The sequence below is a fragment of the Heterodontus francisci genome, chromosome 43 (genome assembly GCF_036365525.1).
Source record: "Heterodontus francisci isolate sHetFra1 chromosome 43, sHetFra1.hap1, whole genome shotgun sequence".
NCBI classification, from domain to species: domain Eukaryota; kingdom Metazoa; phylum Chordata; class Chondrichthyes; order Heterodontiformes; family Heterodontidae; genus Heterodontus; species Heterodontus francisci.
This window is the reverse complement of record NC_090413.1, coordinates 13,128,643-13,417,000: the sequence shown is the minus strand read 5'-3', so window position 1 is coordinate 13,417,000 and position 288,358 is coordinate 13,128,643. Positions and strand designations below refer to the sequence as shown.

Below are 288,358 nucleotides of genomic sequence, written 5' to 3'. Positions count from 1 at the left end.
GGTCAGAGCTCATCTCGGGGTCAACTATGACAACAAGGTTGCGGACAGTCTGGTTCAGCTTTAGTTGCTAAGGAGAGGGATAGAGTTGGTGGCAAGGGACTGAAGACAATGGCTTCAATTTTCCCAATATTTAAATACGGGAAATTTCTGCTCATCCAGTACTGGATGTCGGACAAGCAATCTGACAATTTAGAGAAGAATAATTCTTTAGACCAATAGGAGCACATGAAAACTGCTTGGTTGGATTTATTTATATATTAAGTAACAATAGAAGTCAAATTGTACAGCAAGGTACTGTAACAGTGCAAAACTTAGAAAACAATGAAATTAGACTCTTTCCAGAAGTGGTATTCTTTAACTTTATCAACAGAACTTTTGTCCAAAGCAGGCTGATCTCTGGTTGGACCTTCAAGCTGAGATGTTGTGAGTAATACTGTGGCTTCCTGTTTGTTTGTGGCATTGAGATGCCTTATTTTTGGAGCTAGAACTTAGCAGTCAGGGCTGTGACTCCTTTCATGTTGGCCATTGGCATTTACAGCACAGGAGGAGACCAGTTGTGCAGTCTAAAGGTTCAATAAATCCAAAACTAAATCCACTGCTCTGCTTTTTCGCCATAGCCTGTATCTTGCTCTGCTTCAAATATTGATCCAATTTGTCTTTCAAAGATGCTTTGGGTGCTGCTTCCTGAACAACTCTCTGACACAGCAGTCTGTGCTCCTATAATCCTCTGTGCAAGGCATCTCTGAATTCTCTCCATATTCTTAGTGACGATTGATGATCCCTCATTGACTCCCCAGCCAGAGGATATAGTCTTTCCCTATTTAATCTATCAAAATTCTTCATAATTTTGAAAATCTTTTGATTCTTCTTTTGACCTTCTTTGCTATATTGAAAGTTGTCTCAATATCTCAACTGTAGTATTCCAACCTTGGCATCATCCTGGTGAACCTACACTGTACGCTCTCAATGTTTTAATGTTCTTTCTGCAATAGTAGTCTAACTGAGGCCTAACTAGTGTAGTGTATAAATTCATCATTACTTCTTTACCCTGTACTCTCTGCTCCTATTTATAAAGCTGAAAATTCTATTTATTTTTTATGGCTGCACTCAGTCACTGTTTTGGGAAATTATGTATAGCCATCAGTTACCTACTAGAAGGAATTTCCCTCCTGTAGTAGATTTTCCATATGGCTCAGTCGTTTGTGTAGCCCAAATGCACTGAACCAAGTGTTTCTCTTTGAATGTGATAGCTAGGCCTCATGGCTTGCTGCCAGTTACGTGTATTAATCACCAGATGTCAGCTTTGCCGAAGAACAATGGGATCCTCACATGGGCTTTCCAGAGAGACAGCTCACTGGAGCTATTTTTCAAAAATCAGATTTATGCTAATTATGTGAAGTCACATAAGCTAAAGACAAAAATCTGATTACTTATGAGATAGCAGCATTGTCCTCGAAAACTGGAGAGAGTAGGGCTCTAGTACTTAGTAATTTGTGAAAGGCAGGAGGATTCTATGCAACATTGGATATGAAACTATTAATTTAGTTCCTCAAATGAGAACCATGAATATAATATTCCCTTAGGTTATTCAGGTGGTATATCCAAGGACTGGTTGGTCTAAAAAAGACTTCAAAGATGCATGCTACCATTCTGCCATACCACCTTAAATTCCTCAGATTAAACTTCAAAGGACAAATTCATTACTGCAAAATGTTCCACAGCAGCCATGGTCTAAGTCATTGACTCTTTGGATGAGTTGTCTTCGAGCTTGTCTGTATTTAGATTATTGTCTTCAGACAGAGTCATAGTCATTTATGCTGGCTCTTCACGGAGCTATGCAGACAGTCCTACTCCCCGGCTCAATCCCAGTCGCCCTACAACTCTATTTCTCTCAAGTGGCCAGCCAACTTCCTTTTGAAGTCATTGATTGTTTCTGCTTCCACTACCCTTGTGGACGGAGTTTTCCAGGCCATTGTCACCCGCTGTGTAAAAAAAAAGTGCTTTCTTATATTCCCCCTGAATCTTTCGTCCAAAACCTTCAATCTGTGTCCCCCTAGTCCTTGTACCATTTGTTAACGGGAACAATTTTTCCTTGTCTAACTTAGCCTGTCCTAATCTTGTACTCTTCTGTTAAATCTCCCCTCAATCTCCTTTGTTCTGAGAGCAAACCCAGCTTTTGCAACCTAACCTTGTAACTAAAATTCCCCCAACCCTGCAATCATTCTGGTAAATGTCCTCTGCACCCTCTCAAGGACCCTCCCATCCTTCCTGAAGTGTGGTGACCAGAACAGGATGCAATGCTCCAGTTGGGAGCTTGCACTATTATTAGCTTTTGTTTATTTACATATTTTGTTTAGTATTCAGTCCACAGCCAATTTAGGATGCTCTTAAAACTGTTACTCAATTTTATTTGAACCAAGCAAATGTCCAAATAACTGTCCCTTGTTTTACCGCCACACCAGTTAGAGGTGGCACTCCATCTCAGGATTCCGCTGTTGCTGATATTCATTGTCGAAGTACTTTGACAATCAGTAATGAGAGGAGTGATGTTTGGAACTGCCCAGCAAAGAATCGCTACATTTAGATCGGTCCTTAGTACTTCAGAAATTGATATTGTTTCTGCAGGAGTATTCATGTATTCCAACCAGAGATTGTTTGCAGATACTTGAGGCCACAGTGATATTCATGTTTCCCCAAAAACTTATCTGTTAATTTGGTCCCTTCAACTGACCTGGTTAATCAGTGGTCATCTTGCAGATCTCCCATTTCTCAGATCAGTCAGACTTCTGGATCTCAAATAGTAGACACAATAGAACAGTGCTTTTCAAAGAATCTGTTTTGGGGAGTTTTATCTTCAGTTGACAGTGCTATCTGTTGGAGCCCTGATGCATAGGGGAGCCGAGGGGGACAATCTGACAGTCCAACTTTCATTTCAGTCACCTAACATTGAGGGCAGTAAGTTTGACTCTAGAACATTTTCAGACCCTGGAGTATCAGAATCTCTGAAATTAATTCAAAATCCAATTCTATTCATTTATATATTGCACTGTATCAGCTGTTCCTGATTTGTTCACATCTGGTTTGCTAGGGTAGTACCCATTGATGTGCTGTTTGTGCAAGTTATTTGACATTGGGAACATCTTCACTCGTTTCAAATTAAAGCCATAGTTTAATTTTCATAGGAAAGCTTTGGATTTATGTCATGACTTTCACAACCTCAGGATCTTCTAAACATTCCTCACAGCCACTAAAGCACTCAAAGAGTCACAGAATTGTTACAGTGCAGAAGGAGGCCATTCGGCCCATCGTGTCTGCACTGGCTTGCTGAATAAGCAATTGACCTAGTGCCACTGTTCCACCTTCCTGTAACCCTGCACATTTTTACTTTTCTTAAAACAGTCTAATTCCCTTTTGAATGCTTCAATTGAACCTGCCTCCACCACACTCACAGGCAGCGCATTCCAGACCTTAACCACTCGCTATGTGAAAAAGTTTTTCCCATGTCGCTTTTTCTTTTTATCAATGACTTTAAATCTGTGCCCCCTCGTTCCTGATCCTTTCACGATTGGGAATAGTTTCTCCTATCTACTCTGTCCAAACCCCTCATGATTTTGAATACCTCTACATTTTGAAGTGTACTCGCGTTGTAGAGAATCTCAGCAGCAGTTTGCACACAGCAGGGTCCCACAAACAGCAGCGTGATGATCTCTCTCTAGGTTTTGCTTTAACATTGGCCAGGGCAGTGAGGAAAACTTCCCTGCTTTTATTCGAAGACTGCCATGGGATCTCTTACCTGAGGGTAGAGGAGACCTCAGTTTAATGTCTCTCCCAAACGAATATACCCATTAGAACCTCTTCAGATGTGTATCCTTAAATTTCTCACATGGGCAATTGTTAGATTTTCTGTCTGCTGAAAGGATTAGTCATCAAATATATTGGGCTGAGTGTTCAGCTCATAGACTCTTAGGAGACTCTTTTAAAGGTGTTCCTGAATTTCATTTCAAGAAATTGTTCACTCATTTTACCACCACACTAGTTGAAGATAGGGCACCAGTTTTATTGTGTAGATACAGACAGATGAATCATTTTCTGTAACACTCATGCTGACCATCCTCACAAATCTAGGTAGTTGTTTTGTTTAGTATTATTTAGTGAACAAGCTGCAGATAGTTAACTGGATGACTGCACCTCTGTCATTCTCGGGAAGAAACCCAAGGATTTGGATTAAAGGTCGGTCAACTGTTTAAGTGGCTTCTTTGGGCATCCCTCAGTCAGGTTCTGATTGATAGTAATCTGCAAAGTAGCCACACAGAGAAGTACATTCACCCAACATCTATATTGGCTGCTACACCTGATGGGCTGAATTTTACCAGCCCCTCAACGTCGGGGGTCGTGGCGGGGGCGCCCATAAAATACTTGCGGGAGCGGCCAGCCACGACCCCCGACGCCGAGAGGACCCTGCCACATTTTACCGGCGGTGGTGAGGTGCGCCCCCCCCCCCCCGCTTAATTTACATATTAAGATTAATTAAAACGAAATGCAAATAAACTTACCTGGTTCCAGCGGCCATCCCACGCCGATTTTATGGCCACCAGCCGCACCTCACCTGCCTTCGGAAATCCGTTCGGAGTTCCGAGGGGGGATGCTGGTCGGGAGGGGTGAGGACTAAAGCTATCAGGGCGGGGGGTGCAGAGTGGGAAAAACACTTGTTGGCTGTGGGGAGGGTAATAGGTAATGAAGTTCAGGCGGGAAATTTTGAGATCTGAAAAAAAGTTTTTTTTTCTGGAGGGAGAGGGCAATTTACATATTTGTTGTTCATTGCGGGGGGGTGGGAGAGGGAATTGAAAATGTGAGTAAATGTTATTTTTCAGCATTCTTTCCCTTTAAAAATTTTAATGAGTCCGAAGGGCCTGAGACCTGCAATCATACAGCAGCTTATCACATCTCAGAAATATCACAAACTGCTTCATCTAGAGCCCAGTCAGGAAGTCAAATGCAGTTGTCATTTTGGACACAGCAAGATCCCACAAGCAGCAATGTGATGAATGACCAGTTACTCAGTTCCATTAATCTGGAAAGATAATTATCCATAGTCAATAATTGGTGCAGGTTCAGGTGAAGTACATGTTTCTCTTTTCTAACTGATTTAATAGGACTGAGGTTTTCAAACTTTGTGGCTCAACAAGGTTATCGGGCATAAGGAGGAAGGGCTGGATTAGACTTTGCTTACTGTGCTTTTATCTTCAAATTTTCCTTGTTTAATTTTCTTGTGTGTTTTGTGTTTTTTTTTTGTCCACTTCGCCCTAAGTGACAGCAAGAGTTGGGGGCATCCCCCTCCCACCCCCTGCAATATCTGACAACAGTCAGTAAGGGAATGAACTGCCAATAAGGAGTGATTGCATCCATACCTTTGTTACCTCTAGCCTTGATGATTCCAATGTATACCTGATTGGCCTCCCACATTCTGCCCTCTGTAAACTTGAGGTCATCCAAAATTTTGCTGTCGATGCCCTAACTCACACTAAGCCCTATTCACCCCTCACCCCTGTGCTCCCTGACCTCCACTGGCTTCCAATTAAGCAACACCTCAATTTTAAAATTCTCATTCTTTTCAAATTCTTCCTGGCCTCGCCTCCTCCCTATATCTGTAATCTCCACCAGCCTGCCAACCCTCATCTAATGTTGGCCTTTTGAGCTTACCTGATTTTAATTGCTCCACCATTGGTGGTTGTCCTTTCAGCTGCCTAGGCCCTAAGTTCTGGAATTCCCTCCCAAAAACCTCTCTGCACCTCACTCTTCCTTTAAAACACTCCTTAAAACCTACCTCCCTGACCAAGCTTTTGGCCATCTGCTCTAATACCTCCTTAAGTGGCCTGGTGTCAAGTTTTGCTTTATAATGCTCTTTGAAGTTCCTTAGGACATTTTATTACTTTAATAGTGCTACATATATGTAAGTTGTTGAGTCTAAGCACGAGGCACAGTTAAGGCAGGCTCTGTGGCTTGACTCAGCAGCAATGTGGTTAGAAGCTGGGAAATTTTAATACATTAACGTAACTGCAAAATTGGACAAGCAAACTGCCAGCCAAGAAATTCCAGACGCAAGGGGTGCCCCTAGCACCTAACACTTATAAACACAAGGCCCAATGCTTCGTCCAGGCTGAAAAGTGGTCAACTGAGCAAAGCACAGAAGGACAGTCTGTGCCTATGTACTGTTTGAAGATAGCTTCATTATACACAAGAAATCCTAATAGGCTAAGAGAAGATTTGATAGTGGTGTTTGAAATCATGCAGGGTTTAGACAGAATAGAGAAACTGTTTCCAGTGGCTGAAGGATCAATAATCAATAATAATGTGATTGGCAAAAGAGCCAGAAGCGATGCGAGGAGAAGCATTTTTTACGCAATTAGTGGTTAGGATTTGGAATCCACTGCCAGATTGGGTGATGGATACAGATTCAGTAGTAGTTTTCAAAAGGGATTTGGATGAATACTTGGAGAAAAAATTGCAGTGATCTGTGGAAAGATCAGGGGAATGGATTGTTCTTTGAAGGAACTGGTGAAGACTCCATGGGCTGAATAGTCTCCTTTAGTGTAATTCTACGTGATTATAGGGTTGAAATGATGCTTCGATTTTACTTTTATTCAAAACGAACACTAATCATCTCTAGGTTAAAGTTATTAACCATGACCGTCTCATTACTAACCAGAAAAGTGCCATGTTTGTAAATTTTAATGCTACCTTCATGATGAATGGGGAGAAAATTGAAAAAGAGGGAGCCAAGTTGAATTAAAAGTCTGCCATCACTGCCTTAAGTTTTGAATGGGGGTGGTATTATTGGGATAAAGTTTACACAATTGTCGATCTGCAGACAGTTTTAGTAATAATAATATGCAAGAACAAGATTTAGTAGATTTTTTTGATTTGGACAGTTCTAATAACGATTTCCCCTGGGGAGCTGAGTGATGGAGAATGTAAGCATTTCTGAGGAAGATGTTGCTAATGAGTTTTTGAGTCATTTTCACTTGGTATAGTAGTAATTGAGTTTGTTTTCAGGCCTGTGGGAAGAAATGGTTATATTCAAATATGGAACCATCTCCTCTCCAAATAATTAAAACTTTGGCACTGGAAGTCACCAGGATCATTGTGTTTTGCTCTGTAACACCCTTAGCTGCGGACACAGTAAAATGCAAAAGAGGCTTTGCAGTTTTTCGAGACAAGCCTTTTTGTCAATGGGTGGGAACATATAAGAATTCGTGAACAGTATATCAATCGATAAAATAACATTCTCTGTGTAAAAATACTGTATCTTAGAAAAATGGGGCCACGGGTGGAACATGAAACTCTGAAACTTGGCAAATAAAGGAAAAAAAAGTTTGGAACCTCTGAAATACGGTGAAGGAAAATCTTGAAACTCGACTGAGGTCCTGGTAATTTCTTTCAAACCTGAGACCTCTACCAACTAGAAGGACAAGGGCAGCAAATACATGGGAACACCACCACCTGCAAGTTCCCTTCCAAGTCACAAACCATCCTGACTTGGAACTATATCGCCGTTCCTTCACTGTCGCTGGGTCAAAATCCTGGAACTCCCTTCCGAACAGCACTGTGGGTGTACCTACACCACATGGACTGCAGCAGTTCAAGAAGGCAGCTCACCACCACCTTCTCAAGGGCAATTAGGAGTGGGCAATAAATGCTGGCCTGGCAAGCGTCGCCCACATCCCATAAATGAATTTTAAAAAATTAACATAATACTCAGCAAATCAATAATACTTACAGCATAGAAACAGGCCATTTGTTCCAACTGGTCTATACTGGCATTTATGTTCCTCCCACCTCTCTTCATCTAACCCTGGCAGGAATTTTACGCCGACCCCCCCAGAGAGCCGTTTGGTGGGAGGGCGGTGTGTAAAATGGAGTGGGAGGCTTGGGTGGCTCTTCCCGACCCACTCCTGCCTCTGCCTCCATTTTACGTGGAGCAGCAGCGGCAAAAACCGGCCCGCCTGCCCCAGGCTAATCAAAGCCCTTAAGTGGCCAGTTAACAGCTACTTAAGAGCCTCTGCCCTCCACCATGGGGATTTTACTCTTGGCCAGTCGGGTAACCCATGCCTGACAGAAGCCGCCTGACAAAAGCAGGTGGCTTTCTGAAGGCCTGGCAAGGGGGGGAACGCGGGGGGGCCTCAAGATCAGGCTCCAACCACCCCCAACACCCAGCATGCCCCTCAGTGGATCACCCTTGCCTCGCTGGGGCCCGTCTGATCACCCCCGGTGAGGCCCCAAAAACTTACTTTCACCCGGGCAGTCCTTCCTCTTCAGTCTTCAGCTGGGTTGCAGTCCCAGCAGTGGCCACTGCTCCCGGTGGCACTGCTGGGACTAAGAGCTGCTGGCACGCTGATTGGCTGGCAGCTCCATTAGGCAGGACTTCCTGCCTCAATGAGGTAGCAGTCCTGCCTCTGACCAATTGAGGGCCTGGGGACCGTAAAATGTAATCTTGATCCCCAGGCCAGGCGGAGGCTCACGTCCAACGAAAGTAAAATTCTGGCTCCTGTCATCATATCCTTCTATTCCTTTCTTACTCCTGTTCTTATCTAGATTCTCCTTAAATGCATCTTTGCTGTTTGCCTCAACATGTGGTAGCAAGTTCCACATCCTAACCACTCTGGTTAAAAAAAATTCCTTCTGAATTCCTGATCGGATTTATTAGCAGCTATCTTATACTTGTGGCACCTAATTTTGGACACCCAAACATCATCTTTACATCTACCCTATCAAACCCCTTCATAATTTTAAAGGTCTCTATTAGGTCACCCCTCTTCTAGATAAAAGCACCCCAGTCTGATCAGGTTTTCCTGTTGAGTATGACCTCTCAGTTCTGTTATCATCCTTCTACTATTTATTGTTATCCCTCCCACACTTGTACAGTGTCTGTGGTCTTGTCAGTTTGCTAAATGTTGCTGTTGAGTGGGCACGCAGTACACCTGCTGAATACAGAAATTTTGTATCGTGTATTCTAATGTTAAAGTATTCACATTGAATGCTGTTATTTTTGAAATGTCTTCCTCTGCTGTATTACACTGATATCCGCTTCCCAAAATACAGCATCATTGACTGTCAGATTATGTTCCAAAAGCTTTACATTAAAGAAGCGTTCTCTGTGAAAGCATATTTGTTAATTCGTTTAACTGTGTTTGATTCATGTTGAAACACGATGCAAAAGTATGAGATTATGTGGTGACTAGCGGAGACCCGCAAAACATTTGCAGCAAAATTAGTATCTTTGTTGCAACAGTACTTCTTTAAAACCTTATCTCATACCATTCCATCCTTTCCGTGCGATCCTTCTCATGCCACACCCATCTTTCATTCCTCTCATATCATCCCATTCCCCCTTCCCACCCCATTTTCCTATGCCATCCCCCATCTTCTAAGCCCACCCCAGCTCCCATGCCATCTGCCCCAGATCCATGCCATCATCTCGCCCACCATTCCCATGCTGTCTTTCACCCCTTTCCACATGCCTCTGTCTCCCTCCTCCCACCCCCCCCCCCCCACATTGTCATCAAGAGCCCAATAAGCGAGACCGGGGAGCAGCAAGGGCTGCTAGTAAGTGGGCTCAAAATTTGCATCATCTTCTACCCAACTATCAGAGTAGCAATCTTCTTTACCCTTAGCAATGCTATTTTATACTTTATATGCCTCTAAGATTCCCTCGTTGAACTTTCCTCTTCAGATGTCAGCCCAGTAACCAAGACCGGGGAGCGGCAAGAGCCAGGGCCAGTAACCAAAGCTCAGGCTTCACCCACCAATTCAACCCACCAAACCAATCAAAATGTGGACGGACAGAAACTGTGTTTTGTTATTTTGTCGCTCCCCCTCTAAAGTCTGTTTTGCCTCCGTCTCTTTTTCTTCAAATTTTGCAATGTCAAACCTCTTTTATTCCAACCTGCCTTCAAATCTTTCAGGTACCAATCACCATAGTCTCATCCCCCACATGCCTCAGCACAACCGGGCACTGCTCACCAGTGATATCTGTTCCCCAGGTGTCTTGTATTGAATCAATCAAAAAACTGTCACTCAATATAGGACGGCACAGTGGTGCGGTGGTTAGCACCACAACCTCACAGCTCCAGCGACTCGAGTTCAGTTCTGGGTACTGCCTGTGCAGAGTTTGCAAGTTCTCCCTGTGACCGCGTGGGTTTCTGCCAGGTACTCTGGTTTCCTCCCACAGCCAAAGACTTGCAGGTTGATAGTTAAATTGGCCATTGTAAATTGCCCCTGGTGTAGGTAGGTGGCAATTTACCTACAATTGAGGGAAGGTGGGGATGTGGTGGGGAATATGGGATTAAATGTAGGATTAGTATAAATGGATAGTTTTTGATCGGCACAGACTCGGTGGGCCGAAGGGCCTGTTTCAGTGCTGTATCTCTCTATGACTCTATATATACACTGTATAAACTATACAACAAAATGTTACAATATCTAAACCAACCGTCAGCCCATAGGTGCAAAACTTCTCTGGGCCTTAGAAAACACTTCACAAACCAAGACCTACAAACCCAACAAAAGTTGTCCTATTTTGAAAATGGGTCTCCCTCTGCAGTCCTATCCCATCATCACCTCAGTTTTTCTCTATTTTATATTGCATTGATTATATTTTACCTCAGTCTCTCTCAATTTGATGTTATGGTGTCTTGAGTGTGTACTAAACTCACCTCTCACTGTACATATCCACTGTAGACCTGATCTCTCTGCTGTGTGCTGGCCATGCCCACCTATTCAACCCACTGACCATTCATACAGAAACTGTATCATATAAGATACCATATTTTGTTCTCCCTTCCCTGATAGTCCATACAGAAGTCAATTCTAGCACCCATATATTTTACTGTTTAAGTGATCCATAGTGTAAAATGGAAAATCACCTGGTTTAAAAAAAAAACTTTGCAAGATATCCTCCACAAGGCTAATTCAGTGGCAAGAGTCAGCCATCACTTTGGTAACAACAGTGCAAAGACGATAATTTTAAAAATATAAACTGCAGCCAAGATCCTGGTTTGTAAGCTATGCAGATGTGCTGATCTGAAATGCTAATGAAGAAAGGAATAACATATACTCACAATAGTGCCTTATCGCGCATCTCAGCTTGTCCCAAAGCACTTCACATACAGTGAATTACTTTGAAGTGCAGGCACTGCTCTCACATGGGCAAGTCTCAGTTTTTGCACAAAGTTCCACTCACAACAACAACTTGTATTTATATAGCGTCTTTAACATCATAAAAAGTCCCAAGGTGCTTCACAGGAGCATTGTCAAACAAAATTTATCATTGAACCACAGAATGCAGTATTAGGACAGGTGATCTTGGCTCAGAAGAGTAGGAAGCAGAATCAGTATGAATGGGGATATAAAGAAAACGAGAAGGGTCAGAAAACACTTGTGGGATTAATGTATTGGCCCACTAATGGTAGCCATACTGTTGGACAAAGTATTAATCAAGAAATAAATTGAACTTGTAACAAACACTATGTGATAAACATGGGCCCTTTAATTTTCATATAGACTGGACAAATCTAATTGGCAAAAGTAGTTTGGAGGACAAATATATGGAATGCATTTGGCACAATTTCCTAAAACACTACATTGTGGAATCAACCAGGGAAGAGGCAATTTTATCTCTTGTTCTGTGTAATGAAACACGGTTAATTAGTAATCCTATATAAGGGATCCTCTGGGAAAGAGTGATCATAATATGATAGAATTTCACGAGTTTGAGAGTGATGTACTCAGTCTGAAACTAGAGTATTGAACTTGAAGTCAATTACAGGGTATGAGGGGCGAATCAGCTAATGTAGTTTGGGAAATTAGATTCAAAGGTATGACTGTAGATGAGCAATAGCGAACATTTAAAGAGATATTTCATAATTGTCACTGAATCTACATTCCATTGAGAAGTAAAAACTCCATGGGAAAAGAGATCCATCCGTGGCTAACTAAAGAGGTTAAGGATACTATTAGATTAAGAGAAGTTTATATTATTTCCAAGAAGGATACCAGCAAAGGATGTTCAAAAAAATTGATTAAATTGGGAGGAAAATTGAATATGAAAGTAAACTAGCCAGAAATATAAAAACAGATTGTGAAAGCTGTTACAGGTAAGTAAAAAGGAAGAGAGCAGTGAAAGTGGATCTTTTAGAGGCTGAGACCAGAGAAACTATAATGGAGAATAAGGAAATGTCAAACAAATATTTTGTCTGTTTTCACAGTAAAAGACGCAAAACGCATACCAGAAATTGTGGAGCAACCAAGGATCTAATGACACTGAGGAACTTAAAGTAATTAATGTTAGTAAAGAAAAAGTACTGGCGATATTAATAGAACTGAATGCTGACGAATCCCTTGGACCGGATAGCCTCATCTTAGGGTTCTGCAGAGATAGTGGATGCACTGGTTGCGATCATTCAAAATTCTCTAGATTCTGGAACAGTCCTTAAGGACTGGAAGGTAGCAAATGTAACACTGCTATTCAAGAAAGAAGGGAGAGTGAAAATGTGGGACTACAGGCCAGTTAGCCTGACATCAGTGGTCAGGAAAATGCTGGGATATGTTATTAAGGAAGTGGTAACAGGGCACTTAGATCACATGATTAGGCAGAATCACCATGGTTTTATGAAAGTGAAATTGTGTTTTTTTGTGTGTTTTGAGGATGTAACTAGCAGGGTAGATAAAGGAGAACCAGTGGATGTTAAATTTTTCAAAAGGCATTCAATAAGGTTCTACATAAGAGATTGTTGCACAAGGTAAGGGCTCATACAATATATTAGCATGGATAGAGGATTGGTTAAAGGACAGAAAACGAAGAATAGAAATAAAGAGGACATTTTCAGGTTGGCAGGCTGTTACTATTGGGGTACCAAAGGGATCAGTGCTGGACCCTCAGCTATTTACAATCTATATTAATAACTTTTAGACTCAACTATTCCAATGCACTCCTGGCCAATCTCCCAAATTCTACCTTCCATAAACTTGAGGTTATCCAAACTGCCTGAGTCCTTACTTGCACTAAGTCCCCTTCACCCTGTGCTCGCTGACTGACATAGGCTCCTGGTTAAACATCATCTCATTTTTAATTTCTAATACTTATTTTCAAATCTCTCAATGGCCTTGCCTCTCCTTATCTCTGTAATCTCCTGCAACCCCCACAACCCTACAAGATATCTGTTCTCTAATTCTGGCCCCTTGAGCATCCCCGATTTTAAGTGCTCCACCATTGGTGGCTGTGTCTTCAGCTGCCAAGGCTCTAAGCTCTGGAATTCCCTCTTTAATCCTCTCTGCCTCTCTATCTCTTTTTTTCCCCTTTAAGACGCTCTTTGAAATCTTCTGCTTGGATCAAGCTTTTGGCCATCTGCGCTAATATCGCCTCTTGTCGTTCGGTGTCGAATTTTGCTTTATATTGCTCCTGTGAAGTGCCTTGGGATGTTTTATTATGTTAAAGATGTGTTACGACCAGGTGAGAGAGAGTCTCAGGGTCCCTTTCAGCCTTCCCCTGGTTTTACTACAACAGGGTTTAATTTTAAACATACCGTGTTTTTTTAGCTCCCCCTTGGTGAATCCTTGTTCACCACTTTCCAATTATAAGACAAAGAAACCAGCACAAACAGGCTTTCTTAGGTTTAAAGAAGGAAAGTTGAAATTTATTAAAATTAAACTCTAATTTGGTTAACACCTACGGATACACGACACGCCCACGCTAGCATGCATATGCGATACACACATGCAAATAGAGACAGAAAAGAGCAGAAGAAAAATACAGTGGAAAAGTTTGAGGCAATATCTGAAGAGTTGTTACGGTTCTTGGACCTCACCGTAGAGTACTTGATTGTAGGTAGACCTTGCTTTTCTTTGGGGCCCTATATTCTTCTTAAGCCTTGTTTGCTTTAGGGGACTTTACTCTCTTGGGATTCATGCATCTTAAATAGATTCAGAGGCTTGTGAGAAAGAGATGGGAGCAGACAGGAGAGAGATCTTAGTCCAGGAGCAACAGCTTTCTGCCCAAACTGTTCGTACAAATTCAAAAAACTCAGGTTGCCCATCAGGATAGTCATGTGACTAGCTGGTTTGATCACGTCCATTTGTGTATTCGGCCAACTTAGCAGTCAACCTGGAATACGAGCTCCCCCACCTTCAACGTCTGGTGATCAAAAGTCCATTGTGGGTTGAATGTCAGGGAATGGCTGCTTTGTTCTTCCAAACACCGTCTGCCAATATGCAAGCATCCCTTCCAGTCACAATGATCTGTTCAATAAGTCCTCCCCTCATTCCAGTAACAGTTTAAAATCAATGTTCATGACAAAATTAATGTGCCTCATTCTTGGCAGGTGGGGGCTTAGCATGACAGGTGTTACATAAAAATAAGAAGCTGTTGTGTGGAGCTTTGGTAAGACCACACCTGGAGTATGGTGTACAGTTTTGGTCTCTGTACCTGAAGAAGGATATACTTGCCTTAGGGGATGCAATGCAGGTTCACAAGATTGATTCCTGGGATGAGAGGGTTGTCCTGAGCGATCAAGTAGAATGGGCCTCTAAGTTCTGGAGTTCAAAAGAATGAAAGGTTATCTCATTGAAACACAAGATTCTGAGAGGCTTTGACAGGGTAGCTGCTTAGAGGCCCTTTCCCCTGGCTGGAGAGTCTAGAACTAAGCGCACAGTCTCTGGATAAGGGAACAGTTATTTCAGATTGAGATGAGAACATTCTTCACTTGGAAGGTTATGACTCTTTGTCATTCTGTGCTGTGGATGTTCAGTCATTGAGTATATGCAAGGCTGAGATTGATCGATTTTATTGGTGCTCAAAGGGCATCAAGTGGTATGTGGATCAGCTAGAAAGTGGTGTTCTGGTCGCGGATCAGCCATGAGCTTATTAAATGACGGAGCAGACTTGAGGGGCCTGCTCCTACTGTTTCGCATGTGACCAAAAGCTTGGTCAAAGAGGTAGCTTTTAAGGAGCCTCTTAAAGGAAGTGAGAGGGAAGCAGAAAGGTTTAGGGAGGGAATTCCAGAGCTTGGGGGCCTAGAAAACTGAAGGCATGGCCACCAATGGAGGGTGAAGGAAATCGGGGATGCTGAAGAGTCAAGAATTGAGGAACATAGTTTTCGGAGGGTTGCAGAGATGGGGAGCAATAAGATGAGTGAACAATCTGGTTTTGGTTGAGAAAAGATGTTGACCTGGCTTTTTTTTTTGGATGGTTCCATGGAGTCTGTGCCTTGGAATAGGCAGATGGGCCTTTTTTGTTTAATGCCTCAACTGAAGGCAACATCCCTGGCAATACACTGTCTCAATACAGAACTAAAATGTGGACTCAGATTACACTGTCAAACTCAGGCTTGAACCCCTACCCCTTCTAATGAGTGTGCTACTAATGGATTGAAGCTGACATCTGACAATGGCTCAGATTACACTTTCAAAAGTTGCTACCTGTAGTTGGATTTTCTAGGACTGATTACCAGTAGAAAACTTCATCAGGACTCCCAGCTCCAAATATTACCAAGGGTTCATAAGTATAAGCACTAAACGTTTGCCTGTTTATAAACAAAATCTGAATGAGATCACGTGAGGACAGCATTTTACTATGATGTCTCCTCAGTCTTGCTTGCTGTCTAGCCTTGCAGATGAAGCATTTGGTGCTTGACTATACCATAGGAACAGTGAGCCCCTTTGGGGGAGAAAACAACAGCTTACATTTCAATAGCACTTATTACATACAAAGACATTTTGGAGCTTTTCACAGCATTGGAAGTTCAGGAGGCTAGAGAAAGCACAACTAAAGGAAAAGATCTTCGCAGCAAGGGGGGTGGACTTGTAAAGGGCGGGGGCATCTTGACTGAGAGAGTAAATGTTGAAAGTAGGGCTGGGATCAAGTGGTATAACAACGTTAATAGGCCAGATGATGCGCACAGGAGCATAGGGCTGAAAGAGACGACAGAAGTAGGGAAGGGCAAAGTCACAGATTTGAAGTTGAGGATGCGAATCTTAAATTCTGTAACACGTGGGTTGCACATAAAGCTGAACAAACAATGGGGATGTGGGCATCAGTGCAAGTGAGCACATGGGCCATGGCGTTTTGAATGACATGTAGCTTATGGATGGTGGGAGCAGACAGGCCAGCAAGGAAAGCATTGGACATGTCCATTGTGCATTAATAAAGGCACGGATTAGGGTTTTGGCAAAAGAGGTAGGGGTGGAGACGGGCAACAACTGCAGAGATGAAAAAAATAGTCTCGATGGCAAATCGGATGTAGGATAGGAAGCAGAGCTCAAAATAGTAAACCTGGATTCCGCCCCTCTGAAACACCTCAGTACAGCATAATCTTGTCAACAAATACTGCTCACTTCATTACTGGTTGTTCAAGGTCTGTTAATCCTCATTTTTTCTTAATTGCTGTTCCTTGTTCCTCAAGGCACTAACTCCTGCTGGCTTCAGTTTCACCTTCTGTTACTTTGTCTGGATCTCCTTTGGACAGCAACTGTTTGAAAGTTGAGGGAGCATCACAGCTCAGTCCAAACCTGTTTACAAACCACCAGTTTCCAGCAGACTGCACTGTGTATCGATTAGAATTGAGAACCTAAGCTGACATTTTCCCCATTTTAACTCTGGGACACTGAAGTCAATTGTAGCATCTGCATCAAACACTGCGGCAATCAGCTAAGTAGAGTTCAGCAATTGAATCTGAGACCGCCTAGGTGTTTATGGTTCAGATCAGTAGCAAACTACTTGGATGCATTTACAACACTGAGCAAAAAGGCAAAGGTGTATTAGTCAATTAATACTGTCAAGTGAGGAGGGGTCAAAGGGCATCTCTCTTTTCCCTCCTTGTTTGACCACAACAGGTTTAATTCTTAAAGTGGATGCACTGGCCAATTCAGTAGGTGTTTGATTACTTACTTGCTATGATCATAACATAGGTCTTCCTTGGTCAAAGCTCAGCAAGCAGACCCAGGGTTAATAAAGTTAGCACAGACTGCTCAAACTGAAGCTGGAGCAGAGCGAGTTCCAGAGTGCTACTATTTAAAGGATGAGGTGCTGACAAGGAAGTGGAGACTTCCTCATAGACCTGCAGACGAAGAGTGGACAGTGGTTCACCGGGTAGTGGTGCCGCCGAGGTACCTTAGGGAAATATTGAGAATAGCCCACAAGATTCCAATGGCTGGACATGTCAGTATCAGAAAAACCCAAGCCCGCACAGACACATTTTCACTGGCCACATGTCCACAAGGATGTGGTGGAGTTCTACAAGACTTGCCATATGTGCCAGGTTGTGGTGAACTTGCACCCCTAATTCGCATATCGACTTTTGGGGAACCATTCAGCAGAGTGCCAGTAGATTGTTTGGGACCCCTGCCGAAAACAAAAAGAGGTTACCAGTATCTTCTCACCATTATGAATGTGGCTACTCGATTCCCAGAGGCTATCCCTCCAAGAACTATCTCTGCTAAGGTAGTGTTGGAGGGGGCGAACCCAATTCTTCACCCAATATGGGCTGTCTGCTGAGATCCAGTCGGATCAGGGCACAAATTTTATGTCCAGTATTTTTCAAAAGGTCATGGGTAATCTGGGTATAACCCAGTTAAAGTCCTCAGCCTACCACCCATAGGCACAAGGGGCTTTGGAGCAGTACCACCAGACCCTAAAGACAATGATCAGGGCATACTGCTATGAGTACCCCCATGACTGGGACAAAGGGCTGGAATTTCTGTTTGCTACCAAAGACTCACCCAATGAGTCCATTGGCTTTAATCCTTTGGAATTAGCTAATGCATCCTTTGGATCCTCTAACTTCACAAAGAAGGTTTCAGATAACCAGACAGCAGGGTCATCTGTCTGTAGTACAAGTCCAGCCTCCTCTGACAGAGCTTATTTGGCCATGGACCAGGTCACCACACAGTCAGGGAAAATGCCAGGGACCTTTTCCTGTAACTGCTCTGTCTTCCTGACCTCTTTCAGTCTTTCTATAACCACTGGGGAAGCTACCACCTTTGCACCCGCCTGATCATTACCCATGAGCAGGTCAACCTCGTCCACAGGTAAACTAGGGACAATCCCCACGGTTACCGGTCTTGAAACAAGGTCGCACTCCAGGTGCACCCACTATAAAAGTATCGGCATTTACTTACCTCCGATACCATTTACTAACACTCTAGCACTCGATGCACTCTCTGGGAGAAAGGTCATGCCTTTCTCCAGCAGAAGGGATTGGGTGGCCCCTGTATCCCTAAGTATAACTTACTCACCTCACTCGAGGGGTATGGGGTCACTTTTCCTCTGGACACAAAATTTTGTTACATTTTCCTGCACTGTCAGTGGTAGGTTTACTGGGTTTTACTGCCTCAGTTAAAGCCACAGCCTGGTAGTCTGTGCTTTCTACCAGGGTTCCTTTTCTTGCACTGGTCTGGTGTACCCTGACTAAACCTAGGGGTTTTCCCTGTAACTTTTAGCAGTCAGCTTGAAGGTGACCTACCTTGCTACAATGGAAATATACAGGCTTCGGGCATCACTCCTGTTCTCAGCATCTTCCTTTTTGGCCTGTGTTTCCAGCTGTCCCTTCTCGCTCATGGCTGTTCATCCTCCTATTACTCTCCCACTTTCTATCCTTTTCAGGTTTTTGGAGGTAACTAGGGAAGGGTTTCCCTTGGGGCAAGGGCTTGTGAATAAGTATGTAATCATCAGCCAGGATTGCTGCATGCCTGGCTCTTGGAACTTCTTGTTCCTTCACATGGTTTCTTACGGAAAAGGGAAGCGAGTTTTTGAACCCCTCGAGGAGGATCACCTCTGAGCTTTTTTTATTCATATATGAAATGTGGCATCGCTGGCTATGCCAGCATTTATTGCCCGTCCCTAATTGCCCTTGTAAAGGTGGTGGTGAGGTTTTCATAGGTGGACGAATCGGTCGAAAGCGAATTGCTTAACCCTTTAGAACTCAATGCAAGTTTTTTCCGGCTGCTTTCAGAGAGTTCAGAACTCTTGGAGGTATGCTTCCAGTACTAGATCGTATGCACTCTGAATAGCATTTTTAGTCTCTCATAATCTGATGAACTCTCATCAGGCAATAGTGAATAAACCTCATGGGCTTTTCCTGCTAGTTTGCGTTGCAATGACAGTGTCCAACTGACTACTGGTCACTTCAACTGTTTTGCAAGCTTTTCAAGAGATGTAAAATGCTTCCACATCCCCCTCATTGAACTTTGGTATCAACTGGGAGAACATTAAGAGTTCAGCACCCATTCCCGGGCTAGGGTTAGTTCCCTCACCAGCAGTGCCTTCACTGGTTGTATTGGGTCTTCCCTGAGTTAGTTTGAGCTGCCGTAACACTCCTTCTCCTTCTTCTTCTGGAAAGCTCTTTCCTTTTCCCTTTCCTGATACATTCTCTCCCTATCTTTTTCTTGGAATTCTAATTCAAATCTCCTCTGTTCTAAATGTACCTTAACTGATGTTATTTTGTCTGTTTCAGATTCTATGCCTGTCTCCAGTTCTTCAGTGTCAATTTTAAAATGGTTGGCCACCGGTTTTAGGATTTTGGGCTTCCTAACTTTTGGACAGATAGTAATCTCTAACTGCCCAGCTACATTCCTCAACTCTTCAACAGATAGGGCTTTTAACCTGGCCCAAGTTACTTCACTCTGTTCTGGGAAGGTACTGGCCTTGAATGTGGACATTTTAGTACTCTAGCACTGAAAACCACAAGAAAATCTGTATTGAAGTTTTAAAATGATTGCTAGGGATCAGTTTGGTTTCCTGCTTCCAATTTCCCGTTTGTCTTTGGGTTTGATCCCAGACGTGAGCCCCCAAACCTCTGTTGCGGCCAAGTGAGGAAGGGTTGAAGGGCTTCTCTCTTTTCCCCCTCCTTGTTTGACCGCAACAGGTTTAATTCTTTTTTTAAATGGATGTACTGGTCAATTCATAGGTGTTTCATTACTTACTTGCTATGATCATAAGAACCACCACTCGGACAGGTTTTCTTGAGTTAACAAAGAAAGAGGTTAACTTTATTGTACCTAAACCAAACTAATAAAAATAATAACACGCCAACTTTCACATACACACACACTTTGGAGATTTACACATAAGCAAGTAGGTTACAGAGTGGGGAAAGATAGATTGGTTTGAGTTAGAGTCCATAGAAAAAAAGGGGTATACAGTCTGTGGAGTTTGGTGATTCAACTGGCTTCTAGCTGAATTTGTTGTTCCTGAGGCTTTTAGTTTGAAGAAGTAGATGACTGGTTCGGTGAGTCTGTCGGAGACAGCGATGCAGATGATTTATTCCAACAGGGTTTCTGATTGTAGCCAGAGTACGCAAAGGTGGTCAGTCAACAGGTAGGATTTGAAAGTTTCCAAGCTTGAATGGAGAGAGAAAGTAACCCGCCCCTCTTAGGATCTGCTCATCCAGTTGCTTCTCCTCCGCTGCAGAGAAAACACCAGCTTAAGACCACGGACGGGGAGGGGCTTGTCACATGACAGTCATTCAAACATAGCAATTAGTATTTTTCTGCTTGCTGAGAGAACAGGTAGCTCCGTTAAACTTCCTGGGTCTTGGTTCTTGCTGGGAAATTAGCAGACATTTCGTCTCCTCACAGTCCTTTGCAATGTAGAATACAGTTTAGCAAGCTGGATGATCATCTTAAGCTGCTAGCAGTCATCCTGTTTTAAATGTCTTTTAAAAACATATAAATTCAGATCTCTAGTCAGTGGACCAAAGAAAATTATCATTCAGCAAAGCACATTGGCGTAACAACTGAGGAACACCATCATTCCACAACTTGTGCAAAGTTTTGCTCCTGAGTTGGAGGAGCTGATTGTAGTGTCGAGTAAATGGTATTTGCCTATACATTGATCAGTATTACATAGAAATGCATAGAATATACAGCACAGAAATGGGCCATTTGGTCCAATGAGTCCAAGCTGTCGTTTATGCTCCACTCAAGCCTCCTCTCATCCTTCATCGCCTAACTCCATCAGCATAACCCTCTATTCCCTTCTCCCTCTTATGCTTATCTAGCTTCCCCTTAAATGCATCCGTATAATTCACCTCATCTAATCTGATAGCAAGTTCCAGATTCTCACCACTCTTTATCTAAGAAGATTTGTGCTGAATTCTCTATTTGATTTCTTGATAACTATCTCATTAACTGCCTCAAGTTTGCTCTGCTTCACAATTGGAAACATACTCTCTCTGTCTATGCTATCAAACCCTTGTAATTTTAAAGACATTAGGTCAACCCTCAGCCTACTCTTGAAAGAGGCCCAGCTTTTTCATCCTTTCCAGATAGGTATAACCTTGCAGTTTTGGTGTCAACCTTGTAAATCTTTTTTGCACTTTCTCCAGTGCCTTTATATATTTTTTTATTATATGGCGACCAGAAATGTACGCAGTATTCCAAGTGTGGTCTAACTAAGGTTCGATACAAGTTTAGCATAACTTCTCAACTTTTCAGTTCTATCCCTCTAGAAATAACCCTCATGTTTGTTTTGCTTTTGTTATGGCCTTATTGACCTCCGTCACAACCTTCAGTGATTTGTGTATTTGTACTCCCAGATTCTTTAATCCCATTTAGATTATTATTTTCCATGTAATATGTGACCTCTTTTTATTAGCAAAATATAATACCGCACACTTATCTATGTTGAAATGTGTTTGCCAATTATATACCCATTCTGTTTATTAATGACTTGTAATTTGATATTGTAGTGAATGGAAAGAATTAGTACTGTACATGCTGAACTGTTCACTAGAAATTGGGGTCATTCAAAAAAAAGTGGACGTTGTTCAAAATTACACATAGCGTGGTGAACCTTGATACACCAAAGTGCAGTTTCTTAACATTAACTTCTGTTTTAATGTTTTAAGAAGAGTTTTTGTTCTGCTTGGGCAGTGAGAGTTGTTGGATCCTGCTTGTTGCGCATTTACGAGCTGCTGGGCTTTGCGTGTCGAGCTTTCGCACGGCATCCAGCAGCCAATTTTCTATACTTGTTACTATAACGTCTCATGGCCAAAAGCAGTTGGTTATTTTTGGAGAGATCATTATTGTACAGTCTGTTCAGTATGCACTTGTGAAACAGGAAAGAGATTGTTTTGGAGATCGTTTTAACCACTGACCATGAAATCTCTTGTGTGTTTGTATAAAGCCTTGAATGAGAATTATTTACCTGAATTAACATCATGACCATCCAATGTTTTCTGTATTGATTCTCAAATCATGCCTGTACTTCTCTTCGGGAAGTCTATAGTTATGGAACAGTAACCTATCAGAGGGTGCGCAACCTGTCCCTTCACCCAGCTCTTTTGAGCATGTTAGTCTTGGGATACAGAATGTTTTACTGGGATTGTTCAGTGCTGTCAAGACCGAAGCATGTAATAACTGTCAGTCACACCCATAGGACATTCCCCTCATGTATATTATATATTAATTGTAGACCAGTCAGCCTGACGTCGGTAGTGGGGAAAATTCTAGAGTCCATTATCAAATATTTTATAGCTGAGCACTTAGAGAACGGTGGTAGAATCGGACAGAGTTAGCATGGATTTACGAAAGGGAAATCATGCCTGGCAAATCTTCTAGAATTCTTCGAGGCTGTAACTTGTAGAATTGAAGGGGAGCCAGTGGATGTGGTTTATTCGGTCTTTCAGAAGGCTTTCGACAAAGTTCCACATAAGAGATTAGCATGTAAAATTAAAGCGCATGGGATTGGGGGTAGTGTATTGCGATGGATAGAAAATTGGTTGGCGGACAGGAAACAGAGTAGGAATAAACTGGTCTTTGTCCAGATGGCAGGCAATGACCAATGGGATACCGCAGGGATCGGTGCTAGGACCCCAGCTATTCACAATATATATTAATGATTTAGATGAGGGAACTAAATGTAATATCTCCAAATTTGCAGGTGACACAAAACTGGGTGGGAGGTTGAGTTGTGAGGAGGATGCAGAGAGGCTTCAGGGTGATTTGGACAAGTTGAGTGGCTAATGCATGGCAGGTGCAGTATAATGTGGACAAATGTGAGATTATTTATTTTGGTAGCAAAAACAGGAAGGCAGATTATTATCTGGCTATAAACTGAGAGAGGGGGATATGCAACGGGACCTGGGTGTTCTCGTACACCAGTCGCTGAGGGTGAGCATGCAGGTGCAACAGGCGGTAAAAAAGCAAATGGTATGTTGGCCTTCATAGCGAGAGGATTTGAGTACAGGAGCAGGGATGTCTTGCTGCAATTATGCAGTGCCTTGGTAAGGGCACACCTGGAATATTGTGTGCAGTTTTGGTCCCCTTATCTGAGGAAGGATGTTCTTGCTATAGAGGGAGTGCAGCAAAGGTTTACCAGACTGATTCCTGGGATGGCGGGACTGAACTATGAGGAGAGATTGAGACGGTTAGGACTATATTCGCTGGAGTTCAGAAGAGTGAGGGGGGATCTCATAGAAACCTATAAAATTCTAACAGGAATTGACAGGGTAGATGCAGGAAGGATGTTCCCAATGGTGGGGGAGTCCAGAACCAGGGGACATAGTCTAAGGATAAGGGTAAACCTTTCAGGACTGAAATGAGGAGAAATTTCTTCACCCAGAGAGTGGTGAGCCTGTGGAATTTGCTACCACAGAAAGCAGTTGATGCCAAAACATTGTATGTTTTCAAGAAGGAGTTAGATATAGCTCTTGGGGTGAAAGGGATCAAAGGATATGGGGGGAAAGCGGGAACAGGTTACTGAGTTGGATGATCAGCCATGATCATAATAAATGGCGGGGCAGGCTCGAAGGGCCGAATGGCCTATTCCTCCTATTTTCTATGTGAACATATTCCTTATTGAAGGGCACAGTATTCAACCCTTCCATGGGGGACTGTGCTGAGGCACTGCAGGAGAGGCAGGACTTTCATTGGAAATGTCAGGATTCAGGCACTTGCAAAAGAAGGGAATCGGGGAGCATTAATTATTTAACATTTATCAATTATACTAAAGTGGAGTGCAAGCTGCCTTCACCCCTTTCAACAGGAAAGTCAACCTACATAGTTCAATGACTAGTAAAGTAATTGGAGTGAAAGACGTGGACACCAGTTTGTCATTTAATTATAGGAGCTTGCAATGAGACTCTAACGGAGATTAATCATTTTTGATTTGTGCTGTGATTATTATATTTTGCTTCAGACTGCATCATTTAATTGGAAAGTTGATTTAAAACGCAGCTCATTTAGTCCTCCATTCCCCTCGATATCTCACTCTGCATACTGCTCATAATGCTCATTTATTTCATTCGTTTGATCATGCAAATCATTTGGTACTTCAGCCTCATGAACTGAGTTTTATGTCACTGCATCTACCATCTATATTTCACACATTGGCTGGTATAGCAAAAGGGTGAAGGTAAGACAACTGCAACTAGGGAAGCTGTGTTGCATACGTGTTCCTAGAGGAATTAAATTTGATTACCAGTGGTGAAAATCGCACATTATTGTGTTCTCCAGCAAGCCTATTCATTGAGTAACACTGTATTTGAGCTTCTGCGTACAAGGGGGAGAGATCCAGGTGACCTCACTGCCTGGGAGTGTGTTCCATAAGCTGGAGAAGCAGTATGTGAAACTTTACTGCTGGTATTCCTTGAAAATATTTTTGGACCATTATGGAACCTTACGTTGCAGCTACAGCAGGCCTCATTCCTGCTTTTAGCAATTCTGGTGCTGCACCTGCTGTGACAGTCTAACTGCATTACTTCAGAATCGTAATGAGTGGCCTCTGGTGTGGACTTGACATAGTCATCCAGTCCGGGGATCTGCATGGCCTTGGGTTGTACTGAACCCAGGAGTCGAAAGTGGGTTTTCTCTTTGGCTGCCAAACAGTGCTACAGTATTCCATCACCAGGCTTTGTAAATCAGTGAAGATAAGTAGTGCTGAGCATTCCCATTTTACTCCCAAGTATCTCCAAGCATGGTGACAAATTTTATATTCCAACAAAGCTCAGATGTGCCAAGGAGCTGAAGAGAACCTGTAATCCTATGTAGAAGTGGGTGGGTGACATCACAGTCCTTCATTCTTGACCGAGTTATTGTCTTGGCCTTCTCAGCATTGAACTGGGACCATTTATCTGCCTGGCAATGCACAGTTTATACAGTGTGTTCCAGTTCAGAAGAGAAGGATTGATAGTTAGGAATCAAATGTCAAGAGCCCATTTGTTGTCTCTCTGATCTCGGTTGAGCCTCTGGGAGAAATACCAGGCATTTGCACAGAACTTGCTTGCAGGCAGGACGGAAAACATTCAAATAGGTTATGTATTGCAGGATGGTGCAGTGCGTATAATGTAGTACCTGTGTCCTAAGGCACAGATTGGGGTAGTGACTAGAACCATGGGCTCTGATCTCTAGCCCTGATGGTGCTGTGTTGTCAGTCTGAGCAACGGTAAAGTATTATTGAAAGGGAGTTATTGGCAAGGCCACAGATTTATGATTTAATAGAAGAATGGATGGAATCATGGGATGTGATGCTTACCCATTGTCTCTCGAGATAAGGAGGCCAAAGAAAGATGCCTAGAACATTGGTATTAATTCCATGATAAAATTGATTTATACTCGATCACTATAAGGAAATTGTCCCAGTCTCAGTGGATAGAATGGCAGAATGTGATCCCTACGATACCCAATAGAAATCCTGCAATCCTTCACAATAAAGATAGAGAATTTGATTTATTCAGCCACTGCAAAACAGTGGCTCTGGTTATGCATAGCTTTCCCTTGAGTAACATAAATCATAGAAATATGTTTTGGATAATTTCTATAGTTTCGCAAGCTATCAGGTGGAGCACTGCCTGAGCATTGGGGTTGCGTTTGCTACACAGAAGCCACCCTTCCCTGGTTACCACACAGTTACTAATCAACCAAACATTGCTACAGTTTGTTTAGAGTTTAGGAAGAAGGAAATTGAAATGTAATGAGTCACATAACTCTTAAGTGAAACATTGGATGATCTGATAAATAAAAGGGTGTTGTCACTAGCTAATTGTGTCCCTCTAAATAACTGCACTAGAAAAGAGGAAATTACAAAGCCTTCAAAGATAAAACTCTAGTTATTATCACCCACGAACCAGCATGCTAACGTCTGACTAATTTTACAGGCAAGGGTTCCAAAGATTCCTGATGCAGACTCTTAAAATGTTGAGAGGAATGAAAAATTGAGGTAAAGCAGGTTATTAAAGTTTAATCTATCACTCCAAGAGTTCTGGACTTAATGGGTCAAAGGCTGTGCGAGGAGTGATGCCAGCTGAGCTTACTGGGCTCTGAGCGTGCACATTGTCGAGATGTCAACATAGACCTGCTTCTGGGAGTTATCTCTGAGGACTGCTTGGACAAAGTGATGAGAAGTCCAACTGTAATATTTATTTTCACCACTGGAATTGCCATAGCTGCTGTTCCTTGCAGCACTTTATAACTAACTTCTGCTGTCAGCTTAGCTGTGTAACTCTTAGACTTAAGTAATTAATGAGAAATTTTGCAATGTGAAAGAGCAGAAGACAACTGCTGTATCATAGCTACACTCCACCCTAAGTGGTAGCACAGGAAAAGCTTCCAGTTCCATTTTCGAGCAGTATACTTGGGGCAAGGGAAGTGGAAAGTGGAATCAAGTGATATAATAATTAGATGAGACAAATTTTCTGGAAATAAAACGGACTATGCAGTACTGTGGTCATCCGCTTATGCATAGATTGTGTTTGTGTGGACAGCTTGTTTCAACTACATAAGGAATCAAAATCTCAAGTTATGGAAGACCAAATTAGGATAGATGTCAGTTCTTTTCCTACAGAATAGTGAATGGAGGAACAGACTGCCAGCTCATGTGGTGAATGCTGAGTCGCTGAATTTCCAGCTAGGATGGAGATAAAAAGGTATGATATTAATCAGGGCCACAGGGGGTCTCTTGAACTAGCTTTGATTGCCTAAGAGGGTCTGAGAGGAATATTCCAGATTTTTCCTAATGAGCCTGGGTTTTTATCTCTTCCTTCTCCCAGGAGCTCTCATGGCTTTAGGCTGGGGTATATATTGTGACGGACAAGGCATTGCAGTTGCATGGGATGGGCTGAATAAGCCCGAGTCTTTTTCTGTCCGTTTATATATCCTTTGGTGAGAGCCTAGTTTAGGCAGGACGCAGTAGTCCTGGGGAATTGGCAGCACCGTGAAATGGAGACCAAGAAGTGAAAGACACTGATTGGGCGCTAGGCATTTCCAAACTGAATGAGATGTTCCAAAATTTAAATTTTGGAGGTGAATCTCACAGGCCTAGGTCTTGTGCAGCCATTTCTCCCGACCTGTCAGCAGACTTCATATCTAACTACCACCTCGTAAGAACTGGAGCTTCTCCCTCACCCCAATCTTTGCAATACACTGGCTCCTAATCTCACTCAAAGGCAAACTGCCTTTCTGAGCCTGGTTGCTCGAAAAAAATAAATAAAAACTCTAGGTTCTCCAGACTTCTGAACTGACTTTCCTCCTGAACTGATGTCTGGTTGCAGAGAAGATGCTATAACCTTGCTCGACCTCAGCTCCATTGTGAATTTATAATGACTATTGAGCAGTTCTGCTTCTCGCCCCATCTCTCAGTTCTCCTTCCTTTTTATCCTTCACCTCCCTCACTCCCTCTGTTCAGTGATCACTCATTCAGCCAGTACGCTGCCCTCTGGAACTCTCTACCCAGTTCCTTCCATCTTGCCAGCTCCCTCCCTGCTTTTAAACATTTCTTAAAAACCTTCCTCTATGATGATGCCTTTGGTTCTCCATTCCTCTTCCACTTTTGCACTTTATTGTAAAACATTTAAAGGTGTCATCCTGCACAGGAAGTGTGCGAAATAAATGCAAATTTTGTCGTATGCACAGTGTAAGCACAGATCTGTTTGTACCCCAGCAGCACCTTCGCTGCTTGATTTGAAGGATCTGCTTCATAGGGCATTCCGTTTTCTTGGCTCCAGTATTGTGACTGGAGGTGTATTTTTGTGAAGGAGAATGTCCCCAAGTGTAAGCTCACTCTTTAACCTGTAGGAGCCCATGAATTTCTAAACCACTTGCTTTTCCCTGTAAATGCATGACTCGCCTATTTAATGAACTCAGTGCTACTTGGAATCAGTGTGGTGGCTGCATTCCCAGGTTTGTGTTAATTCCCAAGTGGGCGGTGTGAGATCTGTAGAGTTTTAATATCTTCTGTCGCTGTGTGCTGGAAACTGTTTATCGAGTCAAAGCCTTTGGATGGATTTCAGTTCAAATGTTCTAATTTTAGATGCCCAGTGACCCCTCTCATGATTTGCTGTGGTTGTCACTGTGATCCCTGCTGTTTGACTGAATAAACACTGCACACTGCTTAAAAGTGGTGGCTGCGTGGGAGCCATGCAGGAGAGGAAAGATAGAATCCCTTTCTCATCCTTTTGCCTGCATATTCATTCCTACTTATGCTGCAGCACAGCTTTGCACCAGTGATTGTGTGTAAGGCAGGGGGAGGGTGTTACTTGCGTGTTTCTTTGTACGTGTGATGCACAGGGATGTTTTAACTTTAAGCATGCTATATAAATGAAGGTCGTTCTGTTTTCTCAGTTTGACTTATATGAGGGACAAAGAAGAGATTGTCATTTTTCCTTCTCTATTGGGTCGAGGATAAGAGAGGCTATTGGAAGAAAGTTTATATTAACTGCACTATTGGGCTGCAGTGCAATGTCTGAGCAATGGTGCCTCCCAAATGCTTCTTAAAATTTCATGTGCTGACAGTTTCTGATTTTGTTTTTTTACGGTGCTTGTTCAACTTGACCCTCAACAAAAGCTTGTGGTGGCAGGAAGTGCCTCTCTGGGTCACCAGTGGCAAATTCTGCTGGATGTTGTGAGCCTGTATTTAAAAGTGATGTGATTGCTTTTCTAGTGGCTGAGTTTGCCCCATGGCCATGAAAATTTAAATGACTGACACTTTATTTGCCATGGGAACTTTACCAAACCACAGGAACAGGGAGTTGGGGTCTCAGGCACTTAACAATGCAGCACTCCCTCACTGCTGCACTAAAGTGACAACCTAGGTTATGTATTCATCTTCTGGAGTGGGACTTCAACCAACAACCTTCTGATTGGAAAACAGGAAAGTTGCCAGTTAAACTAATGTAAAACTTGACCTGGAACAATAGCTGTTGAAAGGTATTGCTTGGAGGCTGTTCATATATCAGTGGTTGGGTTGCAGAGGGAGCTAACTGCTACTGATACTTCACACCTTCACCTGATGCATGGGGTATTGTGTGTGTCCATATTGTAGTTAGGAAGATGGTAGCAATATATTCATAAACTTTATGGCGAGTTGTATTTCTCGACATATTGCTTTTAAGTGCTCTATCTAGAGGGCACTCAAAACCACATTTGTCAGTTGATCAATGACAAAACTGATTGTCCTCCTTCTGAGGGAAGGCAAGATAAGGAGGGTCATTTTGAGTTTGACGTGCCTCCATCTCATGGGAGACTGAACCAAGCCACCCCTCTGATGTAGATTTAGTAATTCAAAACCTGAGTCCTTGGGCCTTCAGGGCACTATTGATGATTGGCTTCCCACTCTGTAAACATTGGAGTCTTCATCATCTGCTCAAAATAACCCTGCATACCAGTGCCGTAACTGGTAGGGTGCTCCTGGCTCAATGAGTAACGAGAAGCTTATTCGTGCTGATGCATTGTTGTGATATTAGCATAGCCATGTGGACAATCTCCCAGGTGATTCAGGTATCCCCTCCAAGGAAAGCATGGGCATTCTGTATCAAACTAAGAGAAACTCTATACCAGTGTGGCTTTCACAGCAGATTAGTTTGGAAATTCTTGAACATGGAGATGAATATCCACATTTGTCAACCAACTGACTAAAGAAAATCCTGTGAGCCTACACGCTAGGTTGTTGGTAGACTATTCAACCACGAAGCATCACTGTCAGGCTGAATCGTGTCCTTGTAACACGTATTCGCACTTTCTAGCAGGGAACACTGGATAGAATTCAAGACAGGGAACTTTGGCTAATTTTCTTCACCCTTACCAGAAGTGAGTTGAGAATTGTCACGCCGCTTTTGTCAATCCAGCTAAGATCAGCTAACTCATCGCAGACCACATCTTTTCTAATCTAGGTACTCGCTTAACTAGCTGAGCCTTCAGCAGATAGCTTTTTAAATCAACAATACCTCTAAATCTTTTCTTTTATAAAAGTTGCAGCTGAAAGTTTGATTCTCCTACTCAAAACAATGACAGATGTAATCTGGTTCTCCTAGTGCCAATTACCCTTGTCTTTAGTTGTGTTATAGATTAATGCCGGAGGATGCCCTGATCCTTTTCCGTTTCAAGTCTTTCAATTTTCTGATTGTTTTGCACAATGTGACCTTTACTAATCTTGCTAAGTGAGCATGATTGTTTGTAATGCTGCATGCAACTAGCAGAATCCAGAACATCACTGAAGATCAATAAACCACCATGATATGAAGGGAGCTGTGTGGACCATTTAGGAAGTTGGTCATCTGCTATTAATGCCAGGAATGGAGCATTGAACGTTCCAGTTTTACGTACATAGATTTAGCATTTATCTAGCTGTTTATCTCATTACTGTTTTGAGACTTTGCTGTATGCAAATTGGCTGCATTTTCCTATATGACGACAGTGACTACACTTTTTTTTAAATATCAGGTACTTAACTGGCTGTAAAATTCTTTGAGATGTCCTGAGGTCATGAAAGAGGCTATAAAGATGCAAGTTCTTTTCATTCTTTGTGCCACAGTAGTGTCCCAAAGCTCCCCTGTGCTAAATGACAGCCACAATTGGAACAGAATCTCCGAAAAGCAGCCATGATACCCCTACAAGGACGCCCTATTTAGGGTACTCTCTGTAAATTAAGATGAGCTCTTTAGTCTAGCAAATTGCTTTAACCACCATGACACTTCCTTTATCGGGATGTATGAAAAGCATGAGTGTGAGTGTGCTGAAGTTTAATTGGCGTGCCAGCGTCTCCAGATGAACTGTGATCGAGATTCAGTTGGAGTGCAAGTGTGTCCAAATAGCCCAGAAAGGCAGCAACATTGCTGTGCAATTTATTCCTGGCACCCTGTTCTGAAACTTAGAAAATTTACGGTGCAGAAAGAGACCATTCAGACCATTGTTTCTGTGCTGGGGCAGTACTTCTGTCCACCTATCTGCCAGGATGATGACTCCCATCCCAGGGATTGGGCTGCACCATTAACGGCACTCGTGGGGCACTTGCCCTGTGGGGGGCCCTAGGATCTTGGAGCATGAGTCTGTCCAGAGTTCAATGGATTAGATATTCCCTTGGAACGTGACTGTTTCCGAGTGCACTTTGTTAGATTTTCATTTGCTGTGTGGTGCGGTGGTTGAACTAGGTTCTGAATGATGCTGACGAGTCGGATATTGATTGATTTTGTCGGCAATGAGCACAATTGTGTGTCGCTTAGGGCCTTCTCCAGACGCCAAGCTCTCAGGGTAGGGTTCTCCTGCCTTTTGCAGTATTTATTTTGTGTGAAGACTTCCAGAGATGTCATAAATCCTCTGTAGAAGAAGCTATAAAGTATCTTTGCAATTTCAAAAGCTAAATGGTTTGCAAGTTAACTTTAAGTCTTGTGTTGCTCTGCCTGAGGTGCTGGTTTAATCAGTATTGGCTTCCCTAGGACTCTGTGTGAGCTGCGGTTCACAATGCAGTACTGCAAGATCAGCTTGCACTGAAATCAGATTCTGATGGTGGTTTGCCAGTAGAATAGATAAAAGTACTCTGCAAATCTCCAGATTCTCTCACTCCTCTGGAAATGGATGTGTTTCAGTGTGGAACAAAGGACAGGTGGAGTGATTTCAAATTTAAAAACTGTTGCTTTAATTCACTGGTACAGCACACATTGGAAATTATTAGTCAGTCACACCAACGCATTGAAACATCACCATAATCTAACACTTTTCTGGTCTCTGTAACTGATAATCTTGGTTGAACAGCAGAACAATCTGCATTTGTTTTTTTGTGTCATTCGTCTTGTCCTGAGCCACATCTGTGTCATTACGGACTGAAACAATTTGTCAATTCTAAAGTGCAATGTCCAGCCAATCCCCATTTCATTTCATTCTGATTTATTAGAACCTGCACTTAAATTGTTGGTCCTGAAGGCCAGAAGCTTTATGAATTGCGACAGTTGTCCAGATATCAGAAGTAATATATTTCTGTTCTTTTATTGCAGTGAAAGATTTCTTAGAGAAAGCGAGAGAGGAGTTCTTACAGAAATGGGAGTCCCCACAACAGGTAGGTCAAAGATGTCCTTCAAGAGTGCCTGACATAGGTGATTGCACACTTCACAATAACCCAGCCATTCATTGGTGCACATTAATCAAATTAAATTGGATTGAGATGTTTTCTATTGTGATGCAGCAGAGTGTAGGGGAATTGTGACAGTATTTGGGGAAGCCCAACAAGGCAAGGGAACGCACAATAAATGGTAAGGTACAGAGGGACCTTGGAGTAAATGTCCACAGATCCATGAAGGTGGCTGGACAGGTAGATAAGGTAGTCAAGAAGGCATATGAATACTTGCCTTTATTAGCCGAGATGTAGCGTATAAGAGCTGGGAGGTTATGCTGGAACTGTATAAAACAGTAGTTGTTGTTGGTCCTTCGAGGCGAAGATGACTGGGCCCAACATCTGGGGTGTTTGGTAGGGTTCCGGTGGGTACGTAGGTGACTGTTGAGGCCGATCTGCGTCTGCAAGGTTCTGCTACAAATAGAGCAGGATACCACAGACGATCAAGTTTGGACGAGCTGCTGGCTTGAGATTTCCCCTCTTTGCGTTTTCTCTCTGCCTCTAATGCGTTTTCTTTCGAAGGAGGTCGCACCCTTTTTTATTTGGTTGCACCAGGTGCAGCGATCCAGGGCGAGCTTCTCCCAGGACTCTGGGTCGATGTCAAAACTCCGAAGCAAAGCTGTCAAAGTGTCCTTGTAGCACTTCCTTTGACAGCCATGAGACCACAACCCAGAAGCAAGCTCTCTGTAGAAGATTTGCTTTGGTAAGCGAGTGTCAGGAGTTCTGGCTACAAGGCCAGCCCAACTCAGTTGTGACTGTCTCAATATAGTGTGGAAGTTTGGCATGCCAGCTCTGGTGAGCACATCGGTTAGGTTTACCTTAGCGATGGGCAGGGACAGGTATATACTGCAGGGCAAGAATTATAGCTGGGGGAAAGGAAATTATGACGCGATTAGGCAAGATTTAGGATGTGTAGGATGGGGAAGGAAACTGCAGGGGATGGGCACAAACGAAATGTGGAGCTTATTCAAGGAGCAGCTAATGCGTGTCCTTGATAAGTATGTACCTGTCAGGCAGGGAGGAAGTTGTCGAGCGAGGGAGCCGTGGTTTACTCAAGAAGTTGAAGCGCTTGTCAAGAGGAAGAGGGCGGCTTATGTTAGGATGAGACGTGAAGGCTCAGTTAGGGAGCTTGAGAGTTACAAGCTAGCCAGGAAGGATCTAAAGGGAGGGCTAAGAAGAGCAAGGAGAGGACACGAGAAGTCATTGGCGGATAGGATCAAAGAAAACCCTAAGGCTTTCTATAGGTATATCAGGAATAAAAGAATGATGAGAGTTAGACCAGGGCCAATCAAGGATAGTAGTGGGAAGTTGTGTGCGGAATCAGAGGAGATAGGGGAAGCGTTAAATGAATATTTTTCGTCAGTATTTACAGTAGAAAAAGAAAATGTTGCCGAGGAGATTACTGAGATACAGCCTACTAGGCTAGATGGGATTGAGATTCACAAGGAGGAGGTGTTAGCAATTTTGGAAAGAGTGAAAATAGATAAGTCCCCTGGGCCAGATGGGATTTATCCTAGGATTCTCTGGGAAGCCAGGGAGGAGATTGCAGAGCCGTTGTTGTTGATCTTTATGTCGTCATTGTCGACAGGAGTAGTGCCGGAGGACTGGAGGATAGCAAATGTTGTCCCCTTGTTCAAGAAGGGGAGTAGAGACAGCCCTGGTAATTATAGACCTGTGAGCCTTACTTCGGTTGTGGGTAAAATGTTGGAAAGGGTTATAAGAGATAGGATTTATAATCATCTTGAAAAGAATAAGTTCATTTGCGATAGTCAGCACGGTTTTGTGAAAGGTAGGTCGTGCCTCACAAACCTTATTGAGTTTTTCGAGAAGGTGACCAAACAGGTGGATGAGGGTAAAGCCGTGGATGTGGTGTATATGGATTTCAGTAAGGCGTTTGATAAGGTTCCCCACGGTAGGCTATTGCAGAAAATACGGAAGTATGGGGTTGAAGGTGATTTAGAGCTTTGGATCAGAAATTGGCTAGCTGAAAGAAGACAGAGGGTGGTGGTTGATGGCAAATGTTCATCCTGGAGTTTAGTTACTAGTGGTGTACCGCAAGGTTCTGTTTTGGGGCCACTGCTGTTTGTCATTTTTATAAACGACCTGGATGAGGGTGTAGAAGGGTGGGTTAGTAAATTTGCGGATGACACGAAGGTCGGTGGAGTTGTGGATAGTGTCGAAGGGTGTTGTAGGGTACAGAGGGACATAGCTGGGCTGAGAGATGGCAAATGGAGTTTAATGCGGAGAAGTGTGAGGTGATTCACTTTGGAAGGAGTAACAGCAATGCAGAGTACTGGGCTAATGGGAAGATTCTTGGTAGTGTAGATGAGCAGAGAGATCTTGGTGTCCAGGTACATAAATCCCTGAAAGTTGCTACCCAGGTTAATAGGGCTGTTAAGAAGGCATATGGTGTGTTAGCTTTTATTAGTAGGGGGATCGAGTTTCGCAGCCACGAGGTCATGATGCAGCTGTACAAAACTCTGGTGAGGCCGCACCTTGAGTATTGCGTGCAGTTCTGGTCACCGCATTATAGGAAGGATGTGGAAGCTTTGAAAAGGGTGCAGAGGAGATTTACTAGGATGTTGCCTGGTATGGAAGGAAGGTCTTACGAGTAAAGGCTGAGGGACTTGGGGTTGTTTTCGTTAGAGAGAAGGAGGAGGAGAGGTGACTTAATAGAGACATACAAGATAATCAGAGGGTTAGATAGGGTGGATAGTGAGAGTCTTTTTCCTCGGATGATGATGGCAAACACGAGGGGACATAGCTTTAAGTTGAGGGGTGAAAGATATAGGACAGATGTCAGAGGTAGTTTCTTTACGCAGAGAGTAGTAGGGGCGTGGAACGCCCTGCCTGCAACAGTAGTAGACTCGCCAACTTTAAGGGCATTTAAGTGGTCATTGGATAGACATATGGATGAAAATGGAATAGTGTAGGTCAGATGATCGGCGCAACATCGAGGGCCGAAGGGCCTGTACTGCGCTGTAATGTTCTAATTCTAAAAATCTGTCTGGTATATTGTCCTGCCATCTAATCTTCAGAAGCTTCCATAGGCAGCTCAAGTGAAAGCGGTTGAGCTTCTTGGTGTGATGTTGGTACACAGTCTCACATGCGTAGAGTAGAGTGGGCAGGGCTATTGCTCTATACTTTCAGGTTGGTAGGCAGACTAACTCCTCTTCATTCCCAGACTGATGTTCGAAGTCTGCTGAAGGCTATACTTGCTTTGACAGTTCATGCTTGTATCTCAACATCAATAGAGACAGCTTGAGAGAGTGTGCTGCGGACATAAGTGAACTTATCTGCTGCTGACAGGTTCTGGTCATGGACTGAAACCTTGAGCTTGAGATAGGTCTTCCCTGGAGCAGGCTGGTAAATTACTTCAGTTTTCTTTGTGCTGATCATAAGGCCGAAGTTGTTCTCCAATGCACGTGACAAGACCATGCTACGTTGCAGTTCCAGCTCCATAGCAGCAACTATTGCATAGTCATCGGTAAGCAGGAAATCGCGAAGTATGTCAAAGAACAAAGAACAATACAGCACAGGAACAGGCCATTCGGCCCTCCAAGCCTGCGCCGATCTTGATGCCTGCCTAATCTAACACCTTCTGCACTTCCGGGGCCCATATCCCTCTATTCCCTTCCTATTCATGTATTTGTCAAGATGTCTCTTAAACGTCGCTATCGTATCTGCTTCCACCACCTCCCCTGGCAGCAAGTTCCAGGCACTCACCACCCTCCTGTGTAAAAGATCTTGCCTCGCACATCCCCTCTAAACTTTGCCCCTCGCACCTTAAACCTATGTCCCCTAGTAACTGACTCTTCCACCCTGGGAAAAAGCTTCTGACTATCCACTCTGTCCATGCCGCTCATAACTGTGTAAACCTCTATCATGTCGCCCCTCCACCTCCGTCGTTCCAGTGAAAACAATCCGGGTTTTTCCAACCTCTCCTCATAGCTACTGCCCTCCAGACCAGGCAACATCCTGGTAAACCTCCTCTGTACCCTCTCCAAAGCCTCCACGTCCTTCTGGTAGTCTGGCGACCAGAATTGCACGCAATATTCTAAGTGTGGCCTGACTAAGGTTCTGTACAGCTGCAGCATGACTTGCCAATTTTTATACTCTATGCCCCGAACAATGAGGGCAAGCATGTCGTATGCCTTCTTGACTACCTTATCCACCTGCGTTGCCACTTTCAGTGACCTGTGGACCTGTACGCCCAGATCTCTCTGCCTGTCAATACTCCTAAGGGTTCTGCCATTTACTGTATACCTCCCACCTGCATTAGACCTTCCAAAATGCATTACCTCACATTTGTCCGGATTAAACTCCATCTGCCATTTCTCCGCCCAAGTCTCCAACCGATCTGTATCCTCCGACAATCCTCATCATTATCCGCAACTCCACCAACCTTTGTGTCGTCCGCAAACTTACTAATCAGACCAGCTACATTTTCCTCCAAATCATTTATATATACTACAAACAGCAAAGGTCCCAGCACTGATCCCTGCGGAACACCACTAGTCACATTCCTTCATTCAGAAAAACACCCATCCACTGCTACCCTCTGTCTTCTATGACCGAGCCAGTTCTGTATCCATCTTGCCAGCTCACCTCTGATCCCGTGTGACTTCACCTTTTGTACCAGTCTGCCATGCGGGACCTTGTCAAAGGCTTTACTAAAGTCCATATAGATAACATCCACTGCCCTTCCTTCATCAATCATCTTCGTCACTTCCTCAAAAAACTCAATCAAATTAGTAAGACACGACCTCCCCTTCACAAAACCATGCTGTCTCTTGCTAATAAGTTCGTTTGTTTCCAAATGGGAGTAAATCCTGTCCCGAAGAATCCTCTCTAATAGTTTCCCCACCACTGACGTAAGGCTCACCGGCCTATAATTTCCTGGATTATCCTTGCCACCCTTCTTAAACAAAGGAACAACATTGGCTATTCTCCAGTCCTCTGGGACCTCACCTGTAGCCAATGAGGATACAAAGATTTCTGTCAAGGCCCCAGCAATTTCCTCCCTTGCCTCCCTCAGTATTCTAGGGTAGATCCCATCAGGCCCTGGGGACTTATCTACCTTAATGTTTTGCAAGACACCCAACACCACCTCCTTTTTGATAATGAGATGACTGAGACTATCTGCACCCTTCCCTAGGCTCATCATCCACCAAGTCCTTCTCTTTGGTGAATACTGATGCAAAGTACTCATTTAGCACCTCGCCCATTTCCTCTGGCTCCACACATAGATTCCCATCTCTGTCCTTGAGTGGGCCAACCCTTTCCCTGGTTACCTTCTTGCTCTTTATATACATATAAAAAGCCGTGGGATTTTCCTTAATAGTCTTGGGATTTTCTTTAATGTCCTTGGAGACCTTGGATTTTGCCCAGAGTCGTCTCAGATTAAGCAGTTTCCCATCCATGTGATATCTGATTTCAGTGCCAGGGTCACCATCATGGAAGGCATTGGGGAGCATGGCAGAGTAAAACATGCTGAAGATATTTTGTGCTGGCATGCAGCCCTGCTTAACTCCATTAGTAACGGGAATGGGTCAGAAGACTCAGCAATATCAAGGACAGGCGCGAGCATGCCATTATGGAACTGTCGAACCATTGTGTTGAATTTCTCAGGGCAGCTTAATTTCTCCATTACCTTCCAAAGGCCCTCACGACTGAAAGTGTCAAAAGCCTCGTTTGGGTCAACAAACATGGTTTAGAGGTTTGTGTTCTGTTCTTGCCATTTCTCCTGCAGCTGTCTAACTGAAAGCACCATTATCAGTGGTTCCTCGCCCTATTCTGAAACCGCACTGACACACTCTCTCTCTGGCAACAGATCCTGCTCGAGATTTTGCACTAATCGGTTCAGAAGGATTCTGGCAAAGATTTTGCCAGCGATGGAGAGACGCGAGATTCCTCTGTGATTGTTGCAAGATTGCCGAGCTCCTTTTTGCTTGGACAGGTGGACAATGGAGGCATCTTTGTATTTTTGCAGGATGGTTCCTTGCTCCCACATAGACTGAAGGAGTTCAGTGAGCTTCCTGGCCAGGCATTGACTTCCAGCCTTGTAGACATCAGCTGGGATAGCATCAGCTTCTGGGACTTTACCACGAGACAGGAGTTTCATAACTTTAGTCATTTCTGACAACGTGGGAGGGCCACCAAGAGAACAGTTGATGGTAATCTGTGGCAGTCTGTTAGTTTCTTCATTGATGGATGAATGCCAGTTGAGGATGTGGTTAAAGTGCTCTGCCCATCTTTCTAGAATTTGGGCTTTTTCTGTGAGCAATGTTGACCCATCGCCAATGAGGATTGGTGGTGAACCAGTAGACTGGTGTCCGTAGACAGATTTCCGAGCATCATGTAATCTCTCCCAGACTTTATGGTCGGCATATGATTGGAGTTCATCTGCTTTCTGATTCAGCAAAGTGTCTTGCATTTCTCTGAGCTTGCATTGGACAGTCTTGTGGATGTTTCAGTAGGCATGATGCTTGGATAGTGATGACTTGTCATTGAGGTAAGGCCAACAGAGGCGATGTTTCTCCTCCAGTAGTTTCTCAATCACCTCATTGTTTTCATTGAACCAATCTTGATGCTTAGGAGAAGTAGGGCCAAGGACCTCTAGAGCAGCGGAGTACTCTGTATTCCTGAAGGTCGTCCTGTCATCGCTGAACACAGGCGACTCTCGAATTTCTTTGAGAGACTGCCTGTTTTGAGCCTTGAGACACTGAGATGCTTCTGGACCTTCAGGCCCTGGGGACATCTAGGGGGATGGATCTTGATGTTTAGCTTTGAGATGATAAGACGGTGGTCAGTCCAGTAGTCAGCACCACACATGGCTTTCGTTACGTGCACATCCTGCCTGTTTCTCTGTCTGGTGATGATCTAGTCGATTAGATGCCAACACATGTAATGAGGGTGCATCCAAGACATTGTGTTGCAGTTAGGGAGGTGGAAAACTGTGTTGGTGATTTAGAGCTCATGCTCAACGCACATCTTAAGCTAGAAGAGACCATTGCTGTAATAACTGCCAACCCCATTTTGTTTTCGATGACTCCTTCCCATGCTTGGTGATCTGCACCAATACTTGTTTTGAAGTCACCAAGAATGATTAGCTTGTCTGACTTTGGCATGGCAGCAATCAAGGAGGTCATCTTAAAATTTATCCTTGATTTCATCAGTGGGCTTGTCATGGTAGGGATATACACAATGAGAGTTGTTTGCCTGTTGCTCTGCAGGGGTAGTCTAAGCACCATCAGATGATCATTAACACACTGGGGAAGGCAAGTCAACTTACTGATGAGATGGTTCATGACAGCAAAGCCTACACCAGCTTTGCGCCATTCTTTTCCACAGCCACTCCAAAAGAATGTGTAACCAGCGCCAATTTCCTTGAGCTGATCCTCCTCAGGTCGACAAGTCTCGCCGAGGGCGATTATCTGGAGGTTATACCTAGTCTAACGAAAAGAGCAGTTCTTCTCCCAGGCTGTGGCATTGTCCATGAGGGTGCACGTGTTCCATGCGCCAGTGATGACCAATGTCACCTTTAGTTTCTTGTTTGAGATTGACTTATGACCAAGTTGATGGGATCCCTGCCAGCTGCGGTCCGCTGGCCAGGGTAGATGAAGCAATGTTTGGGGCACCTTTTCTAGCCCCTTCTTCATTCTAGGGAGGTGAGCAGTGTGATCCTGGAAAAGGGCTGCTCAGTCGCTCGGGGCTGCCGACTGCCACTACTGCTTCCTGCTAGTGAAAGACGGCCTTATGGTCTGAGCCGCCTGTGTGCAGGTTCACAGCTGAATCCACTCCTGCTGCTATGTCACTCGCTCATCGCTATATGACTTGTGACAGATGGATACTGACAGGTAAAGATAGATGATGAACTTGACTTGCACGTGAATTGGATTTTAGCAAGGGAGAGTTGCGCATTATCAGCCTCACTCTCGTGTCCTGAGTGGAATTCCACAACAGGGTGCTGAACTGCCTTCAAGGTGTAAGGGAGGGGTGGCACCTCTTCTAGGCAGGCTCGCCACACTCCTTGGGGTGGTTCGTCCTGTATTCACCCAGCTGTCACCTGTGACTCCAAGCAGCTGTTAGCATGCAACTACGGCCACGCCTTTGTAAACTGCTTCGATGGGTGGGTCAAACAGGAGAGGGTAGCCGTTGGGTCTCCTACACTCAGCGATTTATGGTTTGCAAAGACTGATTCTGGCAGATTGGTCGGCTCAAAAACACAGGTTGGGCCACAATTGGAGGACTCTGCAGTTCTGGTCACTACCCTATAGGAAAGATGTGATTGCACTAGAGAGGGTACAGAGGAGATTTAATAGGATGTTGCCTGGACTGGGGGATTTGAGTTACAAGGAAAGATTATATTAAGGCAGGGGTTGTTTTCTTTGGAACAGAGGAAGCTGAATGGAGACATAATTGAAGTGTGTAAAAATATGAAGGGTCTAGATAGAGTGGATAGGAAGGCCCTATTCCCCTTGGTTGAGGGGTCTATAACCAGGGAGCGTAGATTTAGAGTAAGAGGTAGGAGGTTTAGAAGGGGTACAAGGAGAATTTTTTTTGCCTCGAGGGTGGTAGGGATCTGGAACTTGCTGCCTGAAAGGGCAATAGAGGCAGAAGCCCTCAACATTTAAAAAGTATTTGGATATGCCCTTGAAGTGCCGTAACCTACAAGGCTGTGGACCAAAAGCCAGAAAGTTAGATGAGGCTGGTTGGCTACTGGTCACCCAGCACAGACACGGTGGGTTGAATGGCTGCCTTCCATGCTGCAAATTTCTATGATTCAGTAATTTACTTGCTGTACGTGGCATCTCATCTGACTGTTCACTTGTGCTGTTATTCGATGAGAACTACTACCATTCCCTCCTGATAGAATTTAGAAGGATCTCACCCCAGAGTGTGTGTAGCCCAGAAAGAGAGCAACATTTGTGTGTGACTTGTATGATTTAACAGTGTCAGCCTGGAAAACCTTTGCATCCTGTTCTGTTACTAGAAGTATGCTAGGGTGGAACTTCCATCCACCTAGCTCGCCAGGCCAGTGACCACATCTCAGGGATAGGGTTGTTTGCATAATAGGGCAGGACAACACACCATTAATGCTGCTACTAGGTCATCTACCCTGTGGGGTGCCGGGATCTTGGAGTGGTACCGTGCCCTGCTGCCGACGGGTGGCGGGGGAAACACAGGCCAGTCTGGCCTAAGTGCTCAAAGGGGGAAAAAAGTTAAGTGCTTGCTACTCCTTGCATATTGTGCTGTTTTCTCACAATGTTATTCAGTTTCTTCGAGATCGATTGCTGTTGGGATGTGGCAATGGGCACCCCACTTATAACTGTTAAAGAACAGGAAGAGTTGGGTTGGCATCCTTCCATTGGTGCAAGATGATGGACATGCAGCAATCAATACGTTGAGATGGGGTGTCTTCACATGGTGCACCTTTGCTGGTGGCTGTGGAGGCCAATCCTTGAGAGGCAGGTTCTGACACAAGTGTCTCACATGAAGCTGCCAAGTAACGTTTTGGGTTGTTTTCGGCATTGGCGCCTGTTTCCAAACTGCTGTAGCAACTGGTCATGGTGGTAGTGCATGCCAGCCCACATGATGTGTCGCTATTTCTCTCTTTCGTCAGCTAGTGACTCCCAAGTGCGATAGTCGACATTTAGGGCCTTCATGTCACGCTTGCAAGCGTCCTTGAAGCGGAACTTTGGGCATTCCACTGGTCATCTGGCTCCGGCTATCTCATCATACAGAAGGTCCTTGGGTATGTGACTGTCTTCCATCCTGCGGACATTTCCAATCCACCAAAGCTACCTCTGTTTGATTAGTGCCAGCACACTTGGGAGCTCTGCCTCTGCAAGGACTGCCGCATTCGTGATTTTGTCCATAATGCGTGCTGCAGACAGCAAAGTTGGAAATTGTTCAACAACTTCTCCTGGTAGCTGTAATTTGCCCATGTTTCACAGCCATACAGCAAGGTGCTGAGAACACAGGCCCCATAAACTATCAGCTTGTTCCTAGGGGTGAGCTTGGTGTTATTCCATACACATTTCATAAGTCAACCAAAGGTGGTAGCTGTTTTCCCTATGCGTGTATTGAGCTCTCCATCAAGGGACAGACTGTCACCGTAGACCGGGGTGGCAGAATTTGCTAGCCACGTCCAGTGGGGTGTTATTTGGTATGATCAGGAACAGCAATGCAACACCTTAGGAACATAGGAGCAAGAATAGGCCATTCAGCCTGATGAGCCTGCTCAGCCATTCAGTTAGATCATGGCTGATCATCTACCTCAATGCCATTTTCCCGCTATATCCCTTGATGTCATTAGTATCCAGAAATCTGTCGATTTTTGTCTTGAACATGCTCAATGATTGAACTTCCGCAGCCCTCTAGGGTAGAGAAATCCAAAGATTCACCACCCTCTGATTGAAGAAATTCCTCCTCATCGTAGTCTTAAATAGCTTAGCCCTTATTCTGAGACTATGTCCCCTGGTTCTAGACGCGGCAGCCAGGGGAATTATCCTATCATATCCACTCTGTCACACCCTGTAAGAATTTTGTAAGTTTCAATGAGGTCACCTGTCATTCTTCGAAACTCTAGAGAATACAGGCCCAATTTCCTTAATCTCTCCTCATCAGACAATCCCGCCATTGCAGGTATTAGTCTGGTGAATCTCCATTGCAACCCCTCTATGGCAAGTATTTCCTTCCTTAGATAAGGAGACCAAAACTGTACACAATACTCCAGGTACGGTCTCACTAAGGCCCTATAATTGCAGCAAGACATCTTTACTCCCATGACCACAGTTTTCTTCACACTTGTAGTCAAGGAGGACACGTTACAGGCATGGGGGAAACAGTCCATGAGTCTTTTGTAATTGTGCTTCCGTGAGAGGGACTAGCACACCACAGCATAATGGAGCTCTGTGATCAGGACATGATATGTCTTTGTCTTTGCTTTCACCGTTGATAGATTATAGAGCTTGCGTCTGACCTAGTGTACAAGTAGACTCCTTCCATATCTGTAGGGAGGGCAAAGGTCAGGACCGTGGAGAAGAAGATGCCAAACAGGGTGTGGGCTAGGACACAACCCTGTTCACTCCGAAACTGTCAGTGGAACCATCAAACTGTACATAGCAGTGCATGTTGTCATGGAAGGGGCAGATGGAACTAAGGTGCTTCAGTGGACAGCCAGTTTTTCCCAAAAGCTTGCAGAAGAACAGGAAAAGACTTGCATTTATAGTGACCTTTCATGACCACCAGACAGTGCAGTCACTGCTGTAATGTAGGGAAGCTCAGCAAGTATAGGTAACCAGATAATTTTTTTTAACTGATGTTGTTTGAGGGATAAGTATTGGCCAGGACACCAGGAGAATTGCCCTTCTCTTTGAATAGTGCCATGCGATCTTTTATGTCCAACTAAGATGGCTTATGGGGTCCCATTGGTTTATGAAAGACAGCATTCTGATAGTGCAGCATTCCCCCTGTACTGCACGGCACAGTCTCTGCAGCTGGGCTTGAACCCTTGACCTTGTGACTCCAGCGAGAGTGCTTCCACTGAAAGAAGTAGTGGTACTTCACGCTGCCGCACTTTTTGTTGGTGATATATTAAGTGGAACTGACAGGATTTCCTGGGGAGCTCAAGATACCATCAGTCCCACATCCTAATGTGATGAGATGCACCCTGGCCACTGAAAATTTGGAAATAAAGGAGAAAGGAGCACAAACGTGTCCCACCCTGAATTCCTCCCTCCTCCTACCCAGATTGAACCACTTGTTTAAACCACTGAAAATGATCCATAATTCTTGGGCTCCTGTCTATAGTCTGCCTGTCATGCCACACCTGAAAGTGTGACTTCTGACTAGTCACCTCAATATGTCGCCTGTCCAAAGTGCAACAAATCGTGATTATCTCAAATAACCACATAACTATTTGATTAATCAAATATCCAATTAAATAATATAAACATCAAATATCCAGTTGAATAATTGTCATGCTCTGTAAACACATATATACCTACTTTTAAAGTACGAATTTTATTCAATGTTGAATCTTTGAAATTGACTTTTCCTTTAAAAAATAAAGTGGACAGTGTGGTGCAAAATGGTCACTGGTCAGATGACCTGGCCTGTGTATTCAAAAATTGCCTCACTGTCTCGAAAGGACAAACGGATACATTCCTGATCAAGAGGTGTCGGCTACACCCATCCTGAAACAGAGACATTCCTGAATTGAATGGATTTCTTCTGAGACAAAGGAGGTGTGAAGTAGACACACATAACAGAATGATACTCATCTGAACATTAATGGATGGCCATGGATTCCACATCCTGGTCTATTGTGTGGTCACACCAGGGGAGAAGACCGTGTGTTGGGTATCAGAAATGCTAATATGAAGTGTGACCTTAAAAGGTAACCCTCTGATGGGAGAGAGTGTAAGAGATTACAGACACATCACAGAAAGCACTCGAGCCAGGGGTTATGGAGAAATCCAGCCTAAACAAGAAGCCCTGCTGCTAATTCTACACTTCAACTTGGTACAGCAGAGAACTGAAAGTGACCGCCACCTCTAGTCTGAAATCTTAACCACCAGAAATCTATAACAGCTCACCAAGTTCAAGACTACAAACACCCAAGCTTGCATTTTTTAAAAACGACTGTCCTCCTTAGAAGATTCAACAAGTTTACCATAAACCATGAACACCTACCACACCATGAACTCTTACCCTTTACCTTCTATCTATCTTCTCTTGAGAGTGCACATGTGAGTGAATGCATGCATGAGTGGTGTTGCGAACAGTTCAGGGAATGAATATTGTTCAATCAATATTTCATCTTCTGTTTTAAATCACCAAGAAAACCTGTCACTGTCTGTTTGGCAAGTTAAGCAGTCGGGGCTAACTCATCATTTTAAACAAAACACGATTGTGGTCAGTTGGGAACTCAACAGTGGGAGCCACCACACCCCTTACTAACTGTCCGTGACATAATCTAGAAAAATCAAAAAATATCATTAGGAAACAAATTACAATTGGAAAACTAAGCAATCAAAAAGCTTAATTATTTTTCAAAGCTGCTATTCGCCAATCAAACCATTCCCCATTTTCTTTCATCCACTTTTTTTTTTATTCGTTCATGGGATGTAGGCATCGCTAGCTAGGCCAGTATTTATTGCCAATCCCTAATTGCCCTTGAGATGGTGGTGGTGAGCTGCCTTCTTGAACTGCTGCAGTCTATGTATACTCTCAGTGCTGTTAGGAAGTTCCAGAACTTGAGTCAGTAGAACAGAAACTTGTACATATATAGCACCTTTAATGTAATAAAATGTTCCAAAGCAAAATTTTACACCGAACCAGTTAGGACGATATTAGGGCAGACGGACAAAAACTTGGTCAAAGAGGTAAGTTTTAAGGAGTATCTTAAAAGAGGAAATAGAGAGAAGAGAAAGAGAGGGAATTTCAGAGTTAAGGGCTCAGGCAGCCAAAGGCCATCAAAGGGTGGAGTAATTAAAATTGGGAATTCTCAAGAGGCCAGCAGTACAGGAACACAGAGATCTCTGGTGTAGGACTGGCGGAGATTACAGAGGTAGGGAGGGGGTGAGGCCATGGAGGGATTTGTAAAGAAGCATGAGAATTTTAAAATCGAAGCATTGCTTGACTGAGAGCCAGTGGAGGTCAGCAAGAATAAGGGTGATGGGTTAATGGGACTTGGCGCGAGTAAGGACACAGGCAGCAGAGTTTCAGATCACGTCAAGTTTATGGAGAGTAGAATGTGGGAGGCTGGCCAGGAGTGCTTTGGAATAGTCAAGTCTAGAGGTAACAGAGGCATGGATGAGGGTTTCAGCAGCAGATGTGATCAGAAGCTCATCTGTGGGTCAAATATGACATCAAGCTGGGAAACAGCCTCAGACATTTGCCAGGGAGAGAGATTAGGGGACAGAGTTTATAGCGGAGACCAAAGACAATGGCGTCAGTTTTCCCAATGTTTAATTGGTGGAAATTTCTGCTCATCCAGCACTGGATGTTGGGCAAACAGTCTTGTGGTGTGAAGAGAAGTGGTGGTTAGGTACAGTTGGATGTCGGCAATGTACGTGTGAAAACTAATGTTATGTTTTCAGACTGTGTTGCCCAGAGGCAGCATATAGATGAGAGAAAGGAGGGGAGGAGCCATTGATTCTCTGGCTGCGACTAGCTAGGTAAGAATGGAACGAGGCAGTCCCACCCAGCTGGACAATAGTGGACTGAGTTGGAGGAGGATACTGTGGTCAACCGTGTCAAAGGCTGCAGACAGGTCAAGAACAAGGAGGGAAAGTTTACCTTTGTCACAGCCACATAGGAAGCCATTTGTGACTTTAATGAGAGCCATTTCGGTACTGTGCTCGGGGCGGAAACCTGATCGGAGGGATTCAAACATGGAATTCCGGGAAAAATGGGCACACATTTGGGAGGCAACAACAGGTTCAAGTACTTTAAAGAGGAAATGGAAGTTGGAAATAGGAGTAGTTTGGAAGGACGATGGAGTCGAGGGCTTTTTTGAGGAGAGGCTGATGATAGCAAATTTAAAGGCAAAAGGGACCTGGAGAGAGAACCATTAACAATATTAGCTAAAGTGGGGGCCAGGAAAGGAAGTTGCGTTGTCACTAGTTTAGTTGGAATAAGGTCGAGGGAGCAGGAGGTGGGTCTCCAGGACAAGATAAGTGTGGACATGAGGTTAGATGGGAGAAAAATTAGTGAAAGACATGAGTTCAGGGCTAGGGTAGAGAGGGGGGAAACTTCAGAAGAAATCACTTATTTTTTTAAAAGTTGTGGAAATTTATTATTTAACATTAAAATATAGTTGCAAAATGCTGGAAATGTCTAGCTGCCTTGTGTATGTATGCGTGTGTTTGACACAATGAGCTTTACCAGCTGCGAGGCAGAAGAGGCTGCCCGAAACATCAAAAGTGTATTTTTTTTGGCTTTTTGTGTAGTTTTAAGACATTAAATAACAGTTTCTGGTGTTAATGGTGTTGTTTGGGATGTGTTTTTCTTCTGTTGCTGAGCAGCACTGATACTTGCACTGGGGCCAGAGAGGCTATTTGGGACATCTTGATGCCGTGCAATATATTTGCAAATCAGCCACGTGATGATACTTCAGTAAACGTGTTGTACTGCCATTGCACCTGGACTGCAGCAGGACTGCAGTAAACAATCAAAGTCCACACTCCAGATTCTAGACTGCAAGTAATCAATAAGCATGGGCATCTCTTGATATTGATTAAAAGTGCATAGTTTTCAGTGGCAACGTGTAGCTTGGCTTTGGATGTGTGCTGTGTGTCGGTGACCTAGTTTGAGGAATTTGTTGTTTTCTAGCAGTGATCTAGCATAGCGAGTCAAAGGTAGATAACCACTAAAGTGCAATCCATTACTTTAAAGCAAATCTTATTTTTTGCTGTCAGCATTTAAAAAGATTCATTTACTTGAAGTATTGGTCTCCATTGACATGGGGAATGTGGTGTAAGGAATTGGGTGAAAGTGCAGAGGTAATGCTACATGCAACAATAATGGGCATGTTTTATTGATCTTTTCTGTAGAAGAACAAAGAAACTCATGGACACCCAGCTACATTTTTCCTGTTGGATAAAGGAATAAATATTTGTACACTTATTGTCTTGGTATTTAAGTGAAAGGTTGTTGCGATCATGGGCGAGTTTTTGTTTGTCAAGCGGGGTGTTGCTATGAATAGAGATTGTGTTGTATAATCCTTTGAGCAAGTTAAACAAGACAGGCCACAGAACTGTTTGTGATCTGGGTCGGTACTGCCCTGTGATTGGCCTATAGGTAGTTACTTTGAAGAGGGAAGATCAAATATGTACGAATCCCTCCCCACCATCTGAAAAGGAAGTAAACAGATCAGCCTGTTGTGCCTTTGAAGGTTATCTAGTAAAATATACACAAAGAAAATCAACAATGGCAGCAGAAACACTAAAACTAACATCCACAACAATCAAGTTAGGCAGGTGACAGATCTGAGGCTCAATAAGGGTAAGAGATTTGGGTGTAAAATTTTCTGTTCCAGCATTAGTCAGCTGGTGAGTTGTTATCATCTGTCCAACAGTTAATTTGCTGATCAGCCTGATTTTACAGGATTGGCTTAACTAACAGTGTGTATGAGCTCCCAGTCCACATTGTGCTGGCGTTGTCAGCTCACCAGCGATTATTAATTGGCAATTACTGTAGATGATCAGGATGGGGTGCTTTGCCTAAATGAGGGCTATGGAATGTCGCTATACACTAACCATTAAGATTTCATATACTAGATGTTGAATGGACAGATCAGGGATGACCTGCAAACCAATTCATTGAGGCAGTTAAGCAAAGCTAGATAAGTTCATCTCTGCCTGAAAGTGTGGGTCAGAGGATACTGGCAGATGGGCACGTTCTGCCATTGTTGTAGCTTGATCTGCCTGACACCCATCTGATGATGTTACTCTTCCTCCAAACATAAGTAAAGGGAATAAAAACAAAGTACTGGAAATACTCAGCAGGTCTGGCAGTATCTGTGGAGAGAGAAGCAGAGTTAATGTTTTAACAACTGGCAAAGGTTAGAAATGTAATAGGTTTTAAACAAGTAAAGTGGGGGTGGGGGGAAAAGAAAACAAAAGGGAAGGTGTGTGATAGGACAGAGGGCAAGCGAGCTGAACTGACAGGCAAAGACAGAGTGTGTTAATAGTGTGGTGAAAGACAAAGCTTTAGTGCAGAGAGGGTGTTGATGACAGAATAATGAACAGCCAAAAGCACAAACATGGGGGGGAAAAAAGGCAGGCACATGGTTAAAAATCATGAAACAAAATGAAATTAAAATAAAAAGTGCAGGGGTGCCAGTATGCTCTGAAATTATTGAACTCAATGTTCAGTCCGGCGGGCTGTAGCGTACCTAATCGGGAAATGAGTTGTTGTTCCTAGAGCTTGTGTTGATGTTCACTGGAACACTGCAGCAGGCCCAGGACAGAGATGTGGGCATGAGAGCAGTGGGGTGTGTTGAAACGGCAAGCGACCAGAAGCTCAGGGTCATGTTTTCGGACTGAGCAGAGGTATTCTGCAAAGCAGCCACCCAGTCTGCATTTGGTCTCCCCAATGTAGAGGAGACCGCATTGTGAGCAGCAAATACAGTATACTACATTGAAAAAGGGGAGGGAGAGATGCATTTGGTAGTGGCATCATGCTGGAGGTGGCCAAAATGGAAGAGGATGATCCTTTGGATGTGGAGGCTGGTGGGGTGAAAAGTGAGGACAAGGGGAACCCCGTTGCGGTTCTGGGAGGGAGGGCAGAAGTGCTGGAAATAAGTCAGACACGGTTGAGGGTGCTATCAACCACAGGGGGGGGAAATCCTCGGTTGAAGAAAAAGGAAGACATATCAGAAGTGCTGCTGTGGAAGGTAACATCATCAGAGCAGATGTGTCGGAGACGGAGAAATTGGGAGAATGAAATGGAGTCCTTACAGGCGGAAGTGTGTTAGAGGTAGCTGTGGGAGTCAGTGGGCTTATAATGAATATTAGTGGACAGTCTATCCCCAGAGAAGGAGACAGAGAAGTCTGGGAAGGGAAGTGTCAGAGATGGACCATGTAAAGTTGAGAATAGTGTGAAAATTGCAAGCAAAGTTGATAAAGTTTTCCAGTTCAGGCGGGAGCAGGAAACGGCACCGATACAGTCATCAAGATACTGGAAAAAGAATTGGGAGAGGGGGCCTGAGTAGGACTGGAACAAGGAATGTTCGACATATCCCACAAAAAGACAGGCATAACTAAGACCCATGTGGGTACCCATAGCAACATTTATTTTCCCAATTAGCGGCACCCACTTTGTGGCCATTAATTGTCTAACCAGTTGGAAAATCTCCCCTTTGGTGTATGTGTTGAGACTTGGATGTATATATATTTATATTATCATGTTCAAACATTTTAAAGTGCCTTGCACAATCAATTACTTTGAGTAGTGTGACGTTCTGCAAAAGCGACATTCCACAAACTCCAACAAAATGAATCACCAGCTTTTTTCTGAAGTTGTTGTTTGAGGCAGCAATGTTTGCCAGGAGACAAAGAAGTCCCTGCTCTTTTTCTTGAATAGTGGTATGGGTTCTTCAACATTCACCTGAATCAATGAAACAGACTTCTCAATTGAAGGAGGACATCTCCAACAATGCAGCACTCAATCAGTATTGTGCTGTAGCATTAGTCAAGATTATGGCATCAAACTCGAGCATGGGCCTTGAACCCACAATCTCTGACCCCAAGGCTTGCTTCTGGAGAAGCACATAGAGTTATAGATATACAGCACAGAAACAGTCCTTCGGCCCATCGTGTCAGTGCCGGCCATCAAGCACCTATCTATTCTAATCCCATTTTCCAGCACTTGGCCCACAGCCTTGTATGCTATTTCAAGTGCTCATCTGAATACTTCTTAAATGTTGTGAGGGTTCCTGCCTCTACCACCCCTTCAGGCAGTGTATTCCAGATTCCAACCACCCTCCTGCCCCTTACCTTAAATCTATGCCCCCTGGTTATTGACCCCTCTGCTAAGGGAAAAAGTTTCTTCCTATCTATCCTATCAATGCCCCTCATAATTTTGAATACCTCAATCAGGTCCCCCCTCAGCCTTCTAAGGAAAACAACCCTAGCCTTTTCAGTCTCTCTTCATAGCTGAAATGCTCCAGCCCAGGCAACATCCTGGTGAATCTCCTCTGCACCCTCTCCAGTGCAGTCACATCCTTCCTATAGTGTGGTGACCAGAACTGTACGCAGTACTCCAGCTGTGGCCTAACTAGCGTTTTATACATCTCCATCATAACTTCCCTGCTCTTATATTCTATGCCACGACTAATAAAGGCAAGTATCCCATATGCCTTCCTAACCGTCTTATCTACCTGTGCTGCTGCCTTCAGTGATCAATGGACAAGTACACCAAGGTCCCTCTGACACTCTGTACTTCCTATGGTCCAACCATCCATTTGATATTCCCTTTCTTTGTTAGTCCTGCCAAAATGCATCACCTCACACTTCTCAGGATTAAATTCCATTTGCCACTGCTCTGCCCATCTTACCAGCCCATCTATATCGTCCTGTAATCTAAGGCTTTCCTCCTCACTATTTACGACACCACCAATTTTCATGTCATCTGCGAACTTACTGATCATACTTCCTATATTCATGTCTGAATCATTAATGTACACTACAAACAGCAAGGGTTCCAGCACCGATCCCTGCGGTACACCACTGGTCACAGGCTTCCACTCGCAAAAACAACCCTCGATCATCACCCTCTGCCTCCTGCCACTAAGCCAATTTTGGATCCAATTTGCCAAATTGCTCTGGATCCCATGGGCACTTACCTTCTTAAATAATCTCCCATGCGCGACCTTATCAAAAGCCTTACCAAAGTCCATGTAGACCACATCAACTGCTTTACCCTCATTGACACACCTAATCATCACCTCGAAAAATTCAATCAAGTTTGTTGGACATGATCTCCCCCTGACAAAGCCATGCTGTCTGTCCCTGATTAATCCCTGCCTCTCCAAGTGGAGATTAATCCTGTCCCTCAGAATTTTTTCCAATAGTTTCCCTACCACTGATGTTAGACTCACTGGTCTGTAATTACCTGGTTTATCGCTGCTACCCTTCTTGAATAATGTTACCACATTCGCTGTCCTCCAGTCCTCAGGTACCTCTCCTGTGGCCAGAGAGGATTTGAAAATTTGTGTCAGAGCCCCTGCTATCTCCTCCCTTGCTTCACATAACAGCCTGGGATACATCTCATCTGGGCCTGGGGATTTATCCACTTTTAAGCCTGCTAAAACAGCTAATACTTACTCCTTTTCAGTGCTAATTTGTTCAAGTATATCACAATCCCCCTCCGTGATCACTACACCTATATCGTCCTTCTCCATACACTGATGAAAAGTAATCATTTAAAACCTCACCTATGTCCTCTGGCTCCACACACCGATTGCCACTTTGGTCCCTAATGGGCCCTACTCTTTCCCTGGTAATCCTCTTGCCCTTAATATACTTATAGAACGCCTTGGGATTTTCCTTCATCTTGTCCGCCAATGTTTTTTCATGTCCCTTCTTCGCTCTCCTAATTACTTTTTTAAGTACCCCCTACACTTTCTACACTCCTGTAGGGCCTCTGCTGTTTTCAGTGTTCTGAATCTGCCATAAGCCTCCTTTTTTTTCCTTATTCAGTCCTCTATATCCCTTGACATCCAGGGTTCTCTGTACTTGTTGGTCCTACCCTTCACCTTTACGGGAACATGTTGGCCCTGAACACTCACTATTTCCTTTTTGAATGACTCCCACTGGTCTGATGTGGACTTTCCTACAAGTAGCTGCTCCCAGTCCACTTTGGCCAGATCCTGTTTTAGCATATTGATGTCATCTGCAGTGAACAAGAATTTTTTTTAACAAACATTTTCCACTATGTTGACTTACCTTAGTTTTGGACGGTGTGCCTCCTGTAGGTCTCATGGGTACGTGGACTTTTATCTGAGAAAGACATCTTTGAATCTCATCGTAACTGCTAGTTACATTAGAAATAGGAGACAGCACATTTCAAGAAAGAGGATCCATTCCTCTGCCATTCCATTGCTTCTCCTAGTGTCAAAGGAATGATTTCATCTGCATTCACAGAAGAACAAGATAATAATGTCGGTCTGTTGTGAGTAATTCTGAAGGTGGTGGCCCATCAGTTTCTTTTCTCAACAAAATTGTGTTATCCAGGACTAAAGCCTGGAATTTCTGATCAATATTTTAACCTACAGGTGAGGGAAGCCATTCATATACTTAATCCTTCCACAGAAACCTATGCCTCCCACCCCCTTCACCATATCTAATTCCTCTTAAATGACTGCAGACTTTTTGCCTTCACGATGCTACTGGAGTCCATCCAAGTATTGATCACTCCTTTTGTGAAGAACTTATTCCTGACATCAGTCCTGAACTTGCCCTTTACTGGTTTGCACCTGTGTCCCATTGTTATTTGACTTGAAACAATGCTCATGATTAACCTTTTCCATTTAATATCCTATAAACCTCACAAAGATTCTCTTATTCACCTTCCTTCAAAGCAAAGATTTTTTTTCCTTTCATCATCTTTATAACTCAGTTCTCTGACACTTGGCCCTTCCCCACACCACTCCTGGAGCTTGGCCGTTTCCCTTGTGCCTTCGTGGCTGGACCTACTTTTCCAGTGGGATCCTCCCATGTCTCTATTCACTAGTAGTAGGGAAAGACCAGATCTCTGCACTGGTTTTAGCAGCAAGACATTATCCAGTGTGTTCAGCTACAGCCACCACCTCATAAGTTATTGCTGATAATAGATACTTGCATGTTTGTACGGAGAGGAGATGCTACATAGTCGGAGTGAGTTTTCTCAAGGCCAAGGAACAAGAGCAGAGCTCCTTTTGCTCGTGATGCTTCAACTGCCATTAAGTTTCTTAGCATATTGACAGCACTGATACAGTCTCAAACTCTGGTTCTTGGAGTTAGTGGTATATATGCAACTAGGGAGAATATTCATCGTGTTAGCATCTTAGAAACATTTTTTTTTTTATTTAGAGATACAGCACTGAAACAGGCCCTTCAGCCCACCGAGTCTGTGCCGACCATCAACCACCCATTTATACTAATTCTACACTAACTCCATATTCCTACCACATCCCACATTTCCCTAACACCTACCTACACTGGGGGCAATTTATAATGGCCAATTTACCTATCAACCTGCAAGTCTTTGGCATGTGGGAGGAAACCGGAGCACCCGGAGAAAACCCACGCAGACACAGGGAGAACTTGCAAACTCCACACAGGCAGTACCCAGAATTGAACCCGGGTCGCTGGAGCTGTGAGGCTGCGGTGCTAGCCACTGTGCCGCCCTCAACTATGATAGATAGTTGAGTATAACTATGAGCTGACACTTAGAAGGAAGTAGATAGACCTATAACAAGATGGAGGAGTTGTGATTGGGAATAATACAACAGCGACAGAAAGGGTTGATATAGCAATGGAAGGGGATAAGGTATTAATACACATAGCATTAAGTAATTAGGAAATCAGTGAATGATTTAATTGGTAACCATTATTGACCACAGGATAGGAGGCTTTGGCAAATAAGGACGGCTGTGGATATTATTATGCACTAGCCATTGGGATTTAACATCTGGATGTTGAATGGACAGATCTGCGACACTCAGAAGGGGCAGGTGACCATCAAACAGATTTATTGAGGCGATTAGGCATTTATTGATGCCGAATGTCGAGCAGTCTACATGGGAAGAAGCGGCACTGGATTTTCTGTTTATCAATTGACCAGAATTGTTACTAATATGGATGTTTTAGCTTGGCTCAATGGTAGCTGTCTCACCTCATGAGTCAGCTGTGGATCCAAACACCACTCAAGCACTTGCACACATGCACCAGGCTGAGACATCAGTATGTTACCGTGGGAGAGTTGCACTGTTTTGAATTAAGACATTAAACAGAGGCGTGGTAAGCATGTCCAGATGGATATAAGTGGTCCCGTGATATGATTTCTTTTGTGTCCTGCCCAACGTTTATCCTCAATCTACACTACAGGAACAGATTAAACTGGCAAATTATCTCACTTTTTGTGCAACTTTGCTGCTTTTGCTTACAGAAAGGTGATTGTATAATGCTTTGGTACTTTGAGGATGTAAAAGGCTCTATATAAATGCAAGTTTCTTTCTTTCTCACCTGAAATATGATACACATCTGTGTTGTATTTTTAGACTTCCTATGTTACAGCATTAGAAGAACAGATTTCAGAGCTAGGAGGAGAGTGTTGAGGAAAATTAGTTTGGAATTTAGATAAAATAGCATAATGGAACGTGTTTAAGGCTGTTGTACAGGATAAGAATAGAAAGTATAATCTGTTGAAGAAACAGCAGGATGTAGGGTACGAGTTAATAAGCAGGTTAGAAGAAACCTTTAAAAAGCCGGAATACTTTGAAATGTAAGGAAACAGAAATTAGGGAGGATTGAATTCAAAGAACTGGCAACTAAAAATAACAAAAGGTATTAGAAAATGTCAGCAAGAAATCGACATCACAGAGAGCAGGAAGAGGGAACTAGAAGAGATTTGTAACTGCTGCTAAATCTCCCATGGTGTTTCCCCACAGTCAGTCAATGCTTGTAATATTGTTGTATACAATGTGGTGATGGAGCTGGGAGGGAGGAAGTTCAGAAATGTGCTTCATAATGCCTCTTAGTGGCTAGAGAAAATAACCATTAGCATAACAAAAAGAATGCAAGATGTGAGCGTAGCAGTCTGCGATGGTAGATGTTGAAGGAAAATCATGACCAAAATTTATGGACCGGAAGTGCACTCTCTGTTCAAGATTTTTAATCACATACAATTCAACCTCCTGTAACACTTCACATAGAACACCTAATTTTAACCTTGCTCATGCCTATGATTAACCCATAGTACTTTTCTTAAAAGCTTTACTAACTGTACTCCTCCTACGAGAGGCTCCTCTAGTGGCCTCAGCAAAGCTGGTGGAAGACAGCCGTTCCCCATGTCAGTAGCACTTGAGACACACATGGCCGGTGACTTCTGGATGCTCGAGCCTGTGAGGATGTGACCACAGTCTGCTGTGCCATGACTGCTGCCAGGGCAGTCTGGGCCAGCTGTATTGCCGGAATCATGGCGGGTATTGGTTGAGGGAGTGGTTGAGGGACACACTGGCGTTCTGATAGAGGGCAAAACTCACCAATCCTGTTGCACTACTGCCCCTTCCTTGGGACTGGGATTCATCACTAGGCACAGAAGCAGGCCATTCGGCCCATATTGCCTTTGCCGGCTCTTTGAAAGAACTATCCAGTTAATCACACCCCCCTCTTCTATCCCCATAGCCATCCGGATTTTTCCCCTTTAGGTATTTTTTCAATTTCCTTTCAAATGTTAAGGTAATGGAAGCAGATTCCGTTCTTTCAGGCAGTGCGTTCCACTGATCTGTGGGAGAGCAGTGATTCAACTTAATTTTGGTGGAGACTGAGGGGAGGCATCATAGCAGGTCTTTGAAATAATCAGAGAGAAGTGACGTTGAACTGAACAAGCTGTTTAATTTAGAAAAGAACTTAAGCAAGTATAAAACTCGCAAAGCTCGAATAGCTGAGACATTATCCAAATAGACTGGAAATTGGCTACAGCTGAAGCAAAAGTACTCACCACCCAAGCTCCACAAGGAAAGTCCGGGCCTCTGCTGTCCCTTGGCATGAGAGCTGTGGAACAACCCCCTCCCACCACTAACCTTGCTGCCAGCAGTTGCCTCCTGTTGCTGAAGGGCAGCCCGGAGGAGCCAGGTCATCTTCACCCACCAATTAGCCTAGCTACAGCTCTCTGCCCAAAACAGGCAAGCAGCTGACTGACAGCATTCAAATGCAGCTTGGCCCTACTCAAACTCATGAGCGAGAATACCATCCGCTCCTACAAGCTTCCCGTAGGGCTGGAGGAGGTAAGAGACATAGGGATTGAAAAGGCCGTGAATAAACTTAAAAATGTACAAATTTTAAACTTCGGATGTTGATGAACTGGGTCAGCAAGGTACTGACAGACTGGGACTTGGTGCTGGTTGGATACCAACACAAGAGTCTTGGATGAATTAAAGTTTATGGAGGGTGGTGGGTGGAAGGCAAACGTAGCATTGGAATGATTGAGTTGGGAGGTGATGAAGGCATGGATGAGGGTTTTAGCAACAGATGGGCTGAGGCAGGGTGGAGGAAGGTGATATTTTGGAGGAGGAAATGTAGTGGAGAGAATGTGGGATTGTAAATTCAGCTCGGGGTCAAATAGGGCACTGCAATTGCAAGCAGTCTGGTTCAACCTGAGTCATTACCCGGTTGAGAAAGTTGGAATTGGTGCTGAGTGTGCGGAGCTGATAGTAGTTTGGGGGTGGTCGACAAATGAAGGTGATCACTCTTCCCAGTGCTTAACTGTAGGGGTGTTGGAGAAGCAGTCTGACAAGGGAATGGTGGAGATGTAGAGCTGGATGTCATCAGCAATGTGTGAAAAGCTGACCTGATGTCTGTGGAGTTGCCAAGGAGTAGCATGTAGATGAGAAAGTGGCAAAGGCCAAGGGTAGATACTCGAGAGGCAAAGCATTAGGTGAGGAAAAGAAGCCACTGCTGGAAATACTCAGGCTATGATTTGATCAGTGACAGTGGAACCAAGCAAGGGTGGTTCACCCTATTGGAAAACAGAGAGGCATTTGGGGGAAGGGGGGGGAGGTGTGCTTGAAAGGCTGCATAAGGTTTGGGGGCTAATGCACCATAGTGACAGTCACACAATGTTTTTGACTAGTTTGGGCCATTCCAGGGCTGTAGCGGGGAAGTGAAACTGATTGGAGAGATTCAAACATGGAGTAGTGGGAAACATTTGGGAGGTGACAACATGTTCAAGGATTTTGGAGAGGTAAAGAAGTTTGGAGTGGTGTCAGTAGTTTGCAAGGGCAGAAAGGTCGAGCATTGGCTTAAGTTAAAAGTTAAGGCAGTTTTGAAAGGGAGGGGGCACTACTTGAGAGGGAACCATGTCAGTTAGCAAGGGGCCAGAAAAGCAAGTTTTGCTCTCCAGGGTGATTCTGGAGCAGTGGGCAGTTTGATCGAGGAGCGTGAGGCTCAACAGAGCTGAATGTGGTCCAACTGGATATGGTGATGGATCGCTAAACCAACTGCATACCAGATATACTCAAGTTTGTGCCCTTTGGATTTGAAGGAACAAAGGTGGGGTTCATACCTGGAACCAACCAGGATGGGGGAGAATTTTTTTTTTGTAAGATATAAACAAGTGGTTGAGCAAATTAACAGCTGCAGAAGTATCATGACGAATGGAGGGCTGGTGGCTAGACAGTTAAGAGTTTGAAAATGCAATTGTAATTGATTTGGGGAAAAGTATCCTTGGAGAGGATTAAAAAAATGTGGGATATGAGAAAGTGGTCAGAGATGACCTTGTCAGTGATTTGAGACCATGAGAGTATATATGCCACAAGAGGTCAAATGCTTTGCTATGAAGAAGGGTGAGTGTTTATGTGGACAGAGAGAGAGAGATTTAAGGAGAGCAGTGAACTCGTGAGAGTAGGCAAGGGGAGCTGAGATGGACACTGAAATCACTGAGGCTGAGGAGTCACTTTTTGCAGAGTGAGGGGAGATCAGAGGGGTGCAATTCTTGTGAAGATATTTTGGTTGGGTTTATGGGGCAGTAAACAGTGAGGATGTTAAAGGAGAGGTGATTGGGCAGGACATGTACTGGTGGAAAGTATAGCCGCTAAAGTAAGGTCATGACCAAAGCCATGATGTCAATATGTTGGGTCATGGATGGCATGGGCCATGTTGACAAGTAACTGAGCATTGTGGAGGGAAATGTGGGTTTGAGAAGTGACTGATCTCTTGATCGAGCCCAAAGGGGTAGTTGTGAGTGAGGTTGATGAGATGGGAAGGAGGTTGCTGCAGTTAGAATCCAGTGGACATGCTGGTTGGACAGGTTTGCGAAAGAGGTGGGTAGAACAGTTGTGGTTGCTGCCCATAAGGAAACAGCAATGGGTACCTCAGTGAGCCCTTTTGAGGATGCCAAGGCAAGCACAGGAAGTAACTGTGGGCTCACTCATGCGGAAATTCAAGTCTGGGACAGCAGCAGGACAGTAGGAAGGCAGAAGAGTAGTGAACTATCAGGGTGGGGATTGTTGGGCGGAGGCAAAGTACCAAGAGGGGAATAAAGAAAGGTGTTGGATCCTTTGAGCAGAGGAAATAGGAGAGAAGTTCCTGAGGGGCCAAGGAAGAGAATGCAAAGGGGTAAAAGTAATGGGCTCAGATCGGAATAGCAGCCAGAATATACAACCTTTATTGCCTTACTTATGTGGCAATGATTTGTATGTTCTTGTTGGGCGCAGCCCTCTTTCCTGTTTCAGGCGAATCCCAGGAATTTCAGAGACCTGGTGCACGTCCCTCTGCCAGGGAACTGAGTACTTCCCTAGGCACACTGGAGAGGAATATCAATTTTTAAAATTTTTAATTTGGGACAGCGTTACAGAACAATATTAACCCTTTTTCCGCCAGATTTCTTTAAAGAAAAACAATGAGCTGAAAATAACGACTCAATGGATTGATGTGCAGCAACACCTGCTGGTAAAGCAGGATAACTGCACCATTCGACTAACAGGAGGAAACCGAACCAACTGAGGATGCAACGTAGTAAACTAAGACTTGAATCAAAAGCAAAGGGATGAAGGAACTGAAAAGATAAAACTAGTAAAGGACAGGAGACATATTTTGTTCTTGCAGCTTATACCATTGAACCTTTTCACTGTTATTGCCTGTATTGATTAGCAATCTGCTAAACCATCAGCACAGTTATAATCATATATCACAAGAATCGCTGGACGCTAAAAGACCAAGCTTAACAAAGACAGCCAAACACAGTCCTACATCATTTATGTAGATCTGGGCTGAGGCATGAGCATTAATTGTAGATAACTTTTAACCTACCTTTGTATTGTAACTGGATTTTACCAAGCTGAAACACTATATATTTGTCATTGTGATCAGAAAGCATGCAGGAATAGCATGACAGTTAATAGCACTGTTATCTGAGTTGGAGATGAGGGATTCAAAACTACATTCTTGGACTCCAGCACTGAGGGGAGGAGTGCTGCATTGTTGTCTAAGGTACCATATTTCAAATAAACCAAAGCTTTGTCTGCCTGCTCAAATGAACGTAAAAAATCCAAGCGCAGCCCCCAAAGAAGAGTAGGGATTTCTCCCAGTGTCCTAGCCAGCATTCTTTCATCAACCACCATCATCAAAACGTAATTAACTGGTCATTCTGTCATTGACTGTTTGTAGAACCTTGCTATGTGACAACTGGCTGCCACAGTGGCCTATATAACAACAGTAACTGAACTTCAATTCAGTTTATTGGCCATGGAGCATTTTAGAACAGTATCAGGTAATGATGCAGCATTTTATAAATGCAAGCTCTTTCTGTCTAGGGGGTATAACTTACAAACTTAAAGCACATATGTCTCCCTTATTTCACATTCACAAGTTGGAGTATTTTATGGTCCTGTAACATTATCAGCATTGCTTTTGAGTCATAAACTCTCCAAACAACAGGTCCCATTGTGCAGGAGATCATATGTAGTACAGATGTGGAATGCTGAACTGTAACATTCATGTCTGAACGTTAGACTTCCGAACACTGACGGACTTTCCTTCTCTTGCAGAACACAGCATGTCTGGATGACTTTGAGAGAACAAAAACGCTGGGTACAGGGTCCTTTGGTAGAGTGATGTTGGTGAGGCACAAAGCTACAAAGGAGCATTATGCGATGAAGATACTGGACAAACAGAAGGTGATTGGACTGAATTTAACCTGTTTCACACACTTGCATCTAAGAGAATCAGGGTGATACAGCCAGAGCCTAGCAACTCAGTGGAGCAAAGACCTTTGGGAGCTTTCAAGTTGGGTGGTCACAATGTTTACCTAGCCCCCGCTAATAATACAAACCTAAATATTCCTGCTAGGGTGGAGTATTCACTACATAGGTGCAGTTCTTATCCAGGATTCCATAGTTAACCTGTGGTGCCCATGCTGAATCATTAATCTTTTGTTAACGTCTGGCGTTATTAAGGAATGGAGTTCATGGACAGCCAGAAATGCAAACTATCAGTGCAAACACAGGACAATAATCTAACATCAGCATTCAGGTGCTTAAAGGTCAGATGAATCCTATGATTAAACCATGGCCTGCAGCTCATTCACAAATATCAAATTATTGTACAAGTACGATGAATTACTTGATTAAATTCCTATCTAGTTCAGTACTGACTATCCATTGTCATCTAGTATATATTAACCAGGATTATTATGCTACCGAAGAAAGTGTTGGGAGTCAAAGGCCAAGATAGTCGTGCCTGAAGACAGGTGTAGGGATCGGAAGAGGGAGAAACTAATAGCCAGGGATTGGGGCGAGAAGGGCAACAGCAGAATACTCAGTTGAGAGGATCTGTAAGACAAAAAAGGAATCTGAGGCATAGAAGAACAATGTTGAAGTCCCAAGGGGAGAGTGATAAATGAAGGATGGAGATGCAAGGAAAGATATTGGACTGGACTGAGTAGGATCAGCTTGTTGTTTTAGGGTTCTATGTGAAAAACCTGCAACACCTGCTAGGAGCTTTTTATGGGTATTGAGTGTTTTGCATTCAAATGTTTCAATAATGGCCATGTTCTACTTCCCGCTGTTCTTTTTTTTTTCTTTTTTTCTTTTGGGCCTCCTTATCTCGAGAGACAATGGATACGCGCCTGGAGGTGGTCAGTGGTTTGTGAAGCAGCGCCTGGAGTGGCTATAAAGGCCAATTCTGGAGTAACAGGCTCTTCCACAGGTGCTGCAGAGAAATTTGTTTGTTGGGGCTGTTGCACGGTTGGCTCTCCCCTTGCGCCTCTGTCTTTTTTCCTGCCAACTACTAAGTCTCTTCGACTCGCCACAATTTAGCCCTGTCTTTATGGCTGCCCGCCAGCTCTGGCGAATGCTGGCAACTGACTCCCACGACTTGTGATCAATGTCACACGATTTCATGTCGCGTTTGCAGACGTCTTTATAACGGAGACATGGACGGCCGGTGGGTCTGATACCAGTGGCGAGCTCGCTGTACAATGTGTCTTTGGGGATCCTGCCATCTTCCATGCGGCTCACATGGCCAAGCCATCTCAAGCGCCGCTGACTCAGTAGTGTGTATAAGCTGGGGATGTTGGCCGCTTCAAGGACTTCTGTGTTGGAGATATAGTCCTGCCACCTGATGCCAAGTATTCTCCGAAGGCAGCGAAGATGGAATGAATTGAGACGTCGCTCTTGGCTGGCATACGTTGTCCAGGCCTCGCTGCCGTAGAGCAAGGTACTGAGGACACAGGCCTGATACACTCGGACTTTTGTGTTCCGTGTCAGTGCGCCATTTTCCCACACTCTCTTGGCCAGTCTGAACATAGCAGTGGAAGCCTTACCCATGCGCTTGTTGATTTCTGCATCTAGAGACAGGTTACTGGTGATAGTTGAGCCTAGGTAGGTGAACTCTTGAACCACTTCCAGAGCGTGGTCGCCAATATTGATGGATGGAGCATTTCTGACATCCTGCCCCATGATGTTCGTTTTCTTGAGGCTGATGGTTAGGCCAAATTCATTGCAGGCAGACGCAAACCTGTCGATGAGACTCTGCAGGCATTCTTCAGTGTGAGATGTTAAAGCAGCATCGTCAGCAAAGAGGAGTTCTCTGATGAGGACTTTCCGTACTTTGGACTTCGCTCTTAGACGGGCAAGGTTGAACAACCTGCCCCCTGATCTTGTGTGGAGGAAAATTCCTTCTTCAGAGGATTTGAACGCATGTGAAAGCAGCAGGGAGAAGAAAATCCCAAAAAGTGTGGGTGCGAGAACACAGCCCTGTTTCACACCACTCAGGATAGGAAAGGGCTCGTACAAAGTATGAAAGGGAGGTATCCAAATTTGAGCCACATAGCAGCAATTCCGTGCGCATCTTATTCAGATCGGACTGACAGCAGCGGAACCCTCACCATGAGCAAAATGGGAATGACCCATAGCGCACTCGCAGCCTGAAGCTTCTAGTCCCACTGCAACAAATCTCTTTCACACACATGGATTTTGGTCTCGGCGGTGAAGGAACAGCTTTGGGCGTTCACCTCACATACAGTTACCCAGAGACGTTTTGAAGGCTTGTCAGTGGGAATTTCCACTAATTCAGCATCTATTTCAATACAGCGTCCTCTACAGGGAATTTATGATGCCTGTGAATAAGGCAGGCAATAGTGAGGTTCTTCAAGTAATCAGATTGGAATATCCTCACTTAAAGAAGCAGACTGAAAACAGGAAATAAAAGTTGCATTTAAGTCATATACAAGAAACAAAATATAGATGGGTTTAATGGAGAGAGATAAAAGACAAACACAAAAAGTTTTTTTAAAAGTTAATTTTTTATTTTTTCAGAAACATGCAGCATTAATTTTCTTCTAAGGGAATAAGATTCTACATATGTAACATTAACTTTTCAGGGCCAGAGAGGTTCCTCAGCTGTAGCTTCTAACAGCCACATCTGGATTTCCGTGTTTAACTGAGCATGTGTGGATACTAGTAGTTGCTGTCAGATTTATCCTGTAATAACACTGAGCGCTGATAGCCTGAACATTATTATTAGAGCAAAGTCCAGACCATCGTATCCAAGACCCAGACCACAGCACACTGCATGTATACACATTTCAGCTGTGGCTCAGTGGGTTGCACTCTCGCCTTTGAGTCAGAATGTTGTGGGTTCAAGTCCCGCTCCAGGGCTTGAGCACAAAAATCAAGGCTCACGCTCCACTGCAGTACAGAGGGCGCGCTGCACTGTTGGAGGTGTCATCTTTCAGATTGAGAAGTTAAACCGATGACCCGCCCCCCCCCCCCCCCCCCCCCCCCCCTCAAATGAACCTAAAACATCCGATGGCATTATTTCAAAGAACAGCAGGGGAGTTATCCCTGGGTATCCTGGCCAATATTTATCCTTCAATCAACATCACAAAAACATTATCACATTGCTGTTTGCGGGAGCTTACAGTACGCAAATTGTTGCGTTTCCAACAGCAGTGACTACACCTCAAAAGTACATGATCCACACACACAATCCAAGGCACAGATTTTGTTTTGCATCCCACTTTTTAAAGTTACATTAACTATGATTGAGCAGGAGAGGTAGTTTCTTCAATAATGGAAAACCCTCTGAGGAAAGGAGGCACTTGGCAGAGAACAGGATGTTGGGTGGCTGTGCAGTTGGAGTCCATGAATTCAGCATATTGAGTCCACCAGTGTTTGATGCGGCAGGAGCTCTGATGTTTAATAGAATTGAAAAAAATTAAGCTGGCAAAATAAGTTGACCTGCCAAATTTGAGAGTCTTATAGTCACAAATATAAGCCATTGGCCATTTGTTGCCCTCTTTACCAAACCCCCCCAACCCACCTGCACCAACTTGGTTGGCTGTTGACTGATGGCTAATGAGGTGTAAAGGGTTTATGGGAGAGACATGTTTTCTTTCATGAACTTGTACATCAGTCTGGATGTAGATAAGAATGATTGTGGCTTTAGCTGACACAGTACTTGCATTTCTTTCCTGTCCAGGTGGTAAAGCTGAAACAGATCGAGCACACACTCAATGAAAAAAAGATTCTTCAGGCTGTCAGGTTCCCTTTTCTGGTGCGGCTAGTATTCTCATTCAAGGTGAGTGTTCACTGCTGCATGTGAGTTGCCCTGCATTCCTAGTTCTCACTTGGATTGAGAAGCTTGAAAGCATTTGCAGGGGAGGGGGTTACTTTTCTCGAACCGACAGAACAGAAGAATGCCCCTTTGCTTCTGTAATTCACCATCTAGCAAAAGCACCTGTTCATAAATTGTTCCCACAGTTTCATTGGCAGTTTAATTAATTACGGAGAAAAGCCTGGAAAAGAAACTCTGGGAACCTGGTTCTACATGGAATATCTTTCTTCTTGTCTTTTACATTATGTGCTTCTTCTCTGGCTTCTTGTAGAGTTCAGGTGCAATGAGAGAAGTGTACAGAGTTCTAATTATTTATCAATAAACTAAAACAGCAATGCTGCTGTGGAATTCCTCTTCCAATATTTACAATTTTGAAATCCTACTTTGGTATTATGTTACACAAAGTAATTAACACACAAGTTGTTGACTAGTCACAGTATAGGTTCTCCCTGAAATGAATGAGAGAGCTGAGACTTGGTCTTTGTACCTGTGCACACATGTGCATTTGTGTATATGTCTCTTTCTTTCACTTTCAACCTTTTTCTTTGTGTGTGTGTGTCTCTCTCTCTCTTTTCATAATTTCCTCTCTCAGTATTCTTGTAATCTGCTGCACACATTTAGAGAGTCTTTGGCTAGGGTTAGGCCAAAGTGGCCACACTCTAAACTGTTCAGCTGGCTGCTCAGGAGTCTCTCTTGTTTACTCCCCTGTTAATTTTGGGTTGGCTTGCAAGTTGCACTTGCCAATAAGTTCTTGGCTTTAGAGGGAAATTCTTTACCAAGGGACTGCACCCATAGAAGAGGGCTTTATATGCAAATGAAATGAGGTGCTCAGCTCACACTCCCACATTCCTGAAGAGAACAAGAAGCTTCCTCCCCATTATGGAACATGTGCCTCTTGAACAAGCGCCTTGGGCAATCTTTCAATATGGAAGTATTTATAGAATCTTAAGATCACGGAAGGAGGGCATTCTTGACTCTGCCTGCTCTTTGAAAGAGCCATGCAATTTAGTCCCACTCCCTAGATTTTTTCCCCATAACACTGCAGATTAGTCTTCAAGTACATGTACGGTTGTCCTATGAGTGTTCCTATGGAATCTGATTCCACCACCCTGTCAGTGCGCTCCAGATCTTAATCCTCTGTGAGAAGAAATTTCTCTTCGATTTTCCCTCAAGTTCTTTTGCCAATTATTTTATAACTATGAGCTCTGGTTATTGACCCACATGCCAGAGGAAATATATTCTCCCTATTTGCTCTATCAAAACCCCTCATAATTTTGAATATGTCTGTTAGATCTCCCCTTAATTTTCTCTCCTCTAAGGACAACAAGCAGAGCTTCTCCACAAAACAGGACTCCTTCATCCCTGGTATCATTTTGGCTACCAGAACTGAGTGTATCCAATCTTTGGAATTTTTTCAAGTGCATTACACCAGTAATGTGTTTGAGAGACTACCATGTATCCAGGGATCTCAAGGGCACATAAAACAATCACGTTCATAAGGCCTTCGCTTCAGTATATAGAGGAGTAAGCTCTGAAGTACTTTTTTTCCGTCAAACTTCAGCTTCCCACATTTCCCACCCCCGGTCTTTATGAAGTCCTTATTGGTAACAATTATATTTGTTAGACTGAAATAGCTACATTTATCTACCCAAATGTTTTATTAAAATCCTTCTTACAATTCACCAAAGGTTGAGTTTATTGAGGTGACTTAGACAGTCCCTTCACATACGTTAGATTCTTAATTTGGTCCCTTTGTTTCCAGATTGTTTGGGGCCAGCCCTCCGTCCTTGCAGCAAACTTCATGGTCTCAGCAGAATGGTATTGGCTCTGTCCAAAGGGGTTTCTGGATTCAGATTGCCAAATAAAATGAAATAGCCTAACCCTTGATGCGTCCCCTATTGAAGGCTCTAGAAATGTTTGAGAAATGGATTGATGTCTGCAGGAAGTTCAGTGACTGGTGTTTGGTTCAATCAGTGAGGTAGATGAAGCGGTGGACCAGAGTGAAGTATCTATAAGGGAACTGGAGAAGGAAGAGGCAGGCAGAGGGAACAATGTGAGTGAGTAACAGGAGGACCAATGGAGTAATGCTGGGAATAGAGGTGTTCAACAGGTTCCAGATACTAGATGGCCTAAGGAGGATGGGGACAAAGAAATTACAATGTAACACCCTCCTTAGGAAGGATATATTGGCCTTGGAGGGAGTGCAGCATACATTTACCAGAATGATATCTAAACTCTTGAGGATTAAATTAGGAGAGATTACACAAATGAGAGTTGTTTCCCTGGAATTTAAAAGGGTTAGGGGTGAATTGATCAAAGTTTTTGATATTAAGGGGAGCAGTTGAGAAGAAACTATAGTTCCACTAGTTGGGGAGTCTAGGACTAGGGAACATAATCTAAAAATTGGAGCTAGGCCTTTCAGGAGTAAAGTTAGGAAATGCTTCTACACGTAAAGGATGTTAGAAGTTTGGAACACTCTTCTGCAAATTTTGATTGATCAGTTATTAATTTTAAAACTGAGGTTGATCGATTTATGTTAACCAGAGGTATTAAGGGATACAGAGAAAAGGTGGGTATATGTAGTTAGGTCATAGATCAGCCATGATCTCATTGAATGGCGGAACAGGCTGAAGGGGCTAAATAGCCTCCTTCTGTTCTTGAGATCCTATATATTTTGATTTATAGAGTGCCATTACATTGCAATCTCTCAAAGTGCTTTACTCGGTGAATTATTTTTGGAATGCAGTGATAGTTGTGTTTTTAAATATAACGACCATTCTGTGTCGGAAGTAGACGGTTATATGAAAAGGAAGGGTTACGCAGAGAAGGCAGGAGAGAGAAACTGAGGGAATTGCTCTTTCAGAGAGCCGGTGCAGACGTGATGGGCCGAATGGCCTCCTTCTGCACTGTAACGATACTATGATTCTGTGTCAGCAGCATCCCATAAACAATGGTCAGCCAATGCTGTTTGTTGGCTGGTGTTGGTTGGCAGAGGAATGTTGCCTCGGACATTTGGAGAATTCCTGCTTTTCTTCAAAAAGTGCGGTGATCACAATCATTCCTGCTGGACTATCAGAAATGGGATCTCTCCTTAGATTATGTGTTGACACCCTAGTGATGAGACAGTCCAGCACAAAGAAATAAGGAGAAACTCGTGTGAAAGAGAGGTAATGTAGTAGGAGGTTTGCTAGTGCTAATGCTAACCATTCTTTCTGTAATATAAGTTCATAGGCTGTTTACCAGGAACACAGGTTGGCTATATTGAGAGAGCAGATGGGTTAATACAAGGAGCAGGAGATGAACCAGAGATTGTGTGTGGGAATTAAAGAGACAAGAGACAATCAGAGGTGCTCAAAGGTACCTGCAGGCATCCTGCTTGGAAGCTGAAAGAAAAGGATGTAAGTTATGTTTGATTGAGGCAAAGGCAATAAAGAAATGAGGGCAATTTGTAGTGATTTTATACAGTGCATAGAAAAGCTTGAATGAGGAACATTTGGTCCATCAAATCTACACTTTCCATAGATGGGAAGGGAAGTGTTTTTATAGATGTGATCACCCAGTTAAAAAGACCTGAATGTTACCCGTCACACAATTCAATCGCCAACATATTGACCAAAAAAGAACAGGTTAGAGGGGAAATTCATGCTTTGAGGTGTAACAGGATTTCTGTATTGCTCGTTTGCTGAACAGTCAGTGGATCTTTTCTAATCCAAGTGTCAGACGCAAGGTAGAATAAAGGGAACATCAGTGTAAGAAGGATTTTAATCCAAAAGTGTTGAATTTTGAAAAGAGTAACTTCAAAATAAAGATTAGTTGTAACGCAGTAATGGTTGGGAAATGTACAAGAGGTGACTAAAATATGTAAAGAATTCTGGTGAGCCTGAAATGTAAATTAATTTCAGGGCAACAGGCATATAGAATTATAGAATGGTTACAGCACAGAAAGAGGCCATTCGGCCTGTCGTGTCTGTGCCGGCTCTCTGTCCAGACCCTTCATGATTTTGAACTACTCTATCAAATCTCCTCTCAATTTTCTCTAAGGAGAAGCTGGGGCTGTTCTCCTATCATATAGATAGTAAGATGAGGGGTGGGGCTGACCAAAAAGGGCATCTACACATGGAGGCAAAGGGCATAGCTGAGATATTAAATGAGTACTTTGCCTGTGTCTTTGCCGAGGAAGAGGATGCTACAGAAGCCATAGTGGAAGAGGAGGTAGTTGACATACTGAATGATCTAAAAATTGATGAGATATTAGAAATACTGGCTGTACTTAAAGTTGATAAGTCATTGGGACTGGATGGGATGCATCTGAGGGAAGTAAGGGTGGAAATGGCAGTGGCATTGGCCATAATCTTCCAATCCTCTTTAGATAGAGGTGTGGTGCCAGAGGACTGGAGAATTGTGAACATTACACCCTTGGTCAAAAACAGATAAACCCAGCAAACACAGGACAGTCAGTTTAAACTTGGTCCATAGCTTTGCAAGTTCACAGAATCATACAGCACAGAAAGAGGCCATTTGGCTTATCATGTCTGTGCGGGCTCTTTGGGAAAGGTATCCAATTGGTTCCATTTTCCAGCTCTTTTCCCATATTCCTGCAAACTTCTTTTTGTCAACACAACCTGTGTACCTCTGCTCAGAGAATGCAAAATACATGTAACTGTTCTGAATATCAGGTGCTGATAGATGAACCTCTCCAGGTGTGCAATCTGCAACAATTTCAGACTCCAGCAAAGTGATTTTATAGCTGGCTGGAGAACTGCTCATGATTAGGAGTGAAGTTTTCACATCTTTCCCTTTGTGAAAAAAATACATACATCACCTTTTCTCTTTTTTTTCCCCCATCCCTCACCTTAGATAAAGAACCTGTATTTGCATGGCTTTCATGATCTCTCAATCCAGAGTGGTGTGGGAAAGCTTTCAGAAATAATCTGGGAAAAAATTAACAGTCACTTGGACAAGTATAGATTAATTAAGAAAAGCCATCACAGATTTGTTGAAGGCAAATCTTGACTCAGTTTTTTTGATGAGGTAACAGAAAAGATTGATGAGGGTAATGTGGTTGATGTGTACATGCACTTCCAAAAGTATTTGATGAAGGCTTGTCAGCAAAGTTGAAGCCCATGGAATAAAAGGGATAGTGGCAGTATGGATACAAAGTTGGCTGAGTGACAGGAAACAGTAGAGGTGAACGGTTGTTTTTCGGTTTGGAAGAATGCATACAGTAGGGTTCCCTAGGGATTGGTACGACAACCACTGCTTTTCTTTATATATATATATATATATATATATATATATATATATATATTTGACCTAGAATCCCACCATGGCAGATGGTGAAATTTGAATTCAATTAATAAATCTAGAATTGAAAAAAAACCCATTGTCGAGTGTTTTAAAAACCCATCTTGTACCTTCCGGAGAGGAGCGGACCTGCAGGAAGAACACGGAGCAGGGAGCGAATAAATAGAGCCCGAGGATCACGGCCTAGAGTACTTACCTTCCGGGAGAAGAGCGGACCTGCAGGAAGAACACGGAGCAGGGAGCAGATAAATAGAGCCCGAGCATCGCTGCCGATAGCACTTACCTTCCGGGAGAAGAGCGGAGAGGAGCAGACCTGCAGGAAGAACAATGAGTGGGGAGCGGATAAATAGAGCCCAAGGATCGTGGCTTATAGTACTTACCTTCCAGGAGAACAGCAGAGAGGAGTCCGGGTGTGCCGGAGTTTGAAAACAAAGTGTGCAGTGACGTCACAGGAAAGCTGCAAGATGATTGGTTGGTGAGTAGCTGCTGTAAGTGAATAACTTTAAATATCTGGGTTAGTACATCGCTGTTAGGCTGTGTGTGTAAATAGCTTAATAATAAGGAACAAGTGAGTAGCTGGTAGTTTTTTTGAGTAAGGTTTATTTTAACTAGTGAACTGTATTGATTTTTAGTAGGACTTATCAGTACTAGTAAGGTTTTATTAATAATTCTAAACTGTTGTAGTATTGGTAAGGTTTTTTTAGCAGTAACAAAGGGTCAACTAGAATCACAGAAAAATTACGGCACAAAAGGAGGCCATTCAGTCCGTCGCGTCCGTGCCGGCCGAAAAAACTAGCCCGCCCAATCTAATCCCACTTTCCAGCACCTGGTCCATAGCCTTGCCGGTTACAGCACTTCAGGTGCATGACCTTTTAAAAGATGTGAGAGTTTTTGCCTCCAACACTGTTCCTGGCAGTGAATTCCAGACACCCTGTGGGTGAAAAAGCTTTTCCTCATGTCCCCTCTAATCCTTCTACCAATCACTTTAAATCTGTGCCCCCTGGTAATTGGCCTCTCCTGTCTACTCCATCTCGACCCCTCATAATTTTTTACACCTCAAATAAGTCACCCCTCAGCCTCCTCTTCTATGGAAAACAACCCTAGCGTATCCAATCTTTCCTCATAGCTGCAACATTCAAGCCCTGGCAACATTCTTGTAAATCTCTTCTGTACTCTCTCCAGAGCTATTATGTCCTTTCTATAATGTGGTGACCAAAACTGCATGCCATACTCCAGCTGTGGCCTAACCAGCGTTTTATACAGTTCCAGCATTACATCCCTGCTTTTGAATTCTATACCTCAGTCAATAAAGAAAAGCATTCCATATGCCTTCTTCACCACTCCATCTACCTGTCCTGCCACCTTCAGGGACCTGTAGACATGCACTCCAAGGTCTCTCACTTTTTCTACCCCTCTCAATATCCTCCCATTTATTGTGTATTCCCTCGCTTTATTTGTCCTCCCCAAATGCATTACCTCACACTTATCTGGATTGAATTCCATTTGCCACTTTTCCGCCCACTCAACCAAACCATTGATAACTAATAAATAAAAGAATGACGGTGGCTTCAAACTCGAGAGTGCACCTCCTGTACCATGTGGGAGCTCCAGGATGCTTCCCGTATGCTGGAAAACCATTTGTGCAGGAAGTGTCATCCATTGAAGCAGCTTGAGCTCCGGGTTTTGAAACTTGAGCGGCAGCTGGCGACACTGCGGTGCATTCATGAGAATGAGAGCTACGTGGGAAGCACGTTTATAGATGTGGTCACCCCACAGCTTAAGAGTATGCGGGGAGAGAGGGAATTGGTGACCACCAGACAGTCAAAAAGAATCAGGCAGGTAGTGCAGGAGACCTTTGAGTGCATCTCCACTCTCCAACAGGTATTCTGTTCTGGATACTGAGGAAAGTGATGTTTCACCTGGGCAGTGCAGCTAGAGCCAAGCCCATGGCACCACGGGTGGCTTAGCTGCACAGTGGGGTACAGGGAAGACTGGAAGAGCCATAGTGATAGGTGATTCAATAGTCAGGGGAACAGACAGGTGTTTCTTTGGCCACAGATGTGAATCCAGGATGGTGTGTTGCCTCCCTGGTACCAGGGTCAAGGATGTCACTGAGCGGCTGCAGAGCATCCTGAAGGGGGCAGGTGAGCAGTCAGCAGTCGTGGTCCACATCAGAACCAACGACATAGGTAGAAAGAGGGATGTGGTCTTTCAGTCAGAATTTCGGGAGCTAGGTAAGAAATTAGCAAGCAGGACCTCAAAAGTAGTAATCTCCAGATTACTCCCAGTGCCATGCACAAGTGAATATAGAAATAGAAGGATAAGACAGATGAATGTGTGGCTGGAAAGATGGTGCAGGAGGGAGGGCTTCAGATTCCTGGGATATTGGAACTGGCTCTGGGGGAGATGGGACCTGTACAGGCCAGACAGGTTGCACCTGAACAGAGCTGGGACTGAGTTCCTTGTGAGATGTGTTGCTAGTGCTGTTGGAGGGGGTTTAAACTAGTTTGGCAGGTGGATGGGGACCTGAGGGTAGACTCAGCTGGGACAAAATCAAAAATTAAAATGGAAGGCGGAAAATTAATGGATAAGTCTGGAAGATAGAGGAAACGAGGGTTAGAAAATTTAAAAAAAGAGTTTGGCAGTGCTCAAGGGTATCTATTTCAATGCAAGGAGTATAGCAAATAAAACAGATGAGCTGAGGGCACAGATAGATACGTGACCGTATGATATCATAGCTATTACAGAAATATGGCTTAAGGAGGGACAGGAATGGCAGCTCAACATTCCTGGTTACAGGGTTTTCAGACGAGATAGGGAGGGGGATAAGAAAGGAAGGGGAGTGGCAATTTTGGTCAAGGAAACTATTACAGCTGTGAGAAGGGATGATATTTTGGAAGGTTCATCAAATGAGATCATATGGATTGAGCTAAGGAACAAAAAAGGGGCAATCACACTGCTGGGTGTGTACTCTAGACCCCCAAACAATCAGAAGGAGATAGAGGAGCAGATATGTAGGCAAATCTCTGAAGTGCAAGAACAATATTAATTGGGTTAGTTTTAGTGTGAAAGGAATTGAGGGAGCAGAACTTTTGAGGTACATACAGGAAAACTTTTTTGCCCAGTATGTAGCAAGTCCAACAAGAGAGGGCACAGTTTTAGAATTCATTTTAGGAAATGAAGATGGGCAGGTGGCAGTGGGGGAGCATTTTGGTGGTAGTGATTATAATTCAGTCAGTTTTAACATAATTATGGAAAAGGACAGAGATAGAACAGAAGTTAGAGTTCTCAATTGGGGCAAGGCCAATTTTACTAAACTGAGGAGTGATTTAGCGAAAGTGGACTGGAAATAGCTACTTGATGGTAAATCAGTGTCAGAACAGTGGGAGGCATTCAAAGGGGAGATTCAAGGGGTTCAGGGTAAACATGTTTCCACAAAGAAAAAGGGTAAGGCAGTCAAAACTAGAGCTCCATGGATGTCAAGGAGCCTACAGGGTGAGATGAGGCAAAAAAGGAAAGCTCATGTCCGACATCGAGAACTCAATACTACAGAAAGCCGAGAGGAATATAGAAAGTGGAGGGGTGAAATCAAAAAGGAAATTAGGAAAGCAAAGAGAGGGCATGAAAGAATATTGGCAAGCAAAATCAAGGGGAACCCAAAGATGTTTTATCAATACATTAAGAGTAAGAGGATAACTAAGGAGAGAGTAGGGCCCATAAAAAAACAAAAAGGTAACCTATGTGTAGAAGCGGAAAATATTGGTATGGTTCTTAATGAATACTTTGCATCTGTCTTCACAAAAGAGGGGGACGATGCAGATATTGTAGTTGAGGAGGAAGAGTGTGAAGTATTGGATGTGATAAACATAGGGAGAGAGGAAGTATTAATGGGATTAGCATCCTTGAAAACTGATAAATCACCAGGGCCAGATGAAATGTATCCTAGGCTGTTAAAAGAAGCAAGAGAGGAAATAGCAGAAGGTCTGACCATCATTTTCCAGTCCTCACTGGCTACAGGTGTGGTGCTGGAGGATTGGAGAATTGTACCTCGGTTTAAAAAGGCAGCGAAGGATAGACCGAATAGTGCAGTTGATGTGTTCTACATGGATTTTAGCAAGGCTTTTGACAAGGTCTCACACGGCAGACTGATTTAATAAAAATAAATTCAATGGGATCCAAGGAAATGCAGCAAGGTGGATACAAAATTGGCTCAGTGGCAGGAAACAAAGGGTAATTGTTGAAGGGTGTTATAGCGACTGGAGGGCTGTTTCCAGTGGCGTTCCACAGGGCTCAGTACCAAGTCCCCTGCTTTTTGTGGTGTATATTAACAATTTGGATATAAATGTAGGGGGACATGATCAAGAAGTTTGCATACGACACAAAGATTGGCCGTGTGTTAGATAGCGAGGAGGATAACTGTAGGCTGCAGGAAGATATTGATGGTCTGATCAGATGGGCAGAAAAGTAGCAAATGGAATTCAACTTGGAGAAGTGTGAGGTGATGCATGTGGGGAGGTTGAACAAGGCAAAGGAATACACGATTAATGGGAAAATACTGAGAAGTGTAGAGGAAGTAAAGGACCTTGGAGTGAATGTCCACAGGTCCCTGAAGGTAGCAGGACAGGTCAATAAGGTAGTTAAGAAGGCATATGGAATCCTTTCCTTTATTAGCCGAGGTATAGAATATAAGAGCAGGGAGGTTATGCTGGAACTGTACAACTCACTGGTTAGGCCACAACTTGAGTACTGTGTGCAGTTCTGGTCACCTCATTACACAAAGGATGTAATTGCACTAGAGAGGGTACAGAGGAGATTTATGAGGATGTTGCCAGGACTGGAAAAATGCAGCTATGAAGATTGGATAGGCTGGGCTTGTTTTCCTTGGAACAGAGAAGACTGAGGAGAGATCTGATTGAAATGTACAGCATTTTGAGGGCCCGAGATAGAGTGGAGATGAAGGGTCTATTCACCTTAGCAGAGAGGTCAGTAATGAGGGGGCATAGATTTAAAGTGATTGGTAGAAAGATTAGAGGGGAGATGAGGAAAAACCTTTTCTCCCAGAGGGTGGTGATGGTCTTGGACTCCCTGCCTGAAAGGGTGGTTGAGGCAGAGACCCTCAACTCCTTCAAAAGGAGTCTGGATATGTACCTCAAGTGTACCAGACATGTTGGGCCAAGTGGCCTCTTTCTGTGCCTTAAACTTTCTATGATTCATGAATGTCCTTTAGGGAAGGAAATCTGCCAAATGTGACTTCAGCAATGTGGTTGACACTTAAATGTCCTCTGAAATGGCCGAGCAAGCCACTCAGTTCAAGGGCAATTAGGGATGGGAAAGAAATGCTAGTCTCGCCAGCGATACCCACATCCCACGAACAAATAAAAAAAAAACAGAGGGTGTACTGAAGTGCGTTCAGAGAAAGTTTACAAGGATGATACCAGAAATGCAGGGTATACATATCAGGTAAGGATGAATAGGCTGGGTCGCTTTCCTCTTGAAAAAAGACCGAGGGGTGACCTAATGGAGGTGTTTAAAATTATGAAAGGTTTGATGGAGTGGATACAGAGAGAATGTTTCACTTGTGGGGAAGAGCAAAACTAGAGGTCATCAGTATAAGATAGTGACCAAAAAATCCAATAGGGAATTCAGAAGAAACTTCTTTACCTGAGTGGCAAGAATGTGGAACTCACTACCACATGGAGTCATTGAAGTGAATAGTATAAATGCATTTAAGGGGAAACTAGATAAGCATCTGAGGGTGAAGGGAATAGAGGATTACGATGATAGATTTAGAGGAAAGATGGGAGGAGGCTCAAGTGGAACATAAACAGCAGACTATATGGGCTGAATGGCCTGTTTTTGTGTTGTATATCTTATGTAAAATATGGCCATTGATGTGGAAGACCGCAGGGACCCTCTAAGTTGGGGGTTCTTACCCCCCGCAACCCCCCCCCCCCCACCCCCCGGGCCTTGGAGGAACCCAGCAGAGTAACGTTTGATCAAACAAGATTGAATGCCCAGCAATAAATCAAACATACTATGAGCATTGGCAGTTGCTAGGCTTTTTAAAAAAAAAGAATTGTACAACGGGGATCTTGGGGCAAAAAAATATTTTTTCCAGGTTTTCTTTCCTCTCAACTGGGCTGCGCCCACCAAGTAAGTTGACTTTTGAAAGAGAAGTGTTATTGACTGAAGAGCTTTTTTTATCTTCATTGGATATTTTGATGGGTTCTGGGAGACCTTTCACTGCTAAAACCAACTAGTGTACGTGGAATGGAAGATGTTTGGTATGTGATGGTCCTTCAAAGAAGTTGATCCAATGAGGTTGCTAACTTTATAGTCAAGCGCAAACATTTAAGGTTCACATTGTAACCATCACTACCTCTGTTTACTTTATGAAACTGTCTTGGAAAGCATCTTGCTAGGCTTGTGGACTAAGAAGTCTAATTTGACTTTGATGGGGATTCAGTCTGGTACTTCATAAACATACAGACCATTATTTTGAACTGATCTGCCCTATTGATCTTAAAGCTTTCCACGACGCTCTGATTGAACCAGGTAAGTTATGAATTCCAGGCACCGATAGACATGTTTAAAGTGGGACAATAACCAAATGATCATTAAACCAAATTCCAAAATAACTTGATCTCAAATTTCCAGTTTTAGCAATAAATTACCGCTCTCAGTTTAACTTTCTCCGCATAAAATTGATCATGGGTTCCAATGTGTGGGCATTGAGAGCTTTATTCTATTATACTAATACAACAACATTTTGCATTTATTTTGGGGCTTTAATGCTGGAAGTTACAAGGCACTTCACAAGCATGATCAGATAAAAATTGACACCGAGCCAAATGAGGGGAGACTTAAGGATTAGTCAGAGACAAAAGCTTTTGATAAAGCACGTTGACTCTTAGACATATCATCGAACAAGCATACATTACTGCCATACTCAGTGATCAGCACAACAACTGATCTAGTATATTCGCTATTGCCACTTAGTTGGTAGGGAGCACTCAAATAAAATGGGAGAGGGGACATGTTAGATCCACATGTCCATGTGCTAATATTTCAAAGATCACTTTTAATAGCATCTGTAGAGTTGCCACTTTTACTAACCTTTTAAGGTTGTCAGCCAATTATGTCCTAATGCAGGTTTTATGGCCTCTTGCACATTCCTGATTTCCTTTGCTCCATTAGTGGTCATGCCTTCAGCTGTCTAGACCTAAGCTCTGGAATTCCCTCCATATATCTCTCCACACCTCTCTCCTCCTTTTAAGATGCTCTGTACAATCTTACCTCATTGTCCAAGGTTTTGGTTACCTGTTCTAATATCTCCTATATGTGACTCAGCATCAGATTGTTTCTGATAACCCTCCTGTGAGGTGCCATGTGACTACCTTGAAATGCAAGTGTTCGCGTATATCGGGTTTCTAGCAAAGTTATAGCAGCAAAATGGGAGAAGCTCCAAGGAAACTCTTCCCCAGTGTTAAAAACCAATATCTCAGTCACCCCACCATGCCCTTATCTAGATATGTGTGTAAATACAGCTCTTGAAGACCATAAAATGTCCATTGAGCTTATCCACCTTGCAGAACAGCCCAGATCAAACCTTGTCCAGTTCCATCTACAGATGTCACTTTGGTAGTAATGTTTCCTGTGCCCCTAGTGTGAGACTGCATCTGACAACTGGAATTTGAGTCTTCTGACATGCCTCTCCTACCCTATTCTTTGTACTGTTAGTATGGAGCTGCCAACCATTACAGTGATTTGTCAGCTGTGTTTAGGTGGGTAGGTGGGAGGGGATGTGGTGTAAGAATTCCTCCATTCTTTTTGTGCTTTGTTGGACTTGTACTTATATGCATTCTGTTCCATTTTTCAGGATAACACTAATTTGTATATGGTGATGGAATATATTCAAGGTGGAGAGATGTTTTCACATTTAAGGAGAAGCGGAAGGTTCAGGTTAGTCTCATGAAGCTGTAAGAAATGATGCAATTGGATGACAGGAATTCAGTATAGAGGATTCTGATTGGCTGAGCATTGTGCTGAGCCGCAATGTCTAATTCATGTCACTGACTGCATAAAGTTAAACAGTGTTAAAAGTGTGACCAAGCACTTAGCCAGATGACAGTAGCAAACAGTGAGCGTTCCTTTTGTTCACAACATTTCACTCTCTGTTTTAGCTGGGTTGTTGTGTCTTGGTTCTGCCCCGTGCAAGTGATTGGGGGTTAGGAGTTGATTTAACTTGTTTTAAACTTGGTTGATTTAACTTTGACTTAATTGGTTTTTGATATTGATAAGTATTGATCTTCGAACAGTCTAGTTTGAAATCTCGCTTTGCAGATTGAAGCATGGGTCACAAAGAGCAGAAGCTGGTATGAGACTAGAGCTATGATGTCTATTCACCTAGTGTACTAGTGCAGGAGAAAGGCAGGCTGGTCTTTCTTGGCAAACCACAGCTAAACATCTACAGCTAGAGAGTATTTATAGTGCAGAAACAGGCCATTCAGCCCAACAGGTCTATGCCAGTGTTTATGCTCCACACAAGCTGCCTTCCACCCTACTTCGTCTAACCCCATCAGCATATCTTTCTATTTTCTCCCTCATGTTCTTATCTAGCTTCCCCTTATATGCATCTTTGATATTCACCTCAACTACTCCCTGTGAGCTCCACATTCTCACCTTTCTCAGGGTTGAAGAAGTTTCTCCTGAATTCCTTATTGGTTTTATTAGTGACAATCTTATATTTGTGGCCCCTAGAATATATTCTATAATATCAATCAGTTATGGACTTCAGTTCTGCTGGCTGTTCTCCTTTTCTTCCACTGTCACTACTTTGAGCATCTGAAATAAAATGAAAAAACATTAACAGCACTAATAATTTAATGTTAAAAAGCTTTTATATGCGATTTAGTTTGCTTCTCGTGTGCAAATCTAAAGTTATTCAAGTTCAAAGTTGCACAATTGGCAGCCCGTGGAAGAGAAAATCAGTCATAGTGCAGCACAGGTTGCTGATTCACTGTAGCCCAGTTTTCACCTAGAGATAAGTTATAATTCCCTCCAGTATTACTCACTGTTCCAGATAACACCACCTCCCTCTTCTAGTTTTGTGTTCCTCCTCTGACATTGTTCTTCATGGGATGTGGCCATCACTGGCAAGGCCAGCATTTATTGCCTATGTTTAATTGCCCTCGAGAAGGTGGTGAGCCGCCTTCTGGAACTGCTGCAATCTGTGTGGTGTAGGTGCACCCACGGTGCTGTTGGGGAGGAATTTTGACCCAGCAACAGTGAAGGAACAGCAATATAGTTCCAAGTCAAGATGGTGTGTGCCTTGGAGGGGAGCATGCAGTTTGCATGCGTCTGCTGCTGTTATCCTTGTAGGTGATGGAAGTCACAGGTTTGGAAGGTACTGTTGAAAGAGTCTTTGTTGTATTGCATTCTGTAGATGGGTACATGCTGCTGTCACAGTGCGCCGGTGGTGGATAAAGTAAATGTTCAAAGTTTTGCTGGTTCAGGGAGACATCAAAAATCAGAAGATATTGTTTGAAGACGTCCTGGCCAATACTACCAAGACGAGCATGCATCTCACTACTGTTTGTAGAACTTTGGTAGCGTAGAAAGCCTCCTACATTTTCCCACATAATAACAGTTATTGAACTTTAAAAGTAATTCATTGTGTGAAACACTTTGAGGCTCTTTAGCCGCACCTTGTGACATTTTATTACGTTAAAAACGCTATCTAAATAAAAGTTGTTGTTTAGTAGGATACGGTGTTTTATAAATGTAATTCTGTCATTAACTGTTTTTTGTGCTTTCTTCATACCTTGTAATTCTTGCTGTATCCTGCTTCTGTCTTCCTCCTTTCCCACCAGCTCCCCCCCCCCCCCCAATTTCTTAGAATGGCTACTGCCCACTTTTTCATTGTGCTGTTTGTATCCTATTCTTTTTCTCACTCCAGTTGTCATTCTTTTCATAAATCTTCCTTCCCTTCTGATTTTCTCTTTTGTATATCTCCTGTTGCCTCAGTAAAACCAATTCTCATGCTTTTCCTTTACTAATTTACACAATTTCCATGTGTTAGCCCAGTGTTAAAGCCCAAGCTATGCAGCAAGCTGGAAGTTAACAAGTAGTGGGCTGGAAGTGGATGTGACAAAAATAGGAATTTGTTTTATCGCAGTTTTAAATGGAGACTGCTCCTTCACCTGGTGCAACACTGCAACTGCGAAAACCAGACAGGATTGTTGATCACAAGTTAGCTAGCAAAGCTGCTTTGGCAGGCAGTATACTCAAATGTTAATGGGTGCAGGATATATAAGAATAATATGGGCTCGTTGAAATGCTGGAAAGAGCAGTAAAGGTAACTATTGATGATCATTATCCTCTTGAAGTTGGAACAATAAATCTTCGAGCAAATTTATTGGGTTTGAGCTGCTCTGCAGTTTATTGGTAGTTTTCTCCCATAGTTATTGCCATACTTGAGGCTGGGGATTTGCTGTTTTATCAATAGAAACTGATTTGAAAGATATGCTGATGGGTGTAGTATATAGTTCAGCTGCAAAAGAAGTGCTCCTGGCCAAAATAAAAATGTCTTCCTGCAGCTACCCCTGCTACTTTCCCACTCTTTTGTTGGACACTCTATCATTGTCTTCCAGCCTTTTTCGTCCAGGTGATGTTGCTTGGGCACCAGTGTGCATTCAATTTTGCATCTCATTCTGAAACTCCACATTGAACAAGCTGTTTGTTGCTTTGCTGTCCTCGAGTCCGAATCTGATTACAATTCTCTTGTTTGCAGTGAACCTCACTCACGATTTTATGCAGCACAGATTGTCCTCGCGTTCGAATACCTCCATTCACTAGATCTCGTCTACAGAGACCTGAAGCCTGAAAACATACTGATTGACCAATATGGCTACATCCAGGTATGGGGGAATGCGCCAAGAATAGCCTATACACTGCTCTGAGCATCAGGTATAGTCTTTCAGAGTACATCCTGAGAATGCCAGGAGAATCCCAGCTAATGGGATGGAATGCCTCAAGTATGGGGTATGTACCACAATATTGGGACAAGGAAGGAGCATTTCAGGGGGATGCCACAGATGTGGACTAAACACAATTAGGCGAAATGCCTTGAGTAAGACTGAATCAGTGTTGGAGTGGAGGGTTGTGTGGAAGGTGCAGCCACTGGAAAGATGTGGGAGAGTATTGTTGTGCAGGCAGAAATAGTATTGGGCCCACTGGCACAATTGGGGTGAGTGAAAGATGTGGGTTTACAGCAGCACACAATATACATTTTGGATTAATAATTGCATAGTGGCAGTGGACGGTATGTTTCCTGCTTTCAGTGCACGATTAGAGGGTGGGTTGATGTCCTCACTTGAGAAAACAAATTGCACTCTGAATTGAGGCAAAGTTATGAAAGATTGACATATTTGAGGTAATTCTGCTGCAGCCGACAGCTGCTGAGTGATGCTTTTACTATTGTCTCACAACTCTGTATGAAGTCCAGTCTCCCCTATCTAGGATTACAGTCCAATTAATTTCCTGCAATAATTTCTATCATTTCACCATTAGATGTGCTAACAACATTCATTAGTTGTTACATTACTAAGTTGATACTCAGTAATACTGAGCCACGCTGGCTGCCACTCTACATTCTTCATTTCTAAAGCAAAAACAGTTGAAATGATGAAAGGTCATTTATCCCATCTAGCCAACTCGTTACACACTCCCAAGACCCATGTGACTGTAACCAAACTATATCCCCCTTTCTCGACAGTTTCCTTTTAAAGGTATCAATTGATCGAGAGTTAACTCCTTTTTTTGATTGTCTGTTCACACATCTGTTGTCCTTGGGGAGAAAGGGGGAATCTGTGTCATGTATTTTAGCCTTTTTCTTCAGCGTTATTGAGTTCAGTCGCCTGAGACTTCATAACTTATTCCTAGGATCGCCCTTGTCATTCTTTTCCTGAACTCTTCCCAATGTATTTATATCTTTTGTTTGGGGTAGGGTGACCAAACTGCAAGCCATAGTCAAAAATCAGACATCAGTGATGTGTACAACATCATTACAACATGTGACTTGTATCCACTTTAGTTGTAAAAACAGAAAGGCAGATTATTATCTGAATGGTGATAGATTGGGAAAGGGGGAGGTACAACGAGACCTGGATGTCCTTGTACACCAGTCGCTGAAAGCAAGCATTTGGGTGTAGCAAGCAATTAGGAAGGCAAATGGTTTAGAACTGAGGGTGGTGAACCTGTGGAATTCTCTATCGCAGAAGGCAGTGGAGGCCAAGTCATTAAATATATTCAAGAAGGAGGTAGATATATTTCTTAATGTCAAAAGGATCAAGGGATATGGGGAGAAAGCGGGAACAGGGTACTGAATTAGACGATCAGCCATGATCTTTTTTGAATGGCGGAGAAGGGCCGAATGGCCTACTCCTGCTCCTATTTTCTATGTTTCTATATCCAACATCTTCCAGATGCTTAATTTCCTTATTGGCACCTTCTTCACCTAGCTGCATACTTTTAGGGTCAGATCAATGATTATGTCCTTTTCCTCTCCCAATCCTACTGTATGTTGGACATCAAGTTGGAAAGTAGTTAAGGCAAGGGGCTACTAATTCACTGTGTTTTGTACATACTATCTTGAGTCCCATTCCTGGTCCATGATGATGAGAGATTTTCAAAATGGAACCCTTGTGTATTATACATATTTATTGTGTTTTTTTCTATGTAAATTGTTGGATAGTAATTCAGGTTAAAACTCATCTGTCTTTTCTCAGTATCCGCTCAATTGGCCTTATCCCTTGGATTACTGTTGGTCACCTGTCTATTGTTATCTGCCCATGTACGTGGGTCACAAGAAGCCGAGCTAATCGTTACTGCTACTAGTACTTTTCTCCATAGTACTACTACTACTAAATTCCCTTCTGTCAGCACAGCAGTAACGATGGCACCAAGTGCTAACTCCGCATGGTAATCAACCACACCGAGAAGCATTTGGTCCTGATGACTTACCCAGCTCCCTTTAGTGGTTCTAAGCACCATACCCTGGGATCTTGCCTTGGTTTGCATGCTAAATCTAATGAGAGTAGCCAAGGAGCAATGCCCAAACACTTTGTCAATTCCAGACTTCTGAAACTGAAACCAAACTCTGCTCTATTATCTACAAATGGACTGAACATCAGTGGGCCCAAGATAGTTCTTCCCAAACAGCATTTTCTGTGTATCGTCACCCTCTACTCCTTTTGGCACCCTCACATGCGGATCTCTGTCAAATGCTTTCTGAAAACCCAAGTACCCTATATCCATTAATACAGCCACGGATGAAAAGTAAGCAAAATGTGCCCTGTCCCAACACGTGAACCAGCAAAAACGTTTGATTAAATACAAGTCAGGAAATAGTGTCTGAGAACATAAGCAAAGGGTGTGGTTGATCTGTACATTCTTTTCTCAAAATGCAGTTGGATGCTGTGATTAGGGGATTATAGGTGTTCAATGATAGATGAATTGTACTGATCCACTTGGTGTGCCTTTGCAGTTTTTGTCGTAAAGGCCGGCTTGGAGGCACCGGTAAATTAATGGTGTTTACGCTGTTCACCAACTATTTTTTTGTAGGTGGGAGGACTCACCGTTAATCAAGTTGGCCAGCTTTTAAAAATTGTGTCTACTTGACAGACGTAAGGAACCTTTATGGCAGGAAAGGGATCTAAACAAAGAAAATGGATGTGGCTAAGGAGAAGCAGATAGGAATTTAATGTGGGTAGATGTAAAGTAACAAATGTTGAACAGATAATGTGAACCTTGTACAGAATAAAGGAATCATATGTGAAGTAGTTGACTGGAATTCCGAAGATAGGCAAGTCAAACCCTACAGGGATGCATACTCCCCTTGAAGAGGAGATATCACTAAGACTAAAAAGGGTCTGGATGTACAGACTGATTCTTAAAACAATAATAAAGTTAGATTAAAGCAATTAAATAAGGGGAGAAAAACACATACAACTGCTCCAGAGTGTTTCACCTGAGATTGTTTTAAAATCTGGTTCATCTCTAGGTAACAGATTTTGGCTTTGCCAAGAGGGTAAAAGGTAGAACCTGGACTTTGTGTGGGACTCCCGAATACCTGGCTCCTGAGATCATCCTCAGCAAGGTAAGGAGCAACCATTTTTTTTCCTACAAACTGCAGCATCTTCCAACTCCATCTAGCCGATCTGAAACTTTCCCCATGACATCCTGTAAAGCTAGTTAAAATTTGCTGTCGCCATTGTCTTTTTTTTCTTGGATATTCAATGCTTTTAATGTACTAACATGTCACTATCTACAGCTGGTAAATGCCAAAACGTTTCTTTGAAATCGGTGAAATCAATATTGTGCTAACGTGTTATATAGTAACCATGTCATGAGGTACCCAGTTAGGTTGCAATTGCAATCAAGCTGTTTGCAAGTCTAGACATTCAATTGTTGCTTCACTGTAGACAGATAAGTACACACACCCTTGCAACCACAGGAGTTCTACTGATAATTGCCTGCAGAGACTTCATTAGGTATATGGGTGTGAGGGAGGAGCACAGTTAACAGAATTTTGGATATGTAGTGCATTAACCTTGCTATTTGTAAATAAATTGAACCTAATAGACAAGTTTGCTGACAAAGGTCTGTGTGAGTATCGAACAAGCACACGTGCCATGGGTGTCTAGTGATGTCTAAAAGTTTATTTAGCCAGTGGAATGTAATTGTCCCATTGTCGTTGTTGACATAGCAAAATTGAATGGGAAATGTTTACATCAATTTCAAATGGTAAATATTGATGAATTTTCCATGACATTGCACATAGGAATCAAGACTAAGTGTCTTCAGATGACACAGGGGTCGAGAGCAGAGAATTATTGGGCCGAGGTGTGCAAAGATATTTTAATTGTCTTTATTTTTATATATTTCCTTTTATAAATTCCTGTGTAAACATTTATCAGTGAAACTATGTAGATTTGTCATGCTGTAATTACACCTCCCTGCCAGTTGTGGTGCTGCAGTGCCTGTACTGGAAAGAGTTGCCATTTTTCTTGACTCCCCAGAGTGTTGACTCACTGCTTGGGAAATATTACTCAGGCACAAGCCTCCCTCGTGTGCCAATTATTCATGTGTGAGTGTGAACAATGGCAGGATATCCTTCATGGAGTTTATCATAGTTGAGTCCGATCCTATGCTTAACTGTTGTCCACACCTGCACCCTTCCAGCAGGGGTTGTGTTGGATAGCAACCAGCTGTCTTAGCAACACAAACCCATCGAGGCCAGCTGTAAAACCCCAATTACTGCCCTAGCTGAGATCAGCCAACTCGGCAAAGATGGGAATTGAATCTATTTTACTGATCCATGCTTCTTCTTTCTTCAGGGCTATAACAAAGCTGTGGATTGGTGGGCGTTGGGGGTCCTAATATATGAAATGTCTGCTGGGTATCCTCCATTTTTTGCAGACCAGCCGATTCAGATTTATGAAAAAATAGTCTCTGGGAAGGTAAGCAGCATTTTTAAGGTAATGTGGTTGTTCTCTTCCTGTGTAATTTGAATTTATACAGGATCACATCACAAACATCTCAGCAGACAAGAGTTACTTCGAAATATTAGTCACTGTTATTTGAGCAAATGTGGCAACCACTTTAAGCACAAGATCTCGCAAAGAGCAATGAGTTGACAATCTGTTTTTTGTAGAGGAATGTTGGCCAGAACTCTGGCAGAGCTGCCTGTGCTTTTTTGAGTAGCATCTTGTGACCCTAACATCACCAAAACCACTGAGACAAGAGCAGTATTCATTTTAATGTCTCTCTGAGGTACAGTGCACAACTCCTTCAGAACCACAGTGGTGTATCGGTTCAGACAATGTACTCAAACCCTGGGGTGAAATTTCTAACTGGCGATTGCTACCATCTGAGCCACAGTGACACTGTTTTTGATCGGGACTCCGCTGGGGGCTTTGGCTAGTCAACAGTCAGTCATAACCTAATTATAAATGAAATGGAAGAGGGAAGGATGATCGATTTTCATGATGAGGGAAATTGTGTGTCTTGGTGACCATTATAATGGAGTGCTTCATTTCAGGCATGCCGCGTTTCAGGCCAGACAGTGAACTGAGGCCCTGTTTACCTGCTCAAGATTCCATGGTATTATTTGAAGAGTATAGCAGTTCTCCTGGCCAACATTTATTCCTTAACCATGAACCTTAATAAATAAAAAATGATTAACCGGTCATTTATCTCATCAATATTTGTTGGACCATGCTGTGCAAAGTGGTTGCTGCATTTCTCGTTACTACACTTCAAAGGTGCATAATTGGCTGTGAAACACTTTGATATTTTAGAGATGTGAAAGGCCAGTTTATTCTTTACGCAACTTGTTTTAAAGAAATGGACTTTGAGGCAAACACAATTAGACATTTTAACCTATCCACAGAGTTTGCTCTGGCTAGCTAATTTCACCTACTAATAAACAGAAGTCCATTATCCTATATGATAATTTTTGCCACCTAAGGGGGGGGAAAAAGGAGTTAGGTCTTAGTCTGATTGTGCACACGTCTAACTTTTTTTTTAAAGAGGAAAATAGTTCTCACGCACATTTGAATCAGTGGCTTGCTAACTCTGATACTGAGTGTTGAATGCTGAATTTGCTTAATGAGAGACGTTCTTCAGAATGCTTACTCCTGGGGACTGAGCAAAATGAGTATGAGCACTGTCCTTTTACTTGTGGGAGTTGATCTGAAAGGATGCAATGAGTTTGTACAGTCATAATGAATTATCTATTGGGTCAACAGAACAAACTGTCTGTAATTTGGCATCAATTGTTACTACATTCTCAGCCTCATTCGGAAAGATCCTGAGGGCATTTGTTTAGAAGACAGAAATATCACATTGGTGCAACAGGAGGTGCCTTACTAAGGCTAGAAAAAGATGTTGGGGAGGAGATGGCAGAGGCACTATTAAATATATCTAAAAAAATCATTAGAAAAGAGAATAGTGTTTGAGGATTAGCGGGCAACTACTGTGGTTCCTATATTTATTGACTTCATAGCGGTTAGGTACAACTGAGTGGCTTGCTAGGCCATTTCAGAGGTCATGTAAGAGTTAAACACATTGCTGTGGGTCTGGAGTCACGTGTAGGCCAGACCAGGTAAGGACAGCAGATTTCCTTCCCTAAAGGACATTAGTGAACCAGATGGGTTTTTACAACAATCGACAATAGTTTCATGGCCATCATTAGACTAGCTTTTTAATTCCAGATTTATTAATTAAATTCAAGTTCCACCTTCTGCTGTGGTGGGATTCGAACCCATGTCCCCAGAGAAATGCCCTGGGTCTCTGGGTTACTAGTCCAGTGATAATACCACTACGTCACTGCCTACCCTCGGTATGTAGTGTCCCAGACACTGCCATCACCATCCCCGGGTATGTCTTGTCCCACCGGTAGGACAGACCCACGAGAGGTGGTGGCACAGTGGTATACAGTAGGGAGGGAGTTGCCCTGGGAGTCCTCAACATTGACTCCGGACCCCATGAAGTCTCATGGCATCAGTTCAAACATGGGCAAGGTAACGTCCTACTGATTACCACCTACCGCCCTCCCTCAGCTGATGACTCAGTACTCCTCCATGTTGAACACCACTTGGAGGAAGCACTGAGGGTGGCAAGGGGGTGGGGGACTTCAATGTTCATCACCAAGAGTGGCTCGGTAGCACCTCTACTGACCGAGCTGGCCAAGTCCTAAAGGACATAGCTGCTAGACTGGGTCTGCGGCAGGTGGTGAGGGAACCAACACGAGGGAAAAACATATTTGACCTCGTCCTCACCTGCCTGCCGCAGATGCTTGTGTCCATGACTGTATTGGTAGGAGTGACCACCGCACAGTCCTTGTGGAGACGAAGTCCTGCCTTCACATTGAGGATACCGTCCATCGTGTTGTGTCGCACTACCACCGTGCTAAATGGGATAGATTTCGAACAGATCTAGCAATTTAGGATATAGATCTGTTGGAGACTTGGGCGGAGAAATGGCAGATGGAGTTTAATCCGGACAAATGTGAGGTAATGCATTTTGGAAGGTCTAATGCAGGTGGGAGGTATACAGTAAATGGCAGAACCCTTAGGAGTATTGACAGGCAGAGAGATCTGGGCGTACAGGTCCACAGGTCACTGAAAGTGGCAACGCAGGTGGATAAGGTAGTCAAGAAGGCATACGACATGCTTGCCCTCATTGTTCGGGGCATAGAGTATAAAAATTGGCAAGTCATGTTGCAGCTGTGCAGAACCTTAGTTAGGCCACACTTAGAATATTGCGTGCAATTCTGGTCGCCACACTACCAGAAGGACGTGGAGGCTTTGGAGAGGGTACAGAGGAGGTTTACCAGGATGTTGCCTGGTCTGGAGGGCATTAGCTATGAGGAGAGGTTGGAAAAACTTGGATTGTTTCACTGGAACGACGGAGGTGGAGGGGCGACATGATAGAGGTTTACAAAGTTATGAGCGACATGGACAGAGTGGATAGTCAGAAGCTTTTTCCCAGGGTGGAAGAGTCAGTTACTAGGGGACATAGGTTTAAGGTGCGAGGGGCAAAGTTTAGAGGGGATGTGCGAGGCAAGTTTTTTTACACAGAGGGTGGTGAGTGCCTGGGACTTGCTGCCAGGGGAGGTGGTGGAAGCAGATACGATAGCGACGTTTAAGAGACATCTTGACAAATATATGAATAGGAAGGGAATAGAGGGATATGGGCCCCGGAAGTGCAGAAGGTGTTAGTTTCGGCAGGCATCAAGATCGGCGCAGGCTTGGAGGGCCGAATGGCTTGTTCCTGTGCTGTACTGTTCTTTGTTCAATGCAAAACTGAGCATCCATGAGGCACTGTGGGCCATCAGCAGCAGCAGAATTGTACTCAACCACAATCTGTAACCTCATGGCCTGGCATATCCCCCACTCTACCATTACCATCAAGCCAGGAGACCAACCCTGGTTCAATGAAGCGTGCAGGAGGGCATGCCAGGAGCAGCACCAGGCATACCTCAAAATGAGGTGTCAACCTGCTGAAGCTACAACACAGGACTACTTGCGTGCCAAACTGCGTAAGCAGCATGCGATAGACAGAGCTAAGCGATCCCATAACCAACGGATCAGATCTAAAAAAGGAAGCGGAACAAATCTAGGGTATTATAGGCAAATTAGCTTAACATCAGTGGTAGAAAATATAATGGGATCCATACTCAAAGATGTAATAGAAAAACATCTAGAAATGGAAAATGTAATAGTCAGCACAGATTTCAAAAAGGAAGGTCATGCGTAACCAACCTTATTGAATTGTTGGAAGAAATAACAGAAAGGGTGGATAAACACATGTTTAGCTTTTCAAAAACCCTTCAATGAGGTACTGCATAGTAGACTCATGACTAAGCTTGTGATATGTGCAATTGGGACAAGAAATAGAATGGATAGCAACCTGGCTGCAAAACAGAAAACATGAGTTACTCACACTGGCTAAAGCTGGGAATAAGTGTTCCACAAGGATTGGTATTGGAACCACAGCTATTCACCATTTACATTCATCATTTGGACTTGGGAATTAGAAGTACAATTTCAAAATTTGCATACACCACCAAATTGGGGGTTATAGTTAATGCAGAGAAGAACTTAATAAACTTGTAAAATGGGCTTGTGATTGGCAAATGAGTATCATTGTAATTAAGTGTGAGCTGTTAGGACCAAATTGGAGGCCACATACTCCTTAAATAAAAAAGCTGTCTGAATTGCATAGAGGAGCAGAGGGATCTTGGGGTACAGATACACATATTGCTAGAAGCAGTGATGCAGATTAATAAGGTCATAAAATAAGCCAACATAGCACTGGGTTTATTCTAGAGGGGTGGAATTGAAAAGCAGAGAAGTTAATTAAACCTGTATAGAACCTTGGTTAGATCACACTTGGTAGTACTCTGAACAGTTCTGGTCTCCATATTTATATCATCATGAGGATATAGAGGCATTGGCGAAGCTGCAAAAAGGATTTACTAGCACGATACCAGAACTGAGAGGTTATACCTATCACGAAAGATTGAACAGATTGGGGATCTCCTTACACGGCAGAAGACTTGAAGGATGAGGTCTTTAAAATTATGAAGACATTTGATAGGATAGACATAAAATAGATGTTTCCACTTGTGGTGGACTCCGGAACTTTGAGTATAAAGTATGCACTAAATAATCCAATAGGGAATTCAGAAAAAACTTCTTCATCCAGAGAGTGGTTAGAATATGGAATTTGCTATCAGAAGAAATATTTGAGGTGATTAGCATAGATGCATTTTAGGGGGAATCTAGATAAGCACTTGAGGGATATGTTGATGGGTTAGATGAAGAGGAGTGGAAGGAAGCTCATGTAAAGCATAAACGCCAACGTGGACCTGTTGGGCCAAATGGCCTGTTTCAGTGCTGTAAATTCTATGTAAAGCATCTTGATGAGATGATCTAGAGGGAGCTCCACCCAGTATCTAACCTGCTTTGTAATGTAAGTTAGTTTGGAATTCTAATGTTGACACTGAGTATCAAAAGTAGGAAAGGGTATCACTCAACTTGATCGGCAGGATATCTCACCAAAAGGAATTCTGTCAAATAGACAGACCCACCCTGCACCAGGCAACATTACCATCTCCTAGAATCAAGTGCTTGCTAACAGCTGTTACAACCCAAAGAATCTGGCACAGATTTAATGCATTCAAATTGTCACAGTCTCAGTCTAGTTCCAGATTGACAACTTCTGACTCACTGTTGAATACAACAATAATCTGACGCATTAATCAGGGGCCTTTAGGGTTGGCCATCAGTGAGTATTGGTGCACCAGTGTAGTGCTCAATAAAGCAGAAGGATTTATTGAGCTGGAATACCTGAAAGGGTGGGTGAAAGCAGATTTAATAAAAAGCAGATTCAAAACGGAAATGGATAAATACTTGAAGGGTAAAATTTTGCAAGTCTATGGGGAAAGGGCAGGGGAATGGCACCAATTGGATAGCTCTTTCCAAAAAAACTGACACAGGCACGATGGACCGAATGGCCTCCTTCTGTGCCATAACCTTCTCTGATTATGAAGGATGTCTCCCCGTCCTTCCAAGGTACTCCTAACGGAGAGTTGTTTCTGTGAAATAACTTGTCGAGGGGCAGGGCCAGGGGTGGAATTAAATCCCCTAACTATTTGGCAGAGGTTTGGGATTAGATCCTCAACTCCCAAAATTATAAATAACAGCCAGGATGGAAATACCCATGCTGTTACTCCTGTGTGCTGCCTTTGAGCCTTCCAGTATATTTGCAAGGTGAGGCATGGAGCTCAGTGATGCATCGAAGCAGCACCGAGTCCAAATGCTAAAGATTATATTTTCCGAGCCCGCAGTCACAATGAAGATTCCCCCTCCCACCATAGACAAGTATCAAAGTTGTTGCAGTGTGGCACACTATTTTCTATCCATTGAATTCACAGTATCTCACTGCAGGTGCCGAATTAGAAGATCTACCCTTAATATAATTTTCCCTTCTATCTCCTCTTAGCTGAGCACCTAGTGTTACATGCCTCAAAGTCATGCCCACGTAACAAATCGACATTTCTTTTCAGGTGCGGTTTCCATCTCATTTCAGTTCAGACCTAAAAGACCTGCTCCGGAACCTATTGCAGGTTGATCTGACCAAACGGTTTGGTAATCTCAGAAACGGTGTCAATGACATCAAGAATCATAAGTGGTTTGCCAACACAGACTGGATCTCCATCTACAAAAGAAAGGTATTGTGACTCCAGCCAGTTAGGACCTGTTTGACAGGGTGGTGCGGTACCCAGGGACAGTACTTTGTGCACCTGTTTACTACAGACAGGGTGATGTATACCAGCAGGGACTTCAAACTTCCATCACTTAACTTTGACAAGTTCAGTCAGAGCAACACACACGCGCATGTCACAATCTCTCCTACTTGCAATTTGTTTGGCTCTTTATACCCTTGGCTCTCTCTCCTTTCTCTTCACATAGGCACGCGAGCTCCAACATTTTGTTTCTAGTTAGATGGGTGTCTAACGCGTATGGAAACCCCTTCCCGTGGCTGAGTCTGTAAAACGGGTGGGGGTTTCTGTTTTGCCTGACAGACTGTGCATACTGTCCCCATACAGACATGCTCCATTTACCTAGCTCAGCCTGCGCTGTGCCTATGCTTCAGTGAAGTAAGTCCCAATGTAAACTGCTTTTACATGCAGCACGCAGGGTCACCGGAAGTGTCCCCGCCCCCTCCCCCCCCCCCCCCACCCCCTAATTTTATTCAGGTTAGTTTCAATTAGTCAGAGGCAGCCAATGTCGCACTTCCATTTTGTGACTTTTTTATTTGTTCTTGGGATGTGGGCATCACTAGCAAGACCAGCGTTTATTACCCATCCCTAATTACCCCCGAAGGTGGTGATGAGCAGCCTTCTTGAACCGCTGCAGTCCATTTGGTGTAGGTACACCCACGGCCCTCTTAGGGAGGGAGTTCCAGCATTTTGACGCAGCAATAGTGAAGGAATGGCGATATATTTCCAAGGCAGGATGGTGTGTGGCTTGGAGGGGAACTTGCAGGTGGTGGTGTTCCTGTGCATTGACTGCCCTTGTCCTTCGAGGTGATAGAGGTCACGGGTTTGGAAGGGCTGAAGGATTAATGTTTTATTTGATACAATAATGCTCAAGATAAGGAAGTGGGTGTTATAATATGTTTCTGTATTGCAAGGGAGCAACAAGTAATGTTTTTATCCAGGACTGTAATGGTAGGGCTGTTATGGTAAAGAGTATATGACGTGTCCTATCTGGGTTTTTGGGTGCATCTTTTGGTAAGGCGATGCAATCAAGTTTCAGCCAGTGTGTTTTGCCAGAGAGCTTCGGAACAATGGCCATATGGTATATTGGCATTGCAGTGACTGTGTGGTATGTTTTGGGCTGGGGGTGGAATGGGTTGCACAGTTCCATGAAAGTATTTTACAGTTCCATGAAAGTATTTTAGGGTGTCAGGTGAGGGCTATTTGCTGTGACATGGCACTGAGTGGACTGTGATATGTCAGAGTGTCGTGGTGTCTGTATATGCGAGAGAAAATCCCAGGTATAGAATACGATTTAAATTAGTTTATGTTCCTTTCCTCAGGAGGAACCTCCTTTTAAACCCAAGATGAGAGGCCCTGGTGACACCAGTAACTTTGACGAGTATGAAGAGGAGGCGATCCGCATATCTCTCACAGAGAAATATTCTAAAGAATTTGCTGAATTCTAGAGAACGGAATGAGATGAAGCTGTGAAGTGACTGGGAAACTTGATACTCGGCCGGAAAGGAAAGGAGGCACTGTTTGGATGGGAGCCCAAACTTCTTGTATTTACTGAAAACTTGTGTTAAGTCTGTGCATTCCACCAGATGGAGTCCTACCTTGCCGTGACTTAGAAGGGCCTGGCCCTCTTTCCCATACACAGACTGCTCCTGCAAATCCTGAGGTTCTCCAGATAGTCACTAATCCCAACGACACACTAAACTTCTTTTTTTTGCCACCTTCCAATAAGCATTTGTATCTCATTGTGTCTGAATGTTATATATGTTCTGTGTTTTAAAAGATATTTTACTTATACATTAAAGCCCTTTAGTTTTTCTTTTCTAAAATGTATTTCCGAGTGAAGGGACTACTTTTCCACAGCTGATCTGACTACAGAATAGCTGAATTGGGAGCTCGACCTTCTTACAAGCCAGATTCACTCATTTCAAGCAACTTCAGAGCTGACGTGCACAGAAGCATCGTTTTGTGTGCACCATCTCTGGAGCTGATTCCCACGCACACGCTTTAAAGTCTGGTAAATGATGAGGTTCTGTATTTAACACTTTTAAGGTCTCATGTTTAAGCGAAAGCAAATTGGTTGGGTGATGAAGCAATATAGTATTAGCCACAGTGCGTATTGTGCTCATGATGTGGCTTTCACATTTATTCAACAATGTTAGAGGTTAAAGTGCTTGCTTTATTATATATTTTATACATCCACTGGTGGAGATAAAAGATCCCGCGGCACTCTTTCAACGAAGAGTCAGGGAGTCCTCCGCGGTGTCCTGGCCAATATATATACTGCAACCAATATCACTAAACAGATTAACTGGTCATTATCACATTGTTGTTTGTGGGAGTTTGCTGTGCACAAATTGACTGCTGTGTTTCCTACGTTACAGCAATGATTACACTTCAAAAAGTACTTCAGGTGGTTTGTAAAATGTTTTGGAACTTCCTGAGATAGTGAAAGTCACTATAGAAATGCAAGTTCTTTTTGTATAAGAGGGTAGAAATGAGCAAATTTGCATCCAAGTACAAGACTCGTTTTAACATACAGACCAGAACAACAAAAAGCCATTTTGCCCATCAAGCCCACTCTGTCCCCCCTCCCTCCTATCTCAATGCCAAGACACTACCCCTCTGTTTTCAGTTTTATGGGTCCAAGCATCAGAGCCTCTTTGAGGGAATTGGCTCCATTGCTGCCCTCGTGCAAATCTCTCCTTCAGTAGAGCAATGATCTGAATGTGTAAATGAGAAATGGGCAGCTCTGAAAATTCAGTCTGTTAGGAGCAGTTGAAAAGAATAAACCTCTGTATCTGAAGCTGAATATTAGAAATACAGGTCATGAATCTCCACATACAAATAGGATCTGGGGTAGGTGGCATTCTTCTTGAATTCTGAAGGCCCCTTCCATCATCTGTTGCTGTTTGAGCCTCATTCTAGTGCATCATTCTTTTTGCATTGAAAGCTGGTTAAACTTTCATTATCTTGTGACAATGCTCTGTTCCTCAGCAGACAAAGTAAATAGAAGTTATATTTTCTGCATTCTTGTTAGAACGTAAGGTTTTACATGTCTTGGAAAGTCTACTTATACAAAATTCCACAAGCTTCAATCTGCTAGCCTTGCATCTGTTTGGTTGCAGGCAGCTAATGTTGGCCTCTAGCTCATATTTCCTGGACCCTTCCCTGTGAAGAATGCTCACACTGTGTTGCACCGTCTTCCAGAATCATATTGCTTCCAAAAGTGTTCTGTTTGTTCAAACTCAGAAGGAAATGACTTGCATCTTAAGGAAGGTTAATCTGGCAACAAGTCTCAGATGTATGGAGTACTGTGACAAAGGAACATTCTTCCAGCTCCAAAATAAGGAGGGGTCGCTCATGCGAGTATGGGAGTAACCAACCAAGAATATTAGGCATTTACCAACTATGTACAAGAGAAATTGTGCTTTGAAACGCAGACCTCAGCTTTCGCTACTGTAGCTGATACCACATGAGAAATGTTTGTGGTTGTGCCTCTTGGTGCAGTGCAGGAATCAGCGCGTAAAGGGGGACATTGGATATGCATGCAACTATTGAGATTATTGACATTGCTCAGAAACATGACTCAGAGGAGAGTATGGCCACCAAGTATAGCTGAGAAGATATTAAAAGGGTACATTTTCTGAGTTCAGGGATGCTGCAAGATCACACTCACTACCTGTATGCGAGATATTGGAAGAACAGACCGAGAGAGAAAGAGATAGATGGCAGTCATATTATCCCTAAGGAACAATTTAGCATCTCCAAAATAAAAGCAGGTGTAGTAGCAAACCTTTGAAACATTATTAATAGAACTGAGTAGGAAGTAATGAAGTACTTAAGCGCAATAATGGACAGGAAAAGGCCCTCTTGAACCAACCAGCCAGTCCTATGCAACTTGTACCCTCCTAAGTACAATCTCGACCCCACTGAAAACCATGTGACCTGGGAGAGATGAAAATCCATCTTAAGATCCCAGGCCCATTAGGGAGAAAAATCTGGAAAATGTCTCTCCTATTCCATTAGACTGCCAAAACTAGTCCAGGAGACTACTCTGGCCCTGAATTTTATGCAGTACACACCTTTGATGAGATGATCTCCACCCCAGCCAGAAACAAGTCCAGCTTTCACTTGAAAAAATTTGTCAAATCAGTGTTTACCACACAAGTAGGAACCTGTTCCACCAGTCCACTATTCTGGGAAAAGAACTCCCTCCTGACACCTAACCTAGTTTGGCCTTCACATAACGTATCCATCCTTCACTTAGGTAGTTGAAAGAAGCTATCTACACAAACATAATCTAATCACCACATCATCTTATAAAGCTCAATCAAATCACCCCTAAGTCTATACTTCTCGAAAGTGTAGAGTCCCAGCTCTTTGAGCCTATCTCGATAACTAAAATGCTTCAAACTGTGAAGTAATCTATTAGTCCTCCACTGGACCCTTTCCAAAGTCTCAATATCACTACCATGAGAGGACACTAAAGCTGGACACAGTATTCCAACTGAGGCCAGGCCACGGTCTTGTATTGAAACAAAATAGAATGCATTGTCTTATAGTCAACTGTCCTATTGATACACCTTTGCTCTCGCTATCACTTCATGGCTTTGCTGATGTACCTTTAGAGATAAATGTACTGAATGTCCAGATTTCCCAGATATCTCTCTCTCTCTCTCTCTCTCTCTCCCCATGGCTTTGACAATTTTCCCTGAAAGGTTGTGTATATATTCAGCAGTCATCCTGCCCACATGCCTAACACTACACTGTTTTAGGTTAAACATCATTCGCCAGACATAAGCCCAATTCCCGAGGGTATCTAGATCTGCCAGTAGTAGTCGCACATCCTCTACAGTCTTGACTCTCACACAGATCTTGGTGTCATCTGCACGCTTGCAGATCCTGCCCCCAACGCCTACATCAAGATCATCAATTAAAATGCTAAAAAGCAATGGTCCCACCACGGATCCCTGTGGGACACCAGTGACGACCGGTTTCCATACATCCAAATCCATCTCTAATGTTTTTCTGCCTGTGTCCTTCCAGCCGTTCCTCAATCCAGCTCAACATATTACCACTAATGCCAGAGGCTTTGATCTTGTAGAGAAGCCTCTTGTGCTGTACTTGGTCAAAAGCTTTTTGGAAGTCTAAGGAGACAATGTCTACTGAGCTTCACCAATTTTATGTCTTCAAAAAGTACAATCAGATTTGTAAGACATTACTTTTTTATTCTTTCATGGGATTTGTGCAGATAGCAAGGCCAGCTTTTGTTACCCATCTCTATAATTGCCCTTGAGAAGGTGGTGGTGAGCTGCCTTCTTGAACCGCTTCAGTCCATCTGATGTGGGCACAGCCACAGTGCTGTTAGGAGTTCCAGGTTTTTGATTCAGATACAGTGAAGTAATGGCAATATCATTCCAAGTCAGGATAATGTGTGGCTGGGAGGGGAACTTGGAGATGGTGGGGTTCCCATGCGTCTGCTGCCCTTGTCCTTCTAGGTGGCAGAGGTTGCAGGTTTGGAAGGTGCTGTCGAAGGAGCCTTGGTGAGTTGCTGCAGTGCATCTTATATATGGAGCACATTGCTGCCACTGTGCGCCAGTGGCGGACGGAGTGAACATTTGAAGTGTTGGATGGGGTGCCAATCAAACTAGTCCTGGATGGTGTTGAGCTGCTTGTGTGTTATTGGAGCTGCACTCATCTAGGCAAGTGGAGAGTATTCCATCACACGCCTAACTTGTGCCTTGTAGATGGTGGACAGGCTTTGGGGAGTCAGGAGGTGAGTTACTCACTTCAGAATTCCCAGCCTCTGACATGCTCTTGCAGCTGCAGTATTTATATGGCTGGTGCAGTTCAGTTTCTAGTTAATGGTAACTCCCAGGATGTTGATAGTGGGGTATTCAGCAAAGGTAATGCCATTGAACATCAAGGGGAGATGGTTAGATTCTGATTTGAGATGGTCATTGTCTGGCACTTGTGTAGCACAAATGTTACTTGCCATTTATCTGCCCAAGCCTGGATGTTGTCCAGGTCTTGCTACATGTGGACATGGACTGCTTCAGTATCTGAGGAGTCTTGAATGGTACTGAACACTCCAGTCATCAGCAAACATCCCCACTTCTGACCTTATGATGGAGGGAAGTGGCCTAGGACACTACCCTGAGGAACTCCTGCAGCAATGTTCTGGGGCTTAGATGTTTGGCCTCCAACAGCCACAACCATCTTCCTTTCTGTGAGGTATGGAGGGTTTTCCCTTGATGCTGCACTCGGTCAAATGTTGCCTTGATGTCAAGGGCAGACTCTCACCTCACCATATGAATCCATATTGGGTGCCCCAAAAATGTCCTGTATCTAAGTATCCTATATTGCATCCTTAATGATTCTCTCAATCACCTTTCCCGTTACTGACATCAAACTAATGGGCATATTGCTACCCGAGTGTGTCTTATCTCCTTTTTGAAGATAGAGACTACATTAGTCTCCTTACAAGCCAAACGAACAGTCCCAGAATCCAGCAAGCTATTAAGGATACAGGCAAGGGTTGCTCACAGCATCTGCTCTATCTCCCTGAGGCCCTAGGGTGGATATTATCTGGATCTGTTGCCCTATTCTAAGGTTCCTAATTTTATCTAAAGCAATATCATCTATGTTAATATTTAGTTTTATTAACATTGAATTCTGACAGTCGAGTGAATACCGTGCAAAGTACCCATTTAGTATTCCTACAATCCCCATGAGTCCTTTGTAAACTGTAATTGAACATCCCTCAATAGCCCAATACAGTTTTTGACAGCTTTCCAACTGAAAAAAACTTTTCCCATCACTTCCACAATTGTCCACAAGCCTCTTTTCCACCTCTCTTTTAGCTGATTTATGGTGGCCTTAGTTTTCTTTACCATTTTACATTCATTTATAATCGTGCCTTTCACAAGCTCAGAGCATTCCGAAGCGTTTTACAGCCAATGAAGTACTTTTGAAGTGTGGTCACTGTTATAATGTATGAAATGTCGTAACCAATTTACACATAAGCTCCCACAAACAGCATTGACATAAATGATTAGATCATCTGTTTAAATGTTGGTCTCATCTGAAAGGTGGCACCTCTGACAATGCAGCCCTCCTTCAGTACTGCACTGAATTGCCAGCCTAGATTAAATGTTCAAATCTTTGGAGGTGAGAGTGCTATCACTGTGCCATAGCTGTCACCTAACGATAAAACGGGTAAGGATGTAGCTGATATATTGAGTGGATTCTTCTAAGAAGGAGTGTCAACAAATTTCAGTTGCATGATATAGGACATATAGAAATTAATAAAGTCTATTTATGCAGAAACTAGAGGATTAAATATCTACAAAATTTATGGGCTAGATGGAATACACTTCAAAAATCTCAAGGTTTCGAATGAGGAAATGTATAATGCTTTTGTTCATGTTTGTCATAACTCCAAAGGTATTGCAGTTGTTCATGAGTTGAGGATAGCAAATAGTAGCCTAATGTCCAAATGGGGGGAAAAAAGACCCAGTAAATTTTACAGGAGTTTGTAAATGGACATCTAAAAAGCACAAGTATTACAGGAAGCAGCTAACATTTTTTCCACAGTAATATGTCATGCCTCACAAACCTACTGGAATTCATTCAAGAGACAGTCAAACTTGTGTGTGTGTGGATGTAATTTACTTAAAGTTGTAAAATGCATTCATAGAAACTTATAACACAGAAGGAGGCCATGTGGTCCATCATGCCTGTGTCTTGGAAAGAGTTATCCAATTACACAGACTTCCCCACTCCTTCCCCTTGGCCCTGCAGATTTTCCTTTTCAAATAGTTAATCCAATTCCTCTTTGAAAATTACTATTGAATCTGCTTTGACCACTCTTTCAGGTAGATTGGGAAATTAGATTAACAGGTATGACATATGAAATGGCGAACACAAAAAAATTCTTCATTATTCTCATCAAATATACATTCCATTGAGAAATAAAAACTCCAGGGGGAAAAGTGATCCATCTAGGATGGTAATTATATGAAAAGAGGCTTATAATATAGGACCTGATGTCCTACGTACTAGGTTTCTAAAAGAGGTAGCTGCAGAGATAGTGGATACACTGGTTGTGATCTTCTAAAATTCCCTAGATTCTGTATTGGTCACCGTGGATTCAAAGGTAGCAAATGTAACACCACTACTCGGGAGAGAGAAGACATGGAACTGTAGACCAGATTGTCTGACATTAGTCATCGGGAAAATGCTGGAATCCATTATTAAGGAATCATTACTATTAAATATCAGGACACGTAAAAATCATAATATGATTAGGCAGAGTCAACATGGTTTTATGAAAGGGAAATCGTCTTTGACATCTATTAGATTTTTGAGGATGTAACTAGCAGGACACGTAAAAATCATAATATGATTAGGCAGAGTCAACATGGTTTTATGAAAGGGAAATCGTCTTTGACATCTATTAGATTTTTGAGGATGTAACTAGCCAGATAGATGAAGGGGAGCTAGTGGATGTATATTTGGATTTTCAAAAGGTCTTTGATAAGGTGCAACACGAAAGTTTGTCTTATGGGGTTGGGTCAATATACTAGCAAGGATAGAAGATTAGCTAAAGGATAGAAAACAGTAGGAATAAACAGGTCATTTTCTGGTTGGTAGTAGTAGGGTGCCTCAAGAATCTGTGCTGGGGCCACAGCTATTTACAATCTATATTAATGACTTAAGTGAAGGAATCAAGTATAATGTATCTAAGTGTACTGATGACACAACAACCAGGTGGGAAAGTAAGTTGAGAGGAGGGCTCTGCAAAGCGATAGGTTAAGTGAGTGAGTGAGCGAAAAGGTGGCAGATAGACTATTATTTGGGGCAATTTGAGGTTATTCACTTAGGAAGAATAGAAAAACAAAATGTTTTAAATGGTGAGAAACTATTAAATTTTGGTGTTCAGAGGGTTTTGGGTTTCCTTGTACACGAAACACAGAAGTTTAACATCCAGGTACAACAAACAATTAAGAAGGCAAATGGTATGTTAGCCTTTATTATAGGGGGTTTCAGTACAAGAGTAAGGAAATCTTGCTACAATTGTACAGGGCTTTAGTGAGACCACATCAGGAATACTGTATATAGTTTGTGCCTCCGTATCTATGGAAGGATATATATGCCTTGGAGCGCAATGGAGGTTCACTAACTTGATTCTTGAGATGAGAGGGCTGACCTATGAGGAGAGATTGAGTAGAATTGGCCTATACTTTATGGAGTTTACAAAAATGAGAAGTGATCTCATTGAAACATATAAAATTCTGGGAGGGCTTGATAGAGTAGATGCTGAGAGGCTGGTTCCCCTGTCTGGAGAGCCTAGAATTAGGGGGCATGGTCTCAGGTTAAGGGGTCAACTATTTAGGACTGAGATAAGGAGAAATTTCTTCATTCAGGGGGTTGTGAATCCTTGGAATTCTCTATCCCAGAGTCTGTGAATGCTCAGTCGTTGAGTATATTCAAGGCTGAATCGAGGGACATTGAGATCATGCAGTTAAGTGGAGTTGAGGTTGAAGATAAGCCATGATCTCACTTAATGGTGGAGCAGACTCGAAGGGCCAAATGCCCTAATCCTGCTCCTATTTCTCATGTGCAATCAAGATCGTAATTTGTTGCGTTTTTATTTTTAAAATCCCCTCATTCAACAAAGTTCCAAATGTGAGATTAATTATGACTCATAGAAAATAAGACATTGTCTAGGTAGATTAAGAATTGGTTTAGCAATTTAAGGATTCTAGATGCTTTACTTTCTGTATGGTATGGTTTCTATGCTGAAGTGATGCTCAAGATATCTACTGAATTCCGTCAATTCTTTAAGGACCTAAAGTTTAAGTGGAATTCATATACATTCATACCACCAGGGAGGTGCCTGTGTAGCTCCAACATCTGCCAGGGTTACAACCCAAGCTGGGTTACACAATACTGTGCAAGCAGCATGGTTGCAGCAGCAATCAAGCATTGGAGCTTCAGACACTAGTGCAGCCAGTCTGTCTTGAGTCAGAAGGTTGTGGGTTCAAGCCTTGCTCCGGAGACATGAACACAAAATATAGGTTGATGTTCCAGTACAGTACTGAGGGAGTGCTACACTGTCAGAGGTACTTTCTTTCATGTGAGACATTAAACTGAGGGCCTGTCTGCTCTCTCAGGTGGACATAAAATATTGCATGGCACTAATGACTATTTTGAAGAGCAGGGATTTTCTCCCCACTGTCCTGGCCAATCCTTATCCCTCTAGCAACACCAATAAAACAGGAAAGTGCTTTGAGACATTCTGAAGCTGTAAAAGGCATTATATAAATGCAAGTGATGCATCAGGTGAGGATTTCTGAATTTTCATCTGAATCACATAATAGTCCTTCCTTTTACATGGCAAAAGGTGTTTGGGAAACCGGTTACGTTCTGTGAGTCTTGACAGTTAGAGGCAGAATTGAGAGTTTTAACGATACTGCAAGTGTGATTCCCAGTAACCCAACCCAGGCAAAGCGCTTCCAAGAATTTATGATTCAGGCACAGATTGATAACTAGCATTAAGAGAACCAGGCAAAATGAACAGGCAACAGGTGAAAGGAGGAGCTTATCTGTCTCTTTGTTTTCATCCTAAACCATCATAGTGCTCAGATAAAAGGCATTCCAGAAAAGAAGCTCGAAGAATAAGGAAATGGCAGAGACGAAACAATTACTTTGTGTCTGTCTTCATGGAGGAAGACAGAAAATCTCCCAGTAATACTTGAGAACCAAGGAACTTGTAAAAATGAGGAACTGAATTAGTATCAATAATGAGGTAGTACTCAAAAAATTAGAGTCATAGAGCGATACAGCACCAAAACAGGCCCTTCGGCCCACCGAGTCCGTTCCGACCATCAACCACCCATTTATACTAATCCTACATTAATCCCATTTTCCCCCTCACATCCCCAGCTTCCCTCAATTCTCCTACCACCTACCTACACTAGGAGCAATTTTTTGATCAGATGAGCTACATCCCAGAGTATTAAAAGAGGTGGATATAGAGATAGTGGATGCATTGGTGCTTATCTTTCAAAATTCTATAGATTCTGGAAGGGTTCCAAGGGAGCGAGAGAGAATACGGAGAACTACAGACCTGTTTGTCATCAGTAGTAGGGAAAATGTTAGAATCTATTATAAAGGATGAGATAACTAGACACTTGGAAAAAATAATGATTGGGCAGAGTCAGCATGGATTTGAATGAGGGAAATCATGTTTGACAAACCTGTTGGGAGTTTTTTGAGGATGTTACTTGCAGCAAAGATAAAGGAGAACCAGTGAATGTGGTATATTTGGATTTTCAGAAGGCTTTTGATCAGGTCCCACACAGAAGGTTAGTAAACAAAATTAGAGCACATGGGATTGGGGGTAATTATACTGAAATGGGGCAGGATGTTACTCGTGGAATACCGCAAGAATCAGTGCTTGGGTCACAGCTGTTTACAATCTCTATAAATGATTTGGATATGGGGACCAAATGTAATATTTCCAAATTTGCTGATAACACAAAACTAAATGGGAATGTAAGTTGTGAGGAGGATGCAAGGAGGATTCAAAGGGATTTGGACAGACTAAGTGAATGAGCAAAAACGTGGCAGATGGAATATAATGTGAATAAGTATGAAGTGATCCACTTTGGTAAAAAAAAAAGGGCAAGGTATTTCTTAAATGGTGAGAGGTTGGGAAGTGTTGATGTCCAAAGAGACCTGGGTGTCCTTGTTCATGAGTCACTAAAAGCTAGTCATAGAGTTATACAGCACAGAAACAGGCCCTTTGGCCCATCATGTCTGTCCCGGCCATCAAGCACCTATCTATTCTAATCCCATTTTCCAGCACTTGGCCCGTAGCTTTGTACGCTACGTTTCAAGTGCTCATCTAAATACTTGTTAAATGTTGTGAGGGTTCCTGCCTCCACCACCCCTTCAAGCAGTGAGTTCCAGATTCCAACCACCCTCTGGGTGAAAATTTTTTTCCCCAAATCCCCTCTAAACCTCCTTTCCTTTACCTTATATCTATGCCCCCCGGTTATGGACCCCTCCGCTAAGGGAAAAAAGTCTTTTCCATCTAACCTATCAATACCCCTCATAATTTTGTATACCTCAATCATGTCCCCCCCCCCCCCCCTCAGCCTTCTCTGCTCTAAGGAAAACAACCCTAGCCTTTTCAGTCACTCTTCATAGCTGAAATGCTCCAGCCCAGGCAACATCCTGGTGAATCTCCTCTGCATCCTCTCCAGTGCAATCACATCCTTCCTATAGTGTGGTGCCCAGAACTGTACACAGTACACCAGCTGTGGCCTAACTAGTGTTTTTTATAGCTCCATCATAACCTCCCTGCTCTTATATTCTGTGCCTCGGCTAATAAAGGCAAGTATCCCATATGCCTTCCTAACCACCTTATCTACCTGTGCTGCTGCCTTTAGTGATCTATGGACAAGTACACCAAGATCCCTCTGACCTTCTGTACTTCCTAGGGTCATACTATCCATTGTATATTCCCTTGCCTTGTTAGTCCTCCCAAAATGCATCATCTCACACTTCTCAAGATTAACTTCCATTTGCCATTTTACCAGCCTATCTATATCATCCTGTAATCTAAGGCTTTCCTCCTCACCACCAATTTTCGTGTCATCTGTGAACTTACTTATCATACCTCCTATATTCATGTCTAAATCATTAATGTACACTACAAACAGCAAGGGTCCCAGCACCAATCCCTGCGGTACACCACTGGTCACAGACTTCCACTTGCAAAAACAACCCTTGACCATCACCCTCTGCCTCCTGCCACTAAGCCAATTTTGGATCCAATTTACCAAATTGCCCTGGATCCCATGGGCTCTTATCTTCACCAATCTCCCATGCAGGACCTTATCAAAAGCCTTACTGAAGTCCATGTAGACTACATCAACTGCTTTACCCTCATCTACACACGGAGTCACCACCTCAAAAAATTCAATCAAGTTAGTTAGACACATTCTCCCCCTGACAAAGCCATGCTGACTATCCCTGATTAATCCCTGCCTCTCTAAGTGGAGATTAATCCTGTCCCTCAGAATTTTTTCCAATAGTTTCCCAACCACTGATGTTAGACTCACCGGCCTGTAATTACCTGGTCTATCCCTGCTACCCTTCTTGAATAATGGTACCGCATTTGCTGTTCTCCAGTCTTCTGGTACCTCTCCCGTGGCCAGAGAGGATCTGAAAATTTGTGTCAGAGCCCCTGCTATCTCCTCCCTTGCCTCACATAACAGCCTGGGATACATCTAATCTGGGCCTGGGGATTTATCCATCTTTAAGCCCGCTAAGACATCTCATACTTCCTCCCTTTCAATGCTAATATGTTCAAGTAGATCACAACTCCCTCCCTGATAGCTACACCTATATCGTCGTTCTCCATAGTGAACACAGATGAAAAGTATCATTTTAAACCTCACCTATGTCCTCCAGCTCCACACACAGATTGCCACTTTGGTTCCTAATGGGTCCTACTCTTTCCCTGGTTATCCTCTTGTCCTCAATATACTTATAAAATGCCTAAGGATTTTCCTTTATCTTGCCCAGCAATGTTTTTTCATGTCCCCTCTTTTTTAAGTATCCCCTACACTTTCTATACTACTGTAGTGCCTCCGCTGTTTTCAGTGCTCCGAATCTGCCATAAGCCTTTTTTTCCTGATCCATTACTCTATATCCCTTGACATCCAGGGTTCCCTGGACTTGTTGGTCCTACCCTTCACCTTAACGGGTACATGTTGGCTCTGAACTCTCACTATTTCCTCTTTGAATGACTCCCACTGGTCTGTTGTAGACTTTCCTAAAGTAGCTGCTCCCAGTGCACTTTGGCCAGATCCTGTTTTATCAGATTGAAATCGGCCTTCCCCCAATTCAGTACCTTTATTTCCGGTCCGTCTTTGTCCTTTTCCATAACTACCTTAAATCTTAGAGTTATGGTCACTATCCCCGAAATGCTCTCCCACTGATACTTCTACCACTTGTCCAGCTTCATTCCCTAGGATTAGGTCCAGTACTGCCCCTTCTCTTGTAGGACTTTCTACATACTGGCTCAAAACCTCTCCTGTATGCATTTTAAGAATTCTGCCCCCTTTAAGCCTTTTGCACTAAGACTATCCTAGTAGATATTCGGTAAGTTGAAATCCCCTACTATTATTACCCTATTATTTTTACACCTCTCTGAGATTTGCCGACATATCTGCTCCTTTATCTCTCCCTGACTGTTTGGAGGCCTGTAGTACACGCCCAGCCAAGTGATTGCCCCCTTTTTGTTTTTAAGTTCTACCCATATGGCCTCATTTGAGGAACCTTCTGAAATATTATCCCTCCTTACTGCAGTAATTGACTCCTTGATCAACAGTGCAATGCCACCTCCTCTTTTATCCCCTCCCCTGTCATGCCTGAAGATTCTATACCCTGGAATATTGAGTTGCCAGTTCTGCCCCTCCCTCAACCATGTCTGTGATAGCAATAATATCATAATCCCATGTGCTAATCAATGCCTTCAATTCATCTGCCTTATTAGTAAGACTCCTTGCATTTTTCACTTGTGCCTGAACAGGTCTATATTTGCTCTACCTTCCAGACTGACTCAGTTTCTCTTCTATATTTGACTGTGCATCACTCCCTGCTGTACCTCCACTCTGTATCCCATTCCCCTGCCAAATTAGTTTAACCCCACCACCCCCACCAACAGCACTAACAAACCTCCCAGCAAGGATGTTGGTCCCGTTCTGGTTCAGGTGTAACCCATCCAACTTGTACAGGTCCCACCTTTGCCAGAAATAGACTGAGTGATCCAGGAAACTAAAGCCCTCCCTCCTGGACCATCTTCTCAGCCACGTATTCATCTGCTCTATCCTCCTATTCCTATACTCACTAGCACGTGGCACAGGGAGTAATCCAGAGATTACAACCTTTGAGGTCCTGCTTTTTATTCTGCTACGTAGCTCCCTAAATTCTTGTTGCAGGACCTCATCCCTCTTTCTATCTATGTTGTTGGCACCAATGTGTACCACGACCTCTGACTGCTCACCGTCCCCCTTCAGAATGTCCTGTAGCCATTCCATGACATCCTTGACTCTAGCGCCAGGGAGGCAACATACCATCCTGGAGTCACGTTTTCTGCCACAGAAATGCCTATCTGTACCCCTTACAATAGAATCCTCTATCACTATAGCTCTTCTACCCTTTTTCCTGCCCTGCTATGCAGCAGAGCCCTCCATGGTGCCATGAACTTGGCTGTTGCTGCTTTCCCCTGGGAGGTCATCCCCCCCCCCCCCCCCCCCCCCCCCCCCCAAACAGTATTCAAAGCAGTATATTTGTTTGAGAGGTGGATGGCCACAGGGGACTCCTGCACTACCTGCCTGCGCCTACTCCGCCTGGTGGTCACCCATCCCTTTTCTGCCTGTGCAGCCATTAACTGCGGTGTGACCACCTTGCTAAATGTGCTATCCACAACGTCGTCAGCATCGCAGAGCTCCAGCTACGTAATGCAGGTAGCTAATAGCTGCAGCTGGATACGCTTCCTGCGCACATGGTCGTCAGGGATACTGGAAGCATCACATGTAGGCCAGACCAGGTAAGGACAGCAGATTTCCTTCCCTAAAGGACATTAGTGAACCAATTGGGTTTTTACAACAATCGACAATAGTTTCATGGCCATCATTATAGTAGCTTTAAATTCCAGATTTATTAATTGAATTCCAATTCCACCTTCTGCTGTGGTGGGATTTGAACCCATGTCCCCAGAGCAATACCCTGGGTCTCTAGGTTACTAGTCCAGTAATAATACCACTACGCCACCGCCTCCCCCCATGACTTGCCTTTAGATTAATCAGTTACTCCCTTAATTAAAAAATACTAATTACACTAGGGGCCTTGTTCTACTCCAAACACTACCCACTACAATCTAAGTCCTTAATAAATTACACTAAATTAAAAAAAACACTTTAGTAGTACTCACCTTATGACGACTTTTTTCCAAAAAAACCTCCTTTTTTTGTTATTATTATTTAGTATGCAGGTGCAGCAAGCAATTGCAAGGGGATTTGAGTACAGGAGTAAAGATGTATTGCTTCAATTATATAAGGCCTTGGCGAGACCACACCTGGAGTATTGTGTACAGTTTTGGTCTACTTATCTAAGGAAGGATATACTTGCCATACAGGAAATGCAAAGGAGGTTCACCAAACTAATCCCTGGGATGGTGGGATTGTCTTATGAGGAGGGATTGCAGAAACTGGAGTTTCGAAGAATAAGAGGTAATCTCATTGAAACTTACAAAATTCTGACAGGGTAGATGTGGATAGGATGTTTCCTCTGGCTGGTGAGTCCAGAACCAGGGGACACAGTCTCAGAATGAGGGGCAGGCCATTTAAGACTGAGATGAGGAGGAATTTCTTCACTCAGAGGGTGGTGAACCTGTGGAATTCTCTACCCCAGAGGGCTGTGGAAACTCGATCATTGAGCATGTTCAAGACAGAAATCGATAGATTAACGACATCAAGGGATATGGGAATAGTGGGGGAAAATGGTGTAGAGGTAGATGACCAGCCACGATCTGTTTGAATGGCGGAGCAGGCTCAATGGGCCGAATGGCTACTCCTACTCCTATTTCCTGTGATCCGATTTTACTGAGCCTTGTTTACATGGAGGGACAACTGGCTTCATCACCTTTTCCCTTTCTGACGAAGTGATGAGTGTCAGTTTCCAATTATCCAGCTTACATCGGGAGAAGTCTAAGAGGTGAAAAAGAATGTTGGGTAGCTCACCACAGGTGTAGCCTTACAGGGGCCACTGTCCTCCTTATCTCTTGATTCTCTTACCTACTAAATTCAAAGCATTGGGACTTAACATTCAAGCATACAGCATCTTATTCGTACATGAGTATTTCCTGCCTACAGTTAGAAAGAGTTGCAAATGTATTCCAGATGTGCAACTGAGCAGTAATTGGCCAAGAGCAAGGCCTAGGATTTAAAGCAACTGTATCCCTTGATGCCTTTCCCTTAGGTGTAATATCTTATTTCTATGCAGAGATTGTGTTGGCTGCAGCAGACTGTAGCATGTTCTTGAACTTTTTGCTTAGACTGCCAGCAGCACTGCAGAGCAGCAGGTGTCGTGTCTCACTGCACCTTCTTCACATCGAGATACAAGAGACAGAGAGGAGACGCAAGCAAGGTGGAGAGAATTATTTACAAAATGGCAGCTTGTAAGCTCATCACATTTGCTGCAAATATAAGTTGTACGCTTCAAAGGGTTTAAACCAGCGATGAGTGAAGTGTGTGTGTGCGTGTTTACCTGAGTATGCATTGGCACTACAGGGACCACTGAGAACAGTCGCTGCAGTTCAGCTTCTAGCCAGGGAGAATCTTATGGACAACAGGATTGTGGCTGCCTTAATAGACTAGTTTAGGAGAGAGCTCCATGATTGCTGGATGCACACGCACATGTGTAGCACTCTCTCCCAACAGATAAAATTGTTAATGTACGGAGATTGGGGGGGGGCGAAAGTTTCTGCTCCATAAACATTTAAATTGAGGTGAGGTAGATTTAACAGGTGCCTTGGGGGATCCAATATACCCCCTGTTAACTTTGTAAACCAAATTTGATACCACACTAGATTTGCACACCATGCAGTATCAACCCCTAGATTTACACAAGTTTAATGCTGGTGTGAAATGAGGTGAGGTATCTATGATGTAGGAATCTGAGCTGGATGGGATGGTGTTTCATCTGTTTCTAGTACCTTCCTTTAGAGAGAAGTGGAGACAGAGATGTTTGTTGTAAGTTTCTTCCTCTGTTGTAAAAGGGACAAATGCAAAAAGGGGGGAATTAACATGAGAAATAGGAGCAGGAGTAGGTCATTCGACTCCTCGCGCCTGCACTGCTCTTCAATCAAATCATGGTTAATCTTCAACTTCAGTTTTCCCCGTATCCTTTGATGCCCTTAACGATCTCAGTCATGAATATACTCAATGACTGGGCATCTACACACCTCTGGGATAGAGAATTCCAAAGCCCTCTGAGTGAAAAAATGGCCGACCCCCTATCCTGATTTCAAATGACAAAACTAACAGTAGTAAAGTGTTAGCTTAACTGCACGGCCCTGCCTATTGTAAATACTATCTTCAATTCAGGGGGCTCAGCAGAATGCAAAGCCTCTCAAGACCCTGTATTCTGTAACAGATAATGTCATTGAGGCCAGATTACAAGCGATTGCGATGTAACCAAAAGTACAATTATTAATCATGTGACTGGGAAAAGAAAATTCACTAATGCCATAGTACTGCCTCCCTTTGAACATGGCTCTCTGCTCGGTGCACGGGCTTATTTTAACTGACCAATGAGGGTAACACTAGATTATCAAACAAGAATCAGCACCACAAGTGCCCCTTTAAGGGCGTCACCAATATAAGAAACAGATTTATGGTGCAATCAAACTAAGGATGCCAAAATAAGCAACAAAGTCCCAACATAACCGAAAGGAACCTTGTTAACGAAATAATAATGTCAGCGTCTCAAAGACTCAAATTGCCACATGCCGCCACTCCAGAGAAACAGAGAATGCAGTGGAATTAAGGCAGGCAGCCAGGCAACCTACACCTCCTCCCTGCGGGCCACACCCATCCTGAACCTTTAAAACACTCTTGCCCAAACTTAACTCTGCTTATCTTTCAAGGTCAGACGGGATCAGATGCTTTCAGAGTAACATGGAACCCAGCACTAGCACGAGAGCAGTTAACATCTATTTTTCAGGTAACTGTCATATTGTCCCTTGTTCTATGCAACCTCCACAATAGGAGGTTGTTATGATGCCATGAGGGAAAGTCATCTGCAGTGTTAACCTTCGAATCTTGGGCAGTCAGGTGTCTTTTTGCTCACTTTACCGTGTAAAAGGCCTTATTGCAGAATGTACCCTGAAATCATTCTCTCCTTTCATTAGTAACACATCTCTCTGCTGACTCCAAACCCAAAAGATCTGGTGATTCTCATCCTCTCTTGGGGAGGGAGACGTGCCATCAATGTTTAAAATGTGTCTTACTGATCAACATCACTTTCCATACTTCACTGCTGTGTGACTATTTTCCCAGCTGCATTTCAAGTTGCATTGTAATTACAGCTACATAGAACACAACAATTACATAGGAAACATGAACAAGAGTAGGCTATTTGGCCCCTCGAGCCTGCTCCGCCATAAAACTAGACCATGGCTGATCTACCTCAACGCCATTTTCCCGCACTAACCCCCATATCCCTTTATATCTTTAATATCTAGAAATCTATCAATCGCTGCTTGAATATACTCAATGACTGAGCCTCCACAGCCCACTGGGCTAAAGAATTCCAAAGATTCACCACCCTCTGAGTGAAGTGAGTTACACAGTGAGTTACACATTATGTATTGGCAGGGTCCAGGTCCAACATTGGCAGGGAAGGATATCCTTTAGGGAAGTAAATCTTCTGTCCTTACCTGGTCTGGCCTACATATAACTCCAGACCCACAGCAATGTGGTTGACTCTTAAATGCCCTCTGAAATGGCCTAGCAAGCCATTCAGTTAAATCAAACCGCTACAAAGTCAATAAGGAATGAAACCGGATGGACTACCCAACATCGACCTAGCACCGGAAATGACAACAGCAAACCCAGCCCTATCAACCCTGCAAACTGCTCCTTACTAACATCTGGGGGCTTGTGCCAAAGTTGGAAGAGCTGTCCCACAGACTGACATCGTCATACTCACCGAATCATACCTTACAAACAATTGCCCAGACACTGCCATCACCATCCCCGGGTATGTTCTGTCCCACCAGCAGAGGTGGCAGCACAGGGGTATACAGTCAGGGGAGAGTTGCTCTGAGAGTCCTCAACATCGTCTCCGGACCCCAGGAAGTCTCATGGCATCAGGTCAAACATGGGCAAGGAAACTTCCTGCTGATTACACCTCCCCCCTCCCCCCACCCCCCCCCCCCCCCCCTCAACTGAACATCACTTGGAGGAAGCACTGAGGGCATCAAGGGCACAGAATGTACTCTGGGTGGGGGACTTCAATGTCCATCACCAAGAGTGGTTCGGTAGCACCACTACAGACTGAGCTGGCCGAGTCTGAAGGGACATAGCTGCTAGACTGGGTCTGTAGCAGGTGGTGAGGGAACCAGCAAGAGGAAAAAACATACTTGACCTCGTCTTCACCAATCTGCCATGACAGTATTGGTAAGAGTGACCACTGCACAGTCCTTGTGGAGACAAAGTCCCGCCTTCACATTGAGGATATCCTTCATCGTGTTGTGGGGCACTACCACCATGCTAAATGGGATAGATTTTGAACAGATCTAGCAAATCAAAACTGGGCATCCATGAGGCGCTGTGGGCCTTCAGCAGCAGCAGAATTGTACTCAACCACAATATGTAACCTCATGGCCGGGCATATCCCTCACTCTACCGTTACCATCAAGCCGGGGGACCAACCCTGGTTCAATGAAGAGTGCAGGAGGGCATGTCAGGAGCAGCATCAGGCATAGCTCAAAATGAGGTGTCAACCGAGTGAAACTACAACGCAGGATTACTTGCATGCCAAACAGCAGAAGCAGCATGCGATAGACAGAGCTAAGTGATCCCACAACCAATAGATCAGATCGAAGCTCTGCAGTCCTGCCACATCCAGTTATGAATGGTGGTGGACAATTAAACAATTAACTGGAGGAGGTAATATCCCTCAATGATGGGGAAGCCCAGCACATCAGTGCAAAAGATAAGGCTGAAGTATTTGCAACAAGTGGATGATCCATCTCGGCCTCCTTCTGGAATCCCCAACATCACAGATTCCAGTCTTCAGCCAATTCGATTCACTCTGTGTGATATAAAGAAATGGCTGAAGGCACTGGATACTGCAAAGGCTATGGACCCTGACAACATTCTAGCAATAGTACTGAAGACATGTGCTCCAGAACTAGCTGCACCCCTAGCCAAGCTGTTCCAGTACAGCTACAACACTGGCATCTACCCAGCAATGTGGAAATTTGCCCAGGTATGTCCTGTACACAAAAATCAGGACAAATTCAACCCGGCCAATTACCGCCCCATCAGCCTACTCTCAATCAGTAAAGTGATGGGAGGTGTCATCGACAATGCTTTCAAGTGGCACTTGCTTAGCAATAACCTGCTCACTGACACTCAGTTTGGGTTCCGCCAGGGCCACTCAACTCCTGACCTCGTTACAGCCTTGGTCCAAACATGGACTAAAGAGCTGAACTCCAGAGGTGTGGGGAGAGTGATTGCTTTTGACATCAAGGCAGTATTTGACCAAGTATGGCCTCAAGGAGCCCTAGCAAATCTGGAGTCAATGGGAATCGGGAAAACTCTTAGTTGGTTGGAGTCATACCTAGTACAAAGGAAGATGGTTGTGGTTGTTGGAGGTCAATCATCTCAGCTCCAGGACATCACTGTAGGAGTTCCTCAGGGTAGTGTCCTAGGCCCAACCATCTTCAGCTCCTTCATCAATGACCTTCTTTCAATCATAAGGTCAGAAGTGGGGATGTTCGCTGATGATTGCACAATGTTCAGCACCATTCATGATTCCTCAGATACTGAAGCAGTCCGTGTAGAAATGCAGCAAGACCAGGACAATATCCAGGCTTGGGCTGATATAGTGGCAAGTAACATTCACGGCACATAAGTAACAGGCAATGACCACCTCAAACAAGAGAGAATCTAACCAAATTAAAAGCAAAATACTGCAGATGCTGCAAATCTGAAATAAAAACAAGAAATGCTGGAAATACTCAGCAGATCTGGCAGCATCTGTGGAGAGAGAAGCAGAGTTAACGTTTCAGGTCAGTGACCCTTCATCAGAACTGGCAAATCTAACCATCTCCCCTTGACATTCAACGGCATTACAATCACTGAATCCCCCACTATCAACATCCTGGGGGTTACCATTGACCAGAAACTGAACTGGAGTAGCCATATAAATACCATGGCTACAATTGAAGGTCAGAGGCTAGGAATCCAGTGGCGAATAACTCATCTCCGGACTCCCCAACACCTGTCCACCATCTACAAGGCACAAGTCAGGAGTGTGATGGAATACTCTCCACTTGCCTGGTTGAGTGCAGTTCCAACAATACTCATGAAGCTCAACACCATCTGGGACAAAGCAGCCTGCTTGATTGGCACCCCATCTACAAACATTCACTCCCTCCACCACCGATGCACAGTGGCAGTAGTGTGTACCATCTACAAGATGCACTGCAGCAACGCACTAAGGCTCCTTTGACAGCACCTTCCAAACCCGCGACCTCTACCACCTAGAAGGACAAGGGCAGCAGATGCATGGGAACGCCACCATCTGCAAGTTCCCCTCCAAGCCAAACATCATCCTGGCTTGGAACTATATTGCTCTTCCTTCACTGTTGCTGGGTCAGAATCCTGGAACTCCCTTCCTAACAGCACTGTTGGTGTACCTACCCCACAAAGACTGCAGCGGTTTAAGAAGGCAGCTCACCACCACCTTCTCAAGGGCAATTAGGGATGGGCAGTAAACGCTGGCCTAAAAAAACTTGGGTTAGGGAGGTAGGGCACTTCAGGGCACATTGCGTACCCTCAAGTATTTAGAAAGCAGTAAGGTGCTGGGCCCTCCCATTCAATCCTGGGCTCCCTAGTGTCGCAGTCAGGAGGAGACTGGGTGGAATGTGTCAGCAGGAAGGGGCCAGATCTCCTGGTACCTCCCTACCCTCCAGCACAAACTAGCATCACGCACACAAATTGACAAAAGTGCCACCTTTCCTGGAGAATGGGGATGGAGAGACCGGAGGAGGTTGTTGGGCTGCATCATAGAGTAGACATTCATTGTCCAATTGCAAAGAATGAGAAGTGTGCAGGACAGTAGAATGAATAGACATAGCAGGAGCAGGCATCTGTGAGTTACTCATAATAAAATCATACACTTATTTATGGAGAATGGCTTTACAGCTTTATTACACATAGGGCACAGAGGGACTTTCCTCCAGACTTTGGAACTCTGCATCTGTGAAAGTGAAACAGGATTTCCACTATTGAGTTTGGATTGAGGCTTAATGACAAGAAGAGTGCGACACTTCATCCTTTTCAAGACAACAAACATTCAGGCCTGCACCACTGAAAGTTTCCTCCTGAAAAGGTTTTTTAAAACAACACACTCTTTTATAACAATTGGACTCTAATTGCATGCCACCTATGTTTTCTTGTGCCAGTGAATGCGTGAGTGGGTGAAGTCACGAACATTTTTCAGATATTGTGTAAAAAAATAAAAATTTATCTTTTTTTTAACCTATGAGAAAACCTGACATTTGTCTATTTATTTGACCATTAAAAACACTCAGGGACTAAAACACTATTTTTAAAACACCAGCTGCAGTCAGTTGAGAGGTGAAAAATGGAAGTCACCCACACCACTTCCCACCTGTCTCTAACACTTTTTGATTGCTTTTTGTACCTGTGTACTAGCTTTTAGTGATGTGTGTGTCTAGGCCCACAAATCCCTTTTCTTTCTCCTCTGTACCTAGTCTCTTACCATTGAGGAACTATTTCAATTTGTCTTTCTCAGATCCACAAAGGCTGACCTCACAGTGAACTCACATTTGCTATAGTTTTGCCCACTCATTCCTACACAATGTACTGTACCTCCCAACTGAATGTGTGCCAATTCAGACTTAACCACAGCATGCCACTCCCCACCGTCAACAATCATACTAGCGTTTTAGTACCTTTATGTTTTGCAAAGCTCTCACAAGGCAAATTCTGTGAAGTATTTCATTCAAAGAAAACTGTAGAAATGTCTCCGCAAGTTCCCTTTGGTGAGGTCGTGGCAGTTGGAAAGTAGCACTCTGAAAAACAGGGGCACCAGTCAGTGCACAAGGGTCAGTTGAGTGAATCGTCTCTACCTTCCTCACACACAGAAGCAGAGGAGATCTGGTGAGGATTCTGTATTAGGCTGAACCAAAAATCCTCTTCCGCTGGGAACAAGGCCTCCACTGTTGAACATGCACTGACAGTGCAAGACTCAGAGGTCATTCTCAAAGAAATAAACACCATTCACCAGCTCTGTTGGCCATTGGACGGTGTTGTCTAGCGATGGTCTACAGTATGGCAGTTCTTTTTACACTTTTGAGAATTTTAATTTCAGGACTATGGCACACATCTGTAGTAGGATTAGTGGAGAACTTAATACCTTCCATCTTATGGTGCATTTATATAGCACCTTTCACAATCTCAGGACATTCTGAAGTCCCTCAGTTTAACATTTTATCCAAAAGCCAGCACCTCCAGTCCTCCCTCAGTCCTGCACTGGGCATGTCAGCCTGCATTATGTGCACAAGGCTCTGCAGGGGCTTGAACATACAACCTTGCTGACCCAGACATGAGAGTGCCTACCAACTGAACCAAAGCTAACACCTTCACTGGGCATAACATCCTGGCACACTTCACAATTCCAACACCATCTGACACTCTCAAACTCCTTATGTTGGGGCAATGGTAGCACATTCGGGAGCAGAACCTAGAGAGTAGCCACTCTGGGCCGCAGTTGTCTGTTTTAAGCATAATTCCTATTTTCAATTGTGTTTTGGAACATGATGGAGTCCATCTTATTGGTCAGATTTGGAGGAGTATTTTTCTTGATGTAAAGTGGCTCTGGTCAGACTTCAGGGGTTGATATGTCCCTGTTCCACTCCTTCCCTATGAGGAGTTATATTCTGGAGTCACCAACACATGTTCAGTAGTTGACCTAGTTTTAGGGTAGCTGTCCCTGGTCGGAGATGTCATGGGATGATCAGTGATCAGATGCTATCCTTACTGTGCTATTGCTATCATTCAGTAGCCAAGTTAATAATTTCCTCTAAAATGGTACCAGGTCTTTGTGGAAGAAGAGTGATCACTCAAGTCTGGCAGGTCAACTCATGAATCTGGTTAAAATGAGTCCTCTGTGTTCTTCACTAGTGTTATGGTTGGCAGGAGAGTGGGATATCCAGAGAACCAAGAATATTAAATGGATGCAACACCCACTTAAAGGCAATTTCTTGTATTGACAGAAAATCTGCAAATATAGGATTGGATGCTTGCTAAGGGAATATGGAAACTGCTGGAAGGGAACAAGAGGGTGGTCCTTGACCAATTTGTGGTTAAGTGGCGAGGAGAGGGTTTGAAGAGGGTCTCACAGGAGTGAAGGGCAAGTACAGGGCATGGGAAACCACAACTTTCCTGGTGAGGTGCAGCAGAGCTTTCTCCTGGTCCCACAAAGGAAAGTTTTATGCTTATGTCTAGGTGAATTTTGTTTTGAAGGGTATCTGCTGTCTGTCTGCTACCTCGATCTGACAGCTCCTCCACTGGTTAAAATGCAAATTGGGGTCCTATTAACAGAATTGGACCCCAGTTTGCATAAATCAATGAGGCCCAGCCAGCTTTAGATGGGCATCTCATCTGCCTGCAGAACACTACAGGTTAAAAGAAGAAATGGCAGGTCCAGGTGGAGCTTTGAAAACAGGGGAGATAAGGGGAATTTTTTTTTTAACACAGTGAGTTGTTGTGATCTGGAATGCACTACTGAAAGGGCAGTGAAAGAAGATGCAACATTAACTTTCAAAAGGGAATTAGAAGTATATTTGAAAAGGAAAAATTTGAAGGCCTATGGGGAAGGAGCAGGGAGTGGGACTAATTAGATAGCTCTTTCAAAGAGCTGGCACAGGCACAATGGACTGAATGGCTTTTGTGCTGATTCTATGAGGTAGGCAATCTCTCATTTTCAACCGCCCGTCCTCAGCATTTGCAGTAGTTAGGGGAGGTAAGGTGTGGTTGAAGAGACGGGTTTTGAGGAGGCTGATAAAGGAAAGAGGTCACAAGAGAGTCTGAATCAGAAAAGCACAGGGTGTGGGCTGTCATGTAGGGCTGGTGGAGTTTGCAAAGGTTATTGATTCAATGACCACCAGTGTGCTGTCTGACTGTAAATGAGGATACAGATTTTGAATTCAGTGTGTTGGAAGACAGGGAGGTGTGGGAGGAACAAAGGTGGTTTCAGTGACATTGGGAGTGAGGTAAGGTCCACGCCAGACAATGTTGTTGAGCTGTAAATAGGCAGTTGAGCTGATAAGTGGGATAAGAAGTTTGAACCTCAGCTCAGCATCTGCTGCGTTCAATCTAAGTAGGCAGCCTGGAGGGAGATGTGACAGGAGATTTGGATGCTGAGGCAGTGGCAGGAGTCAAACAGGATGACTTAAATCTGACTAGTACTGTATTAAGTGGAAGAAAATGCTGATTCATTCATGAGTTTATGTCAACCAGCACAGCAATGGTCAGAGAATCAGTGGTCCGATTGAGCTGTTTTTCATCACCATCCACGTGGCAGCTGAACTCATATCGATGGATAATATTACAAGGGTCAACATGAAGACATGGTAGAGGAAAGGGGCAAGGATGGAGCCTTGGGGCACTCCGGAGATGACAGTGTGGAAGCAAAGCCATTGTAGAAGTACTGGACATATTGGCACCCATGACGTAGGCAGAGTTCAGGGAGCTGGGAGAGAGATTGAAAAGCAGGACCTCAATGATAGTAATCTCTGGATTACACATGGTGCCATGTGCTACTGAGTGCAGAAATAGGAAGATAGAGCTGATGTATATGTGGCTGGAGAGATGGTGCAGGAGGGAGGGCTTTAGATTCATGAGGCACTGGGACTGCTTTTGGACAAGGTGGGACCTGTACTAGCCAGATAGGTGACACCTCAACCGCACTTTGCAGGAGATTTTGCTTGTGCTGCTGGGGATGGTTTAAACTAGCTTGGCAGGGGGATGGGAACCTAAGAGTAGATTCAGAAAGGTGAGAAGAAAAGTTGGAAATGGAAAGCAGAAAATTAGCATGTTTGGAAGGTAGAGGAAGCAAAGGCTAGAAAAAAGACAACAAGGGGGTTTGGCAGTGCTAAATGGTATATACTTCAATGCATGAAGTCTAGGGAATAGGGCAGATGAGCTGAGAGCACAGATTGACATGTGGGAGTGTGATGTTATAGCTATTACTGATACATGGCTGAAAGAAGGGCAAGAATGGCAGCTCAACATTCCTGGTTACAGGGTTTTCAGACTAACTAGAAAGGGAGATAAAAAGGGATGGGGGGGGGGGGGGGTGGGTGTGTGTGTCGCAATATTGATTAAAGAAACAATTATAGCTGTGAAGAGGGATAATATGGTGGAAGGATCATCAAATGAGGCCTTATGGGTTGAATTGAAGAACAGAAAAGGGGCAATCACACTACTGGGAGTGTACTATAGACCCCAAAACAGTCAGAGGGAGATGTTAGGCAAATCTCTGAGTAGTGCAAAAACAATTGGGCAGTAATAGTGGAGGGATTTCAACTAACCTAATATTAATCGGGATAGAATTTGTGTGAAAGGCAGAGAGCGAGCAACACTCTTAAAATGCATTCAGGAGAACTTTTATAGCCAGTACATAGCAAGGAGAGAGGGGGAAGTTCTGGACTTAGTTTTAGGGTGTGAAACTGGGCAGGTTGAAGGGGTTTCAGTTGGGAGTGCCTTGGTGGAAGTGATCATAATTCAGTTAGATTTAGGGTAATTATGGAAAAAGGCAAAGATAGACGAGGAATAAACATTCTCAATTGGGGAAAAGCTAATTTTACTCAGCTAAGATGTGATTTAGCTAAAGTGGACTGGAAACAGCTACTTGAAGGTAAATCAATGCCAAGTTAGTGGGAGGCATTTAAGGAAGAGATAGTGAGGGTTCAGAGCAAGTATGTTCCCTTATAGCAAAAGTGTGGGTCTAACAAATCCAGAACCCCATGGATGTCAAGGGGTTTAAAGGAGAGGAATGGAAAAAAGGGATTACGACAGAAACAGAGGGATCAAAACTGCAGAAAACCTAGAGGAGTATAAAAAATGTAGGAGTGAAATTAAAAAGATTAGGAAAGCAAAGAGAAGGCAAGTAAAATCAAGGAAAACCCAAAGTTTTTTATGAACACTTAAAGAGAAAGAGGAAAACTAAAGAAAGCATAAGGCCTGTTGAGGACCATAAGGGTAACCTGTGTTTGGAGCGGACGATGTGGGTATGGTTCTTAATGAATACTTTGCATCTGTTTACACAAAAGACAGGGACAATACAGATATTGTATTCAGAGAGGAGGAGTGTGAAATATTAGATTAAATTAACATGGTGAGTGAAGAAGTATTAAGGGGTTTAACATCTTTGAAAATGGATAAATCCCCAGGCCTGGATGAAATGTATCCTAGTCTGTTAAGGGAAGCAAGAGAAGAAATAGCGGGGGCTCTGACCATCATTTTCCAATCTTCTCTGGCTACAGGCATGGTTCCAGAGTACTGGAGGACAGTTAACATTGTACCATTGTTTAAAAGAGGAGAAAGGGATAGACTGAGTAATTACAGACTAATCAGCCTAACCTCAGTGGTGGGAAAATTATTGGAAAAATTTCTGAGGGACAGGATAAATCCCTTAATTTAGAAAGGCACAGATTAATCAAAGACAGGTTAGCACAGATTTGTTAATGGAAGGTCATGTCTGACTAACATGATTGACCCTCCTTGTTACTTCCTCAAAAAAATTCAATGAGGGTAGTACATTTGATGTAGTCTATAAAGATATTAGCAAGGATTTTGATAAGGTCTCACATGGCAGACTGGTCACAAAAGTAAAAGCCCATGGGATCCAAGGCAAAGTGGAAAGTTGGATCCAAAACTGGCTCAGAGGCAGGTTCAAAGGGTAATGGTCAATGGGTGTTTTTGTGACTAGAAGGCTGTTTCCAGTTCTGCAGGGCTTAGTACTAGGCCCCTCGTTTTTGTGGTATTTGTCAATGATTTAGACTTAAATGTAGGGGGTACGATTAAGAAGTTTGCAGATGATACAAAAATTGGCCATGTGGTTGATATGAAGAAGAAAGCTGCAGACTGTAGGAAGATATCAATGGACTGGTCAGGTGGGCAGAACAGCGGCAAATGGAGTTCAGTCTGGAGAAGTATGAGATAATGCATTTGGGGAAGACCAACGAGGCGAGGGAATACACAATAAATGGTAGGATAATGAGAAGTGTAGAGGAGCAGACAGGATCTCTGTGACACTACTGACTGTCCATCTGTTCTTGGGAAAACCTGGCGTTACTGCTTGGAATCAAAGACTTTAACTAGTTCCTGGCATCTCAGATTATTAATAAAGTTCCTTAGTGCCTCAGAGCAAGTTCAGTTTCTCACATCGAACCCCCTGAATAGTAATATTGGAGCATTGCAGAAAACTTGACTTAAAGGGACATGACAGGGAATCAAGGATATGCATGGGGACAGAGCAGGAAAGTGGAGTTAATACAGAAGATCAGCTATAATCTTATTGAATGGTGGAGCAGGATCAAGGGGCTATTTGGCCTACTCCTGTTCCTATCTCCAATGTTCTAACAGCCCCCCCAACCTTATTCCCTCCAACACCCCCTCCAACTGAATAAGTTTCCTGTGAATGGCAACCAGATGGTTAGACCCTGCATGTCATTCTGACGATAACTCCTCCCCACCTTTCTGTCCTACCAATTATTTGGTTACATCTTAATCATGTTTCATCATGACTGCTGATTGAGCAATTAACAAAATATATTTTACATATTTCTTGAGTATCACAAAAGGACTCTTGGGCAGATCCAACCAGTTCGAGCATTGTGCAAAACTTTCTGTACCATCCTCTTCTGGCTATCCTCTGATCCACCTATTATACTCCAAAATTGTCATTGCAAGTGTGATCTTTTTAATCTTTTTGTTTGGGATAAGGGCACGCCATTCAGAATGATACCTGGACTGCAAAAAGTTAAACTACGGTTGTATTCCATATAATTTAGAAAGATATGGGGTGATTTGACTGAATTTGTTAAGATATTAAGTGGAACAGAATAGAGTAGATGGAGAGAAACTATTTCCGCTGGAGTGGGGAGTCTCAGACTAGAGGGCAGAGTCTAAAAAATTAGAGCCAGACCTTTCAGGAGTGAAATTAGGAAACACTGCTACGCACAAAATTTGGAACTGTCTTCTGCAAACAGCAATTGTTGCTAGGTTAATTGTACATTTTAAATCTGAGACAGATAGTTTTTTTTGTTAGTCAAAGGTACTAAAGGATATAGGGCAAAGATGGGTATGTGGAGCTCAATCTCAGACCAGCCATGATCTCATTGAATGGAATAACAGGCTCGAGAGGCTGAACGGCCTGCTCCTGTTCATATATTCCTTGTGTAGAAGGTACACCCACACAGTTCCAGGATTTTGACCAGCATCAATGAAGGAACAGATGATATATGTCCAAGTCAGGATGATTTGTGACTTGGAGGAGTCCCATGCACCTGCTGCACTTATCCTTCTAGGTGGCGGAAGTCACAGGTTTGGGAAGTGCTGCCAAAGAATCCTTGGTGAGCTGCTGCAGCATATTCTGTAGATAGTACACATGCAGTCACGTTGTTTTGGTGGTGGACAGAGCGAATGTTGAATCTGGTGGGTGGGATGCTGATCAAATGAAATACTCTGATACTGGATGGTGTTGAGCCTCTTCAGTGTTGTTGCAGCTGCAGCCATCCAAGCAAGTGGAGAGTATTCCATCACACTCCTGACTTGTGCTTTGCTGAGAAAGCACACTCATTGATGTTTTGGACTTCTTTTTCCATTGATGGCAAATGGGATGATGTCAGTTCCCTACCACCCCCACAATCAACACCTCTTTGGCAAAAGGGAGCCTAGTGCAAAACTGTTGGTCGCCACTCAAAACATACAAGTATTTCCCTCAACAGGTGGACAGATTGTCCAAAGTTCACTGGGATTGAGACTTGATGCAAAATCTCTATATTGCAGCTGTGAAATCACAGGGGTCACTGAATGAGATAACAAAAAATACTTTCAACAAACAATTAAAATGTCCACGCACTGTAATAACGAAAAAGTGACAGTGTTATGACCCGGTGAGAAAGAGTTCTAGGGTTCCCTTTCAGCCTTCACCTGGTCTTACCGTAACGGGGTTTAATTGTAAACACACTGTTTTTAGCTCCCCCTTGGTGAATCCTTGTTCACCACTTTCCAATTATAAGGCAAAGAAACCAGCATAATCAGGCTTTCTTAGGTTTAAAGAAAAGAAGGTTGAAATTTATTAAACTTAAACTACAATTCGATTGTCGCCTACAGATACACGATGCGCCAACGCTAGCATGCATACGCGATACATGCAAATAGAGACAGAAAAGAGCAGAAGAAAAAATAAAATGAAAAGTTTGAAGCAATATCTGAAGAGTTTTTGTTATGGTTCTTCGAGCTTACTGTGGTGTCCTTGATTGTAGGTAGATCTTGCTTTTTGTTGGGGTCCAGTATTCTTCTTAAACCTTGTTCACTGTAGGAGATTTTTCTCTCTTGGGGTTCTTGTGTCTTCAATGGATTCAGAGGCTTGAGAGAAAGAGATGGAAGCAGACAGGAGAGATCTTCTCAGACTAGGAGCAAACTCTGAGTTCAAACTCTCTGTGGCTAGTTCAAAAACTGCCTAAAACAAAAACAAAGAACAGCCAGTTAGTCATGTGAGCAGCTGATCTAACCAGTCCTGGCCTCTGTGGATTGCATCACCCCAGCAGGCCCTGGAATGTGTTTCCCCATCCCCTCACGGTCTGGTGATCAACATCCATTGTGAGTTGAACGTGTCAGGAAATGGTCCTTTTTCCTTCCAAATACTGTCTGTTAATATGCAAATGTCTTTTCCAGCCACAGCTGGTCTGTTTAATAAGTTATTTCCTCGCTCCAGCAACAGTTAAAAATCAATGTTCTGACAAAATTAATGTGCCTCATTCTTGGCAGGTGGGGGCCTGGCATGACACCTCCACACCCAGCAGAATGAAATGTGAGTTTTAAAGACGTTATTTCATTAAAAGGGTAGAGAGAGAAAATATAAGATACAGGGGAAAAACACGAGTCTCTCTCTCTCACATTCATTCACATTCATTCATAAATCCTAAAACTTATTAAAACTGCCCCCCCTTTTGGCATCCCAGTCAACATGTGGGGTTTTTGGGTGAAGTTGCTCTTCCGTTTGCCCATTTCCATGGCTGCCTGGGGTCTTTGTTATGGTTAGGTTTAATTAGCCCTAAGTTGGAATTTTTTTCTCTCAGGAGAGTCAGTAATGGGCAGGTCTATCCTGAACTCTCTTTCAGTGCTTTGCTGGGTCATGCAAAGGCCTTTGACTTTAGGGGATGGGTGGTTCTCTTTGGTTCTGACTGTGGAGGAGGATTCTTTGCTAATCTCCCCTTTGTCCCAGAGGGCACTCCTGCCTGCAGCTGTTTGTGCAGACTCTGCTGCACTCCCCTGTGGCACTTTGACTATGTGAGGCATCTCTCTCACGCTTTCTGTGCCCCCTAGAGGTCTTTCTTTGTCTCTGCAGTTTCCTGTAAATGCTGTTAGCAGCTCTGGAGCGGTGCTTCTAGTGTCTGCATTTACGTAGGAGAATGTGGGGTCTATCTTTTCACATTTTTCGGGGTTGGCTGACTGGACAGTAGGGGTTTTTATCCGGGATTCCTCCCGGACTTACTTTAACCTGCCCTCTTGGTCGCTTTTTCCCATTCCCTTTCTAAACATTTGCCAGCCTTGTGCCTACCTGTCCCCTTTTGTTCTCAGCGAAGGTCCCTCACAGTTCGCCAGCCCTCTGCTTAGGGGTGCAGGTTTCACTGTAGGTTGGGGATTCCCCGCAACGTGGCACATGTGGCAACTCCTGCAGTAGTCCACTACATCTTTGTGGAGTTTTGGCCAGTCAAACTGCTGTCTTATGAGGGCTTGGTCTTTCATATACCAGCATGTACAGCCACTGTAGTCTCATGGGCCCTTCTTAATATTTCTCTCCGGTACCTGTGCGGCACCACTAACTGGTGAACCACTGTCCACTCCTTACTCTCAGGTCTGTGAGGAGAATTCCATTTCCTCATCAGTACCTCATTCTTTAAATAGTAGCAATCAGGGACTCCCTCTGCTTCACTTTCAGACTGGGCAGCCTGTGCTAACTCTCACAACACTGGGTCGGCTCACTGAGCCTCAGCTAGGGCAAAGTTATTCAATTCATTCCCTGGGTCTCCTAACTTTCCAAAGAAAGTCTCAGACAGACAGACCTGTCATCTGCCTGCAGTGTTAATTCAGTCTCCTCTGGCAGAGCTGGTTTGATCATGGCCTGATCCACGACACATTCAGGGAAACTGCAGGGGAACATCTCCGGCCACTGCCCTGTCTCTCTGACCTCCTGTGTTCTTCCTTTCACTACTGGGGTCTACCACCTTCACCCTGCCAGATCATTACCTAAGAGCAGGTCAACCCCGTCCACAGGCAAACTAAGGATAATCCCTGTGGTCACCGGTCCCGAAACTAGGTCACACTCCAGGGTGCACCCTGAGTACAGGTACAGGCATACACTGCCGTCCAATACCATTCACCACCATTCACTGCAATCTCTGGGGGAAAGGCAAGGCCTATTCCCAGTAACAGGGATCTAGTGGCCCCTGTGTCCCTGAGAATTACTATGGGCTTGCTTGCCCCACTCGAAGGGTAATGGGGTTACTTTCCCTTCAAACACAAAACCCTGATAACCTTCAGGAATCTATTAAATTTTCCTGCACTTGCAGTAGTGAGCTTCCTGGGTCTCACTCTTACTGCAGTTAAAGCCACAGCTTGTTCCGCTGTGCTTTTCATCAAGTTTGCTTCTTCACTAAGCAGGTGTGCCCTGATTAACCCTACGGGTTTCCCCTTTAGTTTCCAGCAGTCAGCTTTTGGATGACTTGCCCTATTACAATGGAAGCACACAGGTCTCCGGGTCTCAGTCCTGCTCACAGCACCTTCCTTTTTGGCTAGAGGAGGGCTCCCTGTGTCTCCTGCTTTTCTTTCTCACCCAGGATTGCTTGGGCTCCTCTCACCTTCCCACTGTTTGTACTTTTTGGATTTGTGGGGGTGACTAGGAAAGGTTTTCCCCTGGGAAACTGACTTGTAAATTAAAGAAATCTCATAGGCCAGAATAGTCGCTTGCCAGGCTCTCTGAACTCGCTGCTCCTCTACATGTGTCTTTATGGAGAGTTGGAGAGAGTTTTTAAATTCCTCGAACAGAACTACATCCCTGAGATTCTCATAGCTGAGCTGTACTTTAAGAGTCCTCAGCCACTGGTCAAAAGCCAGCTTCTAACTTCTTTCAAACTCCAGAGAAGTTTGATTAGCTTGCTTTTTGAGGGTTCTAAACTTTTGGTGATAGGCTTCAGGTACTAATTCATATGTCAGAGGATAGCACTTTTTGTCAGTTCATAATTTGATGAACTCTCATCTGGCAACTGGGAATAAATCTCATGGGCTTTTCCAGTTGGCTTGCTTTGTAATAAAAAAGGCCAGGTCTCAGCTGGCCATTTTAGCTGTCTTGCCAGTTTCTCAAAGGATAGAAAAATGCTTCTACATCCTTCTCATTGAATTTTGGAATTAGTTGAGCTAGCTTTAACAATTCTGTACCCAGTCCTGAAATGCGCTCCTCCATATTGGCCATGCTTTCCCTGGGGTTACTCTGTTGCCCCCTAGTTAACTCTAGCCACCTTAATGCCCTTTCTTCGCATTCTTTCTGGAATATTCTTTCTCTCTCTCTCTCCTCTCTTTTTCGTTCCTTCTCCTGTCTTTTTTATTCACGTTCCTTCTGGAAGGCTCCTGTCTCTCCAATTCAAGTTTCCTTTGTTCCAATTGTATCTTTGCTAGCAAGGAACTGTCGGGGTCTACATCTAACCCTGTTTCTGTTTCTTCAGATTCGAGGGCAAAATGGTTGGCCACTAGCCTTAGGTGTTCAGACTTCCTAGCCTTGCCACATACAGTGATCCCACACTGCTCAGCCATTTTTCTCAACTCCTCCATAGACAGTGCTTTTAACTTATCCCAAGTTACTCCAAGCTACTAGCTTCAGTTGCAGACATGTTAGTATTCAAGCACACACAACCACAAGAAAACCTTGTATTGAAATCTTGCTCTTTTTTGATTGGGAACAATTTGGCTTCCCCCTTCCAATTTCTCTCATTTTTCTTTGGGTAGAATCCAGGACAGTAGCCCCCAAATTTGTGTTACGACCCGGTGAGAAAGAGGTCTAGGGTTCCCTTTCAAAATTCACCTGATCTTACCGTAACAGGGTTTAATTTTAGACACACTGTTTTTAGCTCCCCCTTAGTGAATCCTTGTTCACCACTTTTCAATTATAAGACAAAGAAACCAGCACAAACAGGTTTTCTTAGGTTTAAAGAAAAGAAGGTTGAAATTTATTAAACTTAAACTCTAATTCGGTTGTTACCTACGGATACACGACGCGCCCACCCTAGCATGAATACATGATACACACATGCAAATAGAGACAGAAAAGAGCAGAAGAAAAAATAAAGTGAAAAGTTGGAGACAATATCTGAAGAGGTTTTGTTACGGTTCTTCGAGCTCACTGTAGATTCCTTGATTGTAGATAGTTCTTGTTTTTCGTTGGGGCCCAGTATTCTTCCTAAACCTTGTTCGCTGTAGGAGACTTTTCTCTCTTGGGGTTCATGTATCTTCAGTGGATTCAGAGGCTTGTGAGAAAGAGATGGGAGCAGACAAGAGAGATCTTCTCAGTCCAGGAACAAACAGTCTTTCTGAGTTCAAACTCTCTGTGGCTAGTTCAAAAAACTGGAACAGCCAGTTAGTCATGTGACCAGCTGGTCTAACCAGTCCTCGCCCCTGTGGATTGCATCACCCCAGCAGTCACTGGAATGTGCTTCCCCACCCCCTCAATGTCTGGTGATCAACATCCATTGTGGGTTGAAAGTGTCAGGGAATGGTCCTTTGTCCTTGTTAATATGCAAATGTCTTTTCCAGCCACAGCTGGTCTGTTTAACAAGTAATTTCTTCACTCCAGCAACAGTTCAAACTCAATGTTCATCACAAAATTAATGTGCCTCATTCTTTGCAGTTGGGGGCCTAGCATGACAACAGTAATAAATGTATAATACAAATAAAGAATGACTTGGATTTATATAGCACCTTTCCTGATCTCAGGACATCCCAAAGTGATTTACAGAATTACTATTGTAGTCACTGTGTAATGTCTGAAAGGCAGCAGTCAATTTGAGCACAGCAATGTCCCACAAACAGCAATATCATAAATGATGATTTGATCTGTTTTAGAGGTGTTGGCTCAGGGATAAATATTGGTCACAAGACTGTGGGGAGAATTCCCCTGCTCTTCTTTGAAACGTGCCATGGGATCTTTCATGTTCACCCGAGAGGGCAGGTGGAGCCTCGATTTAACACCTCAAGTGCAAGATTTAGATTTGGGGGTACGAAGCACAATTTCAACATTTGCAAATGACACGAAACCTGAAACAGTGAGGAAGATAGTAACAGACTTCAAGGGGACATAGGCAGGTTGGTGAACTGGATGGACATGTGGCAGATGAAATTCAATGCAGAAAAGTGTGAGGTGATACATTTTGATAGGAAGAATGAGAGGCAATACAAGCTAAATAGTACAATTTTAAAGTGAGTGTAAGAACAGCGAGACCTGGGGGGATTTGTGCACAAATCTTTGAAGGTGGCAGGACAGGTTAACAAAGCAGTTCATAAAGCATATGGGATCCTGGGCTTTATAAATAAAGGTGTAGCGTACAAAAGCCTGGAAGTTATACTAAACCTTTATAAAACACTAGTTTGACACCAGCTGGAGTATTGTGTCCAATTCTGGGAACCGCACTTTAGGAAGGCCGTAAAGGCTTTGGAGAGGGTACAGAAGAGATTTACTGGAATGGTCCAGGATGAGGGATTACAATTACATGGAAAGACTGGGGTTGTTCTCCTTACAGCTAAGAGAAGATTTGATAGAGGGTTTAGAGCAAATAAAGAGCAACTGTTTCCGATGGTTGAAGGGTTGATAAGCATAGGCCACAGATCTAAGATGATTGGCAAAAGAACTAGAGACATCAAAAAGAAAAACATTTTACACAACAAGTAGTTAAGATTTGGAATGCATTGCCTGATAGGGCGGTGGATACAGATTCAATAGTTGTCTTCAAAAAGGAATTCGATAAATACTTGAATGAGAAAAAATTACAGGGATATGGGAAAGAGCGGGGGACTGGGACTAACTGGATTGCTCTTTGTATGAGCAAGCAGACTTGATGCGCCAAACGGCCTGCATCTCTGCTACACTATTCAATACGGTTTTACAGCACCTCCTTCAGTGCTGCAGTGGTGGGGGGGGGGGGGGGGTGGTGTCAGCCTAGAATTGGTGTTTAAGTCTCTAATTTAGAGGTGGTTTTTCTTCAAATTGATCCTGGTTAATTGTTCCCCCATGGTGAAGGTTTCAAATTTCAGGGGAGACAGTTAAAAATGAGGAAATTAGGAGAAAGACGGAAGAACAGGCAGAACTATTTCATCTAAAGGGTATTCGCATTGTGGAATAAGTTACTGGGACAGGATGTTGAAGCGGGCAGTGTAAATGGATTCAAGAGGTGGTGCTGCCTGACTCGCTGAGTCCTACACTTTCTGTTTTTAATGAAGATTTTGTAGCACCTGCAGTACTTTTGCTTTTGTTCAAGAGATAAGCAGATGTGTTTTTAGAGAGAGAGAGAGAAGGGGAGTGAGGGATGTGGTGACAGCATAGGGTTGGGATCTAGCAATAAAGAACAGGCTTGTCGGAGCTTATTCCTGTTCCGAAATCTGTTCCAAACTGGTGAGCCAGAATGAAGGGTTATACAAGGCTGTTGTATTACCATGGCAATGAAACTATGTGATTTAAACAGGTCAGAAGAACTGGATGAAGATAAGACCTGAGTGTATTTCACCAGCGATCTGTGCCACCTGGGGCATACACAAGTGAGTTTCAGGGACGGAGACAATCTATAAGTAACAGGAGCAGGAGTAGACCATTCGACAGCTCGAGCCTGCTCCGCCATTCAATAAAATCGCAGCTGATCTTCAGGCTCGATTCCACTTTCCCACCCTATATCCCTATCGCTTGATTCCCTTAGAGGTCAAAAATCTAACAACCTCAGCCATGAATATACTCAAAAACTGAGCATCCACAGCCTCTGCGGTAGAGAATTCCAAATATTCACAACTATCTGAGTGAAGAAATTTCTCCTCATCTCTGTCCTCAATGGCCAACCCATTATCCTGAGACTGACCCTGAGTTGTGGAATCTCCAGCGAAGGGAAACTCTCAGCACCTGCCCTGTCAAACCCTCTCAGAATCTTATATCCGCCCTATGTTTTGGGGTGTTGTTATTTTCCCCTTATTATGGATTATTATTTGCCCCAGTTTGAGGTATTTGAGGTTATTATTTTATTCTGGAATCACTCAGCAGGTCTGGCAGCATCTGTGGAAAGAGGGGCGGCACAGTGGCGCAGCGGTTAGCACCGCAGCCTCACAGCTCCAGGGACCCGGGTTCGATTCTGGATACTGCCTGTGCGGAGTTTGCAAGTTCTCCCTGTGTCTGCGTGGGTTTCCTCCGGGTGCTCCGGTTTCCTCCCACATGCCAAAGACTTGCAGGTTGATAGGTTAATTGGCCATTATAAATTGCCCCAGTATAGGTAGGTGGTAGGGAAATATATAGGGACAGGTGGGGATGTGGTAGGAATATGGGATTAGTGTAGGATTAGTATAAATGGGTGGTTGATGGTCGGCACAGACTCGGTGGGCCGAAGGGCCTGTTTCAGTGCTGTATCTCTAAGAAGCAGAGTTAACGTTTCGGGTCAGTGACCCTTCTTCGGAACTGACAAATATTAGAAAAGTCACAGATTATAAGCAAGTGAGGTGGGGGTGGGGCAAGAGATAACAAAGGAGAAGGTGCAGATTGGACCAGGCCACATAGCTGACCAAAAGGTCACGGAGCAAAGGCAAACAATATGTTAATGGTGTGTTGAAAGACAAAGCATTAGTACAGATTAGGTGTGAATACACTGAATATTGAACAGCAGCAAGTGCAAACCTGAAAAAAAACCTGAAAAAAACAGTGGGTAAGCAAACTGAACAAACTAAGATGAAATGAAATAAATGCAAAAAAAGATAGTAAAAAATGTAAAAAAGAATGTAAAAAAAAAGGAAGAAAAAATAACTAAAAATGAAAATAAAATGGGGGGATGTCATGCTCTGAAATTATTGAACTCAATGTTCAGTCCGAGAGCATGACAGCCCCCCATTTTACTTTCATTTTTAGTTATTTTTTCTTCCTTTTTTTTTACATTCTTTTTTACATTTTTTACTATCTTTGTTTGCATTTATTTCATTTCATCTTAGTTTGTTCAGTTTGCTTACCCACTGTTTTTTTCAGGTTTTTTTTCAGGTTTGCACTTGCTGCTGTTCAATATTCAGTGTATTCACACCTAATCTGTACTAATGCTTTGTCTTTCAACACACCATTAACATATTGTTTGCCTTTGCTCCGTGACCTTTTGGTCAGCTATGTGGCCTGGTCCAATCTGCACCTTCTCCTTTGTTATCTCTTGCCCCACCCCCACCTCACTTGCTTATAATCTGTGACTTTTCTAATATTTGTCAGTTCCGAAGAAGGGTCACTGACCTGAAACGTTAACTCTGCTTCTCTTTCCACAGATGCTGCCAGACCTGCTGTGATTCCAGCATTTCTTGTTTTTGTTTCAGATTTCCAGCATCCGCAGTATTTTGCTTTTATTATTTTATTCTGTTTGATTAATGTCTTTCCTGTTTAGGGTGCAGATTTTATTTGCCCTGTTTGGGATTATTTGCCTCCTTTTTGGAGTAGGATTTTTTTGTCCCTGTTTGGGGGTTAATTTTGCCCATTTGGTTTAATATTTGCCTCTGTTTGGGTTAATTTTTCATCTGTTCGGGGGCTAATTATTTGCTTGTTTGGGTTAATTTTTTTCCCAGTTTGGGGGTCAATTATTGCCTTTGGGGGTTAATATTTGCCCCTGTCTGGGGTTAGTATTTCCCCCGGTTGGGGGTTAATATTTGCCCCTGTCTGAGGTTAGTATTTCCCCCGGTTGGGGGTTAATATTTGCCCCTGTCTGAGGTTAGTATTTCCCCCGGTTGGGGGTTAATATTTGCCCCTGTCTGCTCTCTGGGATGTTATTTGCCCCTCTCCCATGTGTGGGACCTGTTACCCATGCGGGGAGCTCCGCCCGCCGCTCCACCTCCAGGCGGCTTGCAGGGAGCGGCGCTTCCGCCTTCCGCAAAGGGAGAGAGTGGGGGGACGGGGACTGGAGCGGGCGGCGGCGGCGGCACCGAGCGGGATGTCGGAGGCGGAATGTAAGCAGTGGATCCTGGACACCATCGACTCGCTGCGGTGCCGGAAGGCGCGGCCGGACCTGGAGCGGATCTGTAAGATGGTGCAGCGGAGGCACGGACTGGCCCCGAGCCGCACCCGGCGGCAGCTGGAGCGGCTGCTGCGATCCCGCACCGTGCTGCGGGTCAGCTACAAGGGCTCGCACTCTTACCGCAACGCCGCTAAATGGCAGCCGGGGGCGGGGGTGGGGGCGGAGCGGGAGCGGGAACAGCCCAGCGTGCTGACCCGAGCCCGGCTCAGGGGGGTCCGGGAGCAGCAGGTGGCCCGGGCCAGGAGTAGGCAGCCGCCGGCGGGGGAGCAGCCCGGCACCGGGAGCGGGAGGAGCAGGCGGCGGATCCCAGCCCCCAGCACCGCCACTGACCGCAAGGCGAGTATCGGACAGTGTGGGAGGGAGACAACTAGTTAACGAAGGACCATGCCCACTAGTTAGTGCGAGTGCCAACTAGTTAGTGATGGACCATGCCCACTTAGTGTGCGATTGCCCAGTAGTTTGTGTGGCAATGCCAGCTAGTTAGTGTTGGATCCTGCACAAGGGTCAGCTAGTTAGTGTTGGAACGTGCCATTTAGTGTGGCAGTGCCAGGTAGTTAGTGTCAGACTTTCCCCATTACTTAGTGTGATAGTGTCGGATGTGCCCGCTAGTTACTGTGGGTGTGCAAACTAGTTAGTGTGGGTGTGCCAGATAGTTAGTGTTGCACCCCATCCACTCATTAGTGTGGGATGCCAGTTAGTTAGTTAGTTATGGACTGTGCCCACTAGTTAGTGTGGGAGTGCCAGCTAGTTAGTGTCAGTCCATTCTCACTAGCTAGTTCAGCAATGCTAGCTGGTAAGAATTGGATCATTCCCACTAGTTAGTGTGGGAGTGCCAGTTAGTGTTGGACCATGCTCACTTGTTAGTTTAGTAATACTCGTTAGTTAGTATCGGATCATTCTCCACTAGTTAGTTTGTGAGTGCTGTCTAGTTTCGGACCTTGCTCACTACTTAGTTTGGGAGTGCCAGCTAGTTAGTGTCTTACCATGCCCACTAGTTAATGTGGGACTGTCAGCTGGTTAGTGTCAGACCATGCCCACTAGTTAGTGTGTGATTTCCAGCTAGCTAATGTTAAACTGTCCCCACTAGTTAGTGTGAGACGGCTAGATAATGTTGGACCTTGCCCACTAGTTAGTGTCAGACCATGCCCACTAGCTAGTGTTGGACCCTGCTCACAAGTTAGTGTGGGAGTGTCAGCTAGTTAGTGTCGGAATGTGCCAACTAATGTCAGACTGTTCCCACTAGTTAGTATGCGTGCCAGCTAGTTAGTGTTGAACCATCCCCACCAGTTAGTGTGGGACTGCCAGATAGTTAGTATTGGACCACGTCCACTCGTTAGTGTGGAGTGCCAGCTCGTTAATTACAGACCATGCCCGCTAGTTAGTGTGGGAGTGCCAGCTAGTTAGTGTTGGATCATGCACCAAGTTAGTGTGGGAGTAATAACTAATTAGTGCTGGACCGAACCCACTAGTGTCAGATCATGTCCACTTGTTAGTGTGGGAGTGCCAGCTAGTTAATTTTGGACCATGCCCACTAGTTAGTGCGGGATTGACAGCGAGTTAGTGTTGGATCATGCCCCAAGTTAGTGTGGGAGTGATAAGTAATTAGTGCTGGACTGTGCCCGCTAGTTAGTGTGGGAGTGCCAGCTAGTTAGTTTCAGACCATGCCCACTACTTAGTGTGGGAGTGCCAGCTAGTTAGTGTTGGATCATGCCCCAAGTTAGTGTGGAAGTGATAAGTAATTAGTGCTGGAGCATGCCCGCTAGTTAGTTTGGGAGTGCCAGCTAGTTAGTTTTGGACCATGCCCACTAGTTAGTGTGGGAGTGCCAGCTAGTTAGTGTTGGATAATGCCCCAAGTTAGTGTGGAAGTGATAAGTAATTAGTGCTGGACCATGCCCACTAGCGTCAGTTCATGTCCACTTGTTAGTGTGGGAGTGCCAGCTAGTTAGTGTTGGATAATGCCCCAAGTTAGTGTGGGATTGATAACTAATTAGTGCTGGACCGTGCCCACTAGTGTCAGATCATGTCCACTTGTTAGTGTGGGAGTGCCAGCTAGTTAGTATTGGACTAAGGCCACCAGTTGGCATGGGAGTGCCAGCCAGTTCGTATCATGCCATGCTCACTTGTTAGTGTAGGAGTGTGAACTAGTTAGTGTTGGAACGTGCCAACTAGTGTCAGATCATGCCACTAGTTAGTGCCAGCTAGTTGGTAAGAATGTAAATGTGTTGGAAGCGGTTCAAAGAAGGTTTACTTGACTAATACCTGGAATGGGCAGGTTGTCTTAAGAGGAAAGGTTGGACAGGCTAGGCTTGTATCCGCTGGAGTTTAGAAGAGTAAGAGGTAACTTGATTGAAACATATAAGATCCTGAGGGGTCTTGACAGGGTGGATGTGGAAAGGATGTTTCCCCTTGTGGGAAAATCTCGAACTAGGGGTCACTGTTTAAAAATACGGGTTTGCTCATTTAAGACAGAGATGAGGAGAAATGTTTTCTCTCAGGGGGTCGTGAGTCTTTGGAACTCTCTTCCTCAAAAGGCGGTAGAAGCAGAGTCTTTGAATATTTTAAAGGCAGAGGTAGATAGATTCTTGATAAGCAAGGGGGTGACAGGTTATCAGGGGTAGTCAGGAAGGTAGAGTTGAGGTTACAATCAGATCTGCCATGATCTAATTGAATGGTGGAGCAGGCTCAAGGAGCCAAGTGGCCTACTCCTGCTCCTAATTAGTATGTTCGTATGTGTCCACAAGTGTCAGAATGTGCTCACTGGTTAGTGTAGGGCTGTGCTATCTAGGGTGTAAGTGCTGGCTAGTTAGTGTTGGACTAACTAACCAGGGTCAGACTATGCCCCCTAGTTGTCCAGGAGTGCCAGCTACTTACTTTTGGACTGTGCCCACTAGTTAGTGTAGGGCTACCAACTAGCTAGTGTCAGAACATGTCTCCTAGTTAATGTGGGAGTGACAACTAGTTAGTGTTGGTCTATGCTCACTAGTTAGTGTGGGCTTTCCAACTAGTTAGTGTAGATGTGCCAACTAGTTAGTGTCAGTCCATGGCATCTAGTATTAGACTGTATCCAATGGTTAGTGTTGGGCTGTGCCCACTAGTTAATGTAGGAGTGTCAGCTAATTAGTATTGGAACATGCCAACTAGTGTCAGAACGTGCTCACTAGTGTGGTATTCCAGCTAGTTCGTGTCGGACCATCCCTGCTAGTTAGTTGGTAGTGCTAGCTAGTTAGTACGTGAGTGCCAGCTAGTTTGTGCCAGACTGTACCCACCAGTTTCGACCATGCCCCTAGTTAGTCCGGGAGTGCCAAATATTTACTGTTGAACCGTGCCCACTAGTTAGTGTGGGAATGCGAGCTAGCTAGTGTCAGAACATGCCGCTTCGTTAATGTGGGACTGACAACTAATTAGTGTTAGGCCATGCTCGCTAGTGTCAGACTGTGCCCACTAGTTAATGTGGGCTTGCCAACTAGTTAGTGTCAGGCCATGGCATCTAGTGTCAGACTATGCTCCAAAAGATAGTGTTTGGCTGTGCCCACTAGTTAGTGTCAAAATGCCGGCTAGTTAGTGACAGCCATGCCCACTAGCTAGTGTGAGTGCCAGCTGTTTAGTCACACCCTGTCCACTAGTTAGTGATGAACCATGCCCACTAGTGTGGGAGTGCCAGCTAGTTAGTGTCAAACCGTGACCACTAGTTCATGTGGGGTTGCCAGATAGTTAGTGCCAGACCACGTCTACTCATTAGTGTGGAGTGCCAACTAGTTAGTATCGGACCATCCCCACTAGTTAGTGTTGGAGTGCTAGCTAGCTAGTTTTAGACCTTGCCCGATACATAGTGTGGGAGTGCCAGATAGTTAGTGTCGGATCATGTCCCCAGTCAGTGTGGGAGCGGTAACTAATTAGTGTTGGACCATGCCGACTACTGCCAGATCCTGTCCACTCGTTAGTGTGGGATTGCCAACCAGTTAGTATCAGACCATACTCACTTGTTAGTGTGGGAGTGTTAGCTAGTTAGAGTTGGACGCTGCTCATGCATTAGTGTGGGAGTGTCAGCTAGTTAGTGTCAGACCGTGCCACTAGTTAGTGTGAGTGCCAGCTAGTTGGTGCAGGACTGTGCCATCTAGTGTGGAAGTTCCAGGTAGTTAGTGTCGGACCATCCCTACTAGTTAGTGTGGTGGTGCTTGCTAGTTAGTGTGCGAGTGCTGCCTAGTTGGTGTTGGACTGTGCCCACCAGTGTCGGACCAAGTCCCCTAGTTAGTCTCAGAGTGACAACTAGTTACTGTTGTTCCGTGCCCACTAATTAGTGAGGGAGTGCCAGCTAATTTGTGTCAGACCATACCCACTAGCTAGTGTGGAAGTGCCAATTAGTTAGTGTCGGACTATGACAGCTAGGTAGTATGGGAATGCCAGGTAGTTGTGTCATACTGTGCCCACTAGTTAGGGAGTGCCACCTACACAGTGGGACCATGCCCACTAGTTAGTGACAAGACTGTTCCCAGTAGTTAGTGTCAGACCCTGCCCACTAGTTAGTGTGGGAGTGCCCACCAGTTAGTGACAGACCATGCCTACTAGTTAGTGTGGGTGTGCCAGCTAGTTAATGTCAGACCATGCCCACTAGTTAGTGTGGGAGTGCGAGCTAGCTAGTGTCAAACTATGCTGGCTGGTTAGGGTGGAAATGCCAGATAGTTAGTGTCAGACAGTGCCCTCTAGTTAGTGAGGGAGTGCCAGCTAGTTTGTGAAGGACCATGCCCACTAGTGTCAGAACATGCTCACTAGTTAGCGTGGGAGTTCCAGTGAGCTAGTGTCAGACGGTGTCATCTGATGTGGGTGTGCCAGATAGTTCGTGTCGGGCGATCCCCACTAGTTAGTGTGGGAGTAACAGCTAGCTAGTGTCAGGCCGTGCCAGCTAGTTAGGGTGGAAATGCCAAATAGTTAGTGTCGGACCGTGCCCTCTAGTTAGTGAGGGAGTGTCAGCTAGTGATGGACCATGCCCACTAGTGTCAGAACATGTTCAGTAGTTCGTGTGGGAGCGCCAATTAGTTCGTGTCAGACCATGCCCACTAGTTAGTGTGGGAGTGCCAATTAGTTAGTATCGGTCTGTGACAGGTAGTTAGTATGGGAATGCCAGGTAGTGTCATACTGTGCCCACTAGTTAGGGATGCCAGTTAGGTAGTGTGGGACCATGCCCACTAGTTAGTGACAAGACTGTTCCCAGTAGTTACTGTCAGACCCTGCCCACTAGTTAGTATGGGTGTGCCACCTAGTTAATGTCAGACCATGCCCACTAGTTAGTGTGGGAGCGCGAGCTAGTGTCAAACTATGCCGGCTAGTTAGGGTGGAAATGCCAAATAGTAGACTGTGCCCTCTAGTTAGTGTGGGAGTTCCAGTGAGTTAGTGTCAGACAGTGCCATCTAGTGTGAGTGTGCCAGGTAGTTCGTGTCAGGCTTTCCCCACTAGTTAGTGTGGGAGTGAGAGCTAGCTAGTGTCTGACCATGCCGACTAGTTAGGGTGGAAATGTCAGTTAGTGTCAGACCGTGCCCTCTAGTTAGTGACGGACCATGCCCACTAGTGTCAGAACATGCTGCCTAGTTAGTGTGGGAGTTCCAGCGAGTTAGTGTCAGACAGTGCCATCTGGTGTGGGTGTGCCAGGTAGTTATTGTCGGTCTATCCCCACTAGTTAGTGTGGGAGCGCCAACTAGTTAGTGTCAGACTGTGCCAGCTAGTTAGTGTGAGAGTGCCTGGTAGTTGGTGTCAGACCTTTCCCATTGGTGTCAGACTGTGTTCATTAGTTAGTACGGGAGTGCCAGCTAGTTAGTCAGACTGCAACTACTAATTAGTGTTAATTTGTGGCAGATCATGCCCAGTAGTGTCATAGCATGACCACATGTTTGTGTGAGTGCCAGCTAGTTAGTGCCACACTGTGCCCAACAGTTAGTGAGTGCTGGCTAATTAGAGTCAGACCATGCCTACCAGCTCGTGTTAGACTGTGCCACCTCATGTCTGACCATATCTACTAGTTAATGTGGGTGTATCAGCTAGTTAGTGTAGGACCATTCCCATTAGTTTGTGTGGGAGTGCATACTAAGTTTCAGACACTGTCCACTTGTTAGCGAGGGAGTGCCAGTTAGTTCAGACCCTGCCGACTAATGTCAGATTGTGCCCACTTGTTAGTGTGGGAGTGCCAGCTAGTTATTTTCATACTGTGTCCACTAGTTAGTATCGGAGTGCAAACTAGTTTAATTGTCGAACTGTGGCACCAAGTTGTCAGACTGTACCCATTAGTTAGTGCGGGTGTGCTGGCAAGTTATTGTCAGGCTGTTCCCACGAGTTAGTCTGGGAGTCACAGCTAATTAGTGCCAGACTGTGTTCACTAGTTGACGTCTGACCCTGCCCACTAGTTAGCGTGAATGCCAGTTATTCAGTTTCAGACAGTGCTCACTAGTGTCACACCATGCCCACTAGTTAGTGTCAGGCTCTGCACACTGGAGACAGACCCAGCCCACTAGTGACAGACTCAGCCTATCAGTGAGTATGGGAGTGCCAGCCACTGATGTCAGAACATCCCCCCAGATAGTGTGGGAGTGACAAATAATTAGTGTTGTACCCTCCCACTACTGTCAGACTGTGCCTACTAGTGAGTGTGCAAGTGCCAGCTAGTTAGTATGGGAATGCCAAGTAGTTAGTGTCATACTGTGCCCACTAGGTAGGGAGTGCTAGCTAGGTAGTGTGGGACCATGCCCACTAGTTAGTGTGACCCTGTCCAAAGGTTAGTGTGGGAGCGGCCACTTGTTAGTGACAGAACTGTACCCACTAGTTAGTTTGGGTGCTAGCTAGTTACTGTCAGATCCTACCCATTAGTTAGTGTGGGAGTGCCCACTAGTTATGACAGGCTGTGCCCACTAGTTAATCTGGGAATGCTAGCTAGCTAATCTCAGACTGTAACTGCTAGTTAGTGTGGGAGTGCCTGCTAACTAGTGCCAGACCCTACCCACTAGTTGGTGTGGGAGTGCCAGCTAGTTAGTGACAGACCATGCCCACTAGTGTCAGAACGTGCTCACTAGTTAGCGTGGGAGTTCCAGTGAGTTAGTGTCAGACTGCCATTTAGTGTGGGTGTGCTAGGTGTTTGTGTCAGGCCATCCCCACTAGTTAGTGTGGGAACGCCAACTAGTTAGTGTTAGACCATGCCAGCTAATTATTGTGGGAGTGCCAGGTTGTTAGTGCCAGACCCTGCCCATGTGTCAAACCATGTCCACTAGTTAGTATGGGAGTGCCAGCTAGTTAGTCAGACTGCACCTACAGTTTTGTTAGTGTCAGACCATGCCCAGTAGTGTCATAGCAGGACCACTAGTTTGTGTGAGATGGCCAGCTAGTCAGTGCCACACTGTGCTCTCTATGTTAGTGAGTTCTAGCTAGTTAGACTGTGCCCACTAGAGTCAGGCACTGCCTTCTAGTTAGTGTGGAAGTGCCAGGTAGTTAGCGTTGGACTGTGCAAGCTAGTTAATGTGGTAGTGTCCGTTAGTGTCAGACTGTGCCCATTAATTACTGTGGGAGTACCAGCTAGCTAGTGTGATAAATTGCACACTAGTTACTGTTGGAATGCCAGCTGGTTAGTGTCAGACAGTGCATACTAGTTAGTGTGGGAGTGCCAGCTAGTTAAAGCCAGACCATGCCTACCAGCTCGTGTTGGACTGTGCCATCTAATGTCAGCCCATATCCACGAGTTAATGTGGGTGTGTCAGCTAGTTAGTGTCGGACCATTCCCACTAGTTTGTATAGTAGTGCAGACAAAGTTTCAGACACTGCCCACTTGTTAGTGAGGGAATGCTAGTTAGTTAATGTAAGACCCTGCCCACTAGTGTCAGACTGTGTCCACACATTAGTGTGGGAGTACCAGCTAGTTATTTTCATATTGTGTCCACTAGTTAGTGTTGGAGTGCAAACTAGTTTATTGTCGAACTGTGGCACCAAGTGTCAGACTGTACCCAGTGGTTAGTGTGGGGGTGCCTGCTGGTTTGTGCTGGACCGTGCCCACTAGTTAGTGAGGGAGTGCCGGCAAATTATTGTCAGTCTGTTCCCACCAGTGTCAGACCCTGCCCACTGGTTAGGCTGGGAGTCAAAACTAATTAGTATCAGATTGTGTTCACTAGTTGACGTCTAACTCTGCCCACTAGTTAGTGTGAGCGCCAGTTAGTTAGTTTCAGACAGTGCTCGCTAGTGTCACACCTTGCACATTAGTTAGTGTCACACCATGCCCACTAGTTAGTGTGAGAGTACCCACTTGTTATTGTCAGGCTGTGCACACTGGAGACAGACCCAGCCCACTAGTGACAGACTCTGCCTATTACTGTGTGTGAGTGCCAGAGTGTTAGTATGGGAGTGCCAGCCACCGAGTGTCAGAACATCCCCCTCTAGTTAGTGTGGGAGTGACAAATAATTAGTGGTGTAGCATGTCCACTAGTGTCTGACTGTGTCCACTAGTTATTGTCAGGCTGTGCCCTAGAGTCAGACCCTGCCCACTACTGTTAGACTGTGCCTACTAGTGAGTGTGCAAGTACCAGCTAGTTAGTGTGGGACTGTGCCCACTAGTGTCAGAATCTGCTCACTAGTTAGTGTGGGAGTTCCAATTAGTTAGTGTTGGACCGTGCCCGATAGTTACTGTGAGAGTCCCAGCTAGCTAGTGTCAGAACATGGTCCCGAGTTAGCGTGGGACCGCTAGCTAGTTAATTTTTGGACCCTGCTTATGGGTTAGCGTGGAACTGTCAACTAGTTACTGTCGGAATGTGCCTGATAGTTAGTGTGAGTATGACAGCTTGCTAGTAACAGAACTTGCTCCATAGTAGTGTGTGAGTGGCAATGAATTAGTGTTGGACCGTGCCCATTAGTTAGTATGGCACTACCACTAGTGTCGGACTGTGGCATCTAGTGTCAGACCGTACCCAATAGTGTCAGACCCTGCCCACTAGTTAGTCAGGGAGCGCTAGCTAGTTAGTGTCAGACTGTGGCCACTAGTGTCAGTCCATACCTCCTACTATCAGAGTGCCACATGTGCCCACTAGCTAGTGTGGGCATGCCTGCTAATTGTGCCCACTTATGTCAGACCCTGCCCACTAATTAGTGTGGGAGTGCCAGCTAGTTAATGTCAGACCATGCCCACTAATGTCAGACTGTGCCTACTAGTGAGTTTGGGAGTACCAGCTAGTTTTTCAGACTGCGCCTACTAGTTAGCGTTAATGCCAGCTAATTAGTGTCAGACCGTGCCCACTAGTTTGTGTAGGATTGACAGCTAGTTAGTGTCAAAACTTGTCCCCCTAGTTAGTGTGGGAGTGACAACTAATTAGTGTTGGACCACGCCAGCTAGTTAGTGTGGTAGTGTCAGCTAGTTAGTGTCAGACTGTACCCATTAATTACTGTGGATTGCCAGATAATTAGTGTCAGACTGTGTGCACTAGTTAGTGTGGGAAATTGCCCAATAGTTAGTGTTGGTGTGCCAGCTAGATAGAGTTAGATCATGCCTACCAGCTTGTGTTGGACTGTGCCATCTAATGGCAGACCATATCTACTAGTTAATGTGGGCGTGTCAGCTAGTTAGTGTCAGACCATTCCCACTAGTTTGTATGGGAGTGCAGACAAAGTGTCAGACACTGTCCACTTGTTAGTGAGGGAGTGTCTGTTAGTGCCAGACCCTGTCCACTAATGTCAGACTGTGCCTGTTTGTTTGTGTGGGAGTGCCAGCTAGTTATTTTCATACTGTGCCCAATAGTTAGTATCGGAGTTCAAACTAGTTATTGTCGAACTGTTATTATGGCACCGAGTGTCTGACTGTACCCAGTAGTTCGTTGGGGGTGCCTGCTGGTTTGTGCCGGACTGTGCCCACTAGTTAGTGAGGGAGTGCCGGCAAGTTATTGTCAGTCTGTTCCCACTAGTGTCAGACCCTGCCCGCTAGTTTGTCTGGGAGTGTCAACTAGTTAGTGTCGGACCATTCCCACTAGTTTGTGGGGGAACGCAGACTAAGTTGTTAATGAGGGAGTGTCAGTTAGTGTCAGACCTTGCCCACTAATGTCAGACTGTGCCCACTAGTTAGTATGGGAATGCCGGCTAGTTAGTGTCAGACTGCATTTGCCTAATGGTTGGTGCTGGACTGTGTCTGACTAATGGCCAGTATCAGACTGTGCCCACTAGTCAATATTGAGCTGCGTCTAACAAATGGTTAATGTCAGAATTTATGTAACTACTGGTTAATGCAAAGACTGTGTCTAACTAATAGTTCTGGACTATGGTTACTAGTTAGTATCAGACTGTTTCTACTAATGTTTAATGTCAGAAGGTGCCAATTAATTGTTATTGGACTATGTCTAACTAATGGTTAGTGTTGGACTCCGCTGAGTAGTTATTGTTTGACTGTGTCTTACAAATGGTTAATGTTGGATTGTGCCCAGCTAATGCTTAGTGTCGGAGTCCACCCACTGGTTAGTGTTGGACTCCGCCCGCCCACTGGTTAGTGTTGGACTCTCTCTAACTCATGATTAGTGTTGGACTATGACCACTAGCTAATGTTGGGCTGCATCTGTTTAGTGGTTAGTATCGGACTATGCCGACTAGCCAGTGTTGGACTGTGTCCTGCTGATGGTTAATATCAGACTTTGCCAATTGGCCCACCGTGCTGGTAGCTGCTCCGAAAGAGCTATCCAATTTGACCCACTTCATTGCTTTTTTGCTGTGGCCCTGCAAATGTTTCCTTTTCAAGTATTCGTTATATACCACTTTTGAAAGTTTCTACTGTTTTTTCAGGCAACGCATTCCAGATTGCAACACCTCGCTGCATTTTTAAGAAAAAAATTCCCCCATCTCCCCTTCGGTTCTTTTGCCAGTAGTTTCAAATCTGTGTCCTCTGGTTACTGACCCTACTGCCAGTGAAAAGAAATTCTCCTTATTTACCCTAACAATTGTATTTAATTAATAGTTAATGTTGGAGTGTATTGAACTCATTTAGTGTTGGATTGTCCCTGATAGATATTGGTGGATTCAACTAACTAATGGCTAGGGTTTAACTGAGCTCATTCAATAGCGTCTGAATGTATCTAACTAAAGGTTAGTGCTAGATTGTACCCACTAGTAATGCCATGCTGTACCTAACATTAGGCATCGAATAGGCCACTGCCAGATTGTATCAAACTAAACCAAACTCTTAACTAATTCCATCACCTCACTCAATTCCTGCAGTGCCTATAATTATTCATGCTGCTTATCTGACATCAGATGAGCAGAAATTTCCTCCAATTAAATATTGAGAAGTCTGAAGCCATTGTCGTCAGTCCCCACTACCAACTCCATCCCTCTCCCTGGCTGCTGAGGCTGAACCAGACTATCATTTTGGCATTCTGTTTGACACTGAGTTGAGCTTGCGTCCACATATGCGTGCCATCACTAAGACTACTTATTTCCACCTCTGTAACATTGCCTGTCTTTGCCCCGCCTCAGCTCATGTGATGCTGAAACTCTCATCCATGTGTTATGAACGCTGGACTTTGTAGTATGGTTATGTTTTAAAAACTGTGATCTTTAATGCAGTGTAAAATGGACATTTGGAGGAAATATGTGACCCCGGCCTAGAGACAAACCAGGGGTCTTGGTTACCTTGAGAACAATGAGCACAGATCAAAGATTCTTTTGAAAGCAGGGTGTAACACCTAAAGGACAATGGGTTTCACTCTACCAGACTCTCAAATTGTAAACAGGGAGCCAGGGGCTCTAAAATGCAGATCTGAGTTGCAATTTTTAGCAGCTGGAACAAAGGAAGACCCAGGCGGTTTTGCTAAGGCCAGACTTGTGGTCTCTGAGAGTTGTCAAAGACAAACAACTACTGACATTTGATCTGAATAAATTCAACAGGCTTTCCCAGGTCTGGAGGTTGAAAGGAAGAAACAAAGGACAGCAGTCAGTTGTGCAGCCTAAAGAGAGAGAGAGAGGCCAGTGGGCTGTTTCTGGGGAGACAGCTTCTCTCAGATCACCCAATACAGTAAAAGACCGCTAAGATTTGAGCCCAATTCAAAGGCTCGAGGTTTGCGGAGGAGAAAAAACCAATGGGGTCACCAGAGATTGTCTTATTAATGGAAGTCCAGTCGAATGTGCTCAGAAGAAGTAAGTGAAGAGGGTGTTGGCTTTGAGAAGGACACATCCAACCCATTACAGCTGGGAGGAGTTCGGGACTTTTAACTGCAAGGATACCTTTTCGCTGAGAACACTAACGTGTAAATGTGGCGTGAGGTTGTCGAGTGTTAGTTAGTTAATGGGAAATACCTCACTTTGTAATTTAGTGTATTAGCTACCTATTAACTACTGTTTAGTTAATGTTGATTTTTAGTTTTGTTATAGTACAAGTCTTAAAATGTGAAATCTTGTCATGTGATTCTTTAATTGATCACTGGGAAGTGCATGTCTCTTGTTCTGAAGTTAACGATCTGTACTGAGGTCGTAACACATGCCATTGTTACCTCTAAATGTTATTCCAATGCTGCTCTGGCCAGCCTTCACCCTTTGTAAACTTGAGATCATCCAAAACTCTACTGCCCATGTCTTAACTCATACAAAGTTCCACCCACTCACCATCCTTGTGCTCACTGACCTACATTGGCTTCGGGCCATCAATTTTAAAATCCTCATCCTTGTTTTCAAAACCCTCCGTGGCCTTGCCTCTCCCTTTCTCTGTAACATCATCCAGCCCTAGAACCCTTTGAGATCTCTGCACTCATCTAATTCTGGCCTTTTGAGCATCCCCGATTTTAGTTGCTTCACTGTTCATGGCCATGTCTTCAGCTATCTAGACCCAAAGCTTTGGAATTCCCTCCCTAAACCTCTCCACCTCTCCTCCTTTACGATGCTCCTTGATCTTGGGTCACCAAGCCATTGGCCACCTGTTCTAATATCTCCTTATGTGTTCAGTGCCAAATTTTGTTTGATAATCAATCCTATGAAGTGTCTTTGGGAGTGCTGCACTGCCAGAGGTGCCGCCCTTTGGATGAGATGTTAAACTGACATCCCGTCAGCCCTCTCAGGTTGGCATAAAAGATCCCATGGCAGTATTTCAAAGAAGAGCAGGGGAGCTATTCCCGGTGTCCTGGCCAACAGTTATTCTTCAATCAATTTCACAAAAACTGATTATCTTGTCATTCTGATTGCTGTTTGGGAGAGTTTGCTGTGGGCAATTTGACTGCTGCATTTCCTAATTACACTTCAGAAGTACTTCATTGGCTCTAAAGCATGTTGAGATGTCTGGTGGTCATGAAAGGTGCTATATAAATGCAATTTTTTTTCTTTCTTAAAGACGCTATATAAATACAAGTTGTTGGCATTGACTATATATAATTATTAATGTTTTACTGTGCCCACTAATAAGTTTTACACTGTTATCTAACCAATGGTTAGTCTCTGATAGACTGTGTCTAATCAATGAATAGTCTTGGACTGTATCTAACGAATGGTTAGTCTCTGACTGTATCTAACTAATGGTTAGTGTTTGAATTTATCTGATCAATGGCGTTAACGCCGCACTATCTAACCAATGATTAGTGTTGAACTGTATCTAACTAATGTATAGTTGGGGTGGGGGGCGATTTGAGTTGAGTTGAAGGAAAAGTGAATGAGTAAGACAGATCAGTCAGTGCAGAGACTGAGGTTGGACAGGGGAGAAGAGTTTTTAGTGATGGGGGGGTTGTTGGGAAGCAAAAAAGAATTGTGAAAGAGGTGGGAGGGGTAGGAGAGCTGTCATGACTCAATTTGTTGGAGAGAGGGCGATATGAGATGTGGAAGAGAGGCAGGTTATGGGAATGGGACGATGGGGTAGGGAGATAAGAATACTTTGATTTTAGGAAGTGCCAATTACATGCCACGGAGCTAGACTAACAAGGATCACTTTCTCGAGAGCAAAGTACTGCAGATGATAGAAATCTGAAATAAAGACAGAAAATGCTGGAAATACTCAGCAGGTCTGGCAGCATCTGTGGAGGGAGAAACAGATGTTAACTCTGTTTTTCTCTCTCCACAGACCCTGCCAGACCTGCTGAGTATTTCCAGCATATTCTGCCTTTATTGAGGATCACTTTCTATTGGACACCAGTGGGACAGTTGCAGACGTACTGCTCTAGTTTACCTTTCCATCTGATTCTCCACAATAGTATCATACTCACCAGGTTGATTGAATTCACTATGTTTGTCGATGATATGGAAAAATCCAGTGTTGTCACTGAGCTAGTTTAGCATATTGATACCAGTAGAGTGTAGGATAAATCACATTGAGATAAAGTGCTTCATCTTAATGCTTCCCAACTCATCCATACTGGCCCGTCAATGGAAGTAGCTTTCCTTTGTGGGTGGTGTCATGGAAAAAATAGAAAGACGTGCATTTATATAGCACCTTTCTTGATCTCAGGACATCCCAAACTGATTTACAGCCAATTAAGTCCTTTTGAAGTGTAGTCACTGTTGTAATATTCGAAATGCAGCAGCCAATTTGCGCACAGCAAGGAAATAATGACTAGATAATCTGTTTTACTGATGTTGACTGAGGGATAAATATTGGCCAGGACACTGAGGATGACTCCCCTGCTGTTCTTCAGACAGTGCCATGGGATTCTTTTACGTCCACCTGAGAGGGCAGACGGGACCTGGAATTAACATTTCGTCTGAAAGATGGCACCTCCTTCAGTACGGAACTGGATTGTCAGCCTAGATTTTGTGCTCAAGCCTCTGTACTGAGATTTGAACATGACCCTCAGACTCCGAGGCAAGAGTGCTAGTCGCTGAGCTAGATATGTAAGCAGTAGCCAAACTCCAGTGTGTTTGCTCTGTTCCCATATCTGTTTTTTTTGCCTGTCCTGTCCCCATAATTTCAATAAAGTGTAGTGTTGGGAATATGAAACTTGCATATGTTGTCCACTTGAGCTGTGAGAAACATCCAGCAATGCAGAAAAAGAAGGAAGAACTTGACTGGTGAATCCAATAAGCATTTTATATCCTGTCCCATGAAATGTCTCCTGCACATTGGCCTAAAGGTGATCTTCATCAATAGGTTTCATGCTCCAGTCACTAATGTGTTGCACATCTGGTTGGTTGGGGGGTTAGAACAATGATGTGTTACTGAAGTTATATCGTTTTGTTTTTAGTGGTGGACATGAATTTGATAAAGAAAAAGTTTTCAGTAGGAGTATAGTAACAAGAGTTGGCCTTTAGCCCCTCGAGCCTGTTCTGCTGTTGAGTTGGTTCGTGGCTGATTTGTATCTCAACTCCCAACCTTGGTTCTATAACCTTTAATACTCTTATTCAACAAAAAAACTATCAATCTCAGTTGAGAAAGTTTCAATTGACCTCCAGCCTCAACAGATATTAAGGGGAAAGGGTTCCAGATTTCCACCACCCTTTGCATGAAGAGGAAATAGTTTCCCGTCATCTACCCGATCATCTTGTATACCTCAATTAGATCACTCCTTAATCTTCAGTAGAATTTCTAGCTGGGTAACTGACATTTTGATGTATTGCTGTGATTCCTGAGACAAGTCTACCATATTGAAGATATGAATTGGGCATCTCAATATATCTTCCATCTAAGTACTGTTGCTTTGTCTTTCTGCAGAAGACCAGGAGAACAAAAGAATCCGATCCATCAGATGGTGAAGCAAGTAATGAAGAAGCTCCACTAAAAGACCAGGAATCCGTGAGCCAAACCTTCAGTGAGGTACAGACCGGTGTGGAGGCTGTCACTGACTGCGTAAGTGAGGACCGTGTTACTGAAGAGAGTCCCATCAAACCTCCTAGCACTGAGGATGGTCCAACTGAAGACGTCATTGAGGAACTGTCCACTAATGAGCAGGTTGAAACATCTTCAGCTTTGGAGCAGAGCCCTTCACATTGTCCCAGTGTCGAGTGCAAGGATCTCCTTGACGCTGAGATGAAGCTTGACGCTGAGATGAAGCTTGATGTTAAAGATCTTCAGACTGTGCAAGAACGACTCTGTCCAGATAATGCAGGCAAAGCTAGCTCTTCTGAAGAACCCACCCCTATGGAAGAAGGCTGCAGTGAAGAATGCTCCCAGGAACCCTGCACCAATCAAGGTAACTTGGGTTTAAAGGTGTTAGAATTCAATAGAATGTAAAATTTTAAAGTGCCTTTCCACTGGCAGTGATTTACATTTGCAGGTTTATATTACAAGTGTGCAAAGTGCACTGAAATTAGTTACGTGGTGTAAGTACAGCCCAAATCTGCAGTGAGGATCCAATCTGACACTGGGTTAAAATGGAATAGGAGATTCCCTGGAGTTGCTCCTGAACCAGATCTGGCTGTAACTCCAGAGTTGCAATACACACAAGTTTAATGTCTGTGCAAAGTGGAACCCTCTTTGCACCAGAGCTGAAATCTGTGGGTGCAAAGACCCCCTAAAACATGTTGCAGTATAGCTTACAGTTGCTGAAGTCACAATGGCAGACAAAGTCAGTTGCAGATCATTTCCTGCAAGCTTCAAAAAATATAAACAAAACTTTTAATAATAGAACATATGGCAGAATGAAGTTGCTTCCCTGTTTATTAATCCGTGTGATTAAATCTGCTTGTTTTACGATCTCCGAAAACTGCATTTCATGAAAGTTACTTAACAAGAACATGAAATGAGTGAATTAGCAGAATGTTAGATGGGTCAGTGATCTATCACAGATACACTGCTGTGTTGAAGTGCTATTTAATTACTAAGGAATATGAGTATTGCTGAAAATTGAGACATGTTGTTGAAACTTTTCGTCTTGCATTCATCAGGACAATTCGCAAGAATGCCAATGGAAGGGAAAGCAACAACTTTATACTGTATGCTGTATTCAAGTTCTATTTCTGAAGGACTATTTCCTAAGGAATATATGTAGTAACTTATTAGGGTAGCCTTTTGAGTTTTAAGGTAGTCCATTTGCACTGCTCATTCCACACCAACCTAATGCACCATTACCATGGGAGTTGAGGAAATTAACAGATATAGGGATAGGGTAGGAAAGTGGTGTTGAGGGAGAAGATCAACCATGATCTTACTGAATGGCAGAGCAGGATTAAGGGGCCATATGGCCTACTCCTGCTCCTGTTCCTTATGGGATTTCTCCCGATGTCTTGGCCAACATTTATCCCTCAACCAACAACACTAAAATAGATTGTCTGGTCATTATAATGTTGCTGTTTGTGGGACCTTGCTGTGTGCAGATTGGCTGTCATGTTTCCTACATTGTAACAGTGACTACACTTCAAAAAGTATTCCATTGACTATAAAACAGTTTGGGGCATCCAGAGGTCATACAAGACACTATATAAATGCAAATTTGTTCTTTTTACTACAGCAGAAGGATTTACAATCAGTCGAACTCCACTTGGCTCCCTACTAAGGTCAATATATTTCAATACATTTCATTGCTTCAGTGTCACTCAATCCAGTAACGGGCTCCTTTCATGAGTGAGGACCGTCATCCTCATCATTGGAAAACATTTTGAATCTGAAGAAAGAAGGATCTTTCATTTATGTAACACTGCATCACATCTTTGGAATAGCAAAATCCTTCATGGACAGTTAATTACTTTTGGAAGTCCAGTCGCTTGTTAAATAGGGATACGGCAGCCAATTTGTAAACCGCAGTGTCCCACAAATAGCAATGAGACAATGAGCAGATTCTCCGTTTTAGGATTTGCTTGAGAGATATTGGTGAGAACATGGGAGAACTGCTCTGCTCTTCAAACAGTGTCATGGGATCTTTTACATTCACCATAACAGCTAGACAGAGCTTTAGTTTAATGTTTCATTCGAAAGACGGTGCTTCCGACACTGCGACACTCCCTCGGCACCACCCCTCCAACAGCACGCCCCTCCGACAGCGCGTCGCTCCCTCAGCACCGCCCCCTCCGACAGCGCACTGCTCCCTCAGTGCCGCCCCTCCGACAGTGCGGCGCTCCCTCAACACTGCCCCCTTCGACAGCGTGGTGCTCCCTCAACACTGAAGTGTGTTGAAGTTCTGGAGTGGGATTTGAAGCCACAATGTCCTGACTCTTCCGAGCTGAGTGCGCTACCAGTGAGCCAGACTAAGGAAGCATGATTAAACCCATCAACATAAACAAATTCTCCTGGTCCACCACACTGTCATGGCTCAAGTTATATTCTGTGTTTATCTGTTCTTTGATGTCTACCATTTGTTGGACAGTTATCCCTCCAGAGTATTTACTTGTTAGCAGGTACTTGGCCTTCCAAACTATCTTTGATGCCTCTTCAAGGTCACCCATCAACCCACTCCTCCCTGTCCTGATTTCTGTGCTCAGGGGCCTGCCTTCAGCCCTGCTGCTATTCATTTCCAAGCCTGTTTCACAAAGTGCTCCTCAAAAGTTCTCTGAAGTGCTATACAGTATTGTTCTGTACAGTACTGTTCTCTATGGTAATGTTCCAAACACTATCCTTCTATACAGTTCTGTACAAATTTTTACAATACAGTTATGTTTCATATGGTTCTGCTGTGCTCTCTTTCCCTCCCAGCCTGGGTTAGTTCTTCTGGTATCTCGTCATTGAAGCACATCTTGAATCTTTGGTCCATTTTATAGTAATGGGGCCAAGTAAAGGGAAAACCTATAAACGTTGCAACAAAACACAAAATACCACAGATGCTGGAAATCTGAAATGCAAACAGGCAGCATCTGGAGAGAGGAAAGTGCGGTCAGTGTTTCGGGTCAGTGACTCTTCCTCAGGGTTCAGAAGCTGAAACTGATCCACCTTCCTGTCCATGGCTCCCGTGCCTTCAGCTGCCTCAGCCCGAAGCTCTGGAATTCCCTCCTAAATCCTCTCCACCTTCCTCTCCTTTTTAAGGCCTACCTTAAAACCTACCTCTCTGGCAAAACCTTGAATCACCTTCAATAATGTCTCCTTCTTTTGCTCGATGTCAATTTTTGTCTAATTACCCTCATGGAATTTGCAGCACAGAAACAGGCTATTTGGCCCAACCAACCTATGCTAGTGTTTAATGCTCCACATGAACCTCCTCCCATCCTATCATGCTTACGCTCCTTTGAAGTGCCTTGGGACATTTTCCTACATTAAAGATACTATATAAATGCAAATTGTTCTTATTTTGCTACACCAGTTGCACTCGCTGACCCAGGTTTATCCTCCCAAGGAACAGTCCCAGCTTGAGCTCCAGGCTACATATTCTGTCAATGGTTTGGTGCCCAATCAGGCAAGGTTATTGGAAACCTTTGGGATGTGTTCACCTCTCGGCAGCACAGTTGGCAGATGCTAATTCCTCTTATGCAGGAGAAGGTAGACCTTGTCTGGTCAACTTATATTAATCCAGTGTTATTGCGCTGAGATAGTATAGAGGGGTCAGGAATGAACTTGTTTGGTGCATTTAATAGGAGGAGTAAGGAAGTCACCTACTCATTGGGAAATAAGAGGCTAGATGGGGTAGAGAAGTAGAGGGATCGGGGATACAGGTACACGAATCACTACAAGTAGCAACACAGGTTTATAAGGCCCTAAAAATGCAAATAAAACACTATGCTGCTTGAGGAATAGAATTCAAAAGCAGAGAAGTCATGTTAAACTTGTATTGAACTTTGTATTATGGTCACCAGTTAATTTTAAAATAATCATGGAAAAGGAAAAAGATAAAACAGAAGTAAAGGCAAATTTTACGAAATTGAGAGGTGACCTGGCAAAAGTGGACTGGATACAGCTACTTGAAGAAAAATCAGTGGCAAACCAGTGGGAAGCATTCAAAAGCGAGATTCTACAGGCACAGGATAGGCATGTCCCCACAAAGATAAAGGGTGGTACTGCAAAATCTAGAGCCCCCTGGTTATCTAGAAGCTTACAGGGTAAGTTAAAGCAGAAAAAGAAAGCTCATGACAATCACAAAAAATGTAATACTTTAGAAAGCCTAAAGAAGTATAGAAAGTGCGGGGTGAACTAAAAAAGGAAATTAGAAAAGCAAAGAGAGGACATGAAAAATTATTGGCAGGTAAAGTCAAGGGAAACCCAAAGATGTTTTATCAGTACATTAAAAGCAAGAGATAACTAAGGAAAGGGTAGGGCCTGTCAGAAATGTACAATGAACTTCTGCATGGATGCAGAAGATGAGGGCAGGGTTTTTAATGAGTTTTTGTCTTTGTGTTCACAAAGGAGAGGGTTGATACAGACATTGTAGTTAAAGAGGAGGGATGTGAAATAATAGATACAATAAGCATAATGAGAGGACGTAGAAGAGGGTCTGACATCCTTGAAAGTAGATAAATCGCCAGGGCCTGATGGATTGCATCCCAGGTTGTTAAAGGAACCCAGGGAGGAAATAGCAGACGTGCTGAGGATCATCTTCAAATCCTCACTAGATACAGGCAAGGTACCAGTTGATTGGAGGTCTGTGAACATTGTACCATTGATGTGAGGGATAGACCAAATTATTATAGGCTGGTCAGTCTGACCTTGATGGTGGGTAAATTATTAGAATCAGTTCGAAGGGACAGGATAAACTGCCACTTAGAAAGGCACGGATTAATCAGGGATAGTCAGCATGGATTTGTTAAGAGAAGGTCATGTCTTCATTGAGTTTTTTGAGAAAGTAACAAGGAGGATTGATGAGGGTAATACAGTGGATGTGGTCTACATCAATTTTAGTAAGGCGTTTGACAAGGTCCCGCATGGCAGACTGGTCAGTAAAATGAAAGCCCATTGGATACAGGGGAATGTGGCAGTTTGGATCCAGAATTGGCTCAGTGACAGGAAACAAAGGGTAATGGTCAACGGATGTTTTGCAAATGGAAAGCGGGTTCCAGTGCCGTGCCACAGGGCTCAGTGTTGGGTCCCTTGCTGTTTGTGGTATATATTAATGATTTGGACTTAAATATGGGAGGCATGATTGGGAAATTTGCTGATGACACAAAAATTAGCCGTGTAGTTGATAGTGAAGAGGATAGCTGTATACTCTAGAATGATATCAATGGTTTGGTTGAGTGGGTGGAAAAGTGGCAAATGGAATTCAATCCAGAGAAGTGTGAGGTAATGCATTTGGGGAGGGCAAACAAAGCGAGGGAATACACAATAAACAGGAGGATATTGAAAGGAGTAGAAGAAGTGAGAGACCTTGGAGTACATGTCCACAGGCCCCTGAAGGTGGCAGGACAGGTAGATAGAGGGTGAAGAAGGCATATGGAATGCTTTCCTTTATTGGCTGAGGTATAGAATACAAAAGCAGGGATGTAATGCTGGAACTGTATAAAACACTGGTTAGGCCACAGCTGGAGTATTGCGTGCAGTTCTGGTCACCGCATTACAGGAAGGACATATTTGCTCTGTAGAGAGTACACAGGAGATTTGCAAGAATGTTGCCAGGGCTTGAAAGTTGCAGTTATGAGGAAAGATGGATAGGCTAGGGTTGTTTTCCTCAGAACACAGGAGGTTGAGTTGTACAAAATTATGAATGGCCTAGATAGAGCAGATAGGAAGGACCTGTTTCCCCTAGTGGAGAGGTCAATTATCAGGTGGCACAGATTTAAGGTGATTGGTAGAAGGATTAGAGGGGACATGAGGAAAAACCTTTTCACCCAGAGGGTGATGGGTGTCTGAAATTCACTGCCCAGATTAGTGGTGGAGGCAGAAACCCTCAATTCATTTAAAAGGTACCTGGGCATGCACCTGAAGTGCTGTAATTGGCAAGCTGTGGACCAGGTGCTGGAAGGTGGAATTAGATTGGGTGGCTAGTTTTTTTGGTCAGCACGGACATGATGGGCTGAATGGCCCCCTTCTGTGCCATAATTTTTCTGTGGTTTCTATGGTTAGACTACATTTAGGAGTACTGCGCACAGTTCTGCTTTCTATTGTACAGAAAGTATATAGAGGTACCAGAGAAGGTGCAAATAAGATTTACAAGGATGATGCCAAAATTGAGAAGTCATAACCATCAGGAAGGACTGAACGTAATGAGGTTCTTTCCTCTAGAAAAGAAAAAGCTAAAGGATGATGTAGTTGTGGCCTTTAAAATTATGAAGGGGTTCGATAGGTTTGACTTAAAGAAGATGCTTCCTCTTGTGGGAAGATCAAAACTAGGGGCCACAAATATAAGACAGTCACTGTTACATCCAGGTGAGAAAGAGGTCTAGGAGGCCCCTTTCAGCCTTCGCCTGGTCTTACTGTAACAGGGTTGTATTTTTAAAAACACTGTTTTTAGCTCCCCCTTGGTGAATCCTTGTTCACCGCTTTCCAATTATAAGGCAAACAAATCAGCACAAACAGACTTTCTTAGGTTTAAAGAAGAAAAGTTGAAATTTATTAAACTTAAACTCTAATTCGGTTAATGCCTATGGATACACGATGCGCCCACACTAGCAGGCATACGTGATACACATATGCAAGAGACAGAAAGGTGCAGAAGAAAAATAAAGTGGAAAAGTTTGAGGCAATATCTGAAGAGTTGTTATTATGCTTCTTCGAGCTCACTGTAGAGTCCTTGATTGTAGGTAGCTGTTGCTTTTTGTTGGGGCCCAGTATTCTTCTTAAACCTTGTTCGCTGTAGGAGACTTTTCTCTCTTGGGGTTCATGTGTCTTCAGTGGATTCAGAGGCTTGTGAGAACGAGATGGAAGCAGACAGGAGAGATCTCAGTCCATGAACAAACACACACTCCCTTCAAACTCTCTGTCCAGTTCAAAAGAAAACCCTGGAACAGCGAGGTAATCATGTGACCAGCTGGTCTAACCAATCCTGGCCCTTGTGGATTGTATCCTCCTTAGCAGGCCCTGGAATGTGCTTCCTCACCTTCAATGTCTGTTAGTCTGTAAATGCTTTTTTCCAGCCAGGGCTGATATGTTTAACAAGTCACTTCCTCGCTCCCAACAGTTAAAAATCAATGTTCATGACAAAATTGATGTGCCTCATTCTTGGCAGGTGGGGGTCTAGCATGACACCTCCACACCCAGCGGAATGAAATGCTTTTTGAGAAAAGCGCATTTCATTAAAAAGGTCGCGAGAAAAATGTATGATACAGAAAAAAACATGCATTTCTCTCATTCATTCCCATTCATTCATAAGTCCTAAAACTTATTACAGCCTGTCTTCTCTTGGTGCCAGTGCTGCTTTAATTGCCCCCTTTTTGGCATCCCAGTAAACATGTAGTTCTTTTTTTTGGGAAGTTTCTCTTCCATTTGCCCATTTCCATGGCTGCCTAGCGTCTTTGTTCCTGTTGAAGTCTGAAAGGGAGGGCGGGGGGGGGGGTGCGGGGTAGGCGGATAGATTTAACTAGCCCTAAGCTGGAATTTTTTTTCTCAGGAGAGTCAGTACCAACGGGTCTAACCTGAACACACTCTCAGTGCTTTGCTGAGTCATGCAAAGCCTTTTGATTTCAGGGGATGGGTGTTTTTCTTTTTTTCTGACTGTGGGGGAGGATTCTTTGCTAATTTCCCCTTAACCAGAGGACACTCCTGCCTGCAGGTATTTGTGCAGACTCCACTGCACTCCCCTGTGGCACTTCGACTAGGTGAGGCATCACTCTCTCAGTTTCTCTGCCCCCTAGAGATCTTTCTTTGTCTCTGCAGGTTCCTGTAAATGCTGTTAGCAACTTAGGTGGGGTGCTTCTAGTATCTGCATTTACGTAGGAGGACATGGGGTTTAATTTTTCACATTTTTCCGGATTGGCTGACCGGACAGTAGGGATTTTCATCTGGGATTCCTCCCATACTTCCTTTAACCTGCCCTCTTGGTCACTTTTTCCCCTTCCCTGTCTAACCTTGTGCCTGCCTGTCCCTTTTTGTTCTCGGCGGGGGTCCCTTACAGTTCACCAGCCCTCTGCTGGAGGGTCCTCCTAACACCGGTACATGACTTATGGGTGCAGGTTTCACTGTAGGTTGGGGTTTTTCCTCAACCTGGTACATGTGGCAACTCCTGCAGTACTCCAGCACATCTTTGTGCAGTTTTGGCCAGTCAAACTGCTGTCTTATGCAGGCTTTGGTCTTTCGTATACCAGCATGTGCAGCCACTGTAGTCTCGTGGACCTTTCTTAATATTTCTCTCTAGTACCTCTGCGGCATCACTAACTGAACTACCTTGCTCTCAAGTCTGTGAGGAGAACTCCATTTCCTCATCAGTACCTCATTCTTTAAATAGTAGCAATCCAGAGCTCCCTCTGCACTTTCAGACTGAATAGCCTGTGCGAACTCTTGCAATACTGGGTCGGCTCGCTGAGCCTCAGCTGGGGAAAATACATTTACTTCATTCCCTGCATCTCCTAACTTTCCAAAGAAAGTCTCAGACAAACAGACCTGGTCATCTGCGTGCAGTGCTAATTCAGTCTCCTCTGGGGGAGCTAGTTTGATCATGGCCTGATCCACTGCACATTCAGGGGAACTTCAGAGGTCTGTCTCCCGCCACTGCCTTATCTCTCTGACCTCCTGCGGTCTTTCACTACTGGGGGGGGTGCTACCACCTTCACCCCTGCCAGATCATTACCTAGGAGCAGGTCAACCCCGTCCACAGGCAAACTATGTCCCGAAACTAGGTCGCACTCCAGGCAGGAACCCTCACAACATTTAAGAAGTATTTAGATGAGCACTTGAAACGCCATAGCATACAAGGCTATGGGCCAAGTGTTGGAAAATGGGATTAGAATAAATAGATGCTTGATGGCCGGCACAGACATGATGGGCCGAAGGGCCTGTTTCTGTGCTGTATAATTCTATGACTCTAGGTGCACCCGGTGTACAGGGACAGGCATACGCCACCACCATTCTGGTGTTCACTGCACTCTCTGGGGGAAAGCTCAGGCCTTTTCCCGGTAAAAGGGATCTAGTGGCCCCTGTGTCCCTGAGAGTTGCTCTGGGCTTGCTTGCCCCACTCAAGGGGTATGGGGTTACTTTCCCTTCAGACACAAAACCCTGATAACCTTCAGGAATCCTATTAAATTTTCCTGCACTTGCAGTAGTGAGCTTCCTGGGTCTCACTCTTACTGCAGTATTTGACCGAGTATGGCGTCAAGGAGCCCTAGCAAAACTGAGGTCAATGGGAATCAGGGGGAAAACCCTGCACTGGCTGGAGTCATACCTAGCGCAAAGGAAGATGGTTGTGGTTGTTGGAGGTCAATCATCTGAGCTCCAGGACATCACTGCAGGAGTTCCTCAAGGTAGTGTCCTAGGCCCAACCATCTTCAGCTGCTTCATCAATGACCTTCCTTCAATCATAAGGTCAGAAGTGGGGCTGTTCGCTGATGATTGCACAATGTTCAGCACCATTCGTGACTCCTCAGATACTGAAGCAGTCCATGTAGAAATGCAGCAAGACCCGGACGATATCCAGGCTTGGACTGATAAGTGGCAAGTAACATTCGCGCCACACAAGTGCAGGGCAATGACCATCTCCAACAAGAGAGAATCTAACCATCTCCCCTTGACATTCAATGGCATTACCATTGCTGAATCCCCCACTATCAACATCCTAGGGGTTACCATTGAACTGGAGTAGCCATATAAATACCGTGGCTACAAGAGCAGGCCAGGCGCAGTGGTTAGCACCGCAGCCTCACAGCTCCAGCGACCTGGGTTCAATTCTGGGTACTGCCTGTGTGGAGTTTGCAAGTTCTCCCTGTGTCTGCGTGGGTTTCCTCCGGATGCTCCGGTTTCCTCCCACATGCCAAAAGACTTGCAGGTTGATAGGTTAATTGGCCTTTATAAATTGCCCCTAGTATAGGTAGGTGGTAGGGAAATATAGGGACAGGTGGGGATGTGGTAGGAATATGGAACTAGTGCAGGATTAGTATAAATGGGTGGTTGATGGTCGGCACAGACTCGGTGGGCCGAAGGGCCTGTTTCAGTGCTGTATCTCTAAAACTAAAACTGAATCCTGAGGCGAGTAACTCGCCTCCTGACTCCCCAAAGCCTGTCCGCCATCTACAAGGCACAAGTCCAGGAGTGTGTTAGAATACTCTCCACTTGCCTGGATGAGTGCAGCTCCAACAACACTCAAGAAGCTCGACACCATCCAGGACAAAGCAGCTCGCTTGATTGTTACCTCATCTACAAACATTCACTCCCTCCGCCACCGACGCACAGTGGCAGCAGTGTGTACAGGATGCACTGCAGCAATGCACCAAGGCTCCTTAGACAGCACCTTCCAAACCCGCGACCTCTACCAACTAGAAGGACAAGGGCAGCAAATACACGTGAACACCACCACCTGCAAGTTCTCCTCCAAGTCGCACACCATCCTGACTTAGAACTATATCGCCGCCGTTCCTTCACTGTCGTTGGGTCAAAATCCTGGAACTCCCTTCCTAACAGCACTGTGGGTGTACCTACCTCAAATGGACTGCAGCAGTTCAAGAAGGCAGCTCACCACCACCTTCTCAAGGGCAATTAGGGATGGGCAATAAATGCTGGCCTGGCCAGCGACGCCCACATCCCATGAATGAATTGAAAAAAAAGTTAAAGCCACTTCTTGTTCTGCTGTGCTTTCCATCAGGTTCGCTTCTTCACTGAGCAGATGTGCCCTGATTATGAGTTTTCCCTTTAGTTTCCAGCAGTCAGCTTTTCGATGACCTGCCTTAATGTGTCTTTATGGAGAGTGGGAGAAAGTTTTTAAATTCCTCTACCAGAACTACATCCCTGAGATTCTCATAGCTGAGCTGTACTTTAAGAGTCCTCGGCCACTGGTCAAAAGCCAGCTGCTTACTTCTTTCAAACTCCAGAGAAGTTTGATTAGCTTGCTTCTTGAGGGTTCTAAACTTTTGGCGATAGGCTTCAGGTACTAATTCGTATGCCCAGAGGATAGCACTTTTTGTCAGTTCATAATTTGATGAACTCTCATCTGGCAACTGGGAATAAACCTGATGGGCTTTTCCAGTTAGCTTGCTTTAGCAGCCTTGCCAGTTTCTCAAAGGACACAAAAATGCTTCTACATCCTTCTCATTGAATTTTTGAATTAAATGAGCTAGCTTTAACAATTCTGTACCCAGCCCTGAATTACGCTTCTCTATATTGGCCATGCTTTCACTGGGGTTACTCTGTCACCCCCTTAGTTAACTCAAGCCGTTTCAACTCTCTTTCTTCGCATTCCTTCTAGAATATTCTTTCTCTCCCTCTCTCTCCCCTGCCTTTCATTTTCTTCATGTTCCTTCTGGAAGGCTCTTTCTTACTCCCTCTCCTGTCTGTCTCTCTTTCTCTTTCCCTGTCTTCTAATTCAAGTTTCCTTTCTTCCAATTGTATCTTTGCTAGCAGTACCCTGTCTGGGTCTGTTTCTAACCCTGTTTCTGCTTCTTCTGATTTAAGGGCAAAATGGATGGCCCCTAGTCTGAGGGATTCAGACCTCCTAGCCTTGCCAGGTACAGTGATCCCACACTGCTCCTCCATAGACAGTGCTTTTAACTTATCCCAAGTTACTTCAATAAAAGCAAAATACTGCGGATGCTGGAAATCTGAAATAAAAACAAGAAATGCTGGAACCACTCAGCAGGTCTGGCAGCATCTGTGGAAAGAGAAGCAGAGTTAACGTTTCGGGTCAGTGACCCTTCTTCGGAACTCAGCATTTCTTGTTTTTATTCCAAGTTACTTCACCCTGGCTTAGGGAGCTACTAGCTTCAGTCGCAGACATGTTAGTATTCAATCACACACAATCACAAGAAAACCTGTATTGAAATCTTGCTCTTTTTTGATTGGGAACAATTTGGCTTCCCACTTCCAATTTCTCTTATTCGTCTGTGGGTAAAATCCTGGGCGCTAGCACCCAAATTTCTGTTCCAATCAGGTGACAAAGAGGTCGAGGATTCCCTTTCAGCCTTCACCTGTTCTTACTGTAACAGGGTTTATTTTTAAACACACTGTGTTTTTTACTCCCCATTGGTGAATCCTTGTTCACCGCTTTCCAATTATAAAGGAAAGAAACCAACACAAACAGGCTTTCTTAGGTTTAAAGAAGAAAAGTTGAAATTTATTAAACTTAAACTCTAATTCGGTTAACGCCTACAGATACACAACACACCCTCGCTAACATGCATACGCGATACACATATGCAAGAGACAGAAAAGAGCAGAAGAAAAATAAAGTGGGAAAGTTTGAGGCAATATCTGAAGAGTTGTTGATACGGTTCTTCGAGTTCACTGTAGAGTCCTTGATTGTAGGTAGATCTTGCTTTTTGTTGCGGCCCAGTATTCTTCTTAAACCTTGTTCGCTGTAGGAGACTTTTCTCTCTTGGGGTTCATGTGTCTTTAGCGGATTCAGAGGCTTGTGAGAAAGAGATGGGAGCAGACAGGAGACATCTCAGTCCATGAACAAACACACACTCCCTTCAAACTCTCTGTGGCCAGTTCAAAAGAAAACCCTGGAACAGCCAGGTAGTCATGTGACCAACTGGTCTAACCAGTCCTGGTCCTTGTGGATTGTATCCTCCTTAGCAGGCTTTGGAATGTGCTTCCTCACCTTCAATGTCTGTTAGTCTGTAAATGTTTTTTCCAGCCACGGCTGATCTGTTTAACAAGTAATTTCCTCGCTCCAACAACAGTTAAAAATCAATGTTCAGGACAAGATTGATGTCATAGAGTCAGAGTTTTACAGCACAGAAACAGGCCCTTCGGTCCAACACGCCCGCGCCGACCATCAAGCACCCATCCAAACTAATCCCATTTCCCCGCATATGGCCCGTAGCCTTGTATGCTATGGCGTTTTAAGTGCTCTTCTAAATACTTCTGAAAGGTCGTGAGTGCTCCTGCCTCTGCCACCACTTCAGGCAATGTGGTCCAGATTCCAACCACCCTAAGGGTGAAAAAAATTTTCCTCAACTCCCCTCTAAACCTCCTGCCCCTTACCTTAAATCTATGCCCCCTAGTTATTGACCTCTCCGCTAAGGGATAAAGTTTCTTCCTATATATCCTATCAATGCCCCTCATAATTTTGTATGCCTCAATCAGGTCCCCCCGCAGCCTTCTCCACTCCAAGGAAAACAACCCCAACCTATCCAGTCTGTCTTCATAACTGAAATGCTCCAGCCCAGGCAACATCCTGGTGAATCTCCTCTGCACCCTCTCCATTGCAATCCCATCCTTCCTATAGTGTGATGATCAGGACTGTACACATTACTCCAGCTGTGGCCTAACTAGCGTTCTCTACAGCTCCATCATAACCTCCCTACTCTTATATTCTATGCCTCGGCTAATAAAGGCAAGTATGCCTTCCTAACCACCTTATCTACCTGTGCTGCTGTCTTCGGTGATCTATATACAGGCACTCCAAGGTCCCTCTGACCCTCTGTACTCCCTAGGGTCCTACCATATGTTCCATTGCCTTGTTAGACCTTACAAAGTCCATCACCTCACACTTCTGAGGATTAAACTCCATTTGCCACAGCTCCGCCCATCTTACCAGCCCATCTATATCGTCCTGTAATCTAAGGCTTTCCTCCTCACTATTTACGACACCACCAATTTCCGTGTCGTCTGCAAACTTACTGATCATACCTCCTATATTCACGTCTAAATCATTAATGTACACTACGAACGGTAAGGGTCCCAGCACCGATCCCTGCGGTACCCCACTAGTCACAGGCCTCCATTCGCAAAAACAACTTTCTACCATCACCCTCTGCCTCCTTCCACTAAGCCAATTTTGAATTCAATTTGCCAAATTGCCCTGGATCCCATGGGCTCTTACCTTCTTAACCAATCTCCCATGCGGGACCTCATCAAAAGCCTTACTGAAGTCCATGTAGACTACATCAACTGCTTTACCCTCATCTACACACCTAGTCACCTCCTCGAAAAATGTCCGGCTTCATTCCCTCGGATTAAGTCCAGTACCGCTCCTCCTCTAGTAGGACTCTCTACGTGCTGGCTCAAAAAGCCAACCTGAATGCACTTGAAGAATTCTGCCCCCTTTAAGCTTTTTGCACTAATACTATCCCCTCTAATATAGCGGAAGTTGAAATCCCCTACTATTACCCTATTATTATTGCACCTGTCTGAGATTTGCCTACATATCTGCTCCTCTATCACTGCCTGACTGGAGGCCTGTCGTGCACTCCCAGCCAAGTGATAGCCCCCGTTTTGTTTTTAAGTTCTACCCATATGGCCTCATTAGAGGAACCTTCTAAGATATCATCCCTCCTTACTGCAGTAATTGACTCTTTAATCAACAGTGCAATGCCACCTCCTCTTTTACCCCCTCCCCTATCACATCTGAAGATTCTATACCCTGGGATATTAAGCTGCCAGTCCTGCCCTTCCCCCTCAACCATGTCTTAGTGATAGCAATAATATATTCCTATGTGTTAATCAACGCCCTCAATTCATCTGTCTTACTAGTAAGACTCCTTGCATTAAAATAGATACAATCCAACCTTGCATTATTTGCCTGAGCATTAACTGGTCTACATTTACTCTGCCCTCCAGACTGACTTAGCTTCTCATTTATTTTTGATTGTACATCACCCCCTACTGTGCTTCCACTCTGTATCCCATTCCCCTGCCAAATTAGTTTAAACCCCCCCCCCCCGCAACAGCACTAGCAAACCTCCCAGCAAGGATGCTGGTCCCGTTCCGGTTCAGGTGCAACCCGTCTATCTTATACAGATCCCACCTTCGCCAGAAACAGGCCCAGTGATCCAGGAAACTATAGCCCTCCCGCCTGCACCATCTCCCCAGCCATACATTTATCTGCTCTAACCTCCTATTCATATACTCACTAGCCCGTGGCACCGGAAGAAACCCAGAGATTACAACCCTTGAGATCCTACTTTTTAATCTGCTACCTAGCTCCCTAAATTCTTTTTGCAGGACCTCATCCCTCTTTCTACCTATGTCATTGGTACCAATGATGTGTCTCATTCTTGGCAGGTAGGGGCTTAGCACGACAGTCACTAATAAATCCAATATGGAATTCAGGAGAAACGTCTTTACTCAGAGTATGTGGAACTCACTACCGTAAGGAGTGATTCAGATAGGTGCTTTTAAGGGGAATTTAGTAAAGTACTTGAGGGGGAAAGGAATAGGATATGCTGATAAGGTGAGATGGCTCGTGTGGAGCGTAAATGTCAGAATAGATCAGTTGGGCGGAATGGCCTGTTTCTCTGCTGCAAATACTATGTAACTAAGTAATTTTCTTGCAATGTACAGGGCGGCAGTGTTCTGTGGAACTCTGCTGCATTTGCAGTCAACAATGTCGCTGATGAGTTTGAGGTCTATTAGCTCCATCTCTCCTTTGTGGGCCTCAGGAACATAAGAACATAAGAAATAGGAGCAGGAGTAGGCCATTCGGCCATTCAATAAGATCATGGCTAATCTTCTACTTCAACATCAGTTTCCTGCACTATCACCGTATCCCTTTATGTTTTTCATCTATCGATCTCAATCTTGAACTTACTCAACAACTAAGCCTCCACAGCCCTCTGGGGCAGAGTATTCCAAAGATTCACCACCTTTGGAGTGAAGAAATTCCTCCTCAACTTAGTCCTAAATGGCCTGTCCCTTATTCTGAGACTGTGTCCCCTGGTTCTGGACTCATCAGCTAGGGGAAACATCTTTCCTGCAACTAGAATCACAGATATGTTACAGTGCAGAAGGAGGCCATTCAGCCCATTATGTCCGCACCAGCTCTCCAAAAGAGCAATTCACTCAGTTCTATTCCCCCACCTTCTCCCCATAACCCTGCACATTCTTCCTTTTCATATAACAGTTTAATTTCCTTTTGAATGCCTCGATTGAACCTGCCTCCACCACACTCTCAGGCAGTGCATTCCAGACCTTAACCGCTTGCTACATGAAAAGGTTTTTCCTCATGTCACTTCTTCTTCTCATGTCATTTCTCAAGTGCGTTGCCCAGAACTGGACACAATACTCCAGCTGAGGCTGAACTAGTGTCTTATACAAGTTCAACATAACTTCCTTGCTGTTGTACTCTATGCCCCTATTGATGAAGCCCAGGATACTGTATGCTTTATTAACCACTCTCTCAACCTGTCCTGCCACCTTCAATGATTTATACACATATACACCCAGGTCCCTCTGATCTTGCACCCCCTTTAGAATTGTATCCTTTATTCTATATTGTCTCTCCATGTTCTTCCTAACAAAATGAATCACTTCACATTTCTTTGCATTGTACTTCATCTGCCACCTGTCTGCCCATTCCACCAACTTGTCTATGTCCTTTTGGAGTTCTATACTATCCTCCTCACAGTTCACAATGCATCCAAGTTTCATATCATCTGCAAACTTTGAAATTGTGCCCTGTACACCAGGGTCTGGGTCATTAATATATATCAGGAAAAGCAAGGGTCCCAACACTGACCCCTGTTGGAGCCCTGTAAGAATTTTGTATATTTCAATGAGATCACCTCTCATTCTTCTAAACTCCAGAGAATAAAGGCCCAGTCTATTTAATCTTTCCTCATAGGATAATGCCTCCATCCAAGGAATTAGTTTGGTGAACCTTCGATGCATTCCCTCTTTGGCAAGTATGGCAAGAGGAGCCGGGGTTGTTTCAATCCGAGGGTCCCTGATCGAATTCTCTGTGCCTGGAGTCTGGATTGTGCTCACACTCACCGAGACTCAGTCATTGCACTCAAATTTTAAACCCACAATCTGGTTGGTGTTCTGCACATTTCAATTTTTTTCCTTCACATCACAGGCGAGGCAAAACCTGAGCTGGAGGTGAATGAAGAACAGGGGCCTGTACTCTGTGATACCGGTGAGATATCCCAAGAAATGGAGGATGTGAGTATTGGGCGGCATTTTGGTATTTTAATCAGAGCACAGGGGATCTTCTGTCTGATTCCTGTGATTCTGGTCCCTCTCCCCAGCACCACCCCCCAACTTCCCGTCCCACCCAGCCCCTCCCCCGGGGGTTTACAAAATGAGATTGTCATTTGTGATAGGCACTGGATTGGACACGGGGAGGGGCACGGGAAGGGAGTTGTGTGGGCATGATACAGGAGGAGCATTGGGACAGGAGAGGGGGAAGAGCACGGTACATGGGAGGGGAAGAGTACGGGTACGGGGTTAAGTTGGTAGGAGAGGAGGCAGGGCACAGGATAGGAGGAGGGGCATGGGACATGGAGGCGGGAATGGGTACTGGTAACTTCTTCACTGAACACGAGCTCCGTTGTTCCTTTCCCTGAAGCCCGATGGTTCACTCTGCATCTACAGTCCCCTGCTGCCATCTTGTACCTTTTCCAACTGTGACTTTGATTTTTGCTTCAGCTCCTGGGAGAGTTTCCAACCTGTGGCCTGTGTGCACGTGGGGGGAGGTTTAAATGTAGGCTGGGACCGGGAAAGAGCCACTGTGTTTGGGGCCAGGGGTCGTCTCTAAGGCTGGTGGGTCAGGTCCCTGTCTGTAATAGGGGGCCAGGGTCTGGTCTCTGTGGGCGGCTGGGATCAGTCCCTTTGTGGGGTGAAGGTGCCACAGACATTTGACACACACATTTCTTCTTTTCAGAGACCCTGTGCTGAATGTGATCACATGACTTGCCAGCAGCCAGAAGCCAAAACTACTGAAGGTAGGGAATGTTTAGATGCATTGGTGTGACCTGCCCCTGGTTGAAATACTTCTGACCTTTTGCTTTGCCTTGATTGAGTTGAAGGTCCACAGATATCAGCCAGCCCCCCCCCCCCCCCACCCCCAGGGCATTGAGAGCAATCATGGTGCCCCTCCTAACACCTCAGTTCAGATCAGGTTTCTCAACAGTCAGTGATCGGTCCTGGGACCTTCTGGCCTTTATATGTTTACATAGGGCCACAATCCCAGGCATTTGTCAGATCCTGGTTGTCCTGGTGAGCTTGGTTCTATGTTTCTAAGCATTGATTGGATGCTGAAGAACCGCCTTCAGAGAGCACCATTGTTTCCAAATCTGTGCAACACAAAGTGCTGTCTTTAGCCTCAGTCACTAGGGTCCTCAGTGTGCTAAATATCCACCTGCAGATAGCTAATACTCTTATGGGCTAGTGATCTCAACGAGTTGTGTATGAGAAGGGGGCATAAGACCCATGCCTCCAGCCTAATGCAGCTTTAAATGACTGATATCTATTGAAACCAGAGATGTGCCAACATTAATATTCTCCCAGGCCACCTACTTCGTAAGAGCCTCAGTTCCCAGCAAGTTTTGCTGCCATTTTGAAATTAGTTGATCTTCATGCAGTAACATTAGATCTTCAAAGTATTGCACGTTGCTCACTAATATATTCACTACCAATCTGGTCACTACTGGTAATGCTTCAGTAGCTGAGGCAACATGTAACTGGGACAACCCTGTAAAGTGTTCAGTTACTGCTTGAACAACACTATCTGATTTTACTTTTATCAATACTTGCCACAGAAATGTTAGACACATGAATTCTTCCACTTCAATCTTCCATGTACATATAGGTGGGTCAAAAAACTGGGGGAAATCATGAGTCATATCCCTTTAAAGATATTGCTGACAGTATCATGCAACAATTGTGCGATCTACCATTCCTGTGATGCGTACTTACCGCAACCAGTCCAAATATTGGCTTCTCTCTGGCACTATTGGCTGTATCTCTATAGGAAGGACCTCTTCAACCTTCTGAAATAAAAACAAGAAATGCTGGAACCACTCAGCAGGTCTGGCAGCATCTGTGGAAAGAGAAGCAGAGTTAACGTTTCGGGTCAGTGACCCTTCATCGGAACTCCTGACCAACCTTCTGACTTGCCTCCTGAATCAGCTGTTTATCCTGTTACTAGCCATAACTATATTGCATCACCATTGGAATGAATAAAATCGTAGAATGATCCAGCACAGATGATGGCCATTCGGCCCATTGAGCCATCATAGTGTAATTCCAGTACAGAATTATTTTCTGTTGCAATAGTAATGTACTCGAATGAAAAGTTGTCTCTAATCAATGTCTTGAACTGGGTTTGAGGGTAAACTGGGGACCTCCATCTCATGATCTCACATGCCTTAAGTTACCTTTCTACCAGACTTGCAACATGTGTGAAGGTTGCCTGAACCTTGCCATTGGACACTGAAGTATCTGCCTGAAAGGATGATTTCACCCAACAAATGGGCACATGCTGAGGCCGATTCTACATTGTGTTTTGATTTCAGTCTCTTGCTAGTGTTGTTCCCCCTTCAAGCTTTGGCATCAAGGTATCTCCAGTACTGCATGCTGTGAAATAAGCTCCAAAACTCTGAGCCTTGGTACATAAATTGTCCTTGTCTTCATTCAGGGCTTTTTTTTTTATTTGTTCATGGGATGTGGGCATCTCTAACAAGGCCATCCCTAATAGCCCTTGAGAATTAGGCATTGGGGTGGGAAAGCTGTTTGTCAACATGCATCACTCAATACCAATACAGGGGTTTGAATTGCTCCGTTTGATAGTTGTGATCCCCAAATCAGGTCTGGAAGTCCCAGATCAACGCTTCTACTGTTCTACCCGGTTACTTGGTCAATATTTATCCCTCAACCGACTCACTAAGACAGATTATCTGATCATAATCTCATTGCTGTTTACAAATTGGTTCAATTCCATACAGCAGTGACTACAATTCAAAAGTACTTCATTGACTGTGAAGCACTTTGAGACGCCCAAGGACGTGAAGGAGCGATATAAGATCAATTTTTTTCTTTCTTACTGTGGTCACCTCTTTTATAAGTTACAGTTCATTTGGTTCCATTGACATTTCTTCTCTAAGGAACTATTGGCTTGAGCTGTACTCCCTGACTTCTACAGACCTTCAGAAGTTTTGACTGTAGATGAGGTTCTGCCTCATAGTTTCTAGCTGTGGTTCTAGCTGCTCTTGGACTTGCATTTCGATTGCCTTAATCAACATCGCTAGGGCCTTCACTCCAATGTACATTTGAAATGGAATGACTGCAATGTGTGTAACGTTTGTCTCTCCTGACATTCATTTTCTCCTGTGGCCAACCACTGACTTGGAAAGCGGGAGGCCGAGTCAAATTTTGATAGCGCCGCATAGAAAGGATAGACCAAGAATTGTACTCTACAAAGTCAGAAGATTTTGGGTCAAGCCCCCACTCTGGGTCTTGAGAACATAACATCACCTGATGGTCCTTTGCAGTGCCGAGGGGTGCCGCACTGTTGGAGATGCCATCCTTCACGTGAGATGTTAAACCAGGTCCCCTCTGCCTATTGAGGTAGATGTAGAAGAAACCTAGGCGTTATGAGGAACGGAGAAGGGAGTGTGTCCTGGACAAAATCTCTTCCCCAGTCAGAACACCGCTAAAACAGATTAACTAGGCATTTGTCTTGCTTCTATTTATGGGATCTTACTGTTTATTAATGTCATCCACATTGTAGTCACTCTGCTTCAAATATACATTACATGGTATGTGAAGTCTTTGCAGATGGTTGAGTCCTGATTAGGTGCTCTGTGATGACAAGTCTCTCCTGCCTTTTCATCGCTTCATTCTTTCCTCTGCTGAAAAACCTTTTCGGTTTTGCCATTAACAACTCTGTACAGTGGATCCAAGTCCCACTCCAGGACTTGAGCACATCATCTAGGCTGATGCTTCACTGCAGTACTGAGGCAGTGCTACATTGTCAGGAGGTGCCATCTTTCATACAAGATGTTATACTGAGGCCCCGTTTCTTTGTTCAGATGATTCCATGGCACTATTTGAGGACAAGCAAGGAATCCTGGTGCCCTGGGCAACATCTGTCCCTCAACCACCACCACCAAACCAGATTAAATGGACATTTATCTTGATGCTGTTTGTGAGGCCTTGCTGTGCAGATTGGCTGCCATTTTTGCTACATAACAACAGTGACTACATTTCAAACATGCTTTTGTCCTGAGGATGTCAAAGGTGCCATATAAATGCAGATTCTTCTTTTCAAATTCTGAACCTGAACTGCTCTAAGACATCATCTCCTTCATTGTTCATTGGGTTTAAACCACTGTGGCAGTTGTCTGCATACATTGAAAATTTCAGGGCTATCCAACTGAAATTGAGATGGACTATAGAAACCGATGTACTTGTGGGACCTGTCGCTAATAGTGATGGTTGTCTTTGTAGTGCAGGAGGCTCAGCTTTGGTGAGCCCATTGCACTTTGTAACCTCCACAAATTTAGCAACCGATTAAGGTGCGCTCCCTTGACCTGTTCATCTGAGAGAGGGGTGTGTTTGGATTTTGAAAAAATTCATTCATGGGATGTGGGCGTCGCTGGCGAGGCCAGTATTTATTGCCCATCCCTAAATGCCCTTGAGAAGGTGGTGGTGAGCTGCTTTTTGAACCGCTACAGTCCTTGTGGGGTAGGTACACCCACAGTGCTGTTAGGAAGGAAGTTCCAGGATTTTGACCCAGCGACAGTGATGGAAGGGCGATATAGTTCCAAGTCAGGATGGTGTGTGACTTGGAGGGGAACTTGCAGATGGTGGCGTTCCCATGCATCTGCTGCCCTGTCCTTCCAGGTGGTAGAGTTTGTGGGTTTGGAAGGTGCTGTCTAAGGAGCCTTGGTGCGTTGCTGCAGTGCATCTTGTAGATGGTACACACTGCTGCCACTGTGCGTCGGTAGTGGAGGGAGTGAATGTTTGTGGATGGGGTGGCAATCAAGCGGGTTGCTTTCTCCTGGATGGTGTCGAGCTTCTTGAGTGTTGTTGGAGCTGCACCCATCCAGGCAAGTGGAGAGTATTCCATTACACTCCTGACTTGTGCCTTGTAGATGGTGGACAGGCTTTGGGGAGTCAGGAGGTGAGTTACTCGCTGCAGGATTCCTAGTCTCTGACCTGCTCTTGCAGCCACGGTATTTATATGGCTACTCCAGTTCAGTTTCTGGTCAACGGTAGCCCCTAGGATGCTGATAGTGGGGGATTCAGCAATCGTAATGCCATAGAATGTCATGGGGAGATGGTTAGATTCTCTCTTGGTGAAGATGGTCATTGCCTGGCATTTATGTGGCGTGAATGTCACTTGCCACTTATCAGCCCAAGCCTGGATATTGTCCAGGTCTTGCTGCATTTCTACACTAGAGGCCTGCTACCTGACCTGAACCCGACGGGACCCAACGACATGTGTCTGGTTCGGGTCAGGTCGGTCCTGTCTTCAGGGTCCGGCTTTCGGGCTCGGGTCAGGTCGGGCCGAGTCCAGGTCGAGTTGGATTGGGTCGGGCTGGACACACACGGTAAGTACTCTGTTGGTAAGTATTGAAATTTAAAAACTTACCTGAGCTGGGAGTCCAGGACGAAACTGAGTCTGCGCAGTGAGTGAGTAATGTCACTATGACATCATTACGCATGCACTACAGCTTCTTAAGGGGGGATCGGGCTAAATCGGGGGGACTCAGGCCGGGTTGCGTCGGGTCAACTGTGGTTCGGTCGGGTTCGGGTCGGGTTCCTTTTTCCTGACCTGAGCGGGCCTCGATTCTGCATGGACTGCTTCAGTATCTGAGGAGTCACGAATGGTGCTGAACATTGTGCAATCATCAGCAATCATCCCCACTTCTGACCTTATGATTGAAGGAAGGTCATTGATGAAGCAGCGGAAGATGGTTTGGCCTCGGGCACTACCCTGAGGAACTCCTGCAGTGATGTCCTGGAACTCAGGTGATTGACCTTCAAAAACCACAACCATCTTCCTTCGCGCTAGGTATGACTCTAACCAGTGGAGAGTTTTCCCCCTGATTCCAGTCTTGCTAGAGCTCCTTGATGCCATACTGGGTCAAATGCTGCCTTGATGTCAAGGGCAGTCACTGTCACCTCACCTCTTGAGTTCAGCTCTTTTGTCCATGTTTGAACCAAGGCTGTAATGAGGTAAGGAGCCCTGGCAGAACCCAAACTGAGTTTCAATGAGCAGGTTATTGCTAAGCAAGTGCTGCTTGATAGCACTGTCGACGACATCGTCCATCAATTTACTGATGATTGAGAGTACACTGATGGGGTAGTAATTGGCCGGATTGGACCTGTCCTGCCTTTTGTGTACAGGACATACCTGGGCAATTTTCCACATTGCCGGGTAGATGCCAGTGTTGTAACTGTACTGGAACAGCTTGCTTAGGGGCGCAGCGAGTTCTGGAGCACAGGTCTTCAGTACTATTGCCGGAATATTGTCAGGGCTCATAGTCTTTGCAGTATCCAGTGCCTTCAGTCGTTTCTTGATAACACGCACAGTGAATTGAATTGGCTGAAGACTGGCATTTGTGATGCTGGGGACTTCAGGAGGAGGCCGAGATGGATCATCAACTCGGCACTTCTGGCTGAAGATTATTGCAAATGCTTCAGCCTTATGTTTTGCACTGGTGTGCTGGGCTCTCCCATCATTGAGGGTAGGGATATTTGTGCAGCCACCTCCTCCAGTTAGTCGTTTAATTGTCCACCACCATTCATGACTGGATGTGGCAGGACTGCAGAGCTTATATCTGATCTGTTGGTTATGAGATCGCTTAGCTCCCTCTATCGCATGCTGCTAATGCAGTTTATCATGCAAGTAGTCCTGGGTTGTAGCTTCACCAGGTTGGCACCTCATTTTGAGGTATTCCTGGTTCTCCTCCTGGCATGCCCTCCTGCACTCGTCATTGAACCAGGATTGGTCTCCCGGCTTGATGGTAATGGTAGAGTGGGGGATATGCCAGGCCATGAGGTTACAGATTGTGGTTGAGTACATTTCTGCTGCTGCTGATGATCAACAGCACCTCATGGATGCCCAGTTTTGTATTATTCTATCTGTTTGAAATCTATCCCATTTAGTACAGTGGTCGTGCCACGCAACATGATGGAGGGTATCCTCAATGTGAAGGCAGGACTTCGTCTCCACAAGGACTGTGCAGTGGTCACTCCTACCAATACTGTCATCGACAGATGCATCTGCGACAGACAGATTGGTGAGGACGAGGTCAAGTATGTTTTTCCGTCCTGTTGGTTCCCTCACCACCTGCCACAGACTCAGTCTAGCAGCTATGTCCTTTAGGACTCAGCCAGTAGTGGTGCAACTGAGCCACTCTTGGTGATGGACATTGAAGTCCCCCCACACAGAGTACATTCTGTGCCCTTGCCACCCTCAGTGCTTCCACCATGTTCAACATGGAGGAATACTGATGCATCAGCTGAGGGAAGACAGTAGGTGGTAATCAGCAGGTTTCCTTGCCCATGGGATCCCGAGTCGATGTTGAGAACACCCAGGACAACTCCCTCCTGACTGTATACCACTGTGCTGCCACCTCTGCCAGACAGGACATTCCTGGAGATGGTGATGGCAATGTCTGGGACATTGTCTGTAAGGTATGATTCCGTGACTATGACTATGTCAGGCTGTTGCTTGACTAGTCTGTGGGACAGCTCTCCCAACTTTGGCACAAGCCCCCAGATGTTAGTCAGGAGGACTTTGCAGGGTCGGCATGGCTGGGTTTGCCGTTGTCGTTTCCGGTGCCTTGATCGATGCCAAGTGGTCCATCCAGTTTCATTCCTTATTGACTTCGTAGCAGTTAGATACAACTGAGTGGCTTGCAGAGGGCATTTAAGAGTCAACCACATTGCTGTGGGTTTGGAGTCATATGTGGGCCAGACCAGGTAAGGACAGTAGATTAGTGAACGAGATGGGTTTACAAATCGACAATTGACAATGGTTTCACGGCCATCATTGGACTAGCTTTTAATTCCAGATTTATCAATTGAATTTGAATTCCACCTTCTGCCATGGTGGGATTCAAACCCATGGTTCCCAGAGCAATACCACTACACCACCGCCTCTCCTCAAATTCAACCTGTCAATTCAGGTCATATCTCACCTTTCCTCATAGAATGGAACATAAGAGTTTAGGAACATGAAGAGGCCATTTAGCCCTTCGAGCCTGTTCTGCCATGAGATGGCTGATCTGCAACCTATCTCCATACACCCACCTTTGCCCCATATCCCTTATACCTTTGACAAAAATCTATAAATGTCAGATATAAAATTTACAATTGATCCAACATCAATTGCCATTTGAGAGAGATCCAGCCTTCTCTCACCTTTTATGTGTAGAGTGTTTCCTACTTTCACTTCTGAAAGGTTTTAAACCAAGCCCCCTACTTCTGGACTCCCCAACCAGCAGAAATAATTTCTGTCTACTATTTGGGATCTCTGTCTCTATCAATCTCAATTTTTCAGATAAATATTTTGATTTATTTTAGTAAATTTTCATGTACTTGCATAGTAGCCAGCACTTAAAATTTAAAACTATCTTCGTCTAAAGGCTTATTTATGTCATACCTCTTGATCTACATTTGGGGTAGATGGTCCTGGTTAACATGTTGGGCATATTGCCCTCATTAGAGTGCTGTTTCTTTCAGCAGCAGATCTGTATCCTGGCAATGCCTCATTGAACAGTTGTTAAGTTGCCAGCATGGACTGGTTGGGCTGAATGGCCTGTTTCTGTGCTGTATATACTATGTAATTCTAGGTTACCTCAACGACTGTGGGGCAATTGAACTTTGTTCCTTTTTTGGATACAATGTGAAACTGGCAGAGACATCAACAGTGCCAGGTTATTCCTTCTGCCTGTAGTAGAACTGGAAAGTAGCAGCAGATGTTTGCATCAGAATCAGTGGATGCTCATATCCCAATCCTTAAAGTTGGTACTCTAAGCTTCATTTTGCATGGCCAGTTACATACAATCTATCTGAATCACTTTTCAGAGTTGGTTGCAGGACTGTGACTAGTGATCTTGGCCCTCAATGACTTCATATTGACTAAGAGCAAATGTTCACTTGTGATCTTCCTCCATCCTTTCTGCTGCCAAGAATTCTGTGGAAGGTTCAGGCAGATGGATGTCAATTCTGATAACCAAGACTTCTGTAGCAGCATTGCCCAAAGCTGCCACTTCGAAAGACAAAGTCATCAGTTGCAAAGAAACATCACCTCTAAGTCATCCATCCTCTTGACTTGAATATATGTTCCTTAATCTAAGTTGGGTCAAAGTCCTGGAACAACATGCGGAACTGACTTCACCACATACACTCAAGTGGTTCAAGAAGGACCCCTACCAAAAAGTGATGGCACATCTTCGTAATTCCACAGAAACAACTCCTTTTCAAGCTCTGGCCAGGTGATGGATGGGCACCAAATCAGGTGTCATTCTCTTTGAGGATGGCCTAAACTTTAAGAGCACAAGGGTGCGGGATGTGAAACTCTTTGTTGGAGCTAAATGAACTCTTGTGCTGTGGAGAGAAATGTACCATTTTAAGAGTCAAATAGTGGCAGTTATTGGCATTGTGTTGGTTGTAGTCTATGTCAATAGGAAAACCGTTGGACAAAGGGTGGCCATATCCATGGGGATGACCATAATTCTGGGAAAGTCCTCACTTTAGGCCTCAGTACCATTCTGGGGTCTTTTCTCCCCCCTCTGTGCGGCTGTAATGCCTTCTCCCTCCTCTGGGGTGACTGCTCTCTCTCAGCTCAATCACTGGCAGTTCCCGCCTTCTGGGTTCGTCCTTGCGTCTTGACGTAGCCCCGCGCAAACGCAGTGGCGCTGGTGCTGGGCGATACGCGCGCTTTCCTCGCCGCGCATGCGTACATGGTGTCCCGCCGCGGTGCGCGCCGGGTAGTTGGGGGGGGGGGGGGGGGTGGTTGACGGACGGACGGGCCGAACGCGAGCGGGGCGGCGACGCGGGGAGTGTCGGCTGAAGGGTGCCCGGCGCCCCGGAGGTAAAGAAAAAGGCGGGGGAGGCACCAGCGTGTGGCCAGCTGCTGTCTCGGTGGCCTGTCAGTGGGCGTTTCCCGCGGCCCGGTTGGCTGCCCCATGACCGGCCACGGTGGGAGAGCAAGCGGCGTGATGGCTGCCAGCGGGCTGAGTGACTGCTCCGTCATCCAATCAGAGTCGATGGGGCGTTTTGCCTGTCCAATGGGACGGTAAGGGGTGGGGCTATCAGTCACAGCGGGAAGACAGCATCTCAGTGGGTGTGGTTAAGGTGGGCAGCTCAGATGCAGCACAGGGACATGCATTACACCCATAGCATGAGAATTATATGCGCTGTAAGGTTAAAATTAGAGCTAATCAAGAAATACCTCCGCTTTATACAGCACCTTGCATGACCTCAGCATGTTCCAAAGCCAATAAAGTCCTTTAAAGGTGTGGTCAATGTTGTAGGGAACACAGCAGCCAATTTGCACGCAGCAAGCTCCCACAAACATAATAATGGTCAGAACATCTGATTTTGGTTGTAGGATGAATATTGGCCAGCCCGCCTGGCTCAGTGGACAGCACTCTTGCATCTGAATCAGAAGGTTGTGGGTTTACTCCTGAGGCTTGAGCCTAAGCTGACACTCCCAGTACAGCACCAAGGTAGTGCTGCACTGTCAGAGGTGCCCTCAATCAGATAAAGTACAAACTCTGGATGTAAAAAATCCCGGCCCTATTTCGAAGCAGAGCTTGGGAGTTCTCGGTGTCCTGGGCCAATATTTGTTCTTCATCCAACATCACAGAAACAGATATCTCCTCATTACCAAATTGCTGTTTGTTAGAACTTGCTGTGTGTACATTGGCTACTGCATTTCCTATATTACAACAGTGACTACAGTTCAGTAATGTGTCAGTTGTGGCTCAGTTGGTAGCACTCTCGCCTCTGAGTTATAAGGTTTTGGGTTCAAGTCCCACTCCAGGGCTTGAGCACAAAAATCAAGGCTAACACTCCAGTGCAGGGAGTGCTGCGGTGTCAGAGGTGCCATCTTATCAGCTGAGACATTAAAGTGAGGCCTCGTCTGTTTGCTTGGTGGGTGTAAAAGATCCGAAAGGGCTATTTTGCAGAAGACCAGGGGAATTATCCATGGTGTCCTGGCCAATATTTATCCGTCAATCAACTTCACAAAAACAGGTTATTTGGTTATTATCTCATTGCTGTTTGTGGAAGTTTGCTGTGCACAAATTGGCTGCTGTGTTTCCTGCATTACAAAAGTGGCTGCTCTTCTAAAAGTACTTCATTGGCTGGAAAGCGCTTTGGGACGCCCTGTGGTTGTGAAAGAGTCGTAGAGTCATTTATGGCACAGAAGGAAGCCATTCGGCCCATTGAGTCTGTGCTGGCTCTCTACGGAGCTGTGCAGTCAGTCCCACTCCCCACTCGATCCCCGTAACCCTGCAAGCCTATTTCTCTCAGGTGCCCATCCAACTTCCTCTTGCAGTCATTGATCATCTCTACTTCCACTAAGCTTGTGGGCTATGAGTTCCAGGTCATTACCACCTGCCGTGTAAAAAAGTGCTTCCTTATATTCCCCCTGTATCTTTTGCCCAAAACTTTCAACCTGTGTCCCCTAGTCATTGTACCATTTGTTAATTTAAGATGCTATATAAATGCAAGTCTTTCTTTTATATAGCACCTTATTGCCTGTAAAATACTTTGGGACTTCCTGAGGTAATGAAAGGTGCTATATAAATGCAAATCTTTATTTCTTATGTTCCATAGTTAAGGTTCTTTTCAAAGCTGAGAAGAGAAAAATTCAGTTTACTGAGCATAGCTTCTCCCAGTGGTTTACCAAGGAATAACAACACTTGGCGTAACAACATGTCATACAGACCTGAAGGTTTCAGATTAAATTCTTAGTCTGTTCTGTTGGTTTACCTCGGCATTTAGGATGCCTCTCCTCCCACCCCCCATTGACCTGAAGCTCCTGTGAGAGGAAGTGAAAGATAGGTCAGGTGTTTAAAATCTAATCACTTGCTATGTGATATACCTATCCTGTCTCCATGCCTCGAATACTTTATTGTCACTCGCATCTCGGCTGAATTTCTTTGGTTCGGCCTCCGTAGTTGCAATAAAGTCTTGTAGTTCTAACAGCGATTCTTCTCCTCAGGGCGATTAACAAGGGCTCTGTGCAAATCAACTGTATGTCAGAGTGGATATTGAGACTCTTAGGACATTTATTTGTATTGATTTATGCGCAATCTGAAATAGCTGCTGCATATTTTATTGATGCGATGGAAATTGGTAGATTCCGGCTATCTGGCAGGAGGCTGGGGAACATATTACTGATATTCATTAAGTTCCAGGATGTTTCAGTCGTTTAGCTTCACAGCAGGTTTTCTGTAATCCAGCCCTGTCAATCCAATCCAGAACGCATGGGCAATTCATTTATATTAGCCCTGGATTGTCTTGTTTGAATTTTGTTTGCCAGGAGGTTTATGTTTCATGCTGAATCATTGGTAAATAAATCTTACATAGATTGCATTGAATTTACAGCAAATAAACAGGCCATTTATGTTTCACACAAGCCTCTTCCCATCCTACGTCACCCTATCTGCATTTCCTTCTATACCTTTTCCCTTATGTACTTATCTAGTTTCTCCTTAAGTGCAGCTAAGCTTTCCATTAGATGCATGTTTATCTTAAAATAGGATATCAAAATCAGTTAGTATATTTAATTTGAGATGTATAGGAACATGGGTTTGATATTTTGTCTGGGACTGCAAGACTAACTAATATGCAACAATACACAGATACATGGAGTATAATCCTTGTTAGTTTTTATCACATCACCTGGAATCATGGAACATCCTACTTATTTATGCAGTATTTCTATTACAATTCCGACCCGAGTACCTATGTTAGATTGCGATTTGTCCTTGTTGGCCTTCTCACCAAATCATTTTGCCTACTTTTTTTTTTAAACAAAGTGATTCTTGACGACGCAGCCGGCGGGGACGTCATCCGCCTGTGCCAACCTGTGTACATGCGCAAATGGGCTCCTGCTGTCTGCGCATGCGCTGCATTCCGCATTTCCAGGACCGGTTGGCGCATGCGTGGATGACATCCATCACCTAAGTTGCCAGGACTGGTACACGCATGCTCGGATGACGTCATCGCATAACATGGGAGAGAGAGCAAGCGGAGAAGTGGGGAGAGTGCGGGGTGTGGGGGAGAAGTGGGGAGAGAGCGGCTGAAGACCTTGGTGGCGGCGGGTGCGCTGTCCTATTGCCTCCCCGCCCGCTCTCTCCGGCAATTCTGCCCCCCCCCCCCCCCCCCCCGATCTCATTCTCTCTCCGGCCATTCCTCCCGCCTGCTGTCTCCGGCCATTCCCCGCCGCCTGCTCTCTCCGGCCATTCCCCAGCCAGCCGATCTCTCCGACCATTGTGTGCTGCCATGTGTTTACGTTGTGTGATTATTTGAGCAGTGCCATCTTTAGTCCTGGCAGCTGCCTGAAAGTCGTTGACTGTAACGTTTCAGTTGAACAGGCTGCATTTGCGTATGTGTCAGTGCAGCGCCACCTAGTGGCTGTGTTGTCAGCAAACGCAGCCTTTTTTTAAATGGAAAAGAGTTATAGTGTCATCCGAATTTAAATTCCACTTAGAATCTGTTCAGACGTTGTGCTGTTTAAGAAATCATTTGAAATTTTATCCTTGTGTTGTAATGTGCTATCTTGCATCATAAAGTGGATCCAGGGCTTGCTGGATGCCGCCCCTTGAGAGCTCTGAGCTCTCTGGCCTTCAGAATGGAACAGTGTCCAAAGAATCCCCGCTTACCCCTGACAGAAAGAGATCTTGTTGAGAAAAGAATATCTAAAGAAAGCAAACCTGTAAAGGAGACCTAGTAGTGTCATTCGCACCAGCTGAAGGAACTCATGAATTAATAGTATCCAGTGTTTTAGTAAGTATTTCTGGAATTCACTGAGTCCCAAAGGCACAAGATTGTCACAAGCTGTATTGCAGTCATATGCTCTGGATGTATTCAGTTCGACACTAAAGAGTCTAAGGAATCGTATGCCTGTCTTTGGACATAGAGGATTGGAGCTGGTTGGTGCTGAGGTGTCACATCTCAACCAGGAGCACTGCACCCACATGAAGCATCAAAGGACCAGAACCTGACTGTACTTTGAAGAGCTTGCCACACCTACGCTCAGGGGATATTCATTAAGTAATAAAGAAGATTTCAAAGGCGTACTTCACAATCGCGACACTCTCCACTCTTGAAGTTCTTATTTTGCCCGCCAGCCCCACAACCCCACCATTAGGGATCAAACATTTTGCTGTCATGAGATACACGGTTTTTTTAGTGGGTGGGATCCTGAAGAAACAGGAGAACTGGGCGTCAAAAGGGATTGGCATGTGTTCCTCACATCTTTGGGACTGCATTCAGATTCTGACTTAAATTGGAGTACTTGGATGAAGTTCTGATGAAAAGTCACCGCTGAAACGTTACCTCTGTCTCTCCACAGATGCTGCCTGACCTGCTGAGTATTTCCAGCACTTTCTGTTTTTATTTCAAATTTCCAGCATCCGCAGTATTTTGCTTTTGTTTTTTTTTATTCATTCATGGGATGTGGGCGTCGCTGGTCAGGCGAGCATTTATTGCTCTTGAGAAGGTGGTGGTGAGCTGCTTTCTTGAACCGCTGCAGTCCATGTGAGGTAGGTACACCCACAGTGCTGTTAGGAAGGAAGTTCCAGGATTTTGACCCAGCAACAGTGAAGGAACAGCGATATAGTTCCAAGTCAGGATGGTGTGTGACTTGGAGGGGAACTTGCAGGTGGTGGTGTTCACATGCATTTGCTGCCCTTGTCCTTCTCGATGGTAGAGGTCGCGGGTTTGGAAGGTGCTGTCTAAGGAGCCTTGGTGCATTGCTGCAATGCATCTTGTAGATGGTACACACTGCTGCCACTGTGCGTCGGTGGTGGAGGGAGTGAATGTTTGTAGATGGGGTAACAATCAAGCGGGCTGCTTTGTCCTGGATGGTGTCGAGCTTCTTAAGTGCTGTTGGAGCTGCACCCATCCAGGCAAGTGGAGAGTATTCCATCACACTCCTGACTTGTGCCTTGTAGATGGTGGACAGGCTTTGGGGAGTCAGGAGGTGAGTTACTTGCCGCAGGATTCCTCGCCTCTGACCTGCTCTTGTAGCCACAGTATTTATATGGCTACTCCAGTTCAGTTTCTGGTCAATGGTAGCCCCTGGGATGTTGATAGTGGGGGATTCAGCAATGGTAATGTCAAGGGGAGATGGTTAGATTCTCTCTTATTAGACATGGTCATTGTCTAGCACTTATGTGGCGCAAGTGTTACTTGCCACTTATCAGCCCAAGCCTGGATATTGTCCAGGTGTTGCTGCATTTCTACACGGACTGCTTCAGTATCTCAGGAGTCACGACTGGTGCTGTACATTGTGCAATCATCAGCGAAAATCCCCACTTCTGACCTTATGATTGAAGGAAGGTCATTGATGAAGCAGCTGAAGATGGTTGGGCCTAGGACACTACCCTGAGGAACTCCTGCAGTGATATCCTGGGATTGAGATGATTGACCGCCAACAACCACAGCCATCCTGCTTTGCACTAGGTATGACTCCAGCCAGCGGAGGGTTTTCCCCGATTCCCATTGACCTCAGTTTTGCTAGGGTTCCTTATGCCATACTCGGTCAAATGCTGCCTTGATGTCAAGGGCAGTCACTCTCACGTCACGTCTTGAGTTCAGCTCTTTTGTCCATGTTTGAACCAAGACTGTAATGAGGTCAGGAGTTGAGTGGCCCTGGCGGAACCCAAACTGAGTGTCACTGAGCAGGTTATTGCTAAGCAAGTGCCACTTGATTGCACTGTTGATGACACCTTCCATCACTTTACTGATGATTGACAGTAGACTGATGGGGCGGTAATTGGCCGGGTTGGACTTGTCCTCCTTTTTGTGTACAGGACATACTTGAGCAATTTTCCACATTGCCGGGTAGATGCCAGTGTTGTAGCTGTACTGGAACAGCTTGCTTAGGGGCGCGGCAAGTTCTGGAGCACAGGTCTTCAGTACTATTGCCGGAATATTGTCAGGACCCATAGCCTTTGCAGTATCTAGTGCCTTCAGTCGTTACTTGATATCACGCAGAGTGAATCGAATTGGCTGAAGTCTGGCATCTGTGATGCTGGGGACTTCAGGAGGAGGCCGAAATAGATCATTAACTCAGCACTTCTGGCTGAAGATTATTGCAAATGCTTCAGCCTTATCTTTCGCACTGATGTGCTGGGCTCCCCCATCATTGAGGATGGGGATATTTGTGGAACCACCTCCTCCAGTTAGTTGTTTAATTGTCCACCACCATTCGGGGCTGGATGTGGCAGGACTGCAGAGCTTAGATCTGATCTGTTGGTTATGGGATTGCTTAGCTCTGTCTATCGCATGCTGTTAACAGTTTGACACACAGATAGTCCTGTGTTGTAGCTTCACCAGGTTGATACCTCATTTTGAGGTATGCCCTCCTGCACTCTTCATTGAACCAGGGTTGGTCTCCTGGCTTGATGGTAATGGTCGAGTGGTGGATATGCCGGGCCATGAGGTTACAGATTGTGGTTGAGTACAATTCTGCTGCTGCTGTTGGCCCACAGCGCCTCATAGATGCCCAGTTTTGCATTGCTAGATCTGTTTGAAATCCATCCCATTTAGCACAGTGGTCGTGCCACACAACATGAAGAAGGGTATCCTCAATGTGAAGGTGGGACTTCGTCTCCACATCGACTGTGCGGTGGTCTCTTCTACCAGTATTGTCATGGACAGATGCATCTGCGGCAGGCAGATTGGTGACGATGAGGTCAAGTATGTTTTCCCCTTTTGTTGGTTCCCTCACCACCTGCCTCATACCCAATCTGGCAGATATGTCCTTTAGGACTCGGCCAGCTCGGTCAGTAGTGGTGCTACCGAGCCACTCTTGGTGATGGACATTGAAGTCCCCCCACCCAGAGTACATTCTGTACCTTTGCCACCATCAGTGCTTCCTCCAGGTGAGGTTCAACTTGGAGGAGTACTGACTCATCAGCTGAGGGAGGGGTAATCAGCAGGAGGTTTAGTAAGGAGGACTTTGCAGAGTCGACAGGGCTGGCTTTGTCGTTGTCGTTTCCGGTGCCTAGGTCAATGCCAGGTGGTCCGTCCGGTTTCATTCCTTTTTATTGACTTCATAGTGGTTAGGTACAACTGAGTGGCTTGCTAGGCCATTTCAGAGGGCATGTAAGAGTCAACCACATTGCTGTGGGTCTGGAGTCATATGTAGGCCAGATCAGGTAAGGACAGCAGATTTCCTTCCCTAAAGGACATTAGTGAACTAGATGGGCTTTTACAACAATCGACAATGGTTTCATGGCCATCATTAGACTAGCTTTTTAATTCCAGATTTATTAATTGAATTCAAATTCCACCTTCTGCTGTGGTGGGATTTGAACCCATGTCCCCAGAGCAATACCCTGGGTCTCTGCGTTACTAGTCCAGTGACAATACCACTACGCCACCGCCTCCCTATTTTGGATGAAATTCTTGTTCCTCCCTGCCCACACTTGTGGGCACTGTTTTGATGCTAATTGGCACTTAATTATTCAGTCTCATTAAGGACGAGGGGAAGGCTAGTGTCAGTAGGTTGCGCTTGTTGATATGTCGAGTCATGTTGATAGAGCACAGTAACGAGAGCTTTATTCTTCGTGTAACCTATACCTCTTTTGGGCCTCCTTATCTCGAGAGACAATGGATACGTGCCTGGAGGTGGTCAGTGGTTTGTGAAGCAGCGCCTGGAGTGGCTATAAAGGCCAATTCTGGAGTGACAGGCTCTTCCACAGGTGCTGCAGAGAAATTTGTTTGTTGGGGCTGTTGCACAGTTGGCTCTCCCCTTGCGCCTATACCATATGTAGAATATGCGGCACAGAATCAGGCCATTCGACCTAGCAGGTCTATGTCAGTATGTTTATTCTATGCACAAGTCACCTCTCATCCTCCTTCATCTCACCCTATCAGCATAACCTTCTATTTCTTACTCCTTCATGTTCTTAGCTCACTTTTCCTTCAATGCATTTATGCTATTTACCTCAACTGCTCCATGTAGCAAGTTCCACATTCTTACCATTAGGTAAATAGGTTTCTCCTGAATTCCCTATTGGAATTATTAGTGGCTGTATTACAATTATGGCCCCTAGTTTTGGTCACCCTCGTAAGTGGAAACATCTTTGTACATCTACCCTATCAAACCCATTCATAATTTTAAAGACCAATAGGTCACCCCTCAGCCTTCTCTTTTCTAGAGAAAAGAGCCCCAGTCTGTTCAGTCTTTCCTGATGGGCATAACATCTCAGTTCTGGTATCGTCCATCTAAATCTTCTTCGTTGCTTCTCTATCCTTTTTGTGATATGGAGACCAGAACTGTGCATAGTACTCCAGGTGTGGTCTCACCAAGATTCTATACCATGCCTCATGAGTGTCCAAGCTATTGTTTCATTGACTGCATAGCTCTATACCATGGAGGTTCGGGGGCCACTGTACGAAGTTTGAATACATCTTTACAGAGATTTTGCAAAGGTTACAAGCTGCTGTACCAACTTTGGATTTATCAACAAATGAGGCAGCAGTGCTGAGAATAGCCTTTTCAAAATCTCCGTTGATACAAGAGGAGGACATTTAGCCCCTTGAGTCTGTTTCACCATTCAGTTGGATCATGGCTGTTCTGTACCTTAATCCATTTACCTGCCTTTGCTCCATATCTCTTGATATCCTTACCCAACAACAATCTATCAATCTCAGTCTAGAAAGCTCCAATTGTTGCCCATTATCCACAGCCTTTGGGGGTAGAGAGTTACACATTTCCACTACCCATTGTGTGAAAATGTGTTTCCTAATTTCACTTGAACCACCCAGCTCTATGTTAAAATTGCGCCAGTGATTCCACCACTGCAGGAAATAGTTTTTCTGCATCTACCTTTTTGATTTTTAAAAAATTATTTTAAACATCTTGATTAGCTCACCCTCAACCTTTCCAACCCAATGGAATACAACCCGAGTTTATGCAACCTGTCCTCATAATTTAACCCTATAGTTCCCAGTATTATATGGGTGAATCTGTGCTGTACCCCCTCTAAGGCCAAGCAGGGGGTACAGTACCATAGTGCTTATGTTACTGAACTAGTAATCCAGAGTTCAAATCCCACCATGGTAGTTTGAGAATTTGAATTCAGTTAATTAATCTGGAATAGTGGTGACCATGAAGCTGTTGGATTGTCATAAAAACCCATCTGATTTGCTAATGTCCTTTAGGGAAGGGAATCTGCCTTCCTTACCCAGTTTGTCCTGTATGTGACTCCATACACAGCAATCTTGTTGTGTTGTTGGTACTTAAATGCCCTCTGAAAAGGCCTAGCAAGCCACTCAGTTACACTGCCAGTGGCGCCCACATCTCATGAATGCTTAGATAAATAAATAAAAACTGAATGCAGTACTCAAGCCCCACAAAATGCAAACAGGACAAACCAGTATGTGAGAAATTTGAAGATTAATAAGGAGTGAATAGCCTGGGCCTTAAGGGCCAGAATGCACAGTTTCGTAGCTTGCAGTTTGGACACCTTAGCTATTTTGCCCTGGGAGTGTTCGAGAACATTAGAAGCCAAAAGTTGAAAATTGTTCCATTCCATAACTCAATTGTGCTTCACCTTAAGAGCACAAAAAATCAGGAACAGTAATTTTCTATCTGTATTAGTCCTAGGTTTTGTTTTAAAACTTATTTCTAATCTTGGAATCACATTGTCTGACTTTTCCAGGCTGGACTCTCTACCTCTTGCGTTAGCCATGGTTCAGTGGGGAATACTCTCACCTGTTGAGTCAGACAGTTGTGGGTTCAAGTTCCACTCCAGACACTTGAGCACATAATCCAACCTGACACTGAAGTGCAGTACTGAGGGAGTGCTGCATTGTTGGAGGTGCCTTCTTTTTGATGAGACGTTAAACCGAGGCTCTGTCTGCGCTCTCGGGTGGACGTAAAAGCTCCCATGACACTATTTTGAAGAAGAGCAGTGGAGTTCTCCCCATTGTCCTGGCCAATATTTATTCATTGATCAACATCACAAAAACAGATTAAGATCATTATCTCGTTGTTGTTTGTGGGATCTTGTGCACAAATTGGCTGCTACGTTTCCTTGCATTACAACAGTGTTACGCTATAAAATGCTTTGGGACATGCTGAAGTTGTGAAAGGCACTATATAAATGAAATTAGTTTTTCTTTCTCTTATCATTCCCTATCTTATTTTCTTTTTCCCTTTGTTGCATTTTCAATATTAAAGATGCATTGTAAAATGTAACTGTAAACACCCACACTGCTCTCTTTTCTCTCCTGTGATCAGTCTCCTGTGTCTGATCCATTTATCTTGTGTTCTGCTGCTGCTCATGTTTTTCGGTTCATAATGGTGGGGTGTAATAATTTTAACAGTTCTAGTTTTGCATCTTATCAATACCACTCTAGCTACCTCATGTTTCTGGTAATGGATGGAGTTAGTCATCAAGGAGGAGAAGTCATTAGGAGGATGAACAAAACAAGAAAATGGACCAAAAGACATTGATGGGTTCAAAAACTGCAGTTTGCAAGATAATCGATCTGAAAAGATAAAGATTTGCATTTAAATAGTGCCTTTCATAACCTCATAATGTCCCAAAGTGCTTAAGGACATGCCATATCCTGTTATTCTTAGTGTGATTGGCATGCCAGGGTTGGTACGTAATTCCCCTGAAAATTTCCCCTGAATTCCTTATTTGATTTATTAGTGACTATCTTATATTTATGTTCCGAACAAGGGTCACTGACCCAAAACGTTAACTCTGTTTCTCTTTCCACAGATGCTGTCAGACCTGCTGAGTGGTTCCAGCATTTCTTGTTTTTATTTTATATTTATGGACCCTAGTTTTAGACTCCCCACAAATGAAAATACCTTCTCTATGTCTACCCTATCAAACCCTTTCATAAGTTGTTTTTGCACCCGCTCATCGTTTGCTAAGTTTGGGGGAGAAAAAGTTCAGTTTGAACTGCCAGTTGCTAATATAAACATTGCCTGGAGTGTGAGGAGGACTGGGACTTGTGTCAAGAAATGATGAGCAAAAATGTGTTTTAGATTTAAAGCAGATACTTGAGCTTGGGTGCAAGTAAACCACAAGATTCCTATTTTTAAAGATTATCATCCACCAACATAACCACTTGGAGTGGGTGGGCCGTGTCACTGATTCAATCCTGGACAACCATATCTGCAGTAAATGTCTGCAGCTCGAGGAACTTCGTCTCAGAGTTATTGAGCTGGAGTCCAAGCTGCAGACATGTTGGGGCATCAGCCAGTGAGAGTTACCTGGACACTTCGTTCCAGGAGGCAGTCACACTGCTTAGGTTAAGTAGACTTTTAGGAGCTGGTCAGTGGTCAGAGACAGGAGGATGTGACTGCAAGGCAGGCAGGTAGGTATGGGGATCCAGAATGTAGTAATGGATGAGCCTCGGCCCTTGACTTTGACCAACAGGTAGGAGGTACTTTCTAACCTGTGTGGATGAGAACAAGGACTGGAGGGTGGATGGGCAAAGTGACCGTGGCACCATGGTGCAGGAGCCCATTCAAGTCGCGGGAAAAGGAATGCGGTAGTGATAGGGGACTGTATAGTCAGGGAGATAGATACTGTTCTCTGCAGCCACGACCGGGAGTTTTCAAGGTTGTGTTTCCTGCTCAGTGCCAGGGTTAAAGACATCGTGTGGCTGGAGGCAAACTTGGAGGGGGAGGTGAAGATCCATATAGGTACCATATAGGTAGAACTAAGAATGAGGCTTTGCAGAGGGTGTTTGAGGAGTTAAGGTCCAAATTAAATAGCAGAACCTGAAGGGTAATAATCTCTGGATTACTACCTGTATAACATGCAAATTGGTATAGGGTCGAGCAGATCAGAGAATTAAATGCAAGGTTCAAAGAGTGGTGTGGGAAGAGGGAATTTTGATTCATGGGGCACTGCACCAGTACTGAGGAAAGATGGAGCTGTTCCATTAGGACGTACTCCAGTTAATCCGGGCTGGGATCAGTGACCTGCAAATTGTATAACTAGGGCTGTGGCTAGAGCTTTAAGCTATGAGGTGAGGGATGGGAGATTTAGAAATCTAAAAAGAAAATCGAGGCAATAGAGCAGTGTAGCAATTTGGGTAAAGGTAACTAGAGTGGGACAGGAAGGGGCAGAGTGTTTAACGGTAATAGTGCATCAGCAAATAGGGTCTATGCAAAGAACAGTGGTTAAAATAATAAAATTAAAGGCTCTTTGAGGGCACGAAGCATTCGTAATAAGATAGACATACTAGCGGCACAAATAGAGATAAACAGGTTTGATACCATCATTACAGAGACATGGTTGCAAGGTGACCAAGATTTGGGAATGAATATTCCAGAGTACACAACATTTCGAAAAGACGTGCAGAATGGAAGAGGAGGAGGAAGAGCCCTGATAGTAAAGGATGACATAAGGACAGTAGTAAGAAAGGATCTTGGCTCAGATCATTAGGAAGTAGAATCAGTATTGGTGCAGATTAGGAATAACAAGGGTCTGAAAATGCTGCTGGGAGTAATTTACAGGCGCCCTAACAGTCGTTAAACCGTTTGTACAATGCTTTCGCAATAGCTTCCTAGAACACGACATTGTGAAACCAATGACGGACAAAGCTATTTTAGATCTAGTATTGCATAATAAGGCAGGTTTAATTAGTAATCTCATAGTAAAAAAAATCCTCTGGGAAAAATTTATAATACAGTTGAATTCCATATTAAGTTGAAGCGACATACTTATCCAAAACAAGAATTTTAAACTTAAAGCCAATTATATGGGTATGAGGGGAGAGCTGGCTGAAGTTGATTGGGTAACTAGACTGGAAGGTATTGTGGTAAGTAAACAGTGGAAATGTTCAACAAAAATATGTTCCATTAAAAAACAAAAACTTAACGAGAGGGAAGTTAAGGATAGTGTTGGATTAAAAGAGGCTTATAATGTTATAAAGAATAGTAGTAAACCTGAGGATTGGGAGAGTTTGGGAGCAAAAGGTTGATAAAAAGGGTAAAAATCGAATATGAGAGTAAACTAGCCAGGAATATAAAAACAGATTGTAAGAGCTTTTGCAAGTATATAAAAACAGAGACAGTAGCTAAAGTAACCATAGATCCATTAGAGAGAGACAGGAGATATTATCATGGGAAATGACAGACATTGAGCAAATATTTTGTGTCTGTCAGAAATAGAGGGTAACCTAGGAGCTAATAAGAGTGAGGAACTTAAGGTCATTGAAATCAGCAGAGAAAAAAAATTGGAGAAACTTAAGTGACTGAAAGTCAACAAATCCCCAGGACCTGATGGCCTACATCTGGGGTTTTAAAAGAAGTAGTGGATGCATTGGTTATGATTTTCCAAAATTCCCTAGGTTCTAGAACGGTCCCAGTAGATTGGAAGTTGACAAGTGTAATCCCATTATACAAGAAAGGAGGAAGAGAGAAAACAGGGAACTAGAGACCAGTTACTTGACAGCAGATACCACAAAAATCCTGGATTCGATTATTGTGGAAGTCTTAACAATGCACATAGAAAAATTATAGTATGATCAGACAAAGTCAACGTGGTTTTACAAAAGCTTGACAAATTTATTAACGTTTGAGGATCTAACCAGTAGGGTAGATAAAGGGGAGCCAGTAGATGTAGTATACGTGGATTTCCAAAAGGCGTTCAATAAGGTACAACACAAAAAGTTAATATGCAAGATGAGGGCTCATGGAATTGTGGGTAATATATTAACATGGATGGAAGATTGGGTAGCAGAGAGGAAGAAGAGAGTAGGAATGAACGAGACATTTAAGTTGGCAGGCTTTGCTACAATTGTGTAGGGCTTTGGTGAAACCACACCTGGAGTACTGCGCGCAGTTTTGGTCTTCATATATGAAGAAGGATATACTTGCCTTGGAGGCGATACAGCAGCGGTTCACTGGATTGGTTCCAGGGATGAAAGGGTTTTCCTATGGTGAGATGCTGAGTAAATTGGGCCTCTGCTCTCTGGAGTTTAGAAGAATGAGGGATGATCTCATTGAAATATACAAGATTCGGAAGGGACTTGACGAGGTAGATACTGGGAGGTTGTTTCCCCTGACTTGGGGAAACTAGAACACAGGGACACTTCAGGATAAGGGGTTGATTATTTAGGACTGAGATAAAGAGAAATTTCACAGAGGGTTGTGAACTTTTGAAATTCTCTACCCCAGAGAGTTGTGGCTGCCCCATCGTTGATATTCAAGGCTGCAATATAGATTTTTGGTCTCAGGGCATCAAGGGACATAGGGAGCAGGCAGGAAAGTGGAGTTGAGGCAGATGATATCAGCCAGGATTATATTGAATGCTGGAGCAGGCTCAAGGGGCAATTTGAATTATTGCTGCTATTTCTCATGTCCTTATTATGCTAGGTAGGTTGCATTTGTTTCTTGGAAGCTAGGTCTCTGCATTTCATGAACATGTTGACTGATGTGTGATGTATTTTTCTGTGCAGATACTTTGCTGTCCAAAGACTGCAACCCCAGAAACGGAGACGACTCCTTGGACACTATGCTCCTAGGCCAGTTCCCTGTAGCCAATCCAAGCGCAAAACTTGAAGCTGTAGAGACAGCAGCAGCGTTGAGCTCTGAGCCCACAGACTCAGGTAGGTTATAAACCTCCATCCTGACAGCAAAGTTGCAACTCTCTTGCATATCTGTTACTTAAATTTTATGGAAGGTAATGATGGACTTTGGCAAGCAATCACAGAAAATCAAAGGGAGTTGCCCATGACCTACTGCAGCTGGATAAATACATAGCTAGAAAATAGTAGAAATTGCAAATGCTGGAAATCTGAAATAAAATTTAGAAAATACTGCAAGTACACAGTAGGGTTGTTAGAGATACGTCCAAGCCTGTTTGTGAAGAAGGCATTGAGACCAGGATGCTTTGGTGGAGACTGTTTATTGCTTTCCACAGAGCTTACTGCTCCACTCCTAACAATCTCAATCCAGTGCTGGCTGGCTTTTATCTCGATCTTCACTATCACTTTGTCCACTCTCAGTTAGCCCATTACCTGCCACAATCTGTTGCTCGTAAAGGTCCGACATATGTGCATGCAAAGTACGTGGTGCATCATCAGTTTCCATCATTTGTTCAGATTCTGTCAGTGTATAAAATCAGTGCCAATAAGCTGCGAGGAGTGTACTCGAACGGTTTGGTTGCCATGTTTCAAAATTACTGTTTTCCCATCAGTCCCTATAACTTTTCCTGGGCCCCTCTATTCTTTCTTCCCTTCTCTTTTGCCTTCTGCCATAATTGCCCCATGTCCCCAGTATAAACATTTTTTTCTGATGGCCTGATATGATACCTCAAAGGAAATTTTTTTTTCCCTGAAACCTCCACCTTAATAAATACTCTTCTCCCTGCATGCATGGCATTCAAACGTTCTGCAAAAATGGAACTAATTGTAGTCCCTCTAAAGCCAGGGGATGATCCCATATTACTGAAGGTATTTTCGGGTTCCTGTCATAAACTAATAAGGCACTTGTCTTTGGGAAATCTGTGTAGATTTGCACTTTACACAGACGGGACATAAGCTATAGCCCCCAACCATTTGGGGTGTGTTTTCGCATCTACCGACTATAACAGAGCCGTTGCCAATTTACAATTTGGTTAGTCAGCTAAAATTTTTCAGAGCATTTCGTCAGTCACTGTGTGATTTCTGTCACAAATCCCATTCCTCCAATGTCATGTTCATTGCTACAATATTCATATTTTCACACATACTCCTGAACTCATCATTGATAAATTCTCCTCTATTGTCAGTTAGAACTCTAGCCAGTGCTCCCAGTCCTGTTACTATCCATCTTTCCATGATCTTGTCCACTGTTAAAGACAAAAAAAAGTACTGTTGACAGACTGAATCTAGTCGCTGTGTCTATAAAGTGTAGAAGAAAAATGTTTTTGTCTTTATCCCATACCTTCAAGTCCATCACTACGGTTTCATTAAAGTCTCTTACTAAGGGGAGACTCGCTACGGGTCGTGATGGCATCCTCCTGTATTTTTTTTGAAAACAGATATCACATTTTTCACTGATATCCTCTAAGTTTAGTATAGTCATCTATTACCCCTACATCTTTTAACAGAACCTTCAACCTATGATAAGATGGATGTTCAAACTGGCAATGTAGCTTTGAAATAATGCCTTTTCTCCTTTAAATCCCTACCGCCGGATGTCATTAATACCTTTAACATTCTGCTTAGAGATGTTAGGTCTTGTTAAAGTAATGCAATAATGTCCTGACTGTGTAAACTGCAAATCTACACAGATTTCCCAAAGACAATTGCCTTATGTTCTCTATCCAATTGCATCTGAGCCTTTTTTTTTAATAAATAGACTGTTTACTTCAGAGCAAATGTATTGCACTGGATACTACATCTGTAGTAATAGTGGTTTACCTCTGCTATTTTACACGGAATTACCACTCTTTAGTGATCTCAACGTGTTTTCATCCCCAAACCTGAGACAGGTAGAACTGTCATATTCTTTGACCTTACTTCAGTCTTCCTTTTAAAAAAAAAATCCATGTAACATTGTAACCAGTCGACTGCACGTACTGTGGATATATACCCACTATCTAGTACCGCACAGTTGAATGAATCTGCGATGGGGTCAGTCGTTACCGGACTGAAGCTTCTTGTGACCAGTACAATTCCTTCCGATTGATCAGTATCATCATCCTCACCTTCCACATAATGTGTCTTCTCAAAAATCTTGTTATTCCTTTTTGGACAATTCAACACATGGGCCTTCGGGAATCGGGTCCCGTCGGAGGCATCCGGGAGGTAAAATGGCATGCGATGATGTCGGGTCGGGTCCCCGGCATCATGACGCACAGGCGCCATTTCACGAACCTAGGAAGTCGGGAGAGATAGAGTCTCCGCTCGCCGCCCAACTAAAAGCAATTGGGAGCTCATTGGGGTCATTGAGAAAGCAATTGCCACGTATTTTACTGCCGTAAATTGGGTCGTGGGGGGTTCTCAGGAACCCGGCAAGTTTAAAAAGGCGGCAGGCAGTGAATCGGTGAGGGAGTTGGAGGTACTGTTTTTTGCTGTTCATTTATTCTGATGGTATTTGTGTGTCCTAACAATTGGTGTTATTTGCAGCTTGTGCAGAAGGGTTCACCCGAGTGTTACTGCTGCTCAGGCCCCAGCTGCTCTGAGTAATTGGATGAAATGAAGGGGGTTGTGTGAGTCTGTCCTAACAGCTGGAAGCTAATACCTGTGGTCATTGCATCTGGTCATCAGTACATCAGTGGGAATTGTGCACTCTGGAGGCAGATCATCAGATGAGGAGGACTGTGCCCCAAGGAGGACCAGAAGGACAACTGGGCAGGGGAACACACAACCAGCTGGCCCAGTGCATCCTAGTTATGTGGGAGGGAGAACAGGTGGCAGAGTGGGCCGGGTGCGAACACACGTCAAGAGACGCGCCTACCCAACAGGCAGGGTATACTGCCCGCGTCTGAGCTACCTGCAGCTGTCAGAACAACAGTGTAGAAGACTGTGGCTGTCACATCTCTCTGTTTGATACTGGCAGTGAATGTTGCCTCAAACTGCCTTGGTGCCCATCCAATGCCAGTCGATCTGAAGGTTACAATAGCTTTTAACTTCTATGCGTGTGGCTCGCTCCAGGTTTCAACGGCAGACTTGTGCCGAGTCTCCCAAGGAGCAGTGCATCACTGCATAAAGGTTGTGACTGATGCATTTTCCAACATGCTAAGAATTTCACCACATTCAGACAGACGATACCAGTCAGGCTGAGAGAGCCAGAGGCTTCAGCACAATAGCTGAGCACCCAGTGGTACAGGGAGTGATTGCCACATGAGTAGTCTATTAGATCACCAGGTCAGTCAGGGGTATTCATTAACTGAAAGGGCTTCCATTCACTGAATGTTCAGCTCGTCTGTGATCATCGAAGGAGAATCATGCAGGTGTGTGCATATTACCCTGGGAGTTGTCATGATGCTTTCATTCTCCAAAACTCCCAGGTGCCTGCACTTTTCAGTCCTGACAGCCTGGAGGGATGGATAGTTGGCAACAGGGGTTATCCTCTGAAGACATAGCTAGTGACACTGGTGAGGATCCCAAGGGGTCATGCTGAGGAATGTTACAGTGAGAGCCATGCAGCCACCAGCGTGACAATTGAACAAACTATTGGCCTACTCAAAATGAGATTTAGGCATCTCGACTGCTTCGGTGGAGCCCTGCAGTACGCGCCATCAAGGGTTTCCAGAATTACTGTCGTCTGCTGTGCCTTGCATAACCTGGTGATGGAGGAGGGAGAGGCCCTGGAGGATGATCAAGGTGTCAGACAAGGATAGAGTTTGAGGAGGAAGATGGGCAGCAGTCACATGATGATCGGGGAGAGGAAGCTGAATGTCATTTGGAGTTAAGTGCGAGAGAGAACTGGGAGGCTCTAGTAGGCAGGTGTTCAGAGAGGGTCTTAATATACAAGTAATTGACATGAGAGGAGTCATGTCAGGTTCTGAGAGGGCAAATACACTCACCTTTAGGGGGAAGAGATGATATGATGATGCACACCTTCACATCATGATGAACCCAACCCAGGTGTGGCCTTGCATATAAAACTTCGTGTTGAGCTACGATGTTAGATGCAACTTCAGGAATGACATGTTAAATGACATTTAAATTTTCATTTCACAAATTTTATTAAATTTTTTTCCTTGACAAATCAAATAATTGGAAAGTAACCCAGTGAACCAGGAGTAGTGATACTGTGATTTCTTCTTAGATTTGCGAGTGCTCCTGCATGTGGACGATCCCTTGCCACCAGACTCAGAGGCAGGTGGCTGATCAGGCTGCCGCCCTGCTCTTGACTTTGGCGGACGTCTTCTCCCTGCTCGCGTACCATGTAGGCCGGGGCGTATCAGGGTGCTCATGAGAAATATCGTGAGCACCCTCTAACACCCTGGGAGTTTGCGGTTCACATGTCACTGGCAGAGGGAGCAAGGAGCTGCAGGATGCATCGGGGCACCCTAAGAGGAGCTCCCATATGTGATCTGCTGCTCCCCTGTGCCCTCCGGAGGCTTGGCTGGTCCTCAGTGGTGACCTTAGAGGGATGAGCAGCCTCGACTTATCGCCTGCGCATCCGAGTCTGCTCTGATGCTCTGGTCCAGGGAGGCCACACTCGCTCTGAGGTCACAAATAGCATCCAGTACTGGCCCCTCCACTGCAGCCACCAATCTTTCAACAGAGGATGCCAGATGGACAAATGCCTGAGTTTGCAGCACTCATGCCCTGGATGGACATTTCCGGAGTATGAATCATAGCTCGCAGCGTCTCTGGCAACTCTGCCAGATCTACATGCACCGCCTGCTGCACCTGCAACATCTCCAGCCGAATGGGCGTTCTCAGAGGCTCGTCATCAGCTTGCGGCTCTGCGCTGGCCTGGCCTCCCACACTCCTGAGTGTGTGAGGCATCGGCCGGTTCGGTCTCTGGTGGCTGGCCCGGCAACTGTGTTGTGCTTACACCTGTATGCGAACATGTCTCCATTGATACACCAATCCCAACCGTGGCGAATGTTTCTTCGCTGGCGCTTGGTGGGGTGTGAGGATGTGAGGGTGCACCCTCTGAGGCGCCCTCCTCATCCTCAGAGGTGGATGGTTGAGCCACTGAGACGCTTCCTGGCCACTGCTGTGTTTCACCTGCAGGGAAAATCATATCAGTTTGATCAGCACTCCAGACTTAAGCACATGTTGTTGACTGCATTTTGGTTATATCTGAGATTAAACTTGTGACAGCACACTTCAGTGCAGGAGACAACCACCACACCATCCCAAAACCCCACCCATACACTCTTAATGGGTCACTCACTCTCCTGGCCAGGTCCGCCAGCCTCACCATCTGCTACAGTGCGTCCTCCGTCCTCCCCTGCCAGTGTAAAGGCATCCTCCATTCTGGTAATGGATGCCTGATTGGCAACGCCACCACAGGTCCGGGACCCCTCTCGGGCATTGTGCCCTCTTTTCCTATTTAAACAAAAATACTTAGTTTAGACATATTAATTGGTATCACATGCACTCACCCATAGGGTTTGTTGTTGCATTTCCCTGCTATATCAGTGCAGTGTCCAACTTGAACACTTCTGGATCACTGTACATTTCAGACTTGCCCATCTTGCATCCCAAAGCAAGGCAGCAGCCAAGCAATGATCATAGAGGGCTTCCACCTTGCAGCATGAGGACACATAGACTCTCCCTTGATATTAACAATGAGATGAATGAGGAATGTCCTTACCTGGGTAGAACAGAGCAGGTCATTGACCCACTTGCAGCACTGGAGCCATGTCCTCCTTACACCGCCGTGGCTGCTGACCTCCTCCGCGACTTCCAGTCAGGCCCTCTTGATCACTTGGGCCACCTTCTGCATTGAAGTGGACTTCCCGCCAGGAGGAGGACCTGCAATGATTCCTCAGAAAATCTGGGGCCGTGCAGAAAGTTCTTCCCTCCTTTACTAGTGATTGGTTCTGCAGCTTGTAGGTTTTCTTTCTTTCCTGCTCCTCAGCGCTGCCAGTCCTCCTTCAATCCTTGCTGGCACAGAGCCTTATATCCTTCTATAAACTTTCCACAGTAAGCACCAACGGTCTTCCTCTGATGTCAGGCAAGCGTCAAGTGGTCCATTTCATTGCTGTAAGCCCCCAATGATGCTCAGCATCCTGCCCGCACCCTTTCAAGTCACAAATACGCCGCAGGGCGAATAATCGGCTGCTCCGCGCATGATGCCGGTGGCCAGGAGGCACGGAGTCCTCATCCACCTCGGAGCTGCCGAGAGCGGCACAATTCTGGCCAGGATGTCACTTTGAGTCGCATCTCAAACACCTGTTGACCACCCCTTGGTTATTCCTGGAGTTCATCCTTCTGCCATAATTGCCCAATTCCTGCCATCTCTTATAGCTACCAAAAGAGTCCCTATCCTCAGTCTTTTTGTTTGAGATTCTTCTTTTGTACTGACGTCCGAGCCCCACATTGGGAAAGCCTCAATGCTGCTAGCATTGTATCCTCCCATCTTCGGCGTCACCGCTGAAGAGCCCATCTGTGCTATGAAAGCAGCTGGAAGTGAATGTTTTCCCCCAAATTCTCTTTTATTAAAGCTTCAGACATCCGATCAAAAAGCCTCTTTCTTTGAATCTAACTCCAGTTAAGACTAAGAGCCTATCCATGTTCGATATCCTAGCACAATCCAACAATTTGAAGGCCGATACTGATTTAGCAATTTCCAAGCAGAATCACTGCAATCTTGCATATAGTCAGTTAAACTCCATAATATATTCTTCTATGGAAAAACCATCGACTTTTCAAAATTTATTAAAGTTCAACTATGCCTCAGACATTCAATAAGTAATCTTCCATATAAATTTTCTGAGATTGTCCAAATGGTGAGCTTCTAGCTTGGAGAACACTTTGCCCCTGATTTTGCTTCTGGCAGGAATTGAAAGTGCAAGGGCTATTCCTTGCTTTTTCTTTGATAAAGCCATAACTTGTGTCCATAGATCATCTTCATTTTTCCATTGATTTTAAGGTTTGGCTTCACAAAATAGCAGTGGAAATTTATATTCCAACATCTTACACATGATCTCAGTTAACTTTCTTCAAAAAAAGAATTCAATTACAGTCTTCTCAAAAAAAGTTAACTCCAATTCTAATCTCCTGTCTGAAAATAAATTTTAGTCTCCAATCTTCACTTTTAGGCAGCCATCCTCTGCTACCAATATTAGAGATACTTCCAAGCCTGTTTGTGAAGAAGATCCTGAGACTAGGATGCATTGGTGGAGACTGTTTATTGCTTGCCACAGAACCTACTACTCCACTCCTAACAATCTCAAGGCAGTGCTGGCTGGCTCTTCTTTATATATAACTATTCAACACCCTATTACCTTCAACTACTAGGTATTTTACATCCATCAACAGAACTTGTTAGACAATAACAAGGGTTGCAGTATCTAGAAAGGGAAAAGATGGATAGACATTCTAGGTGCAACTTAAAAGTGGCAAAGCTGGTTAATACCATTTTAAAAATATCAAACCAAGCACTCGGGTTCATTCCTAGAGGGGTAGAATTGAAAAGTAGAGAAGTTATGTTGAACTTACCTTGGCTAAACTGTTTGGAGATGTGCAGTTCTGGTCACCATATTATGAAAAGAATATAGAGGCACTGGAGAGGGTTCATAAAATATTTACAAGGATGATACCAGAACTGTGAGGAAAAGATGAACAGCTTGGAGCAGTTTTCCATAGGAAAGAAAAGGCTGATAAAGGTCTTTAACATAATGAAGAGATTTGATAGGATACACGTAGAGAAAATGATTCCATTTGTGGCTAATCCAAAACTAGAGATCATAAATATAAGATAGTCAATAATAAATCCAACAGAGAATTCAGGAGAAAATGTTTTATTGAATGTTGAATGCAGTATCACAAGGCGTAGTTGAGGCAAATAGCATAAATACATTTAATGGGAAGCTAAATAAGCACATTAGGGAGAAAGAACTGTAGGATAATACTGCTGGAGTTACTTAAAGAGGCGTGGGAGGAGGTTCGTGTAGGGCATATATGCTGGCATAGACCAGTTGGACCAAATTACCATATTTCTGTGCTATAGACTCGTTGTAGCACCTATGGTTTTCCAATATACACAGCAGTGGACATGACCATTATACAAAAAAAAAGAAATGCTTTCATTTATATAGCACCTTTCATGACCACAGGTTGTCCCAAAGTGCTTTCCAGCCAATTATGTTGTAATGTAGGAAACATAGCAGCCAATTTGCACGCAGCAAGCTCCCACAAACAGCAATGTGATGTTGATTGAGGGATAAATATTGGCCAGGACACCGTGGATAACTCACCTGCTCTTCCTCTAAATAGTGCCATGGGATCTTTTACATCCACCTGAGGGGGCATACGGGGCCTCAGTTTAACATCTCACCCAAAGGACAGCACCTCGAACAGTATAGCACGCCCTCAGTACTTCACTAGAGTGAGCCTAGATTTATGCTCACAAGTTCTAGAGTGGGACTTGAACCTACAAACCTTGTGACTCAGAGGCGAGAGTGCTATCAGATGAGCCAAGTCTGACACACAAAAGAAAACAAAAGTCATCTTGCCACAAGGATCAAACCAGGTTTACATGTTTGACTTTCTTGTACCTTAGATAGAATGTGGATTGATTGGCATGAGAGGAAAAAGTTCCATGATATCCTAAAGTGTTATTCCAGACTTCAGAGCAATTTTCCCACTATGCTGCATTCTTCCTTGTAATAGTTTTGGGTTTGATAGCATTTCCTGAAATTAAACTTTCTCCCCTACAATTCAGAAGCTGTACCTTCTCAGTAATCTGCCCTTGCAAAGACGCTGGACTTGAGGATTATCAGGGTTCGTACTTTCAATCATCTGTTCACTGGATTACATATATCGCAGTATGGCACAACACTTTTGTGTTTGTTTAAGAATGGCAGTTCATTAACACTGAGATATGCTCGTTTACAGCAATTTGTGGCCTTAAAGAGAAAGGCTAGATCATACATACATTACTCTACTAAGGAGAGACTATCATGTCTTGCAAAGCACAATGTTCCGATCACTATAAAACAGCATTTCCACTGAATGGTGTATAGTAGTTATATTACTGGACGAGTAATCCAGGGGCCTGGACCAATGGTTTGCAGACAGGAGTTCAAAATCCCACCATGGCAGCTGGAGAATTTAAATTCAATTAATTAAATGAATCTGGAATGAAAAGATAGTATCAGTAATGGTGACCATAAAAGTAACAGATTGTTGTAAAAACACAGCTCGTTCACTAATGTCCTTTAGGGAAGGAAATCTGCCATCCTTACCTGGTCTGGCCTTTATGTGACTCCAGATCTACAGCAATGTGGCTGTCTCTTAACTGCCCTCTGAAATAGGCTAGCAAGCCACTCAGTTAAACAGGGAGGGGCAATAAATGCTGGCCTTGTCAGTGACGCTCACATTACATGAATGACTAACAAAAAGAATCTAGATTGACACTTCGGTTCAGTGCAGAGGGATGAGCCATTAAACCTGAATCTGGTGTCTAGTTTAGGTGGATATAAAAATTCCTAGTGGCACTATTGAAAGAAAAGAATGGACTTTTCCAAGATACCTTCAATCAATGCCAATAAAAGACCCAGATCCATTGGTCCCACATCTCATTGATGTTTGTGGAATGTTGTTGTGTGCAATTAGCTGCCACATTTGCCTATATAACAGCAGTGACTGCACTTCAAAAGCAATTTGTTGGGGGCAAAGTACTGAGAGAAATCCTGAGGCACTGATAAAGCCCTAAATAAACACAAGACCCTTCTTCCTCAAGCAAATATTGTTTGATTATGTTCCTGTGAGACACTTTGGGATATATTTACTGTGTTGAAGGCGCTCTATAAATGTAAGTTGTGTTGTTGCAGCAAGTTTAAAAATGAGCCTTCTGGCTGATCTATCAAAGGGTACAGCCAGAATTCTAGTACTCTTTCAGAAAGCTGCAGTTGATCCCTTAATTCTTTTGGTGTCAGGCATTTGGATGAACATAACAATTGCTACATTCATAAATTCATTTGGCAAATGGTATGTATTGAAATTGCTGATTAACTGCATTTATGTAAGTGTGGATCTCAGCGAGTTTCACACACAGGCAGCAAGAGAATCCCACTTTCTTTTCTCTGCTAAGAGTCACTTTGTGCACTATTATCGAGACAAATAGGTCTAGTTAGCTAATGTTTAACCAGACCTTCACATTGGACAGAAGGCAACACACGTTGCATTGATGTGAGTATTAGCAATTTAAATGAATCAATCTGATCTACGATCAAAAGACACCATCTGCTCCTTTTTAATTACAAATTAAACAAAGTAAATTCCATATTAATGACACTATTTGGTATGAGAATCCATAGCTAGTTTTGTGTCTTGTCTTTGGTTATCAGCTAGAGTAGCTCTGATTAGGGTTAGTGTTTCAGTATTGATGCACATTGCTGCTGGGTTGCTCTTATCAGTCTTAATGTACAGTTTAGGACTTTGGATGAAATGTTAAACCGAGGCCCCATTTGTTGCTCGGACGGATGTAAAAGATCCCATGCGCTATTCCAAGAAGAGCAGGGAGTTCTATCCGTTGTCCTGGCCGATATTTATCTCTCTCAATCAACATCACTAAAGCAGATTGTCTGGTCAGTTACCTCATTGTTGTATGTGGAATCTTGCTGTGCCCAAATCAGCTGCCATGTTTCCTACATTACAGCAGTGTCTGCAATTCAGAAGTGTGAATTGGCTGTAAAGCACTTTGGGATGTCCTGAGGTCATGAAAGGTGCTGTAGAAATGCAGGTTCTTTCTTTTCAGCCCTTGGGCTAGGGAGTGTTTTGGGTTCTGGCATTGGCCGATTCTTTCCACAACTGTGTTGTCGCATAAGAAACCAATCTGCGGTCAGCCGTTAGCTTCAGCTGCAGTACAGAGTGTACAATCATAATATTTGGCAAGGGCAGTGAGAAACTGAGATGTTAAAGCCTTTTATATTGCTGCATGGGGTTTTAGTGGGGGGTAGTAGCCTAAGAACGCCATTCTGTCAGGTTTTTCTTGCAAAGTACAGCTCTGTGTACCATAGGCAAAGTGTATGCAGTGTAGTTGTAATAAATTGGCCACTGTGCGTGTACAATGTAACTGTCATGACCCCATTAACAAGGAGCATCCTAAAGCTGCTGCCATCTTGGTTGGTATGCTTGGGTACCCTTGCATGGCAAACATTGCTGTCACCTAGTAACATTTTCCTGTTGCTAGATTTAAAGTAGCAGTTTTTTATACTGTAGCCCTACTGTTTAATTGCATTTAGGGACAGGTGTATGTATGATGTATAACCTTCGCAGCGGGCAGAGTTAAACTCAATGAGGATTGAATGGCCTATAGTGCAGTACTTTTACCACACGCGGTCAGACTGTTGACAGATGCTGTGCAGGAAATCCTGGCTGCCGGTCAACAATAACCACCTGCATGGGGATGGTAGCATAGTGGTAATGTTACTAGACTAGTGATCCAGAGGCCCAGACTAATGCTCTGGAGACATGAGTTCAAATCCCACCACGGCAGCCGGGGGAATTTAAATCTGGAATGAAATGCTGGTCTCATTAATAATGATTGCAAAAACCCATCTGCTTCACGAATGCCCTTCGGGTAACTCTAGACCCATGGCACTTAACTGCCTTCTGAAATGGCCTAGTTAGCCACTCAGTTCTGGGGCAGTTAGGGATAGGCAATAAATGCTGGCCTTGCCAACGATGCTCAGACACCAAAAAGAAATAAAAAAACAAATTTATATAGAACTTGATTTTTAGGCCCCACTGGGACCGGGATCGGAAATAGGCGGGCACTAATAATAGTGCCACTGGCCGGTCTACCAGTTCCCTGGCTCCATCCCACTTTCGCCATTTTTGCAGAGGCGAGTTGGGGGAGCAGCAGGGTAGTTTAAGACAGTTTAAGGCCACCCTGCCTGCCTGGGTGTAGGAGCAGTCGCAGGCCTCCCTGTACATGGGGTGTCGACCCCGCCCCCAACCCCATTCCTACAGTGGTGGCCTGGTTGTAAAAGCCATTTTTTATTTAAAGAAGTTGGAGAGAGGGTGCCTCCATTTTGAAGCACCCTCTTACTCACTTACCAGCCATTACAGCCTGATGCTCCTTTCAAGCTGGAAGGCCTTTGATTGGCTCTCGAGCTTCAAGAGCCCACCCACGGTCCTCAGTGAGATGGTGAGCCTGCCCTCTGGCCATTAATTGGCCACCCTCATGAAAATCAGGCACTGTGACTGGATTTGGGTGTTTCCTGCCTCCAGAGGGAAAATCCTGCCCCTCGTGCCTTTAACACAGTAAAACATCCCAAGCCGCTTCACAGAAGGGTATTGACACAGAGCTAAAGGGTAAATTAGGGCCTAAAGCTTAGTCAAAGAGGTAGGTTTTAAGGTGAGTCTTGAAGGAGGAGAGAGAGGTGGAGAGGTTTCTGGAAGGGAATTTCAGAGTTGAAGACTTGGCTGTTTAGTGAGTAGAGCTGATTTGACTCTTTGACTTTGAAAGATGCAGAATAGGGTTGCAGTAGAGCGTATTCTACCTGCTCCAGAGCTCGCCTCCAGTTTGCACGAGCAGAGCAGAACAGAGGCTAAGGTCTGTCTGTGATTGCCATGTTACTCCGTGGAGGGTTCAGTGAAAGGTGCATTGTTAGAGGTCCAAGTGCCGGAACAGAGTTGATTTTGGATGATCACCCCAGCTTTTTCAGGGCACTGTCAGAAAAGCAAAAAGGGATTCTAAACCTTGAGATTGGAGCTCACATGCCGTCTGCTAGAAGGATTTTAGAGTCCAACACTGTTGGATCACAGGCTTTGGTTATCACCTGCTGATGTTGATTTCAGTTGAACTAAGAACTATTATAAACTCTACAGAAGGCATTTTAGAGTCATAGAGTCGTACAGCATAGAAACAGGCCCTTCGGCCCACCGCGTCCATGCCGACCATAATGCCTATCTATACTAATCCCACCTGCCTGCATTAATTCCATATCCCTCTATGCCTTGTTCATTCAAGTACCTGTCCAGATTTTATATTGTCCAGAAGTACTTTGCCATCATATTGAGCCCAATTTCCTGATTTTCCAACTACATATTGGGAAGACGAAGCCATTGTCTTTGGTCCTGGCTGCAAACTCTGTTTTCGAGTCATCTACTCCATCCCTCACCCTGGCAATTGAGGCTAAACCAAACTATTTGCAAAATCAGTGTCATATTTGACCCTGCGATGAGCTTCCGGCCACATGTACGTGCTGTCACTAAGACTGCCTAGTTCCACCTCCATAACATTGTCCAACTCAAGCCCTGCCTCAACTCATCAGCTGCTGAAACCCTCCTCCATGCCTTTGATACCTCTACTCTTGCCTATTCCAACATAATTCTGGCTAGCCTCCCACATTCTAGCCTCTGCAGACTTAAGATCATCCAAAACTCTGATGTTCAAAGCTCAACACCATCCAGGACAAAGCAGCCCGCTTGATTGGTACCCCATCCACCACCTTCAACATTCACTCCCTCCACCACAGACGCACAGTTGCAGCAGTGTATACTGTCTACAAGATGCACTGCAGAAACTCACCAAGGTCCTTCAACAGCACCTTCTAAACCTGCGACCTCTAGCACCTAGAAGGACCAGGGCAGCAGATGCATGGCAACACCATCACCTGCAAGTTCCCCTCTTGGAACTATATCACCGTTCCTTCACTGTCGCTGGGTCAAGATCCTGGAACTCCCTTCCCAGCAGCACTGTGGGTGTATCTACCCCAGATGGACTGCAGCAGTTCAAGAAGGCAGCTCACCACCACCTTCTCAAGGGCAATTAGGGATGGGTAATAAATACTGGCCTAGCCAGCGATGCCCACATCCCCTGAACAAATAAGAAAATCCTGAGATGAAAGGCGCTATAGAAATGCTGTTTATTTCTTTCTCTTTTACTCATTCTCCCCCTCTCTTATGAAACGATCACAGAAATCTTGTGAGAAAAATTGATCATGGTTATAATTCCTCATTCCAAGTCACTGGTAGCTGGTTTAAAAACAATGCTGGGACCACTGAAATCATAAGTTTATATTATTTATAGACTGAAACAGTTACAGGCGTTGCCTTTGTTGGTAACATTTTGTTTCAGCATGTAGAATCCAACAATTCAATTTTGGAAGAAGTGTGTGTGAAGCAGAGAGTGATCAGAACGCACCCTTTCCATAGCAATAACTGCACAACAAGCAAAGTGCACCAATCATAATTCTCCTTCCCAAAATTCCCGTGGCTACCAACCAGTAATGCATAATTGAATGATGACCAAATCTCACTGACATGAGAATGTTATTCTGCCTAGTAACACTCCTTAATGGTTATTACAGATGTGGAGCAAAAGGAACTTGGAAAAGTTGTTTTAAACCCAAAAAATACAATACTTTTTTCAATCTTCTTCCTCCATTTTCTGCCCATTTTAACACCACCTTCTCTTCAGAAGACATTTAACCCTTACCATGGGTGCTAGCTATTTCCCAGTACCTTGCCCTGGTCGTCATTCTTCATGCGTGAGTTTAGGGGCCGAAATTTATACTTCCGCCACCGTAATCAGCAGCAGACGAAAACAATGGCGGTCCGCCCGCACGTCGAGGAGCCGCTGCGATATTAAATGCGGCAGCTCATTTAAATAGCCAGGGCGGACTGCCCACCCCAGTGACATGGGCTTCGAGCCCTTACTTTCAATTTAAATGTTTAAAGTTAAGTTTAATGAAAAAATGTAAGTCCATTTAAATTGCCCCTCTCCCACTCCCCCAATAACTGTAAAATTCATTACTTGCCCTCTCCCCTCCCCAAAAACACTTCCCCTCCACACCTGACCTTCCCCCCCCCACCCCCCCCCCACCCACCCAAAGTACATAAACTTTACACTCGGGGGAGATCCTATAGTGCTTACATTGTGTACTTGCAGCAGGAGTTGGGATAGCTGGCTGATTTTCTAGGACTCCGAAATTGAGGCTGATTACCACACACCTCACCACTGCACCAAGGTAACTACTTACAGTTTCAGGAAATCAAGTCCAGAATATTTACTACTTGCTGCCGTAATAATCTGACCTGAATTTGATTATTGTACTGGACTTGCAGTTCTCTCATGTCATTGCTCACAGTAAGTCTAATAACAGGGACATTGTACATGATTGCTAGGAACTTCATTTGGGAAGTGAGGAGGTCGCGCTACTGCAGATCATAACTTGGTTGGATGCCCCATGGGGTGTCTGTGGTTTGTGCCAAAGTTATGGGGGCCAATTAAGAGAACCCCCCCCCCCCCAAAGAAAATACCCTGTGAATGCACTATTCTGCTGCAGAGGCATAATTATTTCAGATGATTAAGAAAGGACCCAGCTGAGGTATTCATGAACTATATAGCAATACTACCACGAACTCCATACCCTTAACACTAATTTCATCCCCCTCCTCGACAACACTTTCAGGTTGAACCAGATTGTTCACAATCTTAGTCTACCCTGCACTGAACTTCCGACCCCATATCTTCTGCTTCACCGCATACTTCCAACTCTGTGGCATCACCTGTCTCCTTCCCGCCTCAGCCTACCTGCCACTAAAACCCTCATCCATGCCTTTGTCACCTCCAGCATCAATTATTCCAATGGTCTCCTGGCCAGCCTCCCATCTTGCACTCTCTAAACTTCAGCTCATCCAAAACTCTACAACCTGTATCCTATCCCACACTGAGTCCTGCTCACCCAACCACAATCTTGCTGCTCTACCTTGGCTCTCAGTCTCCCAAAGCATCAAATTTTTATATTCTCATCCTTGTGTTTCAATCCCTTCATCTTTGGCTTGATGTCCATTTTTTAATTATGCCTTTATGAACTGCTTTGCTATGGTTTTCTAATGTAAAAGTTGAATTGTATTTAGGCTGATCTGCCCTTTGGAAGGACTAAGGTTCTGAGGAATGGAACTGTTCCTATTTCAGCACCCTGTGTCAGTATCAACAACAATAACTTATATTTATATAATGCCTTCAACATGATAAAATGTCCCAAGGCAATTCACAGGAGGGTTATAAAGCAAAATTCGACACCGTACCACATAAGGTGATTCTTAAGGGAGGAGAGAGCAGTGGAGAGGTTTAGGGGGGGAATTACAGAGCTTAGGGCCTCGGCAGCTGAAGGCACAGCCAGCAGTGATGGCAGAATTAAAATCGGAGATGCTCAAGAGGCCAGAATTGGATGAGTGCCGATATCTCAGAGGGCTGTGGGGCTGCAGGAAATACAGAGATAGGGAGGGGCAAGGCAATGGAGGCATTTGTTAGCAAGGATCAGAGTTTTAAATAAAAACAAAATGCAGGAAACACTCAGCAGGTCTTGCAGCATCAGTGGAGAGCGAAACAGAGTTAATGTTTCGTGACCTTGCATCAGAACTGAGAAAAGTTGCATATGGAATAGGTTTTAAGCAAATGAAAGAGGGTAGGGTGGGAAGAAGAACAAAAGGGAAAATCTGTGATAGGGTGGAGGGCAGGAGAGATTGAATGACAAGGTTTCATGGTACAAAGCCAAAGGGAGTGGTAATGGGACAAGTACAGAAACAAAAGATGTGTCTAGATGAGGTGTGAATGGCAGGAATGCAGCTGTCTGAACGCAAAGTAAAGGGATTAAGAAAGAAATGAGAAAAAGCCAAGCCAGCAAAAAAAAAAACAAAATGGGGGCAGAGGTTATGATCTAAAATTGCTGAACTCACTGAGTCCAGAAGACTGTAAAGTGTTCAGTCGAAAGATGAGGTGCTGTTCCTTGAGCTTGCATTGAGCTTCATTGGAACACTGTAGCAGGCGAAGGACAGAAAGGTCCGAGTGTGAGCAAGGTGGAGAATTGAAATGACAGGCGACAGGAAGCTCAGGGTCGCCCTTGCAGACTGATAAGAGGTGTTACACAAAGCATTCACCTGGTCTGCATTTGGTCTCTCACCAATATAGAGGAGACCACGTCGTGATCAGCAAATACAGTGTAAGAAGTTGAAAGAAATGCAAGTAAATTGCTATTTCACTTGGAAGCAGTGTTTGGGGCCTTGAACAGTGAGAAGGGAGGAGATAACAGGCTAGGTGTTGTATCTCCTGTGCTTACATGGAAAGGTTTCATAGGAACAGAAGAGGATGTTGGGGGTGACTGAGGAATGGATCAGGGTGTCACGGAGGGAGCGGTCCCATCGGAATGCTGAAAGGGGAGGGGCAGATGTGTTTGGTGGCATCACGCTGAAGGTGGCGGAAATGGTGGCGGATGATCCATTGAATACAGAGGCTGGTGGGATGGTGAGGACAAGGGGAACCCTAATTGTGGTCTGGGAGGGAGGGGAAGGGGTGAGAGCAGAAATGTGTGAAATAGAATGGACAAGGTCGAGAGCCTTGTCAACCACGGTGGGAGGATTCCTTGGTTGAGGGAAAAAGGAAGACATATTGGAACTGCAAGTATGGAAGGTTGCATCATCCAAATAGATGCGACAAGGTGGAGAAACTGGGACAATGGAATCGAGTCCTTGCAGGAAATGGGATGTGAGGAAATATAGTCAAAATAGCTGTGGGAGTCTGTGGGCTTATTGTTTGTTAGCCTATCCCCAGAAATGGAGGCAAAGAGATCAATGAAGGGAATTGTCAGAGATGGACCATGTGAAGGAGAGAGAAGGGTGGAAATTGGAAGCAAAGTCAATGAAATTTTCTAGTTCAGGGCAAGAGCAAGAAGTGGCACCAATACAGTCATCAGTGTACTGGAAAAGAGGTGAGAGAGTGGGCCTGAGTAGGACTGAAACAGTGATAATTTTAAAATTGAGGTGTTGCTTGACCAGGAGCCAGTGTAGGTCAGCAAGCACAGGGGCAATAGCTAAACGCGACTTAGTGTGAGTAAGTACATGGGCAGCAGAGTTTTGTATGACCTCAAGTTGACGGAGGTAGAATGTAGGAGGCCAGCCAGAGGTGTATTGGAATAGTTACGTCCAGAGGTAACATAGGCATGAATGAGAATTTCAGCAGCAGATGAGCTGAGACAGGCGTGAAATCGGGCGATGTTACGGAGGTGGAAATAGGCAGTCTTAGTGATGGCACCGATATGTGACAGAAGCTGATCTCCAGATTAAATATAGCAAACAGTCTGATTTAGTCTCAGGTGATTGCCAGGGAGAGCGATAGAGTTGGTAGCTAGGGAACAGAGTTTGGAGTGGGGACTGAGGACAATGGCTTCTGTCTTCCCAATATTTAATTGGAGTATCAAGTTCTCCAAGTCAAGTATAGCACAATCCAATGCAGAATAAAGCTCCCTCTACTGCAGCCAACAGACAGAGGAGAATTTCGTCCCACTAGTCTAGATTCGATTTGAAACCAGATCCCAGAGGTGAAAAACCCATCTCTATTCCACTGTACGAACTAGTTTCCCTCTGACCTGTCTCTTTAAGGTCAAAAGTCTCATTGCTGCAAATAAACACAGCCTGTGGACTGGCAGAGTCTAATTGCAAAAGCAAAATACTGTGGATGCTGGAAATCTGAAATAAAGACAGGAAATGTTGGAAATACTCAGCAGGTCTGGCAGCATCTGTGAAGAGAGAAACAAAATTAACATTTCAGGTGGATGACCTTTCAGCAGAACTGAGAAAATTTAGAAATGTAATAGGTTCGCGGCTGCGTTTGCTGACAACCCTACCACTAGGTGGCGCAGTATTGGCACATGCACAAATAAAGCCTCATCCACTGAAACATCACTGTCTGCAAGGTCTCAGGCAACTGCCAGTAATAAAGATGGCGCTGCTCAATTTATCAGAAAAAGCAGCCGTAAACCAAAATCCCCACAGTGGCTGCGATTGCCACCTCCATCCCATCTCCAACAGTACCCCGCTCCCTCCTGCCATCACGTTTCTCTTTGCCGCTCCCTCCCGCGCCCGTCTACTCACCACTCGCTCCCCCCTCAGCCACTTGCTCCCCATCCTGTTGCTGGCTCTCCCTCAGCCACTCGCTCCCACCCTCATTGCTTCCCCACCTTGGCCGCTCGCTTGCTCCCCGCCCTGCCACTTCGGCCGCTCGCTCCAGGCCTCGCCGCTTCCCTCTTCTTGGCCAATGGCTCCCGCGTTGCCCTGTCACCCCTTGGCCGCTCACTCCCCGCCTTGCCGCTTCGACGGCTCATTTCTCCCCCCCTCACCCGCCCGCTGTCGCTTCTTCAGGCGGCGCAGCAGGGACCGATCAGTCGAAGGGGGAAGAGATGAGGCCGGGAGAAAAAGATCGAGGGGCGTGAAGGGCGTGGGCGGGAGCGAGTGGCCAAGAAGAGGGAAGTGGTGAGGCCTAGAGCGAGTGGCCGGGGGGTGGAGGGTAGGGGGGGATGCGGCCTCGTGGGCTGGAGCGGGAAGCAAGAGGCTGAAGGGGGAAGAGACGAGGCGGGGAGTGAGCGGTCTGGGGGGAAGCGGCGAGGGCGGGAGTGAGTGGCTGAGTGAAGGCAGTGGCAAGGCGGGATGGAGTGGGAAATTGAAAGCGGCGATTGAAACGGGGTTGGCGGGAGGGAGTGGGGTAATGTTCAGGGGAATGGAGCCAGCTATTGCGGCTATTGAGGATGGTGACGTCAATGCGTGCATGCATACTGGCAGGCTGGCAGATGTTTGCACACATTGATGATATCTGCACTCGCTCTGCGCATGGTCTGTGTTATCAGGAGTCACTTTGTAGGTTTTAAGCAAGTGAAAGAGGGGGAAGGGTAGGTGAGTATAATTTCAATTTGGTGAGGAAAGTTTTAAGATTGCTAGGTCCTTGTAAATTGCAGATCAGAGAAAAGTAGGTATCAAAGTATCAGCTGGCACTGAGTGGGTAGCACTCTCGCCTCTGAGTCAGAAGGTTGTGGGTTCAAGTCCCACTTCAGAGACTTGAGCACATTATATTGGCTGATGCTTTACTGGAGTACTAAAGGATTGTTGAAATGTAGTCTGTCGGATGAGACATTATACTGGCACTCTCTCAGTTCGATGTAAAAGATCCCACAGTACAATCTGAAGAGGAGATGAGCTCTCCAGGTGGCCTGGCCAGCACTCAATCCTCAATCAACAACACAATAAAAACTGGTCATTTATCACATTGCTGTTTGTGCATCTTTGGTCTGCACAAATTGGCTAATGCATTTGCCTTTAAAAAAACAACAGTGACTACAGTTGAAAAGTAATTCATCAGCTCTGAAGCACTTTGGGACATCCTAGGAATGTGAAGGGCACTGTATAAATGTAGGTTTTTTTGTCTTTCTGAATGCATTTTACTGTAAGAAATGTGATATGACTTATGGAGACAAGCACAGACTTGATTGGCGAATGGCCTCTTTCAGTGCTGTAATATTCTATGATTCTGAGTGTGATAGATGCACTCAAATTGCATATAAACAGAAGAACATACTTCTGTACAAGATAGTAAATCACTATATCTTTGATTCAGTAAACTTCTCTAAATAAATCTGGCCAACTTTGCTGAGTATTCCAGTGAGTTGTATTTTTTCATCTGCTGAGGTAACAGGCCAATATACTGACATTCCACATATCTCCAGTAAGAATTGCCATAGTTTGGGTTAATTGTTCAATCTGGCTTTGGAAAACATAGCTGGCAGAGAATAAAGATGCAACTTTCAGTTCATAGCAGACTCAAAGCCTGCTTGTGTAAACTGTAGCCCAGCAAAATTATACAAAATTATGAAGGGCATAGATAGAGTAGGTAGGAAGAAACTTTTTCCCTTAGTGGAGGTGTCAATAGCCAGGGGGCAGAGATTTAAGGTAAGGGGCAGGAGATTTAGAGGGAATTAGAGGAAAAAAAATTTCACCCAGAGGGTGGTTGCGATCTGGAACACACAGCCTGAAGGGGTGGTAGAGGCAGGAACCCTCACAGCATTTAAGAAGTATTTAGATGAGAACCTGAAACACCATAGCATACAAGGCTACAGGCCAAATACTGGAAAATCAGATTAGAATAATAGGTTGATAGCCGGCACGGAGACGAAGGGCCTGTTTCTGTGCTGTATAACTCTATGATGCTATGAGCAAGATAAGTGTTGGAGGAACAAAGATTGAACTATAACACCAAGCATGATGCTGTTCGAGACAAAGGAAGTTCAGAAGAGACAGTGTCCCATAAAGATGTCTAGCATTAAGATGTTGGCGTGGGCGACCATGTGATTTTTCTCACTCCTGTGATACATAAAAAACACATTGTATTCCTGATGTTTGTGTTTTGCCTCATAGACAAATATTCTGGTTTCTGCCATTGTCTTCAGTTAACTTATTGAGTTTGGTTCCACTCAGTTCCGTGATTCTTTCAAATTGGAAGGAAGTTGAACAAAAGGATTTAAGTGATGTATAAAGTAGCAGCGTACATTTATTGCCCCTAGACATGTCTGATGGAATACCTCTGTCCATCTTTGTCTTGACGTTTCAACAAGACCAGTATTACCATAGTCAATGTCTTGGAATGGGAAGATTATGCCGAGCATAAATTGTTCAGAAAAGCAATCAACTGATGTCAAGTGTCCGATAGATCTGATGGTGTTAGCTTGGAGTATGTCACCATTGACCATTTTCACCTGAAGAGCCATCTCAGTCACTGTTCTTAATGATCTTTATCGGCTTGATTTGGTGATAACCTTTCGCTACTTTCATGATCACTTGTTGCCCAATACTCAAAGGGGGAAGCAGAAGGCAGGAGAGATTTCAGTGGAACTGACGAATTTAGAAGAGTGTAGAAGGTTAACTAAGTACTTCCAATAGGAGTAACTGAGTTTATCAACCTCATAAGTGTCTCTCTTTCAGTTGCCACTTGTGATCTTTGCTCCAGCTTGAGTATCTAAGCCTCCTATGGTGGCAAGTAGCTTTTTAATAATCTTTCAAGGGGTGTGCACATCATTGGCAAAGCCAGCATTTATTGCCCAACTCTAATTGCCCTTGCGAAGGTGATGGAAAACTGCCCTCTTGAACTGCTGCAGTCTGGTGAAGGTACTCCCACAGTGCTGTTAGGTAGGGAGTTCCAGGATTTTGACCCAGCAACAAGCTTGAGTAGCAAATTGCCAGTGGAGTAAGACTAAGAACATCCGAGTTACAGGTTCAAGTCCCATTCCAGAGACCTAAACAGATAAAGTAGGCTGAAACTTCAATGCAGTACCAAAGGGGCACTGCACTGTCAAAAGTGTTATCTTTCGGATGCAACGTTAAACCTAGGGCCCATATGCCCCCTCAAGTTGGCGTTAAAGGTCCCATGGTTCTAAGTAAGAGTTTTGAAGAAGAGCAGAGAAGTACTCCCTATGTATAAATTGGCCATTGCATTTCCTACATTACAATAAGGACTACACTTCAAAAAAAAAAGTTCAATCGCTATAAAGCATTTTTGGGAGGTCATGAAAGATGCTATATACATAGACGTTCTTTCTTCTTTCCCTGTCCTTTTCTCTCCTGTTACTTCAGGCGTTTGTTCCTTTCAAAGTTTCTATTAGGAGAAGTGCAGATGCCTATGACATCAAAGACCAAAATTGATGCCAATTCTCTTACTAGCAAGGGTTAATGACTTGGAGGGTTTGACTCTGCAATCCGCTGTCTTCATGTTCTTATAAGAGTGTATTTCCATCTGTATCTCAACAGAGGTCTTTTCTCAGAACACCTCTGCTCACTGAACCTGACCAACACAGTGGGCGGCACAGTGGCGCAGTGGTTAGCACCGCAGCCTCACAGCTTCAGCGACCCGGGTTCAATTCTGGGTACTGCCTGTGTGGAGTTTGCAAGTTCTCCCTGTGTCTGCGTGGGTTTCCTCCCACAGCCAAAAGACTTGCAGTTTGATAGGTAAATTGGCCATTGTAAGTTGCCCCTAGTATAGGTAGGTAGTATAGGTAGGGGAATATAGGGACAGGTGAGGATGTGGTAGGAATATGGGATTAGTGTAGGATTAGTATAAATGGGTGGTTAATGGTTGGCACAGACTCGGTGGGCCGAAGGGCCTGTTTCAGTGCTGTATCTCTAAAAAAAAAAACCAGGTTTGAGAGACTGCCTGCAAGTCTAATTCATGGTGGCACAGAGCCTGAGCGTGATGGTAGTGGACCTTATGCAGTCCAGTCATGACGAGACTATCAGGCAGGATGTAAATCCTACCACTGTGCCCCCACCCCACCCAACCCAACCTGTCGTCCAGATGGACAGGTACATGGGATAGGTGACTACCTATTGTTCAACCCAGATATGGTTAGCATGCAACTGGTCTTTGCCACAAGTGGACATTCCAGTTTCAGACTATGGATGGGGTTCTGCAAGGACCTCTACGGGAACTTTCCGTGTTGGTATTAGATGACCTTGCAAAGACTGCCTCACGCAGTGGTCGGCTATAGTGGGATACCCCTGACATAGAAGTCCACTGGATCGCCGGTTCACTTAATGATACAATACATTTACAGCTATTAACCCTGACGCCGAATCATTAGTGGGGGTGGAATGGACACCTCAGTTTAAAATTCTCATACTTGTTATCAAACCTTCCATAGCCTCTCCTCTCCCTAGCTCTGTAACCTTCTCCAGCCCTACAACCCACCGAGATCGGTGTGCTCCTTCAATTCTGGCCTCTTGTGCATCTCCATTTTAATCGTTCCACCATTAGCTGCCAAGACACCAAGCTCTGGAGTTCCTTCCCTCTGTATCTCTCTTTCCTCCTTTAAGTCACTCCTTAAAACCCACCTCTTTGACCAAGCTTTTGGTCATCTGTCCTATTATCTCGTGGTTCAGTGTCAAATATTGACAATGCTCCTGCGAAGCGCCTAGGGACATTTTACTGTGTTAAAGTACTGTGTAAATTCAGGTTGTTGTGTATTCTCGAGTTTGCTCTCCTCTTGTCCCTTACCCTTCAGCTGTGGTAGCGTCCTGCTCACAGTACTTTATGGTTATTGAATATGATATACACTCAACTGCACACAAAAACTCCTCAGGCAAGGAGGGTCACTTGCTATTATTGGAAGCTTCTGAATCGGTAATGCTGTTTGATCTTTTCTTCTGCTACTGCAGCGCTGGAGCTTTAGGTTCACCTCCAATTAACAATGACAGCTTTGTAGCAGATGAAAATAAAGCTGTGTTTCTGTAACCAGCTCGGTACGTGACAAACATTTCTCCTCAGTACTTCGCTTGCTAGTTTTCGATGCAGTCCAATTGACCTGTCATCCAAAGTAATTCAGAAAGTGACATGTTTTATTCCAACGGTGTTTGAGAGTCCGTTAAAGGAGGCAATATTCAGGAGAAAGCGGTTGATTTTTCTAACAGACTTGGTCTGAAATTTCACAATTTCTTTTAAACTGAACTATAGATTTCAAAGAAATGTGACTCAATTATCTTTGCAGATTAGCAGTTTGAATTGAGATTGTGCAATTTGTGCATGTTTTTATTTATTGCCCTGCTACTTATGCCTGCCGTCCCCTCCTTCTCCAAAGCAACATAGCGTTCTCTGCCTGAGACACTGTCTCAGTGACCTCTCAGATCCAGCCAGTGCCCGAGTGTAACCTTCTGCTGATAGATGTACAGCAGCAGGTACAGTAGCATAGCGGTTATGTTACTGAAATAGTAATCCAGAAGCCTCAACTAGCAATCCAGAGATGTGAGTTCAAATCCCACCATGGCAGCTTTGGAATTTAAATTTAGTAAGTTTGGAATAAAAAGTTTGGCATCAGTAATGGTGACCATAAAACTACCAGATTGTTGTAATAACCCATATGGTTCACTAATGTCCTTTAGGGGAGGAAATCTGCCTTGCGTACCAGTTTGGCCTATATGTGACTCCAGACCCACAGCAATGTGGTTGACTCATAACTGCTCTCGGAAATGACTTAGCAAGGCACTCAGTTAAGGGCAATTAGGGATGGGCAATAAATGCTGGCCTTGACAGTGACGCCCACATCCCGTGAATGAATGAATCTAAAAGAAAGGACCACTCAATGTAATTTGCTTCCTCTTGGAGTGTGGCTGAGATTACGAGTTTGCTGTTCGGAGGCTATCACGTGTAAGTCTTATCTGCACCCTTCACACGTTAGTATTTTCAGTAGTGTCCGCCGTGGTGCAGTGGGTAGTATTCTCACCTCTGAGTCAGAAGGTTGTGGGTTTAGTCCCACTTCATACACTTGAGTACAAATTCTAGGCTGACACCCCAGTGGCAATGCTGCACTGTCAGAGGTGTCGCCTTTCAATGAGATGTGAAATCGTGGCCCCCATCTGCCCCCTCAGGTGGGTGTAAAATATTCCATGGCACTATTCGCAAGAGATTTCTCCCTGGCCCATATTTATCCCACAGCCATCATCACTTTTTTTTAAACAAGCAGATAATCTGGTCATTCTCTGTATGTGGGAGCTTGCTGTGTGCAAATTGGCTGCCACATTTCCGCTACAACAGTAACTACACTTCCAAAAATATTTCATTGACCTTTGGGAGGTCCTGAGGTTGTGAAGAGCACTATATGGATGCAAGTCTTTCTTTATAGCATGAGAACAGAAAATGCTGGAAATACTCAGCAGGTCAGGCAGCATCTATGGAGAGAGAAACAGAGTTAACGTTTCAGGTCTGTGACCTTTCATCAGAACTCTGCTTCTCTCTTCACAGATGCTGCCAGGCCTGCTGAGTGTTTCTAGCACGTTCTGTTTTTATTATTGAAATTAAATACCATTTCTCATTTGTTTCTCCAAGTGATAGAATCATACAGCACAGAAGGAGGCCATTCGGCCCCTCGTGCCTGCACCAGCTCTTTGAAAGAGCTATCCAATTAGTCCCAGCCCCCCACTGTTACCCCATTTCCTTTTCAAGTGTTCATCCCATTCTCCATTGATAGTTATTTTTGAATCAGTTTCTACCACCCTTTCAGGCAATACAATCCGAATCATAACTCTCTGCATCAAAAAATGTTTCCTCAGCTCCCCACTGGCACTTCTGTCAATTACCTTAAATCTGTGTTCCGATTACGGCCTCATCTACCAGTGGAAGCAGTTTCTCCCTATCTATGCTATCAAAACCCTTCATAACACCTCAATTAAATCTCTTAACCTTCCCTGCTCTGAGGGGAACAATCTCAGCACCTCTGGTCTCTCCATTAGTGTGACAGTGCTTCAGGAATATTGCACTTGTAAGTTTCTGATTAGCAGTTTGTTACACTTAAGTTTGTGACAGTAAGTTGTAAGTTGTTGTAGTTCACTCGCTGCCTGTTACAGGAACTATAGTAATAAAAACAGTGCTGGAAATACTCAGCAGGTCTGGCAGCATCTGTGGAGAGAGAAACTGAGTTACGTTTCAGGTCTGTGACCTTTCATCAGATTTCCAGCTTTGCTTTTACAGTAACTATAGTGTCTGATATTTGTATTTTACTCTTGTTGGACAGTTCGTGAGGTTGGTGGAGCCTCGTGTCTGCTTACACCATCAGCATCTCCAATAGACATGGTCCCTGAAGAGAATGGCCCCACGGACAGACATCTGTAAGTAACTCACTCAGATAGTTGACAGTGTCCAGTCTCTTTGCTGCTGTCCATCCAGTGCCTGCCCCCCATATTCTGTTCATAAATTTGCTGTACATTGCATATTTTGCTCTGACTTCTCATTCTGTTTCCTGTTAAACACAACATGAAGGCATCAAGAAATGTACAGTGGGCACAGCAGAAATCTCCAGCTATAACTGTCAGCCACATCAAAATTCTAAGTTAATCAAACTCGTTTCTTCTGACCTGGAACCAGGATTGTACAAGCACCTATCAAACTTCCTTCGACACCACCAGCTTATATTTAAAATTGCCTTAAAGAGATATGCCACATAAACACAACTGCAACATAGCAGCAGAGAGACACACCACCTCACATAGACCTCTACTGCCATAGAGTCATAGAGAGATACAGCACTGAAACAAGCCCTTCGGCCCACCAAGTCTGTGCTGACCAACAACCACCCATTTATACTAATCCTACATTAATCCCATATTCCCTACCACATCCCCACCATTCTCCTACCACCTACCTACACTAGGGGCAATTTAAAATGGCCAATTTACCTATCAACCTGCAAGTCTTTGGCTGTGGGAGGAAACCGGAGCACCCAGCGGAAACCCACGCGGCCACAGGGAGAATTTGCAAACTCCGCACAGGCAGTACCCAGAACCGAACCCCGGTCACTGGAGCTGTGAGGCTGCGGTGCTAACCACTATGCCGCAATAAACCAGCTCATCAACTGGCTTGCTGTGCACAACACCTTGAGATCTACTCGTTTTAATTAAATTGATAATATACTAATTATAATCAACTGTCCTCCTATTGATTTTCTCTCTTCCCTTTTTTTCATATGATTCTCATGTTGTTATGGTTTTGGTGTTTTCTGTATACTGAGCCATGAAAATACCCCTTCTCCCTAATGACTTTTCCTAGAAAGCTCATGGACAACCGAAGAGCTATTCACTTTGAACCAGACATCTGGGGTCTGACCCTGAGATGGTGTCTGCAATTGAATGTCTGGAGCCTGAGGCTGAGCGTGACCAAACAGAGACTGTGACCCAAGAATCTTTCTTCCTGTTCTGGATGGAGGGTGAGAATCACAGTCATAGCTAAGGTGGTTGCAGGGCCATTTTTTTTTACTCTCCTATCATGTCTAATCCTTCTTATCAATGTTTTCCACTCTATCTTCACCACCCCTTTACCGCCTGCTGTTTCACATTTCAACTGGCTGAGAAGCACTGGCTGGCAGTGCCCAATGGAACTGTAGCCCAGTATGTCTCAGCACCCTGAGGGGGAATAGTGATGATAGCGTCTTTGTTAACAGCCTGGAAGAGAATGGGAAGTCTGTCGACCCAACTGAATGGAGCATCGCTGATGTAGTGAATTATTTCAAAGAGGCAGGATTCCCAGAGCAGGCTGGTGCTTTCGAGGATCAGGTGAGTGTGGAACCTTTCTGGCGCTTGCATTCCTACACATGATTTTGATTTTAGGAAATGGGCCGGTGTTTCCATTTTCTGAATGAATGCTCCAAAATACTGAATATGTGTTTATAATAATTTTAACAATAAAACGCACAGCCCACACCTGAGTGGCAACTAGCTGTAGTGGAATTCTGTCAGTGAAGAATGGAATACTGTGTCCCCATGTGGGAGCAGCAGATAAACCAGTCTTCAGGACAGTGACCTCCTGCACACAACAGCCCACGCTCTGGAATGCTGTCAGTGCCCTGTATCTGCTGGGTTTTGTACTGCTGGACACACTAAGGACGGTCACTAGAAGGACCAGATTTTTAAAAAGGGCTGCTCTTAGCAGCTGGCTCTTGGTAACTATATGCTGGGATTCCATCCGGCTCTTGGTGTTTTCACTAACTGTCTAAACTTGCCCACCTTTTTAGTTGGTTGTCAGCCGGTTGTTTCACTGGTGCCCTCTATGTTCAATGGGACACTTGTCAGAAACTGACAATTATTTTGTGGTAAATACTACTGATTGGGTCAAGCAAAAACTAACACCCCACATGGTGGAATCTACCTAGCGAGTGCTGGCAGGACTGTAAACCAACTAGTGCTACCTTCTGGACTCAAGACACTGATGTACTAGTGGTGGGTATTGGACTTCTTTTCAAAGGGATCAGATACTCCTGGCAATGAACGTACGCTTCCCAAATTGGAACGATCTGGTACCCCTGGTGGTGTGTCGGATTTCTACTCAGAGGGTCTGATATCCCTGTACGTAAGTAGGTTAGAGATGTCCAGGTTTAATGCTGTAGCTAAAGCATAATGTACTCCATGCTTGGGGCAGAGAGTGGACACCTAATTCCAGTGAAATAATAACGTTAATTAATGGGAAAATTTTAATCTTCCTTACTCCAGGAGATTGATGGCAAGTCCCTGCTCCTAATGAAGAGGAACGATGTTTTGACGGGACTGGCAATTAAACTGGGCCCTGCACTAAAGATATACGAATATCATATCAAGGTGCTGCAGTTACATCATTTTAACAATGAGACACCCTCATGCTGATTGATGCCTGCCATTGGTAGGAGATTATCTGCCCCATACACCCAGCTTCTATCTGCACATGCTCCACTGCAGCCTCACTTTAATATATTCCCAAATTAAATTCATTCTATTTTAAAGTGAAAGGAGGAATGCCACCAGGATTAAGTGTATTTAAGAAAAAGTGGTGGGTTTGTATAAAGTAGGGTTTGGTAAGTGTTGAAGCCTTTCTTTCACTATCTGACCCACACTATACTGGAACCTCCCTTTTCCGTGGTGTAGCTGAACTCCCAGTGCTGGGCATGTTCCAGGATCTCGTCGTCTTGCCGACAGGAAGGAATGGCCCCACTGACTGGTTGTGATGTGGTTGTGCTGTTCTGCAACTGGGTGCACTGCTGTTCAAACATGGAAGAGGTGCTCTCTGTAAAACCTGCCCTTCATCCTGTTTGACAACGCAAGTGCACAAAAAGCGTCACGATGCACACTTAGAGGGACTGTGCGGTTTTCTTGCACGCATCCCGAGGATTGGAAACTGAAAAGCGAAAATAAAAGCCCAAAAGAAGCGGGACGAGATTAAGCAATAAGTACTGAACAGAGTGAGCATCTTCCTACAGTCAGTTGGGAGCTGACAGTCCGATTGTAGCTTCCCAATAAAGGGAACGCCCTTCAAGGTGAACACAAAATCTTTTCGTCGGACACGTAGGTTATGGTGCAGTGGGATTGTTACGAATGTTATTTCCATGCTCTATCTTTTGACAATTACACCCTCTTAATTTAATCACTTTGGAGTTTTGCTTCAAGCTGTACAGTTGTTACTGGTGCTGGGAGTGTGTCTTGTATATTTTTAAAGGTTTTATTATATATTATCTGTATATTCCAAAATGCAATGAAAGCCTTAAATTGAAATCCTGTGAGCTTGGGTTATGACTGCTTGCTCACACATGCAGGACATTGTGTGTTTGCGAATGAATCTGCAGGATTTAAAAAATATCTATATTAAAAATCTTGGCCTCTGCTCGCACTTCCTGTCAACATTTTTCTTCATAAATTCCTTTGTCTATATTTATATGGAATTCTGGCTATTGTAATTGTGTTATGTTGTAACCATGCCCTCCTGTGTTGCAGCACCACTATAGGTAGGAGGATATAATTAGAACAGGATCCATTTACATAGGTAGTTTCCATTACAAATGTGGGCACAGGAATTTATAAGGGAAATATCAAAATGACAACAGAATGTATGCCTTTGTAATGGGAACTGAATTACATCTGGGTACTCAAGTCCAGTTATTTGCCCTAGACTCTAACCACGCTCAACTTGGAACTACACTTGGTCTTGACTCTCCATCTGTAGCATCATAGGACATGGGTTAGTATATATAACCAAGCTGTTGGGTTGTCAAATGGATAGAGTTTGAATGCAGTGTTGCACAGTGAAGGTGACAGATTTAGCCAATTCCTTGTTTTTAGGGATTCATTTCCAGTTAATTTTTCAGGGCATTTTAAATTTTAGAACATACCATAGCAAAATTGGACTGCAAAATTGGTTTTGTTCACGTGCAGGATTGTGAACATTTCTGCCATGTGTTCCGACACTCAGTTGAAAGTGTGAGTTTTTTAAAAATCTCTTTCTGTTTAGTAAACTTTTGAGTTAAATGTTTTTTCTTGTGACCTTCCACTAACTTCCCCAGCAGTTTTAGCACAAGTTTCAGCTTACAGTTCAGTTTGCATTTGCAGTCCAGTAGGAGCCACTTGATAGATTCTGTTACTTGCTGCATCGGTTCATTTGCGTGCCTGAGGACTTGGTTTGAAGACCTGTAAACCAGAAGGTGCCTTTGCTGGTCAGTGTTAGTGAAAGCTGAGGATTACAGGGTAATTTGTCATGTTAAATTTAACTGACCACCATTCATCATCTGAGAAACTCTTTAAAGAAATAAAAATCGGGTCCCAATTTGTGGTGTTAGTACCACAAGTTGTCTTGCAGTTCAGTTGCAGAATTAATTGGATAAATTGGCATGTAAGTGGGGAAGAACTTGATCTGGGAGTATTCGCACTGGTTTCAGGAAGACACCATTTAACATCTTTACTATAGCTGTGCCAATCAGATGCAGCTCCAACATTGTGCAACATGTGAAAACGCAACAGACCTAATACAACTTGTTGCTAACCTAGGAGACAATTTGTTGGTGGGTTCATTTGGCTATATAGTGCAGCTAACACCTCATTAGCCTAGCATGTTTCCAAGCTGACAAAGGAACAGTAGGAGACTATTCAGCCCCTCGACCCTGTTCCAGCATTCAGTCAGACCATGGCTGATGTGTATCTTAACTCTGTCTACCCGCCTTGGTTCCATATCCCTTAATACTCTTACTTAACAAAAATCTTATAAATCTCAGTTTTGAAATTTTCAATTGACACCACCCTCCCCTTTCTTTACTCACCCCCCCACTACTCATCCCCCCCCCACAACTCATCCCCCCCCCACAACTCATCCCCCCCCCACAACTCATCGCCCCCCCCACTACTCATCCCCCCCCACTACTCATCCCCCCCCCACTACTCATCCCCCCCCCCCACTACTCATCCCCCCCCCACTACTCATCCCCCCCCCCACTACTCATCCCCCCCCCACTACTCATCCCCCCCCCACTACTCATCCCCCCCCCACTACTCATCCCCCCCTCCACTACTCATCCCCCCCTCCACTACTCACCCCCCCCCACTACTCACCCCCCCCACTACCCACCCTACCCACTACTAACCCCCCCCCCACTACTCACCCCCCCCCACTACTCACCCCCCCCACTACTCACCCCCCCCACTACTCACCCCCCCCACTACTCACCCCCCCCCCACTACTCACCCCCCCCACTACTCACCCCGCCCCAGTACTCACCCCCCCACTACTCACCCCCCCCTGCTCCCTCTCACCCCCCCCCCCCACTCCCTCTCACCCCCCCCCACTCCCACTCCATCTCACCACTCCCACTCCCTCTCACCCCCCCCACTCCCACTCCCTCTCACCCCCCCCACTCCCACCCTCTCACCCCCCCCACTCCCTCTCACCCCCCCCACTCCCACTCCCTCTCACCCCCCCCCCCACTCCCACTCCCTCTCACCCCTCCCACTCCCTCTCACCCCCCCACTCCCTCTCACCCCCCCCACTCCCTCTCACCCCCCCCACTCCCACTCCCTCTCACACACCCCCCACTCCCATTCCCTCTCACCCCACTCCCATTCCCTCTCACCCCACTCCCTCTCACCCCCCCCACTCCCACTCCCTCTCACCCCCCACTCCCTCTCACCCCCCCCACTCCCTCTCTCCCTCTCACCCCCCCCACTCCCTCTCACCCCCCCCACACCCTCTCTCCCCTCCCCCACACACTCTGTCCCCTCCCCACTCCCTCTACCCCCCCACTCCCTCTCTACCCCCCCACTCCCTCTCTACCCCCCCCCACTCCCTCTCTACCACCCCCACTCCCTCTCTACCACCCCCACTCCCTCTCTACCACCCCCACTCCCTCTCTACCACCCCCACTCCCTCTCTACCCCCCCCCACTCCCTCTCTACCCCCCCCACTCCCTCTCTATCCCCCCCTCTCCCTCTCTACCCCCCCCCACTCCCTCTCTACCCCCCCCACTCCCTCTCTACCCCCCCCCACTCCCTCTCTACCCCCCCCACTCCCTCTCTACCCCCCCCCACTCCCTCTCTACCCCCCCCACTCCCTCTCTACCCCCCCCCACTCCCTCTCTACCCCCCCCACTCCCTCTCTACCCCCCCCACTCCCTCTCTACCCCCCCACTCCCTCTCTACCCCCCCACTCCCTCTCTACCCCCCCACTCCCTCTCTACCCCACCCCACTCCCTCTCTACCCCACCCCACTCCCTCTCTACCCCCCCCACTCCCTCTCTACCCCCCCCACTCCCTCTCTACCCCCCCCACTCCCTCTCTACCCCCCCCACTCCCTCTCTACCCCCCCCACTCCCTCTCTACCCCACCCACTCCCTCTCTACCCCACCCACTCCCTCTCTACCCCACCCACTCCCTCTCTACCCCCCCCCACTCCCTCTCTACCCCCCCCACTCCCTCTCTACTCCCCCACCCTCTCTACCCCCCCACTCCCTCTCTAACCCCCCCACTCCCTCTCTACCCCCCCCACTCCCTCTCTACCCCCCCCCACTCCCTCTCTACCCCCCCCACTCCCTCTCTACCCCCCCTCCCTCTCTCACCCCCCCCCACTCCCTCTCACCTCCCTCCCCACTCCCTCTCACCTCCCCCCCCACTCCCTCTCACCTCCCCCCCCACTCTCACCCCCCCCACTCCCTCTCACCCCCCCCACTCCCTCTCACCCCCCCCACTCCCTCTCACCCCCCCCACTCCCTCTCACCCCCCCCACTCCCTCTCACCCCCCCCACTCCCTCTCACCCCCCCCACTCCCTCTCACCCCCCCCCCACTCCCTCTCAACCCCCCACTCCCTCTCACCCCCCCACTCCCTCTCACCCCCCCCCCACTCCCTCTCACCCCCCCCCACTCCCTCTCACCCCCCCCCACTCCCTCTCACCCCCCCCCACCCTCTCACCCCCCCCACTCCCTCTCACCCCCCCCACTCCCTCTCACCCCCCCCACTCCCTCTCACCCCCCCCCACTCCCTCTCACCCCCCCCACTCCCTCTCACCCCCCCCACTCCCTCTCACCCCCCCCCACTCCCTCTCACCCCCCCCACTCCCTCTCACCCCCCCCACTCCCTCTCACCCCCCCCCACTCCCTCTCACCCCCCCCCCCACTTCATCTCACACCCCCACTCCCTCTCACCCCCCCCACTCCCTCTCACCCCCCCCCCACTCCCTCTCACCCCCCCCCACTCCCTCTCACCCCCCCACTCCCTCTCACCCCCCCACTCCCTCTCACTCCCCCCCACTCCCTCTCACTCCCCCCCACTCCCTCTCACCCCCCCCACTCCCTCTCACCCCCCCCCACTCCCTCTCACCCCCCCCACTCCCTCTCACCCCCCCCACTCCCTCTCACCCCCCCCCCACTCCCACTCACCCCCCCCCACTCCCTCTCACCCCCCCCCACTCCCTCTCACCCCCCCACTCCCTCTCACCCCCCCACTCCCTCTCACCCCCCCCACTCCCTCTCACCCCCCCCTCCCTCTCACCTCCCCTCCCTCTCACCTCCCCCCTCACTCCCTCTCACCCCCCCCCCCACTCCCTCTCAACCCCCCCCCCACTCCCTCTCAACCCCCCCCCCCCCACTCCCTCTCAACCCCCCCCCCCCCACTCCCTCTCACCCCTCCCCACTCCCTCTCACCCACTCCCTCTCACCCCCCCCCCCCCCCACTCAGCTTTTTGGGGAGAGAGTTCCAGAATTCCACGACCCTCAGTTTGAAAAAGTACTTCCTGACATCACTGCTGAATGGCCTAGCTCTAATGTTAACAAAGTCCCCTTGTTCTGGACCTCCCCCACCACACGAGATAAGTTTCAGGTGTGGTCATGTAACTGCGAATGAGGGCAGTCTGGCCAGGGACAGGGGGGAAGAAAACAAGGCTAATTCAAAAATTCTCGCGCATATGTTAAGAATTGCTGAAAGGGGCAGGAAACTAATGGGAATGAAAATTAGAAGTTCTCTCCACCAGTTTACTGCCATTACTCTTGTGCATTACGTCCTTGTCTCTAGTTGAAGAATGATCAGCTTTCCTTTTGCACTCCACATGTCCTGTGCTGTTTTCAGAATTGTCTCTCTGTCAGTTGTCGTACTTGAATTCTTATGGTAGCAGGGCTCTATTCCAGGTGCTGAGATTGGTGTGCCATTTTGTGTTGAGTTTCATTGCTCAAGAGTGCTGCAAACTGGCAGTAAGGTGCAACCCTGTGCAATGGACTTCCGTGTGGTGCAAAATGCTGTGTACCACACATATAGAGATGGCGCGGTGCCTCTGAGACAATCGACTGCTACTGTTCCCTTTGAGTGGGGTGGTATTCGATGCTGGTACTGATATATTGAGCCTTACAAACAGCAGCTGTCACTGCGCTTTACAGAATCTTTGTATGTTTAAATTGTGTGGTTTTATAATAAAGGAGTAACTAAAAGCCATGTGTTTTGAATGGAGTGCACAAAATGGATAGGGTGCGGTTTAGAGCTTATTCTTGTTAAATGAGATGCTGTTAAGCAATAAGCAACAATATCGAAATGAAATGTGTTTAATAAACTTATTGATTCAAAATGATTTTTGTTGGTTTGTGGAATTTCTCAGTGTGACTAAGCATGTTCATTTTGTAACAACAACTTGCATTTGTATAGCACCTTATTCTTGGGAGTAAAACATCCCAAGGTGCTTCAGAAGAGTGTTATCAAACTATGACACTGAGCCACATGAAATGGGACAGCTGGTCAAAGAGATAGATTTTAAAAAGTGTCTTAAAGAAGGGAATTTCAGAGTTTAGGCTTAGGCAGCTGAAGACACAGCTGCCATTGGTGGAGCAGTGAAAATTTGGATTGCGCAAGTGGCCAGAATTGGAGGAGTGCAGAACTGTCAAAGGGTAGTAGGGCTGAAGGAGAGTATAGAAATGGGTAGGGGCAAAGTAATTCAGGGATTTGAAAAGAAGGGGTGAGAATTTTAAAAATCGAGGCATTTGCGACACTGGGAATCACTGTAGGTCACTGAGCACTGAGTTGATGGCTGAATGGAACTTAGGTACAAGTTAGGATATAGGCAGCAGAGGTTTAAATGTCAACATTAGGGAGTTTGCTTGCTCCCATTGTGGGCTCAATTCCTTAAAGGATCTCAAATCTTTTTTGACATTTAGCTGTTATAGTAATGGAAGAATTTCTTAACAAAGAACCCAGACAGCAGGAAAGAGAAGGTAGCGCAAGTTGAATAAAGGAGAATATTTAGGCAGGGCAGCTAATCTGACCCTTGTCCAAGAGGCTCCAACGACAGGTACAAGTGGACAAGGATCACCTGCATTTGATCTGGAACTATTGCACTGCTGGATGGATAGGTCCTGTGCAGATCAGGTATGTGGAAGGGAGCACTGACAGGGGCCTTTCTGCTTTCGGTGTCAACTATGGCTCAATGTGTAACGCTCGCCTCTGAGCCAGAAGGTTGTGGATTCAAGTCGTACTCCATAGACCTGAGCACATAATCTAGGCTGACACTCCAATGCAGAACTGAGACAGTGCTGCACCATCAAAGGTGCCATATTTCTCATGAATCGTTAAACTGAAGCCCTGTCTGCCCCTCAAGTGGGTGTAAAAGATTCCATGACCACAATTTTATCCTGTATCCTGGCCAATATTTATCCCTTAGCCAACAGCACTAAAACAAATTAGCTGCAATTTTACACCACCTCCACCCCTCACACCCAGTAGTGGGGGTGGGGGGGGTGGTAAAATTGGTTGTGACGGCTGGGGTGATTGGTCTGCACCTTTTGGAGGCAGGACATCCTGCTTCAGAGGGGCAAAAGCCACAACTACAGGCAATTAATTGCCTGAGTCACGCAAGATATGGTTGTGGCTTCCAGGGCCGGCGGAAGAGAACTTGCCCCCCGGCTTTCCACCCAGTGGGCAGGTCCACCACCTCCTCGTAAATTTCCAGCCATTATTTGGTCATTATCACATTGCTGTGAGACATTGTGTGCAAATTGGCTGGCATATTTCCTTTGTTGTAACAGTGACTACACTTCAAAAGTACTTTGTTGGCTATAAGGTGCTTTGTGATATTCTGTCATGAAGGGCACTATATACAAGAATTTCATTGATGCCAATGCCGAAGCTACAAACCACTGAGAATGGACTGATCAAATGCAGAAGGACCTGGATGGATTGGAGGTCATTTAATGAGAACAAGTACAAAGCCTAGAAACATAGAAAAATTACAGCACAGAAAGAGGCAATTGGCCCATCATGTATTTGCCACCCTAAATAGTGCTATCCATCTTAATCTCACTTTCAAGCTGTTGATCCATAGCCCTGTAGGGTATGACAAGTCAAGTACGTATTCAAGTATTTTTTTAAAGGCTGCCTCTACCAGCCTTTCAGGCAGTGAGCTCCAGATCCCAATCACCCTCTGGATGAAAAAAAATACTCATAACTCCCCTCTAATCCTCCCAATTACTTTAAATCTATGCCCTTGATTAATGAGCTCTCTGTTGATGAAGTCGGGTTCTTCCTATTCACTCTGTCTAGGCCCCTCATAATTTTATACACTTCAATTAAATCTCCCCTCAAAAGAAAACAACCTCAGCTTATCTAATCTTTCTTCACAGCTAAAATTCTCCTTTCCTGGCAACATCCTTGTAAAATCTACTGAAGTGTGATCACATCCTTCCTGTAATGTGGTGGTCAAAACTGTACGCAGTACTCCAGCTGTGGCCTAACTAGTGTTTTATAGCGTTCTAGCATAACCTCCCTGCTCCTATACTTTATACTTCAACCAATAAAGGAAAGTATCTCATATGCTTTCTTAACCAGTTTATCTACCTGTCCTGCTACCTTCATGGATCTGTGGACATGCATTCCAGGTCCTTCTGTTCCTCTATACTTTTAAGAATTCTAGCCATCTATTGTGTATTCTCTTGGCTTCTTTACCCTCCCAAACTGCATTACCTCACACTTCTCTGGATTAATATAGGAAATAGGAGCAGGAGTAGGCCATCCAGCTGACCACTTGACCAGTCTTTTGATATCTTCCTGCAGTCTATAGCTTTCTTCCTCACTATCAACCACAAGGCCAACTTCCATATTATCTGCAAACTTCTTAATCATGCCCCCTACATTTAAGTCAAATCATTGATATATAACCCGAAAAGCAAGGGATCCAGTACTGAGTCCTGTGAAAACCCAGTAGAAACGGCCTTCCAGTTGACGATCACCTTTTGCTTCCTGTCACTGAGCCAATTTTGGTTCCAACTTGCCACTTTCCCTTGAGCTTTTACTTTTCTGACCTGTCTTCCATGAGGGACCTTGTCAAAAACCTTGCTAAAGTCTATGTCGACTAATTCAAATACGCCACCCTCATCGGCCCTCCCTGTTACCACCTCAAAAAATTCAATCAAGTGAGTAAGACACAACCTTGCCTTAACAAATCCATGTTGACTGTCCTTGATTAATCTGTGCCTTGCTAAATGACAATTTATACAATCCCTCAAAATTTTTCCAATAATTCCAAAATGAGGTTGGGAAAGGATAAATGGTGACCATAAAATCTGAACGATATTATTCTACAGGATATGATACGGGAGAAAGATTTGGGGTGCTAGTGGATAGAATACTTAAGCACAGTAAAGAGGACAAATAGGATTTTGGGCTGTATCGTCAGAGGGACTTAGGAACAGGAGTAAGCCATTCAGTCCCTAAAGCCTATTCTGCTATTCCGTTAGACTGTGTCTGATCTATACCTCAACTGCATATATCGTGATACCCTTATCCAATGAAATAAAATTTCAATTGACCCAGCATCCACAGCCTTTTGGGTGAGAGCATTTGGGATTCCAATTATCCTTTGTGTGAAAGAATGCTTCCTGCTTTCACTCCTGAATGGTGTAGCATTAATTTTTAAGTTTACAGTCCCTTGTTCTGGATTCCCTCACTGGTAGAAATAGATTCTCCATATCTGTCCTAATGAATCCCCTTATCAAATTAAACACCTTAATTACATCACCCCAATATGAGTAATATAAACCTATTCTCATAATTCAACATTTTAAACTCTGTTATCTTTCTGTTGAATCTGCGAGACCCATCCAAGGCCAATATATCTTTCCTGGAGTGAGTCACTAAAATCAATGCAGTGCTTCAGATGGGATCTGACCAAGCATCGCTACCTCATTTTTGTATTCCAACCCTCTTGAGATAAAGGGCAGCATTCCATTTGATTGTTATTGTACCTGTGCGCTAACCTTTAATGATTTGGGTATGTGGACACCCAAATCCCAATGCTCCTCCACAGCTCCTCCACTTTCACCACTGAATAAAAACGATTTGTCATTCTTTGATCCACAGTGAATGACCTCACACTTTCCTATGTTGAATTCCATCTGCCATGGTTTTGCTCACTCATTTAATCTGTCTATGTCCCTTTGTAACTTATTGTTCCCACCTACATAACTTAGTGAGACTCCTAACTTAGTATCATGTGCAACTGACGAATCCTTCAAGACATTAATATATGTTTGGGTGTAAAGCAGATCCCTGGGGAACACAGTCACATCCTGCGAATCAGTGAACATTCCTTTTACTACCCACCAACCAAGTCCTTGTCCATGTCAAATTTCTACCTCCAATTTCGTGTGCATTCCTTAATAACCTTATCAAATACCGTCTGAAAGTCCATGTAGATAACATCCGTAGATACTCCCCTATCAAGCATGCCAGTGACCTCAAAATATTTAACTGGATTAGTCAGATATGACCTACCCTCCACAAATCCATGCTGAATCTCTTTAATTGCCTCATACTTCTCTAAGTGCTTAATCACTTTATCCTTCATGATAGATTCCAGTATCTTCCCCATAACTATGAAACAGATGCATCTGTGGATACCTAGTTTCTGCCTCTCTTAAATAATGGAGTGATATTTGGATTTTCTAATCCTGAAAATAGAGAATTTTGGAAAATTATGACTAATATATCTGCAATTTCCTCACCTATTTTAATACCTTAGGATGGAAATCATCAGGTCTTAGAGGCCTATATTAAGTCATGTTATATTCTCCACCACAATGTTTTTTCAATTGTATGAATTTCACTAAATTGCCTTGACTTACTTAGAAGTTACCTTGTACCGCTGATATTTTGTCCTTTTTCTCATTTAAAAGTCTGCCACTTCCTAATTTTCCATTATAGTCTCACACCAGGGTCCCACATATACTTTTTGATTTTTAGGGGAGATGGTAGTGTAGTGGTAATGTCACTGGACTCGTAGCTTAGCAGGCTAATGGTCTGGGGAGATGGGTTCAAATTCCACCACAGCAGATGGTGAAATTTGAGTTTATAGAATGTTTAAGGCACAGGAAAAGGCTACTTGGCCCATTGTGTCTGTGCTGGCTAAAAAACAATCCACCTATTCTAATCCCACCTTCTAGTATTTGATCTGTAGCTCTACAGATTACAGCACTTGAGATGCATATCCAGACTCCTTTTGAATGAGTTGAGGGTTTCTGCCTCAACTACCCTTTCAGGCAGTGAGTTCCAGAAACCCACCACTCTGGGTGAAAATGTCCCCTCTAATTTTTCTACCAATCACTTTAAATCTATGCCCCCTCGTCACTCACCTCTCTGCTAAGGTGAATAGACCTTTCACCGCCACTCTATCCATGCCCCTCAAAATTTTGTACATTTCAATCAGATCTCCCCTCAGCCTTCTCTGCTCCAAGGAGAACAACCCCAGCCTATCCAATCTTTCCTCATAGCTGCATTTTTCCAGTCCTGGCAACATCCTCGTAAATCTCATCTGTACCCTCTCTCGGGCAATTACATTCTTTCTGTAATGACATGACCAGAACTGCACACAGTACTCAAATTGTGGCTTAACCAATGAGTTATACAGTTCTAGTATAACCTCCCTGCTCTTATATTCTATATCTCGACTAATAAAGGAAAGGATTCCATATGCCTCCTTGACCACTTTATCAACCTGTCCTGCTACCTTCAGAGATCTGTGGACATTCACTCCAAGGTCCCTCACTTCCTCTATACTTCTCAGTATTTTCCCATTAATTGTGTATTCCTTTGCCTTGTTTGACCTCCCCGAATGCATCACCTCACACTTCTCTAGGTTGAATTCCATTTGCCTCTTTTCTGCCCATCTGACCGGACGATCAGTATCTTCCTGCAGCTATCCTCACTATCTATCACACGGCCAATCTTTGTGCCGTCTGCAAACTTCTTGATCATGCCCCCTACATTTACGTTCAAATCGTTAAGATATACCATAAAAAGCAGAGGACCCAGTACTGAGCCCTGCAGAACGCCACTGGAAACAGCCCTCCAGTCGCTAAAACAGCTGTCAACAATTACCCTTTGTTTCCTGCCACTGAGCCAATTTTGAGTCCACCTTGCTGCATTAAATCTGGAATTTTTTTTAAAAAGCTAGTCAAATGGTGACCATTAAACCATTGTAAATACCCATCTGGTTCACTAATGTCCTTTAGGGAAGGAAATCTGCCATCCTTACCTGGTCTGGCCTACACATGACTCCAATCCACAGCAATGTGGTTGACTCTTAAATGCCCTCTGAGATGTAGCAAGCCACTTAGTTCAAGGGCAATTAGGGATGGGCAATAAATGCTGGCCTTGCCAGCAACACCTACATCCCATGACCAAATAAAAAAAACTCTGGTTCTCTCAATAACCTTTTTCCATTAGCTTTGATATCCTTGCAAGGTTTTATATTCACATTACTATTTTGTCTTCCTGTTATTGGAATTGGGTTTAGCAGTGCCAGAAACAAAGTGACATTCCACTGATGGTTAAGTGTCATCAGGTCTCTTGGATAGATAGATAGAATTACATAGAAATTACAACACGACAGCAGACCATTCGGCCCAACCAGCCTGTGTTGGTGTTTATCCTCCACATGGACAGTATCCTAATCCCATATAAAAACAAAAAGTGCTGGAAATATTCAGCAGGTCTGGCAGCATCTGTGGAGAGAGAGGCAGAGTTAACGTTTCAGGTCAGTGACCTTTCATCAGTCACTGACCTGAAACATTAACTTTGCTTCTCTCTCCACAGATGCTGCCAGATTTGCTGAGTATTTCCAGCACTTTTTGTTTTTATTTCAGATTTCCAGCATCTGCAGTATTTTGCTTTTATCCTAATCCCATGTGCCTGCTCTATTCCAGTATTCCTTTACTCTTCTTTTCCTTCAACCACTTATCTAACTTACCCTTAAAAGTTGATGTGAGAACTGAATTCCTCCAGGGAATTGTCCCAATCATCCACTGTAACTCCGCCATCGACATCAGGGAGACTCGGTGTAAATGCAGCTTGTGTTATCAACTTAAAATTTTGGTAAATGATGCCAAGGGAGCAGATATGTAAAGCAATAATAGACCTTTTTGAGGGAGATTATCATTACTGGGGGCAGGGGCTGCACACTATTGGCTGCCATCGTTCCTTTGAATATAGCGCTCTCAATTGTGCTGCCAACCCGGTCTCTTACTCGCTGTCCCTAATTGGATGGCGAATGCAGAGGCAGCCTGTTAATTGACCTCCTCCTGTAAGATTGCACCGCAGGGCTAGGTTGGACCCTGAAAATGGTCCCAACGCGCAAACATTATAAGTCTTGACGATTCCATCCATAGATTCTTACAGCATGGAGAGAGGAGGCCATTCTGTCCATTATTCATGTGCCAGTTCTTTGAAAGAGCTATCCAATTCATCCCACAGCCCTGCAAATTAGTTCTCTTCAAATACATGTCCAATGCCTTTTTGAAAGTTTCTATGGAAGCTGATTCCACCATCTTAAATCTCCATTTAACATTCTCTGCTCTAAGGAAAACAATCCCAGCTTCTCCGTCTCTCCACATAACTGAAATCCCTCATCTCTGGCACCATGCTGGTAAACCTCTTCTGTATCTTCTCCAAGACTTTGACATCCTTCCTAAAGTGTAGTGCCCAGAATTGTACACAATACTCAGACTGAGGCCCAACCACTGATTTGTAAAGGCCAAGTATCCCATACGCATTCTTAACCACGTAATCAACTCACCCTCTCACCTTCAAGGATTCCTGAATATGCACTTGCCACCCCTCTCAAAATAGTAAGCTTTTAGATTATACTGCCTCTCCATGTTGTTCCTCCCAAAGTAAGGGGAGGTCGTGTCTCACTAATTTGATTGAGTTTTTTTGGAAGTGACGAAGATGATTGATGAAGGAAGGGCAGTGGATGTTATCTATATGGACTTCAGTAAAGCCTTTGACAAGGTCCCTCATGGCAGACTGGTACAAAAGGTGAAGTCACACGGGATCAGAGGTGATCTGGCAAGATGGATACAGAACTGGCTCAGTCATAGAAGACAGAGGGTAGCAGTGGCAGGGTGCTTTTCTGAATGGAGGGATGTGACTAGTGGTGTTCCGCAGGGATCAGTGTTGGGACCTTTGCTCTTTGTAGTATATATGAATGATCTGGAGGAAAATGTAGCGGTCTAATTAGTAAGTTTGCGGACGACACAAAGGTTGGTGGAGTTGCGGACAGTGATGAGGATTGTCGGAGGATACAGCAGGATATAGATCGGTTGGAGACTTGGGCGGAGAAATGGCAGATGGAGTTTAATCCGGACAAATGTGAGGTAATGCATTTTGAAAGGTCTAATGCAGGTGAGAAGTATACAGTAAATGGCAGAACCCTTCGGAGTATTGACAGGCAGAGGGATCTGGGCGTACAGGTCCACAGATCACTGAAAGTGGCAACGCAGTTGGATAAGGTAGTCAAGAAGGCATACGGCATGCTTGCCTTCATCGGTCGGGGCATAGAGTATAAAAATTGGCAAGTCATGCTGCAGCTGTACAGACCTTTAGTTAGGCCACACTGAGAATATTGTGTGCAATTCTGGTCGCCACACTACCAGAAGGACGTGGAGGCTTTGGAGAGGGTACAGAAGAGGTTTACCAGGATGTTGCCTGGTCTGGAGGGCATTAGCTATGAGGAGAGGTTGGATAAAGTCGGATTGTTTTCACTGGAACGACGGAGGTGGAGGGGCGACATGATAGAGGTTTACAAAGTTATGAGTGACATGGACAGAGTGGATAGTCAGAAGCTTTTTCCCAGGGTGGAAGAGTCAGTTACTAGGGGACAAAGGTTTAAGGTGAGAGGGGCAACGTTTAGAGGGGATGTGCGAGGCAAGTTCTTTACACAGAGGGTGGTGAGTGCCTGGAACTTGCTGCCGGGGGAGGTGGTGGAAGCAGGTACGATAGTAACGTTTAAGAGGCATCTTGACAAATACATGAATAGGATGGGAATAGAGGGATACGGTCCCCGGAAGTGCAGAAGGTTTTAGTTTAGGCAGGCATCAAGATCAGCGCAGGCTTGGAGGGCCGAATGGCCTGTTCCTGTGCTGTACTGTTGTTCTTTGTTCTTTGTTGTTCTTTGTACATCACATCACATTTATCCACATTAAACTGCATCTGCCATTGCCTGCCCATTTCACCTATCTTTCTATGCCCTCCTGAGGTCTGCTACTATCCTGCCCGTTATTAACTATGCTGCCAAGTTTTGTATCAACCACAAACTTCAAAATTTTACTATCTATACCCAAGTCCAGATCATTTATAAATAACAAGAAAAGCCATGTTCCTAACACCATCCCCTGGGGGAATCCCACGGCATACCTCCCTCCAGTCAGAAAAACATCCTTTCACCTCTACTCTCTGCCCCTTATCCAGTTATATATTCAAGTTACCCTTAATAAGTCCCTTTCATACCATGGACTTTTATTTTTCGAGTAAGTCTGTTATACGGTACTTTGTCAAGTGCCTTTTGAATGCCCATATATACAACATCTGCTGCACTACCTTCATCAACCTCTCTTCCATTTCATCAATGAACTCTCTCAGGTTAATCAAACATCATTAGTCTTTAACAACTCCATGCTGGCTGTTCCTCATTAGCCCATGCTTCTTCAACTGAGAATTAATTTTTTTCCTTGACAATGGTCTTTAGTAGGTTTCCCAACACCAGCGTTAGACTGCTTGGCCAGTAATTATCAGATTTATCCCTCTCCACTTTTTTGAACAAGAGTGTAACATTTGCAATCCTCCAGCCCTTTGGCTCCCATATTCAAGGAAGATTAAAATATTGTAGTAAGAGCTTGTTCTATCTCCACCCTCTTTTCCTCTAGCAACCTAGGATGCACCCCCTCAGGACCGGGTGACTTGTTAACATTGAGCGATGCTGAACTATTTTGCATCTCCTTTCTACCAATTTTATTATGTCCTATATCTCTCTTCTCCTATCCACTAGTTCAACATTAACTTCATCTTCTTTTGTGAAGGCAAAGTACTAGTTCAGTTCCATAGTCATGTCGTGTGCCTTCATAAGAAGATTTTCTTCTTTATCCCTAGTGGGCCCCACTATTCCTTTAACTATCCCACTCATTTTTAAAAGTTTATATCAGATTTTTTGGTTCCCTTTTATGTTGCCCGCTAATTAACCAGTCTGCCATGTGTTTAGTTTAGAGAGATACAGCACTGAAACAGGCCCTTCGGCCCACCGAGTCTGTGCCGACCATCAACCACCCATTTATACTAATCCTACTCTAATTCCATATTCTTACCACATCCCCACCTGTCCCTATATTTCCCTACCACCTACCTATACTAGGGACAATTGCTAATAGCCAATTTACCTATCAACCTGCAAGTCTTTGGCATGTGGGAGGAAACCAGAGTACCCGGAGGAAACCCACGCAGACACAGGGAGAACTTGCAAACTCCACACAGGCAGTACCCAGAATTGAACCCGGGTCGCTGGAGCTGTGAGGCTGCGGTGCTAACCACTGCACCACTGTGCCGCCCTGCTCGCCCTTTGCCCTTTGCCCTTTTACGGCCTTTAATTAATTTCCGCTGCACACTCTGTATTCAGCCTGGCTTTTGATTGTATTCTGTACTTGACATTTGTCATACATCTCCTCATTCTGCTTTATTTTATCCTCTATTACCTTTGTCATTCAGGAACTTCTGACTTTAAAAGCCCCATCTTTTTCTTTATGGGAAAATGCTTGGTTTGTGCCCAAATTATCTTCACCTTCCAGGCCTGCCATTACTCATTAACTGTTTCCTGGCCAATCTTTGTTTTCAGTCCACCTGTGCTACATCTCTTCTAAAATGACAAAATTTGGCTCTCTGCTAGTTGGGTAGTTTCACCCTTGCTTTCTCTTTGTTCCTTAAGTGAGTTTACAACTTATAGAAACTTACCTTTTTGTTTCGGCAGTTTCTTTTTGCAGCGGCGACAGGGAGAGCGAGGTGGCAGCTGGATAAGTAAGTCCTATATATTTGGGCAGCGGCTGAACCCGAGACACTACACGTGTAGTGTCTCCCACCCGCCCTCCTCCTCTAACCAAAAAAAAAGGACTCGGTGGTGTGCAGATAAGGTAAGGCTTTTTCTATTTATTTTTTTTTCGTGTGATTGGTAAAAACTTTTCGTTCCTTTTTCGTTTATCTAAGTTAAGACTAACTTAAGCTTAAGATTGAAAATGGCAGGAGATCTCAGACCCGTGTTATACTCCTCTTGCTCAATGTGGGAGCTCAGGGACACGGCTGATGTCCCTGACTCCTTCACGTGCTGGAAGTGTGTCCAGCTGCAGCTCTTGTTAGACCGCATGACGGCTCTGGAGCTGCGGATGGACTCACTTTGGAGCATCCGCGATGCTGAGGAGGTCGTGGATAGCACGTTTAGCGAATTGGTCATACCGCAGATTAGGATTGCTGAGGGTGAAAGGGAATGGGTGACCAAAAGGCAGAGAAAGAGCAGGAAGGCAGCGCAGGTGTCCCCTGCGGTCATCTCCCTCCAAAACAGGTATACCGTTTTGGATACTGTTGAGGGAGATGGCTCACCAGGGGAAGGCAGCAGTAGCCAGGTTCATGGCACCGTGGCTGGCTCTGCTGTTCGGAAGGGCGGGAAAAAGAGTGGAAGGGCTATAGTCATCGGGGATTCGATTGTAAGGGGAGTAGATAGGCGGTTCTGTGGTCGAAAACGAGACTCCCGAATGGTATGTTGCCTCCCAGGTGCAAGGGTCAGGGATGTCTCAGATCGGCTGCAGAACATTCTGAAAGGGGAGGGTGAACAGCCAGTTGTCGTTGTGCACATAGGCACCAATGATATAGGTAAAACACGGGATGAGGTCCTACAAGCAGAATTTAGGTAGTTAGGAGCCAAGTTAAAAAGTAGGACCTCAGAGGTAGTAATCTCAGGATTGCTACCAGTGCCACGTGATAGTCAGAGTAGAAATGAAAGAATAGTCAGGATGAATGCGTGGCTTGAGAGATGGTGCAGGAGGGAGGGGTTCAGATTATTGGGACATTGGGACCGGTTCTGGGGGAGGTGGGACTATTACAAATTGGACGGTCTACAACTGGTCCGGACTGGAACCAATGTCCTTGGGGGTGCTTTTGCTAACGCTGTTGGGGAGGGTTTAAACTAATGTGGCAGGGGGATGGGAACCAAATGAGGTCAGTGGACAGTAAGGAGGTAGTAACTAAAGCCTGTAAGGAACTAGATAATGAAGTCAGCGTGACTAAGGGAAAGAGTAGACAGGGAGCAGATGATGAACGCAAAGGGACTGGTGGTCTGAGGTGCATTTGTTTTAATGCAAGAAGTGTAGTAGGTAAGGCAGATGAACTTAGGGCCTGGATTAGTACCTGGGAGTATGATGTTATTGCTATTACTGAGACTTGGTTGAGGGAAGGGCATGATTGGCAACTAAATATCCCAGGATATCGATGCTTCCGGCGGGATAGAGAGGGAGGTAAAAGGGGTGGAGGAGTTGCAGTACTGGTTAAAGAGGATATCACAGCTGTGCTGAAGGAGGGCACTATGGAGGACTCGAGCAGTGAGGCAATATGGGCAGAACTCAGAAATAGGAAGGGTGCGGTAACAATGTTGGGGCTGTACTACAGGCCTCCCAACAGCGAGCGTGAGATAGAGGTACAAATATGTAAACAGATTATGGAAAGATGTAGGAGCAACAGGGTGGTGGTGATAGGAGATTTTAATTTTCCCAACATTGACTGGGATTCACTTAGTGTTAGAGGTACAGATGGAGCAGAATTTGTAAGGAGCATCCAGGAGGGTTTTCTAGAGCAGTATGTAAATAGTCCAACTCGGGAAGGGGCCATACTGGACCTGGTGTTAGGGAATGAGCCCAGCCAGGTGGTTGAAGTTTCAGTAGGGGACTACTTTGGGAATAGTGATCACAATTCCGTAAGTTTTAGAATACTCATGGACAAAGACGAGAGTGGTCCCAAAGGAAGAGTGCTAAATTGGGGGAAGGCCAACTATACCAAAATTCGGCAGGAGCTGGGGAATGTAGATTGGGAGCAGCTGTTTGAAGGTAAATCCACATTTGATATGTGGGAGGCTTTTAAAGAGAGGTTGATTAGCGTGCAGGAGAGACATGTTCCTGTGAAAATGAGGGATAGAAATGGCAAGATTAGGGAACCATGGATGACAGGTGAAATTGTGAGACTAGCTAAGAGGAAAAAGGAAGCATACATAAGGTCTAGGAGGCTGAAGAAAGACGAAGCTTTGAAAGAATATCGGGAATGTAGGACCAATCTGAAACGAAGAATTAAGAGGGCTAAAAGGGGTCATGAAATATCTTTAGCAAACAGGGTTAAGGAAAATCCCAAAGCCTTTTATTCATATATACGGAGCAAGAGGGTAACTAGAGAAAGGATTGGCCCACTCAAGGACAAAGGAGGAAAGTTATGCGTGGAGTCACAGAAAATGGGTGAGATTCTAAACGAGTACTTTGCATCGGTATTCACCGAGGAGAGGGACATGACGGATGTTGAGGTTAGGGACAGATGTTTGATTACTCTAGGTCAAGTCGGCATAAGGAGGGAGGAAGTGTTGGGTATTATAAAAGGCATTAAGGTGGACAAGTCCCCAGGTCCGGATGGGATCTATCCCAGGTTACTGAGGGAAGCGAGAGAGGAAATAGCTGGGGCCTTAACAGATAACTTTGCAGCATCCTTAAACACGGGTGAGGTCCCGGAGGACTGGAGAATTGCTAATGTTGTCCCCTTGTTTAAGAAGGGTAGCAGGGAAAATCCAGGTAATTATAGACCGGTGAGCCTGACGTCAGTGGTAGGGAAGCTGCTGGAGAAGATACTGAGGGATAGGATCTATTCCCATTTGGAAGAAAATGGGCTTATCAGTGATAGGTAACATGGTTTTGTGCAGGGAAAGTCATGTCTTACCAACTTAATAGAATTCTTTGAGGAAGTGACAAAGTTGATTGATGAGGGAAGGGCTGTAGATGTCATATACATGGACTACAGTAAGGCATTTGATAAGGTTCCCCATGGGAGGCTGATGGAGAAAGTGAAGTCGCATGGGGTCCAGGGTGTACTAGCTAGATGGATAAAGAACTGGCTGGGCAACAGGAGACAGAGAGTAGCAGTGGAAGGGAGTTTCTCAAAATGGAGACGTGTGACCAGTGGTGTTCCACAGGGATCCGTGCTGGGACCACTGTTGTTTGTGATATACATAAATGATTTGGAGGAAAGTATAGGTGGTCTGATTAGCAAGTTTGCAGACGACACTAAGATCGGTGGAGCAGCAGATAGTGAAGGGGACTGTCAGAGAATACAGCAGAATATAAATAGATTGGAGAGTTGGGCAGAGAAATGGCAGATGGAGTTCAATCAGGGCAAATGCGAGGTGATGCATTTTGGAAGATCCAATTCAAGAGTGAATTATACAGTAAATGGAAAAGTCCTGGGGAAAATTGATGTACAGAGAGATTTGGGTGTTCAGGTTCATTGTTCCCTGAAGGTGGCCACGCAGGTCAATAGAGTGGTCAAGAAGGCATACAGCATGCTTTCCTTCATCGGACGGGGTATTGAGTACAAGGGTTGGCAGGTCATGTTACAGTTGTATAAGACTTTGGTTCGGCCACATTTGGAATACTGCGTGCAGTTCTGGTCGCCACATTACCAAAAGGATGCAGATGCTTTGGAGAGGGTGCAGAGGAGGTTCACCAGGATGTTGCCTGGTATGGAGGGCGCTAGCTATGAAGAGAGGTTGAGCAGATTAGGATTATTTTCATTAGAAAGACGGAGGTTGAGGGGGGACCTGATTGAGATGTACAAAATCATGAGAGGTATAGACAGGGTGGATAGCAAGAAACTTTTTCCCAGAGTGGGGGATTCAATTACTAGGGGTCACGAGTTCAAAGTGAGAGGGGAAAAGTTTAGGGGGAATATGTGTGGAAAGTTCTTTACGCAGAGGGTGGTGGGTGCCAGGAACGCGTTGCCAGCGGAGGTGGTAGACGCGGGCACGATAGCGTCTTTTAAGATGTATCTAGACAGATACATGAATGGGCAGGAAGCAAAGAGATACAGACCCTTAGAAAATAGGCGACATGTTTAGATAGAGGATCTGGATCGGCGCAAGCTCTGGAGGGCCGAAGGGCCTGTTCCTGTGCTGTAATTTTCTTTGTTCTCTTTCCATAGCTACTTTAAATCTAATTTTATATTATGATCGCTATTACCCAGATGTTATGCCACTGCAACACACTCCACTTTCTCTACTTCATTCTTTATCATTTTAAAGACCTAGATTAGGAATTAGAAGCCTCATCTATGCAACATGTCCTAATAATTTACCATTAAGCCCTCATTATCGATTTAGGTATCGTTTCTTATAGCATTGTTAGGAACAAACAGGCTATGTGATGGCCTAGACTAGATCTCTTCGTGGGACTGTTTGGATACACTATGGCAGCACAGACAGGTGCCTGTTTTGATCCATTTCAGTGTTTTTTGGATCGTTCCACCATTGGCGGCTGTGAATTCAGTCATCAAGGCTCCGAGCACTGTAATTCCCTCCCTAAACATCTCCACCTCTCTACCTCCTTCTTTAAGGCCCTCCTTAAAACTTGCATCTTTGACCAAGCTTTTGGTCATCCGTTCTGATATCTCCTTCTGTGGCTCTGTGTGAAATCTTGCCTGATTACGCTCCTGTGAGGCATCTTGGGAGGTTGTCCTACATTAAAGGCGCTACATTAATGTAAGTTGTTGTTGTTACATGGATGTGTCCATTCAAATAGCCGGAAATTATCTGCACACCATAAGCAACTTAATTACAAAGAGTTGTCAACCTTGAAACCATCTTTGCATCAAGTGTTGCCCCTGAACAGCCTGCAAATGACGATGGCCCATGTCTCACTACTGAGGGTTTCTAAACATCGACCACATTTTCTTTTATTCATTCATGGGATGTGGGCGTCGCTGGCTAGGCCAGCATTTATTGCCCGTCCCTAATTGCCCTTGAGAAGGTGGTGGTGAGCTGCCTTCTTGAACCGCTGCAGTCCATTTGGGGTAGGTACACCCACAGTGCTGTTAGGAAGGGAGTTCCAGGATTTTGACCCAGTGACAGTGAAGGAACGGCGATATAGTTCCAAGTCAGGATGGTGTGTGACTTGGAGGGGAACTTGCAGGTGGTGGTGTTCACATGCATTTGCTGCCCTTGTCCTTCTAGTTGGTAGAGGTCGGGGGTTTGGAAGGTACTGTATTTAATGGTATTAAACCCGTGACAGTTTAGGGTGACCAAATCAGTTGAATTCTGTGGCTATTACAAGGGAGGCAAGGGTTTATGCTGGTCTTTTGGGGATCATGTCCTATAATCCGTGCACCGTTTTCAATGAAGACCGAAACCTTGTTTATACCATCTGAGCTGAATGTATGTAGGGCCAATGAAACCTTATAAAAACTGCAGTCATATTCAGCTGATGAGAATGCAAACCAACAACATTCCACACGCAGGTGTACCCACAGAGTCCTGGAGCTACCGGATATGAATCCACTTTGCTTTGTGGAGGTCCATTACTGCAGTATTGGCTTATTCGCTTTGTAACTACACACAGTTGAAAGCAAGAAATCCTCAGTCGCTGTGGTCAATTTTACAAGCTGAGCTTCCTCTTGTGTTATTCATAGACTGCATCTCACAGCTTCCAAAAAAACTTTGTGCAGTTTATTAGCTGCATTTCACTCAGCGACTGCAGAGGACAGTGGCCTGGGGTACAGCACTGGGCACTGACTAGGCGATTGGCATTGGCCAGTAACTGGCAGGAGTGTGGCAAGGGAGTTACATTTTATGCAAGAGGCTTTACTGAGCTTAACGACCCAGAAAGAAGGGAGGGAAGGTAAAAATATCTCAAAACAATCATTGCCTAGGTGAGTTTCGGACTGTTGCTATTAGTGGTAATGTGAGACACATTTACATATTCATGAACTGAGTCACTATGATGACAGGCTGCTGTGAGTAACATTGAGCTGATTGCCTCATCTTCCGAGAGGCAGAGAAACTCCAGCTGAGAATGACTAGTGATTGCCAGAAGGAGAGCAACATTTGGTGACTGCCACTTTGTTCCACTTCTCTGGGATTGGACCCTGTCCCCTGGCAGCAATGGGTTTGAATTTCTCCACACAGCTGGACCACAGAATGCACGATTACCTGAAAGGTAAGGAGGGTTTTAACAAGTTAAATATGGACCATTAACACCCTATCTATACTAATGCTTTGTCTTTCAACACACCATTAATATATTATCTACCTTTGCTCCATGACCATCTGGTCGGTTATTCTCTGTGAACTTGTCCTATCTACACCTTCACTTTTGTTATCTCTTGCCCCACCCCCACTTTATTGGCTTAAAACCTTTGCCAGTTCTGATATAACTCTGTGACAGTCAGATACAGGTTCGTATAACTCTCTTACTTCCATTGTTGAGGAGAATATATTGGATATATGTAAGTAAATGACCGTTGTGCCATCTCTGAGGGCTGCTTGGATAGAAGATTGGCTAGCTAACAGGAAACTGAGAGTAGGCATAAATGGGTCATTTTCTGGTTGGCAAGATGTAATGAGTGGTGTGCCAGAGGGAACAGTGCAAGGGCATCAACTTTTTACAATTTATATAAATGATTTGAATGAAGGGACCAAAGGTATGGTAGCTAAATTTGCTGATGACAGAAAGATTAGATTAGATTAGATTAGAGATACAGCACTGAAACAGGCCCTTCGGCCCACCGAGTCTGTGCCGAACATCAACCACCCATTTATACTAATCCTACACTAATCCCATATTCCTACCAAACATCCCCACCTGTCCCTATATTTCCCTACCACCTACCTATACTAGTGACAATTTATATAATGGCCAATTTACCTATCAACCTGCAAGTCTTTTGGCTTGTGGGAGGAAACCGGAGCACCCGGAGAAAACCCACGCAGACACAGGGAGAACTTGCAAACTCCACACAGGCAGTACCCAGAATCGAACCCGGGTCCCTGGAGCTGTGAGGCTGCAGTGCTAACCACTGCGCCACTGTGCCGCAGTGAGGAACAGTAGGGAGGAAAGTAAGTTGTAAAGAGAACATGAGGCTACAAAGGGATATAGATAGGTTAAGTGAGTGCGCAAAGATCTAGCAAATGGAGTATAATGTGGGAAAGTGTGAAATTGACCATTTTGGCAGAAAGAATAAAAAAGAAGCATATTATCTAAATGGTGAGAGATTGCAGAGCTCTGAGGTGCAGAGGGATCTGGGTGTCCTAGTGCATGAATCGCAAAAGGTTAGTATGCAGGTACAGCACGTAATTGGGAAAGCTAATAGAATGTTATCGTTTATTGCAAGGGGAATTGAATACAAAAGTAGGGAGGTTATGCTTCATTTATACAGGGCATTGGCGAGACTCCATTTGGAGTATTGTGTACAGTATTGGTCTCCTTATTTAAGGAAGGATATAAATACATTGGAAGTAGTTCAGAGAAGGTTTACTAGACTAATACCTAGAATGGGCGGGTTGTCTTATGAGGAAAGGTTGGACAGGCCAGGCTTGTATCTGCTGGAGTTTAGAAGAGCAAGAGACGACTTGAAACATAAGATCCTGAGGGGTCTTGACAGGGTGGTTGTGGAAAAGATGCTTCCCCCTGTGGGAGAATCTAGAACTAGGGGTTACTGTTTAAAAATAAGGGGCCGCCCATTTAAGACAGAGGTGAGGAGAATTTTTTCTCTCAGAGGGTCGTGAGTCTTTGGAATTCTCTTCCTCAAAAGGCGGTGGAAGCAGAGTCTGAATATTTTTAAGGCAGAGGTAGATAGATTCTTGATAAGCAAGGGGGTGAAAGTTTATCGGGGGTAGTCAGGAATGTGGAGTTGAGGTTACAATCAGATCAGCAATGATCTTGTTGAATGGCGGAGCGGGGCCGAGGGGCCTACTCCTAATTCGTATGTTCGTATATTCGTATGCTTGGTGACAAGAAGCAAGTAGTCGCTCCAACAGAACTGTGACTTTTTTTTAATCCAAGTGAAGGCCACGGTTCATGTGGATTCTGCACCCTGGGCATGGTGCAAGCACAGTACGGAGTTTAACAATACTTGCTCGCGTCGCGTGATGTGACTCACGATCAAAATTTGTCTGCTTGGTAACCACATAATTCAAACTGTGGTCACAGGGTCCCTTTCTACACCACCCACAGCAATTAACAACCACGCTCGTTGTGGCTGGTTGGTGAATTGGGTGGGCCTATGGCTGATTGCTGGGTTTGGCTGGGCTTGTCATTTGTTTGTTAAGTTTGGGATTTGGTTACTAGGTTTAACAACTGCATCCCAATAATAATAAGTCTATTTGAAGCAGATTTCTTCCATTAAAACCTGCAAAGCTAACTTCCAAATGTCTTTAATTTCCTGGTATAAGGAAGTGCAAATGTCCGCATAGTTCCATCATAAATGCACCACTTAATGATAAGTTTTAGAATCCAAATTCGGGGACCCGGCTGAATGTTTTTGCCTGTAATGGAGTCGGACAGTTATTCACAAAGATAAGTGCCATGTACTGAATGCGTGTGTCCTTGACACAGGGAAACTGGCCAGTTCTGAGAATTTGGATTGAACAAGTCACACAGCTTCACAAATTTATACAGCAAACCTCCTGCCTGCTGTGACAGGCCGAGGAGCTGCTGTTTGTTCCAAAACAAGCCACTAATCTCCACTTGTCCTTCACACTTGCCTGTGTGACCTTTATTATTTAAGCAGAGCTGTAGCAACGTGGCTCCCCTGTTTTAATTATAAACTTTTAAAATAGTACTCAACATAACGCAACCTCAAGGAGACTCCCCAGAACCCAGTCATTTACACCTCACTTTGCTAATCATTGGTTGGAGAGTTTTACAGAGGGAATTACCTGCTGGCTTTACTGGGATCACTGTGCTGGATTTACTTGGGGACTGTGGTAGGTTTACTGGGATTACTGTACTGGATTTACTGGAATCACTGTGGTGAGGCTACTGGAGAAATGCCTGGTGGGTTAACTTGCGGGATTGTGGTGGGTTTGATGGGATCGCTGTAGTGCATTTACTGGGGACTGTCTGGCGGGCTTACTGCGGGACTGCGGTGGGTTTATTGGGCAACTTTCTGGTTAATTTACTGAGGACTTTCTGGTGGTTTTATCAAGGGTCTGTGGTGGGTTTATTGGGATCACAGTGGTGTGTTTACAACAACAACTTATATTTATATAGCATCTTTAGTGTAATAAAATGTCCCAAGATGCTTAATAGGAGCATCATGAAACAGTATGACACTGAGCGTCATAAGGAGATATTAGGTCGGATGACCAAAAGCTTGGTCAAAGGTTTTAAGGAGTGTCTTAAGGAGGTGGAGAAGCCGAGAGGTGGGGGAGGGAATTCCAGAGCTTGGGGCCCAGGCAACTGAAGGTGCAGCCACCAATGGTGGAGCGATTAAAATCAGGGATGCACAAGAGGCCAGAATTAGAGATCTCGGAGGGTTGTGGGGCTGGAGGAGATTACAGTGATAGGGAGGTCATGGAGGGATGTAAAAACAAGGATGAGAATTTTAAAATCAAGGCTTTGCTTAACCAGGAGCTCATGTAGGTCAGTGAGCACAGGGATGATAGGGGAAACAGTACTTGGTGCCAGTTAAGACACGGACAGCAGAGTTTTGGATGACCTCAAGTTTATGGAGACCAGCCAAGAGTGCGTTGGAATGGTCAAGTCTAGAGGTAATGAAGGCATGAATGGGGCTTTCAGCAGCTGGGGGACTGTTGTAGGTTTACTGGAATCGCTGTGGTAGATTTACTGGAGGACTGTGGTGGGTTTACTGGGGACTGTTGCATAGAATCAGAGATTTACAGCACAGAAGGAGACCATTTGGCTCATGCATACCAGTGGTGCGAGTACTGCAACCACGTATCCAATTACCTTTTTAAATAATAACACAGACTCTGCTTCAATGATCCCTCGTGGTACTGGATTTCTTACTTTAACAGCTACCTGAGTGAATTTCCCCTTTTATTTTTCCAGAATCTCTCTCTGTCCCACTTTGTTACTGATGCATGAACCAGTGGAAGTAATCTGTTTCAAATGTTTCTGCCTTGGATCAAAGGTAGCACTCTTGCCTCCTGTACTAGCTGAGTCCATAATCTGGTCTGACACACCAGTGCTGTATCCAAAGATTGCATCTTTCGGATGAGACATTAATCTGAGGCACTGTCTAGGTAGATGTATCAGATCCCATGGCATGTATTGAAGAAGAGCGGGGGATGGGGGTTTCGCCCTGGCACCTTGGCCAATATGTACCCCTCATTGAACATCAAGAAAGCAGATCATCTGGGAATTATAACAGTGCTATTTGTGGGAGCTTGCTGTGCACAAATTGTCTGCTGCGTCTGACATTGGAACAGCGACTACACTTCAAAAGTACTTCATTGGCTGTAAAGCGCTTTGGGACATCCTGAGGTCGTGAAAGGCGCTATAAAAATGCAGGTTCTTTCTTTACAAGTCCCAGAATGTTGTGTGAAGAGAGGGTGATTAAATATCACCCCAGTTTCTTGTTAAAAATGTTAGAGCTCTGTCAGTGCTGTACGGACGCAGGTTACATATTGAAAGCTGCTAGCCAGTAACAGTTTCTGCCGTATAACAGAGAATCACTGGCTCTATGTTCTGCCCATTGCTTCCTCAGGTAGGGCTGATGAGCTGCTGAACGACATGCGCCCTCACTGTCGGGGACAATACGCAACAGCTCTCCTCAACAAAGTCTGGAATGAGGTGGAGCCACGAGCTAGCCAAGCCCCCCAGTTACTGCAAAACAAGGTAGGAATCTTAGTTCTGCTCGGCCAATGCTAGGATGGTTGGATGAGTGGCATATGGGTTTGCTTTGGGCTTCCATGAGTGTCAGCTTTTTTTTATTCGTTCTTGAAATGTGGGCATCCCTGGCAAGGCCCATTGGTAGCCCATCACTAATTGCCCTGGAGAAGGTGGTGGTGAGCTGCCTTCTCGAACTGCTGTAGTCCATGTGCGGGTACACCCACAGTGCTGTTAGGGAGAGAGTTCCAGGTTTCGACCCAGCGACAGTGAAGGAACGGTGATATAGTCCCAGTTCCTGATGGTGTGTGGCTTGGAGGGAAACTTGCAGGTGGTGGTGTTCCCATGCATCTGCTGCCCTGGTCCTTCTAGAGGTCGTCGGTTTGGAAGGTGCTGTCAAAGAAGCCTTGGTGAGTTGCTGCAGTGCATCTTGTAGATGGTACACACTCCTGCCACTGTGCGCTAGTGGTGGAGGGAGTGAATGTTGAAGGTGGTGGATGGGGTGACGATCAAGCTGTCTGCTTTGTCCTGGATGGTGCCGAGCTTCTTGAGTGTTGTTGGAGCTGCACCCATCCACGCAAGTAGAGAGTACTCCATCACACTCCTGACTTGTGCCTTGTAGATGGCGGACAGGCTTTGGGGAGTCAAGAGGTGAGTTACTTGCCGCAGGACTCCTAGCTCTGATCTGCTCTTGTAGCCACAATATTTACATGGCTGCTCCAGTTAAGTTTCTGGTCAATGGTAGCCCCCAGGATGTTGATAGTGGGAGATTCAGCGATGGTAATGCCATTGAATGTCAAGGGGAGGTAGTTAGATTCGCTCATGTTCGAGATGGTCATTGCCTGTTATTCGTGTGGTGCGAATGTTACTTGCCACTTATCAGCCCAAGTCTGGATGTCCAGGTCTTGCTGCATGCAGGCACAGATTACTTCAGTATCTGAGGAGTCACAAATGGTGCTGAACATTGTGCAATCATCAGCGAACATCCCCATTTCTGACCTTATAATGAAGGGAAAGTCATTGATGAAGCATTGATGAAGTTGGGCCTGGGACACGACCCTGAGGAACTCCTGCAGTGATGTCCTGGAGCTCAGATGATTGACATCCAACAACCACAACCATCTTCCTTTGTGCTCAGTATGAGTCCAACCAGTGGAGTGTTTTCTCCTTAATTTCCATTGACTTCAGTTTTGCGAGGGCTCCTTGATGCCATACTCAGCTAAATGCTATCTTGATGTCAAGGGCAGTCACTCTCACCTCACCTCTAGAATTTAGCTCTTTTGTCCATGTTTGAACCAAGGCTGGAATGAAGTCAGGAGCCAAGTACCCCTGGCGGAACCCAAACTGAGCATTGGTGAGCAGGTTGTTGCTGTTTAAGTGGCACATGATAGTCCTGTCAATGAAACCTTCCATCAGTTAGCTGATGATTGAGAGTAGACTGATAGGGCGGTAATCGGCTGGATTGGATTTTCCCTGCTTTTTGTGGACAAGACGTATCCGGGCAATTTTCCACATTGCTGGGTAGATGCCAGTGTTGCAGCTGTACTGGAACAGCTTGGCTAGGGGCGCGGCTAGTTCTGCAGCACAAGTCTTCAGTACTATTGCCGGAATGTTGACAGGGCCCATAGCTTTTGCAGTATCCAGTGCCTTCAGCCTTTTCTTGATATGACGTGGAGTGAATCGAATTGGCTGAAGACTGACATCTGTGATGCTGGGGACCTCAGGAGGAGGCTGAGATGAATCATCCACTCGGCACTTCTGGCTGAAGCGGGATGCAAATGCTTCAGCCTTGTCTTTCGCACTGATGTGCTGGGCTCCCCCATCATTGAGGATGGGGATGTTTGTGGCGCCTCCCCCTCCAGTTAGTTGTTTAATTGTCCACCACCATTCACGACCGGATGTGGGAGGACTGCAGAGTTTAGATCTGATCCGTTGGTTGTGGGAATCGCTTAGCTCTGTCTATCTGAGTTTTGGTCAGTTTGAATCCGATAGCCTGGGTTCAAGCTCTGCTCCATGTGTGAGTAGAGGGGCGATTCATCAGGGAGTTCATCTGAGCAAATGGAAATGGCCTACATGCCAGTGATCTCCCAAAATAAATTCTCCTCCACATGGAATGTTAGATTATGCAGCTCAATAATCTAGACTAATGCCTGGAGAATCCAAGCCTCTCCAATAAACAGGAAAACCTTCCATTGGAAGCATGTTACTGTTTGATCGCCATTTCACTCCAGCCAAAAGCAATTTTAACCACACGTTGGCCCATTGACCAGATCGGCTCTGAAAGGCTGTGAGCCCCTAAACACACTGGATTTGAAAGGGATGGGGAAGACCAGGGACCAGCTCAGTTATTGCCTTGTTTTCTCAGGAGCTCAGGGATGCGAAACAGGTGATTTCCAAGGGTTACCTAAAGCAACACATGGAAAACAGGAAGAAGTGGAAGGAGAGATACTTTGTAATGAAGGCCAGCTATCACTTAGAGTATTTTGAAACTAAAGAGGTAAGTGACTTCACTAATTCACCCTGAGCCTTCAGTTTTATTGCTCTTCCTGCACTGTGTCTACTAGGTACATTTGTCTAGGTAGGTAGGGCTGTCTGTCTGCAGTGGTGGGCAGTGTGTTTGATTTGGTTTGGTTTGTCTGCCTGCATTGGTGGCTATGTGTGCGTTAATATAACATAAGAACATAAGAAATAATGATAAGAAGAATAGGGTTGACGGGGGTATGTCTTTGTCTGGTTCAATGTGTGTTTTTTTTTAGAGATACAACACCGAAACAGGCCCTTCAGCCCACCGAGTCTGTGCCGACCATCAACCACCCATTTTTTTTTAATACTAATCCTACACTAATTCCATATTCCTACCACATCCCCACCTGTTCCTATATTTCCCTACCACCTACCTATACTAGGGGCAATTTATAATGGCCAATTTACCTATCAACCCGCAAGTCTTTGACATGTGGGAGGAAACCGGAGCACCTGGAGGAAACCCACGCAGACACAGGGAGAACTTGCAAACTCCACACAGGCAGTACCCAGTCACTGGAGCTGTGAGGCTGCGGTGCTAACCACTGCGCCACTGTGTTTGAGTCGGTAGCTGTGTGAGTCTGGATTGTTTAGTGTGTGTCTGGGTCTGTGTAGAGTGTGTCTGGGTTTGTGAGAATGTGTCTGGGTCGGTGACTGTGTCTGGGTTGGTGAGTGTGGGTCTGGGTCTGTGAGAATTTGTCTGGGTCAGTGACTGTGTGTCTGGATTGGTGAGGATGTGTCTGCGTTTGGTTGGGAGAGGGTAGGGGCATTGAGTCAGGGTCGGTGATGTTGGGAGAGTGGGTGGGGGGATTGAATCACGGTTGGTGATGTTGGGGGAGTGGGTGGGGGGATTGAATCAGGGTTGGAGATGTTGGGGGAGTGGGTGGGGGGATTGAGTCAGGGTCGGTGATGTTGGGGGAGTGGGTGGGGGGATTGAATCAGGGTCGGTGATGTTGGGGGAGTGGGTGGGGGGATTGAGTCAGGGTCGGTGATGTTGGGAGAGTGGGTGGGGGGATTGAGTCAGGGTCGGTGATATTGGGGGAGTGGGTGGGGGGGATTGAGTCAGGGTCGGTGATGTTGGGAGAGTGGGTGGGGGGATTGAGTCAGGGTCGGTGATGTTGGGGGAGTGGGTGGGGGGATTGAGTCAGGGTCAGTGATGTTGGGGGAGTGGGTGGGGGGATTGAGTCAGGGTCGGTGATGTTGGGAGAGTGGGTGGGGGGATTGAGTCAGGGTCGGTGATGTTGGGAGAGTGGGTGGGGGGATTGAGTCAGGGTCGGTGATGTTGGGGGAGTGGGTGGGGGGATTGAATCAGGGTCGGTGTTGTTGGGGGAGTGGGTGGGGGGATTGAGTCAGGGTCGGTGATGTTGGGAGAGTGGGTGGGGGGATTGAGTCAGGGTCGGTGATGTTGGGGGAGTGGGTGGGGGGATTGAGTCAGGGTCGGTGATGTTGGGGGAGTGGGTGGGGGGATTGAGTCAGGGTTGGTGATGTTGGGGGAGTGGGTGGGGGATTAAATCAGGGTCGGTGATGTTTGGGGAGTGGGTGGGGGGATTAAATAAGGGTGATGTTGGGAGAGCGGGTGGGGGGATTGAGTCAGGGTCGGTGATGTTGGGAGAGTGGGTGGGGGGATTGAGTCAGGGTCGGTGATGTTGGGGGAGTGGGTGGGGGGATTGAGTCAGGGTCGGTGATGTTGGGAGAGTGGGTGGGGGGATTGAGTCAGGGTCGGTGATGTTGGGGGAGTGGGTGGGGGGATTGAGTCAGGGTCGATGTTGGGGGAGTGGGTGGGGGATTAAATCAGGGTCGGTGATGTTTGGGGAGTGGGTGGGGGGATTAAATAAGGGTGATGTTGGGAGAGCGGGTGGGGGGATTGAGTCAGGGTCGGTGATGTTGGGAGAGTGGGTGGGGATTATTAAATCAGGGTCGGTGATGTTGGGGGAGTGGGTGGGGGGATTGAGTCAGGGTTGGTGATGTTGGGGGAGTGGGTGGGGGGATTGAATCAGGGTCGGTGATTTTGGGGGAGTGGGTGGGGGGATTGAATCAGGGTCGGTGATGTTGGGAGAGTGGGTGGGGGGATTGAGTCAGGGTCGGTGATGTTGGGGGAGTGGGTGGGGGGCTTGAGTCAGGGTCGGTGATGTTGGGGGAGTGGGTGGGGGGATTGAATCAGGGTCGGTGATGTTGGGAGAGTGGGAGGGGGGATTGAATCAGTGTCGGTGATGTTGGGGGAGTGGGTGGGGGATTAAATCAGGGTCGGTGATGTTGGGGGAGTGGGTGGGGGGATTGAGTCATGGTCTGTGTTGTTGGGAGAGTGGGTGGGGGGATTGAGTCAGGGTCGGTGATATTGGGAGAGTGGGTGGGGGGGATTGAATCAGGGTCGGTGATGTTGGGGGAGTTGGTGGGGGGATTGAGTCAGGGTCTGTGTTGTTGGGAGAGTGGGTGGGGGGATTGAGTCAGGGTCGGTGATATTGGGAGAGTGGGTGGGGGATTGAGTCAGGGTCAGTGATGTTGGGAGAGTGGGTGGGGGGATTGAATCAGGGTCGGTGATGTTGGGAGAGTGGGTGGGGGGATTGAGTCAGGGTCGGTGATGTTGGGAGAGCGGGTGGGGGGATTGAGTCAGGGTCGGTGATGTTGGGGGAGTGGGTGGGGGGATTGAGTCAGGGTCTGTGTTGTTGGGAGAGTGGGTGGGGGGATAAAATCAGGGTCGGTGATGTTGGGGGAGTGGGTGAGGGGATTGAGTCAGGGTCAGTGATGTTGGGGGAGTGGGTGGGGGATTGAGTCAGGGTCAGTGATGTTGGGAGAGTGGGTGGGGGGATTGAGTCAGGGTCGGTGATGTTGGGAGAGTGGGTGGGGGGATTAAATCAGGGTCGGTGATGTTGGGAGAGTGGGTGGGGGGATTAAATCAGGGTCGGTGATGTTGGGGGAGTGGGTGGGGGGATTGAATCAGGGTCGGTGATGTTGGGGGAGTGGGTGGGGGGATTGAATCAGGGTCGGTGATGTTGGGAGAGTGGGTGGGGGGATTGAATCAGGGTCGGTGATGTTGGGAGAGTGGGTGGGGGGATTGAATCAGGGTCGGTGATGTTGGGGGAGTTGGTGGGGGGATTGAGTCAGGGTCGGTGATGTTGGGGGAGTGGGTGGGGGTATTGAGTCAGGGTCAGTGATGTTGGGGGAGTTGGTGGGGGGATTGAGTCAGGGTCGGTGATGTTGGGAGAGTGGGTGGGGGGATTGAATCAGGGTCGGTGATGTTGGGGGAGTTGGTGGGGGATTGAGTCAGGGTCGGTGATGTTGGGGGAGTGGGTGGGGGGATTGAGTCAGGGTCAGTGATGTTGGGGGAGTGGGTGGGGGGATTGAGTCAGGATCAGTGATGTTGGGGGAGTGGGTGGGGGGATTGAATCAGGGTCGGTGATGTTGGGGGAGTTGGTGGGGCTATTGAGTCGGGGTCAGTGATGTTGGGGGAGTGGGTGGGGGGATTGAGTCAGGGTCAGTGATGTTGGGAGAGTGGGTGGGGGATTGAGTCAGGGTCGGTGATGTTGGGGGGGTTGGTGGGGGGATTGAGTCAGGGTCGGTGATGTTGGGGGAGTGGGTGGGGGGATTGAGTCAGGGTCAGTGATGTTGGGGGAGTGGGTGGGGGGATTGAGTCAGGGTCGGTGATGTTGGGGGAGTGGGTGGGGGATTGAATCAGGGTCAGTGATGTTGGGGGAGTGGGTGGGGGATTGAGTCAGGGTCGGTGATGTTGGGGGAGTGGGTGGGGGGATTGAGTCAGGGTCAGTGATGTTGGGGGAGTGGGTGGGGGATTGAGTCAGGGTCGGTGATGTGGCTGGTGGGTGCTGCGGTGGTGGGATGTTAAGTCTTCACCACAATTCTATTAATCTGCTCCAACATGTTCCAGGCTGAACAGAGAGGAACGAAACCTGAAGGCACTGTGCTGCTGTCAGGCTGCATCTTACTGAGCTCAGTGACAGACTACAGGGACATGCTACATCAGAGCTGGCCGCAATTCAATGGTGAGAACTCAAAGGGGAGAGTGATAATGCTGGATTTGGACCATGGAGCTGGTCACACATTCCTAATTATTGGTTTATTTGCTCTCGAGATGTGGGCGACATTTATTGCCCGTCCAAATTGCCCCCGGGAGGTGGTAGTGGGCTTTCCTCTTGGTGCTAGGTGGGAGATGCTCAGGCAATCCAGCTGATGTCCCTTTGGAACGATATGTGATGCAAAATGGAACATGAATTGACCCCCTCTGCCACCTGCGCACAGTGGCAGCAGTGTGTATCATCTACAAGATGCACTGCAGCAACGCTCCAAGGCTCCTTAGACAGCACCTTCCAAATCTGCGACCTCTACCAACTAGAAGGACAAGGGCAGCAAATACATGGGAACACCACCACCTGCAAGTTCCCCTCCAAGTCACACACCATCCTGACTTGGAACTATATCGCCGTTCCTTCACTGTCGTTGGGTCAAAATCCTGGAACTCCCTTCCTAACAGCACTGTGGGTGTACCTACCCCACGTGGACTGCAGCGGTTCAAGAAGGCAGCTCACCACCACCTTCTCAAGGGCAATTAGGGATGGACAATAAATGCTGGCTTAGCCAGAGACGTGCACATCCCAAGAATGAGTATTCTAGAAATACATTGGAATTACAAGTGCAAATTGTTGTTCATCGTTTAAGACCATCAGTATAGGAATTCCAGATAAACGCTACCATCCATCACCAGGAATGGGTGAACCAAGAGTAGATACTGCAGTCTGTGTGTGGGATGTGCAAATATGCAAGGCACCAACTAGATATCATGAACTAACAGCAATAACTAGCACTGCCTCCAGCAACCTCAGCAGTGGGTAAGGTAGTGTAGTGGTTATATTGCTGGCTTAGTAACCCACAGACTTTGACTAGTGATCCAGGGACTGAGAGTTCATCTCCCACCATGCCAGTCCGAGAATTTGAATTCAAGTTTCAAAGCAAAATCTGGAAATAAGTAAAAACTGGATGTGCTGGAAATACTCAGCAGGTCTGGCAGTATCTGTGGTGGTGCAGTGGTTAGCACCGCAGCCTCACAGCTCTAGTGTTCTGGGTACTGTCTATGCGGAGTTTGCAAGTTCTCTCTGTGACCGCGTGGGTTTCCGCCGGGTGCTCTGGTTTCCTCCCACAGCCAAAGACTTGCTGGTTGATAGGTAAATTGGCCATTGTAAATTGCCTCTAGTGTAGGTAGGTGGTAGGCGAATGGTGGGGATGTAGTAGGGAATATGGGATTAATGTCAGATTAGTATAAATGGGTCGTTGTTGGTTGGCACAGACTCAGTGGGCTGAAGGGCCTGTTTCAGTGCTGTATCTCTAAATAAATAAATAAAACAGAGTTAACGTTTCAGGTCAGTGACCTTTCATCAGAACCTGAGTATTTCTGGTGTTTTTTATTTCAGATTTCCAGCATCCGCAGCATTGTGCTTCAGGAAATGAAGCACTGATCCCAGTGAAAGAGACGAGGAAGCTGTTAGATTATCATAAAAAAACAAATGGTTCACTAATGTCCTTTAGAGAAAGAAAATCCATACCCAGTCTGGCCTATATGTAACTCACAGACCCACTCAACCCCTCAAAGTGGTCTCGCAGGACACACAATCAGAGCTATGGTACATCCTGACAATAAAAGCGCTATTTAAATGGAAACATTTCTTTCTTTGCCCATGTTTTCCAGGTGTCGTAGATACTTACTGGGAGGAACAGTACATGAACTGCCCAACAGGTTACCCACTCTACCTGTGGCACCCCTATCGGCCGCACCTCCTTCTCTGCTTCAACACTGCAGACGACCGCCACACCTGGGGCACGCTCCTCGCTGATGGAATTCGACACCTCAACACCGGTACAAACCGCTCAACATCAAGCGTCTCCACGCGTACTTTTCCTGCAGCAGACATTATCCTGGGCTTTGCATTACATTACGTAGTATTACATTACAGCATTAAATGCACCTATGAATTTTGCAGCTATGCACCTTCAGACCTGTTTTGACAGCTCAAACTGACTAGGGCCACATGGTTCAATGAGTTAGATTCTGACCTTTCACCCCAGGTTCAAATGCCGCCCACAGTGAGCGATGGAAAGCCTTCTCAGAATCTTTGGTGGAAGGGTTTTCAAGCAGCTTCAGCGCAGTTGATTATTTGCCCTAAACGGCCTGAGAAGGCCGTGTCGACAGATGGTGCTGGAAGTAAGCAAAAATCACACTGGTGCTGTAGCAGGTGCTCCTCTGAGGCTGGAGCAGAGCAGCTTTACTCTGTATCTAACCCCCCCGTGCTGCACCTGTCCTGTGACTGTTTGATGGGACAGTGTAGAGGGAGCTTTACTCTGTATCTAACCCCGTGCTGTACCTGTCCTGGGAGTGTGTGATGGGGACAGTGTAGAGGGAGCTTTACTCTGTATCTAACCCCTTGTTGTACCTGTCCTGTGACTGTTTGATGGGACAGTGTAGAGGGAGCTTTACTCTGTATCTAACCCCGTGCTGTACCTGTCCTGTGACTGTTTGATGGGGACAGTGTAGATGGAGCTTTACTCTGTATCTAACCCCTTGTTGTACCTGTCCTGTGACTGTTTGATGGGGACAGTGTAGAGGGAGCTTTACTCTGTATCTAACCCCGTGCTGTACCTGTCCTGTGACTGTTTGATGGGGACAGTGTAGAGGGAGCTTTACTCTGTATCTAACCCCGTGCTGTACCTGTCCTGGGAGTGTGTGATGGGACAGTGTAGAGGGAACTTTACTAAATGGAGCCGTGGGCAGTGCTGTGTCTTATGCAGCTCAGGAAAGGGATGTCCTTGTGATGAGTCACTAACCTGCTCACTGATGGCAGTGTTTTCCTCACAGTGTTCTTTAGGAGGGATTCTTTTGAAGTCCGGGCATTCCTGGAGGCTGTGCGAGTGTACAGACAGCGGAAAGGACGGTATGGAATCTGTGACTTGTATTTGGGCTCGGAATCTGAGGTAACATTTATCAATCATCTTGTAATAACCTTCATGTTTGCTTCTTGTGACTGCTGTGCTTACGTAAAAGAAAGAACTTGCATTTATATAGCAACTTTCACGACCTCAGGATGTCCCAAAGCACTTTGCAACCAAATAATTACTTTTGAAGTGTTGTAAGGCGGGAAACACAGCAGCCAATTTGTGCACAGCAAGATTCCACAAACAGCCATGTGCTAACATCCATTTTTTTTGAAGTAATGCAGGTTGAGGGGCGGACAGTGGTTGAGATACTGGGGGTACTCTGTGCTCGTCTTTGAAAATGCCATGGGATCTTTTACAACCAGCTGATAGGGCGGATGGGGCCTCAATTTAGCGTTTCATACGAAATACGCACCTTCGACAGTGCAGCACTGTCTCAGTTCTGCATTGGAGTGTCAGCCTGGATCATGCACTCAGGTCTACAGAGCGCAATTTGAATCCGCAACCTTCTGACTCAGAGGTGAGTGTTACCCATTGAGCTACAATTGACATTACAAAGGCCCCTACCAGTGCTCCCTTCCACATATCTGATCTGCAAAGGACCTGTCCATCCAGCAGTGAAATGGTTCCAAACCAGAGTTGAGAAGAGGAGAATTTTTTTACACAGCAAGATAGTATGATCTGGAACATACTGCCTAAAAAGGCAGTGGAAGCAGATTCAATAATAACTTTCAAACAGGAATTGGATAAATACTTGAAGGACAGAAATTTGCAGGGCTGTGGGGAAAGAGCAGGAAACGAACGGATGGTTCTTTCAAAGAGCTGACGGAAGGATGATGGGCTGAATGGGCTCTTTCTGTGCTGTAAGATTCTATGATTCTATGACTAGTGACCCTGCTCTATTTGTACATGCGCTGTAACATCAGTGGGTAGACAGCTCTTCACACTGAGTCAGAAGGTTCAAGCCCAACTCCAGATATTTGAGCACAAAATCTAGGATGACACTTCAATGCAGTACCACAGGAGTGCTGCACCGTCGGAGGTGCCGTCTTTCGGAGGAAACTCTACCCACTCCACTCTGCCCTTTTAGCTGGATGTAAACGATCCCATGGCACTACTGGAAGAAGATCGGACGAGAGTTCTCACCAATTTTCTGGCTAATATTTATCTCTCAGCCTTCCCGCACACAAGGCTCCCACTGAATAAAGGTGCGTTACAGAGCTTGATTGGAACAGGTAGAGTATGGCCTCTGTGAAGTATGATATATTACAACAGCATGATACAGAGAAGGAAAGCAACATAACACAGTATGGTTGTGGTCAGCGATTTTTTTTTGCCATGCTGACCTGGCGATTTCACTGCCTGGGAGACTTTTTATCCAAAGTTATGGTACTTGGTGACAGCTCGCACCCTTTGTGCAATGTGTAGAAACTCCGAGAGTTTATCACACAATATGGGATTGACCACTGGCTCGAGGCCAGTGTTCTCATCTCCAAATGACAGTTCCGATATCCAAAATCTGGCAACCTCAGGACTGAGACAGTGCCGGATTTCGGATTTTCCCGGATTTGGGACACATGGAACTGGTGACCGCCCTCCGGGTCAGCCAAAGCCTGAGGATATTCACGGGCCTTGGCTTATTACCTACGTGGGTACTATCTCCAACCAACCCGGGCCCAACCCTGGAACAGGGGGTGAGGAATGTTGTGGCGGAGGATCTGCCAGTTGCCACAGTTTACAAGAAGTCGTGTGGAAATTGACTGAAAGAGAAAATTAAAGTTGAGATGCATTGACTTAACATTACTCATTAAGGAGGATACTATAAAAATCAGTTTCTTAGTCTTTTCAAGTTTGGTTCAAGTGATTAGGATCAATTGACACTAAACTGTTGCTGCATCTGAATATTCCAGTTTTCAGACAATTCCGCTTTTTGGACCACCGGAGTTTGGATATTGGATCTGTAGACGAATAGGAACAGCAGCAGCCCTTCAGCCCCTCGAGACTGTTCTGTCATTCAGTTAGATAAGGGCTGAACTGTATCTTAACTCCATCTATTTGCCCTGTCTAACAAAAATCAGTTTTGAAATTGAAGGGTGGGTTCAGATTCCACTCCGGACTGCTCTGGCAAGTAGAGACCAGAGAACTGGTTATAAATACTGGGTTGATGTCCTGTGAGGATACTTGTGTCTAATGGGTGCAGACCCCATTTTAAAGGGTGGGTGGGGCGCTTTGACCTTAGTTATAGCCCACCGAGGAGGAGGTCCTCAAAATACAAACTGTGCGAAAGGCAACGGGAATTCGGGAGCTACATCAGCATCGCCTCCCCACTAGGTAGTTTAAGAATCTCATGTGTGAGTCTTGAGTTCAGACCTGCCCTAAGGGGTAGGGCACAAGCAGACAGACAGATCCCAGAACATCTCACCACATCACACTCGGCATGTCACACCAAATCCTTTGCTCAAACTGAATCCAATGAAGTAAAAAGTAAGCTGACTCAAAGCAGCCCTCGTTCCATTTGTCAATAATTTGATATTTGATGCCTTCCCAGATCTTAAGTAACCTGGTCATGGAGGACTTGTGTCCTGTGTTAGAGTGTCAGCTCATTCCTCATATCAGGGGACCAGAGAGCAAACGGAAACAGACATGGATGAAAGTGAGTATCATCTGACTAACTGGTCAAAATAAAAATACTTTGAAGTTTTCATCTCTCCATGTCCTTGATCCTTCCTCTCTGTGTCTGTGTCTCTGATCCTCTGTGTCCCTGAGTCTCTCTGTGTCTCTCTCTGTGTGTCCCTGATCCTCTCTCTGTGTCTCTAAGTCTCCCTCTCTGTCCCTGAGTCTCTCTCTGTGTCTCTGTGTCCCTGATCCTCTCTCTGTGTCTCTGAGTCCCTCTCTGTCCCTGAGTCTCCCTCTCTGTCCCTGAGTCTCTCTCTGTGTCTCTGTGTCCCTGATCCTCTCTCTCTGTATCTCTGTGTCTCTCTGTGTCCCTGAGTCTCTGCGTCTCTGTGATCCTCTCTCTGTGTCTGTGATCCTCTCTCTGTGTCCCTGACTCTCTCTGTGTCTGTGATCCTCTCTCTGTGTCCCTGAGTCTCTCTGTGTCTCTCTCTCTCTGTCCCTGGTCCTCTCTCGGTGTCTCTGAGTCTCCCTCTCTGTCCCTGAGTCTCTCTCTATCCCTGAGTCTCTGTGTCCCTGATCCTCTCTCTCTGTGTCTCTGTGTCTCTCTGTGTCCCTGAGTCTCTCTGTGTCTCTCTCTCTCTGTCCCTGGTCCTCTCTCTGTGTCTCTGAGTCTCCCTCTCTGTCCCTGAGTCTCTCTCTATCCCTGAGTCTCTGTGTCCCTGATCCTCTCTCTCTGTGTCTCTGTGTCTCTCTGTGTCCCTGAGTCTCTCTCTGTGTCTCTGTGATCCTCTCTCTGTGTCTGTGATCCTCTCTCTGTGACCCTGAGTCTCTCTCTGTGTCTGTGATCCTCTCTCTCTGTGTCTCTGAGTCTCTCTCTGTGTCTCTGTGATCCTCTCTCTGTGTCTGTGATCCTCTCTCTGTGTCCCTGACTCTCTCTCTGTTTCTCTGTGTCTCTCTCTCTGTCTGTGAACCTCTCTCTGTGACCCTGAGTCTCTCTCTCTGTCTTTGATCCTCTCTCTCTGTGTCTCTGATCCTCTCTCTCTGTGTTTCTGATCCTCTCTGTGTCGCTGAGCCTCTTTGAGTCTCTCAGCTTCTCTTTCCTTTTTCTACCTCCCTCTTACTCTTCTGTGCCTTTCTTTCTGCCTGTGTTGCCCCCTATGTTTTCCTTTCTGTCTTCATGCCTTTCTCATTCATTGTCTGTGTTGTCTCTCTGACTGTGCTCTTTCTCTGTCTCCCTCTCTCTGTCCCCCTCCCTTTCTGTCTCTGTCCTCGTGACTCTCTGTCACTGCACCTTTGTTTTCCTCTCTGTCCCATGCTTTCCTTTTGCTATTTGTCTCCATGCCCATCTCTTTTTCTCTCCATCTCTCTGTCCTTCTGCCCTTTTTCTCTCTCCGCACTCTCTTCCTGCCCTTGTGCATCTTTCTCTGTCTCCCTGCTCTCTTTCTCTGCTTTTGTCTGTCACTACATCCCTCTATTGCTTATCCTTGTGGTCCTCTTTATCTTTTTCCTGTACCCTCCTGTCACTATTGCTGCACCTCATTCTCTCTGTGCTTCATTCTCTGTTCCTGCATCTCCCTTCCACTATCTGTCACTGTTCTTCCCTCTCTCCATATCCTGGTACCTCTCTCTTTCTAACTCCCTGTGCCTCTCTCTCTTGTTCTATGCCCATATCTTCTTGTATCTCTATCCCCGTAGCCCCTCTCTTTGCTCCCTTGTGTGCTCTCTCTGCCCCTTGCCTCTCCCTCTGTTTGGCTGTTTGGCTCTGTGAATCTCCCCTGCTCCCTGTGTGTATCTTGCTCTCTCTCTCCCTGTTCTCCTCTCTGCTCCCTTGCTCTCCCTGGTCTCAGTGCCTCTCCCTTGTTCTCTACATCTCTCTGTCTCCATTGTAAAATTCATTGATTTGCGGTTCAGACATCCGCATATAATTTTTTGACTTCTCTTCCATTGCACGCTCCTGATATTTCCTGTGATGTGACTTGTGATGCTTTTTGTGGTTGTTATATTTTGCCACGTGTTACGTTTACTTTCCCAAAAGGCTGAATAATGCAGAGTTCTGCTGCATTCCACACAGTTCACACAATTTCCTTTTTTCTTTCTCTACTGGCTTTAATGGATCATGTTTCAGATTTCTCATTCGACTGGGCCTTAGTCCCTTTCCTGAGTGCTGGGGAATGTTTCCTTACTCCTTAGCTCTTTGATCCACGCATTTATGGTTTCTGACGCTCTACATATTCGCACAGCAGCGGCATAGGGAGGGGATGTTTGAATGTGAGCCTTTCAGACCAAACAAAACCACTTCAATAGGTCTATTTTTCAAATAGGAATTTCAAATAAGTTTCAAATGGAGACATTTACTCCTACCATTAATCTTCTTTTGGGCCTCCTTATCTCGAGAGACAATGGATACGCGCCTGGAGGTGGTCAGTGGTTTGTGAAGCAGCACCTGGAGTGGCTATAAAGGCCAATTCTGGAGTGACAGGCTCTTCCACAGGTGCTGCAGAGAAATTTGTTTGTTGGGGCTGTTGCACAGTTGGCTCTCCCCTTGCGCCTCTGTCTTTTTTCCTGCCAACTACTAAGTCTCTTCGACTCGCCACAATTTAGCCCTGTCTTTATGGCTGCCCGCCAGCTCTGGCGAATGCTGGCAACTGACTCCCACGACTTGTGATCAATGTCACACGATTTCATGTCGCGTTTGCAGACGTCTTTATAACGGAGACATGGACGGCCGGTGGGTCTGATACCAGTGGCGAGCTCGCTGTACAATGTGTCTTTGGGGATCCTGCCATCTTCCATGCGGCTCACATGGCCAAGCCATCTCAAGCGCCGCTGACTCAGTAGTGTGTATAAGCTGGGGATGTTGGCCGCTTCAAGGACTTCTGTGTTGGAGATATAGTCCTGCCACCTGATGCCAAGTATTCTCCGAAGGCAGCGAAGATGGAATGAATTGAGACGTCGCTCTTGGCTGGCATACGTTGTCCAGGCCTCGCTGCCGTAGAGCAAGGTACTGAGGACACAGGCCTGATACACTCGGACTTTTGTGTTCCGTGTCAGTGCGCCATTTTCCCACACTCTCTTGGCCAGTCTGAACATAGCAGTGGAAGCCTTACCCATGCGCTTGTTGATTTCTGCATCTAGAGACAGGTTACTGGTGATAGTTGAGCCTAGGTAGGTGAACTCTTGAACCACTTCCAGAGCGTGGTCGCCAATATTGATGGATGGAGCATTTCTGACATCCTGCCCCATGATGTTCGTTTTCTTGAGGCTGATGGTTAGGCCAAATTCATTGCAGGCAGACGCAAACCTGTCGATGAGACTCTGCAGGCATTCTTCAGTGTGAGATGTTAAAGCAGCATCGTCAGCAAAGAGGAGTTCTCTGATGAGGACTTTCCGTACTTTGGACTTCGCTCTTAGACGGGCAAGGTTGAACAACCTGCCCCCTGATCTTGTGTGGAGGAAAATTCCTTCTTCAGAGGATTTGAACGCATGTGAAAGCAGCAGGGAGAAGAAAATCCCAAATAGTGTGGGTGCGAGAACACAGCCCTGTTTCACACCACTCAGGATAGGAAAGGGCTCTGATGAGGAGCCACCATGTTGAATTGTGCCTTTCATATTGTCATGGAATGAGGTGATGATACTTAGTAGCTTTGGTGGACATCCGATCTTTTCTAGTAGTCTGAAGAGACCACGTCTGCTGACGAGGTCAAAGGCTTTGGTGAGATCAATGAAAGCAATGTAGAGGGGCATCTGTTGTTCACGGCATTTCTCCTGTATCTGACGAAGGGAGAACAGCATGTCAATAGTCGATCTCTCTGCACGAAAGCCACACTGTGCCTCAGGGTAGACGCGCTCGGCCAGCTTCTGGAGCCTGTTCAGAGCGACTCGAGCAAAGACTTTCCCCACTATGCTGAGCAGGGAGATTCCACGGTAGTTGTTGCAGTCACCGCGGTCACCTTTGTTTTTATAGAGGGTGATGATGTTGGCATCGCGCATGTCCTGGGGTACTGCTCCCTCGTCCCAGCACAGGCATAGCAGTTCATGTAGTGCTGAGAGTATAGCAGGCTTGGCACTCTTGATTATTTCAGGGGTAATGCTGTCCTTCCCAGGGGCTTTTCCGCTGGCTAGGGAATCAATGGCATCACTGAGTTCCGATTTGGTTGGCTGTATGTCCAGCTCATCCATGACTGGTAGAGGCTGGGCTGCATTGAGGGCAGTCTCAGTGACAGCATTCTCCCTGGAGTACAGTTCTAGGTAGTGCTCAACCCAGCGGTCCATCTGTTTGCGTTGGTCAGTGATTATGTCCCCCGATTTAGATTTGAGGGGGGTGATCTTCTTGATGGTTGGCCCAAGAGCTCTCTTCATGCCATCATACATTCCTCTGATGTTTCCGGTGTCTGAGGCCAGCTGAATATGACTGCATAGGTGTTGCCAGTAGTCGTTTGCGCAACGCCTAGCTGTTCTTTGTGCAGTACTTCTGGCTGCTTTAAGTGCTGCGGATGTTAAATCGCTGGGGGCTTTCTTGTAGTTCAAAAGTGCAATGCGCTTAGCGGCTATGACAGGTTCCAGCTCTTCATTATGAGATTGAAACCAGTCTGCATTTCTCTTCGCACTTTTGCCGTAGGTGGTCAAAGCTGACTCATAGATGGCGTCTCTGATGTGGGCCCACTTGGTCTCAGCATCCCCTGTGGGAGTGTTTTGAAGGGCTGTTACAAGTGAATTTAGAAATTTTTGTAACAGCTGTGGGTGAGAAATTCTGCTCGTGTTGATGCGCGGGTGGCCCTTCTGCTTGGAATGATGCAACTTCTTTGGTCTGAGTCTAACCTTGCTGCACACCAGGGAGTGGTCGGTGTCGCAGTCCGCACTGTGGAAGCTGCGTGTGATTTGAACACTGTTTAAGGCGGCTCGCCTTGTGACAATGAGGTCTAGCTGGTGCCAACGACGTGATCTTGGGTGCCTCCATGAAACCTGGTGACAGGGTTTAGTGTGAAAGAACGAGTTGGTGATGCAGAGGTTATGATAGGTACACAACTCAAGCAGTCTCTGCCCGTTCTCATTCATCCTTCCAACGCCATAGCGCCCAAAGCAGGAGGGCCATGAGTCATGGTCGGCCCCAACCCTGGCATTAAAGTCCCCCAGCAGGAATAGGTGTTCGGTGTTGGGGATGCTGCTAATGATGTTATGGAGTTGTTCATAGAACTGGTCTTTAGCTTCAGGTGCGGAACAGAGTGTTGGAGCATAGATGCAGAGTAGGTGTACTGGACCAGAGGTGGTGAGCAGTCGGATGGACAGTATGCGTTCCGAGCCATTTGAGGGAGGCTCTATCATGCTGAGCAAGGAGTTTCTGATGGCGAAGCCCACTCCATGCTGTCTTGGTTCTTCAGGATCCCTGCCCTGCCAGAAGAAGGTGTAGTCTTGCTCTGCTAGAGAGCCACTCGCGGGGAGGCGAGTCTCCTGAAGTGCTGCAATGTCCACATTGAGTCTACTGAGCTCGTTGTTAATGATGGCGGTCTTCCGAGAATCGTTGATTTGTGTAAGGTCTTCCGACAGGCCAGGACACATAGTTCTGACGTTCCAGCTTGCAAAGCGAAGGGCTGGTACCTTCTTTCCTTTTTTCATGTTGTTTGGTGCGGTGTATCAGTCCACCTTTCGGGCAATGACCCTGAGCTCCAAGCACCCATTGAAGCAGGCAGACTGTGGCGGGACAGAACCTTATTGACCGGGGGCTGCCCGGTTTGAGGCGGGCGGTAGCTGTCCAGTGAGGTGCAATGACCTCTCCCACCGACAAAGGCAACCCGTGGCGCCCAGTTTCTACGCCAATTTATCTGGACTTATAACCCGTAACTGCTGCCTTCCGTGTTGTTTCAGTCGCTGTGAGGCAACTATGGAGTGACCTCTCCATGGCGCATGCCTGGGCAAATTTATGGAGGTTGAGAGTTGCCCAGTCGTCAAAACCCCCCTCTCGGCCTTTCTGGTGGGGTCCAAAGGAGTGCAGGACACGACGTTTGGCACCAGTATGGCTGCAGGAACTGCCGGAAACATGCCAAAGGTGACACATGACCGCCTACGGGGTTCCGCTCCGGATTTTCTGTTAGGGTTTACTCCCTTAGCCTTGGTCTCTCCCGAGACGCCCACAAGGCAGTGGGGTTGTTGGGGCCCCTACACAGGAATCTAACTATTCAAATAAAGCAAAAGAAAATAAGTATTGTCAAACAAATGGGTTAAAGCGCAAAGCATATTGCCTGTTTTAGTATCACTAGTTTATCAATCACTTTCTATGATACACTGAAATTTCCCACTGAACGTCCACAAGTGCAAATTCAATTAATGGGTTTTCACCGGGTTAATTCTGCAGCTTAGGTGGCCTCAGGTGTATTAAGAAAGACAGACTCAGGAACATAGGAAATAGGAGCAGAGTAGGCCCCTCGAGCCTGCTCCACCATTCAATAAGATCATGGCTGATCTTCTACCTCAATGCCTTTATCCCTTGATATCTTTAATATCTAGAAATCTAACTAATCTAGAATATACTCAAGGACTGAGCCTCCACTGCCCTCTGGGGTAGAGAATTCCACAGATTCACCACCCTCTGAGTGAAGAAATTCCTCCTCATCTCAGTCCTAAATGACCTACCTCTTATTCTGAGACTGTGTCACCTGGTTCTAGACTCCCACACAGGGGAAACATCCTTCCTGCATCTACCCTGTTGAGCCCTGTAAGAATTTTGTATGTTTCAATGAGATTACCTCTCATTCTTCTAAGCTCTAGAGAATACAGACCCAGTCTCCCCAGCCTTGTCTCATAAGACAATCCCGCCATCCCAGGAATCAGTCTGGTGAACCTTCCTTTCACTCCCTCTATGGCAAGTATATCCTTCCTTAGGTAAGGAGACCAAAACTGTACACAATACTCCAGGTGCAGTCTCACTAAGGCTCTATACAATTGCAGCAAGACATCTTTACTCCTGTACTCAAATCCTCTTGCAATAAAGGCCAACTTACCATTTGCCTTCTTAATTGCTTGCTGTACCTGAATGTTAGCTTTCAGTGATTTATGGACACCCAGGTGCGTTTGGACATCAACACTTCCCAATCTCTCATTATTTAAGAAATACTCTGCATTTCTGTTTTTCCTACCCAAGTGGATAACTTCACATTTTTCCACATTATATTCCATCTGCCATGTTCTTGCCCGCTCACTTAGCCTGTCCAAATCCCCTTGAAGCCTCTTTGCATCCTCCTCACAACTCACATTCCCATCTAGCTTTGTGTCATCAGCAAACTTGGAAATATTACATTTGGTCCCCACATTGATATAGATTGTGAATAGCTGGGGCCCAAGCACTGATCCTTGCGGTACCCCACTAGTCACAGCCTGCCAACATGAAAATTACCTGTTTATTCCTACTCTCTGTTTTCTGTCTGTTAACCAGTTCTCAATCCATGCCAATATATTACCCCCAATCCCATGTGCTCTAATTTTGTTTCCTAACTTCTTGCGTGGTACCTTATCGAAAGCCTTCTGAAAATCCAAATACACCATATCCACTGGTTCCCTCTTATTTATTCTGTTAGTTACATTCTCAAAAAACTTTAACAGGTTTGACAAGCATGATTTCCCTTTCATAAATCCATGTTGACTCTGCCCAATCCTACCATTAGTTATCACATCCTTTATAATAGATTCTAGCATTTTCTCTACTACTGATGTCAGGCTAACAGGTCTGCAGTTCCCCGTTTTCTCTCCCTCCTTTTTTAAACAGTGGGGTTACATTTACTACATTCCAAGCTTCAAGAACCACTCCAGAATCTATAGAATTTTCTACAGCTACCTCTTTCAACACTCTGGGATGTAGATCATGAGGTCCAGGGGATTTATCAACATTCACTCTTGCATTTCTATAGCGTCTTTCGTGACCTCAGCATACGCCAAAGAGTTTTACAGGCAGTGAAGTACTTTTATAGCGTAGTCACTGTTGTAATGCAGAAAACACAGCAGGCAATTTGCGCATAGCAAGCTCCCACAAACAGCAACAAAATAACAAAGAACAAAGAACAGTACAGCACGGGAACAGACCATTCGGCCCTCCAAGCCTGTGCCGATCTTGATGCCTGCCTAAACTAAAACCTTCTGCACTTCTGGGGTCCTTATCCCTCTATTCCCATCCTATTCATGTATTTGTCAAGATGCCTCTTAAACGTTGCTTTCGTACCTGCTTCCACCACCTCCCCCGGCAGTAAGTTCCAGGCACTCACCACCCTCTGTGTAAAAAACTTGCCTCGCACATCCCCTCTAAACTTTGCCCCTCGCACCTTAAACCTATGTCCCCTAGTAACTGACTCTTCCACCCTGGGAAAAAGCTTCTGACTATCCACTCTGTCCATGCCACTCATAACTTTGTAAACCTCTATCATGTCGCCCCTCCACCTCCGTCGTTCCAGTGAAAACAATCCGAGTTTTTCCAACCTCTCCTCATAGCTAATGTCCTCCAGACCAGGCAACATCCTGGTAAACCTCTTCTGTACCCTCTCCAAAGCCTCCACATCCTTCTGGTAGTGTGGCGACCAGAATTGTAAGCAATATTCCAAGTGTGGCTTAACCAAGGTTCTGTACAGCTGCAGCATGACTTGCCAATTTTTGTACTCTATGCCCCGACCGATGAAGGCAAGCATGATAACGATCAGATAAGGTGTTTTAATGATGGTTGACAGACAAATATTATAGAGTCATAGAGTTATACAGCGCAGAAATATTGGCCAGGACATCAGGGAGCACTCCCCTGCTCTTCCTTGGATAGTGCCGTGAGAGGGCAGACCGAGCCTCGGTTTAACATCTCCATTAAAAGGAGACTTCTGACAATGCAGCACTCCCTCAGTACTGACCCTCTGACAGTGCAGCACTCCCTCAGTACTGACCCTCTGACAGTGCAGCACTCCCTCAGTACCAGACTGGGAGTGACAGCCTGGATTATTTGTTCAAATCTCTAGAGTACGATTTAAACCCTCGGCCTTTTAACTCAGGCGTGAGTGAACATTCCGCTGGCCTGTGACATATCGCTGTATTTAAGGTTAAATCATGCTTGTTACTCTCAGGAATGAGCTCTTACTCCTGACATTATTCTGTCAGTTCTCCGAGTCCCTGCACTCAGGGAAAGTCTGTGCCTTTTCCTTAGCTTTGCAGTATCTCTCTCAATTATTCAGGACCAGATTCCCTTTAAGCTATTATAAATGCGTATTGCCTTTTTGCAAGGAATATGTAAGGAACTAGCTGCTTCTGTCTAGTCAATTTCTTCATCTGCTTTGAAAGCTTTACGAACAGCTCGAATTATTGTTTGAAACATTTTACAAACTTCCTGTTCAAGGCTGAGGCTTATTTCCTCAGTTGTAATGTCCTCAGATAGATTGTTAAGGAAATATCTCGAAATTGTGTAGCCAAACTGATATGAAACAGTGGCACTTGCTGAAGTAGGGGAACATCTACAACCGCTTATTCTGTATCAGCCTAGCCCATCTCGCTCCCTACCTCTATATATATCCTGTGTCTCTGTTGATCTTTGTAAAGAAGGCGTGGGAGTTATTTTGATAGTGAGTTAACAGCTCATTTTACATCTCTCCTTTATTTGCATTGACTTTAATGGAGAGAAATGGTACTCCATTGTCACATACTAAACACTATTGCAAAAATACCCTGTGAAACAAATATATTAATATATGGCAAGTTTCAAAAGGTATTTAAAAGTCGTGTTAAGCTAGTTCATTAGGATAGGTTAAGTTGTTTTTTAAAAAGTATTTTATATTTAAAGATTTTACACCACAGGTTCAGCAAATTGCTGTTAATTTAGCCAACTCTAAATTAATTTAAACGCCTTGAGACGTTTTATTATGTTAAAGGCGCTATATAAATACAAATTGTTATGGTTGCTGAATTTAGTCTGTGTTTTAGCAGAAATGTAGAGGGATGCAGAGGCACTGATCTCCAAGGACTGTGAAATGTTTTCAGTTGTCAGAGGTGAGGAATGTAAGAAATGCTGCTGTCTACAAATCAAACAGAGACTGACTGACATTTCTGTACGATCAGTTACAATCTCAGGGCATTCCATAGCGCTTTACATCCCACTTTTTAAGGGTAATCACTGTTCTATTGTAGGAAACCCAGCAAGCAGTTTGCACACAGCAAAGTCCCACAAACAGTAATGTGATAATGGCCAGGTAATCTGTCTCAGTAATGTTGCTTGAGGGAGAAATATTAGCCAGGGCACGGGGAAGAATTCCCTGACTTTTCTTCAAATAGTTCCTTGGAATCTTTTATGTCCATTTGAAAGGGCAAACAGGACCTCAGTTTTTTGTCTTATCCAAAAGATGATACAAAAACGAAATACTGCCAATGCAGAAAATCTGAAATAAAAACAAAAAATGCTGGAAATACTCAGCAAGCCAGGCAACATCAGTGGAGAGAGAAACAACATTAACATTTCAGGTCAGTGACCCTTCGTCACAGCAGTTCTTTGTTTCTCTCTCCACCAATGCTGCCCGAGTATTTCCAGCACTTTCTGTTTTATTTTTCACCTCTGACAGTGCAGCACTCCCTCAGTACTGACCCTCCAACATTGCGGCACTTCCTCAGTACTGACTCTCCGACAGTGCGGCACTCCCTCAGTACTGACCCTCCGACAGTGCGGCACTCCCTCAGTACTGACCCTTCGACAGTGCAGCACTCCCTCAGTACTGCACTGGGAGCATCAGCGTAGATTTTGTGTGCAAGACTCTGGAGTGGGACTTCAGCCCATGACTTTCTGACTCGGGGATGTGAGTGCTATGGCATGAAGAACAAGCTGGAGGAACTGAAGGGAAAAGTTTGGGTGCCTGGGGCCTAGCATTTTACTAGCAATATGTGACTGGCATGTAACCTGGTCAGAAAGTGGAATGGGTAATAAGGAAAGGGACCAAGTAAGAATGTGTTTGGGAAGAAACAGGGGCAGGGAGGGCTGGGAGCTGGAGGGAAGCTAGCTGAGAGAGCTGATGGATGGTTTAAGGTAGTGAAATGTGGAATGAGGTATAAGAGAGACAGATTGTAACTCTGACCCACACAGAGGTTACTGAGTACTGTACAGCAATAATTATAGACAAGTTGGTTAGATTAGTGGTCGACATGGAAGAATCTGACTGTAGTAGACCAGTTGCTTATTTCTTGACTTCTCCATCGGCCGTTGTTCCCCTTATTTGACAATATTTCTGAAGCTGATCAACGTGCTTTGATTTCGGATTCTCGGTCATTTATGTAGGCCAGAAATAGTAAGGGCCCCAGCACGGAACCCTGGGATGCCCCACTCGTTTCGTCTCCTCAGCCAGACGTAGCTCCTCTATCTAGTATTCATTGTTTATACTCTTTCATCCCGTTCTTCATCCCCCTCTAAGTTTTACCTTAAGCCTGAAGCCTTAAGCATGAATAGCCGGCTTCTAGGTGGTGCACCTCAGGCAGTTGGGAACCTAACTAAGGAGGGAAGAGGGGTGTTAGATAAACATGCCTCATTGTGCACAATGGGTCTGCTGTAGGTTGTTTGGTTAAATTAGAGGACTGGGAAGGATTTCCTAGCGATTTATTGCCTTCCTCTAGAGTTGGCATAACGAGCGCAAGTTTGCACCACGCTTAGAAATCACTAGTAATGCCAACTAATAGATTGGGTAAGCACTTATGGATCTGAGATTGTTTTATCGTTCTTCTTGGGTCAGTTGGTGGCGTTCTTGCCTCTGAGTCTTAGCGCTGCATCGATCAACCTTGATTAAGCGCTCAAAGTGAAAGTGCTACTAACGAAGCCAAGCTGACAAGAGAATGGTTGAAGTCTGTCGATACTGAGACTTCAGCTTTGCATATGTCCACCTCTCTCTTCATACTGTCACCTTTACAAATATACAATATTGACAGGCAGGGAGGCCCAAACAACATGGTGGCCAGAGCATCATGACTAAAAATCTCTTCTCTCCCCAATTGACCACCCCAACTGCCTCACACCAACCCCTTCAGCCATCTACCATCCTGTCGGAGGCATAAAGACAGTAAAAACCCAGGGCCAATAAGGAAAAACAACTCTGCAAAATTCCTCTCCCGCCTTGTCCCACCGCTCCCCACCCCCCACCCCCCCACCTCAAGCAGTTGAGCCCCTCAGACAATAACAAAGCCCGAGATAGATCTTTGCTCCCTTCATGCTGCATATTTTTTTCCTTTTTTCATTTTGAGTTCGACTATCTGGTTGGGAAGCTTGTCCTGTACCAACGGGTCTCCTTCCTCACCCACCCAGTTATCCTTGATCGACAATATCTCCTTTCATTTCTAGTCCGTCCTTTAAGAAAACGCTTAAACATTTGCATGTTACAGCCATTTTCATCACCAACAACACCAACCTGCATTTATATAGCGCCTTTAACATAAAAAGTCCGAAGGCGCTTCACAGGAGCGTTATAAAACAAAGTATGACACCGAGCCACATAAGGAGACATTGGGACAGATGACCAAAAACCTGGTCAAAGAGGTAGGTTTTAAACAGCGTCTTAAAGGAGGGAAGCAAGGTAGAGAGGTCCATCACTGGGGTTAATGATGTTCCTGGGATTCCTACTGCCTCAATGCTGAGGGGTGATGTGATGTCTCTCAGGTTCTTATATACTAGATGCAGTGAGCATGTCCACTGGCCCACCTTTTTTTTTATTCCTTCTTGGGATGTGGGTGTTGTTGGCAAAGCCAGCATTTGTTGCCCAATCCTAATTACCCATTTCAGGGTCAACTATATTGCTGTGGGTCTGGAGCCACATGTAGACCAGACCAGGTAAGGTTGGCAGATTTCCTTCCCTAAAGGACATTAGTGAACCAGATGGATTTTTACAACAATTGATGATAGTTTCATAGCATCATTACTGAGACTAGTTTTCAATTCCACATTTTTGTATTAACACATTGAGTTTAAAATCCCGCCAGCTGCTATGGTGGGATTTGAACCCCTGTCCCCAGGGCATTAAGGCTCAGGCTCTGGCTTACTAGCTCAGTGATATTACCACTACACCACTATCACCACCACCCCAAGCTGCCCAGCGCTATCAGAATTCACTGAGTCACCACAAAGTCATGTCACCTCTGAGGTGAAATGCTGGTGAAAGATAACCAGTCTCACCTGCACTAACAGACAGAGAGAGACAGCATGATAAACAAGAATGATGCCAGTACTGAGAGGGTTATACCTAGCAGGAGGGATTGAACAGGCTGGGGCTCTTTGCTCTAGAAGACAGAAAGTTGAGGGGTGACCTGATAGGGGTCTTTGAGGTTCGCTAGGGCAGTCATAGAGAAGATGTTTCTGCTTGCCTGGAAGACCACAACTAGGGGCCATAAATTTAAGATAGACACTAATAAATCCAAGATAAACTCAGGATAAAATTCTTAACCTAGACAATGATTAAAATGTGGAACCCACTACTACAGGGAGCAGTTGAGGTGAAAAGTATAGATAGAAAAAAAAACTTGCATTTATATTACACCTTTCACAACCACAGTGTTAATTGTGTATCAATAGTTTAATTATATACAGGTGAAGGGTGTTAATTGGGGTCTTACTAGAGCACTTATAAGCAGACACTGAGACTGGTGGAGGGTTTTGAGTGAGGAGCTATATGTTTGTAATCCTTTTACTCTGCACAATAAATGTGAAACTGAGTAAGTATAGGCTCCAGCATTATCCTTCCAGAACAGGCTTTCTGGAGTTTATCACTCAGGACATCCCAAAGCACTTTACAGCCAATAAAGTACTTTTACAGTGTAACCAATGTTGTAATGAACGAAACGTGGCAGCCAATTTGCACACAGCAAGATCCCACAAACAGCAATGTGATAAAGACCAGATAATCTGTTCTTGTGATGTTGATTGAAGGATAAATGTTGCCCAGGACAACGGGAAGAAATTCCCTATTCTTCTTTGAAATAGTGCCATGGGATCTTTTACATCCGCCTGAGTGGGCAGAAAGGGCCTTGATTTAATGTCTCATTGGAAAGGTGGCATCTCCAACAGCGCAGTGCTAGAGTATCAGCCTAGACATTTGTGCTCAAGTCCTGGAATGGGACCTGAACCGATAGCCTGAGAATACTAGCAACTGAGCCACAGCTGACACATTTAGGGGCAAGCTGGCTAAGCACAAGGAGAAAGGAATAGAAGGATATGCTGATGGGGGTAAATGAAGTAAGGTGGGAGGAGGCTTGTGTGGAGCATAAACACTGGCATAGACCAGTTGGGCTGAATGGCCTGTTTCTGTGCTGTAAATTCCATGTGATATAAAAGGTGGAATCGGGTGTGTTTGTTCCTCTGCAGATGATCGGGGAGATGTATGCAGTGGTGGAAAGCCACGTCTCCAAGGGGTTCCATGCTCTGCTCAGGGAGAACGAAGAGCAAAATCAGCAACTGGAGAAGAAAATCCGGCCGGACTTCAATCAACTCGTCGCCTCGAAGAAGCAGCTCATGAAGAAAATCCAAGGTACTAGCCATTTTGAATCCTTCTGCAATGGTGGGATTGGAGATGGAGTTGGGATCAACCAGATGTAAAACTCAACAGTAATTAACTCTTAGCAAACGTTGATCTCTGGTCGGGCTGCACCTAGAGTTACACAAACATAGGAACAGGAGGAGACCATTCAGCCAGATCATGACTGATCTGTCCCTTTGCTCCATAAGCCTTGATACCGTTACCCAAAAAGATCTAGCAATCTCCATCTTGAAATTTTCAGTTGATCCCCATCGTCCACAGCCCTTTTGTATCCAGATTTCCACTATCTTTGCAGTGTTGCTTGTCATAGAAGGGGAGGTGGTGGCATAGTGGTAATGTCATTGGACTAGTAATCCGGAGGCCCAGGCTAAAACCCTGGGACATGGGTTCAAATCCCACCACGAAAGAGGGCAAAATTTGAATTCAATTAATAAATCTGGAATTTAAAAAAAACGCTAAAAACCCATCTGGTTCGCGAATGTCCTTTAAGGAAGGACCTTAAATGTGACTCTCCAGACAGGACCTTGATGTAACATCTCATCGGAAAGGTGGCACCTCCAACAGTGCTGGAGTGTCCTCTGAAATGGCCGAGCAAGCCACTCAGTTTCTCGAGGGCAAATAGGGATGGGTAATAAATGCTGGCCTAGCCAGCAACGCCCACATCCCATGATCAAATAAATTTCAAAAAAGAAAATTTACCTAGCAGAGGGGCACGTAAAGGCCAATTATTCCATCCAGACCATCTGCCCATCCTCCCTGTTTCCTGGGAGAGGCAAACAAACACAAGAATAAATGTGGTGGCTGTCATTATGCGGGGAGTGTCTCTGGTGAGGATCACTTTGTACAGGGAATGCCTCTGGGGGACAGTCACTTACAGGGCTGGCATTGGAATGGTGCTGACAGCGAGATGGGGCTGGTGAGGCCTGGCCCTGACCATGAATTGTTTTGTTCACAGCTTCGTTAGGCGAGCGAGTACGCTGGTGCTGTGAGAAACAGGTTTGGCCTCACCTCTGGTCAGCGCGGGACAAGGTGGCAGATCCCATCAATGCCGGCCTCGAGGAGGCTCCAAGACTCTTCTCTGAGGAAGTTAGTCGATTGATCAACATGGTGAAGAACGGAGAGCACAGCAGCTCCCTGGCTGAGGTGAAGATGAACAATCCCTCACTCACAGCCTCTGTTTGCAGAGGAATTGGGATCTGCCTATGAATGTGGGAATAGAAATCGCTCATTAATATGGTCACTGGGTCACAGGCCACTGGGTCACAGGTCATTGGGTCACAGGACACTGGATGACAGGTTGCTGGGTTACAGGTCTGTCCAGTCACTGGACGGCAGGCCACAGTTCTGCTGGTCAACAGTTGCTATCTTCCTGGGTTGTCTGGGAGTCTTTCAGAATATGCCATTAATCTCCCAAGGCACTGCTAGCAAGACAGGAGATCCTTGGGCTGTAATTCTCCCCCTAACAGCAGCAGCTGTCTGCTCCATGATGGAACCTCTGCAATCCAGAGAATGGCCGCAGCTTAGTGAGATCAAATGTGGGACAGGCTGGCTGACTGAGTTTAGGAGGGCAGAGAAAGAGATGGAGGGCAAGGAGTGAGGGATTAGGTTGGAAGAAAGTGAACAGGGACTAGACATGGGGGGAGGTGGGGTTCAGGAGTGGTTGACCGGCAACTGTGGGATTGGGGAAGAGAGTGTCAGGACACTTAGGGACAGTGGAGAGGGAAGTAGAAGACTGGGGTCTTGGAGTCTTGGAGAAGGGATTTAAGGGATTAAGAGTGAGGAATTGCGGGCGGGGGGGGTCGTTTGAGAGATTGGGTTTTAGGTCACTGCTGTCCAGTCACTGGGTCACAGGTCACTTGGTGTCCAGTTACTAGGTCGTAGGTCAACAAGTCATAGCAAGTGGAAGAAATGTAAGTTCACTTTGGGATGGAGTGATTGAGGGAGAAACTTCAATCTGATCCTTGTGTGACAATCTGATTGTTAAGATTTGTGTGTCTGGCTGTGTTGTGTTCTCATTTAGTCCCATTGGTTTCTCAGTGCACGGCCTGTGGTCACTTTGGGGATATTTGGTCAAGGTCCCTGACTTTGCTGTTTTCAGTCCAGCTCTCGTTGTTTTCTCTTCTCCATTGCTCCCAGGTTTGCAGTCAGCTTCGAGCTTTACCATATCAGTCTGTCCAGATGCATCGCTGCTATGAGAAGACAGAAAAGCTGGAGCAATCCCTGAGTGAGCTGGGACCTCGATTCACTTTCTCCGGCGTTCGATTTCTGACCCAGCGAGCACAGAACATCATCCAACAGGTGCTGCACTTCCAGCAGGCTTTGAAAATATACTCACACACACACACTCACACACACATAGACAGACATACACACACAGACACATATATACACACACATACACAGACTCAAACACTCACACACACACAGACACACATATATACACACACTCACTCACATAGACAGACAGATACACACACGCGCACACACACACACACACACATAGGTGGACAGACACATGCACACAGGCAGATACACTCACGCACACACAGATATACACAGAGGCAGACACACACCCATAACCACACAGACAACCACAGACGCACATAGACACATGTACGGACACACAAATGTGCACACATGCATACAGACACACAAACACAGACAATCATTCACATACAGAGAGACACGCACACACACATGCACGCACACAAAGGACTGATATGCAGATTGACACACTTTTTTTATTATTTGTTCATGGGATGTGGGTGTCGCTGGCTAGGCCAGCATTTATTGCCGATCCCTAATTGCCTTTGAGAAGGCGGTGGTGAGCCGCCCTCTTGAACCACTGCAGTCCTACACACACAGACTAACCCACACACAAATACACACCCACACACTCTCCAATAGTGGGAAACAGGATTTGAAATCAGTGATACTGAGGAGGAGGTTTTAAGAAGACAATCTCATTTGATTGACAAAGCATGCAGCTCGCCTGCAGTGTGTTAACCAGTGCTTTGGGGTTCCTGAGAATCATCAGCTTCCCCAGTGGGAGACACACAGCTCACTTCTGTCCAAGGAGTGACTCAACCACCATTACTGACAGGTTCATTTCCACTTTCAGTGTCTTATCCCTGAGTGCCCGTTCTGCGTAATGTAAGATCAGTAGAAAATAGATCACATTCTACTATCGACACTTGGCAATGCTCAGATTGGAATGCGTGAGGCTGATGTAACATTCGGGTGAATATTCAGGAAGCAGCAATGTTTTTGTATGGCACATACAAACTCTTGGAGTTTGAAGGCGGCAGGACAAGTTGATAAAAAAAACATATGGAATTCTTAATTTTATCCTTATTCTTTAAAAATAGAGGCAGAGAGGGCAAAAGCAAGGAAGTTATACTAGAACCACTGGTTAGGCCCCAGCTGGTGTGATGTGTCCATTTCTGGGCACCATACTTTAGGAACAACGTCAAGGCCATGGAGAGGGCGCCAGGGGTCAGCAACGTGTCCGTACACGGACACCAGTGTCCGTAAAAATTTTGAGAACCGTGGTAATTTTAAATGTCTTACTCAAAGCCTTTAAATTTGTGTTTTAAAATACCCTAGTGGCTAGGTTATTTTAGAACAGAAATTTAAAGCTTGGAATAAGACATTAAATATTACCAGGAGTGAAAGTAATTAGAAAGGACCAGGATCATCGGGGCATTGGGTTAGGTCCTAGAACATGGTAGTCCAACATACGGCCTTCAGGCCAGAATCCGACCCGCCAAAGGCATGAAGGGTTTGCCTGTGCATGGACTTCTGTCAAATAGGAGTGTGGGGGAGGCGGAACTGGCTGGGAAGACTGGTGCCGCCAATCAGCGGGTGCTGACTATTGAGAGTGGGACAGGGGGCAGTGCTGGTGAAGGGAGGTGATGCACGATCCAGAGTGACAGGCTGGCTCCGAGTAGCAGTTATCAAAATGAAACTCCAAAGGAAAAAACAAAACTTGAAACAAAGCTCTCCAATGGAGACAGGTAAACTGTGGGAATTAAACTTCTGTTTTCTTATTTGGGATAGGGGAAGTTTTTGTGTTCAGTGCAATGCACAAGATATTCAGCCAGGCTATAAAAGTAACCATGCTCAGGAAAGTTACTGTCTTAGCCACACTGACTAGGACGGTGCCAAATGAACCCGCCCGTCTACACAGGGTTAGCTGATTTCATCTGAGTACTTGTGCTAAAGTCGTTGGGTGAAGGAAGGAAAATTGGCAACAGTTCCTGTGTGGAAATGTGATTAGTGGGTGAGAACAGGGTCTGGTTCATGGTGATGTTGTCCATAGCCTGTCACGGCTCTTGTTTGAATATGTATTCTTGAATCACATGCTGAAGTGTAACCGTTTCCCATGTAACTGTACTCTACTAAAGAGAATCAATGCCTTCAGACAGGAAGAGAATTTCAGAGAAAAGTAGTTTTTAACAAACCTTGTACTGACCTGTATAAGTCAGTAAAACAGGCCATGGTTTGATGTTCTGATAATTCAATTAAAGTTATGAAATTGAAAATTAAATCCCAATCTTGTGCATCTGCAGGTTAATTCGGCTGATTCAAAGACTTTTTCCCCCTTTTCCTTATTTTTCCCACCTCCCCAAAATTTGGGAGATTCCTCAGCTACTGGTGATGTGATTAATATAGATGGGTGCACATTCCTATCCACTAGGATGGAAACTGAGTTGAGTTTTATGATAAGGTAGAAGACTTAAAAACAAAACTACAGAAGTTGTTATTGCTGGTGTCTGTCAGATTCTGAAAGTTATCAGCACACCAAGTTTATAAAAGTTATATAAAAGATTATCATTGATAGTAAAAATGATTATAAACATGAAACCAAAGACTCTATTGCTGAGTGCTGAAATTTGATTGCTTAGATTTCAGGGAACACTGTGATGAACTGAAGCTCTAATCTGTGAACAAAAGTAATTCGCATTGGCATTCCATACTATTTTGCTTGCCAGCTAGCTAATACAGATGTGTTGCTCTCCGTTGATGTTTATATGCTTAGCTACTTTATTTATAGGGAGAAATGTGTTTTATGCCCCCTTCTAAGGTGGGATCAGACTTGGCAGCACAAAGCTTGTACTGAATCGACTTTATTGAGAAAAAAGAACGAGTTTATTAAGTTTTCAGATAAACCATAGTCACAAACTCAGGCAGTGATTAACAGCCTAACACAGATTATACTACCCATATTAGAGACCGTATGGCAGAGTGTACGACTCTTTCTCTTGCAGCTTCTGGTCTTCAGGTTTTTTGGTCGGTCTATCTCTCTCTTGTAGCTTGTTGTTGTTCAAAAATTCTCTGCTGTATGGGGACACAGTCGAGCCTTCTTTTATCCTGGCTTCGTTCCAATTAACCCTCCCTTTCCCCAATCAGTGATTAGTTTTGTATTAAAGGATGCCTTTCTTAACTACCAAGGATCATTTTGTGATGGCTGCTCACCTTTTGGATTTAAGTAAGTAATACCCCTTTGTATTGACTACTTTAGCTCGATGCTGTTACATACTGAGATTCCTTATCTCATTATGAGACAAATCTACATTTTGTTTTTCACTGTCTGTTCTAAGGTCTCACCCTTTTACTGCAAGTAAGCATTTTAAAAATTGACATAATCTCACAGAATCCCTCCTTGACATCTTGTCTATACTGTGCCCTATTTCTGAAGTTTTTCTACTTTATCATACTACAAAGAAGGGTTCTAATAAAGCTAAATGTTAGTTTATAATAATAAGTCAGTTGTTAGTTTATAATAGCTAGATTTTAACAATTGATAACCCAGTTACTAACTTTTAAGTAGCCTAATAATCTTACAAGTGCATTTGACGGAGTAAATGAAGAGGAAGTGTTTACACTGGCAGATGTGTTGGTAAACAGAGGACAGATTTATAGAGCCAGAGGTGACACGAGGAGTTTTTATGCAGCAAGTTGTTATGATTTGGAGTCCAGTGCCCTGAAACGGCGATGGAAGTAGATTCAATAGTGACTTTCAACAGAGAATTGGATAAAAACTTGAAGGAAAAATACTGCAGGACAATGGATAGCTCTTTCAACGAGCTGGCTCAGGCATAATAGGCTGAATGGCCTCACTCGGTGCTATATTGCTCTATGAAGTAACCCATTCCGCTGTGTGAATTAAAAATGAGGGAATTGAAATGCTACACAGACTGAGTACATAGAGAGGAATGCCTGTCCAATCCTGTGTCTGGCAGTATAAACAAGGCCAGCAGAAGTGGCTTCCTGGTTGAAAAACTCTTAAAGGGCCAGGCAGCTGTCTGATGTTATTAGTTGCGCCTTTATGTTATTGGTTGGCTCTGAACTCTGATTTCCATTCGAAGGGTTCTGCCACAGCACCTTCCAAACCCCTGACCTCTACAACCTATAAAAACAAGGGCAGCAGGTGCAAGGGAACACCAACACCTGCAAGATCCCCCCCTTCCCCCAGTCACACACCATCCTGTCTTAGAACTATATCGTCGCTGGATCTAAATCCTGGGAACTCCCTCCCTAACAGCACTGTGAGAGCACCCGCACCACATGGACTGCAGCAGTTCAAGATGGTGGCTCATCGCCTGTTTCTCAAGGGCAATTAGGGATATTCACATCCCATGAACGCATTAAAAAACGTCTGATAGCATGAGCCTCATGGAGTGCGGAGACTATTTCATACGTTCCCTTCTCTTGTCTTCTGCTTTTGCAGTTGCTGGAAGATGCAGTTTATACCTTTCAACACCTGCTCACTTCAACACTGCCAGCCACCGAGCTCTCTGGTGAGAGCAGCCAACTGCTTGACAACACCAGAGCCCGAGTATTGAAGGTACGTACTGCACAGTGTGAGTGTGAGGGATGTGAAACGCACAGTGTGAGTGTTAGTAGGTCTCCCTGTATTGTCTCACATATCTTATTGCTGTGATAGAGATGGTGTGCCTGGAGTAGTGAGTGGTAATCCCTGGTGTTGTTCCTGTGTCCTCGCTGACATCAGAAGTGACTGGTTTCCCTTTATGTCTCTTTATCTGTAGAAATTTAACTCTGACAGCACTGCGGCTGGGAGGCAGTTTGTTCGGGACTCCCTCCTGGAACTTTTTCTTCCAGATGTCCTGAAGACACTGGAACCTATCTACAAAGCGGTAAGTAACAAGCCTGTGCGCCCTGAACTAGGTGATACCCACCCACGCTGCGTGCCTGTGCTGTCATCAGCCCCAAGTGCTCCATAATCTTCCTTACCAGCAGTAAAGGAGGGTTCCCTGTAACAATCTGATTTTTCGCACTGAAAATCCACTTGTATTTTTTATTTTAAGTGGCGCAGTTGGTCGCACTTCCGAGTCGGAAAGTCGTGGGTTTAAGTCCTACTCCAGGGACTTGGTCCTATTCCAAGAAGAGCAGTGGAGTTTTCCTTAGTGTCTTGGATAATATTTATGCCGCAATTATGAATCACTAAAATAAATGCAAAAATGAGGTGCCAAAGTGCCACGATTGGTAGGAGGGTGAGATTACAGCATTATATGTTTACACAGGAGTTTCCATTATAAATGTGGACATGGGAATTTATTATGGAAAAAGTTGACATGAAAATGTGACAACAGAAGGCAAGGTTTTAGAGACAGGAAGTCTTTATAGATCTATTATTTTTCACACACACACACACACACCAGATTGCATGATTGCCTGTATTGCATTATAGCACTGCAGCTCCAGCCTAAATGTCACACTTCAAAGTGTCAAAGTTATATAAAAGTTGAAGGGAAGACAGTAATTGCATTGAGCAGTAGCCAGAGATTTAGAACCAGCTGCCAAGCTATGGAGACACAATGACTCTCTAAGTAGCCTCAAGATGTGCTTGACCTCTAAATGGCCTCAATATCTGTCTTTTTACAGCAAAAAGAGCATGCAGCCATTAAGGGCCATGTCAAATCACGTACGGATTTATTTTAGCAGAATTACATTGGATGATCTGATGTTCCAATACCTATAAACAGCATGCTGGAATTTATATAGGCTCAGGACTAGTACTCCAGCTCCAGCTTATCTTTTTCCTTTAATTAACAGATTTGAAAACCCTTGAGATAGAAATATGTCTGGCAGATGCTTATTAATTAAAGACAGCTTTCTGAGTGGTACATGCAAGCAATATTTCGATATACTCACAAATAGGATACACCTCGGAAATTCTGAACTTACACTTCTCCAGGCAGTTCATAGTGTTGGATCGTTGCTTGTTCTAAAGCTCACTGTTATTGTTACTTTTGCTGTATCACACCTACTTTTGTCGTGTGATATGGTGTAACCCGAGCTTCATGTGCTATTGCTTTGTTTGGGACTGATCAATGCTGGTTCTGTCCAGTACTTTTATCTCTCGGCATCTCTATCATATTTCCCTTAGATCACTCTAATGAGATCATTTCAGCTCTTGCCCTTCGGGCCTAGGCCTGTCTGTTCATGGCAGTACATTGACCCTTACTCCATCTTAGATGCATGATGTAAGTTCTATCTAAGATAAGCATTCTACTTATCTACAATTCATTTCAGCCAGTATTATGGTTAGTTACATCCATGCCACTTGCTTTTAATTCCGTTTTTTATTTATTCCTTCTCAAATAACTCATTCTATATATTCAGCAGAATTCTCTCTCTCGACACTCACTGTAGCTCTCTATACTACCTCGTCCATAAAATATCCTCTAACTTTCAAAAAGCAATTCCACAGGAGGTCTGCTAGTATTTATCTCAATATGGAGAGCCTAACACTCAAAGACACAATGCAGACAAAATAAATGTTCTCACAATAGATGCCAAGAGTTGTTTATGTAGCAGACAGATGAAACCTTCCTGTCACCTCATCTCTCTCCTCCGCTGTCTCTCCCAACCTCCTGTCTCTCTTTGACCTTCGGCCTCTATCCCTCTCTGTTTCTCCCTGTCTCTACCTCCCTCCCACGTTCTTCCTGTACCGCATTGCTTTTTCTCCCGGGCTTTTAGAGTTAGAGTTAATCAAGCTGTGCAAACTGCCTTCCAGGAACTGCCCATGTATGAAGCGTGTCTGTGCGCTGATGATGATGGAGTGATACAGATTGAGAGCACCTACAATGAGCTCGTTCTTCATATCGTGTCAGAGGAAATTAACAAAGGTACGTGTTTGGGTCAGGGGTCACAGTGGGCATTGTGAGGCTAAGCAAGCACTTTCTTTGAGCTGAATGCTACAAATGGAATAAATGTATATTTGTAATGAACCCAATCTGTTGGTTCCCTGCAGTGTCGGGGGAGTTGGGCGGAGGGTGTTTGGAGTGGTGGGTGTGGAGGGAGAAAGTGGGGGCTTGCACAAATTCTCTCCCACCTGCAGCCAAGGCCCATTTTTCAAATATGGGACAAAATGACGAGTCAGAACATTAAAGAAACTAAGATATGAAAGTGATCACGAATGGAAGAGAATATATCCTTTGGGTTTGGGCCTACATCTGATTTCAATCTGCTAACACTATCAGGATGACTGAAGATGGGTAATTAATGCTGCCTTGCTTGTGTTGCCCACTGCTTTGGAACACATCACCACTCCTTGGTGGGATCTTAGAAGCCTCAGGCAACGGAGAGAATTAACTGAGCCCCCAGTCTTTCGTAGTTACAGGAAAGGAGCAGGCCATTCAGCCCCTCAAGACTATCCACCATTCAATTAGATCTGTTTCTTAACTCCATCTAACTGCCTTAGTTTCATATCCTTTAATACACTACCCAACAAAAAAATCGATCAATCTCAGTTTTGAAATTTTCTATTGACTCACCCCCCCCCCCCCCACTTAGCTGTCTCAATAGCTTTTCCAGACTTCCAGAGAGTTCCAGATTTCCATTACCTTTTGTGTGAAGAAGTGCTTCCTGACATCACCCCTGAACGGCTGAGCTCTAATTGTAAGGTCATGGCCCCTTGTTCTGGACTCTCCACACCAGAGTTTCTCTCTATCAACTCCTTTAATCATTTTAATTCGATCACCCCTTAACCTTCTATACTCTCCACTGCACCTGTTGCTGTTTCTCCCGGATGCATCAGTCTAAGCAGCCAGCAGTAGTCATGCATCCCTGGCCTCAGCCTCCCCTCCCTCCAAATCCAGGTCCCATACTCTCGCTCCTTCCCAGGTCCTGCCCAAGCTCCCGCTTCCAATTTCTTCTCACCCACGCACGGCAAAGCAGCCCTCAAACCCTCTGGACCCTCTCCCAGTGCCGTTAATGCTATTTTGCTGGGAACCCTTATCTTTCTTTTTAAAGTGACCAGGAAAAAAAAAACTACACGTTGAATAAATCAGTGTGAGAGGCACACAGGGAAAGCAGGAGACAGGGGGAGGGGAAGGAGATACAGAAGTGGAGTGTGAACAAAAAAAGGTGGAGCCAGATAAATGTGCCATTCGGAAAGAGAAATAAAGAAGGAAGGAGGGATAAAGGAAAGGAAGATTTTAAAGGGGGAATTGGAGAATGGGAAAGGAGAGACATTTTCCTTTTGTCCACAAGGAACTCCTCAGTGGGAAAAGGAGTGGATTCATTCTGTACATGTGCTTGGCCTTATTAAGAATATTTAGCATGGTTTCTTTATATTTTCATCAAGGAGCAGATTGTACATACAAAAATTACCTAGCGTTTCTTTCTCAAGCTTTATCTTTCTTTTTCAGTCATGAAGGAGACCTCCACACAGCCACGGTACAGCTTGTACAATGAGAGTTTGGCTTGTCTGTGGGACACCGAACCCCAAGTGGGCATTGCTGAGGGTCCAAGGACATTATCGGCCAAAGCCACCCAGCCAGCAAGTCCTGCAGAATTGTTGGAGCAAGATTCAACAGTCGGGCCACGTACCGAATACAAGGATCAGGCGAAGAACGCTGCAGCCTCGGAAAACAGCAAGATTAGTGAGGTGGATAATGGAAGCGAATGGCAGTGTTTGGGAGAGGACTGGGACAGTGCCACTCAGGGTTCAGATGAATGCAACATCCGCCAATTAGACAGCGAAGATCCTAAGAAAGCCACAGCTCAATCCGATGAGCCTAACTTGGTGATGTGAAGGAGATCGCGGATACACTCAATGTAGCAACTGGTGGTGAAGGATTCCAATCATCCTTTAGATAACTATAACCCTGGACCAGACCAAGTGGACGAGCTGTGACAGGAAGGCAGAGAGTGGTACAATGACCATCAACCATGCTTTGAGGGTGCAGCGGGAAAGCTCTTCCACAGTGAGGCCATGATGGGTACAGGCAATCATTTGGAAGTAAAACTGCCCTCTCCGTTAGATAGTTACGGTGAAAAATTAAGACTTAGCTCTGTTGCAATGTTTTAACTTATAATGTTGTGTCGCTAAAGTTAAAAGAGTTTTGATGTAACATCTAAGACATTTGGCAGATGCCAACCAAAAGTTGATGTTTCAGTTTGGTAGCAGAGTTGGGTTTGCGGGGATGATGTGTTGAATTTATGCATTGTTGGAGATGTAACTGGGGACAGCTCTATATATCTACACAGACAAGTGAGCTTGACTCATCAATGACAGTAAGGTATGATGATCGCTCATTTAACATTCTGTAGTCTGGCTTCCTGGAAAGGATATTATCACATTTTGGCTAATCACTCACTACCATTATCAGTTACGCATGAAGCTATACAATCCCGGGGCTGAAATTTATACACCCAAAGCCGCAATTGGTGGTGGGTAAAACAGTGGCGGGCTGCACATCACGGAGCTGCCGCGATATTAAGTGCGGCGGTTCATTTAAATAGCTGGGGCGGACTGCCACCCCCCCCTCCCTCGATGACGTGGAGTGGGTGGCTGTCTGTCTCCGACAATGGGCGCAGATGCCATTTTTAAAGGTCTTCGAGCCCTAATGTTCAGTTTAACTATTTAAAGATACATTGATTTTAAAAAATTAAATAAATTTATCTTGACCCTCTCCCACCGCCCCCCCCCAATAACTATAGAATTAATTACTTGCCCTCACCCCCCCAAAACACCTGACCTACCCATCTAAAGTGCATAAACTTTATACTTTAACCTTTCCCACCATCCCCTACACCAATGATATTACTTGGACTCCACTCCGCCACCATCCCCTTCCTACACTGATAAACTTACCTCCATCCACCTCCCCACCAGCGTTCCGCCTCGGTTCCCCAGACGGGGATCCGAAGGCGCGGGAGTGCCGTCCAGCTGCTTGAAGATCGCACCGGGACAGATGGAGGGAATGTAAATGTAATTAATTAATTAATTTAAATTTATTTAAATATGTTAATGGGGGTCCTGTTGCCGAGCGGCAGGATGGCTGCCACGAGGCCTCGCAGCCGCTGGCAATATCGGTCGGGCCCTCCAGCATTGGGGTTCGCCCCGTCCAGAGGCATTTTCTGGCCCTCCCCCTGCACGACCGCTGACATTGAGGGGGTCTGTAAAATTAAGCCCCTGTGCTTAAAAAAAAAATACCATCTTGTTGCAGAGAGAGAGCTCTCCTGAGGGCTTGTCAAATCAGAACTAAATCAGTGCAAGTGCATCTTTTGGAGGCACTTTTAAAATAATGGACAACTATTTTAGCTAAAGGAAAGGCACAGGGACTTTAATACTTAACTGGACTTTCTGTGCTGTATATAAAGACCGTGTGTAGAGTCCTCATTAATTCTTGTTCTCAAAGTGTGTGCTTAAGTTGTAAATAAATGCCCTGGGTACTACAGCCTATAAAACTGTCCTCTTGTATTGAAAATCTGGATGTTAACTGTGTCCTTATACTACAACAATCGCCTAGGATGCCATTCTCAAGGGCAATTAGGGAGGGACAATAAATACTGGCTTTGCCAGTGACGCCCATATCCATGAATAAATTAGAAAAAAACTCTCACCTCTCAAGCTCCACTTGAGGGACTTCGGCACGCTGATAGGTGCCATTTTAACTTTTGCTGACGGTGTAGAATTGGTGATATTGAATTGACCGGTCATTATATGCGCTGTCTCAGTTTCCCTTCAACTGACTTGAATGAAAATCAGGAGTGATATAAAAGGGGTAGCTGATTCAATATCGCCCATCTTACACTATTGCCTGAAGCAAAATTACTCCCAATCTCTGCTGACACTCCAGTGCAGTACCGAGGGAGTACTGCATTGTCAGAGGTGCCGTCTATGGGAGGAAATATTAAACCGGGAATTTCTCAGCGTGTTCAAGTGGAACTAAAAGATTCTATGACTTTATTTTGAAAAACAGCTGATTCTTGGTGGAGGCGGGGTCATTGAATATTTTTAAGGTGGAGGTAGATAGATTCTGTTAGGCAAGGGAATCGAAGATTATCGGGGGTAGTTGGGAGTGTGGAATTCAAGACAGAAACAGATCAGCCATGATCCTATTAAATGGGTTGACGGGCCGAATGGCCTACTTCTGCTAATTTGTATGGTCGTATGGTGTTAGCTAACACCATGTTGGAGCAAAAAAGGTTGCAAGTTGATTTTACACTTGAATTTAGGGAAATCGCCTATTTATCTCCAAATGATTTCATTTTTAACTTATTGGATCTTTCCTGAAGAAACCTGAGGCACAAACTATGGTTTTACAAAGAAAACAATCAATTAGTTTTAATAAACTAGAAAATTGAAGTTAGAATTATAACATCTTGGGTTTGTGCGCAAATTAGAATTGCCTTAACAATACAACACCTTCTGAATTCCCAAAATGCATAAACTTCTTGAAGTCAAATGTCTGCCTTAGACTAACCCTATGATGAAAGCTATATACTCACGGATGTCTCAAACCTTTCCAGAAGATTCAACAACACCACCTTATATTTATATAGCACCTTTAACATTAAAACCTTCCAAGGCGTTTTACAGGAGCATTATAAAACAAAGTATGACACCGAGTCACTAAAGGAGATATTAGGTCAGTTGACCGAAAGCTTGGTTTAAGAAGTAGGTTTAAGAAGTGTCTTAAAGGAGGAAGGTGAGGTGGAGAGGTGTAGGGAGGGTATTCAGAGCTTGGGGTCTAGCCAACTGAAGGTGCAGCCATCAATGGTACAGCGATTAAAATCAGGGATGCACAGAGGCCAGAATTAGATGAGCGCAGATATCTTGGAGGGTTGTGGGGCTGGAGGAGATTACAGAGATAGGGAGGGATGAGGCTATAGAGGGATCTGAAAACAGGGATGAGAATTTTAAAATCAAGACTTGACCGGGAGCCAATGTAGGTCAGCGAGCACAGGGGAACAGGGGAGTTAAGACACGGGCAGCAGAGTTTTGGATGACCTCAAGTTTACTGAGAGTAGAATGTGGGAGACCAGCCAGGAGTGTGTTGGAATTAGAGGTAACAAAGGCAAGAATGAGGGTTTCAACAGCAGATGAGCTGAGACAGGGTCGAACTTCTGTTTTGATGGATACTGTTGTAGTGTAGCGAGGCTTTCTCTTGTCGCCAGGTTATGTGCTTCAGAGGCAATCTGAACAGGCATGAAACTGTGAGGTAGCGAGCAGTCAGGAAGATTCCAGGTGAGATAGTGAGCAGTCAGCAAGCAAAAGGTGAGGTAGTGTAGTACACTGAGATTTCCAAAAGGCATTTGATAAGTTGCCACGCAAAAGGTTAATACACAAGTTAAGGGTTCATGGAGTTGGGGATAATATATTCACATTGATGGAGAATTGATTAACAGACAGGAAACACAGAGTAGGATAGATGGGGCACTTTCAAGTTGGCAGGCTGTAACTAGTGGAGTGCTGCAAGGATCAGTGCTGGGGCCTCAGCAATTTACAATCCATATTAATGTCTTAGACCAAAAGACTGACAGTAATGTATCCGATTTTGCTGATGATACAAAACTAGGTGAGAATGTAAACTGAGGATACAAAGAGGCTGGAAAGAGATATAGACAGGTTAAGTGAGTGGGTAACAAGGTGGCAGATGGAGTATAGTGTGGGAAAATGTGATGTTATTTATTTTAAATGTTGATGTTTGGAGAGACTAGGGTGTACTGATACCAAGGAACACAGGAAGTTAGGATGCAGGTACAGCAAGCAATTAGGAAGGCAAATGGCCTTTATGCAAGGGGATCGGAGTACGAGAGTAAGGAAGTTTTGCTACAACTGCACAAGGCTTTGGTGAGGTCTCACCTGGAGTACAGTGCAGTTTTGGTCTCGTATCTAAGAAGGAAATACTTGCATTGGAGGTGGTACAGCAAAGGTTCACTAGATTGGTTCCTGGGATGAGAGGGTTGGCCTGTGAGAGGCTGAGTAAATCGGGACCATACTCTCTGGAGTTTAGAAAAATGAGAGATGATCTCATTGAAACATACAAGATTCTGAAGGGGCTTTGACAGGGTAGACACTGAGAGGTTGTTTCCCCTGGCTGGGGAATCTAGAACACGGGGACACAGACTCAGG

At 44.9% G+C, this 288,358-nt stretch overlaps 3 protein-coding genes across 8 annotated transcripts in view; all 3 read left to right on the top strand.

The window, feature by feature from the left end:
* Positions 1–93,685, top strand: part of LOC137355609 (cAMP-dependent protein kinase catalytic subunit alpha-like) — a 202,941-nt gene extending 109,256 nt beyond the window's left edge. For all 4 annotated transcript variants that reach the window (XM_068020930.1, XM_068020931.1, XM_068020929.1 and 1 more), the window contains 9 exons: positions 32,250–32,311; positions 60,630–60,758; positions 64,564–64,662; positions 77,882–77,964; positions 80,795–80,921; positions 84,065–84,160; positions 85,401–85,523; positions 91,640–91,804; positions 93,178–93,685. In XM_068020930.1, coding sequence (XP_067877031.1) covers positions 32,250–32,311; positions 60,630–60,758; positions 64,564–64,662; positions 77,882–77,964; positions 80,795–80,921; positions 84,065–84,160; positions 85,401–85,523; positions 91,640–91,804; positions 93,178–93,303 — 1,010 coding nt within the window. In that variant the 3' untranslated portion in view covers positions 93,304–93,685. The remainder of the gene's footprint in view (positions 1–32,249; positions 32,312–60,629; positions 60,759–64,563; positions 64,663–77,881; positions 77,965–80,794; positions 80,922–84,064; positions 84,161–85,400; positions 85,524–91,639; positions 91,805–93,177) is intronic.
* Positions 93,686–132,099: 38,414 nt separating this feature from the next.
* On the top strand, positions 132,100–235,631 carry LOC137355606 (atherin-like). Of its 2 annotated transcripts, none has more exons than XM_068020920.1 (8): positions 132,100–132,602; positions 147,886–148,363; positions 164,906–164,991; positions 165,713–165,773; positions 189,472–189,621; positions 215,967–216,060; positions 217,389–217,500; positions 235,492–235,631. In XM_068020920.1, the coding sequence occupies exons 1-8, from the start codon at positions 132,183–132,185 to the stop codon at positions 235,540–235,542; spliced, it is 1,452 nt and encodes a 483-aa protein (XP_067877021.1). In that variant the 5' UTR covers positions 132,100–132,182; the 3' UTR covers positions 235,543–235,631. The 2 variants fall into 2 exon arrangements, with proteins under 2 accessions (XP_067877021.1, XP_067877019.1); XM_068020918.1 differs by lacking the exon at positions 235,492–235,631 and adding an exon at positions 218,434–221,227 and having other exon boundaries at positions 132,103–132,602.
* On the top strand, positions 235,576–285,693 carry LOC137355605 (protein Niban 1-like). 2 transcript variants are annotated; one of them, XM_068020917.1, is made up of 14 exons: positions 235,576–235,651; positions 246,261–246,391; positions 248,748–248,879; positions 252,786–252,900; positions 254,598–254,765; positions 255,762–255,877; positions 258,387–258,491; positions 272,793–272,955; positions 273,920–274,107; positions 275,101–275,262; positions 279,698–279,814; positions 280,017–280,124; positions 282,008–282,119; positions 283,644–285,693. In XM_068020917.1, the coding sequence occupies exons 2-14, from the start codon at positions 246,287–246,289 to the stop codon at positions 284,027–284,029; spliced, it is 1,977 nt and encodes a 658-aa protein (XP_067877018.1). In that variant the 5' UTR covers positions 235,576–235,651; positions 246,261–246,286; the 3' UTR covers positions 284,030–285,693. The 2 variants fall into 2 exon arrangements, with proteins under 2 accessions (XP_067877018.1, XP_067877017.1); XM_068020916.1 differs by lacking the exon at positions 235,576–235,651 and adding an exon at positions 241,296–241,747.
* The last annotated feature ends 2,665 nt before the right edge of the window (positions 285,694–288,358 follow it).

Coding starts and splice junctions, on each gene's coding strand:
- LOC137355606 (XM_068020918.1), top strand. CDS start 132,183: ATGTCGGAGGCGGAATGTAAGCAGTGGATCCTGGACACCATCGACTCG. Junction 216,061..217,388: donor GGCCCCACGGACAGACATCT/GTAAGTAACTCA, acceptor CTTTGTTAACAG/CCTGGAAGAGAATGGGAAGT. Junction 217,501..218,433: donor CTGGTGCTTTCGAGGATCAG/GTGAGTGTGGAA, acceptor TCCTTACTCCAG/GAGATTGATGGCAAGTCCCT.
- LOC137355605 (XM_068020916.1), top strand. CDS start 241,693: ATGGGTTTGAATTTCTCCACACAGCTGGACCACAGAATGCACGATTAC. Junction 272,956..273,919: donor GCTCATGAAGAAAATCCAAG/GTACTAGCCATT, acceptor TTTTGTTCACAG/CTTCGTTAGGCGAGCGAGTA. Junction 282,120..283,643: donor GTCAGAGGAAATTAACAAAG/GTACGTGTTTGG, acceptor TTTCTTTTTCAG/TCATGAAGGAGACCTCCACA.